Here is a 248,740-nt window from a genome sequence, read left to right as displayed (position 1 = left end):
ATGACATTAAGTCTGTAAGTGACAATGATCTTGTACCAACTTGGCCCTGGCCACAAACTCCAAGCCCCTACAGTCACTATCAACAATACACCCCTCAATTTAGTTCAGAGATTTTACAATCTTGATAGTGTTCTCTCCAATAACACCATAAGACATTGGAACAGGAATTAGGCCATTCAGCCAATCAAGTCTGCTCTATCATTCAATCATTGCTGATAAGTTTCTCAACCCCATTTTCCCACTTTCTTCTTGTAACCCATGATCCCCTTGATACTCAAGAACGTATCTATCTCAGTCTTAAATATATTCAATGACCTGCCTTCCACAGCCTTCTGTGCAGTGAAATCCATAGATTCACCACTCTCTGGCTGAAAATGCTTCTCCTTAACTCCATTCTAAAAGGTCTGCCCTTTACTTGAAGGCTGTGCCCTCAGGTCCTACTCTCTCCTACCAATGGAAATATCTTCCCAATATCTACTTTGTCCAAGCCATTCGGTATTCTTTAAGTTTCAATTAGAGCCCTCTCAATTTTCTAAACTCCACTGTGTATAGACCCATAATCCTCAAGCATTCCTCATATGTTATGCTGTTCATTCCTGGGACCAATCTCATGGATCTCCTCTGAACACATTCCAGGAGTACATCCTGGAGGGCCAGTACATCCTTCCTGAGATGTGGGGCCCAAAACTGTACACAATACTCCAAATGTGGTCTGACCAGAGCCTTATGGAGTCTCAGAAGTACGTTCCTGCTTTTATATTCGAATCCTTTCAAAATAAATGCCATCATTGGATTTGCCTTCTGAACTACTGATTCGACCTGCAACTTTACCTGAAATCACCCATCACTTGGCAAATTGGCATGGCACAGTTGTTAGCACGGCCACCCTTGGGCAACTATCTGTATGAAGTTTGGACCTTCTCCCTGTGTCTGCATGGGTTTCTGCTGGGTGTTGCGGTTATGTACCATAGTCCAAACATGTGCAGGTTAGGTGGGATTGCCATGCTAAATTGCCCCATAGTTCCCAGAGATGAGCAATCTCTGAGAGGCGAGGGGGGACTGCGGGGGTGTTAGCCATTATAAATGTGAGGTTATGGAGATAGGGTGGATTTGGCTGAGTTGTTCTACAGAGGATCAATGCAGACTTGATTGGCCAAATTGCCCCTCTGTGCACTGTAGGAATTCTGTTATTCAAATGCATTTAGCAGGCTCGCCTACTAACAGGCTTTAGAGAGAGCATGGAGGTTGTGTCAAAAGAAAGATCAAAGTTACCAGGTAGTAGTTTGTACATATTTCTCAATGAGTATTAGGCATAGATAATCACGGATATCATGTGAAGCGACTTGATGTATTCCATTTCTCTGATTTAAGACCTATATGCAATATCAAGTAACAGGACAAAATCTCTAACATCAAAGTTCTTCCAAAGTACAGTTGACCTCGTCGAGTGAGCATGCTTTGCTGGGTCAGCCATGTGGTTTGTATGGAGCATTCTCCCACATTGAAGGTGGTATTATACAGCCAGCTGAGGACCAAAACCCATGTCATAGATGTCTCAAACTTAAAAGCAGACATTGCGGAAGCCTGTAAGTTGGACCCCATTACATAGAAAGAACAACCCTGGACAAATCCAAAAGACTCTTTCGTCAGGTAATCTCAACGTTTGAGAACAGAATTCCTACAGAATACGTGAGCACACTGCCATCCTTCCAAGAGTGAATTCATATGTAATATTTTCTATTAGATCTGCAAGTGATTTTGTTAACAATTAAATATGGGATAACACCAATCTAGGCAGTGAATATTTCATCTCATTACTGAAAAAAATCATCCATCAAAGCAACAGGTAAATCCATCAAGTCACGTTAGAACTTGAGCAACAAGGAAATGAAGCAATGCATTGCCAGATGAGATATGAGTGAAAGAAAGGCTGCTTCCATGTACAGACCAATCATTAAGTCCTGGAGATATCAAAGAAATGTGTATCAGCATCAAGTTTAGTAAATGCAGTTCCAAAACTCTGAGATCAGAACTTTATTAAATCTTATTCCAAATTTCAAAGTAGTGATGATATTGACAGCTTTAACCTGACATTTAAATAACTACCTAGTCACCCCAAAATAAAATGGGTTACACAACTTATAATTAAGCAGTAACATTTCAGATCTTATAATTTAACATAATGAGCATATTGGGAAAAGTATTATAAAGCAAGAAAACGTCTACTCTGCCCAGCTGATAAAACTGTCTGTGAGCAGAGGAAAATAAAACCCAAGCAAGAGTTTAGGTTTTTAAAGTGAATGCTGTCAGAACTCTCATTGAAACTCAGGTTAGAAAAGCTGATACACATTTTTGAACATAATGTACTACCTTGAGAACATAACAAAAGAAAGAGATGCAGAATTAGGTCATATTGGCCCACCAAAGCTGTATTCGCCATTCAATACGATCCTCGTTGATCTTTGGTTTCAAATCTCCTTTTTGTCCTACTCTCTCTCTTCCTTGAGACCATGAGAGATCAAAAATCTGTCAATCTCAACCTTAAATGTATTCAATAATGGAGCATCTACAATTCTTTGGGATTGAAAATCCCAAAGATGCACACTCCTTAGAGCAAAAAATGTTCTCCTCATATCTGTGCTAAATGACTGATTCATCCTGAGACTTTTCCTTGTGTTCTGGATTCCCCTGTCAGGAAAAACCTCTGCGACAAGATTAGTGTGGTGCTGGAAAAGCACAGCAGGTCAGGCAGCGTCCCAGGAGCAGGAAAATCGACGCTTCGGTCAGGAGCCCTTCATCAGGATTCCTGATGAAGGTCTCCAGCCCAAAAATCGATTTTCCTGCTCCCCGGATGCTGCCTGACCTGCTGTGCTTTTCCAGTACCACTCTAATCTTGATTCTGATCCAGTATTTGCAGTCCTCACTTTTTCCTAGTTGAAAAGCTCTGAGAGTCAATCCTGTCAAATCCCTTCAGAATCTTTTCTCATAGTTCTAAACTCCAAAGAGTACAAGTTGTTCTCCTATAACACGTGTTTCGTTAATGTGAATTTGCTATAACACAATTGACGAATTGGATCACTGTTTCTATAGCACGAACTTCAAAAGTGTGCATTGGTTATAATACAATTCCGTCCCCATTAGTTTAAATGGTGCTGCTATTATGTGATTTTCTTATAACATGGGATTGCACGAAAATGGTATTACCGTGTAGTAGAAGAACTGACTATATTGGCCCAGCTTACTTAGACTCACTTTACAGGGGGTAATCCTGTCATTCTGAATCAAAGTAGTGAATATTTACAACCTCCAGTTCAAGTGTATCATGGCTTAAATAAGGAAAACAAAATGATGCACAGCAATCAAAGTGTGATCTCACCAAAGCTCTGTACAATTGTAGCAAGATTTCTGAATTCATTTACTCCCATGCCCTTGCAATCAATGCAAATATGACATTTGCCTTCCTAGTTGACTGCAGTACTTGCATGTGAACTTATTGTTCCTTGTTCAAAGGCATCAAGTTTTTCTGAACATCACAAGTTTGATACCTTTGAAAGATATTCTAAATAAAAAACCTGTCACTTTACCACCTTTTACTCCAAATGCCATTCATTTAATCTGTCTATTTGTATTTTCAATCTCTTTGTGTCCTTCCCACAGCTTACATTCTTAGCTAGCTTTGTATGGTCATCCAGAGTTATTCTTTGTATCTTTTTCTGTGTTATTAATATAAATTGTACATAGTTAAGGCCACAGCACTGATCCCTTCAGAATTCTATTGGACACAGCAAGCTAATTTGAAAATGGGCTCTCTGTTGCACTCTTTGGTTCCTCTCTGTTGACTACTATTCTAGCCTTGCCAATTTATTACTCCGAACTCCGTAAGCCCTTATCTCATGTACCTTTTATGTGCTACCTTTTTCATTACTTTCTGGAAATCCAGGTATACTATTTTTATCTGACCTGCTAGTTGCATTCTCAATAAGCTCTTAAGAAATCTGTTGAAGTGATTTCCCTTTGATTAAACCATGTTGATTTTTAATGACCGAATTATGGTTTTCTAAGTGCATTGTTAATGAAAGATAAGGTAAAGTCACTATAGTTCCAGATCACCATAGAACTGTGCTCTCATTTGAGAAAGTGGTGTTGAGTTTAACCCGAGGGTCATCATGCCTCTGCAGAAGGGTGAGGTTGAGAAGTTGGGATCTTCCAACTAACCTCAGTTACTGCAGGAATTGAACCCATGCTGTTGACATCAATCTGTAAACCAGCCATCCAGCTAGCTTGCCCCCTATAATTGTTGACGCTTATTAAGAGAAACATGGCATCTTTTTTAGTTTGTATTATGCAAGTTACTCTTTGTGTTGAATGGACCTGAGCATAATTCCTCTCTACATATTCATCAATAAAGCAACCTAGAAATTTGTACCTTACTTTATCAAATGTTTGGCTTCGGAGAGATGAAAAAAGCAAGCATTTTAAAGACATGAATATCTGGTTCAGATCATGTTAATGTGCTGCTGGGCCACATTATTGTATAAAGAGATACAGGGTAGTGTGAGTCACCTCCCCCAAAATAAGGCAAGCACATTGTTTACGGAATAACTGATGTCACTGTATCCTTGAAAGTGTATCAGGCAAGGTCCAAATTTGTTGCATTGAAGATTAGTGCTCAGGAATGACACATTTTCTGTTTGAGATACTTGTTGTCATTTCGAGCATTCTCTGATCCCATATAACACAATTATACACAGAATAAAGTTCCCTCTGTTCAAGCCTGTTACAAAGCACAGATCAGACTCCAAAGTGGATCACTTCCTGGGCCATTGTGGGGTTTTCACCCCCTTTCCCACCCCAAAACTTGATATCACTAATTCAGACAGAATTCTGTGCATAAAGTCCATCTGCTGGAGGAAGTGAATTGAGATAATTCAATTCAATTTTGTGGAGGATCATTACAGCCAAAAGGCATCAGTTTGGGTTGCATTTCAAATAAATTCCTTTATATGCAAGGAAGCGTCTGTTATAAGAGTAACTTCAGACCTAAATCCACTGCTTGTAAATGAATAAGTAATCTTCCCCTAATCAGATAACAACATAAAGAAAGAGTGGAGCTTGAAGGAAACTAATTTTGCCAGAAGATTTATTGCTATCGAACATAATACAATATGTCAGCTATACCCTAGCCTTCCTGATTGCTTTGTATGGTGGTTCACTGTTGTATTATCCAGTTGATCAGATAAATATATATTCAGTATGCTGTGACATTAACTAGGCTTACGTAAACAAAATGCAGGATAACAACTTTTACCATGGTAACATGCAGTATTAATATTTGCAAAGCAAATTGCGTTTGTATATGAAAATGTCTAATTAGCGTCATATGAAATGTTGTTATGTTGTAAAGCTATAGGAGTTTACAAGTGATACGTTTTGCAAGTGCAAAAATTCTACCCTTTTCTGCATATGTACTTTGGCCTATTGCACAGGTAATGTTAAACCCTTGTCATGTAAACATCACAAATACAAGAAGAGTAGACCCTTGAGCCTGACTGTGTGAAAATAATGGCATATTTACATTAGTACAAATCAAGATGCAATTGTTACAGAATTGTTGAAATAAATTTACCGTGTTATAATATATTGATTTCTTTCTCGTACATGAAGGATATTCACAAAGCGACATTGAGTGTAGCTAGGTAAGTTGTAGCAGAAAAAAAGACATAAAATATTTAATTATTAAACTAATTTTATGACAATATAAAATGGGATACAACACATCTAAGTGAAACCACAATCAAATTATGAATAAATTGTATATCTTTTGCTATTTTTTTTGTCTAATTGGTAGAAGACATCAAGTTACAGCCTGAAGGCGTAAAATTGCATTGAGGTTGAAAACTTAATCTAATTTTGGGAGTTTATGCTGAGGTGCGTATAGACAAGTTCCAGATTTCCCATCGTCATCACAGGTTCCAGGTGTCTGGTTTAGCAATACGTTTAGATTTCTATTTGTGAAAATATTCAACAAGACAGGGCAATGACAACAAAAAACTCAGGATTAATATTGATTGTTGCCAACAAGGTGGAATTGGTGACACCGCATCTTAACTTCCCAGTATAAACACGATATTATGGCAAAAAATACAAACAGTTCCCTTGGCATTGCATTTGAAAGCTCAGCCACATCTCTTCGAAGTTGACACTTTAACCTTGAGAAGACCATTCTATACTATCAGTCTCAGACTTTCTAGGAAATTAACATTAATCTTCAAGGCTCTACTGTGAAAAAAGAAAAAAAAATCACTGGGTTCTAATAAATAATAATTTTCCTTTGAGCGTTTTTATAAATCAGTTCTAGAAATATTAGAAGCAGAGGAAAAATGTTGTATAATTGTACAAGGTCATTGCAGATAGGAGATCTTGTAATGAAACTTCCAGGAATAAGTCCAGCTGTAGCTGACAACCCTAATCTGCATTTCTTTGGAATGTACTCAGTTCACAATAAAAAGTGTTTTTTGCAGCCTTCCACACAGAATTAAAATAGGCTTTTTTGGCTGTGTCAGATTTCATACAATATCTACAGTAGGCCATTTGGCCCATACCAACCTACCAAAGAGCATCTCATCAACTTACCCACATTTCCCATGACTACTCCACCTAGCCTGTACATCCCTGAACACTATAGAACAATTTAGCTTGGCAATCTACCTAACCTACACATCTTTGGACTGTGAGAGGAAACCAGAGCACTCAAAGGAAACCTATGCAGACACAAGGAGAATGTACAAACACCACACAGAATTCACCCAAGGTTGGAATTGAACCAGGATCCCTGGCACTATGAGGCAGTAGAGGTAACCACTGAGTCTTCATGCCACCTTTGAGGTTTGTGGAGTATTTGGAAGTTTCTCACTGTACCTTACTAAACTCACCTTACTACCCTCCTGCTCTTTTGTGTATTGCTAGTCCAGTTCTATTGTCATCTTACCATGTGCCATTCCCAGAAGAGGTTGCCACTCACTCGATATTCACCAAAAGACCAGCATCCCTGGCATACACATCATGTTTAAACAAGTCACTGTGTACCTGGTTGAGCACTGACATTCCAAACTTGCACTACCCAGTGACAGTAAGGCAGAAGATGTCAGAGAGGTGAAGACGGTGCTGTGATTCTCTGAAAGGGTCCTGGTGGATGGCATGGTGCAAATCAAAGGCATCCTCTTCCTGGAGGACTGGTTGAGGACATCATGGCACCAGATGCTGGAAGCCTGATCTGAATTTGCCATCTGGGTCTGTGCAATCTCCATTGCTCAGATGAGTGGCCAGCATGTCACACAAAGGTCAATGATCTTGTCTATTGTGCCAGGACATATGCCACACTCTTTTAGCTACCTCACACTCAATCTCTACAACTGCACCCACCTCCCATCAATGCTCATGCTCTGCCACTTCCACTATCTTCACACCTTCCCTCAGAGACTCAAGTTTCCCCATACCACTAGCCTTTTATGGCCACTGTGCCACCTACTGTCTTACCCAAATCACCTCACCACCTTTCCCATACCTGCACCTGTTCTAACAGCAGTTTCACCCACTTTCAGCTCAGTCAATGCCTCCCTTCCTCTAATTCCAGAAGAACATAGCCAACAATAGGGCATAGGGCCTGGACAGCTGGAGAAGTACATCACACTGGGCTCCTCATCAATATGAGGGGATAGTTCTCTTCCTCACAAGAGAAGGCCACTCCCATGGGTATGCTGAGACATCCATTTCCTTCCAAGTGAGGAATTCATTCCACGGTAACTCTCATTGTAACATCATTGTAAGTGTCATTCATTACACACCATTTCTATCCAATAGCTGTGTCTTGTGGCTACCAGTGGATTATCTATGTCCTTAGTGGAGGAATGGCCTTTTTCATTAGAAGTCACCTTCTTGACCCCTGACAAAGAGAGAGCACCAAGGCCTCAAAGGAAGCCACGAGAAGGCTGCTTCAGATAGTGATGTCTCAAGGTGCCCCTTCTTGCCAGGAGACAGGGATGTGCCAGGAGGTATCCAACCAGAGAAGGATCACACACAAGCCCCTCAGAACCTTCCACCCAGGACCTCTAGAAGTGGCTGGATCCTCCATGTCCACCCATCTGCTCCCTTGTGAAGCTTGGAAGTTAAAGCTGAGGAAACCCACAGAAGCTTCTCAGCACGCTGGGCTGTCCAGACACAAATGTCCTTGTGGCCTCCAACCTAGCCTCAAAGGCCAAAGACTCCACTACTGAGCAGATTTCCTCTAACATGCTGCAGAACCTGGGGAAAGACTAAATCCTGGAGGAAAAGAAAGCAAAACCTCTTTCAAGGGCATTTTGATGGCAGGACTGACCATGCATTGTGCATGATGTATCACAATTGGGTTGATTTTGCACTACATCTGTTTGAGTCCCTGAATCTAACAATGTCAGCTCAATGTCTAGCTTCAGGATGTATTATGGATCAATGTCTGTGTTGAGAGCGTGCTGCAGCATGTGGAAATAGGATGAACAAGGTAAGGAACAGGGGAATGGGTTCTGTTGACACCATTGCCCTTCATGGTCAAACTTTTGCTGGATGAATTGGTCAGCAATGTTCTTGGGCAGGGAGGGGTAGAATGCATAGGGAACCAATGCAGTGGGATCACCAAAGAGTATGTCCACGGATTGGTGTCCTGCCTGTAATGTTGTTGCCCTCTAAAAGATCTCAAATTGGTTGGTCTTGCAGCCCCCTCCCTCACAGGTTGAGACATCAACAACACCACCACCCTCCCAACTCCATCTTGTTCCCAGTTGCATACTTTCAATTTCCAGTAAGATGTGAGATGACAGTGAATGCTTTTTGGCCAGTTGCTTTCAGCCTGTATCTCTATATATTGTGATACCCAAACATCCAGGTTCCCTTCCTAACAGGCCTTCCCATAAACCCCATAGGCTTTACGTCTCCACAAGTCCCCACTCAACCCATCTACATGACCCTGCACCTGGACTCCATATCCCCGGCAGCCCAGCTCCAGACATGGGAGCTAACACTGTGCCATATTTGAAGCTGGGGTGCTCCTGACTTTGCCCCTCTTGCAGTACCTCATTTCCATCCATGTTATACCATATTCCTCTCCTTTAAAATACAGTTACCTCCTTTAACCCCTCTTTTCCCCAGCCTGCAGCCTTCAGTCCCCACAATGACATTCCCAAATATCGTCCCCAGTGCAGCCACACCCTTTGTTTCCTTATTCCCCTTTCCGCTTTGTTTCTTTGGACGGACCCGATGAACTGAATATGGCCCATTCCCTCGAGTCACCTAATCAGAGGGCCCCAGGCAGCAAGTGACAAAACCCCAGACTGACACCTGTGTGTGTTTCTGACTGCAATGTCCCCCCACCACTGCCCCGAACCCCAGACTTCTGCTGTGGAGCCACAGGCCTGACTGTGACCTCCCTCCAAACCGCAGAGATGTAGATTCCCTGATTGAAACCACCTGACAGAATGTCTGACCACAGCCAATCCTCTGGACTCGTATCGGGGGCAGACCCCCTGACTGGCAAGTCCTCCATTGAAGACCACTGCCAAAGGCTTTCAGCCCGGGCTGCCTGCTCGCTGCCCATGCAGTGTGTGTTTGTTGTGTAAGCTGCTGGCACATGGTGCATGTGAGGTTGATGTGGCACAGTGTGTACAACAGGGCGTCTGCTCACTTGACTGAGGACTGCTCTCCAGCAAGGCAAACTGTCTAGTTGTGTGACTGCACTAATTGGTACAGCAAGGCAAGGATGCTATGAATATACAGCTAAGTGAGAAGGCACTAAGAGAGCAAGCAAGCAGCTTTGAGATGCACACTGGTCCAATCTGTGAGCTGGGTGCCTGTCCATGAGCACAAAATGTCCTTGCAACAACCTTTCCATGCTAGTTGCTGGTGAACCCTGCTATGCAGCTTCCCAAACATCCTGCAAGTAGATCGAAGGAGTGCTCTGAAGATTGTAAGGGGTTGACAAATATCAGATTCTAATATCTAGGTGATGGATGTGTGCAGCTGGTAGGTGTGGAGCTTGCCCAGAGATGTCATTTTGTACTGAATAATGCAAAGGCCATCACAACCATCAGTGACCTGAAGTTGCCTGGTACAAGTTCTGACTTGCAAGTTGAGAATTCTCAGTATATCTAGTTTGCTTACAGTGGGTAGAACAATAGGAAGTTGCATATTAGTGAAGCGAGATGTGCAATTAATAAAACGGAAGTGGGTACTGCAGATGCTGGAGATTAGAGTCAAGATTAGAGTGGTGCTGGAAAAGCACAGCAGGTCAGGCAGCATCTGAGGAGCAGGAAAATCAATGTTTCGGGCTAAAGCCCTTCATCAGAAAAGCCCTTCCTGATGAATCCTTCTTAACAAGCAGCTCACTGCTTCCTAGTGAGAATCTCGCCTCAATGCCCCGAACTTGTTAAAAAGTTACAACAAATTTGTCCTTACGCTGAGGTTGACCGCACGAGATTTTTCACATGATTTTGACACAATTTTTGCTATAGCTTACATAATATATATGCTATGCATATAAATTTTCATGCAGAATTATAAACTTACAAGTAAATCCTTGAATGTTTTGCAATATATAACCAGATGTTCCTGGAAGAGGAAATATGCAAAAATCAATTGGTGAAACAATTTACTCTGGAATATTCTTTCTGTATTTTTCTACCCAAAGTCTCAGGTAGTTCTGCCTAAAGTAAGGCAAGAGTAGTTAAGAGAGACCAGTGTAGAAAAAAAGACTGCGAATCAAACAAATACATGTGCACATTAAAGTAGAGGAAGCCCAGTAGCAGACAGTACACTCAGAAAGTTTGTAGACTTTAATAGTGATTTTAATGCTCACGCCTACTTGTTACATTTTCTCCAAATGTTCCTGGAATAGCACCCTGATAATTTTACTTCACAAGTTTAACATAATGTTATAAGTTGATAGAATTTCTGCCAATGTCGATGACGAAAGCAAATCTTTCAATTATGTTAATGTCAGCTGAAACTGCAACCAAGTATAACCTATGCACTTTGATATATTTCATTTCTATTTCTAGTCATGATGAACGAGGGCTAATGTCAGATAAATTCACTCAAGAGTAGAGTCTAATAGTGTAAGTGTTGGGTTTACTGTGAACTGAAACTACTGTGGACTAATAAATGATAGATTTATTCTGTTCTAAGATTAAAAACATTATTTTTAAGTTTAGTTATTTTTATATCCATTTTTCAAAGAAATACAGCTAAGCCGATATCAGAGGTCAACATCAGGCTCAAAAGGTTTTGAGCTTCAGACAGCACTTGGTGGCAATGCACACCTTGGGGTGTATTTGATGTAATAAAACATCTCACTCACTGACTGTACAATTGACAGGAACATTTGCTCCCCCTCACTTCCTTTAGAAAAGGCCTGCTACATGAAATTCCTCTCAAACTATGGATCAAGGATCCTGGCAGCAGGAATCACACTCACTTTGAAGTGGCAGCTAACCCTATCGAAAAACACTACCACTAGAGAAGGTGATTATTGCTGCATTGACACCCATCAATATCCAGAGACAATGGTGGATCCCAAGGGCAGGTAATGGTGTGGGTGTTGGTGGGGCTCAGGCAATGAGAAGTCAACAGCAAGGGTGGCAAGCTAACTTTCAGCAGCCCACCATTCCTAATTGTAGGTCCACCAATCAGACACTGAGTGTCTTTGATTGAGAGACTACCCACTTTGAGCCCACATACAACTCCACATGAGTCTCCTTCTCATGCTTCCCACATAAAGAACCCTTGCCTGCCACCAAGCTCAGACCAGTTACAGTACAATTCTATCTTAATTACCCTTTAAAGGTCTCAGTTTATGGGTGTAAAGGACATTGGTTAGGCCACTTCTGAAAGACTGCATTTAGTTCTAATCTCCCTGCTGTAAGAAAGATGTTGTTAAACTTGAAAGTGTTCAGAAAAGTTTTACAAGGATGTTGCAAGGGTTAGAGTGTTTGAGCAATAGGGAGAGGCTGAATAAGCTGGGGCTTGTTCCCTGGACTGTTGGATGCTGAGGGGAGATATTATGGAAGGTTATAAAATTATGAGCAACATGGATAGGATGAATAGTTGTTTTTTTCCCCAGGGTAGGGGAGTCCAAAATTGAAGGGCAAATGTTTAAGGTGAGTGGGAAAAGATCTACAAGGGACCTAAGGGGCAACTTTTACATGCAGAGGATGGTGTGTGTATGAAATGAACTACCAGAGGAAGTGGTGAAGGCTGGTACAATCGTAACATATTCAAAGGCATCTGGGTAGATACGTGAATAGGAAGAGTTTAGAGGGATATGGGCATATGCTGGCAAATGGAACTAGATTGATTTAGGATATCTGGTTGCCAGTTGAATCAAAAGGTCTGTTTCTGTGCTGCACATCTTGATGACTCTCTGACTCTAGTTGACGGCAAGGCAGGATGGCTATCTACTTTTTTTGTTGTTGTTGCGGAAGTTGTGAGGTCAAGTTCCCCCTCTGGGATTTGTTGGTAAGAGCTGGGGAAATTGCTGGTCAGAAGAGGTTGCCATTCCAAATACAACCACTTGCCCCTCTCTCTCTCTGAGAGAGACATCTATGGACTCTTGCAGTCTATGGTCAATTAATTACAGACAAATGGTCACTAGAAGCAGGATGGAAACTCCTAAACTCATTATACACAAGTTACAAAGAGTAGAATATGAAAATATTAGACATCCATCGAACTGATAATATCTTGCCATTCGAGAGATTGACTTGGATATTCTCAAGCACTCTAATGGGTTTGCATTTGTGTAAAACAAGTAGCTGATCATAAAACAATGTTAATTATAAAAAGACAGTTTGATAGTTGTATTTTAAAAGGAATTAGAGCCTTATGATAAAATGTATCATAAAATAATAAAATAAAAATGTTCAATCTAATCTTAAAATCTTGATTGATATGAAGTATTAAAATTTAGGTACTTAACCACTACATGTATCAGAGCTGATAATATGATATTATTATTTTTTGAAGAGGAAACAAGGCCAAAGAAACATTGGCATCTTGGCTTTTGTTTTCATCATTTCTGAGCAACACTTATGAAATTGTATGTTCTCATTGTCTTTTCACATTTTTCTGTCCTTTTATTCATTAGCCACTGTGTCTGGATTTTTTTTGTAATGGTACTAATCTAACTCCAAGAGGAAAAGTACAAGGAGAGCTGCCACTGCTCACCCAGAAGGCCCCAGCTGGATTGTATGGTCGATAGGCAGTTAACTGCCTAACGTTATGCCTGTCATTCCCCTGTGGAAAGATCTGGGAAGACGTGCCTCTTCCAAAGCTGTTGGTGAATCTTCTGCCATACCATGTCATCAATTTATTCCCAGCTGGCTCCTGCGCACATGGGAGGGAACATAAAACTCCACCCTGTACCTGTATTACAAGAATGTACACAAGACAGTGGGAATGCAGCCTCCGTGGTGAGAGAAACAGAGTTAATGAGCAGGATTTTCCTGGAATCAGGGACACTCTACTGACCTTCGAAGATGATGGTAAAATTTAAAAGTATGGACAATTGACACTTTTCTAGGACTGATTCTTAAAAACACATGCTATTATGATAACAGAACTCATTGCTTCTGTACTGAGTGAATGGACACGGAAATGTCATAGGTTGGAATGGAATGAATGAGGGACCATTAGCAGGGAATAGAGGAGCATAGGCTGGTATGCAGAGCATGAGGGTAATGTTTGGAGGGGCATGTATTTACATGAATGGGGCAAAGCTAGGAAGTTTCTCAACTCTTATTACCTGACCTCAGGCTGGAAATCAGTCCAATATTTCAGTTCAATGAGTTGTTATGAGAAACGGGATGTAAATACATTTAAACAAATGCAGAGCAGAGAAAGTGAGTGGGGCAGGTACTTAAAATCTGTTACGTTGCCCATCTTTTCTAGTTGTAACAAAATATCATAGCCCTTAAACATTATTTTAACCATTTAGAATTAATTTGGGCCTGTTAATTTATTTTTCTTTCTCCAAAGATTCTGCTCTGTATATGCAACATTTTCTGTTTTTATTTCACGTTTCTAGCATGGACAGTATTTCAATTTTGCTTGTCTAATAATTTGGAATTTTGTCTGCCTCTGTTAACTTGCATCTTCAATTCATGCTGTCTTGATTCATTAGTTTTTATGCCTACCAATCCCTCGAAGAACAGGAACTCATTTCACATCTAATTATTAATATTTTATCATAATGAGCATTCTTTTTCTGTTTGTTGTTCTACCCTCTACCATTCGTACAACTGATCAGTCAGTCAATGGCAGAGAACAATATCCATGCCCTTCACTGGCTGACAGAGATGCAAGGTGCTTCGGAACATTGGAAATGCAGGAATTGCTACATTTAAATAGCTATGAATAAAATACCTGCATAAAATATTTGTGACAGACATCAGAAAACTAAGAAAACCAAACATTTATATTGGGGGCTGGGCAGAGTATTTATGCCTCTGAGAGTTTGTCCACCCTTTGGAAATACACCTTATTGGCCTGATTCGTTTGGAATATTGGGAGACACAAGTGGGAGTCAAATGCTCAAAAGAAGAAAGAGGAAACCTCTGCAAGCCTTTTTTGTAACCCTGCTGATATTGTCTCAAGACCACCACTGGTGAAGACCTGGGAGAATACATAATAGCTTACTTTTTCAAAATGGAAACTTGGATAAGATCAAATGAGCTGGAAGAAAACAAAAACTGAAAGTAAGTGAGCTAGAGGGCTTCATGCATAAGAATAAATGGTAAGACATTTCCAAGGTAGTATGAGTCCATTGAACCACTTTAGCTCTTCGGAAGGAAAGCTGATATGCTGCCATTGGCTGTAATTAAAGCATTTATTTACAAAACATCCCAGCAATATTTATGGCAATGAAACAGGAGTTATCCTGTAACCTAAATTATGCATTCACTTCTGCTTTCAATCTGATGTTCTCACTTGGGCTTTTAAAGACCTGACTATGATTATTTGGCACAACATCTTACATTTTATTCATCAACTTACATAAACTTTTATAAAATAGCAAAGCTTGAAGGTCCTTAGCCATTTTATGGCTGGAGGGGGATGGGTATCAACAGAATCTAGCCTGGTAATGGGGGAGCTTAGTTCGGCCATGCTGATTCTCGTCAAGTGGATCATGCAAAATTCATTCAGAAAGGGCTGCAATTAATGAAACAGCAACATTCATAGAATCCCTACAGTGTTGGCCCATCGAGTCTGCACCAACCCTCCAAAAAGCATCCTGCCTAAACACAGCCTCCCACCCTATCCCACATCCCTGCATTTTATCATGGTTAATCTAACCAGCCTACACATCTCTGGAAAATATGGGCAATTTAGCATGGCCAATTCACCTCACCCTGCATATTTTTGAACTGTGGGAGGAAACTGGGGGATCCAGAGGAAACCCACACTGACACGGGGAGAACATGCAAACTCCACATAGACAGTCACCCAAGGCTGAAATAAAACCCAAGTCCCTGGTGCTATGAGGTAGCAGTGATAACTACTGAGCCACCATGCCACCCCACAAATGACAAGCACCATTCACTTCTACCAACAGGCAGGGTATTCTTGCCTTGCCCATATAATAAGGGAGTGCCGCTGTTTCTACCCAGTTTTGAACTAGGAATATTTTGTGTATTGAGCAAACGTGATAACCACTAGTCTACAGAAACACAAAATTTAATAGAATTTCCACAAGTTCTGTTTCCTTTGCTCCTATTGTTGTGCATTCATACACCATGAAATCATATTGATATGTCCATCCCCATCTACAAATGGGTCTCTTTTATTTCAGAATCTAAGTTCTTGTAAAAATGAATTACACAGACATTCATCCTTGTCAGGAAAGTGGAAAATTCTAAAATGAGAAATTTTGAAAAAAATAATTTAGGACAAGAGCTTATCAGCTTGCCACAGCTACATCCATCTTTCTCCCTCCCAAGTTGGGAAATCTGCAGCCTACTACCTGTAACCCCATGAGTTGAGACAGGACAAAGATGCATTCACGTAATAGATAGAAGTTCTACTCCTTACCACTAACTTCCCAGTGAGCTGCCACAAGAATGGTCTACTGCTATTTCTGTATACACAAGATTTTTTACAAGTTTGGTTTGGGTAACACAGTAACCACTTAAAACTTACAGTAGCATTTATACATCAACAACTAAGATTGCATAAGCCATTAAAATAATTGTAAAAAAAGTCATTTTATACATATTTGCCTTATTTTGTTTAGTATTGATTAATATTTTGAAATATACATTTTTTCAATGCAGTGTACAGTAACCTTTCGAGGTAAAATTTGCCATTTTAATACCATTTTATGAAGGGAGTGCTCACTTCAACAAGAGCTGGTCCTTGAGCCCTTGGACCATTAATGTTCTTTGATGCAGTCTTGTCCGAGAGGATTATGTCCCAGGACTTAATGTCACAGAAGTATTTCTTTATGTTGATTTTCAACGCATCCTTGGAAAGTGCTTCTTCTATTCTTCTCCTGTGCATCTGTCCTGAGTAAGTCAGGAGAAATTAACTATGTGACCAATGCAATGTAGCTGATTGTGGATGATCATTGCATCAATATTTGTAGCGTCTGTTTGTGAGAAACACTGTTAGTAATTATTGGTGTGCCTATCCACACACCAGATTCATAGGTGGTGTTGATGATATGACTACAGTGTTTTGATGTGCCTCCTGCATAATGTTCCTGTTTCAAGCCTGTGCTGTAAATTAGGGATCATGACTGCATGGTAGCTCACACACTTGACTTCAGGTTTGCTGTTGTGTACTTCAAACATTTCCTTACTCAAGTAGACAAAGGCTGAACTAGTAAATTTCAGGAAATACTGATTTCTTTGTTAATCACAGCCTTCTGAGATAGATAACCTTCAAGGTACTGGAAGTGTTTCATTTTCCAAGTACTTACTGGGAGGCGATGGTTTAGTGGTATTATTTCTGGACTATTAATTCAGAGACCCAGATAACCCTCTGTGGCCCTGAGTTTGAATCCTGCCATGGGTTATATTAAAAACAAAGTCTGGAAGTAAGAGGTATTGTCAATTGTTGGGAAAGACCCATCCCTAGTTCACTAATGTCCTTAGGGAAGGAACATGCCATCCTTACCTGGTCTGGCCTGCCTGTGACTCCAGATCTACAGCAATGTGGTTGACTCTAAACTGCCCTCTGGGCAATTAGGGACAGGCAATAAATGCTGGTCTAGCCATCCAGTGAATGAATATTTTTAAAAATCAATGGAGCAGGTAAAAAGTGCTCTCGGCAAATTCACACTTTCTAAAATGCCTCTGTTGACAAAATTTATTTTAACTGTCATTGAAATTCATCTTTTCCTGATGAATTATTTTGCATACCTGTACAGATTTTATCCTAATTTTGAATCCAATAGCAATTTTTCTAGCACCACTCTACAATCAGTAGGACAGTTATGATGTTTCTTTAAAGTTTTTTTCCATTCCCACAATAAATACACAAAGAATGTACAAGATTGTTTATTATTTTGTGTCAGTTGGAGGAGACAATTAATATAGGCACCTGCTATCCTGTTTGCTGGACCTTCCTTACTGGTAACAAAAACAGAAATTGCTGGAAAAGCTCAGCTGGTTTGGCAGTATCTGTGAAGAGAAATCAAAGTTAACGTTTCAGGTCCAGTGACCTGTCCTCAGAATACTATTTGATTTCTCTCCACAGATACTGCCAGACCTGCCAAGCTTTTCCAGCAATTTTTGTTTTTGTTTCTGATTTACGGCATCCTCAGTTCTTTCGGTTCTTCCTTATTGGTGTCTGGTGAGTTTTAAAGATCCAGTATTGACTATTACTGGAAGTAGAAATATAATGAATAGTACAGTAACTCTAATACACAAGTTATAACACTCAAGTTATTTTACATGTTAAGAAAGACAATTGGGGAAAAGCAAACAATGATGAATGTCAGTGAATTAGTAATCTGAAGGCCCAGGTTCAAAACCGTCAGTAGTATTTAAATTCAATGAAAAGATCTAGAATTAAAAGCTAGTTCCTGTTGATTGTTAGAAAAATCTGTCTGGTTTACTAATATCCTTTAGGGAAGGAAATCTGTCAGTCTTACCTGGTCTGACTCCAGACCCTCAACAATAAAGTTGAATCTTGAATGCAATCGATTGTAACTTAGTTGTACCAAACTGCTGTCAAGATGGAATAAAATCATGTCTACCTCCTGCCGTTGATCATAGGCAACAGACACAACAATAGCAGGTCTGATTCTTAACAAGTCTCCTTTACTAACATTGACTTACACCAAAATTGGGGAACAAGTCAAGCAATAGCCTAGCATAGGCAAATTCAATGAATAATGTGTTACTAACCACCATGTGCATTCCTGATTAAAGGGGATAGACCCCCCAAAGTTGGCAGCATGGTGGTATCCAGTTTGCAGGGAACTTCCCTGGAAAGTCCTTAACATTGACTGTGGATCCAATGAAGCCTCATGACATGAGGCCAAACATGGACAAGAGAAACCATTTGCTGATAACCCCCTTCCCCAATCTGATAGATCAAATTATAAGTTCCCCTCATATTGAAGATCAATTAAAAGAAATACTGAGCTTGGCAAGTGAACAGAATGTACTGCAGTTGGAGGACTTCAAGGTTAATCATTAAGTGTAACTTGGGAGTACTACTACTAAACAAGCTTTTAAAGCAAGTTTTTGAGATAATTTGTCAGGTAACGTGTTTTAGAACTGACCAGAGAGCAAGTTATATTAAAATTGGTATTGTGGCATTCATAATCTCAGAGTAGACAATAGACAATAGGTGCAGGAGTAGGCCATTCAGCCCTTCGAACCTGCACCGCCATTCAATATGATCATGGCTGATCATTCCTAATCAGTATCCGCTTCCTGCCTTATCTCCATAACCCTTGATTCCACTATCTTTGAGCGCTCTATCCAACTCTTTCTTAAATGAATCCAGAGACTGGGCCTCCACTGCCCTCTGAGGCAGAGCATTCCACACAGCCACCACTCTCTGGGTGAAGAAGTTTCTCCTCATCTCTGTCCTAAATGGTCTACCCCGTATTTTTAAGCTGTGTCCTCTGGTTCGGCACTCACCCATCAGCGGAAACATATTTCCTGCTGCCAGAGTGTCCAATCCTTTCATAATCTTATATGTCTCAATCATATCCCCTCTCAATCTTCTAAACTCAAGGGTATACAAGCCCAGTCGCTTCAGTCTTTCAGTGTAAGGCATCACTAAGTAGTATCAATAGCAATATGATTTTATTTTTCAATCAGTTTCTCAGGGAGAATATTGAGTCTAAGACAAGTATTTTAAACTTAAATAGGTCTGACTACTTGGGCATGAAAGCTATGCTGACTGAAGTGAACTGGAATAATGGGTCAACAGTTATGTAATAAAGACATGGTGATAGACATTTAAGGGGAAATTCTATAATATTCAGAACATGTGTATTCTTATTATGAAGACAAATTCTAAAGGGAGGATCCTATCATCTGTTGTTAAATAAAGAAGTGAGGAAAAGCATCACATTTAAGGAAAAACATAAAATTGCACAAAGGTGAGAGGCAGGTCAGCTGTTTGGTCAGAATAAAGAGAACAGCAGAGAATGTTTAAAAGATAAACCAGGAAGAGGAAATTAAAGTAAGAAAGAAAGTTAGCTACAAATGCGAAAACGGATAGCCAAGACCTTCTATAGGTACATTAGAAAGCAAAAGAGTAAGAAAGTTAGCATTGGTCCTCGAAAGTATACAAGAAACATCCTAACAGTACTGGTCCCCAGACCATTACTGTTGGGGCAGCCAACTCCATTAAATGGCAAGATTGTACACTAGATAACCGAGAATAAAGACAAGGATGAGGAAGTACATGAAATCCATCCATTCAGTGTAGGAATTTCATGGAGAAATCTCTAAGAAAAAGACTGAACTTATGAAGGAAAGATTTGGAAACCCCAGACTGCTGAAAAATCCCATCCAAAACCAAATGAATTGAGCATGTTGCCATGCGCAAGCAGTCTCAAGTTTGAATTTGTCACACTTTCAACAGAAGAGGCAAATATACGTGAATAAGTGTGAATGTGCAGAATTTCAGCTACCGTTCTCCAAAATGAATATAAACAGCTGAAAACTGACTGGCCTGTTGGTTCTCTTCTAAATGAAAAATGATGATTCAGGTGAGGTTGAAAAGTTTCCATTCGATATAAATGTTTGAATTTTTTCTTCAGAGGTCGGCCGCTTTTATAATTCAAACTGTGTGAATTAAGTTTAAGTGACATGAGATTCAACTTTCTCTGCTCCCTAAATTGCTATTGGGTGATTTTTTTAATCGCATGTTGCTCTTTAGAGTTTGTGAATGCTTAAACTCAGAAGGAAAAACCAGGAAAAGGAAAAACTTTGCAAATGACATAAACAATTCTGAATGGTTTTGTAAACCTCAGAACAGTGCTCTAGTACGGGCAGCAGATTAATTTCCCAGTGTTACATTTTATTCCTGTTTCGTTCCCCTCTGTGGTTAAGCACAATCATTTTGAGTGCACTCAACCAGCTTTGTCTTGGAGAATATCAAAACGGCATTAGTGATGTGGAGATGCCAGTATTGGACTGGGGTGGACAAAGTCAGAAGTCACATGACACCAGGTTATAAGCCAACACATTTACCTGAAATCACAAGCTTTTAGAGCACTGCTCTTTCAGCAGGTGAAGTGGTTGATATGCACAGTCTTCTTGGTAATCCTTGCCACTTTGAGCTGGCGGATTATGGTGTTGATGGTAGCCATGATGTGGAGGTGCTGGTGTTGGACTGGGGTGACAAAGTCAGAAGTCACACGACACCAGATTATAGTCCATTTTACCTTACAAATGACAGTGCTCCAAAAGCTTGTGATTTCGAGTAAATTTGTTGGACTATAACCTTGTGTTGTGTGACTTCTGAAAAAGGTATTAGAATGGGAAACAATTGTGGAATTTGACATCCAGACAGTTGATAAAGTATGGCGCTGGAAAAAGCACAGCAGGTCAGGTAGTTTCTGAGGAGCAAGAGATTGTCAATTTGGGCATAACCCTTCTTCATGACATTTATCAACTGACTCTCCAGCATCTACAGTCCTCACTTTCTCCTACATCCAAATAGTTGACAACCAGCCACCTTTTGGGAGTAAAAGTGGCTGATAAATTGGTCAGTAAATTTGGCACTCTAGTCAGTGCAATGCATTGATGAGGGCTGAAGTGGCCCAGGCAATGGGACTACAACTCCCAGAACGCTGGCGGAAGCTGCGGCTGCGCAGTGGCTGGATTCGGGGTGTAGCGAGCGGTGTGGGAGCCCCCTGCAGGCCGGGAGGGTTCGTGGCAGCCTCCGTTTCCCTCCTCCCTCCCTCCCCCCCGCCCCCTGGAGGAGCCCAGAGCATGGGGGGGGGAGGAGGAGGAGGAGGAGGAGATCGGCGGCCAGTCGCTGGTAGTCTCTGTGTGTGTGTGATGTCCCGGTGCCCTGGCTGTCTCCGACACAGCGGGAGAGGGCAAGGCGAAAGGGAAGCGGGAGAAGAGGCAGGCAGCCCGGCTCAGCCAGCAGCTTGAGAGAGCAGAGGCAGCGGGGTTTGACAGCAGCAGCAGCAGGAGCAGAGGGGGAAGAGGAGTTCAGTTCCTGAGCCGCATTTCTCCCCAAGTCAATGGAGCTGGAGAATATAGTCGCCAACACGGTCTTGTTAAAAGCCAGAGAAGGTAATGCACACACATAGATAGAAATGTACTGGGGCTCTCTCTCTCTTTTACATTTGCTGGAAAGCAGGGGGAAATGTAAAATCAATTTATTTGCTCAATTAAGAGGGGGGGGGGAAGCACTTTTTTTTCATGACTTGTTGAGGGATTTCCTGGTGAGATGTAAATGTTTTACTGCGGGAGCTCGGAGTTAATGGATTGAGTGCGAACAACAGAAAGGGGCTGGCATTTACAGCAATGGCAGGTTTTACTGAAAAGACACATCCATGCTGTACGTTTTCACCCCTCACTCCATTTTGACCTTAATTTTTTTTTCTCTCTTTTTGTGGCGGTGGGTGTTTGGTGGAGGTGGGGTGGGGGGTGGGGGGTGTTAGATGGCGAAGAGGCTGGAGGTGTGCTGTTATTTAAATTGAGATGTTGTGCATTGACATCACGTACTGATTTCTCAGCCTGAGAACCTTTTTTTTCTCGGGACTGTGCAGTGACACAGGGATTTAACGCAAAGGAAAAGACCCTGACACATTACACCCAACCAGTGATACTAGATCTGTTTGAAATAATGTATCTCTTTGCGTTGGTGTTTCATATGTGTTTGTGTGTATAGACTGTCCAGCAGACCCAGATTGCATTTCAGACGTGCAAATTATCGATTTACTGGGCAGCCTAAAGGGCGCTAAATGACTGTATATTTTGTTTGCGAGAGGGTACAGCCTCGCTTCACACTTGGCATATCTCAGTCGCTATAAGCTGCGCGTTAACCATCTTACTAAAAGGTTGCATGGTGGTGGTGGTGGGGAGATTGGTTGCTCATTGCGACTGATTTCTAAGAATTTTCCATATTTGCGTTTCTGTTTTTGATAAATGCAAAGCCACCCCATATAACAAGCTGCTATACATCTGAGACCGAGAAGAGCTTTTCGTTGCATTAAACTATTTGTACATCACGTTCGCCTCTTCAGTGGCCGTCACGTCAGGACTATCTGAACTACTCAGGGTTCTTGTTGTATTATTATTTTTTTAAAAAGCGAGGGCTTTGTGTTTCATGTCCGTGTCCTTCAAAAAAAAGATTTAAAACACAGTATTGAATCGACTTGGCAATTCCTCAGGAAAATCCAATTCAATATAGCAGTCACTATATCTGGTTGTAATGTGAAGATACATAAGCATGTTTGTTTTTTTTGTCAAGAGGGTTACATTGATGCAACCACGGTAGACTGTTAACTGAGGTTCTGTTATTTCCCTTACAATACCACTTGTTCCTGTGGGGCAAATATGAAAGCACAGCATTTTAGCATCGCTGAAGGTGCATTGAATTTCATGCTAATATTGTGCTTTGTTTCGGCTGAGAGATTTTCTTTCCCCTCCGTGAGTATGTTTTGGCCATTTGGAAATACGCAGTGCTTTGTGTAAGCAGAATTGACTGGGAAAGATTGGCATGAGCAGGGACTGAATCGCTGAACAAGAAAAGCCCGTCTGTCACGTTTATAATCACATAACATTTTAGCACATTACAGTTTCTGTATCTGACGTTAGAGGGCACAGGTCTCCGGAAACTCCGATGGAGAGCTGAGTGTTTTACGCACGTTTCTGTTTTTGCAATGCTAAAGGTGAAAGCATGAAATTTGCATTGCTTTTGGGGATGGTAAGTATGCAAATTAGAGGAACTTGCAGACGATCATATGATGAGTGGGCAGTAGACAGATTGATATTCAGTTTGAAATCCTCCTGGCCTTGGTGTAATCTGCAGAGGTTTTTTTTCGATGCAGTGAGCATTAACACTTTAGGGCAATGGTCTACTTGTACCAACCTATCTCTTTATCCAGAAAATATAGATGTTTAAATATTGGGTGAGAAAACATAAAACATTTAACAACATTGATTAAATATGGCAGCACAAGACTACTTTTGGGTCTGTTTGTGTCCGCTGAATGACATTTCATCATCGGGCTGTTTGCATGGTATTGCGCACTATCCCATTCCATGTGTGAATCTTGATGTACCACTGGTTGCCACCATGGAAACCCCCCATGTAAAAGAAAACTGCATTTCTATTTTCTAAAAAAAACCTGGCAATGGGCATAATACTTAGAATCACCAGAGGGATGTGGAAACTATTCAATGCTTGTGGCCTGACTTGACCTTCCCAGCACATTAAGGCCAGTTCTTGGGTGCAATATGAAATATCTTTCAGGGACTAGTATAGAGTAGTCTCTGTCTATTGAAGGTAGGACTGTGGCCTTGTTTCTGGCTCTTTTATTTTTTTGTTTGTTTCTGATCATGGATTGCAACATACCCACCATGACGCCAACTTCGTGTAATGGGATTTTGTTTAAACAAACCCCCTTTTAATTCAAGTATGTTCTGATGTGGAGTTTTTGATGTGGATATATTTTCTTCTTTTTAAAATAGTCTTTCCTTGTTCATATCATTCATGGAATGTTGCTGACACATGAGCCTGCACAGAAACAGAAAATCAAGTTGCAGTTTTGGTCCAGGATTATCTCCCTTGGAGTTTTGAAGAATGGAGAGGGAGGGGAAAGAATCACCTAGAAACTGATAAAATGCTAACAAAGTAAACACAGGAAGGATTTACTCAATGACCGAGAGTCTGGAACTAGGGATCACAGCCTAGGGATATGGAGTAGAACATTTAGGACTGAAATGAGAAGAAATATCTTCATCCAAAAAGTGGTGAGCCTGTGGGACTCTGCCACAGAAAGCACTTCAAGCCAGAACATTGAATGTTTGCAAGAAGGAGTTAGATATAGTTCTTGGGGTTAAAGGGATCAAAGGGGGGAAAGCAAGGAACAGGGTACTGAGTTAGATAATCAACCATGGCCATATTAAATGGTAGAGCAGACTTATTGGCCAACTACTGCTCTTATTTTCTGTGTTTCCTTTGTGACTGTTATGTCATTATCTGCCAAATGATAATTCATTACAGAAAGACTAAAAATCAATCATTATTCCTGTGAGTTATCGTTTAATACTCTGATCTGTATATTAATTGGGAACAAAAGGAAGAAAGCTCTGACAAACCTGTGTAAAACACTGGCTCTGTCACAACTAGATTATTCTCACCAATTCAGGGCACCACACTTTACGAAGAATGTGAACACTGAGGTTTCAGTAAAATGTTTGTAGAGATATTACCAGGATGAGGAAATTCAATAATATGGATAAAGTGGAAATTCTGGGGTTGTGTTCCTTCGAACAGGGAAGGTTATGTGATTATTCATTAGAGGTGTTCAAAATCATGAGGGGTCCAGACAGCATAACTGGGGATAAACTGTTCCTCTTGGCAAAACGATCACAAGCTTGAGGTCACAGATTTAAAGTGATTGGCAACAGAACCTAAGGTGACATGAAGGGAATAAAATAATGTAGCAAATGGTCATGATCTAGGTTGCATTGCCTCAATGGATGGAGGAGGCACATTCAGCCACGACTTTCAAAGGGAATTGGATAATGTCCTGAAATGGGACAAAATGCAGAGCTACTTTGAAACTACTGCGGGAATAAGACCAGCTAAATTGTTCTTGCAGAGAGCCTTTATGGCTGGAATGGCCTCCTCCTGTGCCTGTAATCATTCTGTTATACGTCATGCATGGGCATTTGACATTAATCTCCTTTGGAATTAATGTGTTCAGTCTGTTGGTTGTGTGCTGTCATCACTTCAATCATGAAAAAGAGTTACACTTATAAAAAGATCTATGAAAAATATAGATTTCTGCCATTTAACAAAACCTGCTAAGCATTACAACCTAGGTCTTTTGTTACTTTTGTATTTTTTTTTGTTTTATAAGTTTGTAAGAATGTGTTTTTGTGAAACAACTTTGCATATAGCTGTGCACTCATATTTTAGGAGGCCATTGAATATTTAGGTGTACAAGCTGAAACGTTTTGCATATTTCCATGCATAATTTATGAGTTACCTGTGCTTCTTGATTGCAATGTTGCTTCAGGAGGAATGTACGAGCATTGCAGACTGCATAGTAATAGGGGTCTTAAATTTATACCTGAAATTATTTCAAGGTGTAAATGGGTTATCTGGCTTGACATAACACCAATTGTTAAAGTTCACTTGAGAATGTAACTTTAAAAAAGTTCTGTGATTTATTTATGAAAGAAGTGAAACCAACATTTTCATTCTAAGCAATGAGAGACTTAACAAACAATCAGGTCTTTTCAATATATAATTTCAGTCACATTACATTGTAAACTTATGCTATAAATTCTGTGTTTTGTGATCTTATACTCCACAACCACCTGATGAAGGAACAGCACTCTGAAAGCTAGTGCTTTCAAATAAACCTATTGGACTATAACCTAATGTTGTGTGATTTTTAACATTGTGGTAACTGCTAGGAGATGACTACATACTAATTGCCTGGATGATTGCATCTTCAAATACATTAATTCAAACTGTGTTTGTATATACTATGTACTATTGGGCTAGAATTAATTTTGTTTATTAAATGTCAGCCTTACATAAACGTTGACGTTAAAACTTGCTTCTAATCACCAGCAACAGTGCAGCTGTCAGCTGTAGCAAGGTTGTGGGTTAATGTCTCAGTCCAGAGTCAAATGAGAGTGCAGTATTGAGGGAGTGCTACTATCAGAAATTCTCTTTCAGTTTGAAAAGATCTTATAGTATTTTCAAGAGCAATTATGAGTTCAGTTTGGAGTCTCATGGGAGCAAAGAACTAAGGAGAAAGAATACACCAGTTCTTAAGCCTGCTATACCATTCAATGAAATCAGGCTGATTTGGTTGTAGTCTCAATTCCAGTTGCTTATCTACCATCTCCATCAACTTTGTCTCAAAATCTGTCAAACTCAGCCTTGAATAATGATTTGGAGATGCCAGTGTTGGACTGGGGTCTACAAAGTTAAAAGTCACGCAGCACCAGGTTATAGTCCAACAGGTTTATTTGGAAGCACTAGCTTTCGAAGCATTGCTCCATCATCAGATGGTTGACAACCACCTGATGAAGGACTATACTCCGGTGTTGTGTGATGTTTAGCCTCCACCATCATCATTTTCTCAGTGAAATTCATGAATCTGAAAAGGGAGAAATGTATCCTCACTTCTGTCTTAAAAGCAAGACTGTGTTCTTAATCTGTGTCCCTTTGTTCTGGTTACCCCCACAGGGGGAAACATTCTCTCAGAATCCACCTTGTCATTTCCCTTAGGATCTAATGTTTCAATAAGATCAACTCTCATTTTTCTAAGCTAAATGGGTCTACCCCCAACCTGTTCAAACTTTTTGAATAAATAAGCCCTTCATTCCAGTAATGAATCAAGTGAACCTTATCAGAATTGCTTCTGAAGCAGTTATATATTTGTTCAAATGTGTAGGCCAATGCACGGTACTCTAGACCTTTTCTCTCTGTTGTTATATTCCATTCCCCTTGCAATAAATGACATTTTATTTTCCTTTCCAATCACTTGCTGTATCTGCATACAATGACACATGTACCAGGTCACCCAAATCCTTTTGTACACTGAATTTTGCAGTCTCTTTTGTATTTTTCCTATTTTCTGCAAATCACTCATTCTGCCAGAACTTTTTATAATCACTAAACCTGTGTATATGTATTTGTAGACTCTCTAATTCGCTTCACAATTTACTTTCCTACCTATTTTGGTTTCATTGACAAATTTGGCTGTTTCAGATTTGGTTCACACATTCTAGTCATTGATGTAGATTATAAATAGTTGAGGCCCAAGCCTTTACCCCTGTGGCCTTGTACTAGTTGTAGATTGCCAACCCCAAAAATACCCATTTATCTACTTCATGTCAGCTCAATAATCATTTAACAATGCTAATATGTTACTCCTTGCAACGTAGCTCGTATTTTGTGTGGTAATCCTTCGTGTGGCATCCTGTGGAATGCCTTTTGGTCTCCCTTAACCAATACTACCAACAGTAGAATATGTGGTTATTATTTCAAGTTGTGTGGGACCAAGTGATTGACTGCTGCATTTCTCTATATAACAACAGTGGTTATTACTTCACAGGTATTTAATAATCCTGTATGTAAAATGCTTTGGGGCAACCTGAGGTTATGCCAAGTACAATGTAAATGCATTAATTGGTGTTCTATCAACATCAGGTAGGAAATCGAGAATAATATTTTCACTGATATACAATTTAGGTATAATTTCAGGGAAATTAACATGCATGAACATTTCTTTGAAATGGTAATTCTGCCCTGCACTCACCACTTAAAAAAGCCAGCAGGGACTTTAATGTAAGATCTCCCCCAGGATTATTTGATAACAAGCTCTGGAAAATACTTGAAAGTGACTACTGTGACTTATTTTGCATATGTTGTTTATTAACCTACTGTGATTAAAGACTTGCTAATGAACATTGAAAAATAAATCTTCTGCCATCATGTTATTGAGCTATGTGGCATGTCCTGATGAAAGAGACTGTCCTGCATTACGTTTAGGAGTTATCTGATAATTCCCAAGTGGAATGATGTGGAGGACTCATATATGTTGAAGACCTGCTTCCCTGTTTCCAATTTTGTCATTTTAAATCCCCTCTCATGATGTTCATTTTTAGTAATTTAAGTTGGTAACAATGGCCAATATTTGTACCAATGTTTTGGGATCCAAAGGATGCATCGGACATCCTTTCTTTTGTAATATTTTTGCTGGAAAGTTTTGAATGTTTGTTGAAAAGAAAATCTGCATCATCTTAACAGTGTCAGAAAGTAGGAAATATTGATGCTTGAGCTGCAACCTTGAACACAGTTGGTTCTAAGTTGCACGAATAACATTCCTGATCGTTATTAGAAATGTTGAACAGATAACTGTCATTGTATCAATGAGAAAGCATCTGACTAGTTCCTGCAGTTTATTAGAATAATTTGTTGTTTAGCCTTCAAGTATATTATGCACACCAAGAATGGTTTCAGTTCTAATTTCTGAGCATTTGTGTGTATTGGAATCCTCTAACACACATAAAGTTTGCTTTTTATTTTAATTTTAATAGCCAATCAAGTTAGGATTCAGAATATTCTAAGACTGAATTTGAACACAGCTTAATTTATTAAAATTCACCACCCAAAGCCTGCATTTATTTATTTTGGATTTTGGATGTCTGCAAAACCATTGTCAATTATTGTGTTTATCTGGCAGAATGTGCAAATTAATTTTGGCCCTTTTTTCTGCCCACCACCCCTTTGATTAAATTGCTTTGTATTACTTTCACTTTGTTAATGTATTGGATATTGACAAAATTAACAAGATAGCAGAAAGTCCTTGACCTAAAGGTGGACTGGCCACCTTCTGATTGAAACATCAATAACTAATTTGATTTTGCAATTTGAGACTAGCATAGGTTTTAACCCAGTTTGATTATAACATCCTTTCTAAGCTGCGTTTGGTCAAAACAATTTATTCAAACTTGCAGATGCTGTAAATCTTTTAGTTTAAAAAGAAGTTTAATTTACTGCTCAGTCATCTTTTAGCTATTCGAATGGTTAGAGGATGAAAGGTCAAGTCTAGTGAACTTTACACTGGGCAGAAGTGTTAAGCCAGCCATTCTTAGAATTGTGTATTTATAAAAAGTAGCTGGTCCAGTTTTTGCATTGGGCATAATGGCTTTAAATAACTGAATATCTTTCTTTGTGCAAAATCTGATCTGAAAGCTGCCATTAGCCACAGTAATTTGCTTTCAGACGTTATAAGCTCACTTGGGGGAAATGCCTGTATTTTTTCTGGGCAGCCTTCCCTTCCCCTGTGAACACCACAAAGTGAGCATCAGAGAAATGCGTAGCTTTCTATTGAGTCTATTGCCCAAATTCAAACATTTAAGCTCACTGTGTGACGTAAAGGGAAAATCTCCCAAAAGTAATATTTATACAACATCCAAGGTTCTTGATCCTGTTGTCATTGGAGCTATTTGCTTTTGAGCTTGTTGCTTTGACCTGTATATTTATGTTTCCTGTACTAAGACTTCGTAATACTATGCTGTCTCATTTTGCTGTTTCTTAAAGAATGTTCTAAAATCCCTTTTAATTGTATCTTAATTTATCATTAATGTGGATTACCAATGATATTTAAATAATCTGAGGCATGTTTTGTCAGGCAACTATTATACTTGTGATAGAGAAGTGCATTTTTATGTGAAAGGTTTACAGGATGTGAGTTACTTAAAATATTATATATTATTTATATGATTCAGTTATGGCCGTGGATAAGTTGGAGTTGAATTGATATACTAGACCAAGGTGTTGATGACTCCTGTTATTTCTGATAGATTATCCTGCTCGTAGGAGCACTGAGCTGGATGTTGCGCAAGAATCTGAGTATCAGGATTGAACTTTGCCTTAGAATGATTTCTCTTTATAGGATTTGATTTTAAGAGGCCAGGTTTTTATAAAGCAACAAATAGGGTTTAATTGGCATGTAGATACACGAACCTTCATCTTTGTTGATGTATAAAACTTGTCACAGTGGAAATGTATTGGGATTTTTATCCTATCAATGTGCATCATGTGGAAACTTTACAATTTGAACCGAGTATATTTTTAAAAAATCACTTTTTGTACTTGAATTTATTTTTGCTACATTTTGTATCACTTATTTATTACCCTTTCTTTGCTTCTAGCATAGGAGTTCATAATCTATTTATTTTACTTCTACATTTAGAAATTTTCATTTAGAAATGATCCCTTCAAAATCTTGTATTGATTTCCTAATTTAAACAAATCAATATCCCCCACTACTAGTCAGCATAATTAATATAGACAAGAAATAATAGAGATCCATGTGTGATTTATTTTCGAGGACAGCAGAGGAGACACGCGATAACTTGCTGTCATTGTGCAATCAGTTCTGGGAAAGTTATAGAATCTCTTATCAGAGACAGAGTGATAGACAAGTGTGAGGTGATCAAAGAGATTCAGCTTAAATTTGTGAAGAGTAGATTTTGACTCAAGTTGAATATTTTTGAAGTAGTCATGAGCTATGTCAAAATGAGCACCTAGCCTTCTAACTATGCCGTCACTAACACCACTGATTGCAATCTTTGTGATTGTGCTTGTTCGTATCTCATCTACTGCTGCAACCCCTTATCCATGTACTTGTTACCTCTAGACTTGATTATTTCAATGTATTCCTAGTCAGTTTCTTACATTGTACCCTCTGCAAATACTTCCATTGCTTCCCTTCTCTTTTCCTCTGTAATTTCCTCTCGTCCCACAGCCCCTGAGCTCCTCCAACCCTAGCCCCTTGAGCATCCCAGTTTGTAACCGCTCCGAAATAGATGGCTGTCCATTTCAGATGCTGAGGCCTACATTTTGGGGTTCCCTCCCTCAATCCTGTCACCTTATTGTCCTTCATTAAGATACTGAGTCCGAGCACTTTGACTGACTTTTGATGCGCTCCAATAACTCTTTGTGTGATTTGATGTCAGCTTTTGTTTTAGAGTGCTTCTGAAAAAAGTGTTTTATTATGTTAAAGGCAGTAGATAAATTTATTGTTTAGAGAAGCATCTATAGATGTTGCAGGTAGCATTTGAAGAGGAAATTAAGAGGGGAAAAAAAGCACAGGGATTAGAGAGAAAGTTTGGGTTGATAATTGTTTTGAATGTAGGAGATAATTTTGAGATAAAAGCAGCATTCTCTGCTTGGCTAACTTGGTAAGTAGTGTTCACCAGGGCTCTGGTTATCCATCATTTCTAGTAATGACTTTGAAGGAATGGGAAGTTTCATTTCCAGATTTACAAATGGCTGAGTGTTAGGGGGAGTAGTAGGTTGTGTAGACGGTAACGCAGCGTCGTTAGTGGGACAGCACGGAAACAGACCTTATGATCCAACTCATCTATGCCAGCCAGAAATCCTAAACTGATCAGTCTCATTAGCTAGCATTTGGCTCTCTAAAACCTTCCTATTCATGTACCCATCTAGATGCCTTTTAAATGATTTAAGTTACTTAAAGTGAGTGGGCAAAGGTCTGACAGATTGAATACAATGTTAGTAAATGTGAAGTCATCCATTTCGGTAGGAGTAACAGTAAAAAGGGTTAATACATGAATGGTAAAAAGTTGCAGCATGCTGCCATGGAGAGGTTCCTGCGTGTCCTCGTGCATGAATCACAGAGGGTTGGCCCATGGATACAACAAGTAATTAGGAAGGCAAATGAAATTTTATCCTCATTGCTACAGGGACTGAATTTAAAAGCAAGGAGGTTGTGTTGCGGCTGTATAGGGTGCTGGTGAGGCCTACTGTGTGCAGGTTTGGTCTCCTTACTTGAGAAAGGATGTACTAGCACTAAAGTGTGTGCAGAGGAGGTTCACTAGGTTGATTCCAGAGTTGAGGGAGTTGGCTTATGAGGAGAGGCTGAGTGGACTGGGATTATATTCATTGGAATTCGGAAGAATGAGGGGGGATGTTACAGAATCATATAAAATTATGAAGGGAATAGGTAAGATATAAGTAGAGAGGATATTTCCACTGGCAGGTTAAACTAGGATGAGAGGGCATATCCTCAAAATTAGGGGGAGCAGATTTAGGACTGAATAGAGAAGGAACTTTTTCACCCAGAGGGCTGTAAATCTGTGGAATTCCCTTTCCAGGAAAGTAGTTGGCGCTACTTCAGTAAACGTTTTTCAAGCTAAGGAGTTTTGTATTGAACAATAAAGGAATTAAGAGATAAGATGAGAGCACAGGTAGGTGGAGTGGAGTCCATGAAAAGATCAGCCATGATCTTATTGAATAGTGAAGCAGGCTGCAAGGGCCAGATGGCCTCCCACTCCTAGTTCTTTCTTTTGTTCTTAAAAGTTGTAATTGCACCACCTTCTACTACTACCTTTGCCAGCTCATTCTGTACATGTGCCACTCTGTGTGAAAAAGTTGTCCCTTAGGTCCCTTTTAAATTTTTCCCCTATCATCTTAAACCTATCCTCTCTAGTTTTGGGCTTCCCTTTGCTGGGGAAAAGACCTTAGCTATACACTCTCCATGTCTCTCATGATTTCATAAACCTCTATAATGTCACCTCTCCGCCTCCAACGCTTCAGGAAAATTAGCCCCAGCCTATTCAGCCTCTCCCTGAAGCTCATGTCTTCCAATTCCAGAAACATTCTTGTAAATCTTTTCTGAACCTTTTCAAGTTTCACGGCATCTTTCCTATAGCAGGGAAGACCAGAATTGAATGCAGTTTTCCAAAAGTGGCCTGACCAACGTCCTGTACAGCAGCAACATGATCTCCCAACTCATGTACTCAATGCACTGACCAAAGAAGGCAAGCATAACAAACACCTTAATTGTCCTAGGCAAAAGTGAGGACTGCAGATGCTGGAAACCAGAGTTTACATCAGAGCGGTACTGGAAAAGTGCACCAGGCCAGGCAGCATCCAAGGAGCAGGAAAATCGACATTTCAGGCAAAAGCCCTTCATCAGGAATAGAGGCAGGAGGCCTCCAGGGTGGAAAGATAAATGGAGGGTTTGGGGGGGTGGGGGGAGAATGCTGCTGGGGAGAAGGTAGCAAAGAGTACAGTAGATGAATGGGGGTGGGGATGGAGGTGATAGGTCAGAGGGGAGGGTGGAATGGATAGGTGGGAAGGGAGATTGGCAGGTAGGGGACATGGGGGCCTGTCATGGGGACAGTCCTGAGCTGGAAGGTTGGAACTGTGGTAAGGTGGGGGGAGGGGAAATGAGGAAACTAGTGAAGTCCACATTGATGCCCTAGGGTTGAAGTGTTCCGAGGTGGAAGGTGAGGTGTTCTTCCTCCAGGTGTCGGGTGGTGAGGGAGCGGCAGTGGAGGAGGCCCAGGACCTGCATGTCCTCGGCAGAGGGGGAGGGGGAGTTGAAATGTTGGGCCACGGGGTGGTGGGATTGATTGGTGCGGGTGTCCCGGAGATGTTCCCTGAAGTGCTCTGTGAGGAGGTGTCCAGTCTCCCCAATGTAGAGGAGACCGCACGGGAGCAATGGATGCAATAAATGACATTGATGGATGTGCAGGTGAAACTTTGATGAATGTGGAAGACTCCTTTAGGGTCTTGGATGGAGGTGAGGGAGGAGGTGTGGGCGCAGGTTTTGCAATTCCTGCGGTGGCAGGGGAGGGTGCCAGGACGGACGGGTGGTTTGGGGGGCGTGGACCTGACCAGGTAGTCATGGAGGGAATGGTCTTTGCGGAAAGGGGTGGGGAGGGAAATATATCTCTGGTGGTGGGGTCCGTTTGGAAGTGGCAGAAATTATACTGTCTGCCTGTGACTCCCACTTTCAAGCAACCATGCACCTGCATCCCCAAGACCCTACTATTAAGTCTGAAACGTTGATTCTCCTGCTCCTCTGATGTTTTCTGACCTGCTGTGCTTTTCCAGCACAACACTCTTGACCCCTACCATTAAGTATATAAGTACTTCCCAGTTTTGCTTTATCACAATGCAGCAATGTAAGGCTTTCAGGCAATTTTGTATCCAATTGACTAGCACCCCCTGGGTTTAATGTGATCTATCCTGCTAACCACACTACTATGTGGAACCTTGTCAACACCTTGTTGAAGTTCATACAAACCACATTAACAGCTCTGCCTTCAATTTTCCTTGTCAACTTTTCAAAAAATTCAGTTAGTGAGACACAAATTCCTATGTGCAAAGCCATTTTGACTCTTCCCTAATTAGTCGTTGCCTTTCCAAATCCTGTCCCTCAGAATCCTATCCAATTTACCCATTGCTGATGTCATGCTCCCCAGACTACAGTTCCCTGCCTTTCTTACCACCTTTCTTAAATAGTGGCACCGTGTCAGCCACTCTCCAGTCTTCTGACACCTCACATGGAGCTATCAAGGATATAAATATCTCAGCAAGTGGCCCAGCAATCTCTACCCTAGCCTCCCAGAACGTTCTGAAATATACCTGAACAGAACTCAGGGATATCCACCTTTGAGACGTCCAGCACTATCTCTTTAATATCACAAGATATTTATGTCCCAAGATTTCTAGTTTCCAATTCCTTTTTCACAATAAATACTGATGCATAGTACTCATTTAGTATCTCACCCATCTGTTGTTTCACATATGTTCAGCCTTTCTGATCTTAAGGGGCACTCTTGTCACCCTAGTTACTCTTTTGAGCTTAATGTATTTGTAGAATTTCTTTGGATTCTCCTTAACCCTATTTGCCAAAGATAACTCATGTTCCCTTTTTGCCCTCCTAATTTCCCTGTTAGTATGCTTCTACTGACTATATTTTTCTAAGGATTCACTCGATCTCAGCTGTCTCTACCTGACATATGCTGCCTCCTTTTTCTTGACCAGAGCCTCGATTTCTCTAATCATCCAGCATTCCCTACAACTACCAGCCTTGCCCTTCAGACGAATAGGAACAATCTATCTCTGCACTCTCATCTCATTTATAAAGGCCTCCCATTTTCCAACCATTTCTTTACCTACAAATAGCCTCTTCCAATTGACTTTTGAAAGTTCTTGCCTAATACTGTCAAAATTGGCCTACTTCAATTTAAACTATAACTTTTTTCAATCAGGTCCATATTTTTCTGTAACTATTTAAAAACTAATAGAATTATGGTCACTGGCCCCAAAGTGCTCCCCCATTGTCACCTCAGTCACCTGCTCTGCCTTATTTCCCAAGAGTAGGTCAAGTTTTGCTCCTTCTCTAGTAGGTACATCCACATACTGAATCAGAAAGTTTTCTTGTACACACTTAACAAATACCTCTCCATCCAAGCCCTTAACGCTAAGAGAGTCCCAGTCTATGTATGGAAAGTTAAAATTCCCTAGCATTAGAACTATTATTCTTACAGATATCTGAAGTCTCCTTACATGTTTAATTCTCAATTTTCTGCTGACTATTGAGGGGTCTATAGTACAATTCCACTAAGGTAATCATCCCTTTCCTATTTCTTAGTTCCACCCATATAACATCACTGGATGATCTCCCAGGAATATCCTCCCTGAGTAAAACTGTAGAGTAATCCTTAGCCAAAAATGCCACTTGCCTCCCTTTCTATCCTTCCTATAGCGTCTGCGCCCCAGACTGTTAAGCTGCTAGCCATGCCCTTCACTGAGCCACATTTTTATAATCGCTATGATATTCCAGTCCATGTTCCCAACTTGCCCTTAGTTTATCTGCCTTACCTGTCAAGCCTCTTGCATTGAGATAAATACAGTTTAATTTTATCAATCTTACCTTGCTCTTTGGTTAGAGACAAAAAAGAATGCAGATGTTGGAATCCAAAGTAGACAAAACAGGACGTTGGAAGATCCCAGCAAGCAATGCAGCATCATGAGGTGGAGAAGTCAATATTTTGGGATCGAGCCTTCATCGGAACTGGGCTTCCAGTCTCAATAAAGTGTCTCAACCTGAAATATTGACTTCTTCACCTGATGCTGTCTGGCTTGTGTTTTTCCAGCATTCTGTTTGTCTACTGATCTCGTTTTTTTGCCTTAACTATTAACTTGCTGTCTTCTCTATCAGCCTTGGACTTATCTCTTTTCTTGCTATCTCTTTGGCTCCCTTACCCCCTACGCTAGTTTAAAACCTCCCTAGTAGCACTAGCAAATCTCCCTGGCAGGATATTGGTCCCTTTCCAATTCAAGTGCAACCCATTCTTCTTGGACAGCTCACCTCTACACCAGAAGAGATCTCAGTGATCCAAAGATGTTAATCCCTGCTCTCTTCAGCCATGCATTCATCTGGCCTATCCTCCTATTTCTACTCTCGCTAGCATATGGCACTGGGAATAAGTCACCAAGTGACGAAGAATGAATGAAAATGCAAAACCATGATGGCTTGAATTAAATCTGGCATCATATGTGTAATACAGACAAATAGTTTAAAGTCTGGTTGAAGATTTGTAGCTCGGGTGTCCGTTGTTGTGGTTCTGTTCGCCGAGCTGGAAGTTTTTGCTGCAAACGTTTCGTTCCCTGGCTAGGGAACATCATCAGTGCTATTGGAGCCTCCTGTGAAGCGCTGCTTTGATGTTTCTTCCGGTATTACCGGAATACCGGAAGAAACATCAAAGCAGCACTTCACAGGAGGCTCCAATAGCACTGATGATGTTCCCTAGCCAGGGAACGAAACGTTTGCAGCAAAAACTTCCAGCTCGGTGAACAGAACCACAACAACAGACAAATAGTATTTTCTAGACATATGGAATGAAAGGGTTTGGAGTGGAGTTGAGACCACAACCAGAGAAACCATGATCTTATTAAATGGTGGTGTGAGCATGAAAGGCTGAATGGCCTACTTATGATCCCATGAATACCTTTGTTGTGTAATATGTTAATGAGGTGTACTGAACAAGTAGTTTCTCAAGATTAATTACTTGTAAATGCAACTAATTGATGATAGAATAAGTGATGTGACTGGCCTTAGTGTTGACAGGTAAGGTTACCAAGACTGTCTTGTTCTTGATCACTTACCAACCAAGCTGGAAGTGAATGGTTAAATATGTCAAATAACAACAGTATTTGGCTCCATAGTGATAGTCCTCTTAAGGAATAGCTTGTTGATGCTCACTGAGAGGACCTGAACCTGATGGCCAATCACTTGGGAACCCTCCATTTACAAAACTATATTCCAAAATATATCATCCTTCGAATAGAAGTGAAAAGATTGAATGCAGTGAAATACTGTTTTATATGTATTTAATCATCCCTGGGTTTCTTTAAATTTTTGCTTGTGATACAGTCACTAGGAAAACTATATTCAAGATATTTAAATTTTTAATATGTAATGAAAAGTAAAATGAAGCTGTCCAGTATTTCAGAATATTTAGTCAAACATTCAGTGCCTGTATGGCCAACTCTTAACTGGTTATTTACAGCCTATAGGTAAAAATTACAGCCCATGCCTGTCTATGCTCTGGAAAATTTGACATGGGAAGTGTGCGATTAAACTGTTGCAGCCTGTTGAAGTAGTGATGGACCTCCTATCTGTTGCATTCCAGACATACTTCGGGGCTCATGGTTTAGTAAATTGTTCCAAAATGTTGCCAATGTTATGCCCCAACCTCAGAACATGAACAAGTCACTATCAGCACTCAACCTACTATCAGTGTTAGAGATAGCAGTGCAAAATGTGATCAGTGTAAAATAGATAAAATGTATTCAGACAGATGTTTCCAATAGAAAACATACTGAAATCTGTAATATATTCCAATAATGAGAAAGGAGTTATGGATGAACTTTAGTCTTACTTGATTGTATAGGATCTTGAGATCTGACACCAGGCGTTCTTGCAATGTAAAAATAAATCTTCAGCTGAGCGTTGCACTGTCATCAAAGTCATTAGACTGGTATTTTTAATCACAGTCATTGAAACAGTTTTTAATAATGAGTGTTTTGAAGGATACTGAAAAGATAAAGTTCCAAGGGAAAATGAAATAGAGATACTGCTCCTCTCAAAATCCCTATGTCTGCCCAAGCTTTTCAATCAGTTCACACTCAGTCTGTCCAGCTGAAATCTAGTTTTATGACAAACGTATCTCTCATTTATTTCCCCCATAATTAATTGCCATTGTGGATTTTAAGACTTACTTTTGTTTGGTAAACTGATTCATGAGAAAACATCTGTTAACCAAAGGTGAAAGCAATCTCAAGTGTTGCATAATTTGAACACAAGTGTTAGTTGTAGGCCTCTGAATGAGAGTGGTTTCATTTTAAAGACATTGGATTTTGTTGTTAACGTGGCAAGAATATTTAATCAGTCTTAACAAAAGAAAAGCTGTGTTAAAATTACAAAACTATTTTGTCCAAATGCATCGTCCGTTAAATTCAGGGAATGTTGAATCTATCTCTTTCCACATACATACATGGCATTCTCATGAATGTAAGACTGCATTTCATAAAACTGTATTTGTCATGCCTCAGCCAAGAAAGATCTTTTAATCTCACGGTGTCGAGGCTGGTTAGCACCTCATTAATTTTCTTTGAAAATTAATTTACATCTTGTTGCTTTATGCCGTATTTGAGACTTCTGAAAAACTAATTATGAAAGAAGTTGCTTTTCGTTGGAACAAAAATCCGCATAATTTAGGGAATTGGATTGTAGACTGTATTCTTTATCTTATTTGCTCGCTGGCTGAAAGCCGAATAAACAAAAGCTGAGCCCATCCTACCCGTGCAGTAGCAATCCTGGCAGCCAAGAGGGTTTTCGCTTGCTGTATTTGGGGAGTGACTGCAGCAACTTTTTTCTGAATGTAGTTCATTGAATAAACACAGGGTTGCATTCATATGGTGCTTTTCACATCTTCAGAATGTCCCAATGGACCTGCAACCAGTTTAAAATGTAACCTCCAGAAACCATAGCAGCCAGTTTGCACACAGTAAGTTTCCTATAAGCAGCAACCATATAATTACAAGGTAATCTGTGATTGTGATGTTGATTTGAGGGATCAGTATTGTTATGGGCATTAGGAAAACTCCTCTGCTCTTCAAATAGTGACATGTGATCTATATGTCTTGTTGAGACAGCAGATTAGGCCTGATGTAATATAAATCCAAAAGATGACACCTCTGACAGTGCAAAACTGTTGTTACTACTCTGGAGTTTAGTATTAACTTTTGTGCTCATGTCTTTGGAGTGGGTCTTGAACCCACAACCTCCTGACTCAGTGAGACACGTGATTAGCGTTTCTAACACCACTTGTTTGCTTCATTGCTCAGTGATCCAAGTTGATCAGCTTCAGTACTCAGCCTCGTGAATTTGCATTGCATTGTTTTAACAATTTTTGTATTAGGAATTTGATTATTTTTAAATGTTGGTATTGGTTGTGTCCTTTTCTCAGGCAAATTGAGTTGTTGGCATCCTGTCAGATTGTTGTTAACCTGGGGCTTTTTGTTTTAAATTAATGTGTGGTGTGGATTTGTTTGCTCAATGGTTGAGTTCCTCTCTATTAACTCTACAAATATACGTGATAATTAATGGCATTGCCATCATTGAATTCCTCATTATCAATATCTCAGGGTCACCATTAACCAGAGATCTGGGCCAGCCAAATAAATACAAAGACTGCAAGAGTAGGTGGGAGGCTGGGAATTTAGCATTGAGTAACTCACTTCCTGATTACCTAGAGTTTTTCCACCATCAACAGGGCATAAGTCAGAAGCGTCCAACGATACTGTCCGATTAGATTAGATTCCCTGCAGTGTGGAGACAGGTCATATGGCCCAACAAGTCCACACCAACCCTCCGAAGAACAACCCATCCAGACCCATTCCCCTACGTTTACCCCTGACTAATGCACCTAACACTACGGGCAATTTAGCTTGGCCGATTCACCTGCACATCTTTGGACTGTGGGAGGAAACTGGAGCACCCGGAGGAAACCCACGCAGACACGGGGAGACTGCAAACTCCACACAGACAGTTACCCAAGGCTGGAATCGAACCTGGGACCCTGGGATGCTGTGAGGCAGCAGTGCTAACCACTGAGCCACCATTACTTCCATCATGGCAGCTCCCCTAACTCTGGGGAGGTTCACCTCCACTAATGGTGTACCATGGATGTTGTATTATCTATAGTGCAACAACTCACCAAGGCTTTTTCAGCAGTACTTCACGAATGTTGCCCTCTATCACCTGTGAGGGGAACAGGTAGATAGTGACATCAACACCAAGATCCCTTCAAAGTTGAATATCACTCATGAGGAAATATTTCGCTTATTTCTTGACTGTCACTGCATCAAATTTCTGAAACCCACTCCCTAACAGCATGATTGGAAATGCCTTCACTACATAGGCTGTAGTGGTTCAGGAAAGCAGCTCACTATCACTGGCTCAAGGACAAATAAGGATAGGTAATAAATGACCAGCAAAGACCTTTATCCTATTAAAATGCTGTTTTAACTCTGCGCATTACACTAGAAGATATGTTACAATAGCAGGAAACTTGAGGCAGATGTCTGATTTAGTGGATAAGCATTCAGCTCCGTGCTAGATAATTTTTGGATAATGAGCAGATTGCTGTCCTGTGAGTGGGATGAACCTAAAAGTTCCTGCTACAGTGAGGCTGCATTGCCAGTGAGATTTGCATTTAGAGTCTGACCTTGTTTTTCTTCACTAAGTTTAACTCATCTGAATTTGCAGTTTGTTAATGTACAACTGACTGCACAATACTTGCTTTCGTAGACAACTGGAGAATTTGGAAATGCTAGGAATCAAATTTTCTCATCAGACAGTTCCTGCCCTGCAACTGGGATGCATGCCATTTCTGAAGTACAACAATGAATAAAATATTAACAAATGATCCCCAACATTGTGCTGCAAAGACCAGAGCTGCCAAGCATACCATCCTTTTTTTTTCCCCAAAGTTGGCAGTGCTTGAACATGAGAATTCTGAATACATGGCACCATAACTTTGAATACATACCAGTTAATTCTGCCATGGGTTGCACACTTCTGCTCAGATTTACAGCTCAGGTAGAAAAACACAGCTCATGCAATCATAAGGTTAAAAACATAGTGAAATGCTAGTACCAGCTCTTAGGAGCAGGTGCAGACCATTCAGCCCCTCAAGCCTGTTCCACCATTCATTGAGATCATGGCTCATCTATAACCCAACTCCACATGCCTACCTTTGGCCCATAGGCTTAAAATTAACAACTGATCTTGCATTCATTGCCGTTTGTGGAAGAGATTCCAAACGTTATACACCTTTTGTGTGCAGAAGTGCTTCCAATTGTCTCTCCTGAGCAGTCTCGCCCTAATTCTCAGACTCTCTCCCCTAGTTCTACAATCCCCACCCTGTGGAAATAGTTTACTTTAATCGGCCTGGTCTTTTGGTGTTAATGTCTTGAAGACTTTGATTGGATCACCCCTTAACCTGCTTAAATTCAAGAGAAAACTGACCTGATTTGTATGATCTCTCCTCATAACTTAACCCCTGATGTTATGGTTCATTTCAGTGCTGGAAAGTGATGGTAAGCTATGCAGATTACTTGTCTTTAAGCAATAAATAAATACTTTAGTCGCTTCATTGTGACCTATCTGAGCACTTTTAAAAGGAGGTACCACATCAATTGAGAGCTACTTGAAAATAAATAAAGTGATAAAAGGAATCTCAAATGCATAATTACATTATTTGTATAATAAGTTTAATTATCATCTTGGTTGTCTAAACAGTTTAGAAGGTTTCAGCAGTTTTACAGATGGGACAGATTTTGTTGTGTGATGTTTAAGACTTAACACTTGTTCATGGACTTGTAACAGGGTCTTGCATGGTAACTTGCTGTCAACCAAGCATACTTCCTGAAGAAGGGCTCATGCCCAAAACGTTGATTCTCTTGCTCCTTGGGTGCTGCCTGACCTGCTGCGCTTTTCCAGCAACGCATTTTCAGCTCTGATCTCCAGCATCTGCAGTCCTCAATTTCTCCTCGAATACTTTAGGGGTGTCCAGGATTTGTGTGCAACTGTATGTGTATCCTGAACTAATCATTTTGAAGATGCAGTTTCTGAACTAGGAGGTAAGGATTCGTTAAGAAATAAAATACAGAAAGCAAAATCTGGTCAATCATGGTTGCATCTTTGTAAACCTTTTTATGATCATCTAAAAAAAATGTCCTGCTCACGACACCTTCTTCCTGAAGTGACACATTTTATTTTCAGGTATATTGTTTTGTCACTTTGTTTCGGCAATGATGGCTGGTCATATTGCCAATCACTTAGATAAGTATATGTATCTTCTAATAGATCCTTTCCATTACATTTTCAAAGAAGGTGATGCTGATCTCGCCTCAGACCTGCTAAATGTTGATCTATCACACAAATCTCCATAAACCTTTCGTCAGCTTCCCACTTCAAGTTATTTAAATACTAGATGTGCTTTTCTATTCTTTTTATAAAATGATCCCAGAAGAATCCCTATCATTTGTCTTATGATGGCTTTACTGTATTCATGAAGGATTTCTTAAAGAGTTGATGTTGGAAATTTGGAATGTTGCCTTGAGAGTTTTTGCCAACTTGATATTAAGGAAGGATTTTTGAACCTGAAAAAGGAAGGGAAATTAATGAAGGTTTACAGGCTTCATATTTCTTCATCCTGCTGAACATATGCACCATTCCCCACCCTCTTCCATTTCCACTTCCTGTCACTCTCACTTCAGTCTATCCCAAGCTTCTCTTTCTTTCATTGCCTGGCATTCTGATCACTTTCTATATCAAACCTCGGTCAGTATTTGTTGCCCATTCTTAATTTCTCTTGAAAGGGTGATCATGAGTTTGAATGTCTGCTGGCATTGCTGTGTAGGTGCACCCTCAGTGTTGATAGGGAAGGAGTTCCAGAATTTGATCCAAAGGCAGTGAAGGAAAGGTGATATACTTCCAATTTAGGATGGTGCGTGGCTTATAATAGAACTTGATGGTGTTCCCATGTCTGCTGCCCACCTTCCTCTAGATGGTAGAGGTTACAATTTGGAAAATGCTGTCAAAAAGCCTTAACGGTTTGCTGCAATTCATCTTGAAGATGGTAATACTTCTGCCATTGTATATCACTGGTGAAAGGTGTACTTTTTGAAGGTCTCAGTTGGAGTGCAAATCAAGTGGTCTGTTTTGATTTGGTGGTACGGAGATTCTTGAATGGTGTTGGAACTGCACTGATCAGGTAAGGGGTGAGTATTCCAACACAGTCCTGATTCATGCTTTGTCAATGAAGACAGGCTTTGGGAATCAGGTGAATGACATGCCTCAGAATTCTTTGCTTCTGACCTGCTCTTTTAGCCCTGGTATTTAAATGCCTGTTTTAGTTCAATTTCTGGTCAGTGGTGACATCCAGGATATTCAGGAATGGTAATGCCATTGAATGTCAAGGGCACTAGTCAGATTTTCTCTCTTGTTGGCAAAGGTCTCTACCTAGCGTTTGTGTGATGTAAATTTTATTTGCCACTTATCAGCCAATGGTGGATATTGTTCAGATCTTGCTACATGTGGACATGGACTAAGGAGTATTGAATGTGCTGAGTGTCATACAATCATCAGTGAACATCCCCAACTTTGACCTTGGAGGAAGATGAAGCAACTAAAGATGGTTGCGACTTGGTCACCACACTGAGGAACTCGTGCAGTGATGTCCAGAGAATGAGATGACTGACCTACTACAATCTCGACCATTTTTCTTTGTGCTAAGTATAACTCCAACCAGTGGAGAATTTTCACTTGATTATCATTGAATCCATTTTTGCCAGGGCTCCTTGATACCAAATGTATGCTTTGTAAAAAGTCTTTGTGGCAGCAATGGAAACTTCATGGCTTACAACCTATTTCAGAACTGGTGGAAAACTCATTGATGTCATTGCGACTGTTCAATAAATGCACCTGGCACTTAAATCCTAAGCGATGGCCTTGTTATTATTGCTGTCTGAAGTCTAGGTAGAACATGCAGTATGACATGATAAAACATGCACGCTCACACAAAGTTAGTTAAGTTTTGCTATTTCATCCCAAGATATACTGCAAAGTTACTTAGATGCAAACGTTCAACAGGTTTATTTGGAAGCACTAGCTTTCAGAGCGCTGCTCCTTCCACCCAATGAAGGAGCAGCACTCAAAGCTAGTGCTTCTATATAAACCTGTTAGACTATAGACTAGTGTTGTGATTTTTAACTTTGTCCACCCCAGTCCAACACCGGCATCTCCAAATCATAGATGCTAACAGTAAGCAAGATTTCCCTCTCGATCAAAAAAGATAAAAAGCTCCATGACAGAAGTAGACTTTGAGATGCTGAAAATATGTTTGAGAAACATTTTATCACTGGGCAATATAACTATTTTAGTATACTTCTACAAAAATAACTCTAATCTAGCAAACTGTTTTATTTTTCAAGATTTCTGAATTATTAGAATTGTAATTAAATTGTACGCTGTTTGTTTGAATATAAAATTGTTGACCCATCAGCTCATACTATTGCAGTCATACTCTATGATGATCTCCCTTACCTTTGCATCACAAATGCAATTAAGGGTGCCAATTGAAGACTGAGATGAAGAAGAATTCTTCTCAAAGAATTGAGTTTTTGTCTGCACAGGTTTCTGCAGCAATGAATTCTGGAATTCTTCAGTATATTTAAGGTTGAAATAAATCCAAGATAAGTTAAAGAATCCAGGATTATGGGGAAAAAGCAGGAAAGTGTATGTCAGGAGAGTTGGAACATCTGCTTCATTCTCACAATCACATTTTCCTTTCTGTTTCATTCCTTTGTATTTACATGATATAGCGTTGAACTAGCTATTGTAACTTAGTCTTCCTGGTTCAGACTGTTTATGGTTCAGTGGGAGCACTGGTGGGTGCACTGATATATATTTGCTTGACTTATTAATGTATGTTACAATACTTTGTGGAAGGTTTTGTGCTCTCTCAGATTTGTGCAGATTCAAGGAAAAAAAGCGCACAAAGTCTCTGGACAAGTGTAAGTATAATAATGGTTAACGTTATTCTTTTTCTGTACTCCTTTAAAATGTGGTCAATTACTCAATTGGAACTGAACATAATTGATATCTAATCGATTAAAAAAAATACATGGTTTCAGGAAAGACAAATACGCTTTCAAGATCCTCATATTGAGCTACAATACTTTGTTTGGACCAGCACTCAGCAATTTCTTCACTAGCTTTTATTCTACAAAGTTTAAAGTATTCAGTTTATTTCCAACTTACAGTTCGATTTTGTATCCTCTTCATGCTGTCATTGAAGAAGGTTTTGTGTTATCTTTGTTCAACGCATGCACTCTTGCAAACATTCTGTGAATTTTCCAATTAAATCCTTGTATTTAAACTCGTTCTGTTGTTACAATACAGGTCAAATACTGCAATACATATGACAAAGACAAGAACCAACATTTGAAAATCAGACATAATTCTAAGAGATTGATCGATTATCATTGCATAGTTCTATATTTTGAAACCTGTTTTTCCATATAATTTCCTTCCAAGTTCCTCCCTTTTCCTCCACTGTCTTCAAAACAGCACTTTTATTGTCAAATCGAGGGAGAGCGTGTGAAAAAGAGAAAGGAAGAAAGGATAGGTACATCAGCTGCCTGCACGCTTAGTTTAAGTACAGGTGCAACAGCCCAAAGAATAGCTAAATCATGTGAAAGACATCAAAGGAATGAGACTGAAAGAAAATCTTGATTGTGAGAATGAAGCAGATGTTCCAACACTCCTTGCATTCACTTTCCTGCCTTTTCCCCATAATCCTTGATTTCTCTACTGATCTAGAATTTATTTCAACCTTGATTTGGAGGAGATGGTGTTGGACTGGGGTGAACTAAGTTAAAAATCAGAGTGTAGATTAGAGTGGTGCTGGAAATGCACAGCAGGTTAGGCAGCATCCAAGGAACAGGAAAATTGACATTTCGAGCAAAAGCCCTTCATCAGGAATGTTTATTTTCCTGTCCTCGGATGCTGACTGACCTGCTGTGCCTTTCCAGCACCACTCTGATCTAAACTCTGGATTCCAGCACCTGCAGTCCTTGTTTTTACCAAAGTTTAAAAATCTCTCAATACTAGGTTATAGTCCAACAGGTTTATTTGGAGGCACTAGCTTTCGAAGTGCTGCTGCTTCATCAGGCAGTTGTGAAGTAGGATTATAAGAGGCAGAATTTATAGCAAAAGTTTATGATGTCATATAGCTGAAGTGATATATTGAACAAAATTAAGTTAGGTCTTTCATTTTTTTAGAATGGCTTTGCTAGTTTTGATTCTTTAATATGTAAATCCCAGAATTTTTTAAAATCGCATTTTCAAGAGAACTTGAGGTTTTATAACAAAAGGTGCTATCTCAGCTCAGACAATGCATTAAAGGTGTGAGGTTAAAGTGTGCCTGTGTCCCATTCTTGAGTCAGTCTGGTTCTATTTCTAAAGTGGAATTTACAAGATATTACATGGATTGACTGCCTGCAGGTTATCTTACGAGACATCTTACAAGAATCCACAAAAACCTGGTCTGCTGTAACCTTTTAAATTTACTTGTTGAAGTCACTAGCCAGAGCAAACTGGTTTATTTTGGATGTTAGCCAGTACTCCTCACCCATTTCCCAACTGCAGTGATTCTGTTTAGAATATAGTTTTGCAGCAGTACATTCTCCAAATTAATGTCAGTGCCTATTCAAAGTGTGCAGCATCATTGAGGAACACCATTTTCTTATTCAACTCTAAATCAAGATTGAAAGCCTTGTAGATTACTTATTTCTCAAATGACCAATTTTGACAGATCTATTACCATATGGGCCAAGTGATAGCCAAACATAGATTGCAATTGCAACAGAGTCTCTCTCTCTCTCTCTCTCTCTCTCTCTCTCTCTCTCTCTCTCTCTCTCTCTCTCGCATACGCACACACTTCTAAAAGGACGATTGCAATTCATCTGGAAGGGTACATGAATAGGAAGAGTTTAGAGGGACACAGGCCAAATGCTGGCAAATGGGACTTGATTAATTTAGGATATCTGGTTGGCATGGACCAGTTGGACTGAAAAACTCTGACTCTCTGTGACAACGTACAACTAGATGTTAGAACCTATTGAAATGCATATTGTTAAACTTTATACAATGCCACTCTCACATCAAGTGAGCCATGTGAAAATTCGGTAGCACTTCCATAAATGTTAAAGCCAGGGCCAACGTAAATCTTAGGGACAAAAATAGAAATTCAGAGGGAGAAACTCAGCAGACCTGACAGTACCTGTGGAGAAAAAGCAGAACTAATCTTTTCAGTCTCTGCTTCAGAACTGATAATAGCTAGGAAAAAGTGGAATTTATGGTGAAGATGGGGTAGTGGGGTGGGAGGAAGGCATGAGCAGATAGGTTAAGATGGAGCCTACAGTAAGAGTGAAGGATATTTAGGGAGTTAAAAGGATGGATGATGGTGTGCTCAGGAGAAAGGAAAGCTGATAATGGGGACCATAAGTGTGTGAAAATAGGTGGCTGTGCTGCAAGTAGCACATGTCATGATAGTTGGGGTGCATTGTGGGAGTGGGTAATGGACGTGGAAGGTGGTGTTCAGGTTCTAAAATTATCGAACTCCGTATTGAGCCCTGAAGGCTTTAGGGTCACCAGGCAAATAATGACATTCTTTTAGCATTTGCTGAGCTTCACTGGAACCTGAGATCGAGATGTTGGCAAGAGAACATGGTATGTTGAAGTGGCAGGCAGCTGGGAGCTCGGGGTCATTTTTAAAGGCAGTGTAGGTGATCCATAAAGTGGACGCTCAGTCCATTTTATCTCCTCAGTGTAGTAGAGTCCACATTGTGAGCAGTGAATGCAGTAGACGAGATTGGGTGAAATTTAGCTAAATCACTGCTTCAAAGATACCTTGGACTGCAGGTTCATAGCTCCTTGAAAGTGGAGTCGCAGGTAGATAGGATAGTGAAGAAGGCATTTGGTATGCTTTCCTTTTATTGACCAGAGTATTGAGTACAGGAATTGAAAGGTCATGTTGCGGCTGTACAGGACATTGGTTAGGTCACTATTGGAATATTGTGTGCAATTCTGGTCTCCTTTCTATCGGAAAGATGTTGTGAAACTTGGAAAGGGTTCAGAAAAGATTTACAAGGATGTTGGCAGGGTTGGAGGATCGGAGATACAGGGAGAGGCTGAACAGGCTGTTTTCCCTGGAGCGTCGGAGGCTGAGGGGTGATGTTATAGAGGTTTGCAAAATTATGAGGGGCATGGATAGGGTAAATAGGCAAAGTCTTTTCCCTGGGGTCGGGGAGTCCAGAACTAGAGGGCATAAGTTTAGGGTGAAAGGGGAAAGATATAAAAGAGACCTAAGGGGCAACTTTTTCACGCAGAGGGTGGTACGTGTATGGAATGAACTGCCAGAGGATGTGGTAGAGGCTGGTACAATTACAACATTTAAGAGGCATTTGGATGGGTTTATGAATGGGAAGGGTTTGGAGTGATATGGGCCGGATGCTGGCAGGTGGGACTAGATTGGGTTGGGATATCTGGCCAGCACGGACAGGTTGGACTGAAGGGTCTGTTTCCATGCTGTACATCTCTATGACCTGGAAGGTGTGTCTGGTGCCATGGATAGTGAGGAGGGCGAAGATAAACAGATGCTGCTGGACCTGCTGAATTTCTGATTTCATTTTAGATTTCCAGCATCTGCAGTTCTTTGTTTTACATAAATCTTGGGAAAATGCTCTTTAAATTATGTATGCTTCTTTTTATTTCTAAATTAAAAAGAAACTTTGGAACATATGTGTAAGAGTTTTCTGTCTAATATAGTTTGAAATATAACCTGAGAAAATGCTTCCACTTACACATTACTCCTTAGAAAGAGGTTGGTTTCTACCTGCCATCTCCCCACAGCTAAATAGCTGTGATTGAAAAATCAGAACGTGTTGCCAGCAGTGATCCTGAATCCCAGTGCTTGATCATGCTATGGCTACTGTAGTGTTTCGTTCCATTTTTCTGAAGGAAATCAGTGTCTATTTCAAGACTCACTTTTGTACTAGTAATCCCAAAAGACAGATGAACTTAGACAATACTGAATAGAATAACATGGATGCAGTACAATTCCGGCTTGTTTCTACATTTCTGATTTGTCAACACATGGTAAGGTGCTGCTGAGAGCCTGCTATGTATTTCCACTCACGTGGAAAGCGAGGAGAAAGTGAGGACTGCAGATGCTGGAGATCAGAGTCCGCAAATGTGGTGCTGGGAAAGAGCAGCAGGTCAGGCAGCATCCAAGGAGCAGGACACTCGATGTTTTGGGCATAAACCCTTCATCAGGAATGCAGGGCTCATGCCCGAAACGTCGACTCTCCTGCTCCTCGGATGCTACCTGACCTTTGCTTACATGCATGGCAAGCCCCAGCTTGGGACAGATGGTTCTGTAGACCCATCCCTGGGTCTGACTTATTTTCTAATCAACCTGTTCAGAGATATTATGACAAACCTAAGGAGCAGTTGGGACTTGAGTCCAGGCCTCTTGGTTCAGGGATAGGGACTGCCACAGTGCCATAAAAACCCTTATGAAGTTGAGAAGAGTTAAGAATTGTATTTGCGCCACGTAGGAATTGAACCTACAGTCTCTGGATTTGAGGTCCACATTATCCTGTCTCTGGATTTGAGGTCCACCTCAATTTGGGGGCGGCACGGTGGCACAGTGGTTAGCACTGCTGCCTCACAGCGCCTGTAGACCCGGGTTCAATTCCCGACTCAGGCGACTGACTGTGTGGAGTTTGCACGTTCTCCCCGTGTCTGCGTGGGTTTCCTCCGGGTGCTCCGGTTTCCTCCCACAGTCCAAAGATGTGCGGGTCAGGTGAATTGGCCAAGCTAAATTGCCCGTAGTGTTAGGTAAGGGGTAAATGTAGGGGTATGGGTGGGTTGCGCTTCGGCGGGTCAGTGTGGACTTGTTGGGCTGAAGGGCCTGTTTCCACACTGTAAGTCTAATCTAATCTAATCTAAAAACCTGTACCAAGGGCGCAGGTGTTGAGTTCCAGCTGGGAAAGCCTTTGCCTCATTTCCAAGGGAATTCATACTCCAAACTCTCCATGAGAAGATTAATTAGTGATTCCAATGGGCCCTTTAGGGTCTATTCATCTCGATGCATTTATGGGGAACCTAAAAAAGCAATTGATGCAAAAGATACCAATGATAGATTTAGATGATGAAAGATGGAAGGAGGCTCGAGTGGAGCATGGACAGAGTGGATTGAAAAGCCATTTACTTTCTACCTGAAATAATACAATGAAATAGTATTATAGGAAATAGCTGAAGACAACAAGGTTTTTTTTGTATACTTAGACAAAAAAAAATCTTTGTTCTTGCGAGTCCTGTTGATTTCTTTAATACATGTACGTGACCTTTGAAATTCAGATCTTCCAATAAATAGTCTTTCAGTATCTAGGTCCGTTTTGTCATTCTGCACTGTAAAACGTCGTCACTGTTTTGACTAGTTTAAGTGACGTGCTGATATTTCATACTTTTGAAGATGTTTTGTATGAAGCTGCGGTTACATTATCCTAAAACTGGAGCCGAAATACTATGGAAGCTGGATATCCAAAATAAATTAGTGCAAAAAAACAGTATCCAATCAGGCATCGACCATGGGACTCTCCTGTGGAGCCAGTGGCGTTCAATTGTTCAGCGTTTGATTGTGTGTCTACCGAATGCCCACTGTATGTGATCAGTTTAACCTGCATGTGGCAATTAAGAAAGAGAAACTATAGGCTAAAAGCATGAGAGCAAACATCTTAGAGCATTGAATGAGGCTCTTGTTCAGACACAGTCTGGATTGTATCATCTCTGCATATCTCAGAGGCATAAAACACATCTTTTTTTAAAAGTAGCTTAACTCTACACAAATAGCATTAAAACTTCTTTGTAACAGTAGGTATGTTTTTGACCAATTCTCCAATCCCATGCTTGCAAGTGTTACTTTGTATACAAAATAGTACATGTACAGTTGATTTATAATGTACAATTTACAGCAGAAACCTTGTTTGGTTTATAGGAAATGAAGTATTGGGAACTAAACTGATAGTTTTCAGCTGTTTAGAATATTTCTGGTTCCTCTCGTATGAGCAAACTGTTTTTGTGTAGATCAACTTCCTTCTACTTTAATTTTAATTTCTCCAATTAATTAGTGGAAGTATTGACAATTGTTCTTAACATGGCATTCTCTGATCATCCACTTAAACTAGCTGGGTGAGAATGAGATCTTTATTTTTTCGAACCTTAATGATAGGTGAGTCTAGTGTTTTTGCTCTGTGAAGCAATAATCTAACACACAAAAAAAGTGACTTCAGTTTATTTGTTCAAATAGATATTACAGCTTCATTCAGAAGCATTCCAGCTGTAAATCCAAGCATGACCCAATTCTGCAGAGAAATGTTGTGAAACTTTTTAAAGGATGTATTCTCGTACTGTTTTGTAGTTGGCACTAGGGAGGTGCTGAGGGAGTAGCGCTTGGACCTCCTGTACGTATCTTAAATCTATTTTCTGTAAACAGAAACCCTGAGCATTACCAGTTGTACATGATAATGCAGCATGGATGAAAATTACTTGAGGTTGGCCCTAAAAAATAAATCAGGTTTGAAGTGATATTTGTACTAAACAGTTTGACATGATGGTCCGTGTAAGATGAAAATGTCAGTTATGCAATTTAAATTTCTTCCTAATAACCTGGTGTGTCCTTCAAAGATAAATTGCTCTCAATGATTGTAATGTAAAATCCAGTATCAAGTCATAGACTAGTTAGAATGGGGCCATTTGGTCCATAGAATTCGTGCCAGCTTTCTGCAAAAGCAACTTGGGGTCAGTCTCACTCTCACATTCTTATGCTTTCCTGCAACTTTTCAGTTGCTAATCCAATTCATTTGAAAGCCATGATTGAATCTACCTCCATCTCACCCTCACCCTCAGATGGTGTGTTCCATGTCCTAATGTCTTGTAATGTAAAATGATTTTACTATTGTGTCACTGTTAATTCTTCCACTATTCACCTTCTGTGTGTACTGTCTAGTTCTTAGACCAGGAACTAATGAGAGTAGTTTCTCTATCCTGCCCAGATTCCCTCAAGATTTTATATACCTCTATCAAATTTCCCCTCAACCTTCTCTAACAAACAACTCCCTTCAATTTATCCAAATCCCTAGGGCCATTCCAGTATCCTCACCAGTACCTTCAACGTTCCAAAAGGACACAGTACTCCAGCTGAGGCTGAACCAGTGTTTTGTGAAGGTTCATCATGATCTTGCTTTTGAGGCCTGTCAATTTATAACCTTCCCAAAGCACCCCATCACATTTAACAATTTAGATACAGTAGAACTCCCATTTCTGCAAATTCAGTTTCCGTGGTTTCATTTGTCCGCGGTGTACTGTGGCCTGAAAACATTACGTGGAACATTCCAGAAATAATTCCAGGGGGCTGCCGGCAGGGTAAGTTTCCTATTAAAATGATATGGTTCATTTCTATCCGCGGATTCTGGTATCTTTAAGTTTTGGAACGTATACCCGTGGATACGGGGGGGCACCTGTGGTCATATGTAAAATCCTTTTATACCTGCACCCCTTTGGATTTGCATTTCTTGGTTTCCAATGTCTTTCCCTGTCAATACATATTATTAGCACTTTTCTGTATAAGATTTGTTTTGCCACAGATCTGTTTATTTCCCCCCGCCGTCTGTCACCTTCCTCTTAATGATTGTTTCAATACTTTGAGGTTTTGTTTCACCTGCAAGTTTTGAAATTGTGCCCTGCACATCCAAGTCTAAGTAGTTAATGTAGATCAAGAAACCCAGTAGTGCTAATAATCACACCAGATGCTACTATTATGTAATTTCCTTCAGTTCAAACAAATTCTGTTTCCTGTTGCTCAGCCAATTTGGCATCTGTGCTGGTGGTTCCTTTACCTTTATTAAAAAGTCTCTCATTTAAAACTTCATCGATGTCCATGTACAATACATCAACTGCATCACCTTCATCAACATTCACTGTCTTCATCAAAAGCTTAATCAAATTAATTGATTATGACTTCACAGTAATGAATTTATTTTAGTATCTGTCCCAGATCACACCTTATTTAGATCACTAAATGATATATTTCTGACAGCTGCTGATCTGTATAGTACAGTGTAAGAGAATTTGTAAGGTGACTGGGTTCGATCCTTGAATATCAGTAGCGTTCAGAATCCATAAACATTTATGTGCTGTCTATGGTAAGGACTGAAGTCCTGAGGAGTCAACTGAAATTTGAAAAACTGAGACTGATAGATTTTTATTAGGTCAGGGTGTTGAGGGGTAAAGGGGATAAGATGTGTCAGTGAACTTTGCTGAGTAGACCAGCTGCAATTTGGTATAACGGAATAATAGGCTAAAGGAGACTTCCTAAGAGAATTCTACTTCTGTTTTCTTAAGGATGTAATAAAAGTTGGATTACATGAGAAAAACATACAATATAATTACATCAGGACAAGAGAGGAAGATTCACGTGTTTGAATTGTTTGCTTTTTATTCTTGCATGTTAGAAAAGGTATCGATAAAATGAGCATTCTCCTTCATAAGTACGATCAGTGGAACTAATGGATAGAGGTGGGTTGAAAGCAGTTTTTGTTGAAGATTGAAGTAATGACCTAATGAAATTGTGGAATAGCTTGAAACTTAATTTAATTCTGCACATTTATATGATATAGCTGCTATGGATTTCAAACCTGGAGCAATGAAAACTCAAGTTAAAAAGGAGGTAGGAGTTATTTAACTTGCAGATGTGGTGCAGTGTTCCTCACTGAGGTGAAACGTTAGATCATCACACCGATGTGAGATTTACTGGGATGTGTGAACAAGTTCACAACTGTAGAATAAGGATTTATAAATAAATCTGCAACTGGTCTCTGACAAATAATAAATTTATTTTGATTACTTGTTTTAGGTACATAAATAACATAATTCAGGATGCATAATCCATGAATAAACAAACCTTTAAAATCTGAAAAGGTGCAGTTTTTATACTGAAGCTGGAAAAAATATAAAATTTAAAACCAAATGCCTTTTCACTTTTACTATTTTATCACCATAGTAATGCAAACTGTTGCTGTTGATTCTGTTTAAATAGATCTTTAAATTCAGAACATTAATTCAGAATCTCCTTCTAAACTTGAACAGTGGTTCAGTCTGCCAAAACTTGCTTTTGAGTTTTGTATACAAGCACATTAAATAAAAGAACTGTGACTGCTGTGATCATTTAGAGCACAAAATATAAAAGACCTACTCTGTTGGTCCCCTGAGCCCTTTGCCAAACTTGGATCATCTCCTTTGCATTTACATTCAACTCTTGTACTCAACAACTATAATAATTGCGTTAGTTTATAACACACATATAATCGCTCCTGAGGGATTTTGTTTCTGTCAGAGGAGATGGGATTTACAATCATTCTGATGCAGCCTTGTAAACTCTTGCTAGACTATTTGCCCATAAAAGTGGCTGCAGCTAGGTGTGTTGCAAACTGGATGTTATTGTAAGCAACATTGTGCCTCTTCAATTGAACACATGACTTCTGAGAAACTGCATAAACTTGAGGCAGAGGCTTCGAATTGAAAAAGCCATTGTTTAGATAAGTAATCTTGACATGTCTCATGTTGCATATCTTTATTATGCAGTACATACTTAGCTGAGTAGAGATACCAAGTTGGTGGTCTAAGAGATTGTCAAAATATGTTTGGAGTCATTTGATTCATTGCCCTTCAACTTTTGCTTTTTAGATTTTGTCACTGCCGACAGAACTTCCTCCTTGGAAACTTACCAGCTTTGCTTAGTCTTGATTTGAATGTTTCCTACTTGCTGTGATTCATTGTTCACCATGACTAGCTCAGATACAAAGATACAAAATTTGCTCGTAAATAAATGTGACAGCCAAGTGTGGTGCATGAATATTGGTAGACAGGCACTCACCAGCCATCCCACTGTTATGTTTCAGAAAACCAGATGAAAGATGATATTGGAGGCAATCTTACCAGCCTGAGCCATTACAAGCATTCACCACCTCGACTTATCCACATCTCAGACTCAATGAATGACTCTATTTTTGCTCAAGTGAAACCCTAATGAATGCATTCCTCATGCACGCAATTAAACACAATTGAAATAAAATTACTAGTGTTTCAGTACATGCTAAGAAAATTGTCAAGGCTTTGCTCAAGGTAGGCCAGACACTACATTGGTCAGAATTTTTCTAAACGTCAGATAAAATGACAATTTCAGTTAGTTTTATGGAGGGTTCTCTCTGTGAGCTAGAGTGAGTAATCTCATGCAATTCTTTGTTGCTCACCTTATTACGTATGCACCATGCATCTAAGGTACCTAACTCATGCTATTGTACACTCACTAGCCACTGAAATACTCCTCTTCAATCTGTAATGGAGAATGACGTGGTCTGAATTGCTTTGTGTCTGGGATTTGTCTCCTATGCAGTTGGTGACTACAAATGTTTCACATACAGGGTGTTATGATGACCGATGTCTTTGTGAGTTACATGCCACCATGTAAGTCTCTGAATAATGGCCCTCTTATAGGGCCTCACATCAGTCTTATGTAGAGCTTGTGTCCTCAGGCAGGCAAAGGCCTCTTCGCTCCAACTGTTGTGGCAGCCATTTTGCATTTCCATTGTGCCTTTGCAATTCAGATGAGGATGGAAGGCAAGATAGATCACATTTCACTGACTGAGTCACAGGCTCAGCCTGTTCATCTTGGGAATGTCTGAACTTTCTGTTCCTTTCTTCCTTGCATTACTTGCAACCCTGTCAGTTCTGAGATTCCACATTTTTCCACAAACTCCTTGATTTAAGCCTTCATCACCCAAACATTATGTCCTCAGTCTCAGACCTACAACTTAACCATGTCAACAATTGTGCTGCTCTGTCTGCCTGTCAACTCCAGGGTGGCAGTGATTGTCAATAACCTGTCACCCTCTCCCTGCAGTAATCCTATGATGCACTCTATCATCTGCCACCCTTTTGTGTTAGGTTGCCTTTCTCCGCAAAAATTGTCCTGTCTGCATCCCAATATGTTGCCTCCTATCCCCACAATTGATATCCCCAGCTTCCCAAACACCGCGACCCCATGACCCTCATTTCACTTTCATAGCCTGACACCCAAGACAGACTGACTGTGGCTCACCCTTGGACTGATTTGGAATGACAGCTCCAATTGTTGAGTGATCAGAATCCTGGCAAATTGGTGCAATTCCCTGACTTGTTACAAAGGATCTGCAGAACTAACCGGGGGCTCTAATGATCCAGAACCCTGGCCCTGACTGCTCCGTACAACTGACAGACCATGTCCAAGCCTCTGGACAGAGCTTGCATGTTATCCTTGACTTACTGTGCCTGGATTCCCTGAGTGTTGACAGTCCTCCTTGACTGAGCCCTACCCCCTGCCCTTAGACTTTGACCATTTGTTTGAAGCCCTTCGTGTGTTATACAACCTGCCAGCACATGCTGTTGGTGTGACATTGATACAGTACACGTACAGTAACATGACCACTGCTGACATCCAGCATTAGAAGGGAAGACGAGACAGAAGAACAGTAAGCCAGTAAGTTCTGATTGAGGACGCAAAGTACAAAAAGGTGGGACAGAGATGCAGTGAGCATCCAAGTAGGAGTGTAGTGTTAAGGAACCAAGCAAAGAGGCCTGAGATGTACCTTACTCCATTGCATGAGAGTGCTGCCAGTCCATGTGTGCTGGAGATATGGTGTGACGATGTTCTGAGGCTGATGTGTGTCCAATGCCAACGTCGGTGGATGGAGGTGCAGGGAGGGCATAGTACTGCATTCAGTGGAGCATGCTCTGAAATGTTGGAAAAGCTGGCCAAGATGGAGGCTCTAGAGGAGAAAGCAGTGAGCTGCTGTTGGCATTGAACCCAGTCTGACTTCCATGCCAGAGATTGTGACTGTCTTTTTTTTCTCTCTCCGCCATGTTGGAGAATAGCAAACTGTGAATAAACAAGGTGAGATTAGGTAACAACAAGATGCGAAATCATGCAAATAGGATCCTTACAGCTCTCGGGGGATGCTGTCATCCTGCCCTCCAAACCTTGTCTGAACACTTTTTTTTCTCAGTCTTGAGAATCTAATTTTTCCAGTCTTGTAGTATTTTCTCAACGGATTCACCATTGCCAACATCCTGCAAGGACTTGAAAAATTCAGCCCATGGTTTTATGATGCCATGAAACTTTGATTTGAATCAGTCTGACGTTTAAGTGCTACCATTCTTAGCCTCCTAACGGTAAAGTATGTTTGGCTTGTTACTGTAATTATTTATGCAATTAGAACAAACTTTACATACCAGCACTTAGCTCAAATTTTATTTCTACAATGTGTTTGCACATTGAGTGACAGTTCGCAATGTAGGCAGCTACAGAAAAACAGAACTTTTGATTCTTTGTAATCCATTTGACTGTTTATTTTGGCTTTACTGCAACAATGTTATTGCTAAAATGAAATTTCTTGTCCATTGCTTTGAGTTTGGCAATCATCGTTTCTTTCTACAAAGCAAAAAAATTGATGCATTCACTGCATCCCTAATAAAATGAGCTCATGTAAAATTTCAGTGTTTGTGACCATTTGGAAATCAAGCAAGGAATAGGCAATTTTGTTAATCTAGAAAACTAGCAGAAATTAACTAACAATTTCAATTATCCTTATGCAGCTGTTTGCCTGCTCTCACAATACAGAAACTGATTACTTAATTACAGTTCTGACATTTAAGTTTATGAATGTGAAAAACCACTATGTGCTCAGGCTTGTAGTTTAAACCGTAAACTTTTAAAATGTGTTTGTTCACGGAATATGGGCATTGCTGACTAGTCCAGTAATCACTCCTCATTCCAAGTTTCTGTTGAGAAGGTGGTGGTGAGCATCCCTCTGGAATCACTGCAGTCTGTGAATTGTAGGTACAATAGGGGCATTTCTTTTATGGAGGGAGTTGCAGAATTTTGAGCCAGTGATGGTAAAGGAATGGTAATATAATTCCAAGTCCAGGATGGTGTAAGATTCTGAGGGGTACATGAAAGAAATGCTGTTACTGTTCAGCTGCTGTTGTTTTTCAAGGTGGCAGCAATCACTGGTTTGGAAGATTGGTTTTGAAGGATCGTTGCTGAGATACAGTTGTCTCTGTGTCAGTGGTGAAGGTGTACGTGTTAGAAGTTGTCGGTGGGGGTATCAATCAAGTGGCTGCTTTGTCCTGAATGGTGGCAAGTATCTTGACTATTCTTGTTGGAGCTACGCTCATCCAGCCAAGATATAGATAACTTTCCTTAGTTTAATAAGTGCTATAAACAAAAACAGAAATTGCTGGAGAAACTCAGCAGGTTCTGAAGAAGACTCACTGGACTTGAAATGTTAACTCTGCTTTCTCTGTGCAAATGCTGCCACACCCGCTGAGTTTCTCTGGCAATTTTTATTTTTGTTTGATTTCCAGTATCTGCAGTTCTCTTTCTTATATAAGTGCTGGAAAGCCTGAAAGAAAAATGTAAAGTTTAAGGCACAAAACACAACTTGCTGCAAGTATATCAGAGGCTTTAGTTTGCAATCTTTCATGAACATAACATTTTTATTTATTGAAAACTATACTGGAAATGTAATTACTTTTCCTTGCATCTTAAACCATTCTCCCAAAATTGGCAGATGTAGAATTATTGAGAGTATAGGATTTAACCTTTGCATTATTGATCGTAAAAATCATTTTAATACAGACATGGACAAAAAAATTTATAACTATTGACAGTCTGTTCATTTATGCACAACTTCAGCTGTCTAGAATCTGAGCTTATTTCTTGTAGTCTGGGACACTGCTCTGAGTTTTTATTGGCATATTCTGGTCAATGTTAAACATTTTTCTACTTCACAATTGGCACGATTTCAATTTATTAAAAATAAGTGACATTTTGATTTTCAGCATACTAACTAGAACAACACTCCTCCAAAACTACTTCAGTTGCTATCTTATGACACACACTTGCGTATTCAACACCCTCCTACTCTATACTGTGTCCAGAAACATCCTCCCAGTTCAAGTTGTTAGTTATCCACGGCCGACATTCTTAGATCATAATATATTGACCTTTTGTTCCCATGCTGCTCCTCTGCTAAAGCAATTCATCTAGTCCCATTCCTCCCTTGGCCCGCAACCCTGCAACTATTTTTATCTTGAGGTGCTTGTCAAATCCTGTTTTGAAAGCCATGCAATCTACCTCTGCCACCCTGGCAGGCAATAAATTGCAATTCCTTGTCCTGTGGGAAAAAAAGTTATCTCATACGTTAGAGTGGTACACTTAACTTCCTTGTAATCCTTTTCAAACTTGTCAACTCCTCCTTCCAACCACTATTTAGGATTTTTCTCCCCACTGTATGCATTTAACATGGTTCTTTTTGCTCATCATCCAGTTCCAGATAAACTCTTTCTCCTTTCTCTGGAGGTAATTTGGCATTTTCTCCTCTGAAACTGTCATTCTGAGTTACTTTCCACTTCCTTTCCTCAGTTTGATCCATTTTTCACTTCCTCCTGTGATTGTAATTGCAATTTGTTCTGTTCGAGGGGAGGCATTACAGGTTGTACCCAGTGGGAACAAATGAAAACGGAACTCTCTCAATAGTGCCCTTGACATGGTTGCTAAAAGGAAAAAAATTGGTTTGGAACACTTGAATTGCATTCAAAGGCAAGTTGAAAACTTCCAAACCACTGGTTTGAATAACTGCGTATGGGAGCAGAATTCCAGGCAATATTGCTGCCTGAGGCAGTGTGTCTCTTGATCTTACTGGCATAGGGACTGGGTTGAGTCCTGGAGTGAGCAATGGATTTTAACTGTACCCTGCCAAAAACAAAGTTGAGATTAGTTTAGAACAGTCAGAATGCTAATAATGAGAGGAATGACCTTTCTTTGAACATTTGAGCATTCTTCTTTTCCCCTATTATCTTTGGCACTTGCTTGCTTAAGTGTGATTACTGAGTTGAATACTTATTTACATTGCATCCAATGTGGAAACTTTTAATAGAGGTGAATGAGTAACATCTTGGTCCAATCTTTCTTCCTGAACTGTTTGTTCATGGACACTAGAATTTAAAAAGTCTCAAGAATTACGTATGCTGTATTCCATGAATCTTTTACTTGAATACTCAAGATGTGCAGATGTACATTGTTCATGATAGCATCTCCTGTAGTGCTGTCTAGATGCTGCAAGTAGCTGCTGCTAAGCCTTCTAAGGGAGTGCACTGCAGGACTGAAGCAGTGTCAAAGTGGTTCTGCTTCTGTTTTGAACAGAAGACTCTGATTTAACTTTAGCCTCATGGAAAACTTTCAAGCTGGCAGGGTCTATTTTGTTTAGGAGGTGAGATTGCTTGGAAACTGTCATGGCAGCTTATTTTCCCAGAATGTCTGGTCAGTTGTCCACCTCTCATTTTATTTTGCGGATTGCATAAAATATAGACAGAGAAACTTCTTTCAACGAAATTCATTTAGATTTGTTTCATAGAATTCTTGATTGGAAAACAGAAAAGCTGCACTTAACCAGTTGGCTAAAAATTAGATTCTTAATCTTTGTTCTTGATGACACAGAATATTATAATTATATGAAAATTAGTTTGCTAGTTCAACTGAGTTAAAATAAATGTTGATCAGAATTGTCAAAACATTGTTTGCAATAGCCGTCAAACGTAGTTGTCTATATTGGATTCCAGAAACAGATTATACCAAAACTTAGAGATTTCTATTCAAGGAATGAAAAAAAAGCACAATCAAGCTAACTGGGGCCAAGTTATTTTTTCCTTAGCTCAATTAAACTTTAGAATAAAATGAGTAAATAAGTAGAAAGTTATGATTTCACGAGGGAAAACCAGCAGGCATTTAAAGAATGGGCCATTTGTGGTACATTTAACTTAAATTTCAAAGACACTTCAGTGTAGCAAACAAGGAAGTATGCCTGTGAGTGCACATTAAGTAATGAAGCTGAACAACACAAATAGCAATACGAAAGTACTTATGGTCAGAACTTGGTAGATTAGTTGTAAATAAAGCAGTTCCATCATTCACAGTTGTTTAAGTACTTGAAAAATTTTAATGGTAGATTCCTGGAAATCCCTTGAATTTTTAGTTCATTCTTGGGGTGAACAGTATTTATTGCCTGTTTCTAATCGTTGAGACTGTGATGGTGAGCCACTTTCTTGAAATGTTGCAATTCATGTCGAGTAGGTAAATTGACTTTTCTGCAACAGTTTGAAACAACAGGGTTGGCCGTATCAGTGGGCAGTAAAAAACCAACCACATGTCTGGAGTCGCATGTAGGCATTTCCTCCCCTGAAGGGAGAAACTAGATGGATTTTAGTGACAATCCAGGGAGTAAATTCAAGGCATCTGAAGTCATTTCCATATAGTGTCTCAGGAGTTAGTGACAGAAAATGCTTTTCAAGAGGAACATAAGGTTCAGAACATGATATGACCATGTTTCTGATGGTGAGTGATGCATTGAAATTGTCTTAAAAGCTATTGTGACTGGAAAAGAAAAGTTGCTTGCATCCAAATAGACACAAAAAGTACACTGTGGCATTTATAAGTTTTTTTTTATTTGAACAATAGCTGGCTACAAGTTCCGGTGAAAGGTCACTGGACCTGAAATGTTGACTGTTCTTTCTGTACAGATGCTGTCAGACTTGCTGAGTTTCTCGGGTAATTTGTGTTTCTGTTTCAAAAACAAAGGGATCCGGGAGGTTGCACCTTTAACAAAACCTATAAAACAAAATTTCATCCCCCTTCTCAGAAATAATGCTTGTCTGAAAAAAAATAAGGAAAGGTGAATATGAGGCAAATAATTGAGACGGATTCATATGTAAAAGTGTCTTGGAACTTATTATTTGATCATATCAAGATCAGCCCTCCACTCAAAACTAAAATGCTGGATTCTTGCTTGAAATATTCCTTATCTATTTCATGGATAGGAGGATGTTCTGTGACAAGATGATTTAACTGGTTAGTGAAGGATAGTCAGATTTCAATAGAAACTGTGAACAAGTCAAGCCAAGTTATTGCATGGTAGCATACGCTGCTACATTATTAAATGACAAAATAATTCACATGCTCAGGTGAATTAAAACATTAACAATACTGGATAGATTCTCTGCAGAGCAATAACCATGGCCAGAGAAGCTAGTACCAAGTATCAAAGTAAAATGCTGTCAATGCCGTAAGTCTGAAATAAAAGCTGAAAATGCTGCAAATACTCATCAAGTCTGGTAGCATCTGTGGAAAGAGAAATTGAGTTAATGTTTTGAGTTTAACATGAACTAAAGGAGGATTGAAGTGTGAGTTACTATTGTATGGGGAGATGGGGAGGGAAGACCAAAATGGAAAGTCTGTGATAGGGTAGATTGCTGGAAAGTTTAAATACAAAGTTATCACTGAACAAAAGGAGGAGAGGAAATGATATTGATCTGGAATTCTGCGTAGTCCAAGATGAAGGATGGGAAAAAATTTGTGGCTGTAAGAGCAGCTGCTTTTTTTTTGAGGTATTTTCAGTGTTGGAACTGTTTTGCTCATTCTAGGAGCAGTAGTTAGTATTTTGTAAACGGTTGCATTGTTTTGGAACTGGGGGGGAGGGGGGGAAGATCAAAATGACGGCACTTTAAAAGGCATTTGGATGCGGATATAAATAAGAAGGGCTTAAGAGGGATGTGCTGTCAAATGGGATGAGATTGATTTAGAATATCTGGTCAGCATGGACCTGTTGGACTGAAGGGTCTGTTTACATGTTTTATATCTCTATATATGACCCTAAGACAGTCATCGTACGGTCTTCAACTGAGGGAAGAGTTGAGGAAGGAGCCTGAGTAGATCAGGGAAAAAAGAATATTCCATGCGCCCCTCAAATGGACAGGAACTACCATCCATATGTGCACCCATAACAGCACTTTGCATTTGGGGGAGTTTAAGGAGAAGTTACTCAATCAGAAAACAAGTTCAAGTTGGGTGCTGGAGCATGGTGGTGCTTTGGTGTTGTTTGAGTCTCTGCTTAAGGAAGAAGTGGAGAGCTGTTAGATTGTCCTGGTGAGTGTTGCAGGTGTAGAGACATTTTGGTCATTTGTAGTGAAGGTGGTGGTTCTGGCCAGACAGTGGAAATTGTTGAAATGACGTAGGGCATCAGGCTACTTAGACGTGTGGGTGGGGAAGGGACTGAACAAGGGGGAGCATGTTACAGACAAAATATGGAAGTGAGTTCTTGCTAGATTTGCGAAGATCGCTTTCAAATTTATAACCCTAATAACAAATTAGTGTTTTAATGGAACTTATCTCTTCAGCATAGCTTAGATTAAAGTTATGTCATAACATATTTGGAAACTAGAGCCATAATTGTGAAAATAAATATATAAGGTCATAAAGCACCTCCTAAATATTACCTCTGTAAAGTGAATGTTTGTCTATCAGAATGTTTGATATTATTTGCAACTTTATATCCTTGTCAATGAATGATCATTTCATTTCTTTCTCATAAGCTGGCTCATAAACCCATTATCCTATAACAGTGGCCATCTTATCTGTGCTATCCCATCAACTCAATATGCTCCTGATAATTTCTCATAAATAAAGACAAAAATAGGTTGTGAGGAAGAATGGACTAGCAGTAGTAAATCTGTATGGATTATTGTTGACTTTTGTGACAATGTATCACTTCACAATATGACTGATTTTGATTTCTCTGTCTGTCTTATCAAGTTCCTTTTGTATTTCCTGAAGATATTACATGGGTATCTTGTTTTATATCACTTGCGCCATTCATTTTCTATCAATACTTTTAACAACAGAAATATGCTTTTTTTTTCCTTATGTGTCATATACTCCATTTTCTTTATTCTGGATGAGTTAATCACATGTAAGATACAGTGAGAGAATCATTATAGCTAAGAGTTTTTTTTTGACCCAGTGTAGCTGTTTCTTTGTAAAGTACCTCTGTGCAGTATCTCCATGCGTTATTCAGTTTTCTCTTAAATGATTTCGGGGTTTTGGTCTTCACCAGTCTGCCATGAAACATTTTGAACTGTTCTCTTTTTAATATGAAGAACTTTCTGACATCAGTCCAAAATGTTTCTAAATTATATCTGCCTCTTGACATGTCTTGATTTATTTTGAAGCCATAGTCTAGTTCACCTTCTCTATATACCTTCATTTTTCTTTGCCTGAAGGTAGTTCTAACCCAGAGCATCATAACCTCCACCACTAGTAGTGCAAGGAGACAGTTACCATCTACCTCCCAAGCATTTGGCATCAATCTGATCCATACAGATCGTCCAGTCAATTGAACCAACTTGTAGACAAGCAAGTCTGACTTGTTGTGGCAACACAGATTTTTACAACCATGTTATCACCTGGAGCATTGGTAATGATGGCAGAGGTTCCAATTTTCTTTCCATTAGAACAAAGAAAATTTACAGCCCAGGAACAGGCCCTTCGGCGCTTCAAGCCTGAGCCAATCCAAAAGTACTGTCTAAACCTGTCAGTCAGTTCCTAAGCATCTGTTTCCCTCTGCTCCCCACCTACTCATGCATTCGTCCTGCCACATCTTAAATGAATCTACCGTGCCTGCCTCTACCACCTCTGCTGGCAACGTATTCCAAATGCCCACCACCCTCTGCGTGAAGTACTTACCGCATATATCCCCCTTAAACGTTTCACCTGTCACCTTGAAAGCGTGACCTCTTGTTATTGAATCCTTCACCCTGGGAAAAAGCTTGTCTCTATCCACCCTGTCTATACCCTTCATGATTTTGTAAACCTCAATCAGGTCCCCCCTCAATCTCCTTTTTTCTAATGAAAACAAACGTAATCTACTCAACCTTTCTTCATAGCTAGCACCTTCCATACCAGGCAACATCCTCGTAAACCTTCTCTGCACCCTCTCCAAAGCGTCCACATCCTTTTGGTAATGTGGCGACCAGAACTGTATATAGTATTCTAAATGTGGCCAAACCAATGTCTTTTACAATTTTAACATGACTTGCCAGCTCTTATACTCAAAACCCGTCCAATGAAGGCAAGCATACTATATACCTTCTTGACCACTCTATCCACCTGTGCAGCAATCTTCAGGGTACAATGGACCTGTACTCCCAGAATTCTCTGCCCATCAACTTTTCCCAAGGCTCTTCCATTCATTGTATAATTCGCTCTAGAATTAGTCTTGCGGAAATGCATCACCTCACATTTTTCTGGATTGAAAACTATCTGCTACTTTTCTGCCCAACTGTCCAGTCTATCTATATCCTCCTATATTCTCTGACAGTCCCTTACGCTTACTGCTACTCCACCAATCTTCGTGTCATCTGCAAACTTGCTGATCATACCAACAGTGCCCTCTTCTAGATCATTTCTGTATATTACAAACAACAGTGGCCCCAATACTGACCCCTGTGGAACACCACTGGTCACCTTTCTCCATTTCGAGAAACTCCCTTCAACTATTACTCTCTGTCTCCTGTTGCTCAACCAGTCCTTTATCCATCTAGCTAGAAAACCTGTACATCGTGTTACTTCACTTTCACCATTAGTCTACCATGGGAAACCTTATCAAACACCTTACTAAAGTCCATGTATATGACATCAACAGCCCTTCCTTCATCTATCAACTTGGTCACTTCCTCAAAGAACTCTAAGTTGGTAAGACACAGTCTCCCCCGCATAAAACCGTGTTGCTTATCACTGATAAGCCTATTCTTTTCTAAATATAAATAGAGCCTAACCCTTAGTACCTTCTCCAGCAACTTCCCCACCACTGACGTCAGGCTCACTAGTCTGTAGTTACCCAGAATATCCCTACTACCCTTCATGTACAGGGGACAACATGAGCAACCTTCCAGTCCTCCGGCACCTCACCTGTATTTAAGGATGTCACAAAGATATCTGTCAGGGCCCCAGCTATTTCTCCTCTCACCTCCCTCACAACCTGGGAGAGATCCATCCGGTCCATCTTAATAATCTCTAGCCTACCCAACACATCTTCCCTACTTATGTCAACATGATCCAGACGAATCAAACTTCTATCTTTAATCTCAACATTCATCATGTTCCTCTCCTCAGTGAAGACTGATGCAAAGTAATCATTCAGAATCTCATTCATTCTTTCATGTTCGACACATAGCCTTCCTTTGTTATCCTTTAGCGGACCAATCCTTTCTCTACTTACCCACTTGCAGCTTACATAAGAATAAATGCTTTGGGATTCTCATTAATTCTGCTCACTAAAGCTATTTCATGACCCCTTTTAGCCCGCCTGGTTCAGATCTAGACCGTCCATTTTGTAAAAGTCCCACCTTCCCCAGAACTGGTCCCAATGTCCAACAAATCTGAATCCCTCCCTCCTACACCATCGGTCAAGCCATGTATTCATCCTACCTATTTTTTCATTTCTACGCTGGCTAGCACGTGGTAGTAATCCTGAGATCACTACCTTTTGAGGTCCTCTTTAACTTCTCTCCTAACTCCCTGAATTCTTCTTTCATGAGAAAATGAGGTCTGCAGATGCTGGAGATCAGAGCTGAAAATGTGTTGCTGGAAAAGCGCAGCAGTTCAGGCAGCATCCAAGGAACAGGAGATTCGACGTTTCGGGCATAAACCCTTCTTCAGCCCTTCCGATTCCTGATGAAGGGCTTATGCCCGAAACGTCGAATCCTCTTCCTGAAGAAGGGCTTATGCCCGAAATGTCGAATCTCCTGTTCCTTGGATGCTGCCTGATCTGCTGCGCTTTTCCAGCAACACATTTTCAGTTTCTTCTTTCAGGACCTCATCTCGCTTTCTGCTTATATCGTTGGTGCCTATTTGCACCAAGACAACTGGCTGTTCACCGTCCCCTTTTAGAATGCTCTGCAGCCAATCGGTGACATTCCTGACCCAAGCACCTGGGAGGCAACATACCATCCGGGAGCCCCATTTTTGGCCACAGAACCGCCAATCTACTCCCCTCACAATAGAATCCCCTATGACTATGGCCCTATGAGTCTCTTTTTCGCCCTTCTGAACAGCAGTGCCCACCACAATGCCATGGTCCTGGCAACTGCTGCCATTGATATAGGTTGGAAGGATTTATGAATTAATCCACAACCTGTTTGTTTTGTCATGAATGCACATTGTTGGGTAAAAAGTCCTGGCATGGGTCTTAAATTGGATATTATGGCCTACAGCTGGGAAACTACCCACTGCACTGACCACTTTCTCTATATTTAAAACACATTAAGTATTACACATTCACCTGTTCCATCCAAATAAAGATCCCATAGGAACTGTATTGAACACTGGTTTGTTGATCTATCTGATTCCACTCTGTCCATAAGTATCAGCTGTGTCTTGCACTTTACCCAGTTTTTTGTTTTAATACCATATCTGGGTTCTCATTTGAGAACTCCCTCCTTCAAAAAGGTTCAATACAAGCCTTTCATATGGAACCTTTTAAAATGCTTTGTGGAAGTCTAGTTGTATTGTTATCGTAAAGCTTTTCAAAGCCTTTTTTTTTCTTAGAAGTCGAGATTTTTTGAGCTTTGACGTTCTTTTCTGAACTGGCATTGATTGCCTTTTCCTAGATGTTCACACTAATAGGGTATGCTTTTATTCTTCATAAACTGATTCCATTATCTTAGCCAAAAATATTGGATCTGATGAAGCCCTCTTATTATTTCTGGTTTGTTGGCTTTTTGAAAATGGTGACATGTCATCCTTTTTATCAATCTAGCAAACTTCCTTAAGGGATGTAGGTTTGCTTGCTGAGCTGAAAGGTTCGTTTTCAGACGTTTCATCGCCATACTGGGTAACATCATCAGAGTGTCTCTGAATGAAACTTCACTGATGATGACACGTCTGAAAATGAATCTTCCAGCTCAGCAAGAAAATCTACTATCAGAACCACAACCTGAGCTACAAATCTTCTCAAAACTCACTAAACCTCCTTAACGTTGATCAGCTTTTGCATAATGGCCAATAGCACCTCTATGGATCCCGTTCCATATCTGTCTGCATGAGTCTGATTACAGAGATGTTTTACAAATATTGGTCCAGATATTTTGAGTGAGGTTGGAAAGCGAGTTTCCTGATCGGCCTACTTCCCCTTTGATATTTTCAGCACTGGAGATTCCACCTGTTACAAATTTGTCCCGATGTCTTCAAATCCAGTAGCAAAGAAAATTTTTGGAGAAACCACTACCTTGGTTATAGCTGTCAGTTTGCCTCGTTCTGTGATTTACACCATGGATCAGCACCACTTCCTCCCAACCTGACTCCAGCTGCACTCTGCCAGCCACTTTGCAAGTGATTGTGAAATGGTAAGTATGTGGGGTTAGTGTTGCAAGTGGGTGTGGATAGGGTAGTGTGCCTGGTGGGTAAGATGCCAGCTAAATCAATTTAATGCTTAGGGTAGGTCAGAGGCTGGTCTGTTGGTTCTGACAGGTGCGAGGGTTTTCTGGTCTGTTGGTGAAGAAATCTGCAAGGGTGATGGGAGGAGATGTCAGGTAAACATGCTAGTGGGATAGTGTCCTTTCTTGGTGTGTGAGCGGTATAGGCTTTTCATGTCTAGCATGTTTGGATATGTCTGCCAGGCTCCAGTCAGAGCGATGGCTGTCAGTTTTATTTGGGGAAGCCACCAGCACAGGATACTGGGCTGTCAGAGTGCAGTTGGAGTCAGGTTGGGAGGAAGTGGTGCTGATCCATGGTGTTAGGGGTGTGGGGGAGGAGTGGTTGGAGGTGAGTTTAATAATTATCCAGGAGTTAGAGAAGGGTTTTTTTTTAATCTTCTAACTTTACCTGAGTGAATATACAGTGAGGCTGAACCTCCAAACTTGAATGGACTTTTGTGGGGCATTCCAGATTCAGGGGAATTGACATTCAGAAAGATCCATTTCCAAGGCAGTTCCCGTGAAGTCAGCTCCATCAGGGATTCTGCATGGACTCAACAGGTAATTCAAGTCAACATTATTGCAGCCAGTATCTAACCGTCAGAATACCTGGTCCATAAAGTGCTGAATTTGCTTTATTAAAAAAAAAGTGACTTTGTTCACTGGATTTACTACCAGAATCAGATCTAGTAAGTAATTAATGGGTCACTTATAATGAATGTCAATAGAATGCCTGTGAATTGCAGTACTATCCATCAGAAGGTTTAGAAGTCAAGACATTATGAGAAACCTTATGTCTTGTTTATATTTTAATTTTTTTCCATTGGTAAATTAAACTGTGTGTATTCTACATGCCTCCTGCATTTTTGTACAACGCGGAAACAACTGATTTGAGTACATTTTCCTCTTGAGTGATCAGATCAGTTATACTCAGATCTTCAGCTTGAAACCTGAGGGCATAGAAGTAAGAGCTTTTACCAATGGAAACGGTGGAAATGGAATACCATGGTGCTCAAAGATTTTGAAGGCAGAGGCAAGGGAGTTGATGGGTAAAGTAGCATTAGCACCAATAATGTCTGACAGGAATAACAGCTTTGGTGAGGGAACCGTATTTTTACCAGGCATGGAAAATAATTCTCTCAGATTTTGAGAGAGATGGGGATGTAACTGTTGAGGAAATGATTGGAGATGGCTCAGTCTGATTGTAAACATAAATATCGTAAGGACTTGTGATGAGTTTGAAAGGATCGCCGTAGTTATTGGAGTAGAGGGAGAATGAATAAGGACAGCAAGATGAGAAAATGGAGGAAAGAAGCAAATCAAAATTAGGTGGAGACTTCTATAAAATTAGCCTTAAACTCATTGTGCATTGTTATTTTAAACATGGGAAGAATCCACACAGCAGAATTGGATTGAAATACAATCATGAGTAAATGTCCATCTTAGTCATATGACCTCTGATGTGTACATTCACAATCGGCAGAACTCTTAGTGAACTTCAGATAAGACCTTGTGTTGAATACACTACTGTGTTACATACACAAAACATGGTGTCAGAAGTGACACTAAAGTGAGTTTTGCAGAGCAAGAATAAAGCAAAAATACAGAGAGACACTTGTAAGCTGCCATTCAAATAAACCAAACAAAAAGTGAAGAACAATGAAGCATGAAAAAGAAAAAGCTGTTTCTTAACAATTCAAATTGCACTGGGTATGAAGAAAAACTGAGCTTGTTTCCAGGCACAATGGCATACTCCGAAATAGCAGATTTGTTTTGGAAATCAGAAGAATGCTAACAATTCACTATGCTTCTATCAGTTTGGGAAGAGACTGTTTCAAAGAATATTCAACTTTAAATTTCTCTGAAGAGCAGAAAAAAACTCAGCAGAAATTTAAAATGTGCTTTGAAGGCACATTTTGAATACCAAGTGAATGGAACATGGTCAACATTAGGGTCCCAGGTGAAAAAGACTCCATTCATCCAAATGTAACATCATTAACTCAGTTAACAGAAAACTGAGCTAATTAAAGGTAGAACCATTAGGTGGAAAAGATCCTGTCATAAAAATATGCATTTTGTAAATCAACTAAGATGATTTTTAAACTGAGCCAAAGGGAACATCATTCTGTACAGCAGATGTTGGAGAAAAAGCTGATAACCTGATGTGCATTATCATGATACACAAATAATTTAAAGATCATGTCTGAGAGACATGTAAATAAATGGACAAGTGGGACTAGCTGGAATAACTAACAATTACTTGTGCAGGAGAATAGTCATGTGTATTTGATAACTTGGGTGACTGAATATGCATGAAAGTGCATGTAATCTTTGACTTATATGAAAGAGGGGGTGTTTGGATTGAATACAGGTGTTATTCATGTTTGCTGTAGCCATGTGACTTTTGCACATCTATCCACTTCATACAACTTTGTGTTGAACACAGTACTCCATTGTACACATGAAACAATAGATGTTGCCAGTTGTGCTGAATTTGCAAGTTAGAACAGTCCATCTGGTGTAGGTGCACCCTGAATGCTGTCAGGAATTTTGACCAAGTGACAGTGAATGAACAGTAATATATTTCCTAGCCTGAATGGTGAATGGCTTGGAGGGAAATTTGCAGCTGGAGGTGGTGTTCCCATGTATTTGCTGCTCTTGCCTTTCTGGATGGTCATGGTTATGGGTTTGGAAGGTGCTGTCTTCAGAAGCATTGGTGAGTTGCTGCTTTCCATCTTGTAGATGGTACATTCTGCTGTATCGGTGATGAAGGGAGTGTATGTTTGTGGATGTGGTGGCGATCAGGTAGGAAACTTTGTCATGGGTAGGGTCAAATCTGTTGAATATCACGGGAGCTGCATTCTTGAGGCAAATGGAAAGTATTCCATCTGCTTTTAGATTTGTGCCTTGTAAATGGTAGACAGGTTTTGGGGAGTTAAGTCAGTTATTTGCTGAAGGATTCCTAGCCTGTAAGCTGCTCTTATAGGTGCCATGTTTATGTGCTTAGTTAAATGATACACATACCTTGTTTCAAAACAATGTTTACTTTAAAAAACTTTGTATGTTTCTGTCTGAGGTATTTGAATTATTGCCTCAATTTCTATCACTGCATGTTGCAACACTCCCAAATACAGTTCATGCTATCTCTTGTATCTGTGTAGTTTCATGTTGACCAGGATTGAACTTGTCAGGTGGCCCATGGAGTATTTGTTTTAGTGGTCAAAATTTGCTTGGCTTGGCACTTACAACATGTGAATTTTTCCTTCATATTGAGTTAAACAAAAAAACAAGTTGGAGTTATCATCTTAATTTCTCCAAAAATTAGATTATTGTCAAAAGCTTCATGTGTTAATTCCAAGCAGTCCCACACAAATTTGTATTAGTGTAATATATGTGAGAGTTAAAATTTCTATTGCTCTTTCTTCTAGGTTTTCCTTCTTGGTGATTTCAAGCTTGGTGAGTTCCCAATTGCAGAGCTGTCTGCCTCTGAAAGGGAAGCTTCTAAGAGCAGATTTGTTTTGACTCACAGTGAATTTAGTTAGGATTGTGTCATGTTTGTAGTTTTGGAGGACTCATCAGTCACATTGAAAGCATTGTTTAGATTGCTGAAGCATTTCATCTTACAGTCCAGAGGACAATTTATAAGAATACCAATTCAAGGGGAAAGCAAACATTCATACTGCATGAGGAGAAAGTGGACTCTGGTAAACATGTTGCCATGGCAAATGCACTGATCAGTGAAGACTGACAGTTAAGTGCCAGACTTGGTTTAAAATTTAAGCCAAGCAAGTTGACTATGTTTGGTTAGGACATTCTGCTGAGAAATGAACTAGCAAATGGCTGTCATCTATTTTGTTGAGTTGAAACAGGCGCTGTGCAGTCCATGTTCTTTTTGCCCTGCACATTTATAGATGCAGGTTTGAGTGCGCACACATGTGCCACACTGAAAGCCTGACTGACGATCCTAATTGAGATGTCTCTTTGTGCACTTGTCTAAAATTATTGGTTTGTATATAACACTAGTAATTTTTAGCACCCAATGAAATTGGTTGTCTGTTAATGTGGAAACAGAAGAGCATAACTAAACATAATCTAGTCCAAATGAACCTAGCTTAGTGTTTGTTGAGAATCTTAAACAAGGAAGTAAATTGGTTAAAATTTGTTTTGAAATGTAACTGATTGTTCTGAGATTAAAGTAAAATTGATTTTATGTATCAAATTGTTAACAATTAATAAAAAGCTCTTCTTTTTGCTGTATTATTGACATCCTAATTTTGTCGTATTTTTAATGAAATATAACTAACTTGATGATGTTTCATTCATTTTGAAATTGTTTCAAGGAATCCGGAAGAAAACATTTGCCAAAATCCCTCTGTTCTTTGCTCTGTAGCAGTTGCCTGCTTTTTAAAACAACAGCAGTTGATTTGTGAAATATGTTTTTCTACAAAACTATAACTGCAAACCTACAAAGGAAATATATCCATGTGTTGAACAGATTCCTGTGCAATTGCAAATGATCAAATCTACTTAAATGAAATAGAATTGCTGTCAACTTTGTATACTGAGATTCACTTTTTCAGGTTGGACACACCACTCCACTATAATAAATTGTGGATAATGTAATCTCTGCACAAATATTTGTAAGAATTCAGCCTTTATTGTTTCTGAGATACTGTTGGACATTGCTGTATTTTAAAACTCTCACTGGTAGTCTTTTGTTATTGCTTAACTTTTTTTTTGACCTCAAGGGATGTTTCTCCCTTGTATGTGCCAACATATTTCAGTCAAGTATGTTTCCAAGCAAGGCATTTAACCTTTGATTAAACGCTTGTATATAATACTGAAAAATGATGTTAATTGCACAGCAGTTGTTTTCTCTTCAACTAATAATAGAAATTGTACCTCTGAAGTGAATTTGTAAAAGTTTGACTGGCAGTTGAAAAAAGCAGCAAGACAGATGAGGTTGAATTGCTACCAAAGAACTAACAGTCCATGATGCTACCCCATCCCTCCCACTTGCTTCATCCTTTCAACTTCAGTCAAGAATATGGACTGTGTATTTCTTCATAGTTTCTCCTTTTACATTGTCAACTTGACATCTCTGAAAAGGTTGATTAGAAAAATGTCTATTACCTTGTCTATATTTTCCTGTAAGACAATTTTAATGTTTTGACGTGTATGAAACAGCTGATCAGGGAGTGTGCAAAAGAGTATGACATTTTGATACCCATTCCTTTATAGTTGAAGCTATTAAACTCCAGCCTTCTTGGGATAGATATGTAGCTCAGGAAATGGACGAACATGAGTACAGAAGGAAAAAGTGTCATTTTTTAAAAATAAAGCAAAAGGTGCTTGTAAGTTCAAAATTAATCCTAAATTTTAGGTTTTCCTGAATATCTGATTTTGGCCGAAAGCTTCAGCTCATCAAACATTCATATATTTAAAAACACTTGCAAAAGTTCACAATTTGACTCCATGCATTTTCAAACTAGCTTTAAATTTGTGAAGAAATGGTACAGTCTGATAATTGTTTGCGAGGATTACTCTTCAAATAATTGCCATGCCTGGAGGTGATTTTTAGAAAGGTTGTTGATACTTCTTGCAAAGTAAGCTGAACAATTAGACTCTTGGTTGTGGTGGTGGCTACATCCTTAACAGTAGATTCAAGGAACATCAAATTGGCTGGAAACACAAAGTATGAGATAAGTCAGCTATTGTCCAACAAGCTCAACTTAACCCGAGACAATTGGGAAGGTTCCAAAAACCATCCAGAAGTAAAAGATAAAATTCAATAAAACAATATTTAAAATAAATATAAAGCTGTCCTACTGGAGAAATGATGTGACAAAATAAGGCATTTAAAATGTTTTCAAGCTGACCTCTTATTGTGAGGTGCTCTCATAGAAAGGTGCCATACAGATATCTGACAATGTAATGTTCTCACTGATAGCAATAGACATGCTAACGGGAACGTAGAAACCTCTGTACGGTAAGGTGGGCCGATGTGCAACTTGGCAGTGTTGTATGAGCACGCGCACTATCCAGCCCTGTCCATCTTGGTTTTGAAGACTTCTTTTGACCTTTTTAACGTAGGTAAATTTTATTCCATTTTTCTACTGTATGGAATTGCTTTGCACGAATAGCAAAGCGTGACCACCATCTACAAGGCACAAGTCAGGAGTATGATGGAATACTCCCCAGTTGTCTAGATAAGTGCAGTTCATTTGATGCCATTCACAACAAAGCAGTCCACTAGATTGGCACCTCATCTGCAAACATCCACTCCCTCCATCATTGATGCGCCATAGCAGCAGCGTATACCGTCTACAAGTGCACTGCAGAAATTCATCAAAGTTCCTTATGCATTACCTTCCAAACCCATGAACACTATAATCTAGAAGGGCAATGGCAACAGATACATGGGAATGCCACCACCTGTAAATTCTCCACCAAACTGTTCACCTTCCTAACTTGGAAAGCTCTCACCATTCCTTCACTGTCACTGGATCAAAATCCTGGAATCACCTTTTTAAAGATCTTCCTACAGCAGATGGACTGCACTGCTTCAGGAAGTCAGCTCACCATCGTCTTCTCAAGTGCAACCAGGAGTGGGCAATAAATGATGGCCAATTTAAAAAAAAATTCATAAATTGTGACAATGTGAATGGCAAGACTCTACTGTAATTTTGAAAAAGGTTCTGATATTTTCTTTCCAATATCTGGAAAAGAAAGACAGATGTGTGGATCTTTAATCCTTCTACTTAAATCTGCATGTTTGGAATTGTCATAAAATACACTGGATACCTGCTCCCGTGAAACCTGCAGCCAAAAGAAAGCGATGAAATAACTGGCTTCTGCCAAACTTCATACGTCCTGCTCTGTGAAGTGTCTCAGTTCTTTGAAACAAACTTCAGGCTTCTGCAGCTGGACAAGAAAATTGGTTTTGTCCATTAAACTGCTGGAAAAGATTATTGGTCTTTAAAATTCATCCTTTTTACTGTTAACTTTTATTTCAAATAATAAGAACAAAGTAATATATCATTCAAAGAAGAAATTCTTCTACTGTTTAATGTATCTTTCTGAACAATCCATGGCACACTCTGCACTTAGCTAACTTCTTGTAAATCATATAGGAACTGCAGCATTCATGAATGTTATTTGTAGATCATTGTAGTGAATAAGGCATGCTGAAAATAGTCTCAATGTAGCTTTAGCTTCTGGACTTCCTTTCTGTAAATATGAATATGGCAAAGGCCATAAATTATATACTGTTCAAAGCACTTCTGTTGAAGATGGGCAACAGAACCTCTCAGTTATATCTTTTGAAATGGAATGTTTCCCACTACACATCTCCTAAACCAGCCCTGGCAATTATCCTCTGGTAGGAGAAAGTGAGGACTGCAGATGCTGGAGATCAGAGCTTAAAAATGTGTTGCTGGAAAAGCGCAGCAAGTCAGGCAGCATCAAAGGAGCAGGAGAATCGACGTTTCGGGCATAAGCCCTTCTTCAGGATTCCTGAAGAAGGGCTTATGCCTGAAACGTCGATTCTCCTGCTCCTAATTATCCTCTGGTGATCACAGAGAGGAGGCCTCCCCCACGTTGGGAGTATCTTTTAAATAGCTGTTGCAAAACAAGAGGTCTCATTTATCCTGGAGATGACCAGAAATTTCCTCCCTCATTGGTCTATAATCCCTGGAAGTCTGTAGCCACAAAGCAGTTGAATTTAGAATATGTGTAAGACTGAGTTATCCAGATTTTTGATCTGCAAAGGAATCGAGAGTTACAGGGAGGGCAGGAAAGGAAAGTGGGATTAAGGACAAGAGCAGATCCGCCAGGGTTTCTCTGAATGATGGAGAAGGCTTGACAGGCTTAGTTGACTACTCCTATTTTTTATGTTCTTAAGAGTTAATGATACAAGTATATCAGAATTCCCAATAGACTGACTTTTCCCATTTGTTATAAATTCATACAGCACAGAAACAGAGCCTTTGATCCAACTCGTCCATGCTGACCAAGTTTCCCAAACTAACTTAGTCCCACTTGTCTCCATTTGGCCCATATCTTCCTCAACACTTCCCATTCGTGTACCTGTCCAAATGTTGTAACTATACCTGCATCTACCACTTCCTCAGGCAGTTCATATCACATATGAGCCACCCTCTGTGTGAAAAGGTTGTTCCATTCAAATTTTTCTCCTCTCACCTTAAAATTATGCCCTCTGGTTTTGAACTCCCCAAGCCTAGAGAAAATACCTATTCACCTTATCCCTACCCCTCATAATTTCATAAACCTCGATCCTCAATCTCCTACGCTTCAGTGAAAAAAGTCCCAGCCTATTCAGCCTCTGCTTTACTAATGCCTCATTAGTGAATTAAGCGAATCATTTTGGATACAAAAGCAAGACTAAAACGGTGTCCGTTCTAACCTTCAGGTTGCGTTTTTTCCCCAACAGTCTTGAGTAACTAGATGTCTGTGTTAAAGGAATGCACCACAGAAGATTAACTGAAATCATCCTGTTGAGTCTCACTTCACTAAATAAATTTGTTAGGTTGTAAATTGAAGTTAAAGCTCATCTGTGCTTTTTTTGATCCCCAGCTGCTCCATTTTATTGTGCTATCACACTCTCCTGATAAGTGTGACAGTGCTGGTTATTGGAAGAGCAATTGAATAACAATTTAGTTCAAGTATCTGACTTAACACTGAAATTATGAAGACTTACTTCAGCATCTTTGAGTGGTAATATCTGAGCAAATTGTTCCTCTGAAAGTGGCGTAATAAATCCATAACATCTAAATTATTATGCAAGAAATCCCCTTGTATTGATTTAACATCTTTAGCACCCAAGGGGCATCTAAAAGTGCCTTGCAGACAATGAGTGTCAATAGATATGGGGCTGGAGAAGCATCAGAGGAGGAAGAAAGTCGACATTTCAGGCTGGGAACCTTCTTCAGGACAATGAAATGATGTGTTTTGGCAGAAGAGGTAATTAAAGACAGTTTTTAGTTAATGAGACCTCTCTAAATTGTGCAGGAACATAGGGATTTGGGACTTATGTACACAGTTCCTTAAAGATTCTATGAAATGTTGAGAGAGTAGTTAGGCTCAAGATTCCATCTATTTTACTAATAATTGAGGTCTTGAGTCAAAAGCAGGGAGGCTGTGCTGAACCCTTTATCAAACCCTGGATAGGCCACAATTTGAATATCCAATTCAGGTCACCACACTTTAGAAAAGATATGTGAAGATTCCCGAGAGGAGGGGGTAGAGAAATTTACTTCCAGACATTAAAAAATTTAGGTTAATTTGGAGAAGCTGAGGGTATACTGCAAATTAGATTGAAGTAGATTTGATGGGATTTTGACAGGTTTAGAAAATAATAAACAATTTCTATTAGCTATGGTAAAAATAGTAAAAGGCCACAGATTTAAGGGTTGGGCAAGAGGGAAGGATGTGAAGAAGAATACTTTTGTGCAGCAAATGGTAAAGACCTGGAATTCTCTCTGGGGATGGTGAAAGTGGAGATAATGTTTTCCGCAGGACATTGGGCTATTTGAGAGGAATAAACTTGCAGCTTTAGGATTGCTCCACGGAGGGTCTGTATGGAAGTGATCAGCTGAATGACCTCCTTAGATTCACCAATCGTATATAAGGAAAGTTGTCAAAGTATGGGATCTTTTGAATCAGGGAACATTTGTGATAAAGGCAGTTATATCTTTTAGAAAAAAATGTGGGTAGCTATTTGAAAATAGTGGGCCCAAGGAGATCTTGAACAATGGGATTTTCAATACTTAAGTCAAGTTGCAATGAGCAAAACTAGTTCCTTTTACTTTTTATTCAAATTTCTTTGATTTTGAATCTGTGAACTCCAAAACGCACAAGTCATTCCTGTCACCAGTGTAACTTATTTTCAAGATATGACACTTTAATAATTTTATACTTGAGTTGTGTTTTAATTATTTATCTTTAAATGTTTATTCATCATATTCAAAAAGAACTAAAATTTATCAAAAGCATTTATTACAGAGAAGCATATGGATTATTATTTGGGGGAAGAAAATGGTTGTAGCCTCTTAGCCCAGGATTCTAATTGCAGCCTAATGCGACCCTTATCCTATAACATTTTTGAAGTAAGAGGCAGTATGTATGAGGAGCAAAAGAAAGAAATCTAATAGATAATTTCAGAATTATTTACAAATTAATCCACTGCAAGTTCAGATGCATCTGCCCCATGAAAAGAATTGCCTTGAATACTTCCATTATTGTCTTTTGCATTTTTTTCCGATTATTAATTTGTAGTATGTTAATTTAAGGCAGAATATTTGATATAATTGATCAGTGATCTTCATCTGTTATTCTTGATGCTAAGCAGCTCCCCGGCAGTCTGTCCGACAGTGTCAGGTTGGAATTTAACACATCATTATTTCTGATAAGGCCTACACACGTTCCTAATGTGAGAATTATAAATTGTCTATTATCTTATTTTGCAAGCAATGTGACTAGTAAGCAGTTAGAGCTAAACAAATTGGCTAAAAATTATGTTTTGCTAATTCTACATGATATTGCTTATATTTTTCTTAATTTTGAAATATTATTTCAACTTTAACATTATTGAAGTACTCTTTTACCATCTTCTGCTCCAGCAATGTTGTTTTTCTAAGGAGTGGTAGGAACCTTTTTATCTGATAACCAATTTATTTCCTGTTGAATTCAAGTCGTATTCTCTAAAAGTGAGCTGTTAATTCATCATTATTGACCCTCTTATCTGCAAGAATATCCTGAATTGCAACTGACAGGAAACTAGTTTAAATGAGGATTTTTTTTGTGTGTTGTTTAAGTGGATGTGGTTTGTGGCTAGCTTCTTTACCAGGTTGCATTAACAGATAGATTTTCATGCAGGTATGCAAGGGTTTGTTTTGCTTTATTAATCACCTCTTTTCTGAACGGTTACATGAGAGGATTTGAAAGAGTTAATGTTGAGATATGACTGGAAAGCCTAGGTAACTGCGAGGAATTGCATAGATGTGTTTTTCAGCAACTTGTTTAGGAAAATAAATTATCAAAATTTGATAGGCCCTTGTGCTGTTATAGAAGACTAGATTTTTCCAGCACTATGGAGATTCAGTACTTTCAAACTGACAGCTGGAACTGGATGTTTTTGAGTCCTGTCTCCATCTCCGATTGGAAACCATTTCACCAGTGATGGAAAGGAGGTGAGAAGTTCCTGAATTGACTAGGACATTTGAGAATACTAGATAGTTCATTAGATGCAAATTGCTTTGTTAGAAGTGAACCCAATTTGTGAGAATCGTTGCTTTATTGGTGGTTCATAAAAGCTCTGAATGTTTGATGTGGTGAATTTAATTGCTACTGCTTAACCTAAAACTAATGACACTAGAGGTCACATGACTAAGGCAAGTCAGAACATGGTGTACAAATTATTCATCCAAGCATTCCCTCCTTTCAATAAAAGAATAAACAATTATATGCACAACCATTTACAGTTTACAATTTTCTCACTTTTATTTATTGACCACATATAGTATCATTCATGAGCAAAACTGCATTAATTCTAGTTTGTCTCACTTTTGTAAATATCTGTTATTGCATACAAAATCTTTGAATAGTACAGGTCTCCTGATGGTACATTGTTGGCTTTTCATCTGGTATCAGCTCATTGCTGCATTCATGTTCCTTAACTGGGGAATAACATCCCAGTGCTTTTGCTAGGGTAATTTGTAATTTATTGCCCTTACTGTAAAGCATCTGTAACATTGTCTTTATCAGCTGCTCTGGGCAATCCTCCATCACTGATAATGGGTTTGGTTGGTTTACTTAATTTTCTATCGCCATGTTGGTGAGATTCGCCAGGAACTTACTGTTTGAGCCACTCCTTTGGTGTTGTGAGCCCTTTTGCTCTGGATGTACAACATAATGGTGTAAGCTCATTCCATCTTAGCAGCAGAGACAAAGCTTTTCAATGTGACGATGGTGAATCACAGTTAGCTATTCACATGTTAACCCATAATTGTTTGTAACTACTTGAGTATCTTGGACAGAGACTCATCTGTGCCACAACAGAGGTATGTACCAAGACTGCCCAAATTGATTTTCCATTATCATCCATTACAAGGGTCAATCAGCTCCCATTGTTAGAGTAAACAGTTTGTGAATTTCTTGCAGCATTGGATTCAGGAGTAGTCACTTGTGCTCACACTGAATGCATCCTCCTGTTGTGCTGTTTTCTTCTCATGAGACATGTGCTCCCCTCCTCCAGGTTTTTGATGTTGCCCATTGTCTGCACCTTTTGAACCAAAATCTGTAGGTCCCAGTTGCAGGAACAGAGTATGACTTCTTCAGCTACTGTCTAGTGCTGCGACATTCTATCAGGACGACCTATAAGGCTTCAAGCTTCATTCATCATTACATGTAATCTGTATGTCCTCTCATATAGGATTTGAATCTAATTCACCACCAACCATTGATGAAAGGTCTGAATGAATACAGTGTGGCCTAGCACACGTTCTTGTCATGCCAGAATGCCATGTTGTACTCTCGATCACCCCAAAATTCTGCTACCCTGCTCCCTCTGAGACAAGCATGTCTGTGATGACAGGATGCTACTGTAAAGATGGTAGACAAGGCACAACTGGATTCCAGTGCCGGAGTGGTTGGGAAATGAAAGGGCAGAAGTTCTTCAAGTAGCATCCAACTGTCAGCCCTTGAGACATGATGTTTTTGGGATTTATTGCGAAGTGTGAACACCATCTGATGCTGCCATCTCCGTGGCTGGACATTGTGCATAGGATTAGGAATGTCGAAAAGAGTTGCTTGGAGACAAAACTGGCCGATGTAACATGTCGCAGATGAAATATTGCCCTTACAGTCAAACACTGTTCACGTTGCTCCCTCAAAACTGCTTTCTACTACACAGGCACACTTCTGTCTCGCTCCCCTCTCCTGGCTGCAGGCAAATGCAGAAACCCTTCTTCCTGCAGCCACTTGAACAGCAGAGCCTCTTTCTCCATCACCCCATTCCTCCCTAGCTTTGCTGCACCCACTCTATCCCGCACCCCACTGACGTGAGTCTGAATGCCATCAGCCTGATCCCCTCAACTTGAATCAGAATAGGAGGCATTGAAGGCCTGGTGCCAATCAGTAGTTGGCAACCATTTTCCTGCCAAAAAAGTATCAGTCCCTGCAGACCAGTCTCCCACTTTCTGACTATACTGCACACAGGCAGCAGCATAATGCACATGCACAGACACCAAAGATGCTCAGGCAGAGCAGGAGGAGTTTGAGTAGTTTCCCAGGCACTGCTGGGAGTAATCCAGGGCAAAGGCATCTTGGGAAATTGTGGGACAATCCTGTCAAATACAGGATGGTTGGTCACCCAGCATTCTGTTTTCAAACATTTCTCCTTTGTGTAACAGCCTTTAAGCTCTTTGAACATCCGAGAGGAGGATATGCTGATGAGGGTCAAACAAATGTTTTAACCAATGCTTTCAGATATGTGACTCACCTCTGTGGCCAGTAGGACTTCAACACAGTGTTTCTGGCCCAGAGGTAGGGCCATTGCTGTTACATTACAAAAGCCACCTCTAAGAGTTATATTTGAAGTATAATTCAGGTACTTTAACAGTCTCCCCTCTGAAAACCATGATTGGTCCCAAGTCAATCATAAAATGCATTTGGTGTTCTGGTCAGGGTTGTAACACACCTGAATGCCAATCATTAATACTGCAGCAAAGGCCTGAAAGGATGTCCAAATATCAACTTTCTCACTTTCTACCTGCCAAAGGAAGTGCAGCAGAACTGTTAATGTCAACTTATTGACTTGTAGAAATCAAAAGAAACTGAACCATTAAGAAAATGAATACTGGTACCATTCTGAAACGCACAACAACATGCTGGATGTATATATCAGCAGCCAATGAGAAATGTGGTTGGATAATTGTCTTGGTGGTGACTTTTCATCAACACGGGTACAAGTACTTGGCAGAACTAAACAGAAGAAGGCAGGGAGTGTGGCGAAGCAAACCAGGTAAATGTCAAGAAAACAAATCAGCTAATTTTCATGCAGAATTTACCAATGGATTTATCTATAATTGTATTTAATATTCTGAAAAGACGTGAAGGGCTATATACTATTCATAGATGATCTATTAGATTTTTGAAAAGCATAGGTGCAGAACAAGTTAATCCTGACTCCAGCAAAGGAGGGAAAGCAGCAAATTGTGAATATGAAAACTTGGCAGCAAGATGACTGCTGACTGACAGTTAGGGTTTCCACATTAAATGCTGGATGTATTGGTATTTAAGTATGGATGGTCAAATGTATTTTTTAAAAAACCATCAAATTCATCACTTGAAATAGAGCAAAGATGTATATTTAAAAAAAAGACAACTCCATCCTTCTGCAATGGTAAACCGATATCATTTTACCATTTGCACTGTATTTGAAAGTGGAATGTTTTAATGTAGTAATTATGAGCTATGTTTCTGAATTTCTTGAACTCCAGTTATATTACTGTAAATGACTTCATTTTAGATAAATGTGATTAATATGATATAAAAATTGAAGATGTGAATATAAAACATTAGCTAATGATTTCTTCACTTCATCTTCCCTCTGTTGACTACTGTATCGATTCATTCCTGGGATATGCTTTCACGTGCAAACTTTTTTTCCATTCCCATCTTGAATCAGTAACTACCCCCATCATTTCTCTGTGTAGGTCACTGGAGCAGGAGCTCTAGCTAAATTTCATGACTGATACAGGAACAGTGAAGCCAATTAGAACACTTTATTAGCTTAACTAAGTAAGAACCAAAAGAACTGCGAACACTGTAAATCAGAAGCACAAACAAGTTCCTGGAAAAGCTCAGCATGTCTGGCAGCATGTGTGAAGAGGAATCAAAGTTAACATTTCTGTTCCGGTCATCCTTCCTCAGAACTGGACCCAAAGCATTGACGTTGATTTATCTTCACACATGCTGCCAGACCTGCTGAGCTCTTTCAGCAACTTCTGTTTTTGTTAATGTTAACTAACTCTTTGTATAGACATTAGACTTGGAAGCTTTCCAGTTTTTTTTCAATGGAGAAACTGCGAGCCATCTGGGGAGCTAAATTCTTCATTCTGCCTAAAGGATTTTTCAGCATGGTCGTCTGATAACTGTTGGAAGTGACTGCTGACTGATGAGAGATGCTGCATTTCATTGAATAATACAAGTTTTATTGTAGGGATTCTTATACCAGGATGGATGATGATTGTATTTGTATAGATATATTTTCCTGTCAAATTAAAAACAAAGCATGTTTGCAATTCTTGTGAAGTAGCTGAAGAAAATTAATGAAGCCATGAGTTAAGAGTGAATTAAGAGGAGGAATGGTTCATTTGACCCCTCAGTCAGCTCGACTATTCGGTAAGGTTATAATTGATCTGATTGTGGCCTCGACTCCAGTTTAAAACTTAACCCTAATACCCTTAGATTCTTGAATGACAAGGGACTCAATGTAACTCAGCCTTAAATATGTTCAGAATTCCTGTCTCTCTCACTGGGGAAGTAACTTGCACAAATCCACAAGCTTCCACAAAAAAGTCTCCTAATTTTTATCTTAAATGGAGACCATTTACTTGTAAACAGTGTTCTCTAGGTCTTGTCTCTCCCACAAAAGAAAACATATTTTCAGCATCCACCCTAAAAGTGCCCTTGAGCACTTATTTGTTTCAGTAGATCTCTTTCTATTCATTGAAAAGCCAATGGATGGAGACTCAATCTGTCAAACATTTTCTCTTCAGATAGCCCCTTCATCTCGAGAGCAGTTGAGTGAACATGTTCTAAACTGCTCCAAATACAATTATATCTTGTAAAAGATGAGACCAGACTGTACAGAGTGCTGTAAATGTGGTCACACCAATTCCTCACACAACTGTAGCAAAACTTCCTTGCATCTGTATTCCATTCCCCTTTGACTCAGAGTCCTACAGCACAGAGATAGGCCCTTTGGTCCAAACTGATCCATACTGACCAACATGTCCGTCCATGCTAACCCTATTTCCGTGCACTTGGCCCATATCCTTCAAAACCTTTCCTATCCAAATATTTGTCTAAATGCCTTTTAAATGTTGTTGATGTACCTATCTCAACCACTTCCGCTGATAGCTCATTCCATATGTGTACCACCTCTGTGTTTTAAAAAAAAGTTGTCCAGGGTTCCCTTTTGTTCTTTCCTCTCTAACCTTAAACTAATGCCCTCTAGTCCTCGATTCCCCAATCCTAAGAAAAAGACAGAGTATGCTCACCCGCTTCTTGCGCCTCATAATCTTACATATTTCTATAAGATCCCCCCCCCTCAGTCTCCTATGCTGTAAAGCAAAAAAACTCCTCACTTGTCCAATCTCTCCCTATAACACAAACCGTTGAGTCCAGGCAGCATCCATGTAAATTTCTTCTGCCCTCTTTGCAGTTTAATAATTTCCTTCCAAAGCAAGGTGACCAAAACTGAACTTAATACTCCAAGTGCGGCCTTACCAATGTCCTGTACAGCTGCAACATAACTTCACAATTTGTATAATCACTACCCCGACTGATGAAAGCCAGTGTGCCAAAAGCCACCTTCATTGCTCTGTCTACCTGTGACTCTACTTTCAGAGAACCGTGAACCTGAATTCCAAGATCCCTCTGTTCCAGTACATTCCTTAAGGCCCCACCATTCACCATGAAACTCCTATTGTGATTTGACTTTCCAAAATGCGAGACCTCACACTTACCCTATATTAAACTCCATTTGCCATTTCTTGGCCCACTTCCCCAGCTGCTCAATGTCCTGCTGCAATTTCTGATAACCTTCCTGTCTGTCTACGATACTGCCTATTTTAGTGTCATCTGCAAACTTATTCATCATGCCTTGTACATTCTCATCCAAATCATTGATATAGATAACAAACAGTAATGGGCCCAGCACCAACTCCCGAGGCACTCCACTACTCTCACAACCTATTTTATCCATCTCCTGTTTTTATTAGCTCACAAATATTTTACCCATGCTGCAATGTTACCCCCCATACCATGAACTCTTATTTGTAGAGTAAGGTTTGATGTGACACCTTGCCACCTTTATGGAAATCCAAATATGACATGTTCACAGGTTCTCCTTTAGTCCTCAAAGGACTGTAATAAACCAATTAAACACAATAAGCCTTTCACAAGCCCATGTTAACTCAGCCTGAATGTATTGAGGTTTCCCATATACCTTTCATAATGTTATTATATGGAGACAGGTGCAAAATGTCTGGTCAGCTTATCTGCTATTCCCATATTTTCCTTTGTTAATTCCCTGACACTTTGTCTAGAAGATGAGCACTCACTTTAATTATCATTTTTCTTTCTAAATGTCTGTTACAACTCTTGCTGTTTTTATCTTCAGCTGGTTTTCCTCTCCAATTCTAATTTCTCTTTCCTTGTTTATATCTTGGACATACTATAAAAAAGAAAGTCCTCTCACCTGTCTTTATGGGATTACCTGCTGCCTTGTTCAATTTGACAGTCTCTAAATTCCTCATGATTTGGGGATGCTGGTGTTGGACTGGGGTGTACAAAGTTAAAAATCCCACAACGTCAGGTTGTAGTCCAACAGGTTTAATTGGAAGCACACTAGCTTTCGGAGCGACACTCCTTCCATCAGGTGGGGAGTGACGCTCCGAAAGCTAGTGTGCTTCCAACTAAACCTGTTGGACTATAACCTGGTGTTGTGTGATTTTTAGCTTTAAGTTCCTCAGTTAGCTACAAAGAGTGCAATTTTAAAACAAAATTCTGCAGATTGAAACAAACAGAGGAAATGCTGGACAAACTCAACAGACCAGTTCAGAAACACCTCTGAAGAAGTCATTTTGGACTCGAGATGTTAACTCTGTTTCTGTCTCCATGATGATGCCAGACCTGCTGAGTTTTTCCAGTACTTCCTTTTTATCACAACGTATCCTGCCTCTCTAGAGTCTTTCCTTCTCACTGAAATGTATGTTTGCCAAGTGGTATAAAATACCTCTGCAAATGTCTGCTACTACAACTCTACTCTTCTATCAGTTAACCTAATTTCCCAGTTCCTATTTCCTCATCTGCAGTAAGGAATGGTGCTCTTTAGCACATCAAAAAGTTGTGATCTCAGCAAAGGCTAATTTCTTGTCATTTGGCTGTAAAGAATTTTGAGTATTTGTTGAAGAACTATAGACTTGGCCAAAGCTTTATAAGCACACACATCCGAACATTTGCAAGAATGCTAATACAAAGAAGAGCAATGTTTTATACTGTATGAGAAGTGAATGCTGATTGCTAAATGGATTCTGGTAGAAGTATGGCCACCTGATGAGTGTGACATGAGAATCCTCAAAAAAAGTCTGTCTTCAACAATACAAAGGTTAGCTTGATTCAGTAAATTGTTCCAATAATTTAGAAACATAGAAAGTAGGAGAAGGAATGCTTCTCAATGCCAGGGATCTGGGTTTGATTCTAGCCTTGGGTGACTGTGTGGAGTTTGCATGTTCTCCCGGTGTCTGCATGGGTTTCAACTTAGTGCTGTGTGCAGTTCAAAGATGTGCAGGTTAGGTGAATTGGCCGCGCTAAATTGTCCGTAGTGTCCAGGGTGCATAGCTAATATGAGGTTATGGGAATAGGGTAGTGATTTGGTTGGGACGCTGTTTGGAGGAGTGGGGAAAACCCAATGGGCCAAATGGCCCCTCTCTGCAGTGTTGTGATTCTATGCAAAGGCAACTCGGGTGCTTGAGTTTGCTCTGCCATTCAATATAATCATAGCTGGTGATCAAGATTTCCAGCTGTTGCAAACACTTCCTGTGTTTACTCTGCCTCCTTTTATAATTTTATAGGTTTCTATGAGATCTCCACTCATTCTTCTAAACCCCAGTGGAAATAATTCTAACTGATCCAGTCTCTGTCAGTCCTGCTGTCCCAGGAATCAGACTAGTAAACCTTTGTTTTACTCTCTGCATTGCCAGAACAACCATCCTCAGTTGTGGTCTCACCAGGGCCCTGCACAATTGCAGAAAAACATCCCTGCTCTCATATTTGAATTTGCTTGCTATGAATGCCAACTTATCTGCCTAATAGCTTTGACAAAGGTTCAGTTAGACTCGAAATGTCAGCTCTTTTCTCGCCTTACAGATGCTGCCAGACCTGCTGAGATTTTCCAGCATTTTCTCTTTTTCGCTGTTGGCCTTCACTGCCTGCCATACCTCCACGCTTGCTTTCAGTGACTGGTATACAAGGATACCCAGGTGCCCCTTCCCCTTGAACCTCCCAATTTACCAATCTATCATCATTCTGATAACAATCTGCCTTCCTATTTTTGCTGCCAAAGTGGATAGCCTTACATTTATCTACTTTATACTTTATTTGCCATGCATTTGCACACTCATTCAACTTGTCCAAACTGCACTGAATCTCTGCATCCTCCTCACAGTTCACCCTCTCACCCAGCTTTGTGTCATCTGCAAACTTTAAAATATTACATTAATCTTCACCTTTTCATTTCTATTCCCTTTCCTGTCTGCCTATCAGTTCTCTGTCCGTGTCAATACACGAACGTCAATCCCATTTGCTTTAATTTTGTATGCTAATCTCTTATCTGGGACCTTACTGTAGAAAAACTGAGCTCCATTACCAAAAAGAAGGTGTGTGGCCATTAAAAAATATCCTTGCATTTATATAATACTTTGCACAACCACCAGCCATCCCAAAGTGCTTTGCAGCCAATGAACACATTTGAAATGTAACCTCAATTGTCATATAGGATTTGCAATAACACCTATAAGCAGCAGTGTGATAATGACCAGTAATTTATTCTTTTCTCAAGTTCGTTGTGGAATCAGTTTTGGTCAAGACACCCAGAGGAAGTTTCTCTAATCCTTCACAAAGTAGTGTCATGGAATCTTTTACATTTACTCAAGCAGGCAACTAGAGTGTCGGTTTAGCATCTCATCTAAAAGACATTTTATACTAAAAGACATATCCCTTAATACTGGCACAAGAATGTCAGCCTTGATTTTTTTTTCTGTACTCCTACTCAAGAGTCACTGCATGAAGTTCAACAAGTTTTCTCAGTTAATATTTTGAATTGTAGAAATTTTAGGAGTGACTAGTTGTTCGTTGCTAAAGTGATAGAACATACATTGGTCTTAATTTAGCCAGGAACGAAGGAGAAACTAACAGCCAAGTCACTCTGTGCAAGTATTTAGAAAAATAGTGTTGCTGCATAGAGAGATCTACAAGGATAATGGAAAGAAGCTCACAATTTTTGAAAGTAACTTTGTTTAAAAATGACTAAGCTCCTTTGTTTTGTGTTTGTGTCTCAAAATCTTTCTCTTTTGTGTAGGTGGCGGCGGAAAGCGCAAGGGTAAAAGTAAAAAGTGGAAAGAAATATTGAGGTTTCCTCATGTGAGCCAATGTGAAGATCAAAGGAAATCAATAGGTGAGTAACGTATCATAAACCTTTGCCTTATTTGTGCAAAAAGCTACAGTTGAACGTTTATCATGCACAAGCAGTTTTGGTGAAAACACAAACTGACAGGAAACCTTTCCTCTTCAAGCAAGCAAAGAATGGAACAGGTTTTTAATTGTTAGTCTATTAGCTGCTCTGTCAAAATGGAGTAAGATATTCATATGTTAGTCTAATTCGGTCAAGTGTAATTTAAGTCCTTTTAATTTGGGTTTAGACATTCCACTTTTCCCTAGCAAAAGCATGCTCACCAATACTGTTTCCAGATTTACATCATGCAAATGCAGTTAAATGGTTCTATTTACACGTGGTGAAGCTCCCTTGTGAGAAACAGGGGCAAGGGGCCACATTTTTGTACTGTGAATTTAGGCAAAGTGGTTCAGACCCATCTGCATATGAGAAACAGACCCAGTCCCTATATTGTGTGAAAAAAGCTTAACAGTACAAATTGGGAAACTAGACTTTATAAACTGCAGAATTGGGCTGAGAGTGGCAAATGGAGTTCAATGCAGCTAAATGTGAGGTGATGCACTTCGGGAAGAATAACAGGAAGGCAGAGTACTGGGTCAGTGGAAAAATTCTTGATAGTGTGGATGTGCAGAGGGATCTTGGAGTCCATGTGCATAGGTCCCTGAAAGTTGCCACCCAGGTGGATAATGCTGTTAAGGAGGCATATGGTGTGTTAGGTTTCATTTGTAGAGGGATTGAGTTCCCGGACTGCAATATCATGCTGCAGCTATACAAAACGCTGGTGCGGCGACACTTGGAATATTGTGTACAGTTCTGGTCGCCCCATTACAGGAAGGATGTGGAAACATTGGAAAAGGTGCAGAGGAGATTTACCAGGATGTTGCCTGGTCTGGAGGGAAGGTCTTATGAGGAAAGGCTGAGACACTTCGGTCTGTTCTCATTGGAAAGAAGGCGGCTAAGGGGGGATTTGATAGAGACATAGAAGATGATCAGAGGATTAGATAGGGTAGACAGTGAAAGACCTTTTCCTAGGATGATGACGTCAGCTTGTACGAGAGGGCATTGAGGGGTGATAGATTTAAGGCAGATGTCAGAGGCCGGTTCTTTACACAGAGAGTGGTAAGAGCGTGGAATGCCCTGCCTGCCAATGTAGTCAACCCAGCCACATTAGGGAGATTTAAACAATCTTTAGATAAGCACATGAATGATATTGGGATAGTGTAGGGGGGGTGAGCTGAGAATAGTTCACAGGTTGGCGCAACATCGAGGGACGAAGGGCCTGTTCTGTGCTGTATTGTTCTATGTTCTATAAATAGACATCAAAAGAATCTCTGGGACTGCACTGCACTTTAATAGACAATTGATAGATACAATGTAATATATAGCCAAGTCTTTGCTTCCATTAGATTTTGAACATTGATTTTGTTTTGGTCCCTATGTCTGTTATTTACACTAGTGGATCTCCAGTGACACTACTCCTTGGCTATTATACACCAATAGCTTATATTGGAGGATACCAAAGTCACAAGACAGAATAAGTCAAATTTCATTTTTTAAAAAAATAATTATTTCAAATATGTCTGGAGATTGGGTTTTGCAACTATTTGTAATTCTATAAAATTTACTTATACAGATTTTTCTCTACCTTTTTATCCTATTACCTTGTATAAATCTGAGAATAGACAGTGAACTGCTTTATACACACTGGGAGGTAGGTGTCTGCTAATTAATAGGACTGGAGTAGTTGCGCTTGGGAGCAGTCCAATGTATTTGAAAGTAATTTTGAATATTCTTGGAATTTGGCAGAACCAGGCTTCAGGTATCCTGTTGTTTCACATTATCGAAATTGGAGGGTTGTGCCTTTGGCTGCATAGGGGTCCTATTGCACTGACACCACTGGGCATGGAGAATCTGCAATTTCACACAGTTGTGAGGACAAAGCTGAGGTTTAGCATAACTGGGAGTGCAATGTGGGATTTGGCTAATTGGTGTAACCCTAGTCTCTGTCAGTCGAGAGATACAGGTAAGAGGGGATGGGTCTGTTGATGCTGGACATGTCTGATTCCATTTTGGCTTGTGGCATTCCAGTTGATCTGTATTAATAATAAATATTTTGGCTGATTTCTGTAAAACTCTTGTATATTTTTTCTCCTATGTAGGAACATGATAAAATTAAAATAAATTAAACAGAATTCCACCTTGTGCACCTACCATTTTAAAATTGTGTAATTATAAACCAGATTTACATTAAATTTGAATGGGATTCTCTTGAATTTAGGAAAATGGTTCTATTATAAAACATCGCACTTTTAAAACTTTGACAGTGACGAGTAAAATTGCTGGTAGACAAGAAAATAGACAAGAACTTTTGCCCTGGATGGGGGAGTCAAGAACTAGAGGGCATAGACTTGGGGTGAGAAGGTAAAAATTTAGAGCGGACCCAACAGGCAACTTTTTCACACAAAGGGGTGCGTGTATGGAATGAGCTGCCAGAGGAAGGTTGGAGGCTGGTACAGTTATACGATTTAAAATGCATTGAATGGGTATATGAATAGGAAGGATTTAGAGGGATGTGGGCCCAGTGCTGGCAAATGGGATTAGATTAATTGAGGATATCTGGTCAGTATGGATGAGTTGAACTGAAGAGTCTGTTTCATCTCTCTGACTTTATTTGTTGCTGTTTCTTTGAAAATGAATCCAGTTCTCATGAATGGTATTTGACACAGCAAACAACTGCTAGATCATATTCAGGTGAGAGTATAACTGGGGACTTACTTTATCTTCTATTCTTAACATTGCTATTAGCTAACTTGGGTTTTTATCGCAAATTAAGTATAGTTTATAGATTCATTCCCCGATCTACAATTGGTTGCCAGAACTTTTACAGAAAATATGTTGAATCATCAACATGTCAGATTGTTGAGCATCAGAAGTGATTACTAGGCTCCTTGCTATGATATTTTTATCATCGACAATCGTGGTTGAATTGCCAGACGACTGGAGGTTGGCTAACGTGGTGTCATTATTTAAGAAAGGTGGTAAGCAAAAGCCAGGGAACTATAGACCAATGAGCCTGACATCGGTGGTGGGCAAGTTGTTGGAGGGAATCCTGAGGGACAGGATTTACATGTGTTTGGGAAGGCAAAGACTGATTAGGGATAAGCAACGTGGCTTTATGCTTGGCAAATCGTGTCCCCACCCTGTCCAAACGCAACCCCCCACCCCCAATCCTGTTCAACACCATACCCCTGGCCCCACCCCATCCAAACCTGCCCCTCCACACCCCCCACCATGTCTAACCCTGCCCCCAACACAGTCCAATGCCACCCCCTGCCCCAATCCTGTCCAACACCACCCCACTGCCCCGCCAACCCCATCCATCACGGCCCCCAAACCCATCCAACATGGCATCCCTCCTGCCCTCCTCTCCATCCCCCTGCCTCCACACCCCTTACACTCCCGTCCCACTCCCCCGCCAACACCGCCTCCCCACCCCTCTGCTCCCAAACCCGTCCAACACCGCACCCTCACCCCAAAACCCCGTAAACCCCCGGCCCCTCTCCGGGGCAGCTGGACTGGACACCAACAAGACTGCAGCAGCTGTCTTTGTGGGGTTAAATTTCCAAATACACAGACACACACACACACACACACACACGCTTTTACTGCAACCTTTTGACAGGTTCCATGTTTGTCCTTTAAAGGACAATGTTGGAGAGATTACCTGGGGGCAGGGGGGTTTGGAGTACACCCCTCTGTCGAACTGCAGGGAAAGTGTCGGGGAGAGAGGGGGTGGGAGACGGTGCCTGTTTGATTGTGTCTTTTGTTTACAGTGATTAATGTTGGAAACAAGTCTTTGATGTAATAGTTCTATCGGGACCGTGTGGGCGGCACGGTGGCACAGTGGTTAGCACTGCTGCCTCACAGCGCCAGAGACCCGAGTTCAATTCCTGCCTCAGGCGAGTGACTGTGTGGAGTTTGCACGTTCTCCCCGTGTCTGCGTGGGTTTCCTCCGGGTGCTCCGGTTTCCTCCCACAGTCCAAAGATGTGCGGGTCAGGTGAATTGGCCATGCTAAATTGCCCATAGTATTAGGTAGGGGGTAAATATAGGGGTATGGGTGGGTTGCGCTTCGGCGGGTTGGTGTGGACTTGTTGGGCTGAAGGGCCTGTTTCCACACTGTAAGTAATCTAATCTAATCTAATGTAATCTAATCTCCTTTGGGTAATCTGATTTTCAGATAATTGGTATTCGGACAATCAGGGTTCCTCTGTACTCATGAATAGGAGGGGTTTAGAAGGATATGGGCCAAGTGCTAACAAATGGGGCTAGATTAGGTTAGGATATCTGGTTGGCATAGATGAGTTGGACCAACAGGTCTGTTTCTGTGCTGTACATCTGTAAGACTGTCTGTCAATGAAGGTCAAAAGAAGACTGTATCATTAAATGAATTAGGTGACTGTTGAACACTTGATATATATTTTACAATATATCTACTCAGTGTATTCCTTAAGCAGCTCAATCTTTGGACTGAAAACCTTCCATCTCTCATATTGAGGGTTTGTTCTCCAATCTGTGTCTTTTTCCCTCAGCTTTTGCATAATTCATTATAAGTGAAATTTTTGGACTTTTTCTGAGAATAAATGCAAATTCACGTTATAGTACTTTGCTGTGCAAAATTTTTTAAGAAACCTGTAATAAAAAGCCAGAATTTCTTAGATATATTTCTTAGATTTAAAAATAGCTTATTTCATCCTGAAAACATTCATGAGCGCTTGTTTTCTTGTGCCTTTGCACAAGTGTTTCTGTATATGCTAGTATATTCGCATCTGTACTTGAGAAAAGCCAGCATGAGGGTAATATCCAAAGTGGATGCCTTGTTCACTGTGCTTACTAAATACACATAAAAGTACACTGTCCTGGACATCTTAAAGGTGGAACCATTGCTTCTAGTTCAGCGAATAGAAATGCTTTGTCTCTTTTTCCTGGTGTTACCCTACTAATTCAAAGGGAGAAAACTGTTCCATTACACTCAGGGCATGCTGCATTTATCAGTGCTAATTATAGTTTAATTCATCAGAGGGAAAAAGGACTTGTCTGGAATAATTCCTTTTGTGTTGACTAGACTGGTTAGTAGGCTGCTGATTTAGTCATTGTAGTCTGCACTTCAGTCATTATTACTCGGCTGTAAGGTTCAAGTTAATTGTAGGCTGTTGGAGCTATAGTGCAAAAGTTATTTTGCAGAGTACTAACCATGATGGACTGTTTGGTTAAATTGCTTGGTATTGTCATTTATTGCTTGAACTGTCTGCAGACCTTGGGGCTTGATTCTGCACTTAGACTTTATAAATATATGTTGTAAATCAAATAAGTGTTTGCCTTGGAAGAGGAGATGCACAGCTAATACACTGTATAACTTTGCGCATAAAGTAAGCACATTCATATATTTATGGACATCACTTTGATTTTGGAAACAGCATTTTGCAATTTCACTATAGGAGCAAGGATTTCTAGGCTGAATTTTCACTTTGGGTGTGAGAAGCAGGTGCCTTTCTCGTGTCTCTATTTCAGGAGGGATGTAAATGAAGTCATTCAAAGAAAATTTGAGACTTCTGTCTGGAATGAACAGAGTCCTGTAAGGAACAGTAAGATTGACTAGACCTATAACTGTTATGTATGAACACACGAGCAAGGAACCAGTATAGATCACCCAGCCCATTGAGTCTCTATTCAGTAAAGTCATGGCTGATCTAATTTTAACCTCAGCTCAACATTCCTGCATATCCCTGATAATCTTTCATTCCCTTTGTAATCAAGAATCTTGGAATTTCAAAGAGCAGAATGTAATCCGATTGAAACATACAAGATCTTGAGGGGTCTTGACAAGGTGACGGTGGAAAGGATGTCTCCACTTCTGGAAGAAATCAAGCAAAGGGTTTAATGGTAAGAGGTCACCCATTTAAGAGAGAAAACAAAATTAATCTCCAAAAACACATTGGGAGCAGTCCTTGAACCTTGTTGAAGCAGAGGTAGACAGATTCTTGATAAGCAAGGGGTGAGAGGATATCTGGGCAGTGGACTTGTCAGATCAGCCTTGTCCTGTTGTATGAAAGAGCAGACTTGTGGTCTGAATGGTCTGTTCCTGCTTTGTCATGTTCGTATGAGCCATAATTGAATCCACCCCTGGGAGTTTCACAAGGAGACCCCTCCCCATCAGCCAGTTGTTATGGAGACATTTCCCTACCTAAATGGGTCTCCAGATAAGCCGACAAAACTAGATAACCAATCACAAGGCTTTTCAATTTAAGAGAAGCTGTGAACTGCAGTAAAAGCTTAGAATGAATTGATATATCAACATGAAGGTTCATTCTGACCCTTTTTTCAAAGCCAATAGAAGAAGCAACCAGGCCACCATTGTTGTGAGGATTGCGCTTTGTAGGACAACCTTTCCTGTGCTATGCCAGGAAGACAGGCCTTAGACCTGATTGGAGTTTGAGTCATGACTCCCCGGTGCCCCTCCAGCAATTAAACTGGCTACCCGTTGCAGTAAGTAGCTGAGAATCCCAGTGGCTTTCTCTCCCTTTCGTTAATGCAGTTAATGAGCTGCTTTGACTGCCAGCCTTGTGGGTTGGGAGTCCTATTTGGCTTCAAACACTGCCTCAGCAAATATGGAATTGGATGCAAAAAAACTGGCATGGCAGCCCAGCAGTATTGGCCAGCTCTATCTGCTTCCATTCGCAACCTTAGCAGGTGACAAAGACTTTGCTATAACCTGAACAAGTCAGCAGGAATGCAGCATTGATTATGCAATCAGTGTTTCACATAGTTTCCTGTAATGTTTTGCATCTTATAAAGGCAATATTTGCTGAGGCAGTGTTTGAAGCCAAGTAGGGCTCCCAACCCACAAGGCTGGCAGTCAAAGCAACTCATTAACTGCATTAACGAAAGGGAGAGAGAGTCACTGAGATTTTCCGGTCGATCTTCAGTTACTTACTGCAATGGGTAGCCCCTTGGTTTGGCCATTTAGTCAAAAGGCAGCACTTCTACAGCACTTCCCTTTAAGTGAGTTGGTTAGCTCATTTGGCTAGATGACTGGTTTGATGCCAACAGCATGTGTTCAGTTCCTGTATTGACTGGGGAAATCATTGAAGTTTTCCTTTCTCAACCTTGACCCTCACCTGAGGTGTGGTAACCCTCAGGTTAAACTCAGCATCAGTCATCTCTCACTAATGCGAGATCAGCTCTGAGGTTTTCAGGAAGTATGGTAACTTTACATTTTCCTTTACTTCTCTGTACTAAAGTATCAGCATGGATTATTTGCAACAATTCTTGGAGTCACGCTTGAATCCTCAACACAAGTGTCAGACTGAGCAAAGACACATTAGAGTGCTGGTTCATAGTTCCTTGAAAGTAAGGTTGCAGGTAGATAGGATAGTGATGAAGGCATTTGCTGTGCTTTCCTTTATTGGTCAGAGCATTGAGTACAGGAGTTGGGAGGCTATACAGGACATTGGTTAGGCCACTTCTGGGATATTGCATGAGGTTCTGGTCTCCTTTCTATCGGGAGGATGTTGTGAAACTTGAAAGGGTCCAGAAAAAATTTATAAGGATGTGGCCAGGGTTGGAAGATTTGAGCTATAGGGAGAGGTTGAATAGGCTAGGGCTGTTTTCCCTGGAGTGTCAGAGGCTGAGGGGTGACCTTATAGAGGTTTATAAAATCATGAGGGGTATGGATAGGATAAACAGATGAGGTCTTTACCCTGGGGTGGGGGAGTCCAGAAGTAGAGGGCATAGGTTCAGGATGAGAGAGGAAAGATATAAAAGCGAACTAGAGCAACCTTTTCACCCAAAGAGTGGTGCTTATATGGAATGAGTCGCCAGAGGAAGTGGTGGAGGCTGGTACAATTACATCATTTACAAGGCACTTGAATGGGTATGTGAATACGAAGGGTTTAGAGGAATATAGACCATGTGTTGGCAAATGGGATTAGATTAGGTTAAGATATCTGGTTGGCATGGATGAGTTGGACCGAAGGGTCTGTTTCCATGCTGTATATCTGAGTCTGTGACAACTAGAAGTTTAAGGTTAAAAGACCTGAAAATGTAGTGTTTTCTTTGGTCCATGTGTGCTCACACAAGTAAGATGATGAAATTATAGAATGAGCTCTGAGTTGTAATCATATATTGTCCAGGCTGACCTTTCTACTATTTGTTTAATTAAGCTGTACTATACCTGTTGAAAATTATTGTTGAGTTGCAACTCTTTGCTTACTCCAAGGTAAATCTTACTTGTTATTTCTTCCTAAATCATTTTCCTAAGACCAATTGTTCTGGCAATTACTACATTAAGTTAGCTGCTAGGCAAGTCAACATGTCCAGTAGGGTTTTTCAGAAGCCTTATCATGTGCTTTCTACTTTAAGCTTTGAGTTCGACCACAACTTCCACAATGTTTAGCAAAGTTTACTGTTGAAGAAAGAGAAACATAATGTTAGTAATATAACTTGTAGTTGTTTAGTAGAAAACATATATTTTAGAATATTGCTATCTGAGATAGCAGAGTGGCAGTCAGGTCATCATTTGGAAAAGGCTGCTTCAACTCCAGTAAATCAATCTGCGTTCAATTAAATGTCAAAAGTCATTTGTAATTAATAATACATTTTGTACACATGCACTGTGCAAAGCCTTGCATATTGCATACACTTCCTGTCCACAAACCTTTCTTCCTGTTGTCACAATTTTTGCGTGACATTTTTATGCAGCGCGAAATGGTAAATTATTGAATGATTGTGTCAGTATTGGGGAAGTTGTACAAAGTATGTTAAAGCTTTGTTAAATGGGAACAGTAAATTTTCTGTCATGATACAGTTGCAGAATTCACTAATGGGTTGGAAAATAATGAGAATTTGGAATATTTGTGAGCAGTTTTGGACCCCATATCTATGGAAGAATATGCTGGTGTTAGAGGGTGTCCAATGCAGGTTTACAAGAATGATCTTAATGATGGTGTTGTCCTACGCAGAGCAGTCAAGGGCTCTGGGTCTTTCCTTGATGGGATTTAAAAGTACAAGAGGGATCTCATTGAAACTTATCAAATAGTGAGAGGCTTAGATTGAGAGTGGATGGGAACAAGATGTTTCCGATAGTAGGAAGGAGTAGCATTCAAGGACACAGACTGAGTGTGCTGAGATGAAGAGGAATTTCTTCAGCCAGAGGGTGATGAATCTATGGAATTCATTGCTGCAGGTGTCTGCGGAGCCCATGAGATTGAGTGTATTTAAAACCTAGAGAGGTTCTAGATTAGTAAAGAGATCAAAGATTACAGGGATCAGGCAGGAGAATGGAGTTGAGAGACATGTTGGCCTTGATTGGATGGCAGAATAGACTTATTAGACTGGCCTAATTCTGCTCCTGTATTTTATGGATGCATACATCGAATGAAATTAGAATTGTGCAAAGTGAGTGATCAGATAAAACTTTAAGCATAACTACATTTTAAACTTCACTTGTGTCAAAAGCATCTGATGTTGATTTTGCAACAGGCAGACCTGCTAACTACCATTTGTCGTCTGATCTGTTCCCCTATGCTGCTGTCACCCATTCTCGACCATGGTGGATCATCCTGTGCCTATTATTCTTCTATACCCATTATAGCTAAATACAATTTTTTCCAGCTCAATGTAAACCAGCACAGTCCATATTTTAGCTGGCTGGCCAACAGCTGCAGTGGTTTGACCGTCTTTGCTGGTGACAACACAGCAGCACATCCAGCATGTAGTTTGGGCCTCCTTGTCAAGTGTATAATTTCTGAATAACATTATTCCCAGGAGGAGGAAGTGGGACAATCACGAAGACATCTGCTTTGAAAATAATGCCACTGTGAGTTCTGCCTCCTACCCCCATTTACCTTACGAATCCTTCCCTTACTCCTAAGCTTGCCAGTCACACCACCTAAATGGTGTGTGCAATGAATAGCAGTAGCAAATGTTAAGTAAGGAAGACCTGTGAGAAGGAGCAGAAGCTGTGATTTAAAGTAAGTTTCTGTTACACCTCCTTCTGGAATGTGCCTATGCAGAGGAAGTCTGGAGAGGAATGCAGTGGTGTTTGTCGAGGTTCGTCCCGAGCAGTGCCGTGACACGGGACTCCGTGCTCTACGGCCTTCCCCGGGACGCACACTGAGACGAACATCAACTGTGCCTGGAGGATCATCAACTCGGTGAAGGATGCTCTCTGGGTGGTCTGTTGATCTTCCAGCTGAAGGAGTTGACCCCGACTGAGTGTTGCAGACTGGCACATTCCAAGGTCCAGGACTACGTGTTGAGGCTCGCGCTGAAGCTTGGGGCAGCTGCCGCCAAGGCGCAGTGGGGAAAGACCACCGTTTAACATCTGCCTGCCTAAAGGAGAACAGGAGGCCCATGCAGTCGTTTGGGCGCTGCTGACACCTCAGCCAAATATATGGTCATATGAGTGAGAAATGCACAGACCTGTAAATACCAATGATAATTTCTGATCTGTGTATGTAAATGTTGACATATGTATGGCATGACCAAATGTACAGACCATCAAACTATTTTATGATTATATTTACGAATAAAGTATATTTTTGAAATAAAAAAAAATTCTGTTAAGAAGAAGGGAGTATTCATATTGCCATAGAGTGATGGGCTGTCTTGATGGGGACCACTGGTGACCATCAACAAAGGAGTGTCATAGTGGGAACTTAACAAAGAGGAGGGTGACAATAGGCTGTGGCAAAGCATGCTACCCAGGATGGATTGGTGCAGAACGGAAAGGAGGAATTTGAAAGGATAGAATAATGATGGAGCACGCAGCTTGGAAAGGTAACCAAGTGGCCATCGCAAGAGAGACCAGGATTAGCAACCTGAAGCATTTGTGAGAAAAGTGGATGAAGATGAAATCGGATTCGGTTGATTTTAGTAACAGTGAGAATGCAAAAAAAGAGAGGTGAGAAAAGTTGTCATAGGTTTGGTGGAGAAAACTACTGAAAAGCCATCCAGTGGCCAGAGTGTAGAATTGCACTGTGATGCCAATGTATGCCAGAATTCACACTGAAAATTTAATGCGAACATACAGTTTAAAAAATGACTAAGTCAAGAAGTTCCATCATTCTGCGTTACTCTTATTCATGTTCTAAATGCATTTGTTCCAATCTGTGCAAATGATATAAGTTGATTCTGATCGGTTGGTTTAATATAATTGTCTCCCAATGCTGATTTCCATCTTCTCTGGAACTGCAGTAGATCAAATAAACTTAAAATATTAAAAAAAAAAGCAATTGATCTGCTCCAAAGTGGGAATATAGATCATTTAAGTGTTTTAAATACTTATTTTCTTTTTAGATCACTGCTGTCCTCTATCAGTGCTCTGTCTGTATGTTTGTTTCTAGACACAGAACGCTATATCTTCATCTCACCAAGAAAATTGTGGTTACACTGGTCTCCAACTTAATAACTCGTCTGTTAACTGAATCTAAAGTTTCAGGACTGCACCTTGACTTGTAAATGACTCAAATATTTACAGCAACATTTACACAGCTGCATTCCATTTTACATGGCATAATGTATTTGAGGTGATTTTTTTTGGAATGTGTATATGTTTTACTGACAGGTCTGATACACAAGTGAAATCTCATTTGATTGAATTGTGATCGTTTAATTAAACAGCATAGGAAGTCTTTTTGGCTCCATTTGCAAAATTGTTCTTTGTGCTGCAGAATGCTATGAAGATTTGAATTAAGATTTGATTTGCAGTGACTGTGAATATAATTGTGGTGTATGTTTAAAGAAATAGCAAAATCTGTACAGATTACAGACAAGTGACTACCATAAACAGTATTAGCGTTGAAGATATTTTGATGGACTTGAATAACATAATTACTGGACAGGTTTACTCCTCCATTTATGTGCATTTGGCAACCTTGAGAAACGTTAGCCATGTTATAAGATTTAATATTACTGGTAAAACAGTAATTAGCTTAAAGAGCTCTTATGTAATGCAAAAAGTGAATGTAGCAGCATAATTCAATACACCATGGTTGATGTTTTAGGATGTATTGACAGTGGCTCAGTCACTGTTCATCAGATTGAGAAATAAAGGATTAATACCCACCTTATACTAAAAGCTGTTTCACATTTACATTATGAATATCTGTATGTACACCCTTCCTACATTAGGAGTAGAATATACATATCTGGATCTTACATCCATTAGTGAAAATATTTTAATCAGTACACACTTCAGTATATGCACAGTGGATTCTAAGAAAGAATTGTCCTTGGTTAAACTACTAAATACAATGAATGCACATCATAACATTATGATACGCATGAGAATGGGCGACCATTTGTCGCATCTATTTTCATTCAACCAGAAAGAAGCTGCAATCCTTTTCTGATAACATTCATTTTTTTAAAAAAACTCATTCCAGAGTTTTCACTTCCACTGCTGTATAAAATTTTCATTCCAAATGTTGATTATTATTTGTGTGAAGAACTTGGTGGTGATTGGTTCTGAATTTGTTTTTACAGTAGTGTAGCCCAGTATCTTTTTACTGCATACTTTGGCAGAAAGCCATTGTTCGAATTAATCACTTCTGTATATCCCATATTCCATACATCTCTTGAAGGATTATTTAGTTGCCTATTTTCTGGTCTCTCTGGGGCACAGTACAGTCAGTTTCTCTCCCTAGTAATTTTTAAAACGACATGCTTTTATTATTTTGGCTTAATTTGTTCACTCATTACATATGCCAGTCATTTTGTATGTGTGACATTTCAGTTTTTTTTGAGATTCACCTGCCACAGGTGAGTCCACTTACATATTTTATTCAAACAATTTTGTAAGTCATTTTCAAAAACAGTGTAATTTTCTAATAAGATAATGTTCTGTGTTTACCAGCTGATAACCAGAGAAGCAGTCATGCAAAGAAACTTCTGTTTGACTGGCTGGAAGCAGCTTTGACCCTCGTGATGAGCTTCACTTTTCAGCACGCTTCCATAATAGACAACAATACTCATTATACAGAATTAAATGAGCTAATAACCTGGTTTGAGCATGTCATCAGGGAATGTCTAGCAAAGTGGAAAGCAGTACAGTGCTGGTTTCTCTGCGTAGATTGTTATGTAACACAAGATGTCTGGAATAGCCATTGTGCAGCGCATTAAAAGCAATTCCTGTAATCTGCAGGTTCAGTCAATCGGTAGCAGCTTTTCATCCATCAAGATGCCTAGACCTGCTGTACATTGAGGTGGACGAATGCTGTCTCCACCAAGCTGTCAGGCACACCAGCGCATGGGAAGCACTGGGATTTTAAAAAGGAATACTTAGAAAATATTTGGACATGGCCTTCTGACACACATCACTTTACCAGAAAAAAAAAGTTATGTACAGGTAGCCTGGTAAATTTGCTAAGTAGTTCAAGTGAATGACTGCAATTGTGTATCATTTATGAACATACTTAAATATATGGTATCCAGATTCCCAGTTTAAACCTGTTGCTAATGTAGCACAGACATTTAATAGAAGTCCATTTTAGTATGATGACAATTGGGTGAGCATTGAAAATTTGTGCATTTGTTTGTTTTTATATTAATATGGAGAAATGATGTTTTGTATTATAGATGAAATTTGAAAAAGTAAAAGAAATATTTGTGTTTAGCATATTGCTTTTCATGACAACCAGATATCTCAGCATTTTACACACACTGAACCGTGTGACCACTTTTGTAAGTTCAATGTGCAGGTAAGTTGTATATTGTGAATAATGAGCCTTAATTTTCGTGTTTCAATAGGGAAATGCATTTATGTCCTGTTTCCAGCATCTAAGATCTGAATCTCGTTCCTGCTAGTATTTTTCTGAGAGATGTGAGCAGGGAAGGGCTGTGATTAACAGTACATGCAGGAGGGATGCGGTACAGAAACCGAGTGATTAGAAGATATACCTTAGTTCTTGGAGACAGCAGCCCACTCCCAATATTCTCCTTATATTCTGTAAACCTCAAAATTCACCATGATTCCTCGTACCCCAGCCCCATCCTGCATTGGAATCTTGATGAATGTTTGTTTCTCAGACTGGAGAAAGATGGGTGATGGAGTTTTCTGGGAATAGTAATAAGACCATAATTGTGGGGGCGTAGGACGAACTGGGAAGTTGATTTGCAGGCTTTTTGTCCCTTGTATGGTGCTTTGGAGCTTAAAGATGTGTTGCTGGAAAAGAGCAGCAGGTCAGGCAGCATCCAAGGAGCAGGAAAATCGACGTTTCGGGCATAAGCCCTTCTTCAGGAATGAGGAGTGTGTGCCAAGCAGGCTAAGATAAAAGGTAGGGAGGAGGGACTTGGGGGAGGGGCGTTGGGGATACGATAGGTGGTTAAGGTGAGGGTGATAGGCCAGAGAAGGGGTGGAGAGGTCGGGAAGAAGATTGCAGGTCAAGAAGGCGGTGCTGAGTCTGAGGGTTGGGACTGAGAAAAGGTGGGGGAAGGGGAAATGAGAAAGCTGGAGAAATCTGCGTTCATCCCTTGTGGTTGGAGGGTTCCTAGGCGGAAGATGAGGCGCTCTTCCTCCAGGTGTCGTGTTGCCATGGTCTGGCGATGGAGGAGTCCATGGACCTGCATGTCCTTGGCGGAGTGGGAGGGGAAGCTAAAGTGTTCAGCCACGGGGTGGTTGGGTTGGTTGGTGTGGGTGTCCCAGAGGTGTTCTCTGAAACCTTCCGCAAGTAGGCGGCCTGTCTCCCCAATGTATAGGAGACCACATCGGGTGCAGTAAATGATGTGTGTGGAGGTGCAGGTGAATTTGTGGCGGATATGGAAGGATCCCTTGGGGCCTTGGAGGGAAGTGAGGGGTGAGGTGTCGGTGCAAGTTTTGCATTTCCTGCGGTTGCAGGGGAAGGTGCCGGGAGTGGAGATTGGGTTGGTGGGGGGTGTGGATCTGACGAGGGAGTCGCGGAGGGAGTGGTCTTTCCGGAATGCTGATAGGGGTGGGGAGGGAAATATATCCTTGGTGGTGGGGTCTATTTGGAGGTGGCGGAAATGACGACGGATGATACGATGTATCTGGAGGTTGGTGGGGTGGTAGACGAGGACCAGTGGGGTTCTGTCCTGGTGGCGATTGGAGGGGCGGGGTTCAAGGGCAGAGGAGCGAGAAGTGGAGGAGATGCGGTGGAGAGCATCATCAACCACGTCTGAGGGGAAATTGCAGTCTTTGAAGAAGGAGGCATCTGGGTTGTTCGGTATTGGAATTGGTCTTCCTGGGAGCAGATGCGGTGAAGGCGAAGGAATTGGGAACATGGGATGGCGTTTTTACAGGGGATAGGGTGGGAGGAAGTGTAGTCTAGGTAGCTGTGGGAATCAGTCGGTTTATAGTAAACGTCTGTGTTGAGTCGGTCGTCCAAGATAGAAATGGAGAGGTCTAGGAAGGGGAGGGAGGAGTCTGAAATGGTCCAGGTAAATTTGAGGTCTGGGTGGAAGGTATTAGTAAAGTGGATGAGCCTCCTGTGAAGTGTCGTAGTACAGTGTGTCCTGGAATTTATTTGGTTCCTTTTCCTGCTGTTTCCGGTTCTGGTTGTTTGTTGTAGTGGCTGGTATCTTGGGTCCAGGCCTGTGTTTGTTGATGGAGTCTGTGGATGAGTGCCATGCTTCTGGCTGTCCACTGTTTAGTAATAAGACCACTAAATTTTTATTAATGATCTAGACTTGGATGTACGGAACACAATCTCAGAATCTGATGGGCCAAAACTTGTAAGTATTGTAATCTAAGATATAGTGTTACATTTCAAGAGGGCATAGACAGATTGCTGCAATGGACAGATGTGGCAAATGAAATTTAATTCAGCAAAGTGAGACATTTCTGTAGAAGGAGTCAGGAGAAAACTATATAAAATGAAGACTCCAATTCCACAGTGAATGCAGTGGCAGGAAGTAGCAGGGTATATGTATGTAAATCATTGAAATGATGAAAGATTGTACAAGTGGCAGTAAGGTTTTTGAGATTTTGGGGATTATACCTAAAGACATAGAGTACAACCTGGTATAAAATACTGATTGATTTCAACTGGAGTAGTGCTTCCCGTTCTCGGCGTCACACTTTTGGAAAGATGTGAAGCCACCAGACTGCAGATACTTACACAAATAGTTCTACAAATGCGAGCATTCAGTTGCATGGATAGGTAAGTTTGTAGATGATACCAAAATTGGAAGTGTAGTGGACAGCAAAGGAGGTTGCCTCAGTACAACGGAATCTTGATCAAAGCACCAATGGATTGAGGAATGGCAGATAGAGTTTAATTTAGATAAATGCACGATGCTGCGTTTTGGAAAGGCAAATCAGAGTAGGACTTATTGGTAAGGTCCTCAGGAATGTTGTTGAACAAAGAGGCCTTGAAGCGAAGGTTCAAAGTTCCTTGAAAGTGGAATCGCAGGTAGGTAGGGTAGTGAAGAAAGCATTTGGTATGCTTTCCTTTATTGGTCAGAGCATTGAGTATAGGAGTTGGGAGGTCATGTTGCAGCTGTACAGGACATTGGTGAGGCCACTTTTGGAAAATTGCATGCAATTCTTGTCTCCCTCCTACCAGAAGGATTTTGTGAAACTTGAAAGGGTTCAGAAAAGATTTAAGAGGATGTTGCCAGGGTTGGAAGGTTTGAGCTGTAGAGAGAGGCTGAATAGGCTGTTTTCCCTGAAGCATTGGAGACTGAGGGGTAACTTTATAGAGATTTATAAAATCATGAAGGGCATGGGTAGGGTAAATAGACAAGTCTTTTCCTTGAAGTGGGGGAGTCCAGAACTAGAAGGCATAGGTTTAAGGTGAGAGGGGAAAGATTTCAAAGGGATCTAAGGGGCACCTTTTTCATGTAGAGAGTGGTGCGTGTATAGATTGAGTTGCCAGAGGAGGCTGGTACAAGTACAGCATTTAAAAGGCACCTGAATGGGTATATGAATAGGAAGTGGTTGGAGGGATATGGACCAAGTGCTGGCAAATGGGTCTAGATTAGTTTAGGATGCCTGGTCAGCATTGACAAGTTGAACCAAAGGGTCTGTTTCCATGCTGTACACCCCTTTGACTGTATAAGAGAAGTTGAAATTGTTGTCTTGAGAGAATAGAAGATTGAGAGGAGCGAGACCTCGGTAATAGGTATGGTAGAGCTGACAAATGACAAGTAATATTTGTGCCACACAAGTATCAGACAAAACTATATCCTAAATGAGGGAATCTGAACATTGCCTCTTATCGTTCAGCAGCATTATTGTAATTGAATTTCCCACTATCAACATCCTGGAAGTTGTACATTCCTCAGTTGTAGGGAGGAAGACAAGGAAGGCTTTAAACAAGGTTGGGAATTTTAAATTGCAAGTTATTGTTTAACTGGGAGCCTGAATATGCCAGTAAGCACATGGGCTGAGTGAACAATACTTTGATTTAAGTTAGGACACAGGCAGCAAAGTTTTGGATGTGTTTGGTTTCAAAGAGGGTAGAGTCTGGAGTGAATTTGAAGAATCAAATCTAAAGGTAACAAAGGTAAGGTTTCAGTAGTTGAAGAGGTGAAGCAGGGATTGGGGCAGGCACTGTTAAAGTTGGAAATAGTCTGAATGATGATGTGGCTCTAAGATTGAATGCTCATCTTATTTGAGTTTGCATATTGTCTGGTTCAACCTCTAAGTTATCCAAATGGAGTTGGTGGTTACTTTGTGAAACTCAAAATGCTAAAGAATCAAGGGAATACAATGCCACAGCACTTTATTCCCAGTTTGAATAATTGCAAACTAAAATATCAATGTATTTTACAATGTTCATGCAAAAACTATATTGTTGTCTCTTCTATTTCGATTTGTATTCCTTAGGTTGCAGAATGAAACTGAAGTCCTTAGGATATACGATTGTACTAACTTTAATGCACCTTTCTCGTGCATTATTAAACTGACGCCGTCTCTGCTGCCTATGGTCGATATAAAAGCTCTCATGGCACAATTTCAAAGAAGAGTAGAGAAATTATCTTTGGTGTATTGATCAATATTTATCTCTCAATCAATATAATTAAGACCAATCATCTGGCTGCTATCACACTGCTTACAATAACTTGCTATGCCAATTCCTTGCTTTACAACAGTGATTTGACTTCAGTGTAGATCATTAGCTGTAAAGCACTTTGGGATGTCCCAAGGTCATCAATTGCAAGTCAGTCTTTCCTAGATTGGGTTAGCTGCAACTCAGTCAAATGAGCACTGACATCCAATGTCTAGAGAAGATTGGCTCATGCTGCCCCATGTCTGTGGACCTATTCTCCAGTGTAATTGACCAGCTTCGTAAGTTTTGCAGGGCATGAGGACAGGGAGTAAGGGGATAGTTAAACATCTCTTCAGTTCAGTGGCTTTAACAAAGACTCTATCTCTCTGGGTATAAATCTTAGCAGAGTTATTTAAATTCAACAATCGTCATTGGGGGAAGCTTCTACCTTTGTCATGGAGGGGCTCAATATAGACACTTGGATCAGTGTATAAAGGCCAGTGGAAGAGTGCCAGATAAAATGCAGTCCATGTTAATGTCTATTTGTAGTATGCCAGTCCAGCATAATTGTTCCGGCCAGCCCTTGACCTTTTTCTGCTCTTACATTGAAAAGGAACACTGCACTGCTGTGAGGGGATGTGCCAGCTGCTCCATTAAGGACTGGATAAACATTCACAGTGAGTGTTAGAAAGTTCAAATGAATTAATACTAAGGCTTTCCTCAGAGATCTTAAATTTTACATTGTTCGAAGTGCTGAACTGATAATTGTGCTTTTTAAAAAAAAGAGTAGAGTGGTGGAGAATGTTCTCAGATAATATGATAGCGCACTATTGAATTTAATATCACTAAAGTCACAAATTTAAAATAGTAATATTATGATGAATTTATTTTGCAAACCGTTTTCCATTTGTTCATGAATCTGCACAGCAATTTATGCAAATGCCTTGAACATATTAATCTTGTATATTGTCAAATCAAATGAAATCCTTCCAGTTTATTTTCTTAATTGTATGTCAAGTATATTTTATGCAGTGATCTTTCAAAGGCATCAAAGTACAACTATAGATGCCTTTGACATTGTGGATGGAAAATTAATTTAGTTAAAATGTTGAATGCTGAGTAGCAAGGTTGAGGAGAAGGTTAGACAAGAAGTGTTTTGAAAACAGGGAAGAAGGTGGCCAGCAGAAGGGATTGTTCACTCTATCCAAAAGTCCTAAGAAAGTAATGGTAGGAAAACACTGCTGCTGCTGATGGAACCATTGAAGGATTCAATAGTAATCGAGAAGCAGACAATACTTGCATGGCTGTGAATACATACTTGCTTAGCCATGATTTGGAGATGCCGGTGTTGGACTGGGGTATACAAAGTTAAAAATCTCACAACACCAGGTTATAGTCCAGCCGGTTTAATTGGAAGCACTAGCTTTCGAAAAGACGTTCCTTCATCAGGTGGTTATGGTACGTGCTTAACAAGTCACTTGCAGGGAATCAAGGTATGACAATGCAACTGTTTTTGTACACTAAGTAATTCAAACAGCCATATGCCCTTTATAACTTCTGAACTAAATTATTTGATGGGTATTTGCATCCCTGTAATTCTGTAGTTCCTAATTTTTGTTTTCAGAAACACTTCTTGTCTAACCTTCTCCTCAACCATGCTTTCAGTCCCATTTCCATGTCATTCATCAGTTTTTCTTGCTACTCAGCATTCAATACTTTAAGTAAATTAATTTTCCATCCACAATGTCAAAGGCATCTATGGTTGTATTTTGATGCCTTTAAAAGAGCACTGCATAAAATATACTTAATATACAATTAAGAAAATAAACTTGTGCGAAGATTTGTAGCTCGGGTGCTTGTTGTATTGGTTCTGTTCGCCGAGCTGGAAGTTTTTGTTGCAAACGTTTCGTCCCCTGGCTAGGAGACATCATCAGTGCTGTGGAGCCTCCTGCGAAGCGCTTCTTTGATGTTTCTTCCGGCATTTATAGTGGTCTGTCCTTGCCGCTTCCGGGTGTCAGTTTCAGCTGTCCGCTGTAGTGATTGGTATATTGGGTCCAGGTCGATGTGTCTGTTGATGGAATTTGTGGATGAATGCCATGCCTCTAGGAATTCCCTGGCTGTTCTCTGTCTGGCTTGCCCTATGCTAGTAGTGTTTTCCCAGTCGAATTCATGTTGCTTGTTGTCTGAGTGTGTGGCTACTAGGGATAGCTGGTCGTGTCGTTTCGTGGCTAGTTGGTGTTCATGTATGCGGATTGTTAGCTGTCTTCCTGTTTGTCCTATATAGTGTTTTGTGCAGTCCTTGCATGGTATTTTATAAACTACATTAGTTTTGCTCATGTTGGGTATTGGCTCCTTTGTTCTAGTAAGTTGTTGTCTGAGCGTGGCTGTTGGTTTGTGTGCCGTTATGAGTCCTAGGGGTCGCAGTAGTCTGGCTGTCAGTTCTGAAACGCTCCTGATGTATGGTAGTGTGGCTAGTCCTTTTGGTTGTGGCATGTCCTCGTTCCGTGGTCTATCTCTTAGACATCTGTTGATAAAGTTGCGCGGGTATCCGTTTTTGGCGAATACCTTGTATAGGTGTTCCTCTTCCTCTTTTCGCAGTTCTGGTGTACTGCAGTGTGTTGTAGCTCTTTTGAATAGTGTCCTGATGCAGCTTTGTTTGTGTGTGTTGGGGTGGTTACTTTCATAGTTTAGGACTTGGTCTGTGTGTGTTGTTTTCCTGTGTACCCTTGAGGTGAATTCTCCGTTCGGTGTTCTCTGTACTATCACGTCTAGGAATGGGAGTTGGCTATCCTTTTCTACTTCTCTCGTGAATCGGATGCCTGTGAGTGTGGCGTTGATGATCCGGTGTGTTTTTTCTATTTCCGTGTTTTTGATGATTACGAAAGTATCATCGACATATCTGACCCAGAGTTTGGGTTGAATTTGTGGTAGGGCTGTTTGTTCTAACCTTTGCATAACTGCCTCTGCTATGAGTCCCGAGATTGGTGATCCCATGGGTGTTCCGTTGATTTGTTTGTATATCTGATTGTTGAATGTAAAGTGTGTAGTGAGGCATAGGTCCAGTAGTTTAAGTATGCCGTCTTTGTTGATAGGTTCCGCCTCCTGTTTTCTGTTATGTATGTCCAGTAGGTTGGCTATTGTTTCTCTGGCTAGGGTTTTGTCAATCGAAGTGAACAGTGCCGTCACGTCGAATGAGATCATGGTTTCTTCTTTGTCTATGTGTGTATTCCTGATGGCATCCAAGAATTCCTGTGTTGATTGTATGGAGTGTTTGGATCCGCTGACCAGGTGTTTCAGTTTCTGTTGTAGTTCTTTGGCCAGTTTGTATGCTGGTGTCCCTGGTAGTGATACTATGGGTCTGGGTGGGATGTCTGGTTTGTGTACTTTGGGTAGTCCATTCGACGTGACGGCAGAACCTTGGGATATGTGCCACTCATCTTCTAGTTATTCTGTGTAACCTTTCTAGAAGGTATAAGTGCCACAGCATGGTTCAAATGAATGGTACACTGTGCTTTCTGCAGTAAAGTAGTCAGAGTTACCCTTCACAATAATGGCGGTGAGGGGACACTTGGTATTTCTGTAGTGCTGTTCTATTCTGGAGAAAATCTGAACAGTTTCTGCAAGTTAGTATGTTGTTTTTAATTTTAAAATTTAACAGGACAAAATTAGATAAGTGCAATTTGAAACATCTTGAAAAAGGTTGGGATCATGTTGCTGTTGAGAAATACTTAAATTTTTTTAATATAATCAAAATCTGAGATACAGCTGTAAAAACATCAGGTGGCTCAAGTAGCTGGAGACATGTGGCCTGCAAAACCTGTAGTAATGGCTTTGCAAGGTTGGGGGGGGGGGGCGTTGGGGGGTTAGAACTAAATTAGCTGAATAACTGAAAATACAGGTTGCCTTTATTATAGAAATGCTTGGAGCTGAAGATTGTTCTCTGGTTTCCATTTAACTGAAGATGTGTTTGCTGGGAATAATGAGTTACAGTAAGTTTTGGGAAGATTTGTAGCTCAGGTTGAAGTTCTAGATGTACGTTTGTTTGCTGAGCTGGAAGGTTCATTTCTAGACGTTTCGTAACCCGACTAGGTAACATTTTCAGTGGGCCTCCGTGTGAAGCATGGTCTCCTTTGATGTAACAGCCTTGTTTACATCAGCCAACATTAACCTGGCCAAGGAAACACTGACTATACTATTAGAAGACCCAAAGACACGTACACCAAACACCTCGAACTTCATCAGCAAGGACAGTATCATCAAGCTAGTGGACCTATGCCTCACCACACACTTCACCTTCAACAACAAGCCTTCAGACAAACCAACGGAACACCCATGGGATCTCCGATATCACGGTTCTTAGCAGAGGCAGTAATTCAGAGACTCGAACAAACAGCTCTGCCAACCATCCAGCCCAAACTTTGGTTCGCTATGTGGATGATACCTTTGTCATCACTAAATGAAGCAAATTGGAAGAAACCTTCAAGACCATCAATAGTACCCTTACTGGCTAAAATCCTCCAAAGAGAAGGAAAACAACAAACTGCCATTCGTAGGTGTCACAGTAGAGCGAATAGCCAATGGGGAACTTCAAACCAGTGTCTTCAGGAAAATAATACATACGGACCAAACATTGAACTACAGAAGCAATCAACCCAACATCCACAAATGAAGTAGCATCAGAACATTATTTCAATGAGCCAACACACACTGCAGCACTGAGGAGCTATGCAGTGCAGAGGAAAATCACCTATACTGTGTATTCCAAAAGAATGGGTACCCAATGAACACAGTTCGCTGATTTCTCAGCAACAAACCCAAACAAGCAGACAAAACACATCCAGAAACCCTAGCCACTCTCCCCTACATCAAAGACATCTTGGAAATGACTGCCAGACTACTCAGACCCCTTGGCATCATAGTAGCCCACAAACCCACCAACACACTAAAACAGCAACTAATGACTTGAAAGACCCTATACAGACAACAAGCAAAACTAACGTCATTTACAAAATACCGTGCGAGGACTGTAACAAACACTGCATTGGGCAAACTGGCAGAAACCTAGCCATCAGGATACATGAACGTCAGCGAGCCACAAAATGACATAACCCTCTCTCACTAGGATCCTTACATACAGATAAGGAAGGACACCACTTTGGGACAACACATCCATTCTAGGACAAGCCAAACACATCAAGTTACCCCCCCATTTATCACCCCCTGAGAAAAGGAACAGGAAATGACATCACCACCGGAAATGACATCCAACCCACCGAGCCCCAAATATAAATAGAAAGCAGGAATTATCAGCAGTACTTCGCCCGGAGGCCCACTGAAGATGTGACATAGGGTGATGAAACGTCTGGAAATGAACCTTCTAGTTCAGCGAGCAAACCTACATCCGTAATGAGTTACAGTTTGGAATTGGAAGAATAGAAGAGAAGTAGTGGCTCGTGCATTCCAACAGTGATTAGATTTTAAAGTAGATTGTTCGCTGGAAAACAGTTTGGAATGCCCCAAAGTCCTGCCTTTCTCATAGTGGTTAGCTGCAACTCACTGTTGAGTAGTATTGACAATCAATGTCTAAATTCATATAAGACTGGCTCATGCTACCCATGTCTGTGAAACTATTCTCCAGTACAATTGACCAAATATATATGGGTAAGAACCATAGAAATGATTCAGCACAGAAAGGGGCCATTCAGCCCATCTTGTCCATGCATTCCGGAAGAGATACCTATTTGCCTCATGGACAGCTGGAGTTACACTGAGCCCTTTCTAAACCCATATTTTTGCACACAGCCCATAAAGTGCAGATCCAGGTAGTTTTAGAAGAATCTAGGGCCTCTGCCTCCACCACCGACTCAGGCAGAGAATTCCAGACACTGCCCACCCTCTGCATAAAAACATTCCTTCCTCACATCCCCTCTGATTCTTCCGCCACTTAGCTTGAATCTATTACTGCTAATTTTGAACTCTGCCAAGAAAAAATTATTCCTCTTGTCTTTTCTATCTCTATCCCTCACAATTTTGTATACCTCAGCTTTATCTGTTCCAAGGAAAACAACACCAACTTCTCAAATCTCTCCCTGTAGCTACAATTCTATACGGCATAAGAACAGGGAGCAGTAAATGGTTAAATAGCTCTCTCTAATTCAGTAGCTTTGACTGGATATAAATCTAAACTGCTTGAATGAAGGCAATATAGAGTTTAATGGATAGATTTAAGTATGTTATGGTGAAAGATTTATTTTTGAATTTTACAAGCTCTCACTTCTTGAATTTTCGTTATGAAGTGAAGAGTTATCTAGAATGCTTGTTATGCGGCATGGTGGCTTAGTGGTTAGCGTCTCAGCACCACAGACCCAGGGTCGATTCCTGACTTGGATGACTGTCTGTGTGGAGTTTCCTCTGGGTCCCTCTGATTTCCTCCCACAATCCAAAAAAATGTGCAAGTCAGGTGAACTGGCCATGCTAAATTGCCCATAGTGTTAGGTGCATTAGTCGGGGGTAAATACAGAGGAACTTCGATTATCTGAATCTCAATTATCCGAATATCGGATTAAGCGAAAGAGATCTTGAAGTCCCGATAGAAACATTACATCAAAGAGGTGTTTCTAATGCTGAATGCGTCTTTTGTTTACAAGGATTAAAAACTAACTTGGTTTATGAAATATTGCTGAGGACAGTCCTGGACATCGATGGGAGCCCAGGCACTGTCTCCAAATGACTGATATAGCTATATCTCTCTCCTCTTCTCTCTTTCTTTCTCTCTCTCTCTCTCGCTTCTCGGTGTGACTTGTTGGGCCGAAGGACCTGCTTCCATACCGTAAGGAATCTAATCTAATCTAATCTAAGAGAAACGAATGGCAGGCAGCTTTTTTCTTTCAGAAGTGCTTTGAGTTCACTAGCAATAATAACATGATGCTACAATCTCATTAGGTTTCTCGTTATAACTCTGGCCAATGTCCCTTTTTGTCAAATGGATGTTCCACATTAAAAGCATAACATCTTTAGTAAGGTTACCATGCACAGTTAGTGAGGGGCCATAACCAAGACTTTGATATATGGATAGGCCTCAGTGAATAAATATTTTTCTTGTAATCAACTGATGTTTAAACTCCATATGGTTTTGAAGTAAACACTTTTGGAATATTGTTTCAGAATTCCACCCCAAACAGCGAAAGGTGCCATCATCCATTTTGCTTTAAATATTTTAGTCTGATTCACTTTGCTTCATGTACAATATTATTCTTGACGAAATAAATGGTAAATTTTAAGTCTGTTTGGACCACACAGAGCAGACTTGTCATGATCACCACCTGCAAGGATTCTGCCATCATCCATATCCAATAAGTTCTTATGTAACGAATCAATTGAATGCAGCACCAAAGAATCAACATAATATGTAAAGATGATTGCAGTGAAGCTTAAGGTGGTGGATGTAAGTCTTATTAATTTTTTGCTATTACTGTTTTAAAGCCAGCAGATGTGGGCACAGACCAGGTATCTGTGAAAGGTCATATTAATATTGAATGAATTCCTGACAATTCCATGATTTCATTCTGTGCATTTGTGTTTAATCAGTTTGGCATGGTGAAGTAACTGCACACTTAAGAGCTCTAACAAAAGACGACATAATAGAATCATTAGTGTGGAAATTAAACTGCATGGCCGGGTTCTTAGACTTACAAATTGGGACTGCTACCATGCATGCTAAGAGCTGGCATGGAGATATCAGGTCATGACCCCAGTGCCAACTACATAGTTTTCCACAAGTTTTGCCAACTGGCAGTACCACTGCTGAATAATGGCACAATTGGGCCTTTAGAGGGTGGGATTTCCTCCCATTGAAAGGTCTAAGTTTCACACTCTGTTTGTTCAGCTGCCACCATGCTGTGGGTCAGCCGTTCTTAAAGTCGATCGGTACACGAATGACTTTTGTAACAAGGGGGCTATCAATACAGCAAACCACCACCACCAAACCTGTAAAATTCATTGTGATTCACTAACAGCCTTCATCTTGTAAAGTGCTGGATTCCTACTCACCTGCAATCTCAAGAGGATACGGAGATGTTTTTCTTCCAATCTGTGCTGAGCTCCGATGGAGCACTGGGACCATAGATAGTGAGGAGGGAAGCCTGACTCCGACTTTATAATTAAGCCTGCTGACAAGAATGGTGCTGTTGTTGTCTAGTGGACTGACCTCTACATTGGAGAGGCTGAGCACCAGCTCTCGGACACCACCACCTGTCTCCACCGGACCATGACCCCACCATTGGCGCCACTAATCTCATTTCATGTGGTGATTCCCACTGCCTCTAAGGTGATGGTCCCTCTACCTCTGTCAGCCCACTTCTACCACCTTTTGGGAGATGAGAAGTAATATTGAAGTCATTGAATCAATTCTATGAAGTAATGTTTGAAGTATGATACCTCGGTGACGATGACGTTTGTGGTATTGAGCAGTTTGACCTCAGTACGTTCCTTGCTGGACTCCTGATTGCCTTATGGATGAGCAAGTGTTTCTTTGCATGTCTTATCCCAGGTACAAAGGTATTTAACTGCTCCTAATCAGAGTCTCAATTAAACTATCCGTGCTGTTCTACAATACAGCTTTAGTGTGCAGATCGCATAAGAGAAGCCTGTACGTCTATTAATGAATTCCAACAGCTAAAGCTAGATTTCCACATTTGCATGTGTCACATTGTGACTGCTGCTTTTGACTTGAAAAACGTGTTCATGACAACAGTTGTGAAATTATGGATCGATAATATGTGAAGTCTCCTACAGGTGACCAACTTTAAAAATGTACATGAGTTTTGTCCAGGGCAAGTTCAAATGTTGTTCAACTATCAAGAGGCACCTACAAAGGAATAATCACCAGTTGAAAGTTTACCAGGGGGCTGTCATCTGTTGTTCAGCTTTTTGGATGTGTGGTTCAATAAGTTAGTCAAGCATCATGTTTGTACCGAATGGATTATGTGCATGGTTACTGGAGGGGAAAAAAAACCCTTCATAAAGTGGAGGAACATGCACGTACGTGCCAGATGTTTTGTGCAGCTTCATCAAGTCAAATACCACAAGAAGGGCACAGATTGTTGTCAATCATTCAAATAATGCAGAATATCCAATTTAGTGGCTGGAACATAAGAGCAGAAGTTGACTATTGGGTCTGTCCAAACAGATTACAGCTGATTATCTGCATCTATACTGTTTTCTTCACTGTCCCTACATTCCTTGATGTCTTTAGTGTCCAGAAACACATCAGTTTCTGCTTTGAATATGCCCATTGATTGCACTTCCACGGGCCTCCAGGGTAAATCATTCCAGAGATTCTCCATCCTATGAGTGAAAGAATGTCTGCTCATCTCAGTATTAATTGCCTGCCCCTTAAATCCTAACCCTTGCTTCTTGACTCACCAGCCTCTGGGAATCACATGTCCACATATATCCAGTCATGCTGTCTACCCTGTCACACCCTCTAAGAGCTCTGTACATTTCAATGAGATGACCTCTCATTCTTCTGATCTCGAGAAAATACAAACGCAATTTCTTCACATGCTGTGATACTGAAAGCACCACATCTATTCCAAAGTGGAATCTTTAGTCATACCATTAGCCAAAGTGACTAAGCATGTTACTGAAGATAGTGAAATTGATGAATTTTATAAATTTTTTGTTGTGATTAAAGGTATTTTCATTCAGTTAACTATGCCATATGCTCATGAATTATCAGTGTTATATTTCCCCATTTTAAACTGATTAATACCCACATGCACATATTCACCCTATAAGTTGGACCTCTGTTTTTGGAAAGACTCTTGGAGGCTACAAAGATCGTCTCAAAGACCAACATCTATGATGTCAACAGTAGAGCAAAATCAGATTGTTTCGTTTCCACCACGGACCCATGACGACATGAAGAATTATGTTGAAAAGGTGACAAGTCATGGTAAACAAATGTCAATTAATTTCAAGATGTGTAATTGTCTAGCTGTGATAGTCAGGGTTGGAAAGTGATTTTGTTCCACTTGTGCATATGTTAGAGGAGGTTTGTTTCTCCCCAACTGGATTTCTTGATCAAGGAATTACCTTTTGAATCAACATAGGTCTTGTTTGCAAACCAATCGACTCTTATGTGCAGTTACTTTAGTTTGTTGAAGTTTAACATTAAGTCCTCGTTTTGTCGTCATGACATTGCTTGATAATTTAAATATTTCTCGTGCAAAGATATCTTCAATTTATTACTATTTTGCTTGCATCTTTAAGATTTGATTTAACCTAGTCTATTATAAGCTAATGTATATCACGTTTTGGTTTTGAATTTTTAAAAAATGATTGCATTAGCAGAAAGGAAAGTCTTAAAGCAAAGGTGTGGCACTTTGTCTAAACCTGAAATTCTGGTTGGTCTTCTAATTTACTCTTGAAGTCTTGGAAATTATTTTGATTTGCATGTAAATTGAGGTTTGGAGCAATGACGTTTGCTGAGAAAATTTCATTTTGGCTGTCTCTAAATAATACATTGTTGTCCTGTTTAAATACACTGTGACCCCAAATAGTTGGTACAGCATAAAAACTCATATAGGCCAATTTTCAAGAAACAAGTGAACCCAGGACATGACCCACTGTGCCTGAAGATTTCAAATAATTGATGTTTGGGTGTTATCTAATATTCAAGTAAAACATCAGCAGCTAATGCATCCCCAGAAGCAGTTTCATCAACTGAAGAATAAAAGATGTGAACCACCTATATCACAGGTCATGACACTGAAGCCTGCTCAACATTGGGCTACTGCACTGGGTTAAAAAAAAAGGGAGAACAGCTGACTGGGGAAATCTGAGAGGCCGGAGAAGCATTCCTGTTCCTCCTGGTTCCATGTCAATTCAAAAAGTGTCCGTTGTCCTAGTCCCATCCAAGGACCCAATGCTCGCAGAAGAGTCCAGTTTCTCAGAGATGAATCCTAAAACAGGTGTTAGTCTTTTGAATAGAATATGCCTATTGCAAAATGCTTCCACAGACAGATAAATAATGATTTGAGCCATTTTGCTTCAGGCATTTTAAAGATATAAGATGTTGGTTGCTGAAATTGGGCAAAAAATATTATCCTGCTATATTGGGAAGCAGTACGTGAACAACAATAATTTCTTCACGTCTGAATCATAGAATCCCTACAGTATAGAAGCAGCCCATTCATCCCATACCTACCTTCCAAAGGACACCCCATCCCTGAAACCCTGCACTTCCCATGGCTCATCCACCTAGTCTGTGCATCACTGGACACTGGGCAATTTAGCATGGCCAATCTACCTAACCTCCACATCTTTGGACTGTGGGAGGAATCCTGAGCAACTGGAGGAAACCTGTGTTGACACACAATATGCAAACTCCATACTGACAGTTGCCCGGAGTAATCAAACCAAGGTCTCTGACACTGTGAGGCAGCAGTGCATACCATTGTGCCATCCGAAAGGTCCTTCAGTGTTGTGCTTCTGTTGTTATTGTTATGTTCCTGCAGGGATGAGAAATTTATCATAAACATCCTATAAGAATCTACGAATGGAAGGATTTGCCAGTAGTTTGGGGCAATTTTATAGGCAGTCAATTAAGTACAACCTGTAGATTTATCTGTTTGATATTTTGTACCCATCATGTGAATGTTCTTTAACAACTGCAGATTGCTACAGTTCTAATTCCAAGGATTATGTCAATGTTTTAGTTTCTGTAAAACTCAATGTAATAAAATTGAGAATTGATTTGTCTGCAAAATTCCCGTTTATGTATTTTCAGTTTAGTTATACATGAGCAAGGCAATGTTGAAGCAGGATTCTTCCAGTTGTGAAGAGGAAATGGATTGTATTTATGGTTACAGATAAATTGGTCATATGATACTGTGGTCAATTAAGGGAAATAAAACAGATTATTTTAGTTAGGTGTTACGATCTCTGTGACATTGGCATTATTGTTATAATTGATGGTGTAATGGAAATTTTGTGTATTTCCTCTCTATTCTTTAGTGATTCAGATTCTACATATGCTGCTAGGTTCGGCAAAATATGAGCACAAGGTGAAGGTTTTAGAAACGTTGATTATTTTGGTGTATATTTTGCTGCAAGTTAAAGCAATTCATGGTATTTTAAACATATTTGTATACATGTCCATATTGCATTCCTACTTAACACTTTATTTTGGGGAAATTTTGGCATCTCATAAAATAAATTTGTAGACTGCAAAGTGTAAATTTTTAAATATATATTTAAGATATGATGAAAACATGTGAAGAAATCAATTAGATTTCATGGGCACAGCTTCCATGAAAATCATGAGAGTATTCATAGAATACTTCATTTTCAGTGGTTGTTTCGGCCAAAGAATTCCTCTAATCAGGCCATGTTTGGTGCTTGATGTTGGCTAGCGTGATCTTCATTACATTTTACCTGGAATTTGTTGGGAGTGCAAGATGCAAAACTTGAGAAACCTACAAGGTGTTTTTGGATCTTGGTGAACCTGAAAGCAATCATGTATCTCCTTAACTGATAAGTTGGAAGGATTGCAAAACAAGCAAAACTAATATAGAACAAAGAAGTTTGTTAGAATGGGTGGATTGCAGTGTCAAATCAGATAGTAGCAGGAAAAGAATGAATGAGTTAAGAGAAAATGTGGTGAAGCAAAAGTAAAAATTAAAGCTAACTTTTTAAAATTAAGTTGTTAACAAATAAAACCTGAAGGAATGAGCATCTGTGTTTGTAATAGTTCAATTTATGTGCCATAAAGTTTGACTTTCTGTAATTAACACTTATAACGTCATTTAAAAAGCTATCTAGTTTTAACTGTCTGCCTGAGTTTAATGTGTATGTTAGTATAAGTGCAGGACATCATTCCATTCAGTGAGTTGAATAGTGAGTCAGACAGTCAGATACTGTTTTTGAGACACTAATAGTGGAACAATACAGCTATGACACCAGCTTATTAATTTCTGCTTTTTACGCATCTGACCTTTATTGAAATTGCTGTGGCAGTTGTAAAAACAACAAAGTGTTGTTAGACTCACTTCAATTTTCACAACAATATTTGGGCAATTATTGTATGCAACGATAACTTTATGTATAAATTTGAAATTTGTGCAAATGGCAATCACCACACTATTAATTGAGCTGTTTGGATTGTTCACATGGCAAACAAAGTACCAAAGTATTTGACTTGAGTGCTGTGACGCACGAGAGGGAGTGGTGATAGCTAAAAATAAATGGGGATTGCTGATGTGTAAAAATAAACTCATTAAAAGTTGTCAGACCTGCTTCCTTATAGACAGAAGAATCTCATCAGACTGGAGTGCATTTTCACACACCAATGTCCTTAAGTTTTATTTTTGGGTTAGCTGGCCCTAGGTTAAAACTTTCCAGCATAAGTTTCAGATTGCTGACAGTGCAGAATGAAGAACTGTCAGGATTCACATGGTTGACTTTCAGAAGAAATTTCATTGGAATTGTGACCTGAAAAAGAGATATGAAAGTTGGGAAAGTGTAAATGGCCTGTACTTATCCTGTAACCTTTCACCTTTTTAAGATTCATATTACGAGTAGAGCAAAGTTGTTCAGCATGCTTCTCTTCCGAAAGAATTTTTTGAATAATTTGGAATTCACAAGCCATAAATCTATAAATTTACATCAAGGCACACTAAACAATTTTGTTAAATAAATAAATTGGTTTCTACATTAAAATGAACTTCAAAGCTTTTCTTCATTCTTTAACAAACATATTTATATTTCTCTACCAACGAGGCAGTAGTACTGAGATTAGTTCTTTCTAAACCACCTTGTCTGCAAAATTCAAACAATCCGTGTGTAAATAGGAACTGTCTACTGGAGTGAATGGCTCAGGTCTGTAGGCTATGATCATAGATCATGGATTGGATTTTACAGAGACTAGTGGAGTCAACTTGGCTGTGTGAAATCAAAATTACTTGGATTCTATTTAAATTGATTGGAAGTGTACTTAGCAAAGTAGTTAAAAAAAAGCAGTGGATATGGTATCTTTGGATTTTCAGAAGACATTTAATAAGTTGCCGCATTGGAGGTTGTTCTGTTAGATTTAGCTTTATGGGTTTGGGGATAGTATGTTAGTAGAGATTGAGAATTGGTTGGTGGACTAAAACCATCGTAAGAACTTGTGTGACATTGTTGGATGTCAGGGTGGAGCCAGTGTTTGGACCTCAACCAATTATACGCTATCTATAATCCCCTTAGAGGAGGGCTGCAAAAGGATGTAGCCCAGTTAAGTGATTGGGCAGAAAGATGGGAGATGTAATGGGGAGATATGAAATTATGCACTTTAGGAACAGCACAAGAGCAAAATAATTTTTGTAATGTGAGAGACTAGTAGTTTTTGTACTCTGGGATTTAGTGACGATGTACATAAATCATAAATTAGGAAGGCAAGAAGTAGTTAGACTTGTTACACAGGGTTACTAATATGAACAATGAAGTCTTCCTACAATTCCAAAGGACTTTAGTGAGTCTGGGACTGGAATATTGTGTGCAACTTTGACTTATCGACCTAAAGAGAGATATCCTTACATTTCAAAGAATACAACAAATGTCTGATTTCTGGCATGGAAGGGCTGAGCAATTAGGTCAATTCCACAAAATCTATTCTATGTGCTTTGGAGTTTGGAAGAAATGAGAGGTGTAATCTTTCTGAGACACACAAATGCCGTGTCTGCATTTCAGACCTATCCCGTTTTTGTTGGGTGAAGGTAACTGTTTGGGGGTAAATCTTAATGGAAGAAACTCAAATTCAGCAGGGCCATGAACTTAGTGCTGAGCACAAACAGACCTCAGTTTGGCTGGTCAAAGAACCTTGGCTGGCAGTTTGGGAGTTATGAGTTGGTGTATTATTCAAAGGCTTCATGGATGTAGGTGTTAATGAGCCAATATGAAAGGTGGTATTGAGCTGCTGTTTTGAACCACTGCAGGTCTTTAGATATAGGTCAGCCCACTGTTCAGGCATTTTCAACTCCACATGGTTCCTGAAGTCTGCCATTATAGATACTGAGTGAGTTACCAGGAAGGTACATTGTGGGGAGAAAGTCAAGGAAATTGTACTGTTTACTTTGGGTATAGTTATTTAATGCAAAATGAGTTATGACATTGGGGCTCCAAGTAAGATGGCCTCTCGTATTTTTCTGCACATTGTAGCATTCAATTGATCATGATGTTCACTCAAATGACTGTGGATCTTCTCTAATCACAGTGAGTATGAGGGGATGGGGAATGTGTTGGCATGGAAGTGTTGTGTGTGTGTGTGTGTGTGTGTGTGTGTGTGTGTGTGTGAGAGATGGCTTGTGTTTAGAGCAACTAGATCAAAAACTCAGAGAACCAAGGCAGGTCTTGTATTGGCACATGCTAGCCTCAGTGGCCATCTCTGACCTGCAGCAGATATTGATGGGGCCAACTCGATCTTGCCTCCCCAGAGCCGAAATTGGTTCCAGTTAGGACCTTTAAACCAAAGTGATGTGCTGATTCATGCAACTCATCTTGGCAATAAAAATCGGGCCTGTAAAATTCTAATGCATTTTACAAAATAAACAACTTTTGTAATAGTCATCACAAATAAATTCATTTAATAGTTAAGAGAACTGATAGTAAAAGTAGGCACTTGGATATTGATATTTGAAATCAGACAATGAACTGAAAATTCAAGCCAGTTTGCAGAAGGGATGATGCAGCTTGGCAGGTAGAAATTTTTTGTGATCTCCAGTTTAAATATTTCTGAACTGTACAATATTTTAACATTTTTATTATTAGTGGAGCTCATGGTTCGTTCTTAATGCTGCTGCTTTTTCACTGCCTTTTGTTTCAGATTGTTGAATTGTAACTTGATTAGTTTGAAAATGATATGAATCCCACTCAAATTTTTTAAAGAATCCCATTTCAGCAAATTTTTAAGATTCAGATTTGTCCATAGTACATTTTTATTCATTCCTAAAAGGTATTGAATTGCTTAGTAACAAATCTAAAATCAATTCACAAAATGGTTTATCAGGCAATATGGTCAGGCAGTCTTTCAGGTAGAGAGCACAGTCATAAGGATAACCATCAAAGTTTTAACATTTGCATCTTAAAATTTTTTGATCTTTTCAAAGATATCATGTCACAGTAAATCAGGCATCCTGTTTTGGAATAGATATTTTGGTGTAGGGTTTATATGTAGTTATGCTACTGATAACCGCACAGTCTGAATTGACTGAATAAGTGCAAAAATTTAGAATGTTTTAAATAGATGAGTTTAGTATTCCAACTCAAGAATATTTTATGGTTCATGATGCGTGGTGGAGGCTGATACAATTACAACATTTAAAAAGCATCCGAATGGGTATATGAGTAGGAAGGGCTTAGAGGGGTTTGGGCCAATACTGGCAAATGGGACTAGATTTATATAGGATATCTGTTTGCATGGATGAGTTTTCCGTGCTGTACAGCTCTGTGTCTGAGTTTGCTGAAATTAGGACCTCCTGTCAAAACTGATCGCATGTCTAAGTTGCGCTGCAGACCCTTCAACTTGAGCTTGTTTTCTTTGGTACAAAGACACAAATAGATATACTTTAAATTTTATTTTGTATGTCAATTATTTAATTTACTAAGATGCTGACAAGTACACAACAATTAAACTAATAAATAGCTCAGAATTGTCTTTTTTAAAGCCATTTTTGGTGCTTTAAAATCTGTTTACTCATGGCCAAAGCATCCTTCTTCAATAGCTGTATTGACAAATGACACCCTGGTGCAATTTTGTTAATACAATTGACAATTCAGAAGGATGTTCTGGCTGTGAGTAACCAGATTTTAAAGCACCAAAAATGGCTTTATGGAAAAGAGCAAAGTACAATTATGTTCTGTTGCTATGTCCAAATGTTTTGGCTTGTGGAAAACTGCGTGTGATTGCAATTTTTACAGAAACATGAATTTTAACCTGATTAATAGAATTCCAAGTGCATCTTGGCCACAATTTCCTAAATGTGCACAAAGCTTTAACTTTTAATGAGGGTGTAATTTTATTTTGACTGGTGCTGGAAAACTGCATTTTAAAATTCAGTTAAAATAGAGAAGGAATGAACAAAGATTCCTCTTTGAAGTAGTCAGGAATAAAGGGTCCAGTTCATTGGAGACCGTAGTCAACATATTGCTGACTACAACATATATCATTGTTCTGCCAATGCTATATCGGAACATTAAGGTCACTTTTAAAATTTTTTAGAGAGCTCATGATTTAGTAGGTACCTATTGACTATATAGTTGAAATGGTGGAATCATGTAGCTATAATATATATTACGAAATAACTTCATGTGGGTATAGTAATTTTGGATATGGTCACAGTAATATATTTCATTTGTGATGGATCCAATTTATTTCATTTTTCATTTGACAGCAGCAGAATGAAGACCCTATGTATATGGTCATTGATCAATCTATGTCTAACTTTTACAAGTTGTGCATTACCAATTTTACATATTTATCATTTTTCAGTCATACTTTGCTGTCAGCAGTCTTGTTTATTATGAAAATTAAATCTGTAACTAACAAAAGAATTATTATCAAATGAATTAATCTGTGCTTTTTTATATATATAAAAATACTACCTTGTTTTAATGTTCTAATTTACAAATGTTTATAGCTGTTTTAAATGTGCAAAAATTCAATATTGTATTAGCTGGTATATTGGAATAGTTCTAACCTGGTTTTTATTTTTAGACAGCAGCTTCTTTTATAAATCTGTGATTTAAATTAATATTTTTCTCCATGGTGATTTTCAAACATACAATATAATTTGAGCAAATGATAAAAAGGTAAGCATAGTCAATTGTCAAGAGTCTGAACAGCTTTTCTCTTATTCAACTTTGAGAACTTCATTAATTATGCTTAACACCTCCATTAAATCACTTGTGCACTTCCTTATTCAAGGGAATAAAATTTAGTCTACCCACACATATTAGATAGGAAGTCTGGGTCTGATTTGGCCTAGTTTGGTCTAGTCCTGTCATTTTCATTTGAGTCCATAAATGGCAGCCTGCTATGGATTTGGAATGGAGAAACATTGAGAACCTGCTCCAATAGTAATAGTGAGTGTATAAGATCATCTGTATCAAGTTCAGGTTCTTCCAAAATCCAGTTTTGGAAACAGTATTGGAGTTTTATTTATTATAATTTAACAAAAATTATCTTATTCAAAGTTTCCAAGTGTAAATTTTTCAATAAATAAAAAAAAGTAACTCTGTCTAAATAATATCTTACAAAGCCCCCTTGAAGAAATAAATGTTTTTGAGATTTTTTTTGGGCATTTGGTCATTGGCACAGTACAGTATAGTAGCCAAAATTGCCATCTGGATGATAATTATCTGATGTTTTGAATGTGGTTTTGTTGCAAATAATGAAGACAAAAAGAAGGTACAAGTTTCTTTTCTTGGAATAGTTTAAAAAAAAATTAAATAATTCTAGAGTATAATGAGGTCCAGTTTCCATGAATCTGATGACCTCACTGTTAAAATATTTCTTTGTATTCATTACACTCTCCTGTGACTATTGAACAGACATTCAGCATACGTAGTCACTGAAGTAACAATAGGACACGTTTGGGTGCCTTAAAAATGAAAGGTCACCAAGGTGCCAAGTGCTGCACTCTTGAATGAAAGGTTCAATTTCATTGGTTGACGTTTCATAGCTTCACATAAAAATTGATTGTGTTGAATTGCTCTTGGATGCCATTTCATCACATGATCTGAAAACCACACATTGTTCGAGCAGTAACACACAGTAGTGGTAAATTCATGGAAGTAGCAATTTTTAAATCTCTGTTTAATGTGTGTACAGTTTTGAAATGGAAAGCAATGATTTGTTGTGCAAATAAGTTACCTAATCTAACAGGAAATATGGATTAAATTGGCTTTTTTATTGTATTGACTGCAGGCCTAGTAAAATCTAAATAACATATTGATAACATTGTTTATCAGATGATGTAAGTTGGAACCAAAATTATTTCTCAAAGTAACAATGAAGGGTAAGTGGGTCAACATGAAGCTTTGCCTGGGTGACTAGTAGTTGTGTTGTATTGAAATAAGTTGAATGGAATGAGCTGTATTGTCACATACTCAAGTCAATACAGTGAAACTTTTACAGTCGCCGCATTACATCTTAGGTATAAAGGTATCTAGGTATAGATACGTAAGATCAAATTCTTAGGAAACAAAAAAATTGAAATAAAGAAATAAATAGTCCAGCATTATAGGTCATAGGAACAAAGTAGATTAGTAAAGAAGCAAGAAGTTCAGAATATCAGTCTTTCTGAACCGGCCAGCTGGCACCTAGCCTCAAGGGAAACCTCTACTGCCTCTTCCCTGTCTGTGCTGGACCCACCAATGTAGGATTCATAGAGATGTACAGCATGGAAACATCCCCATCGGTCCAACCCGTCCATGCTGACCAGATATCCCAACCCAATCTAGTCCCACCTGCCAGCACCCGGCCCATATCACTCCAAACCCTTCCTATTCATATACCCATCCAAATGCCTCTTAAATGTTGCAATTGTACCAGCCTCCACCATACCCTCTGGCAGCTCATTCCATACATGTACCACCCTCTGCGTGAGAAAGTTGCCCCGTAGGTCTCTTTTTTATATCTTTCCCCTCTCACCCTAAACCTATGCCCTCTAGTTCTGGACTCCCCCGCCCCCACTTTAGGCACCATCTCTTCATTGGACCCACTTCACTGACAGCACTAATGCACAATCACCATGCAACCAAGAGTCTCTGATTCCATTGCCAAGCCAGGCCTTTGCCAGGCTACAAGTTGCCGATGCCGCCATCATGACGAATCTGCTGCAGTTGGAACCCCAGCCTGATCCTTTGTCCACCAATGCTATACATTCCACTAGACTGGACTCTTGTTCAGCCTAGCCCCCATCCATGTTCTCTGATGTCCAGACATAAATAAAAACAGAATAGGAAAGTACAAAATATAAGAAAGAAACTGAGAGATGTAGAAACACAAATAGAAGACAAATGCTTGCAGACGAAAAGAGAGACAAACAGAACAATACTTGAAGATGGAGAAACATTCATACAACAGTTAGTGATTAGAGAATGATTCCTTGAGCATTCAGAGAAAGCTAACTTATCCTGGCAAGCCTTTTGGTTTGCATATTGTTTTTCTGATTTGATTATTTAGTAGTGAGAGGTGCTGCATCCTGAGGCTTTAGATTGTGGTGACATACATTTCTATTGATGGACAAAAACACCTATAATGTGCTTGGTTTAAGACTGTCCTTTAACTGTTCTGCTTATCATACCAACAGTACCACGTTAATATTCTTGATTTTTCTAAAATTTTCAGCAACTCCTTGTGAACAATGTCATTGGTTTGTATGTAAAACCAGGCCTATTTCCATTTATTTTGCAACATTCTATCAAACTGTAATTCAATTCTGAGCGTTCTTTAGATATAAGAAACTGCTGACTTAGTAATAGTGGTATTAATCCCTATTTGGCCTTGCAAAATTACCATCTGTGTAATATCCTTTTGTTATAGTTTTACGGTTTTGATAGGTTAACTCAACTCAAGACTAAATGTATGCTGACAAACAGAAACAGCATGCTGTATAAAAAGCTAAGAGATCCCATAAACAAATGGATCACATTAAAACTCTGGAGTGCTAACACATCCAGACATGAATGGTAGTGGAGAATTTTAATTTAAAAACTTTCCCAGCCTCCAACCATCAAAATATCCTTTTCTTCTGTCATGTTGGGTTGGTGATCTTCTCCCAGTCCCATAGTACTTAGGTTAAAAATGTTAACTGGATTAATTCACTGTCTCAATTCTATATTTACCCTTCCTTTCCAATGTGGAAGTGTCTAGACTCAAATTGTAAATTGGTGAACAGTATAGTTTGTCGGAGTGTTATTCATAGGATATTTAAGGTCATGAAAAATATAAACAAAAAGCAAAATGACGCGTTCCCCAGTGAACATATTTTCAAACTTTAGGATCAATTTTAACTTAATGTACTTCTGGTGTATCAGGCCTGTTGTAGCATCTATATGTTAGTACCATTGGCTAATAATGGGTCTGAAAGGTTAATACTTCCTCTAAGCATTTCGTGTCATCTGGACTTGTGGACAGAACAGCTTACGATCTCAACGGAGTCTGACTGAACATCTAGTCCATTTCAAAATATCGGTAACAATATGTAGGCTAACTTGGTAACATTAAGTCAAACCCCAGGTAGTAACTTTCATCCACAACACTAGAGTAAGCAGACCCTGTAATTTCTTTCACTTCAGGAGGATAGTGGCAGCAATGTCAACCAACATAGAGAGATGTGTTGCTGGAAAAGCACAACAGGTCAGGGAGCATCTGAGGAGCAGGAGAATTGACGCTTTGGGCATAAGCCCTTCATCAGCAATGTAGAGAGCTGGCATATCCATACATTAGCATCATGTTTACAAGTATGAGAAGTGTAAATAATTGCAGTCTTTCTGTTTTGAAAATCAATCAAGTTACTGCAGCAGAATTAATCAGATTTAAGTACAAATTAAAACAGCATTAAGGAAATGATATATAAAGCACTTTTTCCTTTTCCACCCCCTCTCCCTTTTCATGTAGAGAGAGACTATTCCAGTCTGTGTGAGAAGCAGCCGATTGGAAGATTACTTTTTCGTCAGTTCTGTGAAGCACAGCCTGAACTTCAGCACTACATCGATTTTCTTGACCTAGTGGTAAGTTGGTTATGGAATGTATTTTTAATGCAAAATAAAAGTATTTGAATGTTGCATTTGGACACCTGACTGCCTCGGTTAAACAGTTTTTTTTCAAAAATAGCTTGTTTAATGTTTCTGCCCAACCCCCACTTAATGGTTGACTGCAGAGCGGGACCAATCATTTGGGAAATCACCTTCTGAAGAAAACAGAACCTTGAAAGATCACATTATCTACTCCATGCCCATTGTCATTGTGAGGTGCAATCATATTGTTTCCTTCTAGAATATGTCTTAGTTTACGCTTAACTATACTTCAAAGTACTTTAAATCTTTTATGGTGCAGGCAGATTTGTGGATTTTATTCAGTGTGTTCAGATTTAGTTTATAAGTTTAGTAAGTCTACTGCAACACCACATAAAACTTGGACTATCCCAAATGACTCCAGCCAATTCCTACTCTGACAGCCTGATCAACTCTGTTGAGGCTGATCTTGGATTTGGGCATTAGCTGTAGATTGAGCCTTTGGTATTGCAGGTAGTATAATAGCATGGATAGAGGATTGGCTGACTATCAGAAAACAGAGAGCAAGGATAGGAGGGCATTTTTTTTCAGATGTCAACCAGTAGCTAATGTGTTGCCACAGGGATCAGTGCTGTAGTCACAATTATTAACAAGTAAAGTGAATGTTCTACAGCCAAGATTGTGGATGACACAAAAATAGGTGGGAAGCTAAGTACTGAGAATAACTCTCAGAACTGCAAAGGCTAAGTGAGTGGGCAAAAACCTGGCAAATGAAATATGTAAGGAATATATTTTGGGGAAAATTTAAAGTTATGTGCATTGGCAAGAAGAATATAGGAGTGAATATTATTTAAATGGTAAAAGATTGCAGAACGCAACAGCACAGAGGGATTTGGGAGCACTGACCACAAAAACCTCGCATCCAGGTTTAGCAGGTAATAGGAAAGGCACATGGAATGTTGGCCTTTATTTTAAAGGGAATAGAGTATAAACATATCGAAGTCATGCTAAAACTATTCAAGGCACTAGCTGCTGGACCACAGCTAGATTACTGCAAACAGTTTAGGGCCCGTTATCTAAGAAAACATATACTGACATTGGAGGAAGTTCAGAGAAGGTTCACTTGCCTGATCCTGGAATGAAGAGACCATCTTATGAAGAGAGGTTAAGTAGGTTAGGTGTATCCTCATTGGAGTTTAGAAGAATGAGAGGTGTTCTTACAAAATCTACAAGATGCTTAGGGGAATAGATGTAGAAAGTTGTTTTCCATTCTGGGAGAGGCTAGGACTAAAGGCAAATATCAGACTGAAAAGTTACCCATTTAAGCCAAAGAGGAGGAATTTTATCTCTGAGTGTAGTGAATCTGTGAAATTACTTGCTGCAAAGAGCTTTACAGGCTGGATCTTTAAGGCTGACACAGATTGGTATCTTTAATGATTAACAAGGGTTATGGGGAAAAGGCAGGAAAGTGGCGATGAGAATGGTCAAATCAACCATGATCTCATTGAACGGTTCAATGGACTGAATGGTCTACTTTTGCTCCTATGTCTCATGGTCTGTATATGTACCCAATTAAGCTCAGTGTAGATTAGGTGCATCCCATATGAAGCTTTGCTTGATGTACTTAATTTCTTTTCAGTTGGACCATGGTATCTGTGTTCCCACAGACATGCAAATATTTTCATTAATATCAATTGAGCTACTGTGTGGAGTGACTAACAGTAAGCAAAAGATATGAAAAGCAAGCACTCAGTTGCTGACGTATTATGACCACCAGGCCAGAAGATTGTTACTTTAAATCACAGGATAAACATGTTTTACAGCCTAATGATGCAATTCTAAGACCCCGATGCCTTTTTGGTGGTGCAGCACTTGCAGTGAAATATGAACAGATCTGTGTTTTGGTACCTCAGGTAGGTGTTGATGTCCAGTGACACTATTAAAGAGCAGGAGGTGAAAACTACAGAAGGCCAGTGTCCCTTTGTAGCATCTATCCCCTCAGTGAACAGAAGCAAAACACAGGTTAACTTTCATCTGATCACTGTTGAGAGATCTGTAACTCGTAGCACTCCTTTTGTATTTTGCTCTGGTCCACTTGCTCCTCCAGTCCATTTTTCAACATTTTTAAAAACTATTATTTTCCAGCCACCTTCCATTGGATTGGAAACAATTTTGTTAGTCTCTCCACATGCTGCCAAACCTGCAGAATTTCTCTTGCACTTCTTGCTTTTATGTCAGAATAGTGTTGTCTTTATACAAGTTCATTTATTCTATTTTACAAGGATTCAAAGTAAAGCTGAATCAAGTATTTATATCCGTAAATTCATTAACCATAATACCATGAACTATACTGAAGTTGTATTAAATGAGGTTAAACTGAAATTCAGATTACAATACCTTATCAGCTGTTTAATGTTGATTATTTACAAAGGACAATTAATACTGTAAATTGATTATTAAACTAAAGCAGAAATAGCAGACGGAAGTTGATTAGGTTTTAATATAAAGCCTGGCATTCCTGAAGTTGAATAGATCGATTTTGTTACTTGTGCATTAATATTTTTTCCATTTTCATATTGATTATTAATTCCCCATTTAAGAAGTCCATTTAGTACAACTGCAATGTTCTGATTTACAGGTGAGAAAAAGGAATATATTCTTAGAGATATTTTTTGTGTACATCTGCGGTACATTCCCTAATTGTTCTTGAGAAGGTGGTGTTGAGCTGCTTTCTTAAGCTGCAGTAGTTCATCCCAGTGTAGGTACAACCAAAGTGCTGTTAGGAAGTGAGTTCCAGGATTTTGACCCAGTGAAGCAATAGCAACATAGGTTTAAATCAGGATCGTGTGTGACATGTTGTAGGGGGTGGGGGAAGAGAGAATCTTTTAGGGAGTTATGTTGTAATCATCATGTTCTAGCTAGACAGCTACTGACAACCGGAAGCGGCAGATTCAAACCAGTATAAATGCCGGAGGAATCAGCACAGAAGCGCTTCACAGGAGGCTCCCAAGCACTGAAAATGTCACCTAGAAAGGGGACGAAACGTTGGCAAGAAAAACTCCCAGCTCGGCGAACAGAACCACAACAGTCATGTTCTAATACATTTAGCCTTCTACATAGTGGAGGAGCTGAGAGTTTGGAAGGTGCTGTTGAATGAGTCTTGCTTTGTTGCTCTGTTACATCTTATAGATGGTACTCATTGTTACTACTGTATGTAGTTTTGGAGAGAGTGAATGTCATTGGTGATGGTTGGTGCTACTTTGACCTGGATGATGTTGAGCTGCTTGAGTATTTTTGGAGCAACACTCAGCCCAGCAAGTGGGGAGTATTCCATCACATTCCTGACTTGTACCGTACGCATTGTAGACTGACTTTGGGAATAAGAGGATAAGTTCCTTCTCTTGAAATCCCCAGCCTCTGCACTGCTCTTGCAGTCTCTATTTATATGGCTGTCCAACCATGTTTTCGGCCAAGGGATCCCCAAGGTTATGTTAATGGGAGAGATCAGCTTTGGTAATGCTGCTATGTGTTAAGATTAGATTCTCTCTTGCCCTACACGGTTCTTGACTGGCACTGGTGTGGCTAGAATATTACATGTCACTTGTCAGACCAGACCTGAAAGTTGTCTCAGGTTTTGCTGCTTTCAGACATGTACAGCTTCAGTCCAGAACTAGAGAGCATAGGTTTAGGCTAAGAGGGGAAAGATATTAAAGGGACCTAAGGGGCAACGTTTTCACACAGAGGGTGGTGCGTGTATAGAATGAGCTGCCAGAGGAAGTGGTGGAGGCTGGTACAATTACAAGATTTAAAAGGCATCTAGATGGGTACATGAATAGGAAGGGTTTAGAGGGATATGGGCTAAGTGCTGGGAAATGGGACTAGATTAGCTTAGGATATTTGGTTGGCATGGATGAGTTGGACCAAAGGGTCTGTTTCTGTGCTGTACATCTCTATGACTTTAAGTTGTGAATGACACAACGAGGAAGATGTCAAAGTAAACACTGAGAATGTAACTTTCAAAAAGAGTTTTGTGATTTACATATGAAAGAAGAGAAACTAAAATGGTCATTCTAACAGATGAGAGACTCAACAATCAAGGTATTTTTCAAGGTATAATTTCAGTTACATCACACTGTAAACTTTTGCTATAAATTCTGTGCCTTACAATTGAGTATTCCACAACCATCTGATGAAGGAGCGTTGCTCTGAAAGCTAGAGCTTCCAATTAAACCTGTTGGACTATAACCTGGTATTGTGATATATTTAACTTTGTACACCCCAGTCCAACACCGGCATCTCCAAATCAAGTATTTGAGAGAAGTAACTGAAAATACAAGTTAACAACAGATCAAAATCCTGGAACTTCCTCCCCATGACATTGTGGGTCTATCTAAGATGGACTACTGCGGTTCAAGAAGACAACTTGGAGTGAGTAATTAAGTGCCGGTCAGCCAGGGACATCCACCCCTCATGAATGAAAACTAAAAATTGATCAACAGCAATAATGCCATCTTTGATTCTGTCCTGCAATAACCATTCTTTTCACAGACCCTGGGTTAGCCCCTAAAGAGCCTTCAAAGGATTGCTCGTTCTGTGCTGCACCAACAGCACTGTCGGTGAGCTTTACCTCCTTTGCAACCTTTGCTGTTGTTCTAATTCCCAATCTGTCTCCTCCCTCTGTAGAATAACATGGTGGAATGTCCTGAGATCCACAGTGATTCCCCAACTTTATTTAATCTCACCCTCTCCGTCCCTTGGGAAGGGATTGACAGTGGGAGTGAATGCAGCAGGTTTGCAGAGGGAACAACAAGCACCCCAAGTACAGCCGCAGTGTGTCTGTGCAGTGACTTTATACTCCAGAAATCACCCTGGCTACATGTAAATTGCATCGTTAGTCTTAAAATTGAGTTGAACCAAAGTGAGCTATTTTTGAAAGATGTCTCATTTATTTACTTGAGTATTTCCAATGGGTAAGAAATGCATAGTAACAAAATATTATACCACTTAGGAAGCAGATCATTTTGTTCTTTGTTATTATATTCAAGTTAGGCAGCTGCCCTTTGATTATCCCACATCATGTAATGGTAAATCATGCTAACCTAACTAAAAGGTGACGTGGTAGAAGGCACGATGGATCACCTCCACAACCTGGGTATTGGAATGGAATTGTAACTGAGTGAAGTGCCCCAGAAATTTGCTCCAGAGTCTTCTGATCTGCACAAGTAACTCAGCCTGAATGTTCGTGCTGACAAACTAAGTTTAAAGGTGGCAGAGAAGAACAGCCAAAACTCAAAGCCTTGGATGGGCAATGAAGCACCACCGAGATTTGAGTTCATGAAATCCAGTTCGAGAACTTAAGTGTGTCTAGCACCTTTAACATAATAAAACATTAAAGTCCTTTACAAGTGCTTTATGAAAGCTCAAGGTTAAAGGCAGTGGAATGTGAGAGGCCAGCTAGGCATGGTGAAATAAGAAAGGAGTAGACACGATGGCCTACATATCTACCTACCATTCAATGTGCCAATGCCTATTCTTCACTTCCAAGTTCACTTTCCCACCCTCCTCTCCATATTCATTGATTCCCTGAGGTCAAAATCCATTCAATTTTGTGATGTGAAGAATTCTGTGGATTCCCCAAGTTAAAGGATGTCTTCTCAACTTAGTCCTAAATAATTTTCCCCTTATTGTGAGACTGTGCATTCTATGTACTTCCCAACCAAAGGAAGAACCTCAGTGTTTGCTTCCATCAGAATCTTGTATGTTTCAAAGAGGTTGTCTCTCCTTCCTCTAAACAACAAAGAGCAACATAGACTCAAATTTAATCAATCCCTTATCAGAGATCAACCTTCTCATCCCAGAGTTCAAGTGAGCCTTGACTTTAATGCAGGCATATCCTTTCTTAAACATTGTATGACAAGTCCCCAGATAAGGTTCCCCAATTTGCTACAGTTCCAGATGGCAGATCCAAAATCATTAAACTCCCAGGTGACAAAAGATGAATTGGTTATTTATCCACACTCTCGATTAGTCACAACGAAGTTAATTTTTTCAAAAGCTTTCCTTCCCTTTTGGATACCTTTCTCCCAGACCAAACAAATTTTGAAGTGTAGATAGTCAAACATTACGGCCACTACACTGGATGTTACTAATAGTATTAATACTGTTAATTTCAAGATTCTTTGAGAGTTAACTGAAATTCCTTTTGTCCTAATTCTTTCCACAGTGACTGGCTGGCAGCACTTGGAGTGAGAAAGAAATAGTCCCTTTTCTTACCTGCAGTGCAGATGTGTTTAATGGCTGTTCTCAAAGCTGTATCTTTCTCCGCACATTAATCCACACACAAGGGCATCAGGCTATTAACACTCAGGCTAGGGTTGAAGCTCACTTTTAACCCCATGTTCTGTTTATCCTTAGAAGGAGAAAACACCAGCATATCTACAGAAAATGGCTTCTGCCTAAGAGGGGATTAGATAGTCAGCATCTCTATTTCTTCCTGGTCAGACTTTCCATTTGAAGTTTCTCTGACTTTAACAAGCTTTACATTCCACTATGCCACCTATTTTGGTGTAAGACTTCTTAACTCTTGCACTGCAATCTCCTTTTAAATGCTCTTTGCCTTCCTAATTGCTTGATGTACTTGCATAGTAACTTTGCATTCCATGTATGAGCATGTCCATGTCCCTATGAATATCAACATTTATAAGTTCCGCATCTTTTTTAAAACAAACATTCAGCTTTTCTATTCTTATGACGAAAATGAATAAATAACTTCACAATTCACCACATTAGATAACATTTGCCTCTTAATTTCCCAGTCATTTAACTTGACTATCCATCCTTGGAGCATCTTTGTGTCCTCCTTACTCTGTACTCCTACTTGGCTTTGTATTACAGAGCATCATCCGAGTCTTTAATATAGTTTGCAAATAGCTGAGGCCCTAGCTATTGCGCAGCCTGACAACTTGAAAACTACATATTTGTGTATTATTTGCTTCCTGTTTGTTAATCAGCCCCCATCCATGCTAATATTCACTCCCAACTTGAGGACCCCTTATCTGCCACATCTGTGTGGCACTTTTTTGTTGCATATCTTTCAGAAATTCAAGTATAACCAAGGTTCCCTCCTAGTTATGTTCTGAAAAAAATGCAAACGAATTTGTAAAACACTCTTTCCTTTTCACAAAACCATAATGACTTTGTTCGATCATACAACACTACAGTTTTCTACATGTATTAATAAGACTTCCAATATAGATTCCAGCACTTTGCCGATTATTGAAGTCCGGCTAAACATCCTGTGGTGCCCTGTCTCCTTTATTCCTCCTTTCTTGAATTGTCAACATGAGATTGATGTCACCATCTGGGTTGGGTAAGTGAAGCATTTATCTATAGCAGTGGCCTGTGGTATGAGACAGAAAGTTCATCTGTGTTTTTCTCACTTTGTCCAGTTCCTAGTTGGAAGAAGAGTCATTGAGGCCATTATGATTAGTCAAAGAGTCTTAACTGGAAAAGAATGAGCAGTAGATTCCCTTTATCATCTTGGCCAAAGGAGAGAAATGGGCTAGTGAGCATAGAACAGTACAGCGCGGTACAGCCCTTTTGGCCCTCAGTATTGTGCCAACCTTTTATCCAGCTCTAAAAGCATACTAACCTATGTACCCTTCATTTTACTGTTAACCATGTGCATATCCAAGAGTCACTTAAATGTCCCTAATGCATCTGACTGTACTACCACTGCCAGCAGTGAATTCCACATACCGATCACTCTGTGTGTAAAGGACCTACCTCTGACATTGTCCCTAAATCCTTCCTCCAATCACCTTAAAATAATGCCCCCTTGTGATAGCCACTTCTGCCCTGGGAAAAAGTCTCTGACTATTCACTCTATCTATGCCTCTCATCATCTTGTAACTTCTATCAAGTCCTTCTTCCTCCTTCACTCTAATGAGAAAAGCCCTAGCTCCCTCAATCTTTCTTCATAAGACATACCCTCCAGTCCAGGTGGCATCCTGGTAAATCTCCTCTGCACCCTCACTAGCTTCCATATCCTTCCAAGCGACCAGAAATGAACACAATATTCCAAGTGTGGTCTAACCAGGGATCTATAGAGTTCTGGCATAACCTCCTGGCTCTTAAATCCAATTCCCCGGCAAATGAAAGCCAACAAACCATATGTTGTAACAACCCTATCCACTTGGGTGGCACCTTTGAGGGATCTATGTACAGGGACACCAAGATCCCTCTGTTACTCCACACTGCCGAGAATCCTGTCTTTAACCCTGTATTCTGCATTCAAATTCAACCTTCCAAAATGAATCACTTGATACTTTTCCAGGTTGAAATCCATCTACCACTTATCAGCCCAGATCCACAGCCTGTCAATGTCCCGTTGCAACTTACAAAAGTCTTCCATGCTATCCACCACTCCACCAACTGTAACCCATTCCTGCTCACTTTCTGAATGAGCCTACCATGGGGGATCTTATCAAAGGCCTTGCTAAAACCCATGTACACCACATTCACTGCTCTACCGTCATCAATGTGTTTTGTCACACCCTGAAAGAATTCAGTAAGGTTTGTGAGGCATGACCTGCCCCTCTCAAAGACATGCTATCACGAATCAAACTATGGTTTTCCAAATAATTATAAATCCTGTGTCTCAGAATCCTTTCCAATAATTTACCCACCACAGACATAAGACTCACTGGTCTGTAATTCCCAGGATTATCTCTCTTCCCTTTCTTGAACAAGAGAATGTTTGCCACCCTCCAATCATCTGGCACTACTCCAGTGGACAGTGAAAATGTAAAGATCATTGCCAAAGGCGCAGCAATCCCTTCCCCCACTTCTGTAGAGAACTTGGGTATATCCTGTCTGGCCCAGGGAACTTATTTCTCCTTATGTTTTCAAAGTTTTCAGCATATCCTCCTTAACATCAAACTGTTTGAATGTAACAGCATCTCTAACGTTGTCCTCACAAACGTCAAGGTCCCTCTGACTAGTGAACACTGAAGCAAAGTATTCATTTAGGACCTTCCCTGACTCCAGGCACAAGTTCCCTCTATCCCTGATCAGCCCTACCCTCACTGTGGCCATCCTCTTATTCCTCACATAAGTGTAGAACACCTTAGGATTTTCCTTAATCCTACCCGCTAAAGCTTTCTCATGCCCCCTTCTAGCTTTAAGTCCATTCTTCAGTTCCTTCCTGGCTACCTTGTAACCCTCTAGAGCCCTGTCTGATCATTGCCTCCTCAACCTTCAGTAAGCTTCTTTCTTCCTCTTGACTAGATGTTCCACATCCCTTGTCACCCAAGGTGCCTTCACCCTACCATCCTTTCCTTGCCTCAGTGGGACAAACCTATCCAGCACGATCAGCAAATGCTCCCTTAACAGCCTCCACATTTCTATTGTGCATTTCCCTGAGAACACCTGTACCCAATTTAGGAGTCCCAGTTCCTACCTAATAGCATTGTAATTCCCCCTTCCCCAATTAAGTACTTTTCCATAACGTCTGCTGTTTTCCCTGGAGTGTCGGAGGCTGAGGGGTGGCTTTGTAGATGTTTACAAAATCATGAGGGGCATGGATACAGTAAATAGACAAAATCTTTTCCCTGGGATCAGGGAGTCCAGAACTAGAGGGCATAGGTTTAGGGTGAGCGGGAAAGATGTAAAAGAGACCTAAGGGGCAACTTTTTCACACAGAGGGTGGTATGTTATGGAATAAGCTACCAGAGGAAGTGGTGGGGATATGGGCCGGGTGCTGGCAAGTGGGACTAGATTGGGTTGGGATATCTGGTCAGCATGGACAGGTTGGATTGAAGGGTCTGTTTCCATGCTGTACATCTGTAAGACTATAGTAAAGGTCAGGGAGTTGTGACTGAAATGCTCTCCACCAAGAGATCTGACACCTTGCCTGGTTTGTTGCCAGGCACCAAATTCAATGTGGCCTCCCCTCATGTCAGCCTATATACATATTGAGTCAGGAATCCTTCCAAGGCGCACCCAACAAAAACTGCTCCATTCAAACTTTTTAAACTAAGGAGGTTTCAATCAATATTACGGAAGTTAAAGTCACCCATGACGACAATCCTGTTACTTCTGCACCTTTCCGAAATTTGCCTCCCAATCTGTATCTCTGTTGCTTTGCGGGGGGGGGGGGTTGCAGTGTCTGTAGAAAACACCCAATAAAGTGACTGCTCCTTTCCTGTTTCTGACTTCCACCCATACAGACACTGAACAAATCCTCCTTGATGACCTCCCTTTCTGCAGCTGTGATACTTGTGAGATCCTTTTGGAGTTGTGGATAACACAAAATCACTTCTTTGTGATAGAATTGTAGTTGTATGCCATTCCTCAAAATTAAAGGTGCACTATTGTACTAAAAATGCATTCATCGGAAGTAATTCAGTATGGAGGCGGTGGCAGAATGGTATTACCCCCAGAGAGCCAGGCTAATGCTCTGGGGACATATGTTCAAAACCCACCTCAGCAGATGGTGAAATTTATTAAATTCAGAATTAAAAAGGACTTTAAAAAGGAATAAATGAGGACTTTGTAACCACGGTCAATTGTTGTCAAGACCTGACCTGATTCACTTATGTTCTTCTGGGAAGGATATTTGCCACCCTTACAGTCTGTCCTACATATGACATGAGATCCACAGCAATTTGGTTGACTCTTAACTGCCCACTGAAATGGCCTTTTAAACCACATAGCTCAAGGGTACCTAGAGATGGACAACAAATGCTGGCCTTGCATCCTGCCAAAAAAAGAAGAAAAATGATGTTTCTATGTTGTAATCTTCTGTGGTATCTCTCGGTGACGGACTGTAGTAATTTCCATTTTATGTCCCAATTTAGAAAACATTTCCTTACTCAGAAACATTAATTATGAAGCTTTCTGGGAGATACTGAAAATTTTGAATGGGGACACTTACTTCCTTGTATTATATTCTACAAGCAATGCAAATAAGCGTATGTAATCTGGTCAGAAGTCTAAAAGATTCTGTCTGTTCTTATAAAATATGGTGAGCTGATTTCAAAAAGTCCTGCTCTGTATTGTGATGACTAAAATAAAGATTAGATTTCATCTACTTGAAATTATTTCAATTTTTTAGATACTTGGGCGGGGGAGGAGAGGGCTAGTCATTTAGCTGAGTGGGCTGGTTTATGATGCAGAGTGATGCCAACAGCATGGGTTCAATTCTCACACTGGCTGAAGTTACCACAAAAGACTCTTCTTCACAACCTTTTCCCTCACCTGAGGTATGATATCCCTAACGTTAAACAGCCATCACTAGTCGTCTCTCTCTAATAAGCCCTATGATCTGGTAAGACTTTACCTTTATTTCTATAAATTTATTAGTTTCTACCTCAAATCCAAAGAAAATAATATGCTTTATTCATATTTTCATCTGTCTAGACCTGTCAGCTTAATTTAGTCTTGCATATTTTCCCTCTCACAATTGTTATTTCTGATGTTTCCATTGTTTCTTGGTAGATATAAAGTTAACCAAGTGAAGAATTGTTACTGAGATAACATTGTTAATGAAGTTTATTTTGGCAACTTAATGTGATGCAATTCATTTTGCACAAAACGAAGGTGTATGTAAGGGTTAATGTTCCTTGAATGAACTAGCTCACAATCTGATGATGTGCCAAGTTCTAATGACTCACATATGGAGCCTTAATTTTGACCAAATTATTTGTTTAAGCCTCTTGGGAATATGCCATCAGTGCAGTTTAGCATTAGACATACAAGTCATGCATTAGACAAATGCATGAGGATATAACAGCCCTCTAATTGAAAACTGAAGTACAGTAACTATTTTCCAACACAAATTTCCCATTTCTCTCTTTTCACCATTATTTTTGTCCTTCTCTTCACCAAAGTATGTCTGTCTTTCTTTCACATACAGTCTTAATCTGTGTTTCTGCCTGTCTCTGTATCTTTCTGGCTCTGATTTGTGGTGTCTCTCACTCTTAATTTTTGTAGCTTTCTCAGTCTGTTTTTGGCTTTTATTTTTGTCTATCTCTGCCTCCTTACACACCTGTATACACTGGCACTTGTCATTCTGTTTCTCTCAATACTCTGAGTTTTTAATGGTATACTCTATTCTGAATTATTGCTGAATCAAAAATCACACCACACCAAGTTATAGTCCAACAGGTTTATTTGAAATCACAAGCTTTTTCAGCACTGCTCCTTCGTCTGGTGAAGGATCAGAGGGCATTACTGTGAAACCTTGTGATTTGAAATAAACGTGTTGGACTAAACCTGGTGTTGTGATTTTTGACTTTGTCCCTGAAAAAAGATTAACTTTGAAGTTGATAAAATGTCAAATTTCTTTGCTATGTTAAGAAAATGCACAATTTTTAAAAATATGCTAGAGACTTATTTGTGATGTTTCACTTTCTAACTTAACACCTGTGCATTTCCCAATAATTTAAGAAGTTGTAATCAAGTGAAACATTCAGTTGTTTGTATTTCCTGGTGTTGGCTGTGAAAATACTTCAATCTGATTGGCTGTTTACCCTGCTTGATGACATCACCGTTGCTGGGTTCCTAGTCACCCACTTGGTTTGCTACTGGATTCAAATTGACAGCTGGAAAGTATAAGGTCATGCTATAGATCTTTCTGGGAAGCTTTCTTTGAGATCATGACTTTGTCACTGACCACAAAAGCCAAGCCAAGATGTTTTCCTCTCCTCTTTTTCTCCTGTTTTCTTGTGTGTGTGTTTTCCCTCCAGCTTCTCCCACCACTCCTTCTGTTTATACATTCTCTCTACCTAATCACAGAAGAAATTGCTGCAACCGTGGTTGGCTTTTGCCACCACCCAATGCGGAAGTGGTGTAGCCTTGGAACTAAACTTTGATGCAACCACTGAACTGAAATTACAGTCCTGCCACCTTCCTTCAGTTTACAGAGGTGAATCACAAGCTATTATAGGAATGTCTACCTGTTATATTCCATAAGTTGGAGTACTTGTCCAACTAACTGACTTTTATGTAAGGCAACCTTGGAGGGGTTGAATTGCTTCAGTAGCTCTTCATTCAAAGTCCATTCTTAGATCAGCCTACTCAGAATCTGTTCTGCCACATGCAAAAGCCTGCTTGTTTGCACAACAACAGAGATCAAACCTGGTCCTCAATAGAATTTTAATTGCAATTAAAAGCAAACAGTAGCGATTACTGAGGATGATATTAGAATTGAGAGGCTACACAACAATGGAAAGACAACAGATTGGAACTGTCTTCTCCATAAGTTAGCAATTTATTGAGGGTGTGACCCAGCAAAGGTGCTTTAAAATTATGATGTGGAGGTAGGGTAGACTTGGAAGATTTTCCTTTTTAGTCAGGGGAACGTGGGAAACTAAACATATCGACATAGTCACCAATAAATCCAATCAGGAATTCCAGTGAAATGTCGTTGTTGAGGCAGTGGTTACAACGTGGAACTTGCTGTCATAAGAAGTGGTTGAGGTGAATAACATTGTTGAAATTAAAGGGAAATTCAATAAGCGCATGTTGGACAATGGAGTAGAAGGAGAACTTGAGTGATTAGATGAAAAATTGTGCCAGGAATCATGTGTGGACGTACATGCTGTCATCGACTGGTTTAAAGGTTTGATAATGAACTGTTAATTTTATGTGAAATTAGGAAAATAATCCATCTTACATTCTCATGAAACATTTTTCTCACTGGGATGTAAGCTTCACACACACAACCCTTTTTACTACTTGCATTACTCTGCAAGATGAAATTTGTATACGCTAATGCAATGCACCAATAAAATTACGTTTTCTTGGTCAGAAATGAGATGTGGCCTTTGCTGACTGGGCCAGCATTTTTTTTTGTCCATTTCTATTGGTATTGAGGCAGTGATGGTGTGTTGCCTTTTGAGCAACTGCAGTCCATTGGCTGTAGGTAGACCGACTGCCATTTGGAAGAAAGTTCCAGGAACCTGAAGGGAGAAAATGTAAAAAGTGTTGGAGGGAATGCCAGTCAAGTGCGTTGCTTTGACCTGGATGGTGCTAACCTTCCCGAGTGTTGTTGGAGCTGCACTCATCCATGCAAATAAGGAGTGTTTTATCATAACTCCTGATTTGTGCTTTGTGGAATGTGGACAGGCACTGGGGAGAGAAGAAGTGAGTTGCTGCCAAATTTCTAGATTGCTCTCATAGCCAAAATATTTATGTGGTTGGGACAGTTGAGATTTTGGTAAGTGGTAACCCTGTGATGTTAATAGTAGCGGATTAAGTGATGTATTGAACGTCAACGTGTGACAGTTAGACTCTACCTTGTTGCAGATGCTCATTGCTTGTTTTCTGTATCTTGCAAATGTTACTTACCGGCCCAAGCTTGAACATTGTCCAGATCTTTCTGCATCTGAATGTGTTTGCATCAGTATTTGAGGAGTTTGAATGGTGCTGAACATTGTGCGATCATCAGCAAACATCCACTTCTAGTCTTATGATGGAAGGAGGGTCATTGTTGAAGCGGGACAATGATTGCATTTAGGAAACTGGACTAATGAACTCCTGAAGGGATGTCTTGGAACTGACCTGACTGACCTCTAACAACCACAGCCATCCTTCTTTGTGCGAGACTATGGCTCTAACTCAGAGAGATTTCGCCTGACTCACATCTGCACCAGTTTTGTTTGAGCAGTTGATGCCATACTGTCTTGAATACTGTTTTGATATCAAGTAATTTCTCTCCCCTCAACTCTGGAGCTCAATCCGTTTGTCCATTTTTGGACCAAGGCTGATATAAAGTTGGGGTTTTGTTTCAAAAAAATCTGGCAAAGTGAATTGGCTGGAAAATTTTATTATCTTTAAAAATACCTGATCGAAAATTGCAGGTGGTGTTTTTGTACTCTGCATTCTTAGTTTATAACTGGAAAAAATGCAGTTAATTGATATTGATCTATCTCGCAAAAAGAATTTGTTTGTACTTAAAGGTCAATCTCTCCCAAGCAGACATTTCCTGTTGCATAATGAATAGAAGCATGTTTTCTAATGAATTACGTTTAGTCTATTTGCTTGTTTCTTTGGAATTCAATTCCTGATTTGTTGCTGAAGCATGAATTGAAATGTATGTGCCCCCCCTCAAAAAAATGAACATTTCTACATTAATAACGAGATCTGACTTGGTAAAATAATGCCAAAGCTTGGATACGTCTTGTGTTGAGGAGGCCAGAGAACTAGTTCTGAGTTAACCTGGAATGCATATTTCCATTTTGCAATCTTATCCTAATTGCTTGAGGCTGTTTCCATGATGGTGTGATACACCAATCTGCCTTGACTTGAAGTAAGTCATACAACTGATACAGATCAGCATGATATAATTGAATGGGAGAATAAGCTTGCGGGGTTAAATGGCCAATTCCTGTTCCTTTGTTGCATTGGCATCTCATAAAGGACTCTGGGCTAAGGGTTACCAAATAAAGAAATGGTTTAGAAACTGATCTGTCGAAAAATGATTTTAGATTAAGCAATGTAACAATAGCGGGACATTGCCTAACCTGGATTTGTGGGGTACAGGGAGAACTAAAGTAGAAAGTGAAAAGGATGAAATGCTTTTAAGCCTGATGCTTAATTAATGCTGCTGCATAATGTAGAGAACTGAATTCAAACAGAGAGATAGGGAGATGTTAAATGTTTTTGATCTGTGTCAGTTATGGTTTACTTCAGGTTTAAGTCCAACAGATTTACCTTAAAACACAAGCTTTCAGAGCCTCACTCCATCAGGTGTTAGTGAGAGAGGGAGACCTTAGACACACAATTTATAAGTAAAAGATCAAAGGGTCATACAACTGATGCAAATGACTTGAATACACCAAAGATGGATGTTAAGTCTTTAATCGGTTAGAATGGTGGTGCAGGATTTGATTGATTAAGATGCAAATCACAGAATTTCTTTCAAGTCACTGCCCCGAGATAACTTAAGGTTTATCAGTATAAAAGAGATGACATCTCAGATCAGACAATGTATTTTAGGCGTAAGGTGTTGTTTAGAGTCTGTCTGTGTCTTAACCTGGAGTCAGACTGCTTTTATTTCCAAAGTAAGATCGGCAACATTCTCATTTTATTATAAACAACAATAAGGGTAGATAATTTTTCCTTCGCCGGTGTCAGAGTCCTGTTCTGGGCTTCGCTGGCTGGCCAACTCTTTGACCATGCTGCCCTCTGAAGATACTGCCACTCCGGACCCCATTGATGCTGCCTTTCTAATGAATGAACTCTCTTTAAAAGCTAAGTATAAGCTAAAACTTAAAAAAAAAACTGAGAAGAGGAAAGGGTTAGAAAAGGAAAAGAGAAGAACAAGCAGATAAAGAGGAAAGACGAGGATGATGCCATTGTTATATCAAAACATTAAACCAAAGTATTAGAAGTCCACTCAAGTGCATATAGAGCATCCCTTGGCAGCATTGTGAAGAAGCTAAGTTATCTATGGTGTCGAGCCCAATATTCATCCCTCAAACAAACATCAGAGAAACAAATTTCCTGGTCATTACCACAGTCTTGTTTATGGGAACTTCCTGTGCACAAATTGGGTATTGCATTTCCCACATGAAAATAGTGGAAATCTTTATTGATTATAAAATGCTTACGGACATTGAGGTTTTGAGAGCCACTATATAAATGCAAGACTTTGTTTCCTGTCTGCCTTTCTGTAATATGATTAGCCTGGAAGTAAGCATGATCTTTTGTCCTATAAGGCGAAGAAAGATTATTTTTTAGTTTTGTGTACCTCCTTTTTACATCATCTTGAAACATCTCTTGACACATTCATTGCAATGATTGAACGAATGGCAGAAACATGGACTACAAATCATGGCTAACAAAATTTTGTTGACCATGTTCTGGTTGGAAGGTTTAAGCTACAGGGAAAGGTTGAATAGACTGGGGCTATTTTCCCTGGAGAGTCGGTGGGTGGGGGTGGGGGGACTTAATGGAGGTTTAGAAAGTCGTGAGGGGCATGGATAGAATAAATAGACAAGGTCTTTTTCTTGGGGTGGAAGTCCAAAACTAGAGAGCATATGTTTAAGTTGAGAGGGGAAGGATTTAAAAGGGTCCTAAGGGACAACTTTTTCACACAGTGGGTGGTACATGTATGGAATGAGCTGCCAGGGAAATGGTAGAGGCTGGTATAATTACAACATTTAAAAGGCATCCAGATGGGCATATGAATAGGAAGCGTTTAGACGGATATGTGCCAAATGCTGACAAATGAGACTAGATTTATTTAGGATACAGTTAAAAATCACACAACACCAGGTTACAGTCCAGCAGGTTTATTTGGACATACATTTTGGAGTGCTGCTCCTCGGTCAGCTACTTATTGGGGCAGTATCATAGGACACAGATTTTATAGTAAAAGATCAAAGTGTCATACAACTGATGTGATGTATTGAACAAACCTAGATTGCTGTTAAGTCTTTAATCACTTAGAATGGGTTGCAGGTTTTGATTCATTAATATGAAAATCCCAGAACATCTTTGAAGTCACATTCCCGAGATAATTTAAAGTTTTATAAAAAATGGTGACATCTCAGCTCATACGATTCATTAAAGGTGTGAGGTTAGAGTCTGTCTGTATCCCAACCTTGAGTCAAACTGGTTCCATTTCCAAAGTAGGAATTTATAAAATGTCACATGGACTGAGTGTCGACAGATTGCGTGCTTTTTGAACAAAATAGAATGTGTCTGCAAATATTCTGCAAATGCAGATTCACCCCATAGACTTGTGTGAGTATATGTGTGTCCGTGCTCTTGATAGAATGTGTGCACAAGTGTGAAGGAGTATATGCCTGTGAGAGGGTGTGTGTGTGTCAGAGAGAGAGAGAGAGAGAGAGCATGTGTATGAGAGTGTGTGTGTGTGTGTGTAGTGGGGTCACTGGTAGTGTGACATGAACCCAAGATCTCATGGGTACTGAACTTTACTATCAGCCTCTGCTCAGCAACTCTGCATTGTTCAGGATAGCTGGTCAGCATAGATGAGTTGGACTGAAAGGTCTGTTTCCATGCTGTATATCTCCAACTCTTACGTTGCTGTAGAGTGGTACCCTGAAAAGTTATGGAATAGTTTCCAACTTTGAAAAGACCACATGGAAGGTGAAAAGTGATGGCAGTGTAAAACAAAAAGAAGAGTGACAACAAAGTGTTAGAGCTAATAAAAGGAATAGTGTAATTTGGGAATGATGACTCATTGAGTACTTGTGGATCATATGCGAAGTAAATAGTTATCGACAACACTATTATTTACTTGTTATTCTTTAAGTGAAACTGCTCTTTCAATGTTTGTAAATCATTCAAAAATTTCTCATATGAAATAAACTTGAAGGATTCTAATAAATGACTGTCTTCCTTTCTCTTTCATTCTTGTCTCAACTAGTAAATTTTGCTCATCCCAAGGACTCTGGTGCAGATCCTTGGAAACATTCCAGTGTTTCCTTTCCTGCTTATCTTGTTCCCATCTTGTCAATGCCATTAACTTCACATAAATAAAGATTTAATGTGATAAAATGTTCCCTTTTTCAGTTGCTCTATCCGAAGGATCTTCAGTTTTTTTAATATGTAGTGGATAATTTTGACGGTATGTCTGAGCATTTTCTCAGTAAAGATGATTTGTCTCATCTTCTGAGGGATGATGAGTCAGTAATTTGAAATTTGAGCAGCTCAGCGTGCTGGCAAAATGGATAAGCAACCAGTAGCAAAACTCTTTTATCATATAATCTCTAGCTTCATTGGCTGCAACAAAGCTGGGAACAATCAAGTTTGCTTCTTGGGAAATGTTTTCCAACCTCTGGACTCTATTTGACCTAAGCCATTATTTTCTCCTTTTTTAGAATCTGATTGGCCCTGCAGGCTGTCTGAAAAGTTAATAAGCAAATAAACAGTTGATCAGTCCCTCTTTGTTCCTATTCATGGGGCAAATCAAAAATGATTTTCTCAAAAAGTTAACCTTTTCAGCAAATGTAGAGGGTCAGCTTCAGCAAGCAAATAAATATTTGGTTTGTCTAATCTTGTATCTGAATTTGTTTTTTGTTCCCCCCCCCCCCCCCCACCATTCAGTGACTGGTATGCGTCAGATGAGGTCTTTGATTTTTTTTTCATGAGTACCTCAGATGTTGTGATTGCTTTGCTGAGCTTTAAACTGAAAATGGAGTCTAGATCAAAATGGTGCTCAAAGTAAATGCCATTTAAACTCCAGATGCAAATAGAAATAAAGGGTGAGCTTTTGGTGTTGATTTAAACAATGTGATTTTGGACCAGTCACCAATATAATGTGTGTGATTTTCCTCCCCATCATTGTCAGCCCTCAGTCAAGCCATCAAAAAGAAAGATGTGCCATTGTGGGGTGGGGGTGAGGGCGGGAGGGAGAATCAGTTTGACTTTAGTAAAGTTTTAAATTGATATGGGTGGGTCAGCCACTGGTTACATGCCGTGTCCAATTGACAATTAGGTGGCCAAACCAACAACAATATTTATTTATCTCCTTCCAAAGTTATAAGTTATCCCTCTGGGAGCAAAATTAAGTTTGGAGTAAAATTGTTGATGATGTCCCAAGTCAAATTATACCTCTCCGTGCACAGGAATTTCTCCACTATAATGGGATTGGAATTTAATTGCACTATGGGTGGAAATTGAGCTGTGGTTCAATGGAAGGGAAACTCAGAACGTTGAACCTTCCCCTGTTGACTGCTTGCTGGCATTTAACTCCAAACTTTAAACATTCATAATTTTGAATGAGATGTTCTTGATTTGTACATTTTTGTTGGTAGTTATCTACAAAGCCATAGCAAATTTCCAATTGAGTCAAGCACATTTTAAAAAGGACTGTAAAAGTTATTACTGAAAATCAGCAACAGATGCTGAGAGTATACTACTACCTTTTGGCAGTATTACACTTGGCACAGTACAGTGGGTATGGCATGTGCTGTCAATTGTCTTTTGGTAATAATAAGATTTTATGAAAAATGTATTAATGTATTAAGACAGTTGGATCAACTTTCAGTTACATGGGCAAATTACTTTAAAACACATTGCAAAACGTGATGATGGATTTCGTATGAATTATCTGTGCTGTCACTTTGATATCAGTAGAACTTATGGATGCATACACTTTTCATAAAATATGTACTCAAATTGTGAAACTTCAATCACCAGCATATTTCAACTGGTTGTATTTGGATAAAGCATGTAGCAATCATTGCAGAGTGAAGTATAGTTAGCAACCAAGACTTTTACTGTGAATGTTGTAATTTTTCTTTTCTCCTGATTGCACATTCAGTCCAGTCATGATTGATTTTTGTTTGCTGCATACTGTTTCAGTTAAGTAACTTGCTACATGAATCAGTTTTTGCATTTATTAATAAATTGCATTATGTTTTAATTTTGTCTATTTCTCCAATAAATAGAGGTTCAGTTGTGCAATCTTTTCTCATAACCAGGTGCCAAAGTGCTGAAATCATCCTTGATGATCTTCTGAACCAAACACTGTGTTCATGTTGCATCATGCTTCATCTCAAATTGCATCAGTTATGAAGATTGGTATAAGTCCTGTGCCAAATGAAATGCCACATGTATGTAATAACATTTTAAAATTCTACTTTGAAGCTCTCAATAATCGAAAGTCTACAGCTGGAAGTGAATCTTCAGAATGGGCCATTTTGTGTTTTTGGACTTTCTGTCTGCAGTAGCTTTCAATGATTTATAATCTCGTATCATTTCTTTCCAGGCAGAGTATGAAGTTATGCCAGATGAAAAACGTGAGGAAAAAGGACAAGAAATGATCAGTAAATACCTCACCCCAGAGGTAAGGATTCAGCATTAATATGAACATCTACTCACCATCCATTCTGTGTTGAGACAATAATTTAATTTTGCAAATAATTCAGAGCTGAACTCGCACTTAAAAGCTGATGGGACTAAATCCTACTCCTCGTATGTATAATTATTCTGAGGCCAGGGTTAGTCTAAACTTATGAACATAGCAGCAACACTAAACATAAATCTGATCTTAGACGTGCTTTCGTTGGATTCACATGATAATGGGTGAATATTAAAGCAACCTGAAGGTGAAAGACCGTTCAGACTTTTCTAGCACTGGAGGAAAAACTCTATTTTGACTTCCTGTGTTCCTGAAAATATCTTTGTATCAGGAACAAATTATTTGAATTCAACATACCTGCATAGAAACAACAAATTGTCCAATGGACAATCCTAGGTTTACAATAAAATTAAGAACAGTTACCAGATCCCTTCCAAAAATGATAAATTCTAATACACACAGGTAGGAGGTAGAATTTGGATAGCAAAGATTAGAAAAACTATATGTTAGTCTCATGAATTGTATTTCTGGCCTGCTTATCCCTTTATGGCCACTTTTCCTATGCTAATGTTTAGTTGTGTTCCAAGTATTTTTTGTGTACTGGGGCTATCTCTGTTGATTTAAGAAGCTTTCAAGGTATCAGCAAGTAAAAATTATTCTGCTGGATTAGGTGACGAACCCATTATGTTTCTGTCTAGGTAGTCCCATACAATCTATCATTGTAGATGCTTTTTAATGGTTTTGAAATCTCATACATGATAAAACTTTGAATAACTAATTACATGTTATCAATAACATCATTAGTGAAAGAATATTATGCCCAATTGTTGGCCTCTGTAGAAAAATATGAAAATGAATATATGAAAACAGTATTTGGACCATTATGTCCCATCTTCTCAGAAAATGATTAACCTACTATTCTTCAGAAAAACATTCCAAAAGAGTTTCTACAACGTGGGCAAATACAACTGATACACTGCAGCTAGAGTATTTCAGCCATTCTTCCTTGTTGAAGATATATTTATATTTCTTGGCATTCTCCATTGTCAGTTTGGGAAACACTAATAATAAATAATATGCTGGGTATATTACTCGTATCTTTGAGGATTATGCTTAATAAGTAATTGAGCAAAAGCAGGAATAAACAAGTGACGTCTTTTGGTCACTAAATCCCAAATAATTCCTTACTAGACATTTATCTCATATGATTCTACCATATAAAAATAAATGCTTCCTGCTTTTTAAAATTTCTGGTGGAAGACAATACATTTTCAAGGGAAAACGTATTACCTAATTCAGAAATTAAATGGGCATTTGTCATGCAGCCACTCAATAAGGGTAGATAAGGGAGCTTTCATGTCTGCCTTACTACCGTGTAAAGTGAATATGCAGCATTGGAGAAAACATAAACTGGAGTGGTATCGGATGGGAAGAATAATTGAAGAGAGTAATCTGCTGGGCTGGGGCCTTGGTCAGGTAGAAAGATAAGGAGGGAGAAGAGCATGGACCAGGAATGATTGAATCTGAATTAGTGAGGGGGGAGGTTAATGTATGAGGCAGCAGTTAACATTAACATGGAAATGACACATGACACAAGCTATGGAAGAGTTTGGTTTGTGACGGTTTCAGAGATTGATGAGAGGGTTATCAATATTACATAGGAAAGCAGAATAAAATGGAACCGCGGAATAATAATGATCATTAGTGATGAACAGGGAGAAGAAAGTTAAGTTTGGCAATAAGAAGGGGAGAAGAGGTGGATGCAGGACCTAACAGAGGATTAAATAATTAGCCAGAAGCCATTGGAGGATGGGCCAAGGGATTAGAGGAGTTGAGAGATCTCTGGCTAAAAGCAGAATACCAATGGAGAAGCAGAATACACAGGATCCCAAATAAGAGGCCAGTGAAAGAACATCCCTGGGGACTAAATGAAATTTGCATAAATGAGGATCACTTTTGTTTTAAAATACTAAAATTTCCTTTTTATAACAAGATGGAAAATCTCCACAGCACTATAGAAATGAAAGTTCGCTATGGCTTAATTTTTCTGCCAAAACTGTATTTCATTATAATTATTGTTGAAATCAGGGCAAACTTTATCATTCTTGATTAGTTTTCTTATGACCATTTGTTGATTTGTTTGCTGTCGTTTAAAATGTGAGCAGCCACACTATTAGAAATATTCCATAGTAGTTCAAATTTCCAGATTTAGTTTTCCTTTGAATCTATGAATAATTCATTTTCTCTCTTTGTGCAGTTACGACCTACGTTTGGTATTCACTGCTATAGAGAGGGACCAGCATTTACTTGCAGTCTAAAAACTATACCTATCTAAATCCCCAATATTTATTCTTTAAGGTGCGCAGGCTATCATCAGTTTTATTGGTTTAGATGTCTGACACCGTGTGTGTAGCATATGGCTCTGAAAGGATTAATTCTGATGGAATGCCATAAATACTATCCACTGTGTAATTTCACGAGGACTAGTAGGGCGAATCAGTGCAGAGTTTGAGGGAGTCAGACTGTAGACCAGTTATCGAGTCATAGAGTTGTATAGCACGGCAACAGACCATTCGATCCAATTCGCTCATGCCATCCAGAAATCCTAAATTAATCTGGTCATATTTGCCAGCATTTGGCCCATATTCCTCCCAACCCTTCCTATTCATATACCCATCCAGATGCCTATTACATTTTGTTGTTGTACTAGCCTCCACCACTTCCTCTGGCAGCTTGTTCCATACATACACCACCCTCAGTGTGAAAAGGTTGCCCCCTTAGTTCCTTTTGCCCTTTAGCTTTGGACTCCTCATCTTCCCCCCCCCCCCCCCCCTTCCCAACCCAGGGAAAAGACCTTGGCTATTTACCCTATTTATGCCCATTATGATTTTATAAACCTCTACAAAGTCACCCCTTAGTCTTCAAGGAAAATAGCCCCAACTATTCAGCCTCTCCCTATAGCTCAAACCCTCCAACCCTGGCAACATCCTTGTAAGTCTTCCTACAGCAGGAAGATCGAATTACATGCAGTATTCCAAAAGTGGTCTAACCAATGTCCTGTACAGCAGCAACATGACCTCCCAACTCATATACTCAATGCACTGACCAATAAAGGCAAGCATATCATACGCTGCCTTCATTATCCTGTCTATGTGTGACTCTATTTTCAAGGCAGTTGTTCCTAATGCCAAGGTAGGCCTCTCTAGACTTTGTGTGGTCCTGCCACATTGCTCCCCACAGCTCATGCTATCAGGCTCCCTATAAGAGTCTTGAACTGAAATATAAAGAACACAAAATGTCAAGTGGAATTTTCAACATTTAGAATTGAATTCTCTATCCTGGTTTGCTACCCAGTATTTTGAAAATGCCGAAGTTCCCAAATAGACACACACCTTCCCAGGATGCAATACCTTATTGAACAGATACTCTGTGATGTTTGTTTAATTATCTGTTCACTTTAGCAGAATTAAAATTCCATTTGACATTAATGTGAATCACTTTGTATTTTAAGAACAACATGTTGTCCAAGAATCAGAGTAAGCAGATTATTTTTGCCCCCAAGAAAAATTAAGGACTACTCTTTTCCCAACGCTAAAACTCACGTGTCATTGCCAGGGATGAAATACAGTCTCCAAAAACCTCTTTTAAAGGTCCTGGAAAATGTTTGATCTTTGTGAAACCTTTTTTTGCGGGTTTGCGGAGATTATCTTCTCCAAAGACTGGCTGATTTTCGCCATGACATCACTTTCCAACTCCTCTAGCACCCAGGTGATATCACTACTTGAGGACCATGTGGCTGTTACTGGGATGGGGAGGGGTGGTGGTGGTGGTTAGTGACAAGTTTCTGGAGCTGCTAATCCTCCGCCACAAGAACAAGAAGTCAGAGTGGCTCCCCGGACACCGTCTCTAGCTTGGGGCAGACGAGGAAGCCAAGCCAGGATGGAGGTGAGTAAGTAGAGCTGGGTCAGGCCTCGTCATTGGCTCCCCTCCCTCCTGACTGAAAACCAGGCCCAACTTTCATGGGAGCTCACCTGTTCCATCTAGCAAACTGTATGATAGCTCCCCTAGGCTCACTCCGACTGTCTCCTTTGCTCTGCAGGACTGATCCTGACATAGCTCCTCCATTCACAGGCTCTCTCTTTCTTGCCCTGGCAACTCTTCCAACAATTCTGTCACTAGGGGGAGCAACAAGAGCAGAAGAAAGAGGGAGATAAGGAGAATGGGAGAAGACATGAGTACCTCATTTGAACATCCGGTTCATTGAATTTTCCTTGGCATTTTGCTGGCTTTTCGGAGCAGACTCACCTGCCAACCTGTGTATCTTGAGGCCTGTTGTGAATTCCTCAAATTTTCATTGTTCAATTAAAGCAAGTGAGAGGATCTGCCTTCTCTCATTTTCTACGACATTCCAAATTAATGGCGTTCTGTCTTGTAACTCAATGGTTATTTTTTACATTGAGTCTGAGCAAAATGCAACATCTTTAAGTCAAATCCCACATTTTATTTAAAATGTGCTGCAAATGTGTTAGTGTAGCGAAACACAATTGCAACATTCTCTTCTTCAGTTCAGAAACAGTTGCTAAGAAGAGTTACTATAACCTTAGCAGCCCTCCTTCTGCTGCTTCTAATTGAAAATTCTCCTTTGTTCTGCATATGTGTAAACAAACTCTCAAAATGGATAATTTATTCTTGCAAGTGCATTTTCATGTAGGTTACTTGAATTGTTTGATATTTGCATGACAGAAAATTTGGAAACTGCATACAAGTCATATCAATTTTTTGAATATCTAGTGAGTCTTCCTATTCTCATCACCCTAGCCCTTGCAAAACCAGCTTTCATTGGCTGAACAACTTGTTCTCCAGGGGCTTGCAGTGAAAGTGCAGAAGGTTGAAAGGGGAACAGACTTAATTTCAGAACACAATTATCACTGGCATTAAATATATCAGTGCCCTTCAGCCCAACCAGTCCACACTGACCCTTCGAAGAGTAATCCACTCAGACCCATTTCCCTCTGACTAATGCACCTAACGCTATGGACAATTTAGCACAGCCAATTCACCTGACCTGCACATCTTTGGACTGTGGGAAGAAATCGGAGCATCCGGAGGAAACCCACGCAGACACTGGGAGAATGTGCAAACTTCACACAATCGCCCGAGGCCGGAAACGAACCTGGGACCTTGGTGCTGTGACTCAACAGTGCTAACCCTTGAGCCACTGTGCTGCCCTTAAAAGTACTACAACAATTAAGCTGCAACTTTAAAACTGACAACTGATATTTGGATATATTTTTTCAAACTGACGTGACCTCCAGAGAATCCTAGCTGAACACAGTAGTTGGTTCTAATACCAGTGTATGATAGTGATACATCCTCTAGAATCAGATTTGCAAATAACAAATTGAGGAATAAAACAGTTTTCTGCTGATTTGGAAACCGCTAAATGCCTTGTGGCTGAATGCCTTTTAACTAAATGTCTTCTAGTTAAATATCTTTCGGTTTTAGTTTGTTTTTTACCAAATTAAGAACAGTCACATTTATGCTCCGATACAAAGAGACTCGTTTCCCTACAGTATGGAAACAGGCCTTTCAGCCCAACAAGTCCACACCGACACTCCGCACAGTAACGCACCCAGATCCATTCCCCATATTTACCCCTGGCTAATGCACCTAACACTATGGGCAATTTAGATTAGATTAGACTTACAGTGTGGAAACAGGCCCTTCGGCCCAACAAGTCCACACCGACCCGCCGAAGCGCAACTCACCCATACCCCTACATTTACCCCTTACCTAACACTACGGGCAATTTAGCATGGCCAATTCACCTGACCCACACATCTTTGGATTGTGGGAGGAAACAGGAGTACCCAGAGGAAACCCACGCAGACATGGGGAGAATGTGCAAACTCCACACAGACAGTCGCCCCGGTTCCGGGTGCTGTGAGGCAGCAGTGCTAACCACTCCGGTATCCTGTTTTTTTTTGCCTTTTCTTGACTGCAGTGCATCATCAACAAAAATCAGATTAGGGATTGTGCTACATGAGCACAAGATTTGTTTCACTTTTCCTATTACCATGGAGCTTTTATGCATTTTTTTGAGTAGAACAAGTGAGGTAATATATAACAAATTGACCTGGCTAATGAGAGTTTTTTAAAAAACATATAAACATTTACCAGGTTTGACTCTGCCTTTCATATTGGGTAGATACGTTTTGATCAGTTAACTGATATCCATTTAGTGCAGTCTTTAAGACATTCCTGTGTGAATGATTAGTATTAGGTTTGCCTAATTTATAGTATTTGTCACATTTTTAGCATTGACCTAGTTTTCAAAGCGTTTGGTTGCATGTGAGAGTCATGATGAAGTTACTGTATAAATGCAAGGTGCAAGGGGTCTTGTGGCATAGTGATAGTGTCCCTGTCTCTGAGCCAGGAGGCCTGGGTTCAAGTCCCACCTACTCCAGAAGTGTGCAATAACATTTGTGAACAAGATGATTAGAAAATATCCTAGATGCAAGGTGTATGATTTGCATTTGCCCGTAACAGGCTTGGCATGTAAATATTCAACTGGTTACATTGATGTTTTACTGGTGGTGGTTAATAGTTAAAAACAATAAAAGTCACGGTGATGTGGTAGGAAAAGAAAACATTCGGTTGTGTGTGATAACACTTCCAGATACGTTAAAAGAAAAGGAAGATGTTTACTTCCTTGGATGTATTTATCAGATTCTCTGTCCCACAAATTTTCATGTAAAAGTGAGCTTTCTCATTTAAGGCGGCTTCGGTTTTGGTAGATTGAAAATTAACCGGATAGTGATCATGGATCTCTCTCTCTCTCTCTCTCTCTCTCTCTCTCTCTTTACAGAACTCTAGCTGTGTTATTGTAAATTGCCTGTAGTAGTATCCTTGATTTACTACTAACTTCCAATTCCATGTACTTATTGTGTATGTTGTTTCTGCAACTTATTCCTGCATCATAGTATTAACAATCTGTGATGTGATAATAATGTGTGATAACTGATAATCTGCCGTTATCACACTATGATACTCACATTTGTGTTATGGGAGCTAATATGAGACACAGGTCAGGTAGTATTGAATAACTCAGTAAACTATTTTTTTAAGTTCCTGGTATTTAGAATAGAATCCCTGTCGTGTGAAAACAGGCTCTTCGGCTCAACAAGTAGCTAAATATCTTTTGGTCTTAGTTCTTTTCCAAATAAAATATTCGGCAGGAATATAAAGAACATTTATGCACTGATACAAAGAAATTAGAATCGATTCCCTACAGTATGGAAACAGGTTCTTTGGTCCAACAAGTCCACACCGACCCCCTGCAGAGTAACTCACCCAGTCCCATTCCCCATATTTACCTCTGACACCTAACACTATGGGAAATTTGGCATGGCCAATTCACCTGACCTGCACATCTTTGGATTGTGGGAGGAAACCGGAGCACCCGGAGAAAATATGCAGACACTGGGAGAATGTGCAAACGCCACACAGACAGTCGCCCGAGGCAGGAATCAAACCCAGGTCCCTGGTGCTGTAAGGCAGTAGTGCTAACCACTCAGCCGTGTACTTATTGTGTATGTGGCTGGGTGGGTTACTCTGCAGAGGGTCAATGTGGACTTGTTGGGCCGAAGGGCCTGTTTCCATACCGTAGGGAATCGAATCTAATCTTTGTATCGGTGCATAAATGTGACTTTTTTTATATACCTGCCGAATATTTTATTGGAAAAGAAAGAGCTAAAACCCTCCGAAGAGTAACCCACCCAGAACCATTCCCCCTACCCTATATTTACCCCTAATTAATGCACCTCACCTACACGTGCCTGAACATAAAGGCATGGCCAATTCACAAACCTGCACATCTTTGGATGTGGTAGGAAACTGGATCACCCGGAGGATACCCACGCAGACACTGGGATAATGTGCAAACTCCAAACTCCACACAAAGTGTCACCCGGGTCCCTGATGCTGTGACGCTGCTAACCACTGAGCCACTGTGCCACCCCATAGATACATTATAATCACAGGCACTTGTATGTCTGGACTCCAACTAAATAATTCAGATGTACTGAAGTATGTTTCCCTCGGTGTGTCATGCTGAGAAACATTTATGTCGGTATCTCACATGATGTAGTACAGTGGTGACATCATGAGCCTGTCCCTTAGAGCTATGTCGTACATCTGCTGCAAGACATAACACAACATCCCCCGTTTTCCAAAGAAAATAAATCTCAAATGATAAACATCATTGAACATCGGCACGTGTTATCAATTCAACAAGTACAGACATATTAAAACAGAGTTAACAAGGTTAGTAATTCAAGCTTTAATATAATGTTTTGGGGATTTGACAACTTGTCCTGATCTGAAAGGCAGAGGGTTTAGAGAGGATTTGAGGACAAATCTTTTCACTCCAAGAACACACTGCCTGAGAGAGGAGTTGAAGCGGGAAACCTCATGACCTTTGATAAAGCACTTGAGGTGTGGTAAAATTCAAGGCTGTGGGCCTAGTGGATGAAAGTGGGATTAGTGCTGGTATTAGTATATTTTTGATGGTACAGACTCGATGAGCTGAAGGGCCTCTTCTGTATAATTCTATGGGTTGTATACCCATCTAGAGAAAGAGATATATTATTCTCAGTTCTCTTTAGCTTTTATTTTGGTTGTCTTGCTGCTGTTTGCTGTCACTCAGCATTTTTATTGTCACTGTTCTTTCTCACTTTGTGGAACATATGTTGGTCTGAGCTGGCATCTGTTCCTTCACAATCTAGTTATGGAGTTGTTGGTGTGGCACTGGGGTGGGCAAAGTCAGAAATCTCACAACATCAGGCATTTGTCCAACAGGTTTATTTGAAAGCACAAACTTTCAGAGTACTGCTTCATCACTTCAGCTGACAAAAGGAGCTGTACTCTGAAAGCTTGTGCTTTCAAATAAAACTGTTGGACAATTGCCTGGTGTCGTATGACTTCTGACTTGGTTCACAATCTAGTACCATGATCAGTAATGACTTCTTTAAACCATAACTGGTTATATCTCTTAAAAACCTCTGATGGAATCCAGATATTTGTGACTGAATTTCTCTCACATGCGCTCTGTCTAATGTGAAGTTATGGTCACATCTCTCCAGCTCCCTGGTCATCTGTCTTTCATTCTCACCATAGTGAGTTTGGTTTGAATCTCAGCTGATTGTAGTATTGAGCTCTGCAGACTGGTACCCCTGCCACATCTGGACCATCAGTATCTACCTGGCAGATTTCCAATTTAGACTGCAGTCCAAGCTGAACTTTCATATTAGTATTGCAGTGTGATTGTGCCACTGCATGGAATTGACAATCCATTATACACTGAAGCGGTCTTTTATTGGCTGTACCATGATGTGCTACTTGTTGAGGTACATCCCTTTAAGGACGCATGTTGGTAATATGTTGACATGTGATTCTGCTTTCAGTGTCGACCTGTCTTTCGGTACATATGGTGTTGATGATTATAGCCATTTTATAACAGTTGACCTGGTGAGAGAAGTTGACAAAATGAAAGACTTGGTCAGTTTCCAAAGGTTGCCTTTCAGTTGTTGGCTGTTCATGCAATTAATACATAAGGATAACTTTCCTTGCTGTCAGTGTTGTGGGGTTGTACCACCTCGTTGATCACCTGGGTCTTGATTTGGAGTCCAGCTTGCCTTTTACCAGAAGATCATAAGAAAAAGGAATATGGGTAAGCTATTTGTCCCTTTGAGTCTGCTCCTCATCCAACAGGATCATGCTGATCCAACATTCCTCATATCTACTTTCTTGCCCTTGCCTCATAACCCTTGATACCAGTAATTGAACTTCTTAGCACTAAATATACATAAGGAGAATGCTCCCACAGATCTCTGTGGCAAGGAATTCCAAAGATACTGAGAGAACTCCTCTTCATTTCAGTCTTAAACCTCTTTATTTTGAGATTATGTCCTCTGTTCCTAAACTCCCCATCAGGGGAAATGTCCTCTCAGCATTTAAACCAGATTTTCTGCATGTGTGCCCAATTTCCTTTGGTGCCCCAAAATGCCAGACAATTCTGGGTGAGTGTGACAAATGTAACTATGACAGATCCTGCAGATTTAGTGCACTTTGCTGACTGTAGCAGTAGTCATGTCTGAACACACAGCATATAGTTGATATTGGTCTTGCCACTATGGCTTCACACTGGTGTCCATCTTCCAACAAAGTGTCAATGGTAAAATCTTTCTTGTCCAGAATACCTTTCAGGAAGGTTTTGATTAGGTGAGAGATGATTTCCAACTCCGTCAACCACAATAAATTCATGAGTATAGATCTCCACCTTAAGTAGCCAGGAGGCAGACTTGCCTTCTTTCTACTTAAGGTTCCAAATCTTTCAAGCTAGAAATCATCAAACTTTTCACAAAAGGAATCATAGTGTCATCCTGCTTCCTGACATAAATGTTAAGATACAGTCAGAAGGCTTCCACGGATTAAAGTAAAATTGATAACCAAAAGGCTGCTTACAGGCTTAAAACTTCATTGGCCATCAAAAGATGTTGTCACTTTAGCTTTGCAGGTCTCCTGTGCAAAACAAAATGACATTTTCAGCAATAAAGAGTGATTTTCTAATCTGGAGCAGTTTACCTGTGTGCAAAAGTCAGTTGATTCGGCCATGATGTTTCCTTCTCTTTAGTGCCGACACTTGTGTCGTGTCATCACTCTTTATTTAGTGCAAACTCCCCCCTAGTGCCTAATACTTGTTAGTACAGGCCTTTCCCTTACTCATCCTCATCAAAGGTCTACAAAGCTGAAAGATAAAGTAAAATAGAAGCAAAAGCAGGAAAAATAAGAGGACCGAACAACAAACCAAAGAATGAAATGAACAAGCCTTGCACTGTACTTGAATACAACAAAAGACCACAGATTTGCAACAAAGAGTGGAAGGCAACAATTTGACTAGGGATTAAGCAGTGAGTGAAATCTTTACTGAACTACAGCTATCTGAGCAAAATCTTCATCGCCTTACTTCACAGAATTAGACAAAAATTAACCCAAGAGTTGATGCCTTGAAATATTACTTGCTATCAGCAAAGAGAGGCTGTGCGGAATGAATACATCTGCTTTTTCTGAGAATATGAAAAAAGAACCAGAGATGACGGGGTGATTACTTGAAGGCCAGCTCAAAGTATGAATCAACTTCTGGGTTAATAGGTTCCTGCACATGTCACACAAATGGAAGTCCCAAGAGTCTCCTGAATACTTTGTCACCAGATGCTGAGGCAAGGGGAATGAGGGCATTTTGCCTGAAAATTTGTAATTGAGAAGACCGCGAAATGAATAATGTGGGGAAACGATCTGCTAGTTTCTATGTGGGCAAAACTGAGACTTCAAACGTCTCGAAAATAAAGATGATGATAATTGCAGGCCCTCTTGTAGCAGTGTTTATAACGATGCTAGTATTAATTTAGACTGCTATAGGTGGAATGTGTTCATACTGTTTTCATCTGTGTGAAGAACAGTGTATGGCCCCTTGATCTAATTTTTGGTTGGATTTAAATTTGCTCTTCAGTGTCCCTGGAGTCTGTACAGCAGAAGTGGAAATTCTACCCCCTACCACTTGTCCTGTTCCTGTCCTCTTTACTGCTGTTAGTTGAAAATCCCTCTGATTGAATGAGGATGTGACATGACCCTTACCGTGCCAATTGCCTGAGTGTAAAATTTGAGGACATTCTTCAGTTGATTAGGGGTTAATTTATTTAAATGAACTGTAGACTTTTAGTTAGAATGTTACTCCCCACATTATTTATGTGACATCCAAATGTATCTCTGTGAACTTCAGAAGGATGGCATATTGTACGTAAAGAATGAGAACAGGGTAGCATCCACTAGCACAGAATATTTGCACATTTAGGGTAATAATTATTTTAGCAGAGCTATAAACCCAAGAATTGCTGGCTTATGTTTGGGAAGGCACATAAAATAGGGAATATACTATTACATGATGTAGTAAAGTGCTTCTGTCACAGTGTTTGCCAACTAGTAAATTGACAGTAAGATTATTTAACTCCAATATGAGGTAGAGCTCCTCAGAGGAATGCTTCAGTCAAAACACTTTGAAATGCAGTTGCTGTAAAATAATCCAGTCCCTTTTTACTCTGCCTGTACAGTTTTTTAGAGATTCTGATTTATATTGTCCATTTAGATGTGGCGTGACAGGAAGTTTATAGCATTTTTACTTGCTCAATTTAGAAGAACTTTACATGTAGAATTTTTTCAAATCTCTGATCTTGACTATTACTATAATTGGTTTTTAATCTGCACATGCATACGGAATTAATTGTTTTAATCAGTCACGGTGTAAATCAAAACACATCATTGTTGTCCTGAATCTAGAACACAATTGTTGACTTTATTTTCTGTCAAACATTCCCTTGTCAAAACCATTTGGGTTGGGATTAGCTATTCTGCTACATGTAAGTAAGGTGTTTTACCAGTTGACTACAGGTCAAATAAAATCAATGAACATGGGATAGGGATTGTCAACAGCTAGAGCATCATTAAAGCAAATTTAGCAAAGTAAGTGAGCAGACACATGGTAATGCAATAAAATGAATTCAACTTGCATCTCACTCAGCTATGCAGCATGTGGCATTGCTGTTTTAATAGCATATACTCAAGTCTATAAAAATGCAAGACTTGCAGGGAAAAGTTAAAATGGAAAAAACAATGTTCTGACTCGTTATCAGGCCCCTTTCTTAATAGCTCCATCATAGAGAACAGCTGGGTTGTGTTGAGCAATAAATATTTCCTTCCGATTTTGGAATGTGTAAAATCATAACTATTAAGGCCACTTAAAGCAATGTTTTCACTTGGTCTCATAAGTGAGTTTTACGTTTTTTCAATAAATAGTGTTTTCATGCTTTTTCACTTTAAAATTCCATTGAAATTCCATGATGGCTTCACAAGATTTTGTGCACTGAAGGAAACATGGTGTATGTGATTTGTAAATTTTGACTCCGATCAGAATGTTGGCATGCTGCTAATTAAGTGAGCAAAAGCTATCACTAGTTTTCATGCCAAATTGCATAATTAGGTGCAGCCCTAGGAAACTAAAGAAGTAAATTAAAGACTAAACTAAACCTTTTGGTTAATTTAAAACTTGTGCTTCTGTTCCTGTGGCCAAGCCTAAAGCCTTCCTATAGTCTGCAGTAACTGCTCTCTATTTGAATGTCTACAATCAAACAGAAGTATTCTACAAAGACTTACCATTGTAGCTGTGTTCAAGCTTTTTCTTTAGTGGATTAGTTGAAGTGCAACTGTTAAGGCTTGATCTTAGAACTGGCTTCTTGAGCCATGATCTTGCAAGATGTTCGCATGTAAGTACACAACAACTGTGTGCAGGAGTGTCAGCCATTTGGCTCCTTGAGTCTGCCCAATCATTTAATAGGTCATGGTTGACTTGATTGGGTCCTCAACTCCATTTTTCCACACACACACACACACACACACAAGCAGTTTACTCATTGAAGATCTCAAACCTGTCTAATGAAACCTTGTGTGTATTCATGAACAGTCTGCACTACTCATGTCAGAACTTCCAAAGATTAATTACCATCTGGGAGAAGAAATTATTCCTCACCTCCATCTTATTCTTCTTTTCAAATATGCTCCCCTTGTTCTTTATTTCCATGTGAAGGGAAATATATTTCAACATTTATCTGTCGACCCTCTTCATATTCTTATGTTTAAACAAAATCACCTGCATTCCTCTAAATTCCAGAGAGTATAAATCTGACCTGCTCAGCCTTTCTTCTTAAGATAACCCCTCAATTTGTAAAATCACCCTGTGAATCCTGCTGCCACCAATGCAAGTATATCCTTCCTTAAGGAGGTGAAAACTGTTCACATGACTCAAGGTGCAACCTCACTGATGCCTGACACAAAAGCCTCCTTGCAATAAAGACAACATTCAATTTGCCTTGGTTATTGTACCTGCGTGTTAACTTTTCGCAATCAATACGTGAAGATTTCCTGGTCCCTCTATACCATGACATTTTTTTTTTGAAAATATTTTAATGCTTTTCTATTGTTTCAATCAAAATGGACAACTTTATATTTTCCCTCATTGCACTCCATCTGCCAGATTTTTACCCATTCACTTCAGCTATCTATGTTTTCACTGATTTATTGTGACCTCCTCAGAACTTACATCCTACCTATCCTTGTGTTGTCTGCACAGCAGCTGTAGCTTCAGAATGTTGTGAGGTCTAAGTCTAGACAAAGTGAACCATCTTTATCCAGTCCACTGATGTTTTAATTGTGCAGAATAAACATTTGTTTTCTTTGCATCTGTGAAAATAGATTTTCTAAGCAGTCTATCATTTGTATAAACTAGTTTTGATGGATGAGGAAGCCACACTTCTTGGGGAATTCTAACTTTTCTACCTTTTTTTCCAACCATTTTCACTGCCTTGTCTTCATTGTGGCTCAAATTTGGTGTGAGGTAACTGAGTAGCACTTTATCAGAAATGAGCCTGTTGTACGCAGTAGCCTTTTCGTTATCCCAAACAATCTTGGAGTGTTAATGAGCTGGCTGGACATTGATGTGATTAGGACTAATGAGTGTTGTTGGTTTCGACATCTTAAAAGGTGGGTGTGATATTTTACTATCCATTGACCAATTCTGTTTCCATTGCTTACATTGATTTGGCCACTATTTATCTTTTAGTTCAGCACTTAACCTCTAAAACATAAAGTTTCAAGTTAAAGAAAAGGTTAGGATTCGTATAAAAGGACTTGGTCAAAGTGAGGATTAAAGGTAGAATGGGGTGGAAGATTTAAGAAGGGAATTCCTGTGAGTTGGATCTTGGTCACTAAAGATTCAATCACTGTTTTTAGGATGAACCCATGATCAGAAGGAAGGTAGGACCATGGTTAGAACATTGTTCTAAGGTTGGCGTGAATTATGGAGACACAGAAGAACAAATTCATGGAGGGGTTTTCAATAAAAAGGATGCTACTCTTAAATTTGAGGCATTAAGTGGACTGGAAACTTCAAGATCAGACAGACAGGAGATTATCAAGAGCAAACAAGATGGCAGTTGGCAATGGAGCTGACAAAGGTTCCATACTTTCAAACTGAGGTAATGGCAGAGACAGATAATCTTTTAAAAATGTAAATCAGTGCCATTCTTGGTTGAACATTTTGGAACCAGGCTTCACCTCTTCCACAGAGCTACGACATATGATTCCATTCTTTTCATTGGGATGTGATTGTGTCTGTAGTTGTGCTGTCTCCACCCAATCTTAGCAAGCTATTTGATCACGTGATTGTTTGCAACTGTTCTGGAGCTTGCATGGCTCTCAAAAAAGTGATACAGGAGAGATGGTGAGGTGTCCTCTGAGTGATAGACAGGAAAGATTAGTAGCTTGGGAGGATGAGGTGGCTGAGAGACATTGAGTGGATTTGAATGCAATAGTGAGTTGTAGCCCATAAGTCTTAGGGACATGTGCAGCAGCAGGGTTTAAATGCCTCTCCCTGTGAGCGTGAGGTAGCAGAGAGAAGATGTGCACTTTTGCGGAGTGCAAAGATCATGGTCTTTCTTTGTGTGCTGCCAGGCAGCCATGTATCACCTGGAGTACAGCACTGAGCTAGGCTGCAGTTTGGTACTGAACTAGCTGAGCCTTGTGATCTAGCCTCCTGTGGTGGTCAGGAGGTAAAGAAATCTGCCTCCTCTCCACCCTCCTGCCTCAGGTCCCTGACTGTGAAGCAGGAAGTTGGATTCCCCTTCCTCAGGACCATGTCTTCAATGATAGTGATCGAGCACTCCACTGTGAGGGACAGTTCCTTGTTTGTAACATCCGAAATACTGGATAACTGGACTTTAAATAACACCAGGCCATGGCAAAGCTCTACCTCTCCAGCTGAATGAATGCCTCAGAAAAGCACCCAAGAGTCTGGTGGCATAATTAATGAGGTGAAGAGCAGAAGATTGTATGGGAAATGTCTCTCTGAGACACGATGGACTGGGAACCAAGAGTTGCACTCAACAAAGGACTTGAAAGTGGGAAAAATCCACCTTTGGTGTTCATTTCAAGATAACAATGAAAGCCTGCTTAATAGCAGACCACATTGTAATCGGACATGTCAATGGGAACAGGAGTAGGCCATTCAGCTCATTAAGTCTGCCTTGCCATTCAATACAATCGTGGCTGATTGAACGCTTAATGCCTTTTTACTCACTTCATCCCCATAACTATGTGTGTCACTAACTTTTAAAGCTAAGATAATTTTTTGACTAATAAAGGAATGAAGGGTTATGGTGAGAGGGGCGGGTAAGTGGAGCTGAGGCCACGAAAAGATCAGCCATGATCTTATTGAATGGCAGAGCAGGCTCGAAGGGCCAGATGGCCTACTCCAGTTCTTATGTAGTCGAAAGTCTTATCAATCTCTAACGAGTACTTTTCTGGATCACTTCTGTATGATAATAGAAGAAATTGTCTTATCAACTGGAAAAAGAAATCATACCCTTTTCATTAAATATTAGCAATTGTGAAGGACTATGTAGAGAATGGTCTGTTGTTTGACCATATACAGCGGATGTATCTCTGCCTTATATTTTGTACCCAAATTGATAATTGTAACAGAGAAATAGTAAGCTTCTAATTCTATCTGTTGTCCAGGCTATTCTACACAAGTATAGCAGCACACTGTTTCTCTCTACAGGTTTTTGAGTCCAAAGTTCTTCAGGCATAATTGCTCCTGAGTATTTACATGTGGTATAAGCCACATTAGCATGTATAACATTTCTAATGTACACCTCTCAGCAACCCATTTGTGGAATATTAATAGTGGAAGCTTTTAATTATTGAATCACAAAACAAAAGGCTGCACCCTTGTATTTGCTATTTGTAAAATATTTGCAGCAGCTATGGTACCTGAAGAGAAAAGTGCCAAAAGGGTAGTTGAATGGTAGAAGATGAGCATCATTATCCTGAATGATAGTTCCAATCAAAAATCTTGAGTGAACAAAAAAATATCTACAATAAGGCCCTATCCACAAATAAGAGCATTTTCTGTCAAAATTGAAGGCTGGTAGATTGGAAGGTGATGGCAGAGACATGCCATGATCTCCTTAAGAGGAAGGAGAAATTGGATTCGAGGCATGAGAAATGCATTGTGGACTGGGAGGAGTTAACAAGGAAACCAGATAGCAGGGAAAAAAAATCTTTTGCAAATTCTGGTGCAGAATCTGAAGTTATTCGATTTGATGTAATGGCAAAACAGAGAGAAACACAATAGTGTTTGCTAGAAACTAGATGAGAAGTGAAATAATCCAGATAGTTTTGGAAATGTGTAAGGCTGTCTTTAGAAAGTTCATTGAGCAAGAGAGAAATATGTGAAAATCAGAGGAGAAGATGGCCTAAGCACTGATAAATGTTGGGTAGACATTGGATGCGTAGTTATTGAAATCATCAAGATCCTGTTTGAAGGCAATAAATGACATCAATATTGTTATGACCATACTGGACATTGGTCAGAGGTACTAAATGCATTCTTTGGGACTTGGATTGTGCTGTATGTTATCTAAATCTCTGCAGTATTTGGTGTTGGTGATCACACCATCAATGTGAGAGCAGTGCTGTGGAGATGACTGACAACCATCTGTTTTAAAGGCCAGATAGAAGTCAGAGGTTTATGCACATCCTGCCATCTTAGGATAAAAGTGTTCTCACCTGGAGTGGTCACTGTACAGGGTACAGGATGGAAGCCAATAGAGCCCTGGAATGGATGATGATGCATTTTACTCCGAATGACATTTCCAGCAATTGTGCTGGCAATTCAAGAATTTTAGAATCATGCAGCATAAAAATAGGCCCTTCGGCCCCTATAGCGACCAACAGATACTAAAACTATACTAATCCCAATTACCTGCACTTGGTCCATAACTTAATATGTCCAGGCATTTTAAATGCTCGTTCAATTGCTTGCTAAATATTGCAAGAGTACTTGCCTCCACCACCCTCTCAGCTAGTGCATTCCATATTTCTACCACTCTGAGTGTTAACATTTTTCCTAGTTCACAGTCTTCCAATCACAAAAACAACCCTCTACTATCATCTTTTGCCTCCTGTTTCCAAGCCAATTTTGGATCCAGTTTGCCAACTTGCTTGGATCCCATGGGCTTTGACCTTTTTAGACCAACTTTTCATGTGGGACCTTATCAAGTGCCTTACAGAGACCATATAAGCCACATCATCTGCACTACCCTCATCATCACCTTTTCAAAAAACTCAAGTTTGTCAGACAGAATCTCCCTCCAGCAAATCCGTGCCGAATATCCCTGATCAATTCATCCCTTTCCAAGTATTAGTTAATCCTGCCCCTCAGAATTTTTTCCAATAATTTCCCTACCACTGAAACCAGACTAACTGGTCTGTAATTACCTAACCTATCCCTGCTGTCCTATTTGAACAATGGAATTTTATAGCCATCCTCGAGTCATCTGGTACTTTGCCTGTGGCCAATGAAGTATTCAATGCAGAGAGGGCAGATACTTCCTTATTGTGGTCCACAAAATCATTGTTGTTTACACAACTTCTTTCTTCAGCAACTTCCTCCAGCTCGACAATGCTGCTAGCATCCTCAACTATCCAGTCCACTGCATTTATTTCATTTTCACTTTACCGTGGGAGTAAAGATTTCAACAGTCTAAGTCAATAATCTGGAACTTCCTTCAGACACCAATTAGTTGTCACATCTCTCTGCACTTTCAAGTGTTTTCTTAAAATAATTCTAGTGAGCAATAGTTTAGTCTTCTCTGATTTCTCTCCTGCTCCACTTCAGTCCAGTACTGATATTAAAAAAAATAACTAGGACTGGTTGCTGTGCTAAAAATGCAATGCAAGTTGCGTATATGACTCCTGCATTAATATAGAGATGAAATTAACTCTTGTATATACAATATTTTTAGTCATGTTAGTTCATGCTCTTCAGACAATTTAATCATTTAAACCTCTGTCCAAGTTACTAAGGAATATTCGATATGATCTTGTTCTGGAGTGTATTTAGTTTTACAGAATGCCAACATGTCAGCTTAACCTAATAGCTAATGTGAAATGTACCATGTATTTCTCCTTCTAAATTAGTCATTGACAGCTGGCAGAATGTCAAAAAAAACTCTGATAAACTTCAAAGAGCCCCTGTCCCTCATTAGCAAAAGAGCTAACTTAGTGACAAAGTATTAATTTTCAACAATAACATTTACCATGTCCAGTGGATAAAGTCTGAACTATGATTAAAAAGGCAGGTCTGATCACGTTACTGCAAGTTTCATAGAACTCTAGGCCAGCAAATGATTTTTGAATGATGTGTATATTAAATTATATATACAAGAATTTATTGCTTTGCTTCTCTGTCAGGTATTTCCAAGTATTCTCTAAAAACTTATCCTGTCCTTCATGTGAATCTGAATCACCTATTAATGAGCTCTTTTGTTTGATAGTTCCAGTTTGACTTAATTGTCAATACACTTGCCACAATAGATTATGGTTCGAAATACCACTCCATGATTGGAGCGTATAATACAGCTTTTTAAAATTCAGTCATGGGATGTGCGTGTCACTGGCTGGGCCAGCATTTATTGTCCATCTTTAATTACCCTTGATAAGGTGGAGAGCTGCCCTCTTGATCTGCTGCAGTGCATGTGCTGTAATTAGTCCATCAGAGGAAGAATATATGTCCAGTTAAGGATCTTGAGTGGCTTGGAGGGGAACTTGCAAGTGATGGTGTTCCTATATATCATTTACCCATATCAGGCTAGATGGTAGTGGGTTTAGAAGGTCCTGCCTATGAGGCCTTTTCATATATTCCGTACAGTTCTGAGGGAGTTCAGCTTTATTTGAAATGCTCTTTTGGATCAGTTGTTAAATGTTGGAATATAATTGATCCCATGCTATTCTATTGAAGAAGGGAGTTTCTTGGTAGCTTGGCTATTATTCACCTCCACACCAAAACCAAAGTATGCTAGATGTAAAACACTGCTGAAGCTGCATGCCTCAAACAAACTGAAATGTTGGAGAACCTCCACATCTGTGGAGAGAGACACAGAGTTAATGTTTTAAGTTGATTATGACCCTTCCGAACTGGAACGGATTGGAGAATGGTATTTTTGACAGCAACAGAGGTGAAGCACGATTGACGCTCAATGTAAAAGGCAAAGGAGCTGCTCGTTGGGATAACAACACAGTGGACATGTAAAATAGGTGTAAATTAAGGTGCAGAAGGGTGAAAATAGGTCCTCCTGGCTAAGAGTAAATTAAACAAAACACAAACATGAAAAACCTATGCAGGTTTGGGGGAAGAGATTGCAAGAGAAATGGGAGGACAGAAATTATCATTGTAAGGCCCTGAAGTTCTGGAACTCAGCATTGAGCCCGAGAGGTTGTAAAATGCCTGAGCGAAGAATGAGGTCTTGTTCCTCGTGCTGGTATTGTGCTTCATTGGAACATTGCAGCAGATCCAGGATATAAATGACACGAGAGCATGGGGATTCATTGAAATGGCAAGCAATTCGGAGGTCAGGGTCATTCCTACGGATAGAGGGAATGTGTCCCGCAAAGTGGTCACCCAGTTTGTGTTTGGTCTCACCAATGTAAAGGAGATCATGGAGACATTTAAGGACTGCACATACTAGAAGTCAGTCAATAGATGTGAAGCTGGAAGATCATAGCAGGTCAGACAGCGTCCGAGGAGCAGGAAAGTCAACATTTCAGGCCAAAACCCTTTGTCAGGACGCGACAGGGAGAGGGAACCTGGAAGGGAGGTGAGGCTTGGCAAGTGTAGGTGGGATGGTGATAGGCGGATGCATGTCGGGGGTTACTGTGATTGGTCAGTGGGAAGGGTGGAGCAGAGTTGAAGAGCTTCAGGACAGAGGAGGTAACCTGGGGGTCACAGTGGGAGAGAGACTCATTGAGCTCTCTTCGGAGGGAGGAAGAAACCTTCTTATTGTATCGTCAACTAGATTGAAAGAAGCACAAGTAAAATGCTGCCTCACCTGGAAGGTGTGTTTAGGCCCTGGGACATTGAGGAGGGAGGAGCTGAGTGGGGTAAGTATGACACCTGTGATTGCATGGGAAGGTGGTGTGGGTGAATGAGGAAGTTTTAGGAATGACATGGAGGGAACGGTTCCTGCAGAATTGACTGGGGGTGTGGGGGGGAGGTGGCGGGAGGATACATTGGATGGTAGCATCCTGCTGGAGGTGACGTAATGCAGAGGGTGATCCTTTGTATGTGGAGACATGAACAACCTTATTGTTATTCTGGGTAGGAGGGGAAGGGGTGAGGGCAAAAGTGCAGGATATTGCTCAGATACATTGGAGAGGTGCTTCCACCACAGTGGAGGTAGGTAGGGAGGGGGAATACTTAGTTGAGAATAAAAGCTGGATACATCCAGAGGCATTCCAGTAGAAGATGGCATCATTGAAACAGAAGTGACGGAGACAGCGAACCTGGGAGAATGGAGTGGAGTCTTTACAGAAAGCAGGGAGTGAGGAGGTATATGGAGGTAACTGGGGGCCAATGGGCTCGTAATGGATAGTGATAGGCAGCCTAGTCCCAAAAATACACAGAGAAGTTAAGGAAGGAAAGAGAATAGGTGAAGGTGAGAAAAGGATGCAAATTAGAAGTTAAATTGATTTTTTTCGCAATTCTGGATGAGAGAAGGAAGCACCATGAAAGATATCTGTTTTCAGAGTGACCTGACAGGTGATAGATATACACAGGGACTGCACATTCACTGTGAAGAGGAGATTGTGGAACCAGGGTATCTCAACAGAAGAGTTTTGAATGTAAATGAGGCAAAACTGAATAAAGAGGTGGGGGGGAATAGAACCAAGAAAGGAAGAACTGAATTCAGTGGGCAGGAACAGGCTGAAATGATGGGTCTGCCAGATTTTGTAATTACAGGAAGAAGGCAGAAGCAGGCTGTATGGGTTTGGGGGAGCTATGAAGTGGGGAGATCTCCAGGGTCAAAGCTGTCAGTGATGGTCCTGGATGTAACAGCTTAATGTTAGGTACGGGACTTGTAAGAACATAAGAGCTCTGAGCAAGAGTAGGCAATTCAGTGCCTCAAACCTGCTCTGCCATTTAATACTATCATGGTTGATCTTGTCTCATTCTGAACTCCACTTTCCTGCTTGCACCCTGTAAATTTTTTACCTACTATCAATTAAAAATGTCTCAGTCTCTTCCTTAAATTCATTGTGTCCCAGATCTGCGGTGGTGAATTCCACAGATGTGTGACCCTTTGAGAGAAGTAATTCCTCCTCATCTCTGTTTTAAATTAACAAATTTAAATTAATAAATTAAATTAACACCCCTTAACCATAAAAAAAACCTCTCATTCTAGAATGCCCCACTCTACATCTATGTTGTCAGTCCACTTTAGCATCTTATGTCTCAATTATATCTCCCCTCAGCCTTCTAAACTTGAACAATGTCTCCTCATAAGAGAAGCCCTTTATCTGTGGAATTAATTAATCTAGTGAGCCTTCTCTGAACTGCCTCCAATCCATAATCCAGGGGGAGAGAGGAGAAAGTGAGGGCTGCAGATCAGAGTCGAGAGTGTAGTCCTAGAAAAAGCGCAGCAAGTCACGCAGCATCTGAGGAGCAGGAGAATCGACATTTCAGACAGGAACCCTTCATTGGGAAGTGTCTGAGGGTTGAGTCCAGAATTAGAGGGCATAGGTTAAAGGTGAAAGGGGAAAAGTTTTAAAGGGACCTAAGAGGCAACATTTTCACACAAAGGGTGGTGCATGTATGGAATGAGCTGCCAGAGGAAGTGGTGGAGGCTGGTACAATTACAACATTTAAAAGGCATCTGTAAGGATATGCAAATAGGAAGAGATTAGAGGGATATGGGCCAAATGCTGACAAATGGGACTAGATTAATTTAGGATATCTGGTTGGACGCATTGGACTGAAGAATCTGTTTCCATGCTGTACATGTCTACGATTCTAAGTAAAGGTCAGCCAGCCAGACGACAATAGTATTATCCTTATCAGCACGTTTGGTGACAAGGTCAGGGTTGGAGCTGAGGGAACAATGTGCAGCAGGTTTACAAGGGAGACAGGCTAGAGTGAGTGAGGAGAGCAGCGAAGTTAATGTGACCAATGTCATGTCAGCAGTTCTGGTGAAGAAATATTCGAAACCAAAACACATTAACTGGCGGTTCATCTTATTTGTATTTATGAGACCTTGCTGTGTGCAGGTTGGCTGCTGCTTTAACCTACAAAACAACAATAACTGCGCTTCAAATGGAAATAATTGGCTCAGCAACATTTGAGGCATCTGAGAATGTGAATAGTTCTATACAAACCTAAAGTTCGTTTTTTACTTGTACACAGAATTATAAGTGTGATTTATGGTGTTTGAATGTTAAAAACTTAGCAGTAACTGCAGTGCTACCCATCTATCATTTCGGAATCATAAAGTCATAAAGGTCTATAGCACAGAAAATGAACCTTTGGCACATCAAATCTGCACTGCTCAAAATCAACCACCTAACTATTCCAATCCCATTTTCCAGTATTTGAACTACAGCCTGTTCATATCTAAATATTTCTTAAATGTTACGGTGGTTTCTGCCTCTACCATGCCTACAGGCAGTGAGTTCCAGATTCCCGCCACCCTCTGGATGAATATGTTTTCCTCACATCATCTCTCAACATTAAATCTATGTTGCCTTGTCATTGACCCCTCCACCAAGAGGAAATGTTTCTTCCTGTCTACCCTATCCACGCCCCTCATAATTTTATACGTCCCAATCATGTCCTACTTCAGTCTGCTCCGCTCCAAGGAAAACAGCCGCAGTCTATCTGACCTCTCTTCATGACTAAAATTCGTCAGACCAGACAATATCCTGTTAAATCCCCACTGCACCCCAGCTAGGGCAATCACATCCCTCCAGTAATGTGTATCTGTTAATGAAAATTGAATTGAATAAGGACATAATGTTTTGACAAAATGCCATAGGCATATTTTGATATCGTAAAGTATCCAATAGGCCCAGTTTGCCAAACAAATCTGAGCATCTGTATACTGTCCCCTATTAAAGCATCTTATAAACTATGTTTAAAAAAAACCCAAAGGACTGCAGATACTGGAAATCAAAATCAAAACAGAAATTGCTGGAAAATCTCAGCAGGTTTAGCTACATCTGTGGAGAGAAACCGGAATGAATGTTTTGGGTCTGGTGACCCTTCCTCAGAACTGATGGAAACTTGGAGAAAGTTGATTTTTATGCAGAAGATTGGGAGGGGGAATGAGGTAAGGTGTAAATGATAGGTGCATATATAGCCCAAAGACCGAGAGGAACAGTTGGACAGACAAAGGATTGGAGATGCACAGCAGGTCGGGCAGCATCCAAGGAGCAGGAAAATTGACGTTTTGGGCAAAAGCCCTTCATCAGGATGAAGGGCTCCTGCCTGAAAAGTCTATTTTTTCCTGCTCCTTGGATGCTGCCTGACCTATTGTGCGCTTCCAGCACCACTCTCATCTTGAGTCTAATCTGTAGCCTCTGCAGTCCTCACTTTCACTGAGACAAAGGATTGGTAACAGTCAGCTGGGAGAATGAATGGGACTATTAGCAGCTTAACAATGGATGGTGTGTAATAATGGACTATATGATGATAAGACCTGGTGTGTGGGGACAAGGGTAAGGATATGGCCTCAAGCCCTAAAATTGCTGAAATTGATATTGAGACCTGAAGGCTCCAGGCTCTTCAAGTGGAAAATGAGGTGGCTGTTCTTCTAGCTGCACTGGAACACTACAGCAAGACAAAGACACGGATATAGGTCAGGGAACAAGGTGCTGTGTTGAAGTGAAAGCTTAGGGTCTCTTTTACAGACAGAATTTAGATGTTCTCTGAAGTGGTCACTCCGTCTACGCTTCATTTCCCCAATATAGAGGAGACCATATTGTGAGTAGCAAATGCAGTAGACTAGATTGTATGAAGTGCAGGGAAAGTGCTGCTTCACCTGGAAGCAATGTTTGGGCCCTTGGATTCTGAGGGGTAAGGAAGTAAACAGGCGGGTGTTACACCTTCTGCAGTTGCAGGGAAGGTTACAATGGGCTGTAGGAGGGTATTGGGAGTGAACAAGGAGTGGACCAAGGTGGTCCAGAAGGAACAGTCCCTGTGGAAGCCTGACAGGGGAGGGGCAGGGGAATGTGTGGCTGATGGTGGCGTCCTGCTGGAGGTGTTGGAGATGGTGGCTAATGATCCTCTGGATGTGGATGCTGGTGGGATGGTAGGTAAGAACAAGGGGACTTTATTGCTGTTGTGGGAGGGAAGAGACGGCCAAAATGCAGGAGATAGGTTGGACACGGCTGAACGCACCGAACCGCAGTGCAGGGGAACCCTCAGTTGAGAAAGAAGGTAGACGTTTTGGAGGCCCCCTTGTCAAAATTGGCCACATCAGAATAGATGTGATGGAGATGGAGGAACTGGAAAAATGCAATGGAGTCTTTACAAGAAGCGGGTTGAGGATGTATCATCAAGATAACTGTGGGAGATAATTGGTTTATACTGGATATTGGTGGACAGCCTATCCCCAAAAATTGAAACCGAGCGATTGAGGAAATGAAAGGAGGAGTCAGTTGGACTGGGTGAAGTTGAAATTGGGGTGGAATTTGGAAACGAAATTGATGAGCTTTTCCAATTTCAGACAAGAGAGGGAAACAGCACCAATGATATCATCAATAAACTGAGAAAGAGTTGTGGATGGGGACTGGGACAAGGATTGTTCCATATATCCCACAAAGAGACAGGTATAGCTGGGGCAATGCTTTACCTGCACTTCACACAATCTAGTCTACAGCATTTAGTGCTCACAATGTGGACTCCTCCAGACTGGGAAAACAAAGTGTAGACTTGGTGACTGCTTTGCAGAACATCTACATTCTGTTGGCAAAAAAGGCCATAAACATCTAGTTTCCTCCCATTTCAACACCCCCTGTTCCCTGGCCAACATCTCTTGCAGTGGTCTAGTGAAATTCAATGCAAGCTGGAAGAACAGCGCCTCATTTTCAGCTTAGGAACTCTACAGTCTTCTGGGCTCAATGTCGAGTTCAATAATTTTAAGGCATGAGGCACCTTCTCTCATGGCCTTACCCCAATCCTCTCTCTCAAGGCCTTGTTATCACGAGGTCTGCTATTACACACTATCCATTGTTAGCCACTAATAGTCCCCATTAGCAACCATTCATTCATCTAGGCTGACTGCTATTCACTGCTCTGTCTGTACAACTGTTTTTCTTTCTCCTTGGGCTCTATCTCCTCCTGCAGCTTACTCCTTACCCCCTCCCCTCTCCTCCCCCACAACCCCCTTGCTAATCTTCTGCATAAAGAAGCAACTTTTTCCTAGCTACCACCAGTTCTGAGGATGGATCAGTGGACACAAAACGTTAATTTTGATTTCTTTCCACAGATGCTGCTGGACCTATCTAGATTTCTCAGCAATTTCTCTTTTGTTTATTAGATTAGATTAGATTACTTACAGTGTGGAAACAGGCCCTTCGGCCCAACAAGTCCACACCAACCTGCCGAAGCGCAACCCACCCATACCCCTACATAACACTACGGGCAATTTTAGCATGGCCAACTCACCTGACCCGCACATCTTTGGACTGTGGCAGGAAACCAGAGCACCCGGAGGAAACCCACGCAGACACGGGCAAACACCACACAGCCAGTCGTCTGAGACGGGAATTGAACCCAGGTCTCTGACGCTGTGAGGCAGCAGTGCTAACCACTGTGCCACCGTGCCACCCACAGTTTATAAACTGTGTATGTATCTCCCACAGGGAGGTTGTCACAAACAGAGCTTAACCAAGTTTTTTTAGAAAAGCATGACTGATTCCTCATTAACTCCTGCCTTGTATACCATTAGCTCAAACTTCAAATCACTTTATTAGATTTTGACTTCATGTCATCAAGCTGTATAACTATTATGGAGAATCACTATGTGCAATTGATTATACTGTCATAAGATCAAATTGGTTGTCTTGTCAATGTATTTATAATTGAGTTACTGATTTCCTCAAATAAGATTGTGGGCTGCCTTTAAATTTAAGTAAGCATTCAGTATCTGACATCGCCTAACATAAAGCTACGATTAGTCAACGTTCACATTGGTAAAAATACAATCAATAAAGGAAACTATGTATATTGTTTCATTGTACTTAAAACTATTTTTGAACTTAATTGGATTTCATACTGTGTAAATATTCTGAAACGCCTTTGTTTCTTTTACATGTTAATGACACTAGGAGTGGGAAAGAGGCTGGTATTAAGTAAAGCTGCTTATGCACTCTTTTTAAAAAAAAATATTTACAGTGACGGTTGCATATGCAGTTGTGCTTCTCATTACCTTTGGACTCTTTTGTGAATCATTTCTCAAAGAATTGCTTTAAATTTTGTTTTTCATTGGGCACTTTTTATGAGCATGGTTTAAATTTCCAATGTCTTTTAGAAAAAGAAACTAAGAGGACAGGAAGTGTAGTGTCTGCTGTTTACCATGATTCTTCTACGGTTTAACCATGAGAGCAATTTGCCTGTTGCTGTAATGCAGCAAATTCATTGATGCAATATATCACATGACTGACTCGAAGTAACACATTTTCTGCTTACTCGCATTGAAAGGTACAGGTCTCAGTTGTGACTGACAACTTGAGAAAACCTGTTCAAGCAGCAAATAACATTCCTCCTTCCTTAACACTTTTTTTTTTCTGGATTTTTCTAGCTTTGCTCTAAGTCAAGCAATAAAATTATAATAAAAACTTATGATGCAAGTTGTCTTATTTGCTTCCAGGCTTCCTCCTCAAAATCTTCATCATTTTTCCAATTATTTATGTATGCTATTAGGTCTCCATTGACCAGATTTTGGATTAGTGGTGCTGGAAGAACACAGCAGTTCAGGCAGCATCCGAGGAGCAGCAAAATTGACGTTTCGGGCAAAAGCCCTTCATCAGGAATAAAGGCAGAGAGCCTGAAGGGGTGGAGAGATAGCTTCAGGGCAGAGGAAATGACCTGGGAGTTGCAGTGGGAGAGGGACTCCCTGAGATACTTGTAGAGAGGGGAGGAAAGCTTCTTCAAGGCAGGCATCCTTGCAAGAGGATTCACAGTAGGGTTAAAATCAACTAGGCAATGTTTCAGGCTCTCTGCCCTTATTCCTGATGAAGGACTTTTGCCCGATACGTCGATTTTGCTGCTCCTCGGATGCTGCCTGACCTGCTGTGCTCTTCCAGCACCACTAATCTAGAATCTGGTTTCCAGCATCTGCAGTCATTGTTTTTATCTCATTGATTTTAACCCTACTGCGAATCCTCTTGCAAGGATGCCTGCCTTGAAGAAGTTTTCCTCCCCTCTCTACAAGAATCTCAGGGAGTCCCTCTCCCACTGCAACTCCCAGGTCATTTCCTCTGCCCTGAAGCTATCTCTCCACCCCTTCAGGCTCTCTGCCTTTATTCCTGATGAAGGGCTTTTGCCCGAAACATCGATTTTGCTGCTCCTCGGATGCTGCCTGAACTGCTGTGTTCTTCCAGCACCACTAATCCGAAATCTGGTTTTCAGCATCTCCAGTCCTTCATTGGCCAGTGGTTATTCATCATTCACTGGTAGTGACAGGCTAACTGTAACCATAATACGCAGGTCAGCATCCAGAGCACCGGAGTATCTCCTTGTGTCAGTGATCGAAATGTTAGTTCCTCTCTGCAATGTTTAGCTTGGACTTTCATTAAACATTTTAAAATATTGTCTTTTTTATGGATGTATTAAGAATCTGGAATAGGTATTGAACATAGAACATTACAGCACAGTACACGCCCTTCAGCTCTCGATGGTTCCACAGGTCGGTGCAACAATATGAAGCCCATCCAACCTACGTTATTCCATTTTTGTCCATATGCCTATCTAATGACCATTTAAATGCCCTTAAAGTTGGCGACATATATTGTATGTGACTGTTCTTTTCACAGTAAAATTTCCCAAGGGCTTCAATGTGAAATCGCTAAAATAGGTTTCATCAGTTTCATAGTATTCAAATGCCTCAATGACATTTCTCCCTCTATCTCTGTAAACTCCTCCAGCCTAACAACTTTCTGTAATGGTTACTGTCCTCAGATTTGGGGCATCTCGAGCATCCCTGATTTTAATTGTTCCGTGACTGGGAGCCATGCCTTGAGCTTCCTAGGTTTGAATCTAAAATATCCTCTTTTTATCTCTGTACCTCCTTTTAAGACACTTAATAAAACCTACTCTTTTGGCCAACTGACCTAACATATCCTTGTGTGTCTAATTTTGTTTTATCTTGTTCCCGTGATTCATTATGTTGAAGGTGCTGTATAAATTGAAGTTGTCACCTTTTTCAATACCACCTCTTGTACCTGGATATGTTTATTGTAGTATGATGACCAGAGTTGTACAAAGTCCATTAGGGTTTTCTTGTACAAGTGTTTTCTACAGGTTCATTTCCTGTGCCTAAGCTTCACAATATCGAGTCAATTTGCCACACACAGTCCTGTTGGTTTCAGTAGCTGTCAAATTCCTCTCCTGTGTTTCATTTGAGAGTTAAAAATCACGCAACACCAGGTTATAGTTCAACAGGTTTATTTGGAAGCACTAGCTTTTGGAGCGCTGCTCCTTCATCAGATAGTTATGGTGCTTGAGCAAACCAAGATTGTTGTTCAGTCTTTCATCTTATAGAATGGATTTGCATTTATGTTTGGAGAATTATATTTGCAGATACATTTTATTTTGCTCAAAAATGCATGCAGTCAATCCATGTAATATTTTACAAATTCCTACTTTGAAAATAGAACCAGTCTGACTCAAGATCAGGATACAGACAGACTATAACCTCACATCCTTAATGCATAGTCTAAGTTGAGATGTCACATTTTTAAAAATAAAATCTTACGTTATCTCGAGAATGTGACTTAGAAGTAATTCTGGGCTTTACATATTAATGAACAGAAACCTGCAACCCATTCTAAAAGATGAAAGACTTCACAGCAATCTGTTTGTTCAATATATCATTTCAGTTGCATGACACTAATCTTTTGCTCTCAATTCTGTGTCTTATGGTCCTACTCCATAACTACCGCATGAAGGAATAGTGCTCTGAAAGCTAGTGCTTCCAAATAAACCTGTTTGGACTATAATCTGGTGTTGTGTGTTTTTTAACTTTGTCCACCCCAGTCCAACACTGGATCCTCCACACCTTGTTTGACTCCATTATTTATTTCCCTTCTCTGGTCTCTCAGCTGTACATTTTTTTCCTATATTACATGCAATCTTTCACTTGAGGCCACCCGCTCAACCATGACAATCCCTTTTGTTTGAACAATCTGTCCTCAATTTGACACAATCTGCAAATTTGGAGAGTTTCTGTCTGTAGCAGCGATTCCTGAAACACCTGCTAACATTGACACTCACCAACACAGCTTCTTTCACAAATGAGCTTTCCATTCTCTGCTTGGGCCAAAATCCAATCATCCTCCGAAACGGGCATCCTGTTCCCATACCCGTTCTGCCTCCTGCACTACTCATCTGTGTGGCACCTGGCTCTGATTTAAATTCACCACCCACGGACTATCTGTTACCAATATGTTCCTTTGCTTCTTCAAAGAACTTCAGGAAATGTATTCAGTGAAGCCGCCACTTTGACAAAGGCACATTTAACTCTCTGGCTTGGTGTCAATATATTTTTCTTTTGGATAGCATGACGCACCTTGGTTCATTCTGGTACATTGAAGCTGATGTAAAAACACAAATTATTCTTTTTGTAGGATACCTATCAATGTGTTTTGTTATCCCCTCCTTCAGTCGAAGCTCATCATGGACATGTCTGCTTTTACTATTCTTTTCTTTTTCTGCTTTTCTTTTGATTTTAACCTTACTTACCTTCTGTAGTGAGCTGCATTGCTGAGGTCTCATGGCAGCGATGTCAGTAGAGGTAAGGTGGCACCAGGAAATGGCAACAGTTCAGCAGCAGCAAGGGGACTTGTGCTGGTGATGGTCTCAGCGTCGGGTTGGAAGAGCACAGATCCAAGCCCATTGCTAAGCACTTAAGAAAGACTGCAATGCTAAGCATTTAACTTTATTTCTTTATTTTCTACTTAAGATGGTGCTGAACAATGGCAACTTTGTACACTTTTCACTGTACTCCAGTATCCCTTTACTTGAGTAGGGGAGACAATAAAATCTAATTCTAATTCTCATATCTCCTGTTGTGTTACCTGTAATAAATGTAACACTGATAGATCTGAGCTTCCTTGGATTTCTATGTGCCTCTTTGTAAGATGAATATCACCATTCATTACTTTTGCTATCACTTGGAGCTCCTCCTGTTTCTGTTGCCTATTTCGTGCAGCACAGAATCAGCCCGTTTTTAGCAACCAGTCTACGCCTATGTTTCTGCTTCTTTGGAACTATCCTTTGTCCTTTAAAACTTCAGCTGATCATTCCCTTATCCCCCATGTTTACCTAGCTTCCCCTAAAAGAGGTTAGCACTGCTGCCTCACTGCGCCAGGGACCCGGATTCAATTCCAGCCTTGGGTGACTGTCTGTGTGGAGTTTGCACATTCTCCCAGTGTCTGCGTGGGTTTCCTCCCACAGTACAAAGATGTGAAGGTTAGGTGAGTTGGTCATTCTAAATTTGCCCTGTAGTGTCCAGGGATGTTCAGACTAGATGGATTAGCCATGATAAATATGGAATAGAGTGGTGGGGAAGGGTGTTTGTGAGGGATCATTTTCAATGGGCTGAATGACCTCTGTCTGCATTTTAGCAATTTTATTATTCTATGATATTCACCTCGTATATTCATGGCTGATGATAGCAAGTTGCATGTTCAGAAGATTTGCCTGAATTGTCTATATGATATCTTTGTTACTGTGTTCACATTGATGGCCTTTTAGCAGTTGCAGAACAGAGATGTGTTGCACCATTTGAGCAGAGGGTGTAAGTGAACTGAACGGATTTACATTGGTAGCTTAAACAAATCCTTTTGGCTTTTTCTGTTTTAAACATTTATAAATATTTGTGATCACTTGATTTTTGATATCATGCATAGTGTTCAGGCTCATTCATAATTCTTGGACAAGAAAGTGGGTCATGCCTGCTTGTAAGTAGACCCGGACAAAAATATCCAGGCTTAGCCTAACAAGTAATAAGTAACATTTGTACCACTCAAGTGCCAGGCAATGACCACATCCACCAGGGGAGAAACTACCCATCATCTTTTGATTTTGGTAGTATTAGCATTGCTGAATTCCCCCATCATCAACACTCTTGGGGCCATTGACCAGCAACATAACTGGGCACGCCATATAAATAGTGTGGCTGCAAGGATAAGCTGGAAAGCAGGAATTCTACATCAAGTAACTCATTTCCTGACTTTCTAAAGCCAGTCCACCATCCAGAAGACATGAATCGGAAGTGAGATGGACTACTCTCCATTGGCTTGGACATGTGCAACACTCTAACAATGCTCCAGACATCTTGCCATCTTCTGGGACAAATTAGCCTCCTTGATTGACATGCATCCCAACACATTAAACTCCATATCCCACAAGTGCTCTGTGGCAGCAATGTGTATCATTTACTAGATTCATTGTAGTAACTTGCCATGAACTATATATACAACCTAGCAGGACAAGGGCAATCGATGCATGGGAAGACCACCACTTGCAAGCCACGCACCATCCTGACTTAGATCTGGATTGTCATTACTTCATTTATTACTGCATCAAATCTTGGAACAGTCCTTGGTATCAGTGATGTATACCGTCACCACAAAGACTCCAGTGCTTCAAGAAGGTGTCTCCTTGCAAGATAGGTCATAGACTGACCTCATCAGCAATACTCAGAGTCCAAGAATATTTTTTAAACATTTCTTTTGAATTGGGCAGCAGTTCTGCCATTTTCCTTTTGAGTTGTTTCCTGTAAGTATGCTTAAACACAATACAATACAAAACAGCACAGGAACAGGTACATCTGCTCACCAAGCCTGCGCTCATTCCTAATTCCTATTTGGACCTGCTCCTTATTATCCATGCACAGTATCTATTCCTTGTTCACCTCATGTACATATGCCTATCAAGATACGCCTTAAGTGTTGCTAACATGCCTGCTTCCACCACCTCCACTGGCAGTGGATTCCAGGCACCCACCACCCTCTGTACGAAAGCTTTTCCCTGCGCTTCTCCCCCACAATTTCCCCCCTCTCACCTTGAAGCTCTGTCGTCTTGGAGTTGACCTTTCTACCCTGTTAAAATGCTTCTGACTATCTACCCTATCTGCACCCCTCATAATTTTGTCAGCCCCTATCAAGTGTGCCCTTAGCCTCCGTCTTTCCAGTGAAAACAGTCTGAGTTTATCCAAGGTCTGTTAACTAAAACCCTGCAGACCAGGCAACATCCTGTTAAACCTACTGTGCACCCTGTCCACAGCATCCATGTTCTTGTGGTAGTGTGGCAACCAGAACTGCACACAATATTCTGAATGTGGCCTCAGTAAAGTTTTGTACAGCTATAACATAACTTGCCAACTTTCATATTCAGTACCTTGGCCAATGAAGACAAGTGTGCTGTATGCCTCCTTTTTTAGCTTACCACTTCTAGGGACCTGTGGACCTGTACATCCAGATCCCTCTACATGAGAGTGTTAATAAGGTTTCTGCCATTTATTGTGCAATTCACACCTAAATTTGATCTTCCAAAATGCAGTTTGATATTTAACCTAAAATACAATTAAACTACAAAACATTCGGATGTTTAAGAAAATCCCCTATCCTTCTAACATCAGTTTTAGCTGTCTTAGTTACCTTATTGTCCTTGATTTTGTCTTCACCTAGACCTGTCTTGAAGTGTGTTCTGGCTATGACAGGAGTACACTTTTTGTATTTGCAAGAAACAATATTGAGGAACAAGAGCCATTAGTTAGAATGGTGGGATGTAATGTTGCAGTGTTTGGAAACTGTGTCTTCAGATAGGGTGAGATTGAAGATAGAATATTCTATCTTTAAAAATGTTCTGGAATAAACTAAACTGAGGTGGTGTCACCTTGTTAATAGAGGATATAATTGTAGCTTTAGCAATTTAGTTTCTCCTTAATGATTATTCTTAGAGGGAGTCTGACACAGTTGAGAAATTACCAGGGATCTGTTGTGTTTAGAGATTGTATCATTGATTTCAGGAAGAATTAGGTTAATGGTGTAAAAAGGTCACAGATGCAGTGAGATGTGAAGTGCTGCATTTTAGTTTTCGAAAGAATAGAAAAGCTAGCATGACATTTATTGTAATGGTTTAACAGTGGGTTAACAGACAAATGGAGAAACTGGTTATTTTCATGGAGCATTGACTATTAAAATATGAAAGCGATGTTGAATTTGTGCAACACAGTTTGAGACTTGGATTGCTGCAAGTCATTTTGGGCACCCAACCAAGAAGTGATACTAGAACCAAAGAAAAGCTATTGCGCAGGGTATACCGTAATGACATTGTAATTGAGAGTTTATTGTAACGTCAAAAACCTTGATAAACTGGGGCTTTTTTGTTTAGACAACGCCAGTTAAGAATAGACTGCACCATGTAGAAACAGTGTATCACAGGGCTGTAGCACTGCAAAGCATCAGAATGGCAGTTGCCTGTCACAAAGATGGCACTGTCTGTGTGTTCACTGGACAGTGTGGAGACACACTCATGAAACTGAGTATTTTACTGACCGGTATCGGGGATTTGTGACTTTGATTGTTGATCTGAAGAGAACATTTAGGCTTCCTTTTGAATGCGATGCAGTATTATATATGTGTGTATTTATACTGATAGGAAAGTAATGCTAGAGAAGGATGATTTCTGTCAGTATTGGGTTAGGTATGATGGTTTTATTACCATGGAGTTGCCATATCCTTGTTCAGCTATACAGGGCCACTTCACTCCAAGAAGCTCATTGATTACCTTGACTCATTTTCCAGAAAATGGCTACACTGAAGGGCCAGAGACTTTCAATTGATGCACTCCATCCTGTTCCAGAGTTCCCCTACCAACCAACCAACCAAATGAAGTAATATCAAAACAGGTTGTGGAGTCATCAGGCAGATATAGGTGTGGATCTGTGCTGCGTGCCTAACTGATGCTGTTATTATGCTTTCGTACCACAGAGCGGACTGATCTGAGGATGCCCAAGCTCTGGCAGCCATCTTTGGTGTTGGGAACCCATGCCCCATGAAGAATATCTAATGGCGTGTGGTGCATTCAAACTTTGTGCGGTTTTAAAGAACTTAATGAAAAATTTTATCTGGTGGATAGTGAATTAGTCATTTGGAGGCATAAACTCACATTACCAGTGGATGTACAAAGTGGGGTAAAACATCTTTGTACACAAACATATAGGGAGATAGCCGGGTGGTGATAATGGGATGGCATAGGAAGAAATTGAATCAGAATGCTTGATCATAAGTGTCTGTAGAGACCAACTGTAGTAACATTAAAAAAAAAATGAATATTTTTCAAAAGGATTTTAAAGGGATAAGAATGGGAATAAATTCCGTTCCAAGTGAAAAATTAGCATCACGAAAAACTAAAGTGGTGAAAAGCATCTCTTTGGTTATTTTTGTTATCCTGTTAATAATTCAGTTGGTTTGTCTACTGCCTGAAAACACATTTACATTAGGTTGAATTACAATGAACATGTTAAAGTCAATGAGCACATTTGAAATGCAATCAGATGGAAGGTGTTTGCATTGATCTTGGATAAGGTAACCTGAAGAATTTGAATAGATGTCAGTTTGCACTGCACAAACGTAAGTAATTTGCATATAAGAAAATAGCTGATGAGTTTCAAATCAATGTGCAACCATGAGAGGGGATGTGTTAATAAAATACTTCTCCGTATGTATATTGTAAATAAAGATTAACGCACAGGCATAAGCACGCAACATGCAAAATTTAGTGGCAGTGATCAGAATTCTGCCCACAGGAGGGAGCCCTGCATCTCTGTTCCAAGATTCCTCAGGAAATTGAGGGAAAAGTGAAGCAGCCAAAAGAGTGGAATTAAAGTCCAGTACATTCAACCAGGATCGTAACAAATGGTGGAGGTAGTTCAAAGCGGCATTTGTTTGCTCCTGACCCTGTGTTCCCATATAGTGTGTTATTGATGTCATGGCAAACCATTGAGAGAATCCTGTGACCCACCCTAACCCCAATCATAGGGTCATACAGCACAGAAACAGATTGTTCGGTCCAACTTGTCCATGCCAACCAGGTTTCCTGAACTGAACTCGACCCATATGCCTGCAATTGGCCTGTCTCCCACTCAACCTTTCCCATCCATATGCCTGTCCAAATGTTTTTTAAATGTTGTCATTTTACCTGCCTCTACCTCACTCCATACATGCTCCACAGTGTGAAAAAGTTGCCCCTTAGGCTCCTTTTAAATCTTGCCCCTCTGACCTTAAACCTATGCCCTCTAGTTTTGGACTCACCTACCCTTAGAAAAAGACCTGGGCTATTCATCTTATCTAAGCCCCTCATGATTTTATAAATCTCTATAAGGTCACCCGTCAGCCTCCTAAGCTCCAAGGAGAGAGACTCCCAGCCTATTCAGCCTCTCCTTTTAACTCAAACACTCCAGATCCCTCCCCCAGCCACATCCTTGTTCACTTTTTCTCCCCCCGTTTCTTTTCAAGTTTAACATCTTTCCTACGGCAGGCTGACCCGGAATTGTACGTAGTATTCAAAAGGTGGCCTCGCCAATGTCTTGTCCAGTTTGTCTAGTTTTCTCATGTCACCCATGGACAGCAGCTTCATTCACATAACCACTAGATTGGACCGGTTGTCCATGTTCTTATGACCATTTTTGGTGAGTTGGTCTTCGAAATAAGGATTTTCTTTCTAACACACAGGTTAAATGTGGGGATTTGAGACTCTCCGTGGAATAGATTATGTTCCATGAAGGACCTGTCTCCATGCTGTAAACCTCTGGCTCACAAAATATAGTTTGATTCTGTTTGCAGATGGATTCTGACATAATTTCATCCAAGCTACAAACTCTTCCTAGTGGCAAATAGAGACCTAAAGTGTGACCCACCAGAGGAGTGTGGATTGAGTAGTGAAAAAAATACCTTTACTTTCAATCAATTTTTCTCTTCCCGTGCTTTAATTTGAATGTTGACTGAGGTTGCTGCCTTCTGATGACAGACTGGTGGCCACATTCAATTGAAAGGAATACCCAGGTAAATAAAAGCATAAAGGGTGAGGCAATCAAATCAAGGCACTTTTTATGTTACCATTAGAACCTGGTGTTACCACCAGCCAATGAATTGTAATGGCCTAATGGTGTAAAATGAGGTTAAATAATGCGTAACCTTGGTTCCGCTTGTAGATTCTCACAGAAAGCTAATATTGCTTTGATATATGTTGGTGGTGGCTCTTCCGTCAATATGAAAGGTGCCCATTGAGAAATGAAAAAAGAAACTTACTTTACAGCCAGTGTTCTTCTTCTGTACTGTGCAATGTACAGTGATCTGTATTCTGAAGCCAGTAATATAGTACTTGGCCTGAATGTTGTCCCTTGATATTTACTTAGGGAGGTTATGGGTGAGGCCTAAAAGGGCCGAAGAGCGGAACCAGAGGTTTTCTGCTCTGTTCCCAATTCACAGCTGGTCAGCAGGAAAAGAGGCCCAGTCATGCAAGAGGCCAAATGGGAAGCCTTGGGAAGACCTCAGCAATTGGATGCTGGGAGAGAGTTGCAAATGAGAGTCAGAAATGACCCATGACTTGGAAGAAGATCACCACCTAGAGCTTTAGGGGTCAAATGACTCCGTTTAGAAAGAAGTGCTTGCAGCTGCTTAGTAAAGGCTAAAAAAAAACTTTGTGATGTTGACAACAAATACCTCCCTTACAGTATTTGTTTCTCTTACCTCTTTTCTGTGGGAGCCCAATTTAATGGTTAATTATTAAATACATCAAATTTCCACCAAAGAGCACTCAGATACCCCCAGTACCTGTCAAAGAAAGGACAAATAGAATCCATTATTAAGGTGGTAGTAACTGCTCACTCAGAAAGTCAAAACACAATCCAGAACAGTCAGTATGGTTTTGTGAAGGACAAATCATGTTTGACTAATTTGCTAGAGTTCTTCGAGGTGTAACAAGTAAAGTGGCTAATGGAGTCCTGTCACTGCAGTATAACTGAAGACATTTGTTAACGTGATGATTTATTAGCTTGTATAGAGAATTGGCTAACCAACAAAGCAGAAAGTCAGGAAAAATGGGTGTTTTTCTGGTTGTCCAGATGGAACCAGTGGGGTGTGACAGGGTTCAGTCCTGAGGGTCCCAACTGTTTATGATCTATAATAATGATTTGGTTGCAGGGATAGAAGATGCTATAGACAAATTTACAAGTGACACTAAAACAGAAGGGACAGTAAGTTGGAATAAAAAAATGAAATTATAAATGGATAGATTAGATGTATGGGCCAAAATTTGTCAGGTGGAGTTTAATGTGAATAAGTGTGAGGTTATCCAGTTTGATCAGAAAAATAGAAAGACAACTTATTATCTAAATGAGAGAAGTTTCAGAGAGCTTTTGGGCAGATGGAACTAGGTGTCCTTGTGCATGAATCACAGAAACCTAGTATGCAGGGACAGCAGATAATAAGGAAGACAAATGGAATTTTGACATTTATTGCTAAAGGAATAGAGAATAAATGTTACTGCAACTATATTAGGAATATTAGACACAGTTTTGGTTCCCTTAGGTTAGGGAGATATGTAGTTGCATTAGAAGCAGAACAAAGGAGGTTCACTTGATTGATTCCAGAGTTGAGCAGCTTAGGCACCTATCTGAGAATTCAGAAGAATTAGAGAACAATTCATTGAAATAGATAAAATGCTGAAGGGGATTGACAATGTAGACACAGTGTGTGTTTCCTCTTGTGCAAAGAGCTAGAATGAGAGGTCATAGTTTTAGGATAAGGAGTAGTAGATTTAAAACGTAGATGAGGAGGAGGTTTTGAGAGGCTGCTGCAGTGGAGGATGCAGTGTGGATCCAGCCATTCCTGATGGCCATTGCGGCTGCATCCTGATAGGTCCTATGATGTGGTGGGCTGCTTCAACAACAAGGTGGGTCCAGATCGGGATCCCAATGGCCTGGATTCCTTGTGATGGCTTCAGCATTTACGGAGACATGGTGGGCCAGGTGTGGTGGCTTCACTGTCAGGCTTCCTCGGTCTGTGAAGCACTGGAGCCGTGAATTGAACTAAGATGGGCTTTGTCTTAATTTTTTTCTTATTTTTTAATATATATAATTTCTATTGCTAAAATGACACCAGAGTGTGGCAACAAACACTTTTTCACTGCATTTTGTTTTGTAAAAATGCAAGTGACAATAAGTTTCTATCCAACCTGACCCGTACCGCCTTGCAGAATTGGGTGACCACAGCAGTTATATAAGATGCAGGCCGAGCAGTGTTGAGCAAGTTTGCTGGGATAGATGGTGGGGAGTCCAGTAGGGGAGCAGTCTAAACCTGGCTGCCCAAAATTAAGCTGTTTTGAGTGGGGTGTGTGCACATGATACACACTCCCTGCGCAAACCATTAAGTTTGAGTTAAGGCCAAATGATGACAAATCACCCCAAATTATTTTTCACCATGTCCCAGCTGAGTTATAACAATTGGTTATCAACTCACTGGGAAAAAAGGAATTAAAATAGTTTGTGGATAGGAAAAGGGTGGTAAGCATCTTTAAGCTTTAAACTTCCCTTCCACTAGTTTCTGTTGGGAGGAGGGAATTAAAATTCTGCTTTCATCTCTCTCATAGCAGTGATTTATTACTAGCAGAATGGACAGCAGTAAGAACAAAAATTAAACTTTACAGGGCCCATTATTAGCAGGCAAACCAAATGGAGAAATAGTTTATAAAAGTGGAAAATCCATCATACTGTGCATCATTTGAAAAAAACTAATGAGGAACTACTTGATGTCAGGTAAAATCATTAGTGTGGGTTTCACTGTAATTATCTTAGAATATACTTTCTAAATGTGCAGATACTTCTTTTTAAAAAAAAGAGATAAACTATTTACATGCAACCAATGTTCCTAAATATTTCAGGGACTGTGCAGTATATAATTAATCATTTGTGATAATAGCAAAGAAGGTAAAATTGGTATGTTTATTCTTAATGCCAAACGATTGTGGAAATTAATTTCCAATATTTTAAAAAATATCTTTGCAGATTTAACAAAGCCCAGTTATGACTTAGTGTTTCTTTAATTATGTTCAAATACTGTGTGTGTTTCAGTCCCCAGGATATATACGAGAAGTCAGCGAGGATATTGTCCAGCAATGTAAAGAGAAACTTGAAATGAGTGCGTGCAAAGAGCTGTTCTGTAACTGTGTAAAGTAAGTGCAAAAACACAATGTCGGACTTCTCTATTATTCATTAGGGAGTGATTTGTGTTCTCCATTTAACACAAATATCCAGTTACGCCAGTTACTTTCTCATAATTTGAAACATGATAATTATATTTCTCTTGCTATTTAGTTTTCACTTAATTATTACCATAAGTATGTCCTCTGGAATGTTACATTTGAGCTTTATTGGTTGCTCACTTTGAATAATGAATCCCCCAGTACAAATCTGATAAAGATGTTAAGTTCAAGTAGCTAGATTGTGAGGTACATTCACCATTCATAACGTCTCTTATCTTCATTATCTGCATTTCGACAACCAAAGCATTTTTCTTCAATGAAAACAATCTGTCACCAGCTCAGTATGTAAAAGTGTTTCCCAATCTACATAGCGATAGTATTGATAGTGCCTCAACTCATTGTGCCTAACTCAATCATTGTACTTAAATCTATTTATGTAGTACCTTTACCATAAGGTGAGTTCAGAATGTATCACCGAGGAAAAACAGAAGCTGAGGAATTGAACGGTTAAGAAACGATCAGGAGTTAGAGGGAAATTCATAATCTTCCTGGTCCCCTGACAGGTGTTGAAAGTGAGATGGGAGGAATTCCACCACAAGGCCATTGGGTCAAGGGTCAAATGTGATCCTACCTCCAAGTGGCTTGGTGGAGGTGGTTCATCAAAAGTGACACCTAACCACTGCTTGGAATTTGAGGAATTAAATGCCCAACTGTGAGCAGATTTCAGATTGTGTTGGGATCTCCTCGCACTGATCAGTCCCCATAGACAGCAGAGACCAACAAGTGCCTGAAGGCAGCTTGTCATGGCAGGAGGTGGGAGCTCATGAGGCTTTTTTCAATATTTAGCAGAGGTGTGGGGATCATGGCCACAAGGGTATCCTTGACATGGGTAAGCCAACAGCAGTGATTAAAATTTAATTTGTATTTCCTATCCTGGTGTGAAATAAAATTAGGTGGCACAGCGGTCGAGATCAGGAAATGATCCCACCAGGCAATTAGTTTTAATGTGCTTAATATTCCATCTGAAGTTTCAAGAGAGCTTTTAAGAGGAGAAGCGATTAGACAGAATAAGAAAGGGCTCAGTAAATGCAAATTCTGACATCAATAGCAAAGTTTAAAAAGTGTGCCTATACAAATGGCAGTTGTTCACAGTCGATGTCATGGAGAGTGTTTAAGGTTTGCAATGGATTGCAAGATGAAATAGCATACCAACATCTAGCTTTATTACAAGATAAATCATTAGTTATTGCCATTTATTGCTAACTTTTTTTTATCCAAAGACAATTATTTCAGTTTATTGTTCAACAGCCTTGGTTTTTCTTTGTATTTTCAATCAAACAAATTGAACAGGAAATTTTACAATCCAATTTCCTTTACGAATGTTCATTTTGGCGCACTTAAATATTAGGCTCCACGGTGCACCAACTATATGCTTGTATCAGGCAAGTAGTCTGTTGTAATAGTATGCAATTTTGAAAAGTTTGCTTTAATTTTTACATTGTTATATTGCATTGAAAATGTTTGCTATTGGTTTTAGGTTTCTTGAACACTTTTGGGCCTTTTTTGGTGGAAAAGATTTTAATTCTCATTCATTAGCACTTGGATGACACTTTATTTTGGATGTAGTTTTAAATTGTCTGCAAGTGTTTAACTAAAATAGATCTATCCAATGCACAATGATAGAAGGACACATTCCATTAAATGTGCAATGTTTTGTGATTCGCTGCATCCTCTCTATCTGGGTAAATACACTGTTGGGGGATGTTAATCAACTTATATTCAAATTGGTAGACTAAAATCCCTATTTATCTTTGTAAATACGTTGTACTGGACAGTAATGTAGAATACAACTTCAGAATACACTAATATACTTCCAAATCTTTTTTGTCATTATTTCATGTTATAATAATTTATCTTACATTTTATTTTTCTCCACAAGTGTCTATAATTCTATGAAATGTGTAACCAATACAAAAGTAAAAAACTCAACACAGTCTTTGCGATGGTCTAATTGCTCTGATTATAAATATTTTGTATGTCTTTCATGCTTACCGTTTTCAGAGAACAGTGTCTGGGGTGTCGTTCATCCCTCCTCAAATGCATCATGTGTAAATGTAAATAGTTACAGCCTGCAGGATCTTCAATTGGCGTGCCATTGTAAATCCAAACCAATCTTTCCTTCAAGTCCCTGCTCAATGGGCAGAATTTTCCCCACTCTGTTATGGTATGTCTGTTATGGTATGGGCAAGTTGGGAAAATATTGTGATGTAAAAGACTCTGATTTTTCCCTTGAACTTTAAATGGTGATGCCAGAATCTCACTATTCTGGCACTGACCTTATTTGCATGCATTTCCATCTTGGGAATGCCCCAACTCATCTTTTTGCTATGCCATTTCCAGTTTTGTATAGAGATTAGATTTGATTCCCTACAGTGTGGAAACAGGCCATTCAGCCCAACCAGTCCACACCGGCCCTCCGAAGAGCAACCCACCCAGACCCATTCCCCTCTGACTAATGCACCTAACACTATGGGCAATTTAGCATGGCCAATTCACCTGTCCTGCACATCTTTGGAATGTGGGAGGAAACCGGAGGAAACCCCCGTAGACACAGGGAGAATGTGCAATCTCCACACAGTCACCCAAGGCTGGAATCGAACTTGGGACCCTGGTGCTGTGAGGCAGCAGTGCTAACCACTGAGCCACTGTGCTATCCGTTCTCTCCTTCCCAGAGAAACTGGATGACACAAATTCCCAAACTCTAAGTCAGAGCCAGTACTTGGAGGTTATGACTTGACAAAATTGTGGCCCAATCATCATCCAACAGTGCTTTCACTACAATGTCCTGACAAGCTTCAGGGACGCTGTCGTCTTTGACCCTTCACCCACAGAAGTCAAGATTGACAAACCACCAACTTAACCATGTCATTATGTCTGCTCTTGGGCCCCCTCTCACACCACTTTAGCTCTTCAAGACTTGACTTTGGAACTCATGAGCACCTACAGGTTGAATGTTTCTGCCGGATCGCTTTACTTGCAAGGTCACGTACATCTCGTGGATCTGCACATGGTGAATCGTACACCTCTTAGCTTGCATTCACTCACTTGGAGGCTACCAGCCTCTGTACTTGATGTTGCTTTGCTGTTCAGTAATGGACTACCACTTATATGGCTTGGAATGCTTTTCAGATCAGAGAACAAGACAGGTAGCTTGTGGATATGTCAGTGTCACACCCACAACATTACCAGCAGCTCACCCAGCAAATATATTGTGTGTGCTTCCAGCTAATGGCTGTGAGTGAAAGTCACTGGGAAACAACTTGTAATGAGGTCCAAGGGGAACTACAGTCAGATTCCAGTCCAGGGACTGGACCACGATCAGACCTGCAGGTCACTGCAACCAGTCCAAGGATTATGGGTAGATCAATCAGGATGCTTTGTAAACCTCAGTTCAGCTGACGTCATTCTGATGCGTGGGCCATAATCGGTCCTGGTGATTTGGGTAGTGACTGAGGGGGCTTATTGGAGAAGTCCAATGGAACCCTGAGAAAGCAGACAACTGAAGTCTGTTGATGAGGTTTCGGTGCACTGAGATACTGAGGGATGATTACAGTGATGGGGACAATTCTACATAGAAAGTTGCAATCTCATTGATAATCAGAGGGCTCTGGGAGCTGCAGAAGATGGAGCTGGGTATTGGCAGGGAGATGCTAATGAGTTAGTCACTCTGGCCTCTGTATGCAGGGTATGAGAGCAGATGGGTACAAGCCCATCAAAAGCATGGGTATTCGCAGATTCCATGAGCTCTGGGTGTAAAGAGCAGACATATTAATAGTCATATAAAAGGTCCAAACAGAAGCTGGGAGGAGGCTGAGAGGTCACAGGGAAAACAGGACACTTGCAAAGTTACTGTTTCGTTCTTTGGGAGTGGAGTGAACGGCTTGGAATTGAAGCAGTCACAGGAATCATGTCTCCACTGTTTCAGTAATGCCATCCATTAGCATCATTTTAAACTACATCAGCAGGACCTTCATTGTCCAAAAATGGACATACCAAATCTTGTCCTCAAGCAATTAGGAGCATCACTTTGTTCACTCTAAGTCCCTTATCGAGTCAGCAAAGCAACCGTAATTGACCAAAAGCACATCAAGTGATTACAAGTCTTGTGTCATTGTTACACCACCTCCCATATACATAATGGGCACAGAAAAGAGATGGGTATAATAAAAGGGGCATGAGGGTGAGGAAGGAGCGAGAGGAATACGTGGGATTAATGGGGCATATGGCGTTAGGTTTTGAGTCATGATTCCAACTATCCCAATGTCTGAGTAAACAGTAGCACACCTCCTAGCCTGCCTTGCCTTGCATTAACCTCTGTGCTGCCTAAGACCTTCGTTCAGAGACAGCTTGGATCCAATCCCAGCCTCCTTCCCTGACGTGCAAATAGGAACATACAGAGGCTTCCTTACAGTGGAGAGCTTTGCAGGGTGACGATCTTTCCCAACTCCCAATACCCATTCCCATTCCCTTCACAGACATCAGTCCTGCTCCTAGCATTTGAATGGGTACGTCAAGTATTTAAGATGCTATCATCTACAGGGCTATGGACCAAGACTTGGAAGGTGAAATTAGATGAGAGCGCTCTTTCTCAACAGGCTGGGACATGTTGGCCCCCTGTGTTGTAAACCTTTCTCTTTCCATGAGTGATCTGGCTGGAGATTTCGCAAACAATACAAAAGATTAGTCACTTCAGAAAAGCTGCTTTCTTTGTAATAAGAATTCAGGGTCACAGGATTATCTTTGTTCCCTATCTGGATATTAGTGTGCCTAGAATGGGATGTTCCCAAAATCTATAAAAATGAAATAATGCCGGACAGGAGATCAGCCATCATGTGGTCTACTATCTCTCAACAAGGCGAGAGTTTTACACTACAGAGAGTGCATCTTGTTCCAAGTTTTTGCAGTGTAAATTCACTGCATTTGGCTAAGAAATGACATTACTTTCAGATCTTTATGGGATGTCAGTTGGCCCCAGATCAGGTTTTTGTGCGTCCCAGGAACCCGCTAGCTACAAGATGATTTATCTGTTGTTGAATCATCGGTTAAAATCCCCAGTTACTGTTAAAAAGTGAACTAAGCATTAAAAGCCCATTTTCTGTTGGCAAAAGACTTGAGTGTATTTTATAATGTTTTAAATATTTCCTTTTGGTTCTATTTCTTTAAAAGTGGTACTTCACATTTCCACTTACCATCATATCTATTTATGGCAGACCTTAAGCAATGACTATTACTCATGTCATAGAGAAATTAACCACTTTTGCCTGCAGGCTTAAGACCAATCCATAACCAATTATCTTCCCCGCATTAAAATGTATTGGAATGTGTATTTGGAAATGTCACCACTCAAAAATAACACATTTTGAGTTTGTATCTTTGCTTGCTGTGATTAACATATAATCACTGTTCTGATCCCATTGATGAAGGCTATTGTGAATGTATGACCTGGGCAGTGTCTATGGCACTATAAGAGTGTAATTCGCTTTAACAATTTTCCCTTTATTATGATCTTAACCGTTGCACAGGATTTAACGTGTTGGTTTCTTCTCTAAGATTATGAAGATGCCATTTTACATCATAGGAAAATTTCTTTTGACAGTATGTCTGCTTTATTGCTGTAATAGACTACAGTTAATTCCTTGGAGGAGACAATGGTAGAACTGTTTAGTGTCAGACACGAGAGACTGAACGAGCAAAGTGAACTTCCAGAGAGTGATTTATGATCCAGCAAACTGTTTGCATGTGATTCTTGCAAAATGTTGCCAACACATAATTGAATTTAAGCAAGGTGGGTTATGGCAATAGCAATAAAGGGCAACGATTGAAGCAAAACTGTGCAGTATTTAGTGGATGCAATGGATGTTTATACTGGAGGGTACATTGATTTACATTGGACTTTCTATTTTTGCAATAATTACAGGTAGTTCTTCCCTAATGTGATGGTTGTGGTCTTGCGCAACCCTGCATTATAGAAGAATCACGCTTTAGAAACACTGCTTGAATTGTTGGCGATGTAATCTCATCATAATCAATACACTTGTGCTTTAGAAACAGTGTCCTCAATTCCTCAACAGACTGCCATGTATGTTTAACCGGTATGGCTAGATTGAATGGACAGTGGAAACCTAAGGTAGCAGGTAGAGAAGAAAAACCAGAAAAAATGAGAAAATCTTGTAAGGTTTGTAGCAGAGGGCTTGGTAGCTAATCACCATTGCTGCTTGGTGGATTGGAATTGTGATTTAAAGACCAAAGCTAGTGGGAAGCAATGGAGACGATTAATTCATGCACCATCTTGAACATCCCAACTTATATATATCCTATTCTGATTGGGAATGGTCATTGCTTGAACCTTGTATGACACAATATTATTTTATCCATATAGTTTGTTGGCTTTTCATCTTGTAGCAGAGAATTCAATCAAGCTGTGCTGGAAACATTGAAAGCATTTATTGTCAGCAAGATCCATGCTGAAGTTGATTTTAGTGTAAATACTGCATAAGCGGATCCAAGAAACTTTGGGCAATTATGTTTGAAAAATCTGTGGCAGAACCTTAAATACTATACCCGAGTTATTGAATCGACAGGCAGCTCAAAACGTTTCTGTAATGTTTAAGTAGAAAGGTGATGTTGATGGCTACTACAAATGGACCGTGTACTGTGGAGCAAGTTCCAATGTTGAGCAGTGAACAGAACACAGTAGAAATGTAATAAAAGGAAATTGGCATTAAATAAAGATCTGAAAATGTGTTGCTGGAAAAGCGCAGCAGATCAGGCAGCATCCAAGGAGCAGGAGAATCGACGTTTCGGGCCTGAGCCCTTCTTCAGGAAGATTCTTCTGCTCCTTGGATGCTGCCTGACCTGCTGCGCTTTTCCAGCAACACATTTTCAGCTCTGATCTCCAGCATCTGCAGTCCTCACTTTCTCCATTAAGATGCCCATTTGAAGAGCCAGTGTAGGCATGATCAGCCAAATGGTCTCCTTCTGCACTAAGATTTTTATGATTCAAATTTCTACCTGGGATCTGGCTGAAGTGTGTTAGCTTCATGTTTGAAAAGTCAACTGAAGCTGATTATGTTGTGTACACATGGCATTTTAAATATTATTCTAAGTTAAGATAACTATAATTAAAGCATAAAGTACAAGATCTGTGCTTGGATTTGGAGGTTTGTTAATATTTCTCCTTTTTTCAAAGTACGTCAAAGAAGCAGTTAATTATGCTGAAGCCATGCACAGCCTTTATCTGTGGTTATTTTAAGGCTGAGTCAGCGTGTGGTTGAGGAAACACTAATATGAGTAAAATTAGCAGTCTCTCTTTCGCTCTTCCAAGTGTAAATCAGTACCAACTGTAAACATTTGTTGATGAAGTACAGAAACACCTCACTCTTTGCTTTCTTGGGGAATATATTAGCTCATGGCAAATTGTGCATTCCTTCAATTGAAGATCTCGTGGCTGATTTTTCAAAACACTATGCAAGGGCATAGTGGGTCCAGCTAGTTTCTGAAATGCGAGATGCTGAGAAGATCTTCAAATATTTTCTAATGATTATACAGGGTAGAACAATGAGGAAAGGTTGTGGGGGGGGGGGGGCAAATACTTAGGAATTGCCATTCACACTTAAGAGCTGATAGTTACAGAATCAGTAGTCTTCATTGACCTCAATCATAGCTGTGTATATTCTGAGTGATAAAATGTGAGTGTCAACAAAATGATAAAATTCTGAGTGTCAACAAAATCTCTGTAAATACATTTGAGCTTTGCACTTCTGGTACCACCTATGTGTTTGTGGAAAAGAGCTACTATCCCATTAAATTGAATAATGGTAGTGGCTGTTCTAAACTTAAATGTAATAAAATCTGAGAGACTTGTATAAGGTCATCAGTACGCAATAAATGTGGTGCATGGTTCACAAAAGGCACAATAAAATACTGAGAGGATTATAAGGGAATTGAGAATCTGTTGTGTTTTCTAAAACATGGCTAGATGCTGCAGTTTTTTTAGATTAGATTCCCTACAGTGTGGAAACAGGCCCTTCGGCCCAACAAGTCAACACCGACCCTCTGAGGAGTAACCCACCCAGTCCCATTTCCCTCTGACTAATGTACTCCAGGCAATTTAGCATGACCAATTCCCCTGGCCTTCACATCTTTTGGACTGTGGGAGGAAACCGGAGCACCTGAAGGAAATCCACGCAGACACAGGGAGAACATGTAAACTCCACACAGACAGTCACCCGAGGCTGGAATCGAACCTGGGACCCTCATGCTGTGTGGCAGCCGCTAACCACTGAGCCCATTGTTGTGGGTATGTTTGTTGAGCTGGGAATTTGACTAATAGACATTTTGTTCCCTTTCTAGATGACATCCTCAGTGTTGTGGAGCCTCCTGTGAAGCGCTGCTGTACTATGTCTTTTGGCATTTGTTTGGTTTCATTCCCACTGTTTCCAGTTGCCGGTTCTGGTTGTTCATTGCAGTGGTTGCTATATTGGGTCTAGGTCAATATTTTTATTGGTGGAGTCCGTGGATGAGTGCCAAGCTTCTAGGAATTCTCTGGCTGCCCTCTGTTTGGCTTGTTCTATTATGGTTGGGTTGTTGCAGTCAAATTTGTGATCCTTGTCATCTGTGTATATCGATACTAAGGATAGCTGGGTCATGGTGTTTAGTGGCTAGTTGATGTTCATGAATGCAGATTGCGATTTGTCTGCCTGTTTGTCCTATATGGTGTTTTGTGCAGTCTCTGCATGGAATCTTGTACACCACGGATATCCTGCTCATGATGGGTATTGGGTCTTTTGTTCTGGTAAGTCGTTATGAGTGTGGCTGTCGGTTTATGGGATGTCATAAATCTGAGTGGTAGGAGGAGTCTGGCTGTCAGTTCTGATTCATTATTTAAGGTAGTGTATTGGATCGTAGCATATCCTTGTCACGATATTTGTCTGCCACCCATCTATGGATGAAGTTGCAGGTGAAAGATTCTAAAACCAGCAAGGAAATGCGAATCTTTTTCCAACTGCCTGAGTGCTATCTACGAGCAACTCTGATTCCTACATGAATGCAGAAGAAATCAAATGCTATCACCCTGTATCAGGTGCAGACCATTAATCAATATCCCATAAGCCAGAGAAACAGCCAGACAAAATGGCCTCAGGATGATCCAGGTGATGAGTATGGATGCACACAACAGACGACACAGGTATGGACAAGAAATTGTGCACCAAAAACGGAATGTCTGCAAACTAAATTCCCAGCTCCGCGAACATATTCACAACAACTGCAAGTGGCACCCAAGATACAAATCTTTACACAAATCTTGAATGCCTATAGACTGTTGGGCTATTAAAGCAGAGAAAACTGTGAATTGATTCTGGCATTCATTACTGGGAAAGATTTGATATTACTAGACCTGAACTTGTTTACATTATCCTTTTGCAAAAATCCATTTTCAGTATCTGATATTGGGAGGGGTGGTGAATTTTGTCACCAACCAAACCTTACACACAATATTCCAAAAGATGGCTTTAGAAACTTACAATTATTTGCAGGAACCTGTTTCGATTCCATCTAAACTAATGTCTGTGCTGTTAGAATTTGTATTGCAAATGACTAGAACCACTAGCATATGATCAGAAAATGCATCACTGCCTCCAACAGGCAGTGGAATACAATTTCCAAGAAACAACATTTATCAACCAAAATTACTGCCAAAAAAAACTGAAGATAGGGCTTTTGAGATTAAGGGTGGAACTTTCCCTTAATTTGTGTGGTGTAGCAATGATGAGAAAGGTGAGAAAACACTGAGAGAATGGAAATAGCCTGAATCTCAAGGAGCACAAAGTTACATGCTGCCAGTCCTGATTTGAATGGAGAATTGTTTTCCCAGTTTTCTGTACAAACCTTAAATGGCAAATTCGGAATCTCGCCATTAAGCAGCAGTTGCCTAACTCTCATGCATTTGCATGTCATTAAAGCTCCAACTCCCCTCATTAGTACACCACTTATCTTTCCTTTTCCAGGAACCATGTGGTGCAAATTCCTGACATGCAGCTGAGAGTGGACATCTGGCAGATGAATCTTCTCAAATGCTTGTCCCAACCATAATCCAACTATTTCTCCTTAACAATATCCCTGCCTGTTCTTTGAACAACATTCTCCATGACCCTTCATCTGCACAAATTGGCATCAGCTTCACCACATCATACCTGCTCTTGGACCAACTGTTGTACCATTTCACACTTTACTGGAGAGCTCAGGGATACTGAGGTCTTGACTCTGCCAGGTCGCTTTGCACACAAGAACATGAGCATCTCTTCAATCTCTTACAGCTTGTGGATCTTGGCTTCTTTCTTCCCAGTCTCTCATTTTGTAATTGTTTGGACACTGCCAGCCTTTGCGCACCCAATAATCTCTTTTCTGCTCAGACTCATTTCCTTCAGCACTGAGTTACAGGCTGTCAGCCTCTGCGTGGTTCCAGTTACTTTCTTAGTACATAAGGTCTTTCGCGCTCAGTTGCAGGCGTGCATTGCTTTTCAGTCAGAGGGCTGGAAGGGTTATTTATTTCAGATGAGAACCGTTGAGTGTACATAATACATGCAATCATGAACATTGCAGGGTGCAGTGGCGAAGAGAGATTAGATGATAGCATTGATCTTTGCCGAGTGGGGAAGATCACTGACCTCCTTCCTGCATTGTTCGGTGACTCCCTTCACCCAGGACATGTCACTGACCCAAGATGTCATGGTCGGTGGCGTGGCTTCCTGTTGCAATCTGACAAAACTGGGAGCTCCAAGCCGTGCCCAGAAAGTAAAGAGAACCAGAGCAGGAGAGAATGTTCAAGCTTTGCCACATCTGAAGCAGCGTGCCTCTGGACTTTCAATGTCATGCCAGCAGCTTGCACATCAGGTGGTCCTGACAGCGGTAGTATCTCCACCCCCTCTGACTGCTCAAACAAGGAGCAGGCAGAGGCCATTCAGCCCTTCAGGTCTGAGAGAAAATCGTTGGCCCCCTCTCTCTAAATGGGCAGGAAAATGAAGCTGGAACAATTAGAGTCAGAGTCATAGAGATGTACAGCATGGAAACAGACCATTCGGTCCAACTCGTCCATGTCGACCAGGTATCCCAACCCAATCTTGTCCCACCTGCCAGCATCCGGCCCATATCCCTCCAAAACCCATCCTATTCATATACTCATCCAGGTGCCTTTTAAATGTTGCAGTTGTACCGGCCTTCACCACATCCTCTGGCAGCTCATTCCATACATGTACCACTCTCTGCGAGAAAAAGTTGCCCCTTAGGTCTCTTTTAAATCTTTCCCCTCTCCCCCTAAACCTATGCCCTCTAGTTCTGGACTCCCCAACCCCAGGGAAAAGACTTTGTCTACTTACCCGATCCATGCCCCTCATGATTTTATAAACCTCTATGAGGTCTCCCCTTAGCCTCCGACGCTTCAGGGAAAGCAGTCCCAGCTTATTCAGCCTCTCCATAGAGCTCAAATCCTCCAACCCTGGCAACATCCCTGTAAATCTTTTCTGAACCTTTCAAATTTCACGACATCCTTCCAATAGGAAGGAAATGAAAATTGCACACAATATTCTAACAGTGGGGCCTAACCAATGTCCTGTACAGCCACAGCATGACCTCCCAACTCCTGTACTCAATACTCTGACCAATAAAAGAAAGCAAACCAAATGCCACCTTCACTATCCTATCTACCTGCGACTCCACTTTCAAGGAGCTATGAACCTGCACTCCAAGGTCTCTTTGTTCAGCAATACTCCCCAGGGCTTTCTCATTAAATGTGTATAAGTCCTGCCAAGATTTGCTTTCCCAAAATGCAGCACGATGCATTTATCCAAATTAAACACCATCTGACATTTCTCAGTCCATTGGCTCATCTGATCAAGATCCCACTGTAATCTGAGGTAACCTCCTTTGATGTCCACTATACCTCCAATTTTGGTGTCATGTGCAAACTTACTAATGGTGGAGTATTCAAGTGGCAGGCAACTGGAAGCTCAGAGTCATTTTTGCAGACAGAGCATATTGCTCAACAAAGCGATTACAATTTGCAGCTCATCTCCCCAGAGTACTGGAGCCCACACTGAGAGCAGCAAATATAATAGTCTAGATTGAGTTGCTGCTTCTCCTGGAAGTTGTGTCTGGAGTTTAGGATAGTGAGGAGGAAGGGGTAAACAGGCAAGTGTTGCATCTTCTGTGATTGCCTAGAAAAGAACTGTAGGGGTATGGGGACGTGTTGGAGAAGTGGACCAAGGTGTCCTAAAGAGAGCGGTCACTGCAAAATGCTGACAGTGGAGGGGAGACAGATATGAATCTGCATCCAATAGTGGCATCCCACTGGAGGTGGCTGAAATGGTGGTTTATGATCCTCTAGATGCTGTTCGGGCGGGAAGTGAGGACTAAGAAAGATCCTATTTGTGTCGTGGGAGGGAAGAGTAGAGGTGAGGGCACAAGTCTGAGATATGTGTCAGACATGACTAAGCATCCTGTCAACTACAGTGATGGGGAATCTTCAGTTGACGGAAAAGGTGGACACTTTTGATGACCTTGGAGGAATGTAAAATCATTATAGCAAATGCAATGGAGATGGAGAAACTGGGAAAATGAATGGTGTCTTCACAGGAAGCAGGGTGAGAGGATGCAGACTGTGGGAGTTGAAAAGTTTGTAGAGGATGCCAGTGGCCAGCCTGTCCCTGGAAATAGAAACAGGTGTCAAGGGGGCAGCAGCCCTGATGATGTCATCGGCCCAGCGGGGAAGTTGGGAGGAGGAACCAGAGTAGGAATGTTCCTTGTATTCCACAAAGGTATAACTGAAGCCATACCTCTGATCTCCAGACGGATAGTGAAGTTAAAGGAGAAGTTGCTTAAAATGAGGACGAGTTTGGCCAGAGAGAGGAGGCTGGTGATGGATGGGGACAGTTCAGTCTTCTTTCCAGGAAAAGTAGAGAGTCTAAGACCTTCCTGATGGAAAGTTGACATGCAGAGAGGTTACATGGTTTAAAAAAAGTGGCCGGTTCCAACAAACAAGAAATTATGAAACTGATGTAAAGCATCAGAAGAATTGCAGATGCAACTGGGAAGGGACTGGATGAGGGGAAAGGAAAAAAAAAATGAGTCAACATTGAAAGGGGCAGGAGTGGACAGAAACAACGGATCTGCCCAGGCAGTCCTGTTAGTGAATTTTGGGGAAGTAGAAGCCAGCTTATTAGGATTTGGGGACTGTCTGCGCGGAGGTTTGGGGTAGTGGGATAGGATGAGGTTCGTGACAGTCATGGACACAACAGCCAGATTTCAATGATCCAAAAGGAGGTCGGAAGTGCTCAAGAGATGGCAGCCTCCACAATGAAGAATTCAGTGCGTCAGACAACAGCACAACTCTTGTCAACAGGCTTATTTACAAAGTCAGGGTTGGATCTGGGATCTGGGATCTGGGATCTGGATCTGGATCTGGGAACAGAGTGCAGTCAGTTCAAATGGAGATAGTTTCCAATGGGTGATGAGGAGCAGCGAAATTAAGGCAACTGATATCATGTCAACAGTTCTCAGTGAACAGGTCAAGTGCAGGTAAAAAGGCCAGAGGGAGGCATCCAGGTGGAGGGAGTATTTTGAAGGTGGGTGAAGGGATCTGTGGGACAGGGAGAAGACTCCTGTCCAAGAGAAATCGGCACAGATGGAAAGTGACAGAAGAGGAGTTCAACACAACAGAGCTTTCAGAAGAGAGTGAAGTCAGAAGGGTAGTAAACACACAGGAAGAGATGGGGTTAGGAGAAGGATGGAGACAAGGTGAGGCAGAAGAAGGGAAGGTAGGAAGGTACCAGAGGGACGGGGTAGTTTGCATTCCTTAATACCCAAAAGGAAGATCAAAGGTAGAACACTCGCTCCATGCCAGGCTGTGTATTCTGAATCTTATGTAAACACTTCAGCTGCAACGGGGCAACTTTTGTCCTTTTTAGAATCCCTACAGTGTAAAAACAGGCTTTTTGGCCCAACACGTCACACCGTCTGGCCAAACAGCATTCTACCCAGATTCGCCACCCCCACCCTGTCCCCATAACCCTGCATTTCCCTTGTCTAACCTACCTAGCCTAAATATCCCTGGACACTGCAGGCAATTTATCATGGCCAATCTACCTAGCCAGTACATCTTTAGATTGTGGAAGGAAACTAGAGCATGTGGAGAAAACCCACGCCGATACAGGGAGAATGTGAAAACTCCACACAGACAGTCTCCCGAGGCTGGAATTGCAACTGGGTCCTTGGCACTGTGAGGTAACAGTGCTAACCACTGAGCCACTGTGTCACCAAATACCTTGATTTGGGCAAATACAGATTAAAGCAGTTCCACAGATATTTTTCTCAACTAGTGGATTGAGGATTTCATCTTCCTGATAACAAGGTATTCCAGAAAAGTAGGGAAGTAGGACCGAGTGTGGCAGTTGGGGAGGTGATGGCCCAGTGGTATTATCGCTGGACTGTTAATTAAGCGACCCAGATAATGTTCTGGGGATCCAGGTTCAAATCACTCCATGGCAGATGGTGGATTTTGAATTCAGTAAAAGAAAATCTGAATGAAGAGTCAGTTGATGACCATGAATCCATTGTAGATTATTGGAAAAATCCATCTGGTTCACTAATGTCCTTTAGCAAAGGAAATTGCTGTCCTTACCTGGTCTGGCCTACGCATGTTTGGCCCACAGCAATGTGGTTGGCTCTTGCTCTAGGCAGTTAGGGATGAGCAGTAAATGCCGGCTTAGCCAGCAATGCTGTCATCCCATGAATGACTTTTTAAAAGTATATCAAAGAAACAGTTAAAATGCTGGAGAAGAATGATGTAGTCAAACATTGTTGAGGAAAATAATAGTCAGTGGGAGAACTATTACACTGTTGGTATGTGCTGACTGCCACCACATAGTGGAAAGAAATAAGGTAACAAATTTGCAGGTAAACTCTAGAAAGATGCAAGAACTATTTTAAGGAGTTAATGGGAAGCTTCAGTTTCCCTATGAACGACTGGATAAACAATGTTATTAAAAACAGCAAAAGGAATACCTGAATTGTCCAAATCTTAGATCAGTCTGTTCTCGGCCCAACAACAAGAATGTTGGATTGAGTTTTGGGAATTGAGGGGAGCATATTTCAGTAGGAAAAGATATGAGGAGCAGCCTCCTTTAATCTCTAACAATCAATCCACCCAGACTTGCTATCCGGCAGAGTTCAGGAATTCTTGATGAAGGGCTTATACGTGAAACATCGATTCTCCTGCTGCTCGGATGCTGCTTGACCTGCTGTTCTTTTCCAGCAACACACTCTCGACTCTGATCTCCAGCACCTGCAGTCCTCACTTCCTCCTACTAGACATCAGGACAAGAAAAGCTAAAGGACAGCAAGTGGAGAGTATAGTGAATGGCTGCTTTTCAAACTAGAGGCGGTGGTCCACAGGAACTAGCATTAGGGCAGCTGTTCTTTTTATTAAATCACATATCAATGAGATGGGCCTGGGAAGCTTAGCAAATTATTCAAAGTAAACAATGAGTCGGATAGGGACGATCCCAAGGATGTCAAAGGCTGGTGAAAAGAACAACAGCTCGGTAGACGAAATTTAATGCAGAGGAATATGAAGCAATACATTTTGGTATAGAAAGATGAGAGGTAATTTACATTAAATGGTACAATTTTAAAGTGCAAACAGAGGCACTTGTGGGTGTATCTGCACAAATCTTTGTGTCAGAATAAGTTGACAAAGCTGTTAAGAAACATATGAGTTTTTTTATTTATTAATAGAGGAATAGAATACAAAAATAAGGAAGTTGTGCGAAAATGTTTATAAGGCATTGGTTAGGCCCCAGCTGAAGTATTGTATTCGATTTGCAAACACACTTTAGGAAGGATGTCAAGCTGGATAGAGAGTGTAGAGAGATTTAGTAGAACCAATACCATGGAGTTGGAAAGTGAGATTGGGTTCTTGCTCAAACTAAAGGTTACACCATGGACTGATGGCCTCCTCCTTTGGATTTCAATGATGCTCCGTCAACTCCAATGTGAAGATATTGGGAGTTGTTCTCCATGGAGAAGTTAAAAGTTTCGGTCAAGTTATTTAAAAATCCTGAACAGTTTGATACTGTAAATCAAGTAGATTGTTTCCAGAAAAGTGAGTAACTAGAGGACATAGATTTATGGTGAAAGGCAGAAAACCAGAGCTAACATGAGGATTTTGTTTTTGCTTCAACCCAGAGAGTTGTGATCTATAGTGCACTGCCTCAGAAGGTCATGAAAGCAGAATCAACAATAACTTCGCAGTTGGCTAAATGCTGAAAGGGAATAGAACTAAAGTCCTATGGAAAAGCAGCAGAAGGGTGGCATTAATTGGATAGCTGTAACACAAAATAAGCATGAGCAACATAGGCCAAATGGTCTCCTGTGTTATGATTTGATTCAAATGATGCTGTAGATTATTGTGGTCACACCTGAAATAATGTGCAATCTTTGTTACGATTCCTGCAAGATTACTATTCCTGTCAGTTTGCACAAATTAACATGTTTCTCGATTGTATTTTCATAATGTTGTAAAATAGGTCAGTGCACGATTATCTCAGTGGACAACCATTTAATGAATACCAGGAAAGCATGTATTTTGATCGTTTTCTGCAGTGGAAGTGGCTGGAAAGGTAAGGCTCGTGGAAGCAAAGATGTATGTCTTTACGTTGCATTTTTATTTAAAGCATGTTAAAGCTACTGAACAGTCAAAAGATTTAAACTGGCACTACAAATTGGGGCATGCTTACAACAGATTTGTTTTACTTGCCAATAATGAAACTTGTTAATGAGAGATTTTGGAGTTAGGGAATCATAAAGGCCATCAAATTGATCTATTGATGTTCAATACATGTATACATTGTCTCATTGTTGGTACGTACTGTTTCCCAATAATTCTATGCTCTTTACCCCTCGGGATGTGGATAAGAGACAAACTATATGCAGATTGCAGCCACTGCTGCTCTGCAGCTGAGGATGGTGTAAATGTCCGAAGCAAGTTTCCTCTTTTCAGGCTTTCTCCCTCCAACCATCTTTTTACATTATTAAGCCTATTCTGGTTCACTCTATTATTTGTAATCTGCTGGCTACCTTGCATTTTGTTTGGTGCCTGCTTATTGACGTATAATGAATTATTTAGTAGTGCTATGACTATGCTATTAAGCAAACTGAGGATTGCCATTAATGCAGTGGAACAATGATTGAAACCAGAGCTAAAACTTGTAAAAATCATAATTCAACATTGAACCAGATGGAAAATGTTTGCTTTGACAGTGTGTATATTAAAGCCTGGTGAGCTAAAGAGCTGTAGCCTGGTACTTAAAGGGGAAATGTAATCTATTAAATTGTCATAAAAAATGTTAAAGGGAATTAACTATGCATTTATAGAATCAAACTTTAACTCTGCTTTTTATTTAAAACTGCTGCTAAGAGACAGACATTTTGTTTAGAATTCTCTGGGTGTGATGAGATTTATTTTGTTTCAGTAATAATATGAATGAAACTAATGGAGTGTGAGCAACATTGGTCTAGACTTCAGTCTGGAAACTAGTTGTATATTGGCAAGGGAGGGCAGGTTCTGTGCTGTGCGGGCTGGTGTGATGGGAGTGGGTGCTTTTGCAAGGTTAGGAAAGCCCAAAGAATAGGTTTCTTGAATGTCATAGAATCCCTACAGTGTGGAAGCAGGCCATTCAGCCCATTGTGTCAACACTAACCCTCTGAAGACCCATCCACCTGGACCCATCTCCCTATCATAAACCTGTAACCCTGTATTTCCCATGGCTAATCCACCTAGCCTGTGCATCCCTGGATACCATGGGCAATTTAACCTGGCCAATCCACCAAATCTGCACTTCCTTGGACTGTAGAGGGGGAAACTGGAGCACACTGAGGAAACTCATGCAGAGCATCTGCAAACTCCCCACAGACAGTCATCCGAGGGTCACACCTGGGTCCCCGGCACTGTGACGCAGCAGTGCTAACCACTGAGTCACCATGCTGCCCTTGTAGAATGTAGCTGCCCCAGAGCTCCAGTGGCCTATTCCCGCTGACGGGAAGTTTGAATCACAGGTCAGAGGGCTTGCAACTGCACTTCTTTCTTTTAAAAAAAGCTATAAAGATACTTCAGTCTTTGAGGTAATACTATCAGCCACGAAGCATATTTCTTATTAACAATTGGATGACAAAAAAAAATTATCAATGGGTGAACATGTTCTGTATAATATTACTTAAATTAATCCTATTGCAAAACAAATGAGACCCAAAGAGGAGATGTTGAAGTGCTTAAGAAAATGGAGATGGAGAATTTCTAGTATCTTTGAGGCAATGTTAGAACTTATCTGCCACTAAGTTGTTTCTCCACTCATCCATCCCAAAAGCAAAGATGTGCGTTGTTTGCTCAGGTTGTATTTTTCTTTCAGACAAGCTGTAACGAAAAACACATTTCGGCAATATCGAGTACTGGGAAAAGGTGGCTTTGGTGAGGTAAGATATCTTGGCAGCACTCAAGTATTTTCTTCCTTCTTGAATTCAAATTAAGTGCAAGAAAAATACCTTCTTTGAACTTACATTTATGTGTTTAAATGATTTCCAAAATGTTTTAACTAATATTTTAGTGGCCTCAGTCAAAATTCTAAAATATATCTGCAATTTCATCATCCATGCAACCTGCTGAAATATTAATCCAGGTTTAGAGGTTATATGTCTTTGAAGGCCCTAACATTTTTATTGTTCTAAATACATGTAAATGTATAGAACTAATTGTTCTGTCTGCTTCAATATAGGTCTGTGCTTGTCAAGTGCGAGCCACAGGGAAAATGTATGCTTGTAAGAAGTTAGAGAAAAAGCGAATAAAAAAACGAAAAGGAGAGGCGATGGCTTTAAATGAAAAGCAGATTTTAGAAAAAGTAAACAGTAGATTTGTAGTAAGTATTTGAGTATCATTACCATGTGATATGTTGACAGGTGTGTACAGTCCACCTTGAACGATATTCAGAATCCGAACCAATTTGGCTTTGAGTGTTGAATGTTCTGTTTATTACGTCCTTGTTTTGTGCCTCATACAACACCATTAGAAAGGTATAATTTTGTCCACCACTCTGTTTTGAGATTATGCTAAGCATGTTTAATCTTCAACAGCACTAAGTAAACAATGCAACATATGCAGAAACGATACTATTTGCTGTCTTAATATTTTGGTGGATTTTAACTTAATTGACAAATCATACTTCAGTTTCTTTCTTTGAAATAGTGAATATGTTGGGAACTGTACACATCATTTCATGCAGGGAGAAGCTAATGGTTGTAATTTGAATTTAGTTAGATTTCGGTTAATCTGTTTAATCTTTTTCTCATTTGCCACTGGCTTTCTACTGAAAATTTGTTTGCAGTGACTCATTTGTGCAGCTGGACACACAAACATAAATGTATGGTCTTTTTAAACCAATTGGTCAGCTTGATACTATAAGATTACAAAGAAGTGCTGGATTTCCAAAATAAAGGCTGAAAATAGTGGACCTACATGTGAAAGGCTAGGTTGGCTTTGTCGGTAAAAGCTTCCGTCACATGTTTTTTTTAAAATTAATTTCTAACAAATAATTATTAAAGTGGAGAAGTAGTGTTTGGAGAAATATGCATTGCAGTGATTTCAATCCATGCTAAATTTGAGAATATTTTCTGATATTTCAGCTGATGTTTTTCAGAAAGAATAAAAACAGCATTTCTGTGGTGCCTGCTTCATCGAATAAACTGATTTCTCATGATTGAGGAATGAGCAAAACCCTTGTTCAATCAGTTGACTGGTCACAGCTGTATCATTGTTTGACAGTATCCTACATACTTAGTTCAGCTTCCAACATATTTCTGCATCTGGGTACAGCTTTAAGAAAATAGAATGAAAACTGCATACAATACTCTTTTTTTTCATGTGAAACATTTTGAGCAGATTTTTCCACATTCAAGTCTGTGGTAGTATTGACACTCCAATAAAATGCTTAATATTTAAATATAACATCTGTATGTTATATAAGACTCGAGTTCTGTTTGCAGTGCATGAGGTTTAGATTCTGCAGACACGCCCTAAGAGCTACTTATATCTTTCTGCACTTTAAGTAGATGCTAGCTAACATATGACTGGTGTCACAACTCTGAATCTTGCTTGTACTCAGTTCACATTCACCCAGAATAGCAGGATAGCTAAGATGGTCTTCAGCTGAGGGTTACAGAGAAACAGTTGCTTAAGGATCCCACTCCCGATTTAGCTTAGCTTTAGAGGGAAAAATTGGGCTGGAAATAATAAATTAGATGATGCCTGCTATCTTAGCCAGAAGACTAATGGCTACCAGCTCCCCCCTCCCATCAACCCCCTGCAAAACCTCCCACCCCATGCAATTTTCTCTGAACCTTAACAGGATAAAGTCCTAATCAGTCAGTGACCTCCCTAACACCAATGTCCCCAGATCTTTGGGGGGGGGGGTACTATCCTATCTCGATGAGTGACAAGCCAATCAGATAGCTGGAAGCTTTTCAGTCCCAGCAGCACTACCACAGGAGGTGGCCACTACTGGGACTGAAGGAGAAACAAGGCCAGGGGCAATGCGTGCAAACTGAGGTTAACTGAAGTGGATGGGCTTGCTGGGGCCACTGAGGATTACTGGGGTCAAATGAGTAAGGTTCCTACTCCTTGTCAGCAAAGGCTGAAGAGGCAGGAGACTTTTAATAGGGATGGCATTTGCCACTGTCAGGCCCTCCATGGGCCACAGAGGAGCCTGATCAGGAGGGCTCCACCACAAATTAAGAAAGAGGCTGCCAGGGAATGCCCATGTATTATGACCCGACTCCTCCCACCTCTGGCCAAATGTCATCTTGGTGTTGCAATGTGCCTTCCAAGTAGCTCTTAATTGGCCAGTGCAGGAAGGTTGCTGTTCTGAAGTTAAGCAGGAAGACAATGGGGCTCTCCATCCTGTACCTTCCCATTGATTAAGTAGCCAGTTGGTTCCCGGGGATTCAGGAAACGTCACCTACTACAGACAAAAATCGGCTCAAACTCAGCAACGGCCATCTTCGTGGTTGAAAAATTACCAGCGAAGCTCACACTGTGTCCCTATGAGTGAGAGTCTAGAGAGACATGAGAAATTACTTCTCTAAGTGTCATGAATCTGTCGAATTTACTATCCCATACTGCAGTGGATGCCAATACGTTGAGTAAAGTGAAGGAAAAGAGAGACAGATTTTCAACTGGTAACGGGTTAAAAGGGTATGGCGAGCAGGAAAAAAATTGGAGTTGAGGCTGCGATGAGATCAGCCACAATCGTATTAAATGATGGAGCAGGTTTGAGAGACTGAAATGCCTACTCCTGCTCCCAGTTCTTATAAAGAGCAACAGATGCTGTGGAGCCATACACCCACACCCACAAGGAAATGATGCTTTCAGAGCATAGAAGACAATTTGTCATAGAAGAGGGAAAAATATTATAAATTTAGCAAGCTGGTCTAGAATTTCTTAATCAATGCAATATGCAATTTCAGACCACTTCCTAACTTTTTTTGTCTGATTTAGGAGCCTTGTGTTGCTGCTTAATTCAGGTGTCTGTCTGTCTTTGCTCTGAAAATGTATGAGCGTGCTGCAGAATGAGCACAAATATTTGAGATACACATAGACAGTAAAATAACATAACAATCAAATATTGAATTAAATACTGCATGTGATCAGATCCGAAATGGCGCATGAACATAACCATTGTGTAGCCAGCCTGGAATTTTCCACCAACTCTATGGAGATGGTGTCATGTTATGTCACTGAATGGTGGGATGCTGATGTGTGGCTGTGATTGCACTTCAACCTGTGGTTCTTTACAGTGGCTCTGCCACCTGGGATTGGCAACTCACGAAGGTTGGGTTATTGCCTCGTGAAGAGGGTGGAGTCACCTACATAAGCTTTTACTATAGAGCAGATTTATTCTTTTAATATTCATAACCAAAAACACTGCGACAATATAAATAAGTCAACTCCTGACACAGGACCCACCCGCAGCCAAAGGAAAAGCTTTCAGGAGGCATGGAAAGTTTAGATGATCAAATATGGGAAACAAAAATCCCACATGAATTAAAGTGTCCTACTCACCTTGCCTTTTCACTAGAACGGGGGGAAATTTATCCCTTAACTTAAAATTGTCATGTTTTTATGAATATTAATAGCTGGAATTCAGATTATGCTATAAACCACTCAAGCTTTACTGTCTTTTTATGATGCCATCTGCGCTCGCCTGACTAGATTTTGCTTTGTAACTACTCGTGGGTATTGTTTAATTACCTACTTTTCTGTTTGCTGTGTTTGTAGGTTAATTTAGCTTATGCTTATGAAACAAAGGACGCACTGTGCTTAGTTCTGACTTTAATGAATGGGGGTGACTTGAAGTTCCACATCTATAACATGGGAAACCCAGGATTTGAAGAAGAGCGTGCTGTATTTTATGCAGCTGAGATCTGTTGTGGCCTGGGGGATCTCCATAAGGAAAACATTGTTTACAGGTGAGAGGAGCTCCACACATTCCACATTGCAGGGCATTCCTTGTCTGGGGTGTCTTGCTGCTTCTAAGCTACAATGAGATACCTGTTCAAGGAAATATTTCTGCCCCTCTTTATTGTTTAAAAAATAATTGTTCTGTGTTGGAATGTATTGTTTATGTTATTCAATGTCAGATAGATGGTGACTGTGAACTCTGAATAGCAAAACCAATTTGTTAAATTAATGTATGATTGTTCACCAGTTATTGGAGTCAAAAACTGGAAGTTGCTTTAAATGTACAGATGACACTTGAGCATCTGGAAGTACAGAAGCTGGGAACCTTAACACAACTAATTTCCAAGGCTGAACTCTGAGCAGCATTACTCTCACAATGCATCCTCAAATGTAAATACTTCTCATTGGACCGAGATGAATCTTGGTGCCCAACTGGGATTCTGATTGTTACTGGGAGGCAGGAACTGCCTGCAAAGTGAACACAACAAATGTAGGTGGCAGCCATGATGAAGCCTGTCACTCTCTGCCTTGCTGAGGAGAGGCATCGCATCATGGGGTCAGTAACCACAATGTACACACAAGTGAACAAATGGAGCACCATTCCACCAGTCTCAACTTCTTTCAACATGTAAAAGCCCTTTAATTTCTGCCCACACTGAACCTAACTGCTGTGCACCAGACTGTGCAGGTTTTTGATTATTTACAATTTGTAAACCATCATCTTGCCTTCCCTTACGTGTTAACAAGCTCATGAAGGAACTTTACAGATGCCCTTCTCAGATGGTAAATTCCAGCACCTCCAAGCGATGTCAGAAAACTGACATACCAGTTGAAAGTGGTACTTTCAGAGCGTGCTCACTCCCGTTTGAATCCATGGACACCTGAAAATCCCAGTTGAGATATATTTTGAAGTTGCCAACTTCAAGTGCTAACCTTTTATGAAGGGTTTATCTCTGAAACATTGACATGCTTCCTGAATGTTTTTAAGATGCATTAAGAGCTTCTGTGCATTTGCAGCAGCCATTGGTGAATCTCTCCAAGGCAGTAAATGATTGGATTACTTAATTACTTGCTGTGGCTGAGTATATTCAGATTGCAACTCTAAGCTCAGGACTACAAGTGAAGAGAATCAGTGATCTGAAAATGAAGAGTGCCCATTGATCTACTATACACAGATTGCCAATTTTTGTCTATCAAGACCTCTAAGTCTGCATGTTTGAGGGGATCTATACTACATACTTGCAAATTTAACCTTCAATTATTCAATGATCGCAGCATTATTCTCTGAAATAAAACCCTTTGAATATTTTCTTTTCTCTTTTCATTGCAGCTTTTTAGAGAGCTATGTTTTCCAATGAACCCACTTACAGTGGGCTAGGCATATTATCTATCAGATTATAACAATGAGGATTCTCTTTCAAGTTGTGATCTCTATTCTTGGAAATAACAGCAAACAGCCAAAGACAGTGGCACAGGTCACCGTAACACAATCGATCAATTATAAAGCCACATACCAGTTCGTCCCAGCCAGAAGTAAATTTCATGGGTTAAACATCAGCGTGGTATTGATCTTTCAAACCCAACACCTGAAATTCCCAATCTGCACCAACCATTCACAGCAATAATATAGTACAGCTAACTACAGCTATGCAGGTATGAGAAGCTCATCCATATCAGGGTGACATTATCAATTAACTTATGCTTTGTCCACATACATTTTGAAACATCTTTGTAATATGGCCCACTGTGATGCCAAAACATATGGAAACCAAAATAACAGCTAAAGAGGGCACTTAGTAGAGCAGATACTTCTGCCCCATGCTGTTAACTCAACATTGTTGTAATTAGGTGGCTTGTCCTTGTCTGCTTGATTCTTCTTTTCATTAAGAAGCTTCTGTCTCACTCAAGAGACTTCAGACTCGTCAACCCCAACAACTTGCTCTGAAAACATTTTGACAGCTGTGACCGTTTCAGCACAGTAGTGGAGATGATGCTCACAATTCTAAAACAACCCACAACATTATATTAACAGAGTTATTTTGTCCCACCTCCCAATGTGAACGAATTTGTTTGTTTTTAAACAAAACATTAAGAATACAGTTCTACCAAGATAATCACTTCGTCTTTGGGCCTTACCCTACCTATCTAGCAAGTTTCATTGATATCTGCCCATTTCTTTTTGCAATATATTATTTCCAGACAAACGCCAACACTGGTAAAAGCATTAGCCTTCCTTTAGTGGTGGAGGTAACAAATCTAACTCAACAGGTGGTTTTGATAAAGTTAGGATAAATTGATACTGCAGTTCCTGATCTGAGACTGATCACTGCAGTGCCTGTTCCAACCTGGCACTACCTTTAAGCTGTCTGGCTCCAATTTAAATTCCTGTTGCTAGGAGAGTACTCAGTCATCTTTGCTTTTTTTGCGTGCACAGTACTCTGCTTGCCACTTCTGAATTTAAACCTATTGGGAAAGTTTGCACGCACAACAGATTTAATTTGGGGACCTCCTGAACCTGTTTGACATCAGACTGGTGTTATGAGTGTCAAACGCTTGCAGTGGAGAGTACCGTCTCCAGGGGTCTCATTAGTCCCATCCAGAATAGACTGTCAATTCTGTTCCATTGAAGAGCAGGAGCTCCCTTCCCGCAGTGCTGACCTTGGAGTGTAAATACATGTTCGAATTCACAATAGTTTCAACTCTAGGCCTGACACACAGAATGGTGAGCTGCAAATTTTTGTTTAATCTAAAATGTAGATGACTCAAAACTCAACCATTGAAGCTCTGAGTCACCAAGCAATTTGAAAGTTGCAAATTCATTGTGAAAGTGCGTTAAAGTACATGGTACAGACTGACAGGCTCCACAGTATATAGTGAATAAGTGGAACTGCCAAAGGCATAGAGGAGACTCAAGGTGCTTTTTCATAGGGATGTAAGAAAGAATCTGATAGTGACAGAATAGCATTGACAAAACAAGAGTGGGTTATAAGGTAACCTTAAATAGAGATTGATGTATGTATATACTATGAGGAAGTCTTGAGAAACGTTACTTCAAAGACTGAGATAATGAAAAACTAATCTAGTGCAAAGCACCACTTCCAAAACCTCGTTCAAAATAAAAATCAAAGATCAATAACACAAGGTGTTTGAGAAAAGAACTCAAAAACTGTACCTTTCTACTCGGAGCAGAGACAATGGGTACTTGCATCATTATTTTTAAAACTCCAGTTGCATAAATTGGTATTTTCCTTTTAATTTGTATCTCAGGTCATTCACATGGAGCTTCTCCTCCATCAAAGCTCAAGTACAAGGCATTCTGCAATCTCAGACAAGTTGCATTTCAGAATCAGTTCATCTCCTTTACGCAATCTGCAGCGAGTGTGATGGGCAGGCTTCCCCTTTCTTTGGGCTCCCAATGTCTGGTCAGTGTGATTTTGGTTCGGAGGGCAGAAAGCACAGAACAAAAGTCTTTTATGAAAACAATACTTTGCCAGAGCTGGAAATATTTATTTCACTGGTATTTTAAACTGATCACTGAAACACTGACTACATTAGCACTGTCACCTGGGACATGTAGCTTTGAAGTCATTCCCAACAGTCGTGCATGAATGAACTTCTTTATCGGAGCGGCATGTGTTAGGAGCACATGGAAAATCTCCAACAGAAACTTTCCATGTGCATTCACTCCGTGTCATGCAACATGAAACTTCGACCTGTTGTTCCTTTGCAGTAGTGATTATGAGTGCTCTAGTGCTATTTAACGTATTTTTCTAAAACTATATTAGGTGGGGACTAAAAACAGCTCAGTGCCCTAAAAAAACATGAAAGCGTAATATATCAAACAGCTATCCATTTATTGCAGCTTGTTCCAGAACTAGTGCATTATTTAGTGGTTGGATTTGTGAAAAATCTGTGCATGGAAACAGCAAGTACTTGGTGAATTATGAAGGAAGTGAAATCTACCAGCTGGTGATCAAACACATAGTTTTGCCCTCAGATAATAACAGAATTGTGGCACATAGTCAACGTGATACAGAGAATAGGCTGATCAAACAGCAAGTAAAAATATCTCTTTAGCTCTTAACACCTTCACTTTTGGAGTTAGCGCCAGCCATTATCACCACGCAAGGCAGTGTGAAGGGTATGTCATCTTTCAAATGAAAAGGTGCACAAGCAGACTGCTTTGTGTACTTGCGAAAATATTTCTTCAAATGGGATAGCTTGGTATTGTTAACGATCCCCATAGCGATTGACAACTTTTATGAAGTTTTTTTTCGAGTTTCTTGAATGAATAACTGAAATCAACCACTGGACAAGGACTCCGTTTATAGGGCATTCCCTGTAGCCAAACCAAATTAAAGTCAAAATAGATCAAAATTTAATTAACAGGCAAAATAAAGATGATAAACTAGGAAAATGGGAAGTTTAGCATTCACTGGCTAGCCTAAACAAGACGGTCTGAACTTTGACTCCCTTGTCGAGAGCTCTCACTCCAGATGATTCCTGGGCCTACAAACCCAACCTAGAAAATGGGCCGTGGAGGTTTGGATTTTCATCCTGGGGCTGGGTGAAAATGAAAGTCGTGGTGGTTGATCCTCAGAAAAAAAATCAGTGTGTGCAAGTGTCGGCTTGGCAAAAGGCTGACCTCAGTGCTCAAGCACTTTGATGAAGATATAAATCAAACAGGAAATGGCCCTCACCCTTTGTACCCACGCACCCCATAGCCCACCCATTGCTAACTCATGCCCCCTACCCAGCCTCAGTGTCACCTCATACTTTGTGACAACTTGTGTCCATTTACCTACCTCATAGCTCTTAGCCCCTAAAGACTCATGCTGTTACCCACCATGCCAACTCACCCTGTGTCCACCATGAGTGGGATACTGAGATTAATTACATTTCTTAACAATCTATTGTTGAATTCATATTTAAAAAGGGAATGCTAATTAATTAAAAACTCATTTACTACAATTAATTTGCTTTAATCTTTTATGAAAACAAACATTTGGCTTTAGAGTCTCAAAACCCTGATGACTGTTTGGTCAAATTGTGAAGTGGCAGGTTTCTCGTTATGATGATAATGAAAAGTGGCTAAATTGGTCATGCTGTGCCAATCCGATAATGACAGCTGTCGAGAGTGTAGTGCTGGAAAAGCACAGCAGGTCAGACCGTATCCAAGGAGCAGGATAATTGACAATTCGTGCAAAAGTCCTTCAGCCCTTCCGAATGAAGGGCTTTTGCCCGAAATGTTGATTTTCCTGCTCCTCGTATGCTGCCTGACCTGCTGTGCTTTTCCAACTCCACACACTCAACTCTAATCTCCAGCATCTGCAATCCTCACTTTCGCCTATAATGATAGTTGTCGGGCTTATGTCAACAATTTGAGTAAGATAGCAAGCAGTGATCTTTTAAACACTGCAGAGAGTTCTTTTCAAATATTTAGATGGCAGGGGCTTTAGATGCCTTGACGATCTCCTTTTGACAGCTCTCCTTATGTCTCCAACAAGCTTGCCTTTTCCAATGAGTCATCACTTTGCATGTATATTTATATCTACTTTTAACAATCCCAGTGGCACACGACCTTTTCCAAAGGTCTCCCAGGGCTACATCCAGGAGGGTACCTTACATGTTCAAAAGACCTATCGCATCTCCATCGCCCCTCCCCCAAGTCCCTCCTCCCTACCTTTTATCTTAGCCTGCTTGGCACACTCTCCTCATTCCTGAAGAAGGGCTGACGCCCGAAACATCGAATCTCCTGTTCCTTGGATGCTGCCTGACCTGCTGCGCTTTTCCAACAACACATTTTTAGCTATGTTCAAAAGAGTATCCAGTGAAGGAAATCCAGCGAGTTTAGATCTTTTCTAACGTGCATAAGTTGTGTTCTAGATATCTCTGTAGCAAAAATCAGATCTGACTGATGCAGCTGCAGTTGTCAACTTGGACCCCAGGTGTACAAAATTGGGGCATGCCCTCAATCGTTTCTCCCCTGGCTAAGATGGTGGCAGCTTAGTGAGCCAAACTTCTGAGTTCAGGTCTCCATGTCATTTTCTCTACAATAGCAAGATCTTCTCAAATTCAGGACAAAAGGTTACAAAATGTTTTGTGCAAAGTTTTGGGCACCTGCTTTACAGGAGTATTCCCAAAGTCGCTCTCAGCGTTCAGTTGGATTCTTTCTTCTCCTTCAGAGTCAAAAAGTGTGGTGCTGGAAAAGCACAGCCGGTCAGGGAGCATCCGAGAAGCAGGAGAGTCGACGGTTTGATCATAAGCTGTTCATAAAGAGCTTCTGCTCGAAATGTCAACTCTCTTGCTCCTTGGCTACAGTCTGACCAGCTGCGCTTTTCCAGCACCACATTTTTTGACTCTGATCTCTAGCATCTGCAGTCCTCACTTTCTCCTCTTTCATCTTGTCAAGTTAAAATTTTAGATCTTTTGACAACTGTTCCCCTCTGTCTTTGAGTTTTCCAGATCGAGCAGTGAACAGCAAGACACACCTTGATCACTCCCTGTTTATTGGATCTGTTCCTTTTGAACAAAAACCAAACTGTCTCAAACATCTAATTAGTCGCTCACACAAAACTGCTTTTCATACTTTCCCAGGGCAGTAACTTGTTTATTATTTTGTCTCAAACGCCAGCTGTCTTTTTTTTTAAAACTGCCATTCCACGTGAATCAATTCTTATTTGAGTTTTTCTTCATGTGTCACCAAGTCATGTAGGCATATTTTTGTGCTGAGGTGTTGATCTCTCTGTTTTGTGTTACTTTGTGTTAAAGGTGCGTTTTGAAACACATCCATTGTATAAACTTGTGTTGATAGCAATGTAATTGTGAATCAAATCAAGTCAACATAGCAGTTTTGTTAAATACGTACTGATACATGGAGCTAAACTTAGCTGGAGCAGGGTGTGTTTTGGTGTGCAACATTGTTTGGAACCATTAACACCAAGAATTTGTAACTTGCTGAGCGTGTGAACTAACTTCAATCAACTTAATAGTCCTTGAACAATGGGAATTGATAATTAAATCAAGAAATAACTAAGGTCAGCAAAGCCAAATAAGGACAAAAATAAAGATTGGATTATGAGACCAAGAAGCAAAGTAAGATCTTTAAGCTCTAAACGATATTAACAATTATTAATTCCTATTTTTGTGCAGTGAGTTTTATGTTCCTCATGAGCAAATCTTTAAAAATAGTAGGGAGGTTGTGATGCCATTCTGCAGAGCAAATGGTGGCTCCATATAAATTGACCAGAAAATTCTGGAGATTTACAAACCAGGTAAATCTGAAGGCACACAAATGGGTTGATTAATGGTAGAATGTAAATGGGCGACTGAGCCCTGAACCAGGTCCGAGTGGTGCTGGAAAAGCACAGCAGGTCAGGCAGCATCCGAGGAGCAGGAAAATCGATGTTTTGGGCAAAAGCCCTTCATCAGCCTCTTTAGTCTGCAGGCACCCTTCCTCTATTCCTGATGAAGTGCTTTTGCCCGAAACATCAATTTTCCTGCTCCTCGGATGCTGCCTGCTCTGCTGTGCTTTTCTAGCACCACTCTGATCTAGACTCTGGTTTCCAGTATCTGCAGTCCTTGTTTTCACCTGAGCCCTGAACCAGTCAATATTCAGAATTTTAATGCCCTTAAGGAGGAATTGCACATGAGCAGAAAGGAATAAAATGAAATGCCAGTGGAACTGTTGGGAAAAGATTGTTTCGAACATAAAAAAAATGACATGGATCTTTTGGGTCAAATGACCTGTTTGTGCTGCGAATATTTTGATTGATTGTTTGGTGTGTAACCTTTTATGTATTTGTTTCATTTTTTTTTCCAGAGATTTGAAGCCTGAAAACATATTATTGGATGATTATGGTAAGTAAACCAGTTCTGTGAATGCAATAATCATTGTGTAGTTTGGGGTCAATTTTATTATCACTCTGCATAATTTTGTTTTTTCCTTAACTCAGCTATCAGTTGTACTGTACTAAAAATATGTCAGTGTATAAAATGTAAAGCCTTATAAAATATTTAGCCTATTCATGAGTTTATTATATTTTAATTATTAATATGTTGTATGGCGCCACAGATACAATTATATCATCTTGTTTACTTTTGATTCTTAAACACCATTTTACTTGCAATTTATCTCCAGAATTTTGCACATCTGTGGAGTTTTGATTTTACAGAATTTATGCTATTATGAAAAGAAATACATTGCACATTAGGACATGTAATAAAACATTTTTGATCAGCTAAATACATTTATGCCATTGGAAAGAACTGTGAAGGAATCCACTGTCAGGAGTCTTGCTGTAGTCCCTGGCATTATACTGCAGTAGTTCTGGAGATGCTTCCAGCATAGTATACTCTCAAAAAGAAATATATGAAAGGGGAATTCCAGCCAAAACCGGAAGTACAGGAGTAACGAGTGAGAAGGAATTAAATTATCTATTTGAAAGTCATATTAGTGAAAATGTTGTTGCAAGACCACTTGGCATTAGTGGATAGATGTCTACCTTTTTGATAAGGTAAACATTGGAAGATCAGATCTGTTAGTTTCAGTAGATTATATTGGGATATGTAAAGCTTCTGTTTTGTTTGTAACTGTATATGTGTTTGAAACTAAGATCCTTTATCTCTGACGTATAGGTAGGTGCTTAGAATATCCAGTGTTCTTTATATAGCTTTCATGTTGTAGCTAAAACAAATACTAATGTTACACTAACAAAGCTATTTAGATGGCAGAAATATCAATTATGATTTTAAATTTACATTGGCTATTGAATACCCTGACTTCCCTATCTTGACCCATCCCATCTGTTTTGATTGTATTTATTTGAATCTATTTCTAATGTTTAACAAAATACTTGGCCATCTCATTTTCTTGAACTTCTCTCCTTACATTATCAACTTTGCAGATAGGCATAACCTAAATATAGGTTGATTGACTGGACCTCAATCTTAAAGGGTTAGTTTTTTCCAGTGATTGGTGTCTGAAAGTTGAAACTTTGAAATAACCATACCATGGAATAATAAACCACTTTCTTAAAACTACGTATCTTCATTTAACTTTGTTTTTATAGGTCAGTGTTTCATATCAAATGGACATAATGTACCAAAAGTTGTTTTTTAAATAAGACTACAGGGTTGAACCTAATTGCATATGGAGATAGTAGTCCATTGTATTTGTTAGAGGAATGAGAGCACTAATAAAGATGAAGTGGCTCTTATTATTCAAAGAACGTTCATTAATGTCATACTAGCAAAAATGTAAATTAGCCTGCACTACGGTAATGTAAGCAGTTTTCCTAGTTTACTTCTGTTCAATTGATGATGCTTGCAGTAAAAACATATTCATCAAATAAATAACTAATTCATTGTTGTTGCGTTCTTACAGGTCACATTAGAATATCTGATCTGGGTTTAGCTGTGAAAATTCCAGAAGGAGAAACCATTCGTGGTAGGGTGGGAACAGTAGGGTATATGGGTGAGTGTTCAACCAAAATTAATTTTGCAGATTTGACTTGGAAATTAGCAGTTTATTTTCTGTTTATGAATCTCATAGGATGCAGTTGTGGTAGAATTTTGCATGATGGCAACGTGCTGACTGACTTATCTCACCAACTTTATCAGAAGGCGTTTTTTTTAAAGTAAGATCTAAATGGAGGGAGTCCACAATACTGTAAATCTGGATATCCTCATACATGAATTACAAAACCTTAACATGCAGGTGTAGCAAGTAATTAAGAAGGCAAATTGAATGTTTTATCTTATTGCAAGGGAGTTGAAAAAACAACATTTTACTTCACCTCTACAGACCATTGCTGAAAACGAACCAGAGTGCTGCATAGGATTTTTGTTAAAAATCTCTCAACACCAGGTTATAGTCCAACAGGTTTAATTGGAAGCACACTAGCTTTCGGAGCGTCGCTCCTGGTTTCATTGAAAGAAAAATATATTTGTATTGGAGGCATTTGAAAGAAGGTTGAGTCTTTGGTGATGTCTTATGAGGAACAGTTGATCAGTTGGGGCCTCTATTTATTGGAATTTAGAAAAATAGGAGGTGACCTAATTACAGCATATGATTCTGAACTGGTTGACCCAATAAGATGCTGGGGGAAGAATCTAGAGCTAGGTCATGATTATAAAATAAGGGTTTTCAATGTAATGCTGAGATGAAGGGAAATTTATTCTCTCACGAGATCATTAATGTCTGGAATTCTCTATCCTATGGAGGACCGGAGGTTGAGCTATTGAATTTATTCAAGGCTGAGTTAGCTTTTGTATTTATAAGGGGCTGAAGGTTATAGGGAAAAGCAGTGAGGAGCCTCAAACAGAATTCCATGATGATGTTGAATGGCAGAACTGACTTCAAGGGCTAAATGGTCAACTCCAGCTCTTATTGCTTATATTCATTGATATAGCTAGATGAGATTTGGACTTAATCATCAGTCAAGCAACAGCTATTCTTGAATTTTATTTTTGAAAATCCTCTCCATATGACAAGTGAACTGTTCACATGGCTGTTTTGTTTGTGTATCTTGCATGAGAAATTATAAACTGGTTTTTTCAAAGGCTGATGAAAAATTATTTTCACACTGGCCATATTTTTCCCTCTGAGTTCTAATTCAAATCTGTCTCCATCTTGATATATTGTAAGTACTATCATCAAAGACGTATGCCACATGTTTGAACACATTGATGTAAAACTTTCCACTGTCTTCTATTTCATTAAAACTTTGTAGAAGTAGTATTTTTAGTTTAAAATGTTATTTTCTTATGTTTAAAAAAAACAATTGGAGTAAATTCTTAAATGTCTCATATCGTGATTAATACTCTGCAAATGCCTGATCCTGTGTTGGTCAAGTTGAGTGTAAGTCAAGCATCTCTCTTGATGCAGTCTGGTTCATTGGAGAGTGAAACATCTGATGCATGTGAATGAACCTGTAAGTGTTAACCATAGCCAAACACCTTGACAGCTGTCCTAGCTGCCGTTTTTATTGAATTTAGCTCCACAATATAGGTATACTAGCTTTTAAAAAAGCAAATCATTAATCAGTCTCTTAAAACCTTCATCTTCCTTTCATCTGAACCGCTTTATCTTCTCTATAACAATGAGAGTAATGCTGCTACTGTGAATCCATATGTGTGCTGTCGTAATATGTCTTTTAAAGCATGCATTAAAACTCTACTGTGGTGCCACAGGGAAGCCCATCTATGCACTTTGTGCAATCTTGCACATGAACCTGTGTTAGAGCACTTAGTCGGTTTGCTAATTCCATTGCAAACTATCTACTAAAATTAATGGTGAAAGCAACTTAGAGTTATTTTTGTATTTTTGGAATGAAGGTTTTTTTTAGTCAACTTGCAGAAAGGTGCAGCTGCAGTCCACCTAGCGCATTTGCTGTGTCAGTGAAGGGAATATTGTAAGCCAAGCAATATGCACCTTCAGCCTAGCATAATTTATTGACTGAAACATTTCCATAAAAATAATTTGACATTTTACAGTTTACTTTGAAGAACATTAATCAAAATTATTTCCTGTTCCCTAACCTCTTGATCACAAACCGTGTAGTTTAAAGACTTACAGTTCTTGTTTGCATTGGAGCCTGAACAAAGTAAAAACAAGCTATCCATTCTTCAGTGGAATATTGGCCAGAGTAGTGTCTAGTGTGGAATGTATGACACTCTAATCGTAATCAGTCAGGAAAGCAAATCTATTTACCTGGCAGTCTGTTGCAGACTGTGAACTAATGTGAGTCTTTACCTTGTGGTATCACAGGATCCAACTTTGAATTTGAATTTATTTCAATTGTTATTCCTAATCCTGATGGATGTCTAACCAGCATTTGCATCACAATATTTGAAATACACATGAACATAAGTTTGAAATATCATTTTTTTAAGGGAGGCTGATTTTACCAAGTTATTTCTTGTTCTGATGATGCAGATTAGAATTCCTAAATATTTGGCATCAATTTAAAAATACCAGAACTCATAGTTGGCTCTGTACATTCTCCAATGTCATGGAGTAACATTAATGAAGAGAAAATACAAAATATTATATTCTTACTGGCCATATGGCAAAGGAAGGAGCCAGACTTTATTTGGAATAGATTTATTTGTAATGAAACAAATATACATATGCTGTACTCCTGTTTCAGTAAGTGTCTTGTTATATGTGTTCAAGTAACTGTCTGGCTCGTTCACCTGTACGTACTAACACTACAATTGATACAATTAACACAAAATGTTGTGGATGTGGAAATCTGAAATATAAATAGAATTAGCAAGTTTTGAGAAGATTTGTAGCTCGGGTTGAGGTTCTAGATGTAGGTTTGCTCGCTGAGCTGGAAGGTTCATTTTTAGCGAGCAAACCTACATCCATATAAACAGAATATGCTGACAATACTCAGTAGGTCAGACAGCATCTGCAGCAAGAGGAACCAGTTTCCTTACGTGAGCTATTTCTTCATGTACTTGTTCAATTGCCCAAATAAAATAAAAGAAAGCTAAAGGGCAATATGATGTTTGTTTACAAGCCTAAACATAAGAGATTTTTGGTCATAATTATTGGCCATAGACAGCCATTCTTAAGAATCACAACCATTTGCTCAATTTGTTATTTAAGAAGTACTTTTACTGGCCTGTGTTTAGCTTTTAATTTTGGCATTTCTCATTTATAGCTCCAGAAGTGCTAAATAATCAGCGATATACATTGAGCCCTGATATTTGGGGTCTGGGATGCTTAATCTATGAAATGATTGCTGGTCAGTCTCCATTTAGAGGACGAAAGGAGAAAGTGAAAAGGGAAGAAGTAGACAGACGAGTGTTGGAAACAGAAGAAAATTACACAGACAAATTCTCTGAAGAGGCAAAATCTATCTGCAAGATGGTAAGCTCTGGAAGTGCTATTTAACATGGATGTCTTAAATATAATCAAGATCTGATCAAGGACACTTGGCTATCCCATGTACATATTTTTAATGTATACTAATTTCTCTTTTATATTTTGTAATTAGGAGATTGCAGTTAGTTAGTAATATGAAAGATCATTCCAAAATATCATATATCATATAAACTGTCTTGTGTCTTTCCACCATAGGACTTTTCTCTCAATTTCACTTGCTCTGCACCATCCCCTTTTTTTAAAAAAAAAATGCAGCCTCCCTCCTCTTATGCCTCACTCATCCAATTGGCTCAGGCTGCTGTTTTGCTCAAGTAGAGTATTGCTATTGGAGAGGGACTCCTGGTTCTGAAATATCACTTTTCCATGCAACCTTCTCATTCACCTGCCGCCTTCTTTGTCCCATTTTCATTTGTATTTTTTTTTGCTTGCTTCTTGAATATAACTTTTCTGTTTTTTGTTTTGTTCACTTTCCCCTCCCCCAGCCAACTTGTTGTGCCTTTGTTTCTCTTTGGATCATTTCTTTGTCATAGTGTGCATTATTTCAAAGGATACCTGCAGAGGCAGTATGTGAAAGCGCAGAAAGGTTTGGAAGGAGTAAGCCCACCCACCTGGCACCTACACCCACTTGGCACCCTTCTACCCCACTTACCTGCCACCCCTTACACACTTAGCTTCTATCAGTGACTCCCATGGTAGCTGTAGGAACTTTAAACTATGCCATATAGGAGCTACTTCTGCAAATAAAAGGCTATAATTTCAGCACTGATCCACGTTTTCTGCTGCCTCCATTGTTTGCAGTACTGCACTACTGGAAGGCCCCTGGCCCAGAGTTTTTCTGCTTCCTCAGGAAAGCAATCTACATAATCAAATACCCTCCCACCCCAGTTATACTCTCTTCCACCCTCTTCTGTCAGGCTGAAAATATAAAAGTTTGAATACATGTACAAACAGATTCAAGAACAACTTCTTCCCTGCTGCTACCAGAGTTTTGAACTGACCTCTCAAATGTTAATGTTGACCTCTGTCTCTGTGCACCTTCCCTGCAGCTGTAATACTGTAGTCTGCACTGTGTTCTGCTACCTCATACATTGTATAGTACAATCTGCCAGAAGAGGATTCAAAACAACACTTTTTATTGTATTACAGTACATGTGACAACACTAATTAAATTAAATTAAATCAATGAAGAAACTTGAAAGGGTTCAGAAATGATTTACAAGGATGTTGCCAGGGTTGGAGGATTTGAACTATAAAGAGAGGTTGAACAGGCTGGGTCTATTTTCCCTGGAGCGTCAGAGGCTGAGGGGTGACCTTATAAAGGTTTCCAAAATTGAGGGGCATGGACAGGGTAAATAGACAAAGTCTTTTCCCTCGGGTCGGTGAGTCCAGAACTAGAGGGCATAGGTTTAGGGTGAGAGGGAAAAGATATAAAAGAGACCTAAGGGGCAACGTTTTCACACAAAGGGTGGTGCGTGTATGGAATGAGCTGCCAGAGGATGTGGTGGAGGCTGATACAATTGCAACATTTAAGAGGCATTTGGATGGGTATATGAATAGGAAGAATTTGGAGGTATATGGGCCAGGTGCTGGCAGATTGGGTTGGGATATCTGGTCGGCATGGACGGGTTGGAGCAAAGGGTCTGTTCCGTGCTGTCCATCTCTGTGACTCTAAATTAAATCAAATCAAGTGGGCAACTTCTGGTCTGCCCTAGGACAGCAAGAGGGATTCCAATCCAGATTGGAAGACTTGGCTTGTTAATTTTCAGAGTTTGGACTGTATTAGTCAGAACCTTCACGGACACTGCATCTTACAAAGTAGCTTTTTGTTGGAATGATAGTGAAGAGAAAATTGAAATCAGTAAGAAAAATATTGTGTTAATAAAATTGGACATAAGTCTTAAGTACAAACAATGTGACATAAACTATGAACCATTCAGAACTGTTTTGCAGAAAACATAAGAAAATAAGAAGTGGGAGCAGTAGTGTGTCTTTCAATCTATTCTGCCGTGCAGTAAGATCTTGGCTGGTCATACCTAAGGTTCACCTTCGTGCCTGATCCCCATATCCCTCTGTTCTAGAGATGAAAACTCTATCTCAACCTTTTAATATCTTCAGGGTGATGAAGTATTCATCTGGCATTGAGAATTTCAAAGTCTTTTTAGCCTCTTAGTGAAGAGGTTTATCCTTATTTCAATCTTAAATGATAGATCCTTAGTCCTGAGGCTGTGCAGTGCACTTTTAACTTCACATCCAGAACAAAGCTCTCTGCATTCACCCTTGTCAAACTCCTTCAGAGTCTTTTATACTTCAATGAAATCTCCATGCTTTCTTCCAAATGCCATATTATACAGGCCACTTTGACTCAACTGCTCATCAAAAGGCAACGCTTTTGTCCTAAGATAAGGCTATAAAGTTTTAAGATAGGGACTGTTTTACACCTTTTCATTGTGCCAACTTCCATGTACGTTTTATCTCCAGGAGATCATTGAGATCAGCAAAGAGTGGAGATGTGACAATGATATAAGTAGATGCTTTGGCAAAATCATTCTCATTGTAGGACTTGGTATTTTACTGTTTTCTATTTTTAATTTCCGTTGCCGACGTTTGCTGATCTAGTTTTTTGATTTTATTTGCAGACCGTGGATTATTTGTTTTCTGTTTAAGATCATTCACTGCTTTATGGGATGGCTCAGTAGTGTAGTTAGCAGGGTGGTATTGCCCGAGATGTTCGGAAAGAATATAAAATTAAAGATAACTGTATAACACGAAGGGTGGTTCTTTTTTAAATGTAATCTGCCTCCTGATTGTCTATCATATTTCAAAGATATTGCCAGGCTCCAGTGAATTCATTTTGAAGCAGGAACTGAACCATGAATATTTCTTTTTACTGTGTACTTCTAGGAATGATCCAAGAAAACTGCTTTTCAAGATGAAGAATAGTATTTAAATCAGCAGAGGATTTCATGTATTTGCATGTCACCTGGACCATGTATTTTGCCTTAGTAATGTTGTTTTAAGTGGAAATGCAATCATGGTTGCATCATCTATTTATTCCCAGTGCCTACAGGGAATGTGGTTTAAATTGAATAAGAGAAATATTTCAGTTCAGACACTAGGATTAACTCAAGGAACTCAAAACATGTTTTATTTTTTCTACCTTGTGCCCTTTTATCACTTAATGTAGCTGCCATATCTGACAAAGACAACAGTTAATGCAAAAACCAGAGGAATAGCCACTTATTAGTATTAGTAAGTAGGAGAAAAAAAGAATTTGCATATAAAAGCATTGATTATAAAATGGCTACAGCATGTAAAAAGGGCCATTTGACCTGTCCTGCCCATGTTGACTTGCTGCAAGAGGAACACAGTTAGTCCCACTCCCTCAATTTTTCCTGTAGCCCTGCACATTTTTCTCTCCAGGTAATTATCCATTCCTTTTAAAAACCAGGATTGAAACTGCCTCCAGCACATCATAACTGGGAGGTGATGCCCTATTACCACTGGGTTGTTATTGCAGAGACCCAGGTAATGTTCTGAGGACCCAGATTTGAAACCCGCCAAAGCACATGGTAGAATTTGAATTCAGTAAAAAAGATGGAAGTAAGCATCTAATGATGACCATTGTTGATTGTTGGTAAAACCTACCTATCCTTTAGAGAAGGAAACTGCCATCCTTACCTGTAGCTTTTGAACCTTTATTTTTCATTTATCTTAAATTGGTGCCTTCTGGTTCTCACTTCTTCTAAAGAGAACAGGACCTCCCTACCAAGTCTGTTTAATTCTCTTGGTTATGAACACTTTACCATATTCCCTTTAAATCTCTTGTGAACAGTCCCAGCATCTCCAGTCTGTCCAAGTAAGTGCAGTCTCTCACTTATGGAACTGTTCTTATAAATACTTTCTGCACTCTCTCAAGCATGATGCTGAGATAGTATAGAAAGCATTAGCTCAGGCTGAATCACTGTACCAAAAATGTTCACCTAATCTCTTTGCTTTTGTACACTTGGCCTTCATTTTTAAAGTTCAGAACCCCAAATGCTTTATAAAGCACTTTCTGAACCTGCCCTGCCATCCTCATTGACTTATGTATATGTACTCCTAGATGTCTCTACTATTTCACATCCTTTAGAATTATAACCTTTAATTTATGTTGTCTTTCCTCAGTTTTCCTACCAAAATGAATCACTTCACATTTCTCAGTATTGAATTAATTCAGCAATTGTTTGATGTATTTGAGCAAGACTTCTATATCTTCCTGAAGTCTTATCTCTATCCTGCTGCAGTTCACAAACACCCAAGTTTTCCGTCATCCACAATTTTTTCAGTTGTGCCCTGCACATCCAAGGAAAGGTCAGTAAACTCTTCCTAAGAACACTAGCAATTTAACTCACTAGGGTAATTGGTACTGGCTTTATTCAGGTACAACAAATTTGTACAGTCCCCATGCTCTTCAGAACCAGTTTCAAGATCGCAGAAACCTAATGAACTCCCCACCGTGCAATAGAACAAAGAAAATTTACAGCCCAGGAACATGCCCGTCGGCCCTCCAAGCCTGTGCTGATCCACAGCCACTGTCTAAACCTATCACCCAATTCCTAAGGATCTGTATCCATCTGCTCCCCACCTACGCATACATCTGTCCAGTTGCAACTTAAATGAATCTACTGTGCCTGCCTCTACTACCTCTGCTGGCAATGCATTCCAGGCACCTACCACCTCTGAGAAAAGCACTTTCCATGTGTGTCCCCCTTAAACTTTTCTCCTTTCACCTTGAAAGTGTGACCTCTCATTATTGAATCCCTCACCCTGGGGAAAAGCTGATCTCTATCCACCCAGTCTATACCCTTCATGATTTTGTAATCTTCCTTTTTCTTTGCTCCTGTCCTCATCTTTCTGTATTCACCAGCAAGTGACACTGGGAGTAATACAAATTGGTGCCTTCTGGTTCTCACTTCCTCTAAAGAGAACAGGATCTCCCTACCCAGACTGTCTGACCACCTTTACCATATCCCCTCTAAATCTAAGGCGAACAATCCAGCATCTCCAATCTGTTCTAGTAAGTGTAGTCTCTCAACCGTGCAATTGGGGTTCTGAGTAGTTTCCTTCCTAGACTTCCAAACTCTACCTGAAGGCCCTCATCCCTGTTACTTCCCATATCTTTCGTACTGATGTGAACCATGACTCCTGGCTGTTCACTCCTGCCTAAATGTGCTCTGTACCTGCTCAGTGATATCCTTGGCCCCGGGGACCAAGGAGGCAATATACTATTAACAAAACCAGAATTGGCTAGAAACACTCAGCAAGTCTGGCAGTATCTGTGGAGCTCTGAGAGCGGGTCACTGGACCCGAAGCGTGAACTCTTATTTCTCTCAATTGATGCAACCAGACCTGCTGAGCTTTTCCAGCAATTTCTGTTTTTGTTTCAGATTTCCAGCAACCATACTCATTTCAATTCTTTTTTGTTAGACAATATACTATTCTGGATTCAGGTTTGCAGTCTCAGAAAGCATTGCTATTCCCCACTTATATAACGTCCTATCTCTATTGCTTCCCTCATCTCCCTCCTGCCCCCAAATGAGGCTGAGCCAGCCTTGGTATCATGGACATAATTCTGGCTGCACTCATGGGAAATGTTGTTCTCACTAGTATTCAGAACTGAAACCAATTGGAGAGAGTTAAAAATCACACAACACCAGGTTATAGTCTAAAAGGTTTTTTTTGAAAGTACAAGCTTTTGGAGCATTGTTCCTTCATCAGGTAGCTAGTGGAGAGTGAGACACATTCATGGCACTCTTATACTACCTGCCTGGTCTTCCCTGACTGTCTGGCAGTAGTGCATTCCCTCCCTGCCTACATACTGGTAAACTATGGAATGTCCCCATGCAGAAACATCTATCCATGTAGCTCTGAGCCTCATGGGTGCAGCTGAATGATACCACCTGCCATTCAAGCTCCAAAACCCAGAGGTCCAGGTGTTTGAGTGGACAATCCTTGCTGCACATGCTATGAGGAGTATCCTGGAATTCCCACAGAAGATGTGCATTCTTTGGGATTGACAATCCATGCCATTCATCCAGCTAGTCTAAAAACTGAGCTTAGCCAAAATAAGCTAAAGACTTTGAAGAAACTGATGGAAGTAAACGTATAAAATGTACAGGACTTTAAGTAAATTGTTACCTTTGCCAACTGCACTTTGTCTTATGTTATGTAGACAAAAGTGTGCAGTTTCACATAGATTAATGCCAAGTCTAAAAATGAGCCCCAATGCTTCAGTATGAAAGACTGAGAGTGGTGGATGCCCATCTTCACAGATGTCAATCTTTCTCTTCTGTTTGAAAAATTTGTAGCTGAAGATGTACCAAAGCTGTTACAATGTAAAACCCCTGAATGTTTTCTCAATAGTTGCTAACCAAAGACCCCAAGCAAAGATTGGGATGTGCAGGAGGAGGTGCTTCCGATGTGAAGAAAAACCCATTCTTCCGGAATATCAATTTCAAACGATTAGAAGCAGGCATAATGGAGCCTCCATTTGTACCTGATGTGAGTAATGAGACAATATTACAAGGAGTAGTTGCAAATACATTGAAACCATTGATTACTGCTGTAATCAGAATGATTTATGAGGGGATATGTTCTTGACTAAAAATAAATTGAATCACCATTGTTTTCCTGTAATGTATTGCAGATCTGGAATGAAGGATTAGGAAAGAGGAAAAATATTCATTTTAGCATATTAATGACTTGTCTTTATTATCATTATGCTAGATACAAGAAGTGTACAGACTAAGATGACAACCATGGAGAATGTTGCTATCTATAATCTATTTTAACAGATACAATAAGCAGAAATCCTTTCACAACATAATGTTGTAATTGTTTGTTTTAACCCTCCTCATGGATTTTTTTTGGAAGACAGCCTCTCCAATTTTCCGCTTGTACATGAGTTTAGTGCAGTGCCATTATCAGTAATGCAAATGCAATCTCGTAAAACCTCAAATTATTCCAACCAGGGATATTGTTGTAATTTCCACTGATGTAATGCTTCAATTGCTAATGTAATTTGTTATATGTAAGATTTTTTATACCAAAAAAATCTATTAGAAACCATTTGCAGCTGCTTCAGGGAATTGTGTTATAGCCATTTTGAAAAGGAAGTGATTAAATATTTATATTCATACATCATTCATAATTTGTTGGCTTGGTTGCACAGTACAATGAAACATTGTTCTTAAATCCTGCCTCCATCCCTAAAAGCCAGACCTAAACCCTGTGGAAGAAGAAAATGCATCAATTCAGACATCTATTAGTTTTTAAACTATTTGAACCAAGTTTCCAGTAGACAAGCATTTTCAGAACTGACTTTAATTGAAGAAGTAACTCTCACTTTAAAAGCGACATAATGGAATTCATTGATGTGAAATTGCTTGATTGAAACAGTCTGGCATTCTCGACTATAAGCACATGCCTGGGCTCCTGAGTTTTACCCCCAGTCTGTGTCTTAATTTCCCTGGAAATTAATTGTTCATGCTCAGGACTGAGAGTGATAGCTTGATGAGCGTTCATTATTTGGAAAGAAAAGAGGTTGTGATATGGTGGGTGGAAGGGAGTACAGCAAAGAAAAATTCCATTTTGTTATCCCTGCTTGTGAACATGCCATGGTTTGAAATTAATTTAGTATTTAGTAGCATGCAGTCTTTCTTATCCCAGTTCCTTGCTCCTCTAACAGCCACGAGCAGTCTATTGCAAAGACGTGCTGGACATTGAACAGTTCTCCACTGTGAAAGGAGTAAACCTGGACCAGACAGATGATGATTTCTATTCAAAGTTTTCGACAGGCTGTGTTTCTATTCCCTGGCAGAATGAGGTGAGCAGAACACCATTCCCCGTTTGAACTCGCTGAGAGAATGCTTGCTTCCCTTATGTTCTCTTACTTGTTAACCTGACCACTAGAATTTATTTTGTCATTTAGGTCATCCATGGGGACTAGTGTATGAAAATATCTATCAAACATGTAATATTCTATTGAGGCTAGTAATAAAGCTATATAAAGTCTACTGCCTCAATGCTACATCTCAAGAAAGCGTTTATAAATGAGTGTGAAGTGACAGAATTCAGTGGTTGAAATTGGATCTCATCAAGACAGTAACATTTAATTAAGAACAAGTGATGCTGTGCATAAGCTCACACTCTTAGATTTATTATATTCAGACCTAGATTTAGATGTCTAACATTACTGGTGCAGTCCAAGGATGCAAACCATGGATTATATTTTAACATTTCCATAAATTTCTTATGCCATTTACTGATGTGCTAGAAATGAACCCAGTATTCGTAGATCTTCATCTCCAGCACGTTTACACATTTATAGTTGCTGCCTACATGAACTATCTTGATATTGCTCCCTAGCAGTATTTTTCAGAAATCCAACTACTTGCAAATTCTTGATAAAATTGCTCAAATAAACCTGCTGACTCCTGACTTCCTTACCACATCACCCCCATGTCATTACCAACCAAGCCAGGCTCGGGTTACCATGAGCATGAGATCTGTTTTTCTTGGTTAAATTAGTTTCTCTAGAAAGTGATACTGTTCAGCTTTCTACACTCTGTGACGTTATTTCCTCCCCAACACATAAGGCTTGGTCTGTTCTCACTGAAGCGCATAGTAAACATGCTTCAATAAGGTATTGGGAATAATTTGGTTTAGAAGTGCTCGTTGGAGGGCAGAACAGTCAACTTCCTACTGTACAGTCAAGATTTGAATTTAATGTAAACTAGTGACTATGTGGCCTGTGTTTGGAATGAGATTAGATGGTTTCAAATCATTTCCTCGTGGCATGTAGCCAGAGCACCTAGAATTGGCACGAAATTATACATTTATTCAAATACTCCATGTACCTCCCTATATTACATGGACTGTTGTCAGGCCATTTTCTTATTGTTCCTAAACACCATCACAGAATGACTTTTGCTGGAATCCTTCAAACTCATTTTTACTCATTTACACAGGCTCGAGTTGGTCAATCATTAGCATATTTGGAGTTAGAAATGAGACATTGAAATACAGAGTTCTGCATAACTGCATCCTCAATTCCAAAAAGGATCTAAACAGAATTCCCATTTCCGTAGGCGGCGGCCTCCCATCATCAGGCAGAACTCCATTTCTGCCGAGACATTGATGCACATGAGTGAGCTTCTGTTTTGGCTGTAATCTTATGAAGGCACTAGGTTCCATTGTGGGTTAGCAGTCTTTCCCACACCATGTAGTATGTCAGGTGCACAATCCTTTATCCAGAATGCTTGGGACCAGCTGGTTTTTCAAATTTCAGAATAAGTGACAGTTTGATGGTGAATTCTTTTTCAAAATCTTACCAAACAGCAGACGCAATGTGAGTAAAACAGGCCCTGAAACTGAATTGAGGCCTGCTAGTGCTGGGCCATGCACCCACACATTACATCTGAGTGACACTCGTCGAATGGGTGTTGATTTGGGTTAACTGTTTGCACGCCAAACAACCTTGTTAATGAGAAACAAACTTCACAAAGAAACCTTTGGATTTTGGAGCCTTTCGGATTTCAGGATTTTGGATAAAGGGCTGTCTACCTGTAGTAGCGTAAGTTGAGTTGGCAAGTGTCAGCCAATTTCATGACCAATCTGTAGCAAGCAGGGGAAGCAGTAAGGTTAGTTCTTAGCTTTTGTAGTACACTCAGTAATATGTCTCTATTGTGGTCACTGCAGATGATTGAAACAGAATGTTTTAAAGAATTAAATGTGTTTGGTCCAAATGGAAGCTTATCTCAAGACCTTGACAGGAGCTACACCCCTGAACCACCCAAAAAGAGTCTGCTTCAAAGGCTATTCCGGAGGCAGGTGAGATCTAACACTCTCAGGATGGTAATTTTTCTGCTGCGTAGAAATGTCCATGTTACATTTACCAGAGGGTTGTACTTTGCTTCTGTTGTAGTACACATTACTGCTGTAGCTCCCTCTTCAGTTCTAAAAAGAAGTCATATGTTGACTCTGTTTCTCTGTCCAGAGATGCTGCCAGGCCTGTTGAGTTTCTCCAGCATTTCCTGTTTTTATTTAAATGATGATCTTGGTGATTTATTGTAACCAAGAATTAATAAACATTAGATCATTAACTATGATCTGGCCGATCTATCTGATTTACTGAACTTTATCAACAAATCAGTGCCTATTTTGCATTACATTATGTGACAGAACCTGATTTCTGAGCAAAACCGAACTTGAGATCATATTTTATCACAATGTTTGTTTGTGAAATCTTGTGCTCCTACTCTTTTAATCAATAAACCTATATTGTTCTCTAATAAAAGCAGACAGACAGGACATTGATGCTGCCTGCTTCTCACGGGAGAAAAAAATGCATTTTTTTGGTTGGCATACATCTTGTTACAGTTTAAAACTTCTGAAAAAATACTGTTTGTTAAATCAATACCAATAATAAGTTAAAAGTTACAAATGGAGAGTTTCTGTTCGCAATATATCAATCCAAAAATTTCAGTAACTTCTAATGCAAGTGTGCAAATAACAAGGGGTCACTTATATTTCAGCTCCCAGCAATACCCGATGACCATCAAGGACCACCTCTAGGTATCAGAGTTTACAATTGCTGTTTGATGGAACTACACATCTGTGGTAATCTGTTCTAGAGCAACAATGGTTATTCTAGAGTATTACAAGATAGGAACCATTCAACGCATTTGAACTCATGCATTCAGGAATAACTGCCCAGCCATCACTTGGGAATTAGTACAATTCAAGGGAATTAAAAAAGAATTTTCCTCCACTATTTTGGAGTTTTATCTGGATAGTGAACATTGTTTATATGAAGAGCCACTTCAATCCTAAATTTGAGTTGCACTGGTTGGCATTAGTGCCACCTTCCACTCATGTCAAACATTCAATTTGAACTAGTCTTCATGATTTACCTATTCTCCGTGAATTATGCAACTTAGATGGAGCCCATGCAGCACATCAAATCTGTGCACATATTCTGCTTGATAAAGCAAAGTTTCTTTACGAATCCCTGACTACATGGATGACCACCTGCAGATGCATATTAGCAGATTCTGCTCAGTTGTTCACCAGTAATGATGTAGGTGAAAGTGAGGACAACAGATGCTGGAGATTAGAGTCACAAGTCTGGTGCTGGAAAAGTACAGCAGGTCAGGCAGCATCTGAGGAGCAGGAGAATCAACGTTTCAGGCAAAAGCCTTTCATCAGGAATTCCTTGATTCTCCTGCTTATTGGATGCTGCCTGACCTGCTGTGCTTTTCCAGCGCCACACTCTTGACATCAGTAATGATTTACTGATATGGAAAGATTGAGTATGTAGACGCACACTTTTATCACAGGATGAAATGACAGGAAAAAGATATGACTATAAACTCTTAATGTTTCACACAAGGCTTAAAGGAGATTTGAGTTCATTCCTGTCCTCCCCACCACCTTTCCCCATCACATTGTGGATTAGAAACATAGTTATAGTACAGAAAGAGGCCATTCAACCCCTCATTGTTAACTGGCTGAATAAACTCGCCACCTATTCTAATACCATTTTCCAGTATTGGGTCCATGTCCCTGCAGGTTACAGCATTTCATGTGGACACCAAGTTGCTTTTAAATGAGCTGAGGGTTTCCATCTCAATGCCTAACTCAGCATCAAATTGCAGAAAGCCACCATCCTTTGGATAAAAAATGTTGTTTCTCATGAACACTCCGATCCTTCTATCAATCATCTTATATTTCTGCACCTTGGTAATTGGCCCCTCCTTTGGAAGAAACAGATGTTTCTTCCATGTTCACACTATTCAAGTCCATCGGTATCATAGAGATCTCAATGAAACCACCTCTCAGCTTCCTCGATTGTTATGAAAACAACCCCAGCTGATCTAGTCTTGCCTCATAGCTACAATTTTCAAATCCTGTCATATTCTTGTAAATCTCCCCTCTACTTTCTTGAGAGCAGTAAAATGTCCCTCCTGTAATGTGTCCAGAGTGCAAACACACCTCCAGTTGGGGTCGAACCAATCATTATACAGTTCAGCAGTACACCCAGTTTTATTCATTATTTATTCCACTTACATTTTTTGCCATCTTATTTAGCTTTCCTGCCACCTTCAGATATGTATGGATATGAACTTCAAGGTATTTCACTTATTTTATTCCTGTCAGTGTCTCCAAGTTTATTGTGCAATCCTTGCTTTGCTTGCCTTCTCCAGATGCATAACCTTTTTGTAATTTCACTCTTGGAATATGGGCTTCAGTAGCGAAGGTGGTGGTGAGCTGCCATCTTGGATTGCTGCTGTCTACTTGGTGTAGATGCAGCCACATTACCATTAGGGGAGGAAGTTGCAAGATTTTGACCTAGTGGTACTAAAGGAATGGTGATGAATGAATCGTAATTCAGAATTCATTTACCACTCAACCAAATTACTGATATCATCCTTTAGACGTACTCCTCAGTGTCAACCAACTGGCTGCTTATTGTGTCATCCTGAAAAATTCCCAATCATGTCTCCCATATTTATAGTGTAACTCATTAATTTATATCACAGACAGTAAGGGATCAAGCATTAGTAAGGTTAGGTAAGAAAATCAGGGATTTGGAGGAAAGACAAACAGGTGGGACTGGGGTATAAATAAATAAATATATAACCATCCACATTAGGAGCAAAACTGGAACACTCAAACCGGCTCTGCTATTCAGTAAGTTTAAGGCTGATCTGGTTATTCCATGTTCTTGCCTATCCCCTATAACCTTTCACCCCCTTACTTATAAAGAATTGATTGCCACCTTAAAAATATTCAAAGACTCTGCGTCCCACACCACCTTTCGAGAACAGAGTTCCAAAGACTAACAACCCTCTCTGAGAAGAAATTTGCTCCTCAGGTTGTTCTGCTATAACGCGTGTTTCATTAATGCAAATTGGCCATAACACGATTGACAAATTGTGGATGTTGTTTGCATCGTGCGGACTTTCTACTGAACAGGTATAGCAATTTGCTGTTAGCAATCTACAGTGCAATTTTCCACAGCACCAGGTTGCAGAGCAACACAACTGTCACATTAAAATAGAACAATCTGTATCTCTATCCTGATTAGGTGTCCCTTATTTTTTAACAATTACCCCCAGTACCAGACTCTGCCACAAGAAGACTCTTATTTTTCAATCAAGTTGCCGCCTCTTCTTCTGAACTCCAATGGATATAAATCTATCCTTTATTGACTTCATTGAAATGGATGGAATGAATTTGAGAGGTTGAATGGCTCGTGTTTCTATAGTATGACAATGATTTTACATGACATTTACCTGAGCGACAGTATTTCATTTTTGGCAGCTTCCCTTTGTTAGCAAATAAAGTTTCTTGAATTTGGACTAGCTCAGTGTGCACATTTGTAATTATATTTTCACCATATTCAAAGTGCACACATTACGAATGTTCCTGTAAGCAAATCCTGACTCTTTTTTTTTAATGTTTGTCTATAAATTTGCATGACACAAAGAAATTTAGTCTAAAATAAGTACAATGATGTATTTCCTTTAATAAACACCACTCTGTACACAAATGTATACAGATCAAAATGGAATGTGCAGTTCTTATCTTTGGAGAATTAGATTCCAGCTTCAAAATGATGTTGCAGTTTCAACAGTTGGCTCTTTGCTTCTTGTTGACAACAGAGCCTGAACGTTTGTTCTGGTGAAACAGTACACCATTCAATAATTGAAGATAATTTCTGCAAGAGCTTGTTTTCAGTTCATTCAATTGGTTTTTGAGTTTACAATCTTATACACTTTCACATTCTTAATATGAATTACCTAGTCAATTTTTACTTATCACATTGTAAATAAGTAATGTCGTTTTATATTTTTAGAGTATGGTTAGACCCATGGTGCTTCGCAATATATATGGGAGCTTGCAGAATAATAAGTTGGTACATGAGATTGCAATAATATTTATAAAGCATCAGTGTGCAGATAAACATATCAAGTTGTTTCACAGAGTACAAAGAAAATAGATACTGAGTTAAAGACAAATTATTTTGGCCAGAAAGATGCTTGCTAAAAGGGAACTTGACATGGGAAGTGAAGATCAGCTGTCAGATATAGGGAAAGAATTGATGCAGTAGCCAAGAAACTTGTGCCAGACGATGAGTGGAATCTCAGAAGGTCCTGATTGGCATGGGCTCCAACAAGAAACCTGAGAATCACAGGAGAAGTTGAGTGAGGTCTTTCAATATGCAGCCACTCACTGCATTTTCCAGCCGAGTTCCAGGTGTTGAGACGAGATCTCACAAGGTAACAATGAGATGCCTATTAGCAGGGATTATTGCTCATCCTCACCCTTACTAACTGCATATCTCGCTGCATTAGTATGCAGCTTTTTGTCAGGACAGCGACCATGAAAATTACCAACACGAAACTCCAAGTGGATACCTAGCGACTACGCCTCGCCCCATGCTCTTTTGAACTGGCATCTTGAACCTCCAGCACCAACATTTCAGGTCATGCTCCAAGACATAGGCCACACACGCCCCATGTTCAACATGTGCCGGTTTCTGTGCCATCATGGCACATCTTCAGTCCAGTTACAGTGTAATGCTACACACTGAAACACAGTAGCCAGTATCATTGGAATACTCCTGCAAGGCCACTGTGTTCTAGGCCAGACACCCAGGTCACAGACTGGACCAGGCACCCTCTCAGGGCTGCTTGTTTGCTCTTCTAGCACAACACTAAATTTGCCCCTACCTGTGTGGGCATAGCAAACCTCTCTTGCAATTTTTTTTTGTGCATTACCCCCTCATCCAGAGCTACCAGGATCACAATGCCGCTGTCTAACCTTGGAGAAAGTGAGGACTGCAGATGCTGGAGACCAGAGTTGAAAAATGTGATGCTGAAAAAACACAGCAGGCCAGGCAGCATTCGAGGAGCAGGAGAATCGACGTTTCGGGCATAAGCCCTTCTTCAGGAATCATTCCTGAAGAAGGGCTTATGCCCGAAACGTCAATTCTCCTGCTCCTCGGATGTTGCCTGGCCTGCTGTGTTTTTCCAGCACCATATTTTTCAACTCTGTCTAACCTTGCTGTTTTGTGCAGACACAAAGCCAGGAAACCGAATGTGGTTGTCAGCAGTCCTCCGGTAACAGAATTCACGACTAGGGACTGCAGGCTGAGAATGAGAGAAAGGGAAGGATTGACTAAGATGAAGGTGGGTGCAACAGCTTTGAGGCCTAGTACAGCTGATCAGAAAGGTGACAAGGAGTACAGAGAGTATGCATGGCTATTGTTTTGGCAAGTTGGAGCGAGGGAGGATATTGCGGGAATGCAAGATGTGAGCTTCAGTGGGAGGTGGGTGCAGCTGCAGAGATGGAGTGAGTGTGAAGAAACAGAACATGTAGCACATTCCCTGATGCAGCGCAACGAGGTCATTGACCTTCTTGTGGCTTTGCCGGCTGTTGTTCTGGACCGTGGATGAGGCACTGACATGGGTAGTGACCTCAGGCAAGGTTGCCAGGGGCTGGTTTCATGGCTTATTCTGACGGTCCTCAGGAGGAGGAGGCCACTTCTCTACACCACTCTATTCCACCAGGATATTCAGGTCCCTGTTGGTGAATCACAACACATCCTTCCCTTCTCTAACATCTAGGATGACTGCCTGTCACTGAACAGGATAACTTCAGAATGCCAGCACTTGTCCAACAGCACCGTGGCCTTTTCAATATGGTGCTGCTGCAAGGGAAGCCAGTCTTTCAGCAGATTTCACTAAGTAGGTGAGTTGTTTTGGTTATGGTGCGTGTTAAGAAGGGCCCAGAATTGGGCATGAGAAATGTGGCAAGTTTGGTGTGATGTGGTGAGAATAAATCCCGAATAAGATTGCAACTTGGACTTTGGTAATTAAAAGACACCACCCATTATATCAATGCAGTGCCCACCTGAAATGTCATATCATTTCAAAGTCACTATGATTATAATGGCCTGGATTTTACACTGTGTGAGATTCCACCCCTGCCCTATGTGAGAACTGCTGGGCCAGAGGTGGGGAACCTTTTCATGTTGGAAGGCCACATTATGTTAGTTATAATCTAATAAGGCCACATCCAAGAAACTTCAATTATATATTCTTCAAAATTCACATTTTTTTTTAATTGTGGCAGTTAGTCTGTGAGGATTATTTCGTTGAATTTTCTTTTACTGTCTGGTATTTTAAATACATTCATTTTAAGATTAAAATAAAAATAATAAAGGATGAAAAAACACATTAATAAAACATTTGTTCTGCAAAATTTGGATTCATTCAAAAGGCCACACCAATGGTCTAGAAGGCCGCATGCAGCCTTAAGGCCGCAGGTTCCTCACTCCTGTGTTGGGTGAACCTGACACCCACTTGACCAGCTCACTCCACAGCTTTGTAACAGCCATTTGGCTATTAATTAGCTTCAACCAGGCATCTTGCCCCCATCTAGGGAAGAAATTTCTGTGCCCACCACTCCCCATTTCCAAAGGCTTCTGGCCAGTCAAATAGCCAGGAACTGTCCTAACTCCACACTGGCCACTTCTACAACTGCATCCAGCCCTCAATGGCATTCCTTGATGGAGCCAGATGTGAAATTAAGTGGGAGAAGTCTTAGTGGAACCATGCCTCGTGATTGAAATGGGTGGGAGGGAAAATGCAAGTGTGGGAGGGTCTGTGCACAGGGTATTTTGGAGAGTGGAATTGTGGTCCTGTAATGAGGTATCTTTCCAAGCCATGAAAGAATCCATGCTAGATGCCTGGCGTGTCTTTCTTCTACCACTGAATAAATCTCAGGAATAATGGGAGAAGACCTTTAAATAGTCAGTCCAAGCCAGTGTGAGGAAAATGATTCCTTTTTGACTTCATGATTATTCTGGCTTATTTCTGACATGTAACACTCTCCTTTTTAGGAAGGTGAGTTTGCATTACACGCCTTTGTTGTTGCTTATGTTTAGTTACATGTTGTAAAGGCAGCATGTAGAAGGGATCCCAGTTTCACTCCCAGTATTGAGGAACAAGTTCTATAACAATCAGACAATTTAGTGTATAAAAGGCCCATATTTCCCTGCATAACATGTTGGAATATGGTGTTGATTTAAACATGGATTGTTGTCTGTGATGTTCCTGTAAGCTGACCACCTAGTTTTGACAATGCACATAGAGGGGAATTGGACAAAGGGCTGGCATTTCTTCTACAGGAAAGGCAGAGAAAGTAAAAACTATCCATACTCTATGGAGATTCATTGTCTTTTTATTATACCATTATACACAGGATGTTGGCATTGCTGGCTAGGTCAGCGTTTACTGCATATCCCTAAAGCTCTCTACAAGGGTTTCCCAATTTTTTTGCTCAATAAAGAGAGAGATCTTTTGAAACAGTGATTGTAGACATACTCAGCAGTGACCTATAAAGTTACACATCTGAGCATTTTGAATTACAAATTTATTATTTGGCAATACCGTTACATCAAAAATATAACAGATAAAATATGTTTTAAATATGTTACACTTGTTATTATGTTGTATCAAAATAGAGTCGAAGTAAATACTTAGGTGGCTGAGTGAGAAAATAACTTGAACCAGAAATTCCTTCTTGGAGGTAAGTATATTTGTCCTTAGCTGAACCATGAAATGCTTTTAACATTAGAACAAAATGTCACTTCTTGCCTCCGCTTCACAAGTGATTCACAAAGGTAACAAGTGTACATGGGAAAAGGAATACTAAAGAAATGGTAGTGAAAATGGAAGACGATCCTTGCCATAAATTTACTTTGTAATGCAAAAGATTAAGTTTTCCACTTAAGGTTTCTAAACGATGCCATATTTCTCCAGTGCAGTAACTTACAGTTAAATTATTCAGTTGGTTCATTCAAACAGAATTTCATCTGTCTTCCTGTTGCATTCAAACAAGGTCATACACTGTAATCTCTTTTTCAGAATCATCATAGTCATTCAAACAGCACTACAAATGTGAAGGCCCATTCCAATCATCACATGAATTGCCATCAAGCTAATTCAAACTCTGGAGGAAATAGCTAGTCCTCAGCTCATCGATCGTGTGGTGATTCTTTGTATTCTTCAGCTTTTCCCATTTTCTGGAACTATTTAGCGGGAAAGCACCAGTTCCTGGTAGGGTATTCATTCCACACGACAGAGCCGCTCCATTTTTGTTGGTCTAGCTGCCTCACTTCCTCTCAGGTCTGTCTTGCAGGTTGGGATCATGACATTTGAAACAAGGTGGTGTCTCCTTAGAATATTGCAATAGCAAATCAATGAAAATGGTCACTTGCACGTATTTAAATATAGCATTATACCAGAACTGTATTTTGTCTTTATTAAAACAAAAAGGTTTTGTAAATTTCTCTATAACTGTCTCGGTTTACATTTTGTACATTTGTATTTAAAGTAAGTCAGAATCGGGATGTATATTTTCTGCCCAGCAGCTGTAAAGCCATGTGCTGATTCCACCAATGAACATCTTATGTATTTTTATGAATTGTGATTTAAGACTTCCTCAGCATTTAACAATGAAAGAGAACTTTTTAAATCTGCAATAGAACATTTTTTCATATTCTTTTGCCATATCTGCAGTCATTTTATATTTTTGTAGTTTGTCTTACCCTGAAATTTTATTAAATGTTGCTTTCATTTGTATTGCTTTTTATTTCATTTTTATTTAACAAGTACATCTTTCCAATGATTTCTCTGAAAGGGACATTTTAATCAAAGTGAATGTATTTTACAATTTTTAAGGAGCTTTTCATAGCATATAAACTATTCAATAGGATTTTCAAAATGAAAATGCAAACTTGATGGGGGAAAAGAACCTACTTTTGACAGGACTAAAACTGAATCTGGTTGAACCCTTATATCACTTAAACATGCCATATACCTTGGACTAGTTAGAATAGCATCTTATTTACTCATTAAGTATTGTGAAACTAGTCTCATGGAATTTTAAATAATAGTTGGAAAATGTGGCAATTTGGGCACTGGAGTATTAGAGTCATGAGACGTGCTGTTAAATTAGATCGGAAATTGGAAAGGAATCTTAATTTGGTGTGGCTTTTCAGTCCTGGTCCAGCTACTGGGGAAGGGCAGTCATTAAGGAGAAGTAAGGATGATGAGGGAAGGTGAAATGAATCACCATTCTCAGTGATTCTTGTACGTCTATTGATGGCTGTCTTGACAGAGCTATGGATTCAAGTTTACTTTGGATGGTGATCTAAAGGCTAATTGTTTAGGAAGAAAATAACATGCAAGGCCATTTCAGACACTTGCAGCCATCAACACCTCCCCTCCTCCCAACTCCCCTGTCTCATATCCACTGCCCTATCTATGTATGTTATGGATAAGAAGAATTTATGGACCAAAATTAATTGATATACATTAGTCTGTACACAATAAGTCTGTACGCTCCTCTGGACTTTAAGGACTTACCAATACATATGCCTGCTTGGTTCTACGTAACATACATTTTGCATCCTTAATCTCACCTAGGAGTTTTGCAGTTATACGTTTTTGTACATATCCTATATCAAATTTGAGGATTATTTGCACTCCTAGAAAGGGCTGCGCAGCAGCAGCTGTGTGTGTTGAGAAATGATGCTACCTTTTAGAGGAAATATACATATGATGAATTATAGAGTAGAATTAAAACTGAAACTGATAATTCAAAAGTTTATTTCACTCCTCAATTCTGGGCACATTTATTTTCATAATCTTTATGTATAGTTCAAATAGCATCATGTCATTTATAAAGGTGTAGATTGTACAGTCAGATGTGGTGTAAGGGTTACCTCTACCAAAGTGACCATCTACAAACATCAATAAACATTAGATGAATAAACATTTACCTTGCTGACAATATTACTGGTGCAGAGGCGATTCCTGTTAATTGAATAAGTATTGTGACAAAATTGTATTACATTTTTTAAAGATTACAGTAAACTGTAGAATCTCCAACAGGTCACATCCCATGTGTAGTGCCATCACAATGGGAATTTTTTTGAACTTAAACCAATTTTCCATTCTGTTTAATTTTCAGTAATTTATAGAATGAATAGTAATGTTTCCCTAAAATTAATTCAGTTGTATTGTTGGGTAACTGATATAATAATAATAATAATAATATTCACTTAACAGGTAGAAAATTCTTCTTTTTTTGATATCATACGGAAGCATGATATTAACAAAATTTGAATTGTGTTTTCTAATAAATATCAGCTAAAGCTGAATTCTCTTGTGTTTTGAACGTACTGTTGTTAGTATTTCCAGATATAAAATCCATTTTTAAGTTCTTTAAATCGAGCATTTATTTTGTCTTAGGGTTTTCAATGAATTCCACTAGTTTCCATCCAAAGATTCCTTGAGATGCTGGTCTCCAGGTTTACCTATAAAATCCTAATGATTACAACAGTGTCATGTGGTGTTGAGGGTAGACAGTTTTTTGGCTTGGTAATTGGCAAAGTACTGCAGAGCTGTTAGAAGATGAGTAAGATTTGAAGTTATTGATCGGAGTAGTAAATGGATAGTATGAAATATATACGCAACATGCACAAATAACTATGGAAAGAGAATAACTTGCATTGTTCTGTGTAGGACTTAGAAAAGCCTGTTTATTTTTGGACTTCATTGCAGGATGAGCCAGAAGCACATACAATTTGCCATTCAATTCAAAATAAATAATCTTGCAACTAAAAATAATTTTTAGAGTTGATTTCACTTCAGTCATAGTTTGGCCTGTTAAACAGTTTGGCAGAGTACTTGTACCAACTGTAGAGTTTATTTAAGTGGCTAAGATTTACTTTGCCCATCTTTACTAAAGTAATGAAACATGCATTTCAAATTAAATCCTACATGATTTGTTTTTAAATATTCTCCCTTCTTTGCATTTTATGTCACATTCTTAACATATTTAATTTAAATTTGCATATCTTCACCTTGGTTGTGAAAATAGATTGTTAAACAATTAAATTGGTAAAGCCTATTGTCGATCAGATGCTTCGTGAGATCTGACACTTTATTAATACTAATTTTCTGAGGTCTTAAGTCTAACAAAAGCAAGAAATATCCAATTGAACAAATAAATACAAAATATCAAGTTAACCTTGAGGGAAAATGATACATGAAGTTTTGTTTTGAAAATTGTCAGAATGAAAATTGTGAAGAACTTTTTAACCATACTATTATCTGGTATCAATGTCAGAAGGTCTGTTTTAAACAAACATTTCCTGTTTGTAATAATTCTTAAATGAATGATGTAATTGTCACTTTTTGTATCAGTGTGAGTTTATATGTTTTCCAATAGAATGATAACTGCCATTTGTTCTGTATTAATAATATCAATTAATTATGGTATCCAAAGGTTTACAGCTTCTTTTCAGGGAATTACACTTTCATCTTTTCCCTCTGGTTTGGGATGGTACTGAGGACCATGGCTTCTGTCTTCTCTGACTGCTCTTCATTCTTAGTAACTAATGTCCAAAAAACGCACAGTGCTGCTGTAACTAGATTAAAAACAGTTGTTTTTAGTAAAATAAAAACAGGAACATTTGAATTGAAAGAAGAAAGTACTGTATCTTTGATCTGTAAATTTAAAATGATTATATGTCTAAATACAGTTGTTGACATTATTTCTGGATTTTCAGAACTCCTGATTTTTTTTGTCACTTCAAGATTGTCTTTAATGATCCGTTGGTTTTTACTGCAAACCTCTTCATACCATTTTCTTGAGTTTGTTTTATGAGAAAAAGAGTGCAACTTTCTTCTTGCTTCACACACAAAATGCAGAACATCATGTTTATAAAGGCTATTTTGAACAACGTAGTAGCTTTTGTCTGAACAAATACATCCTTATTATCAGTTAAACAAATAACTGATGCAATTAATGTCGATGAGCCACATATACAGCATTTCTGTGTGTGCAAAACTGTACGGATGTATTGCTTTTGCCAACTCCAAACTGAAAGATCAAACAAATGATACCGTATTCACCATCCCAATAACTGTACTTCTTGTTAACAGTATCCACAAGTGGCTTGAGTACGGAAAAGTTTTGAATTCCATTTAATTTTTGTCTGCTTCAGGGGGAGAAAAGGGCAGAAGAGGCAGCATTTCTGACAAATAAACTGGGTCAAATTAGGAACAACATATCCTTCATATCCTTGAAGTAACAGTTCTTATCATTTATATACTTTGTCAGTGGCTGATGTTCTTATATATTTGCTTTACTTTGAAATCATCACATCTCAGTGTACTGAAACATATTTACTGCTATCAAGCTACTGAAGTCCTATATAAGCATCACAACTCATTAAATGTTCGAGAAGGTTAATTTTAAGTTAATTATATCTGCAGTTCAAATAATAGATGTATTGATTTTACATTCCTTGTCTCTCAGTTTAATCTACCTGGGGAACAGTGTGTTTACATGTGCTTAACACAACAATAGTAATATCTCAATAAATATGAGCATTGTGAATTTAGGTACCTTTTTAAATTGTAATTCAACATAATTGGTCTGCAATCTTATTCCAAAAGTAAATAATTCTTTATGGGAGATGCAGCAATGTAGTATTAGTGATCAATGTGATGTAAATTTGAATGAATAGAAAACAAAACAATACCATTTATTATCTAATATAATTCACTTGGGGTAATATGCAGGAAATCAATCCACACTCTCTGTGGAGTCATCACAAATGGGACAATTTGATTGAATAACTGAATTACCTATCAGTCTAATTCCAGTTAAAAGAATATGAGCGCAAATTCTTTCATTAACAAGAAGATAACTATTTACTGTAATCAACCTACTTTTAACCAATGGTTTGAAACAAACATAAGCTCTATTTTTTTTTAAAATTCCCAAACAATTGCAAACAGATACAGAGACACAAAGAGATAACAGTTCTTATGGGTGAGAAAAGAAAATAAAGTCAGAGAAGCATGGT

The 248,740-nt window shown here is 39.9% G+C and overlaps 1 protein-coding gene across 1 annotated transcript; it reads left to right on the top strand.

Annotated features, from left to right (window-relative positions):
• The first annotated feature begins 21,515 nt into the window (after nt 1–21,515).
• On the top strand, nt 21,516–244,154 carry LOC132826481 (G protein-coupled receptor kinase 5-like). The gene is made up of 16 exons (XM_060842439.1): nt 21,516–21,797; nt 89,019–89,114; nt 128,782–128,894; nt 149,644–149,721; nt 190,098–190,198; nt 206,869–206,961; nt 208,747–208,810; nt 209,110–209,250; nt 212,664–212,854; nt 220,669–220,706; nt 222,232–222,321; nt 225,521–225,729; nt 232,147–232,284; nt 233,471–233,608; nt 235,483–235,614; nt 243,723–244,154. Exons 1-16 carry the CDS (start codon nt 21,746–21,748, stop codon nt 243,822–243,824), a joined length of 1,776 nt encoding a protein of 591 aa, XP_060698422.1. The 5' UTR covers nt 21,516–21,745; the 3' UTR covers nt 243,825–244,154.
• Nucleotides 244,155–248,740: the final 4,586 nt, after the last annotated feature.

The sequence above is a fragment of the Hemiscyllium ocellatum genome, chromosome 22, assembly GCF_020745735.1.
Source record: "Hemiscyllium ocellatum isolate sHemOce1 chromosome 22, sHemOce1.pat.X.cur, whole genome shotgun sequence".
NCBI lineage: Eukaryota > Metazoa > Chordata > Chondrichthyes > Orectolobiformes > Hemiscylliidae > Hemiscyllium > Hemiscyllium ocellatum.
Note: the sequence above shows the minus strand (reverse complement) of the source record. Positions and strands in the feature narration are given on the sequence as shown.

Bases quoted from the DNA above. Each gene is read 5' to 3' on its own strand.
- LOC132826481 (XM_060842439.1), top strand. From the start codon at position 21,746: ATGGAGCTGGAGAATATAGTCGCCAACACGGTCTTGTTAAAAGCCAGA. The intron at 21,798-89,018 runs GTAATGCACACA...TCTTTTGTGTAG, and splicing joins CTTGTTAAAAGCCAGAGAAG to GTGGCGGCGGAAAGCGCAAG. The intron at 225,730-232,146 runs GTAAGCTCTGGA...TTTTCTCAATAG, and splicing joins CAAAATCTATCTGCAAGATG to TTGCTAACCAAAGACCCCAA.